Raw genomic sequence first — 247,551 nt, 5'->3', positions numbered from 1 at the left:
TCAAACTCATTATGAACTGAGGGTGATCCTGAGCTTATGAACCCCTCGCCTCCACCTCCCGAATGCCAGCATTACAGGCATGCATCACCACACCCAGTTTATATAGTGCTAGGGATTAAACGCTGGGTTTTGTGCATTCTAGGCAAGCACTCTACAAACTGAGCTTCATCTCCAGCCCGGCATGTCTCTGGTGGTCCTCCGACCCTCAGTGCTTCTGACTGGAGGCTGGCAGAACCATGGAGTTATGTCCCATGTGAACTCAGCCTTGGCAGTGAGAAGGCCTCATCAGGCTGCACTCAGACAGCAGACATATTATCTGCCTGTCCCAATGGGCCTAGAGGGACGGGGCCCTGGGAATAAACATGCGGTTACCAGGGCAAAGCCTTAACACCTGATTGTGGAGATCTGTGTGGCCTCTGAGCATCCCTGGGACCAGCTGAAGGCTGGGGTCTGGGACATGATGGGACATCAAGGGACCTGGCCCGCCCTGCTCCCTATATGTTGCTCCCCACTAGGGTTGTCCCAGCTGCAGCAGGCTGTCTCAGTGAAGGTGAGTGCTGGTCTAGGGTACTCTTCTGTCCAGTAAGGGCAGCCAGCATGGTGGTGCTACCTGTCTGCTTCTCCATCCTCTTCCCCTCCCAGATGGAAATGTGTGGTCCTCTGCCCTCATTCCTTCCATCTCCTTCAGCTTCTGGCCCTGCTGCCCTGTTCCCTACCTGAACAGATCAATAAGCTGCCTGGAAATGTAACCAAAGCTGGGGTTCAACTTGTGGATTTGATTTCTGTCCTAATTAGAATTACTATTGCTGTGACCAAACAGCATGACCAAAAGCAAATTGAGGAGGGAAAGGTTTACTTGGCTTACACTTCCACATTGTTGTTCATCACTGGAGGAAGTCAGAACAGGAACTCAAACAGGGCAGGAACCTGGAGGCAGGAGCTGATGCAGAGGTCATGGAGGGGTGCTGCTTACTGGCTTGCTTCTCATGGCTTGCTCAGCCCACCTTCTTATAGAACCCAGGACCACCAGCCCAGGGATGGCACCACCCACCATGGCCTGGGTTCTCCCTCATCAATCACTAATTAAGAAAATGCCCTACAGTCTTGCCTACAGCCCAATCTTATGGAGGTGTTTTCTCAATTGAGGTGCCCTCTTCTTAGATGGCTACACCTTGTGCCAAGTTAGCAAAATTAACCAGCACAGTGTCCTTTGGTTTGTTTTTGAAACAAGGTCTCAGGTAGCCCAGGCTGGCCTCGAAGTCACTGTAGTGAGGGTGACCTTGAACTTCTGTTTCTCCTGCCTCCATCTCCTGAGAGCTGGGGTGACAGGCATAGACCAAAAAGGCCATCCTGGTGGTTGTTGTTGTTTGTTTTTAAGACAAAATCTCACTGGGATTGCAAAATTGGAGGTAGCCTGTAACAGATGCTGAAGTGAAGCGGAAATCTCTGGTTAAAGAAGAGTGATGTAAACCAGACAGGGTGGCGCACACCTTTGATCCCAGCACTCGGGAGGCAGAGTGCTCTCTGTAAGTTCAAGGTCAGCCTGGTCTACAGAGTGAGTTCCAGGACAGCCAGGGCTACACAGTGAGACCCTGTCTTGAAGAAGGAAGGAGGAGAAGGAAGAAGAGGAAGAGAAAGAATAAATAGAACTTTCAAGTAGAAATAGAGCAGGTTACTATTTTTGTTTAAAAAAATCATCTTTTTAATGTAAATATGGATGGGCATCTGTCTTAAGAGACAGGAGACTGAGGTTGTCCACAAATGCCCAAGTAGAGAGGAAAAGAGAGGAAGCAGGGGAGAGAAGGAAGGAGAAGAGAGGAAGAGGATGGAGAAGGAAGAAGCAATGGACGAAGAAACCGGGGGATGTCAGCAAAGAGGATGTCCACCTGGAATGCAGTGCTTAAGGACGGGCCTTGGGCTGGGAGGGAGCTGGAGGGCAAAGTGAGTGGCAGTGGCCAGCTGGAGGCACCTGGACTCTCCCTTAGAAGCATGCAGTCCCCTCCTGACCTAGGCAGCATTGCTGTGTGCCAGGCTCAGGGAAGAGTCACTGGGCACACCCATCCTGGTATCCGGCCCTGGGGCTAATCCAGCTCCCACAGATCACACCCTTTCTGGTCTAAGGCCTTAATTCTAAAAATGGAATTTCCAAGCAGTTTTTCCTTTGTAGAGTCTGAACTGCCCAGCACAAAGTTCCAGGGCAGTATAACAGCGCTGGGCTGAGAACCAGCCACAGTGAGGCAGGGGCTCCCACAGGAGGCCGCCTGGCCATCTCCACCCCTCACATTCTCCTAGGAATGCCTGTGGGGGCTGAGACCTCGGGCCTGTGTGGACAATCCAACTTCTTCAGTGAGTGCTGGCACCCTTTGAGAGAATGGTACCTAAGGATCCCCCCAAGCTCTGCAGACCACCACATCACTTCCTACCAACACAATCGTCACTCGGGAGGTCTTGGTAGTTGTTCTCCTCACAGGACTCTGAAAACAGAGGCCCTACGTGCATTCCTGGAGGCCTGTTTAAGCACAGCTGGAAGAGAAGCCCCAAACCTTAAGACAGCTACTACCAGCCGAGCATGGTGGCGCACACCTTTAGCCCCAGCACCCGGGAGGCAGAAGCAGGCAGGTCTGAGTTTCTGAGTTTGAGGCTCATACCTTAGACCAGCAGTGGCTAGGGCAGAGGCAGGAGGATCTCTGTGAGTTTGAGGCCAGCCTGGTCAACAAAGGAAGTTCCAAGATATCCTGGATTACACAGAGAAATGCTGTCTTGAAAAACAGGTGGAAGGAGGATCCATTGCCTAATACAAGGAAGGGGGTCCCTTGGGCCCACAGGCTGCAGATGAGGTGGGATGGCTTGGTGGTAGGCAGAAAGGACACAGGCAGGTCTGACAGCATGTGCACTAGAAACTTCATCACAAGCTCTGAGCTCAGAGGCTGGCCTCAAACTTGCTGAGGCTGATCTTGAACTCCTAATCCTCTTGCCTCTGTGCCCCAAACCTCCCAACGACTAGGATTATCATGCTGGTATGAGCTACCACCCTCCTTTCTCTCTCCTCCTTTTAAGGCAGGGTCACACTATGCAGCCCTGGCTAGCCTGGAACTCACTTTGTAGACCAGGATGGCCTCAAACTCACAGAGATCCTCCTGCCTCTTGCCCTAGCCACTGATGGTCTAAGGTATGTGCCCCACACCTGGCTGGGGTTTCCTTTCGACCTCTAATCAACTACCCTTCAGCTTCTGCTTCAGTCTATTGTTTGTCCTCAAGCTTCCTTCTGTGTTCATTCTCTCTTTGGTTTCTCAAGACAGGGTTTCTTTGTGCAGCCCTGGCTGTCCTGGAACTTGTTCTGTACACCAGGCTGGCCTCGAACTCAGAGATCTGCCTGCCTCTGCCTCCCAAGTGCTGGCATTAAGGCGTGTGCCACCACCACCTGGCTCACTAACTAGCTCTTACAACATTCTACAATGCTCTACACGTTGCCACATGACTGTGGCATTTATCTGTACTCTTACGTGTCTTGCTCTCTCTCCATCTGGCTGGCAACACCACCCTTCTTCTTCCCAGAGTTCTCTCTGTCTGACTCTCCTGCCTATCCCTCGTCCTGCCTAGCTATAGGCCATTTAGCTCTTTATTAAACCAATGAAAACAACACATCTTCATAGTGTACAAAAAGATTATTCCACAACACCTTGTGTTCATTCTTAACTTATTTTTAGTTTTTTGTTTGTTTTGTTTTGAGACAAAGTCTGACTTGACTTTGTCTCAAACATAGCTCTGGCTTCTGTTATTTGTGAGGTAGACCAGATCGACCTCAGTCTCATGGAGATCTTCCTGTCTCTGCCTGAGTCCTGGGATTAAAGGCATATACCACCATGCCTAGCAAATTCTTTTATTAATGAGACTGAAAACCCCAAGAGGGGCCCCCAAATTCCCAGGTATATCAACTCCGTTGGGACTCTCCAAAATTTCTAGCAACACACTTCTTTCCTGCTGTTTAAGTCTTTAGTTGGTAGAGAAATTAAACCCATTCCTACACCCTAGACAGGGTTAAAACTCAGAGATATCCAACTGCCTCTGCCTCCACAAGCTGGAATTAAAGGCATGTATCACCACATCTGGCTTTTCTGGGGTTTTGTTTATTTGTGTGTTAAGACAACATTTCATTCTGTAGCCGAAGCTGGTCTCAAACTCATGGCAATCCTCCTGCCTCAGCCCCCTAGCGGTTGGGATCACAGGTTTGTGTCATCAGACCCATCATTACTATGCTGTGTATCCTGCAGGTCTTGCCACATAGCCAGAGACCTGAAGAGCTTTGAGGAAACCTCAGCTGTGTAACTGAAAGCCCTACCAAGACATGGCATTTCCTTGCATCCTGATATGTTCCACAGGCCCTGTGGTCGGTTTCTTTGCATTTTATCTGTTCGTTCTGCCTTTGCTGAAACTGTATCAATGGGATGGTGAGGTAGTGGCACTGTCATCCCTTTCACAGTGACATTCGCCCACATTCCTCCTCCATGGAGTCACCATCTGCCTGTAGTTAGAGACTTGGCCTGCTCCTGCTTTGACATGATTAAAGCTTCTCAAGACATCTGGTGGCCTCTGTTGGGCTTTTGTGAGTCATTTGAGTAAATGTGGTGTCTCGGAGTGTTTCGTTTCTGTGTTGTTACGATTTGAACCCAGGGCCTCATGCATGTGGGCAAAGACTCTGAGCCAGACCCAGGGCCCTCTTTGCAGTTTAAAGTTGCGTTTTCTCCAGGACTGTCATGCTGAAAATACCACATGCTTGCTGCACATTCACATAGCTACCTTTAGGTTTGTTTATGAGACACAGGGTCTCATGTAGCCAAGGTTTGGCCTCCAAGTCATTAAGTATCCAAGTCTTGACTCCATGCCCACTTTATAGGTGGTGGAAATGGAACTCGGGGCTTTCATGCATGCTAGGCAGGCATTCTAGGACCTAAGCCACATCTCCAGCCCACATATCTATCTTGTAAAACATATATTTTTTGTTTTATTGGGGGGGGTCTTTGTGCTTTTGTTTTGAGGGTTCATTATATAACCCAAGGTCATGATCTTCCTGCCTCATCCTCCTGAGCACTAGAATTGCAAGCCTCACCAAAATGTCCGGCTTCAGCTGTCTCATTACAGAGTTCTAAGACTCTTTTCTATGGACTGGATGTTAGACCTTGGTCAGAAACATGTTTGGGGTTGTCTTCCTCCAGTCTGATACTTGCATATCCTTCCCCCCCCTTTTTTTGCAGTCGGCCACACCCAGTGTGCAGTTTACTCTCTAAATCGTTATGAACGTTTAGCATTATTCAACACATTAACAATTTATAACCACCACCATCATCTGTCTCCATGATCCTTCTCATCTTGTAAGACTGACTGTGAAGGCTGAGGGTGTGGTTCAGTGACAGAACACTTGCCAGTATGTCCAAAGCCCTGGGTCCCATGACCAGCACTGAAAAAGAAAATTGGAATGTTAACGTCTCAGCAACAGAGGATGTGAAGACAGAGGCTGTTCCTGGAGACTACAAGATTTATTTAATGCTATGGACAGAAAGACAAACAGCAGCATCACAGTATTGGTGAAATTACTGAGGCCACTCCACGTAGTTAAAAGGGAGGTTTATTTAGTGGCATAACTTACAAATGAAGGGATAGGTAGGTCACAGGGTCTGGGAAAGGTGTGGCGCAGTCCGGCGGTGTTCTCTGGAGAACTCTGCTCCGTCTACCTCCAGCGTCCAGGGTCCAGGAACCAAAGAGAGCCTCCGCATCCGGATCTTGGGTCTTCAGGGTCCTCTCTTGGCCCTGCCTTGTAGGCGTGACAGTTACCGAAGCCTCAATGGGGGTTGGAACCAGATCAAGGTTGGAATGGCTACCCACTACATCACAGAGGCTCCGGGGAGAGGAAACCAGGCCCACAGTAGAGGGGGATCTCTTCTACCTTCTTGAGGATGATGGAGGTGTCACAACACAAGCCTGCAGCCAGGCTGGTTTCCAGGCAGGAGTCAGGGAGAAGGGGAAGAAGAGGGTTTGTGGTCACCAGTTCTCCTTTTGATATAGATTCACTTCTCTAGGTGAGAGACCCTGAGACCTGGGAGTCTGCTAGAGACCGGTGATGCGTCAGGATTTCTCGGTAGGGTGTCCAGTACGGTACAGGTTCCTATCTGCAGCAGGGAGAACCCGCTGCAGAGCACTGGGCCTGAGGAGTGGCTGAGTTCTACACGACACTCCCAGAATTCTGTTAAGGGTGTCCCAGAACTCTGTCAAGGGCGTCCCAGGACTCTGTCAAGGGCGTCCCAGGACTCTGTCAAGGGCGTCCCAGGACTCTGTCAAGGGCGTCCCAGGACTCTGTCAAGGGCGTCCCAGCACTCTGTCAAGGGCGTCCCAGCACTCTGTCAAGGGCGTCCCAGCACTCTGTCAAGGGCGTCCCAGCACTCTGTCAAGGGCGTCCCAGCACTCTGTCAAGGGTGTCCCAGCACTCTGTCAAGGGTGTCCCAGCACTCTGTCAAGGGCGTCCCAGGACTCTGTCAAGGGCGTCCCAGCACTCTGTCAAGGGTGTCCCAGGACTCTGTCAAGGGCGTCCCAGCACTCTGTCAAGGGCGTCCCAGGACTCTGTCAAGGGCGTCCCAGCACTCTGTCAAGGGCGTCCCAGCACTCTGTCAAGGGCGTCCCAGCACTCTGTCAAGGGTGTCCCAGCACTCTGTCAAGGGTGTCCCAGCACTCTGTCAAGGGTGTCCCAGCACTCTGTCAAGGGTGTCCCAGCACTCTGTCAAGGGTGTCCCAGGACTCTGTCAAGGGTATCCCAGCACTCTGTCAAGGGTGTCCCAGCACTCTGTCAAGGGTGTCCCAGCACTCTGTCAAGGGTGTCCCCGGCAACTCATTCTGCTGTTGTCACTGTGACCCCGACTACTCTCAGTGTCTCATACGCATGGAACCACACAGCTTACGGTGTGTGTTGCTGGGACTAAACCCAGGCCTTGTGCATGCTGGACAGCTCCCCAGCCCTGAGTGTCATCCCCAGCCCCTGATTAGCATTTCCACCCCCTCAAATAGTTCTCTTGTCTTTGCCTTGGGAAAACAGAGACTCTGGACTCCTCTTTGGGTTTGCTGTTTCACAGGTTGAACCTAGACCCTCCTGCCTCCTTAGCCACCCTCTTGTGTGACAGAACACCAGAACACGCTAATCCAAGCTCCAAGAACTAAGTGTATAGTGGCACAAGTTGAAAATATCATTTGGAATTTGGGGGTGTACACACTCAGTTCTGCTCCCAACACCACGCATGTGTGAACACAGATACACAATGAGGCTGAAACTGCAATGCCACACGTGCTTTTACTGCAAGGAAGAAAGGAGGAAAAAGCAGCAGCAGCAGCAGCAGCAGCAGCAAAATTCAACAATAGAGCTGGGTGTGGGTCTCTCTGGTGGTTCAGCACCCCTGCCTGGTGCATCCACTCCCACGATGACCAGAACACCCACAGGCCTGCAGGAGTCTCCAGTGTGAGCCTCCCTTATGTCTACATCTCCACTCTATGACTGGACTCCTGTCTCCTGCAGCAGCTCCCTGGCTCCTCACGTGCAGCTACACAGAGCTTAGGACACGTTTCCAGGTCCCCATATACTAGGTACACTCATATACTAAGTACCCCATATACTAGGTACACTCATATACTAAGTACCCCATATACTAGGCACTTGGAGAAGAGGACCATAAACCTCCTCTGAATGGGTTCATACCAAGGAGCCAGCCAGGACTATAGGGGTCTGGAAACTCTCCCGAAAAAAGGTATTGGACAGGATGTGGTGGCACACACTTCTAATATCAGGAAATCAGGAGTTCAAGGTTATCCTCAGCTACACAGCAAAGCCAGCCTGGGCTACATCAGGCCCTGTCTCCAAAAACAAATGGAGAAAGGCATCAGGTGCAGGTGGCTACAGGTAGGATGGAGGACCCCAACAGACACACACCTCCAGCCACTGCCACCCAGGCACAGGGGAGGCTCAGACCTGTGCAGATGGAGGAGACAGCGCACCTGCTCGGAGATAAAGTCAAACTCCATGGACCAGCTGGATGGCTCAACTGTCTCACCCTGCAGGACAGAACCTGACGTCTGCCAGGAGGACGTAGCATACATTGAGTAATAGTAACCTTGGGGTTGGTTCTACACAGGCTAAGGTGGAGCCCACTGAAAAGAGTAGACACTAGTTTTTGGAAGGGGGATGGGGAACAACTATGGCCTGGCCCAGGGTGTATCTTGGGTTTTCCTTCGCACCAGGGAAGGCCCAGTGCTCCAGCCCTCAGCAACCACAGCATAGCACCTGTGCTGGTCCATGAGTGTCAGCCAGAGCAGAGAACATCACCCCATTTTACAAGTGGAGAAACTGAGGCTTCAAGGACACTGGTGACAGTAAGCCCTCAACTCAGATCTGATCATTGGACCCCTGTGACTGCCATGTCACCCCAGGGATGTAAGCCCAAAGCTTCCAGAGTTTGGGTCCAAGTGGTGTTGAGCAACTTTTTCTGGCCATCTAGTCCATCTTGTCCCAAAGTTGCTGAGCATGCAGGCTCTGTTCCCACCCCACACACACAGGAAGCTCCTCCTTTCTCTGGTCCAGCACCGTCTGTCCTGTAGCACATGCCCAAACCCTCTTCTCGGCTGACTCTGTGCTAATTATGGAAGTATGTGTCCTGGGGCTGGAGAGCCAAACACTACAATCCCCACAGCTGAGGACAGCAGGAGCCTCTCTCTCAGGTTCTGGGGCAAAGGCTCATCACCAAGGGGATGGGGAGTGGGGTCCTCTGAAGCAAGGCTCACCCTCTTCTCGTATTCCCTTCCTAAGCTTTTGCTGATGTTTGAAACAGGCATGTAGCCCTAGAACTCACTCTGTAGGCCAGGCTGGCCTCGAACTCACTGATCTACCTGCCTCTGCTTCCTGAGTGCTGGGATTATAGGTGTGTGCTACATCTGTCTTTAATTTTATTTCCTTATTCATTTGGGTGTGTGTGGCCATGCTCACTCTATGTCATGCATGCGGAGGTCAGAGGACAACTTGTAGGAGTTTTTCCTTCCACCCCTTGGGTTCAGGGATAGAAGGCAAGTCGCCAGGCTAGGTGACCAATACATTCACCCACCGAGGCGCTCACCAGCCCTCAATCCTTTTCACAGTTGTTTAGTAATATATTCTGGGCAGGGCGCCCTTACAGAGGACTCAGAGGGCAGAGCCTCTCTGGGGCTTAGCACTTTGCCCTTGCTTTCTGGAAGCCAGGTCATGACTCTCAGATGCCCAGACCCCCAGTGATTAACCACCTGCCTGTCCACAAGGGCCTCTCTCCTCCCACATCTCACCACCCATAACTCAATGGCCACCCTGCCCTGGGCAGCTGCAGGATACAGCAGCTGTACCTACTAGTCACAGTGTCCTCTGGAGCACCCTGCCCTTGCCATCTGCTGGTCCCCACACTCCCTAGCCAAGTCGCTGTTTTCCACAGCCCTTAACATCTTGTAGCAATCTGTATAATTTACATCTCTGTTGCATACACTGCTCCCCTCCCCCATTCCCGACGCCATCATCTCCGGCCTGCTCTGCTCCCCAGCACCTGTAGCAGTGACTCAGCCTGCTTGTCCCCTTGGCTTGCACCCGACAGCAGCCATGGCCACAAGCAGCCACACTTGTAACAGCAGGGCTCTAATTCCAAAGTGCCCCAGGGCATAGCCTGGGCTGAGTCCTGAGACCCAATTCCTGCCTTAAGGCTCTGAAGGACACCCAGGTCTCCTCCCAGCTCGGCTAGGAGGATGCCATGATCCACATGAAATTCTGCTGACCCTGACAGGTTCTCATAACTGCTCTCTATCACTACCTTGCCAAAGGGTCCAAGTGCTGTCACACCTACAACTAGACATGTGCATTTGTTGAAGGCAGCAGGTAGCAATAGAGGAACAGGTTGGGGACCAAGATGGTCCTGGTTCTGCCCTGGAAAAGATTGTTCCTTCATGACAAGATGGTCAGATTCTGATGGCCACAGCCAGATGTGTTTCCAAGATGCCCCACTGACTGGATAGAAACAAGGCTAGCCACAGTGTGGGAGCTGGCTATGTGCAGGCGGCACCCAGTTCTGTCAGAGTGGACACAGCATGCTAGACTCAGGCTGCTAGGAGGGCTTGACCGTGGGGACAGGCTTGGAAGCTCAAAGGATACATGTGGTGATATTTGTAATCTAAGAAATAAAGCTCACCTGATGATCAGAGGCCAGAGCCAGGCACAGAGTTAAACATAAAGGTCAGGCAGCGGTGGCACATACCTTTAATATTAGCACATGGGAGGCACGGATCCGTCTGGATCTCTGCGAGTTCAAGGCCACCATGGGCTACATAAGATTGATCCAGTCTAGGAGAGAAACAGAGCCAGGCAGTGGTGGTACACACCTTTAACCCCAGTATTTGGTAAGCACACACGCCATCAATCCCAGCACTAGGAAGGTTGAGATAGGAAGTGAAATGGATGGGCAGAGAAAGGAATATAAGGTGGGAGGAGACAGGAACTAGAGAGCTTTTGACTGAGGACTCAGAGGCATTCAGTCAGAGGACTCGTGGAGACAGGATCTTCTCTTTCCCGCTAAGGAGTTGGCGAGGTGAGAAGTGGCTATGGCTTGTTACCTCTGACCTTTTAGCTTTCACCCTGATATCTGGCTGCGGGTTTTTATTATTAGACCAATTAGGATTCGTGCAATAGACATGTGGGACACAATTTTTCTTAAAAACAAAAGCAAAGTTTCCTTCACCTAGGACTGTAGCCCCAGTGAAGGTCCTCCCTAGACCAGCCCCTTGGCTGCATAAGCTCCTTGACGCAGATGTGGGGGATGAGCAGGACAAGAGCAAAGTGATGCCCTTTTCCAGGGCCTCTGTCAACATTCAGGCTTGCTTTGGGTTCCTCTTTTTACCCCACAGCAGGCTGAAGACTGTTTCAGTGGGCAGCTCCTCCCTGGATACCAGCGTGTTCTTGGGACAGCAGGGCTGTCAGCCAGGCCCAGGAAAAGCCTCCTCTGGCCACCTCCTTGTTTTGTTTGTCCATTTCACGATCCTCCAGCTGCAGACCTTGTACTTTTCCACAGAGGACTGACTCAGGACCAAGTGGAGCCAATTACAGCAATCAATGGCAAACAGTTGGAAGCAGCCAGAATGTCTCTAGATGATCGATTCATTTTTGACAACATAAAAGTAAAGAAATAACATTCTTGGCAAATGACCGGTCAGTAGCAACTTCCCGAGCAGACGCAGGTCCTAGGGGCAAGGACAAGGGTCGCTGGGGGCCAGGGTCTGTCTCTTCTGGCAATGGTTCTGTGAGTGCCAAGCTCTTCTCAGTACCTCGTAGGGAGCCCTCACACACACTGAGTATCACTGCTTTCGGGCTATGGTGGTCAGCTGTAAGCCTCCATCTCCTCACTACATCATGGAGAGGCCTTGAGGACACTGGGCTGTGAAGTCAGACAGTCTCAGAAACTGGACAGTGTAGGGCTCCATGTCGGTGAGGTCTCTGGAACCATCAGAAATTCATAGGACAAAGGCAGAGTGGGGCTGCCAGGGCTGATTGACAGGCAAGGAAGTGGAATTCAGGAAAGACAGCTTCATTTGGAGAAAGTGAACAAGATCTAGAGATGGTGGCACATGACGATGGAGTCACGTGATGGTCCACAGCATGCGTGCACTGTGCTCTGAACAGTATCTTTAGTGAATTAGCTGGTGAAGGCAGGATAATCAAGAGTTTGTCATCTGACACCTTTGATCCCAGCACTGGGGGGCAGAGACAGACAGATCTCTGGAAGTTTGAGGCCAGCCTGGTCTACATAGTGAGTTCTAGGACAGTCAGAGCTACATAGTGTTACCTTGTCTCAAACAAACCAGAGTCCAAGGTCATCCGTGGGTTATAGGCTGAGTCAAGTCCAGCCTGGGCTACATAAGACCTTAGTTTCAAAACAGAAAGTTGGTCAAGTGCTTAGGGTTGTAGATGTAACCAACCGTCTTATTAAATAAGAAACACAGAGCCGACTCAGAGAAGAAAGCCAAGAGATCAGAGCTAAGAGCCTTACCCTTCCTGCTGCAGCTATCCTCTTCAGTCAAGAGAGCTCTCCAAAAAGGACCTACTTCCTGTGTGTTTGTCTTTATATAGTCTTTCTGTTCTGCCTTCTCATTGGTTGTAAACCCAAACACGTGACTGCCTCGTCACTGCCTGTCTGTAGAGACTTCCAGGTCTCTATGGTTGGTATTGAGATTAAAGGCGTGTGTCTCCAATGCTGACTGTATCCCTGAACACACAGAGATCTACCTAGCTCTGTCTACCAAGTGCTGGGATTAAAGGCGTGCGCCACCAACACCCAGCTTTTGCTATGGCTCTAATAGCTCTGACCTCTGGGCAACTTTATTTATTAACATACAATTAAAATCACATTTCAGTACAAATAAAATACCACCATATAGGGTCATTTTTTTTCTCCTTTAAAAAAAAATGTATCGTTATTGTGTGTGAGGGGGGCGGTGCACACGAGCCCCCTGCCTCAGCACAGGTGTGGAGGCGAAAGGACAACTTTGGAAGTCAGTGCTCTTCGAACACCATGAGGCAGGCTCTATCTGGCTGCTTCTGCCTTGCTCTGCACGCTAGGCTTACCTGGCCTGTGAGCTTCCGCCTGACTTCGCTGTCTTCATTCCCTCTCAGCCTCCTAAGCTCTGAGGTGCTCCCACCAACTTGGAGGCAAAAGAGATGAAGCATCAAGCTTGGTGGAGAGGCGCTGGAGGAAGGGGCTTCCTTCAGGACAGCCTGAAAGGGCTTAAGAGGACATCCCTTGAAGAGGTCCTGGCCTGTGTTAGACTATGGCCAGACTGGTTTTGAGCCCAGACTGGTGGGCAGATACCGGAGTCCCCTGCGGCACTCCCAGTGTCCTGCACAGCTGGCGGTCAAGGTCCTGCAGTAGCTAGAGCACCGGCTGCAGAGATGGAGACAGCAGCTGACAAGATCATCGGGGGCTGGAGAGACAACTCTAAATAAAGAGCACTGGCTGCTTGGACCTGGGTTTGACTCCCGACACCCACATGGCAGCTTGCAATTGTCAGTAACGTCGGTTCCAAGGGATCTGATGCCCTCCCTCTTCTGGCTTCCACAGGCACAAGGCATGCACGTGGTATGCAGACATACATGCAAGCAAAGCATTCATACACATAAAATAATATTTTTAAAAGGTCATCTGGCCGGGCAGTGGTGGCACACACTTTTTTTTTTTTTTTAAAGATTTATTTATTTATTATTATGTATACAGTGTTATGTCTGCAGGCCAGAAGAGGGCACCAGATCTCATTACGGATGGTTGTGAGCCACCATGTGGTTGCTGGGAATTGAACTCAGGACCTCTGGAAGAGCAGTCAGTGCTCTTAACCTCTGAGCCATCTCTCCAGCCCCCGGCACACACTTTTGATCCTAGCACTCGGGAGGCAGAGGCAGGTGGATCTCTGTGAGTTTGAGGCCAGCCTAGACTACAAAATAAGTTCCAGGACAGCTAGGACTGTTACACAGAGAAACCCTGTCTCAAAAAATAAAAAAATGGTCATTTTGTAGACGAATTGCTAAACGGTCTTATTAAATAAAAAAACATGGAGCCAGCTATAGGGGTGAAAACCTGAGAGCTCAGGGAATTAGGAAAAGCCACAAGCTAACCTCACCTCACCAGCACCTCAGTCTCTAAAAAGAGCTACTTTCTGTATAGCCACGCCTATATGCCTTTCTGTTCTGTTCTCTCATTGGCTTTCTCAGCCCAGCTACATCACTTCCTCTTCCTGCCCAGCTCTGTCACTTCCTATCTGTCTGTACAGACCTCCAGACCTCTATGGTTAGTGCTGGGGTTAAAGGCGTGTGTTACCATGCCTGGCTCTGTTCCCAGTGTGGCCTTGAATTCAGAGATCCAGACAGATCCCTGCCTCCCAAGTGATAGGATTAAAGGCGTGTGCTACCATTGCCTGACTTCAATGTTTACTTTGGGTGGCTGGCTTTTTCCTCTGATCCTCAGATAAATTTTATTGGGGGATACAGTATATTGGGGGACACAATACATCACTACATCCTCTGGGTGCCAGGCTGCAGATACAGCTGTGGATGTCCAAGTTTGTGATGATTTTGGCGGCTAGCAAAGTGTGGGAGGCTGAAGGGAAGACAAGCCCTATAGGAGAGTGGTATGATTCTGTCAGAGGCTTTGCCAGCCGAGGGAGAGCTGGGGTAGGAACACCTGGGGTGATGGGGTAGGCATACACAGGAATAAAGGGGCCGGATGAGGCTGGTGACATCCCTCGGGATGTCTACACAGACATGATGCTGGTTATAGATGAGGCTGGAAGCCAGAGAAAGGGGTACAGGCTGGGCCTCTTGACTGTGAGTTGATAAAAGTTTCAACTGCGGGGCTGGAGAGATGGCTCAGTGGTTGTGAGCACCGACTGCTCTTCCAGAGGACCCAGGTTCAATTCTCAGTAACCACATGGCAACTAACAACTGTCTGTAACTCCAAGATCTGATGCCCTCCCCAGACACATATGTAGGCAAAACACCAATGTATAAAAAATAAGAATAAATAAATAAAGTTTCAACTGCATTCTTCAAAAATCATGGTGCTCATCTGTTATACAGCACTTGAGAAGCTGAGGCATGAGGATGGAGTGTTTGGGGCCAGTCTAAGGTTATATACAGAGTTCCAGGCCAGTCTGAGTATAATATGAGACTGTCTAAAAAAACAAACGACAAACAAGAACAAACAAACAAACAAAAAACTAAGAGGCACGGGCATGGCGGTACAAGTCTTTACTCCCAGTGTACAGAAGGCAGAGGCAGGAGGATCTCTGAGTTCGAGGCCAGCCTGGTCTACAGAGTGAAACCCTACCTCAATAATTTATTTTTTAAAAAAGAGTGAAAGGTGGTGCCTGAGGAACCTGTGGAATTTGAGTAGGACTGGGAGGGACAATAAAGAGGCAGGGAAGGTGGGGTTCTCTAGCTTCCAGGAGAGACGGGAGGAGGTGAAGGCAGAGGGAGAGAACGCCCGTGTGTGTGCTCCTGTTCCACCCACACAGCGCCATGGGGCACACGAGGGCCACCAGAGCTGCACACGCCTTGTGTTTGCACAAGTCTAAAGACGAGTCCTCACATCAGCATCATTCCAACCGTTTCCCTGCCTGAGCGTCCTGTGCTCAGCCTGCTGACACTCTGCCCTTGCTTCTTGGTCCCGCTTCATCTTTTTTTGTGGTGACAGACTGATTCCAGGGCTTCACACATGCTAGAAAACTGCTTTGCCACTGGGCTGTCCTCTCCACCCAGTACTCCTGTCTGAAATCTTTCCATCTCTCAGCTCCACTTCACACTCCAGCAGGATGGTCCCTTGAGGTACCAGGCTCACACCCTTGGCTTTAAAACCGCCAGGGAAGCAAGGGCAGATGGTAGGCCCTCTTCTGTCCTTGCTTTCGAGGGCTCTGGACTGCACCTGTCATGTGGCCATCTCTGTACGCTTTAGTCCCTCTACCTGACACAGGGCACAAATTGAGGGTACCTGGGTAGACAGAGGTTTACCATGGTCTTAGCCTATCCCCTTGGCCTCTGCATTCTTCCCTGAGCAACTGATACCAACTAAGAGGTTCCCTGAGAAGAGGTGAGGACTCCCTGGCCCCACCTAGAGGCTGGTGTGTAAGTATAGGGGATGACATTAAAAAATTGATAATACAGGGGGCTGGATAGGGCACACCTTTAATCCCAGAACTTAGGAGGCAGAGGCAGGAGGCCAACCTGGCCTACATTAGCTCCAGGCTAGCCAGAACTACATGGAGAGACCCTGTTCCCACTCCCCCCAAAAAAGTGGCAATACTGGGGTTTGGAGAAATGGTTAAGAGCACTGGCTACTCTTCCAGAGGACACAAATTGTCACATATCCCCATGGCAGTTCATGGCTGTCTGTAACTCCAGTTCCAGGAGATCCAATACCTTCCTCTGGCCTCTACAGGCACTGCACATTTATGGTGCACATACATACATGCAGGCAAAACACTCACACATTTTAATAAAAATGTGGTGCACATACATACACACAAGCAAACACATACACTTAAAATAATCATTTTCCACATTTTTTAAAAAGTAAAATGTGGCCATTAATTTCTTTGAGAAAGTATTTTTATTTTTTATATTTATTTTATGTGCATTGGCATTTTGCCTACATGTATGTCTGTGAGGGTTTCCTGGAACTGAAGTTAGAGACAGTTGTAAGCTGCCATCTGGGTGCTGGGAATAGAACCTGGGTCCTCTGGAAAAGCAGTCAGTGCTCTTAACTGCTGAGCCATCTCTCCAGCCCCGAGACAGTATTTCTATTAACTAGTACTTAGATATAACTACTATATAATTTGAGTACAGCTGCTTCTGAGCTGAAAGGTAAGAATATAGTTAAGCCGGGCAGCAGTTGTGCACGCCTTTAATCCCAGCACTCAGGAAGCAGAGCCAGGCAAATCTCAGTGAGTTTGAGGCCAGCCTGGTTTACAGAGTGAGATCCAGGACAGACACCAAAACTACACAGAGAAACCCTGTCTTGAAAAAAACAAAACAAAACAAAACAACAAAAAAAAAAAAGAATATAGTTAAGTGACCTGGGTATAGTATCTTATGCCTGTAATCCTAGCACATGGGAGGTTGAGGCAAGAGAGTCATAAGTTCGAGACCAGACTTGCTACCTAGTGAACTCCAGGTTAGACTGGGCTAGAGTGAGACCCTATCTCAAAAGAAGCAAAAAGTATAGGGCTGGAGAGATGCCTCAGAGGTTAAGAGTGCTTACTGCTCTGACAGAGGACCAGAGTTCAGCTGCCAGTACCTACATGGGCCACACAAACTCGAACAGGCACACATATATACACATAAAATCAATCCGAAATAGCAACATTAAACTAAACAGAAGCACAAGTAATACGGTTAACTTCCAGGTGACACACACCCGTAATCCTGGCACTCGGGAGGTTGAGGCCAGGAGGACTAAAAATGAGGTAAGCCTGTGCTACACAAGACCCTCAAAAAAGAAAAGATTGAGGGCTGGAGAGATGGCTCAGAGGTTAAGAACACTGGCTGTTCTTCCAGAGGTCCTGAGTTCAATTCCCAGCACCCATATGGTGGCTCACAACCATCTGTAACGAGATCTGGCGCCCTCTCCTGACCTGCAGGGACACATGCAGGTGGAACACTGTACACATAATAAATAAATAAATCTTTAAAAAAAAAAAAAGATTGAAAGAAATATACTGAAATCTACTATCATTTTGGGAGCTAGACAGTTCAGTAAGGTATTTGTCATAAAAGCCGAGGCTGTGAGTCCAATCCCAGCACTTGTGTGAGTGGCTGGGTGTGGTGGTGCACGCTCCTATTATAGCCAGTGCTGCAGATCCAGAGATGGGCGGATCCCTGGAGCTTGATGGCCAGCCAGCCAGCCAGCCTACTGGTGAGTGTCCAGTAGAGACCGTGTCTCAGAAAACAAGGTCCTAGCTCCGGAGAACAACACCCCAGGCTGACCTTTAGCCCTCACATGTACTTGCATGTAGACAAACACACACACCTACAATTAATGGGGGATGTAAACACAAAACCACATCAGCAGATTCTGCAGTGGTTCTGGTGGGTTCTTTATTATGTACCATTATCTTTTTAATCCCAAATCCTCTGGTCTATGAGTCCATAAAAGGAGCAACAATAAAGTGACAAAGTATGCAGCCCATGTGCCCTAAAGAGTGAGCATTGGGTGCTCCTGGGTGAGTCCAAGAGTGCAGATCTCTAGCCATCCTGTACCCCTCAAATTCGGGGTGCTTGGATGGGGGGAGCAGGACACAGTCACAGGTAAAAGTACACAGTTGGGAAGCCAGGAACAGTTGTTCAGGATGAAGGTCACATGCTGATCATAACAAAACATGGATGCCACTGTGAAAAGACTGAAGAGATTCTAATTGGTCTTAATAAAAACCTGGAGTCAGATATCAGGGTAAATGCTGAAAGAGAGAAATAAAGGAGCAGCCACAGTCACCTCTAACCTCCACAACTCTTCAGATCGGAAAAGGAGCCGAGCTCTTGTGTCCTCTCTCTGCCCAGCCACATCACTTTCTGTCTCCTGTCTGCACAGACCTCTAGACCTCTATACTTAACTACTGGCTAGCTCCATCCTCTGATCTTCAGGAAAGCTTTATTTGTTAGAGCACAAACAAAATATCACCACAAATGCCAGGCAGTGGTGGTGCACGTCTTTAATGGATCTCTGTGAGTTCAACGCCAGCCTGGTCTACAAAGCGAGTTCCAGGACAGGTTCCACAGCTACACAGAGAAACCCTGTCTCGAAAAAACAAAAAAACAAACAACAACAACAAAAAAAGTCACCACAAGACTGGTCTACATAATGAGTTCCAGGATAGCCAGGGCTACAGAGAGGACCCTGTCTAAATAAACAAAGAAACAAGACTCAGAGGTGGTGGGCGGCTTTACGTAAATGACATTTTCTGGACACATAGGAACCTGCAGCGGCTGTTAATATAGCTTTCACAAGACCTGTGCGAGCTCAAATCTCCTGACAAAATCCCAGCATGGAGGAGGGAGGCGGGAGAGGGGTCCCACCCCAGCTGAGGAGGGAGGCGGGAGAGAGGTCCCACCCCCGCTGAGGCGCTCTTGGCATTTGATGGCTGCCGGGAGAGGGAAAGGGAGCTTCCTCTACCGATGTGACTCCCTGCTGGGCAGACAACACTCCAGGGCAGGTCCCACTCCCCAGAGCCGCTGGACAAAACAACCTTGGGAAGGAAGGAGGAGGAGGGAGGAGGGAGAGCTGGGGTGGGCGTGGATACAGTCAACACAGTGTATGACATTCCCAAAGCGGTAAACATATCTTTTAAAAATTAAAACATTTAGCAGGCATTGATGGGAAACCAACAGAGGGAAAGGCCGGCGACACGTGAGCCCCAGACACCGCTGGTTCCCACCGCTCCTCGGAAAACTAATCCGCTTCATGAGACATGTTCCTTTGCAGCCACAGCTTCGGGGGCTGCTTCAGAGGCAGAGCATGGTACAGTGTGACTTAGAAACCGTCAGAAGGTGGGGGTGTTTTATATTCCTGTTTTAAGAAGCGAACTGTAGCAAAATATATCGGCAAACACAAAACTTGGTCATCCCACTTCCCCATTAACAGGAAGTCCAAGATCTCTGTTGCAAGTTTACGGGAACCATCCAGGATGGCAGATGGGGACTGTGCCTGGCTGTTCTTCTCGGGGTTGGAAGCTTCAGTGTCTCAGAACCAGTCCCTTCTCACACAGGTCTTGGCTTTCAGGGCAGTGGGAAGACGTGGCTTGGTCTCAGGGACAAAGGGCTAAGGTTCAGAACAATGAGAAAATCCTTGGTGCAAGGCTTCTCTGCATCCGGTCATAGGACTAAGAGTGTCCCTGAAGGGCATGCCAGAGACCTGTCACTCCACAGACAGCTGCCTAAAATCCTCCAGCCTGCAGAGGTCTTTTTGGAAGACAACACTATTAGTCACTGAAGTTTCTGCATTCTGGAAGAGCCTAGAGCCACCCTGAGGCCACCCAAGGCTCTGCAGCCTGTGTACTGTTCTGGTCAAAGGCTCTGAGGCCTAGAGGCAGAACCAGGCTTCCTGCATAGCACCAGTATTAATTAAAGGCCTGTGACCAGTTCCTGTTATGACTTAATGGAAGCCAGCAGGCTCCTGTGTTTCTGAGGACCATAGCAGTCCCCTCCTGGACTCCTGTGTTTCTGAGGACCACACCAGGCCCTCCTGGACTCCTATGTTTCTGAGGACCACACCAGTCCCCTCCTGGGCTCCTGTGTTTCTGAGGACCACACCAGTCCCCTCCTGGACTCCTGTGTTTCTGAGGACCACACCAGTCCCATCCTGGGCTCCTGTGTTTCTGAGGACCACACCAGTCCCCTCCTGGGCTCCTGTGTTTCTGAGGACCACACAGTCCCCCTCTGGACTCCTGTGTTTCTGAGGACCACACAGTCCCCCTCTGAACTCCTGTGTTTCTGAGGACCACAGCAGACCCCTCCTGGGAGACCGGGAGCAGATGCAGTGCAGTGTCTTGAAGTACAACCCACACAGAGGAGTCACTATGTTTTGAGACCACTGTTGGTTTAAGTATGTAAGTGTTTCCTGCATGTGCGTCTGTGCACCGTGTGTGCCTGGTACCCTCACAGGTCAGAAGAGGGCTTCAGATCCCCATAATCAGAGTTAGAGATGGTTGTGAGTGATGATGTGAGTGCTGGGAATTGAACCCAGGTCCTCTGGAAGAGCAGCCAGTGTTCTTAACCACTGAGCCATCTCCAGCCCCCTTCTGAGACTTTCTAAGGCCACCACACAATCTAAATATAAAAAAATTAAAATAAAAATTGAGATTTATTAAGGAAGTGTTTTAATGCCTGCACCCTCCCACATTAAACACACACACAAAAAAACAAATTAAAACTTTTTAAAAGACCACCCTAAACAAAAAAAATCTCTACAGTAATACTTTATTAGAATGTGGCTATGCAAGAGACTTACCTTGACATGACTTTTAAAAAACAAAACAAATTTTATAGTCAAAATATCTGCAATTACAATTTATTTGCAAATATTTATGATCTCAGGAGGAGGCAGAGACAGAAGGACTTCTGTGAGTTAGAGGCCAGCCTGGTCTACATTTGATACAGTCTCTAGCCGAGCGGTGGTAGCACATGCCTTTAATCCCAGCACTCAGGAGGCAGAGGCAGGCAGATCTCTGTGTGTTTGAGGCCAGATCCTAAGTTTCTTTCTATTTTTTTTGTTTTATTATTTTATTATTTTATTTATTTATTATTTATTTATTTATTTATTATTTATTTATTTATTTATTTATTTATTTGGTTTTTCGAGACAGGATTTCTCTGTATAATAGCTCTGGCTGTCCTGGAACTCACTCTGTAGACCAGGCTGTCCTCGAACTCACAGAGATCCAGCTGTGTAGCGTTTCTTGTTATGCACTCAGTGCACTTCTAGGACCGAGCTGAACTTGTCACGTGGCCCACACCAGGACAATCTCAGGAGACCACCACAGGGGCACTGGTGTGTACCCTTCACACAAACTCCTGCTCCACAGTCCTGGGACTAACAACTTTCCTCACAAAGCCAGCCGGGCCTCGGTCTGAGGAAGAGCATGTGGTCACTTCTGCTCCGCCGTGTTGCTCCTCTTACATAACTGTGAGAACATCTGACAAAAAACGATCTCTTTCGGCTCAGGCTTTCACACCCCATGGGGGAGGACAGGGCACTGCAGGGAGTGCACACCACCGTGACAGGAAAGTGAAGAGACCAGAGTGACTGTCACACACACACCTCAAGGATCTGCCCTCAGCGACCTACTTCCTGCCTCATCTTCCAAAGTTTCCACCCCCATCCCCCAATAGTGCCAGCATCTGGGACCAAGGATCTGTTCACTGTTGTGGGTCAGATCCCAAGATCAAGGCTGAGTGATGTCTTCCCGCCAGCCTTGGTCCTCTGTGAAAGGGGCTATTCCTAAGCTTCATGCTAACACCACCAAAAGGTCCCATGCAGAGGAGAGAGGCCATCTGCCGGCCGTGGGAACGGATTAGCTTAGGCTTGCTCTCTGGCCCACGTGAGGCCACTCTTCAGACAGCAGCGGCCCTCAGTCCAGGGTGTCGGCTCCTCAGCAGGTGGAGGTTCTCACCACAACCTGCTGACCGGAGCTCAATCTCGGGAGAACAACAGAGAGATGTTTGCTTAAACACACACACACACACACACACACCCCTATTAAAAGGAGGAGGGGATGGTAGCTTTGGCCTTCAACCTGAGATGCTGGGGTAATGAGTCTCATGTCCCTGTCACCTCTTGCTGAGTCCTGTGCTTGTAGTTACGACCAGGTGAGGACCTGACAAGGGGCCGCCATCTGCATGAAGCCAGCGGTTTCTCCAGAGGGAGCTGCTGACGTGATGCTTGGGCGAGCGGCACAGGCCTGGCCCCGGATGTAGGGCCTGGGAGTCTGCTTCCAAAGGCTCTAAGCTACCTGCCTGCCTGACTCAAGCCCTGCTTTAGTTTCTCCTCCTGAACGAGAAGCTGGCTTCCCGAGCCCGGAGGACGGTGCCGCCCTCATCCGGTGTACCCACTTGGACTAGTCACCGCACCACCCACTGAGGGGGCCCATCTGTCCAACAACGGCGATATGCCTGTTTCGGAGCGACAGTTCTGGGACAAACGGTCAAAGCACTGGTGGTGTGGGATCTGCACAGGGTTTCAAGGCCCATCAGTAGCAGCACACAGGACGGCAGCATTAGCTTCTTGCTGCTGACAAACTTCTGGAGACATCAAGGTAGAGGAGGACAGGGAGCGGTCTCACAGTTCAGGTCACTTGGCCACGCACGGCCTTTGGGTTGCTGGGGAAGGGCCACCTCACGTCAAGGAGCATGTGGCAGAGGCTGTTTACCTTGCGGCAGCCAAGAAGAGAGAGAGAAAGAAGGGGCTGGATTCCTCCTAGCCCCCTTGAAGGGATGCCCTTTGACCTACTACCTCCAGCTAGGCTCCAACAGGTCCCACCACCTCCCACAGTGCTGTCAGCTGGGAACTAAGTCTTCAGCATCTGAGCTCTGGGAGCCATTCAATGGGAGATACCACATCAGCCCACAATCACCATGTTTCCATGTTCTAACTACGGTGATGATGGCTGTTATGCAGTGTCTTTGGAAGCTGAGGGGTCACCTCACTCTAAAATGATGACATCAGGGCTGGAGAGGTGGCTCAGTGGTTAGGAGCACCTACTGCTCTTCCAGAGGACCTGAGTTCAATTCTCAGCAACCACATGGTGCCTCACAACCATCCCTAATGAGATCTGGTGCCCTCTTCTGGCCTGCAGGCATACATGCAGACAGAACATTGTATACATTAAAAAAATAAAATGACATCACTCTGTGATCAGCAGTCTTTCACACAAAGACGCTGTATCTGCTGGGTTTGACTTTACTGTGTCAGAGCTTGGATCCGTGGCTCCCACCACCACCACAGCCAGCTGAAGGTCACTCCCAACTTGCACTGGTCTAATTGTTTCAGTGAAACTTTATTCATGTTTGACGCTGCCATATTCTGAATTGGTATAATTCAAGACAAATGTACAGTATATCTCATCGAGCATAAGCCAGCTAGGGATGCAGAGTCAGGAAAGTCCTGAACACGGACGGGCCAAGCCGTGGGACTTGTGCTCACTTACAGTTTCCAGGGCCCTCATAAATGGAAGCTGGGTGCTGGCAGGGCAGACCCAGGCGGGCTCCTAACTGCTCGTCTTCTTCTGCTTCTGTCTCAGCTTGCTCCACATCCTCTCCAGTGCCACTTTCCCCATGAAGAACGTGATGGCAAAATTACGCTTGTACCAGTCTCTACAGGGAAAGAGAGGCACCCCAGTCAACCACAGGGACAGCGCTTGATCCAACAGCAGCTCCCCCGGAGGTGTGGTCACCTGACTCCCGACCTCCCCCAGCTGGCCATACACATATACAGCCAGTTTCCCTATGTAGGAGGGCTCCAATCTTCCTCTGGCCTTTACTAAAGGATTCATAAGATCCTCTCTGAACCCAGCAACATTCTAGATAAGACCACAGCCTGGCAGCTTCCTGCTGACCTCCTTGTTTCCACACAGGCAACATCCTGACTGACCATGACCTCCAAGGAAAGACACTTAAGGAGGTCTTCGGGACCTACTTACTGACCTAAGGCCGGGGGCACAGTAGGTGCCATGCACACAAGGGAGGCTGACAAGTTTAGCTAAAATGGCAAAAAGTGAAGATCACAAAATCATGTGACCTCCACCTCTACTGAAAACATCAAAGCTTTAAATAAGGTAAGAAAATAAGCAAATGTGGATGTGCTAACTAAACTTCAGGGAAGATGCAAACACTTACCGGTTATAACACATGTGCTTCTGAAAATTCTTACTCAGAAACTCCTTATAAAAGTCAGCCATTTCCTCTGCATCCAGCGCTGCTCTTTGACCTGGAAGGTAAATTACAACTTAGCGTAAGACTCGAGGAGAAGCTGCTTGTGGTGGCGCACATTTATAACCCAGGTCACAGGTAGAGGTTGAAGGGTCAGAGGTTTGAGGCCAGCCTTGGTTACCTGTGACATGGCTCATTGGGTAAAGGCACTTGCTGCCAAGTCTAAAGACCTAAGCTGATTCCTGGGACCCAGAAGGTAAAAGGAGAAAACTGCTGCCCATTGTCCTCTGACCTCCTCAGGCACACTATGGCACATGCAACCCCCGCCCCACACACACACACACAAGTAAAAGAATAAGATTCTCTTTTATCTTTTAAATTATGTATATGTGTGTATCTATTTGTAGGTCTGTGCACAGTGGGTAGGCAGAGCATCTGCACAGGCCAGTAGGTGTCAGAGGCCCTGGGCTAGGGTCACAGGCAGCTGTGAGTCACGAGACATGCTGCTGGGAACCAAACTGAGTCCTTTACTTTCAGAAATTTTGAGGTCCAGTCTCTTAATTTTCTTCCCAGGGGGTCCAGGAGAGACACTAACAACAGTGTGGGAATGAATGACAGCAAGCTCTTTGTTCGTTTACTTTATTCCTCTGTGACAAAATTCTATCTGTACAGCTTCGGCTCCGTCCTCACACTCAGCTCCTCCCTGCCCACTTTTCCTGTCCTCATAGTTTTATAAGCTCCTATGCTTCTGACCTCATCTTCATCCTCTGTTCCTTCGTCCTGCATCTTTCTCTCCTTGCTCCTTACTCCTGGCTCTGAGAAAACTCTACAAGAGATCTCCCTTACCCTCTACAGAATCTCTGACTTCCTCTCTTCTCTCTGGCCATGCGGTTCCGTCCACCCTCTACAGAGAAACTGTCTTGTTCTTTCTCTCCTCACCATGGAGTCTCTGCTGCCAGGAATTCCGCCTCACTCTTCACTCCACCTGGATCTGCAAAAACCTCCTTCGTTCTCAGTCACTTGCTCTGGAAAGCCACCAGGCCTGAAGGAAGGGGATGGTCTGAGCTTCCTCGGCACAACAAACAAAGCTATGCATCTAGGAGCCAGGTTGCCTTGAAGTTTTACCTTAGTTCAGGGACTTCAGGCGCCTAGCAGGTGGTCTGGTAGCTATTCCGATCCTTGCTTGTCCTTCAGTGCTTTGTTTGGAGCTGGCCCTATCTTTGGATGAATCCCCTTTTGGATATTTGCAAAAGGCAGATACCCAATTCAAATGCTAAAAAGGGAGCAGGGAGCTCAGAGGCAGAAGATCCTGCCTACCTGACTTTATCCAAGTACTGGCCCAAGCAGGATGCTCACACATATATGTTCTATGGGAATTATGAGCACAAGAAATTCATAACGAGGAGCAGCTGAATATTAAAGCTGAATAACACCAAATATTCCACGATAAATGGCTTCCCACTAGAAAAATGCCTTGAAATTTCTAGGTATCGCTTTAATACATAGCCGAATCTCTATAATCCATGTAATCTCTATAATCCGAAGCCATCACCCCAGTTACTTCCTATTGTTTATTTTATGTGTATGGATGTTTTGCCTGCACTGTATGTTTGTGTATCACTTGTACACCTGATGCCCACAGAAACCAGAAGAAGGGTCCTGGGCCCCTGCAAATAGAGTCACAGCTGGTTGTAAGGCCCCACGTGGGTGCTGAGAATGGAGTCCAGGTCCTCCATGAGAGCAGCTACTGCTCTGAACTGCTGAGCCATCTCTCCACCCAGTTTTCACTGCTGTTGTTTATTTCGTAATATTAAAAAAAAAAAAAAAAGGAAGAAAGGAATGTAAACTAAGACTAGGATTGGCTCAGCTGGCAGAGTGCTTACCCGAGCCTTGGGTCTGAGCCCCAGAGTCACATAAACCAGGGATAAAGGCAGGAAAATCATAAAATCAAGGTCATTCCGGATCAAAAAAACAAAATGAAGGATGAGCAGTGGTGGCACACGCCTTTAATCCCAACACTCAGGAGGCAGAGGCAGGAGGATCTCTGTGAGTTCTGGGCCAGCCTGGTCTACAGAGCTAGAGAAACTCTGTCTTAAAAAAAACCAGGGGGAAAAAGCAGCTCCAGAACGGCCTGGAGGCATCTGGCAAAGGCCACACTCTTCGGGAGGGGAGCCGCACGTCCAGCAGAGAACACGTCTGACAGTGAGGTGGGGATCCGGAAAGGGGGAAGTGAACACTGACAGAAACGCACACAGTCGTCACAGCGTGACAGAACCAAGGGCACCCTCCTCCAGGCCCACCCCTGCCTGGACAGCCCTAGGCTGAGGACAACCTACACTGAGGACAGCCCTACACTGAGGACAGTCTACACTAGATGAGGACAGCCCTACAGACGGCCCTTCTCATCAGCTGCACGTCTGTGTTCAAGCACAGCCTGCCTCTTACCAGGCAGGTGCGGATGACCTGTCATCTTCTGGGCCTGTGTACTGCCCGACGCAGGCAATGGTATGTGTGCTAACACACAGAGGACGGGTCAAGCCCTCGTGAGCTCAGCTGTGGTATCCACGTGCTAACCACACAGAACTCTATTCACATTGCTTGTTTCTGGCTCAGCCTTTCGGCTGTCCCCTCCACCTAAAGGACTCTTCTGAGAACATCCCCGCCACACACACACCCCACACACAAACATGCACACATGCACACTGACAGGAGCCCACCCTCCTCCCTAACTCCCTGCTAGTTTTCTCCCAGGGTCCATACGCTATGTCCACAGCACACACCCACCTGTATGCTGACCCTGCTCTGTGGGCTTGTTAGCTCCCAAAGGCAGGACCAAAGTCCTGCTCCACCCACCCTATCCCAGCGGCCAGTGGCACGCCTCTGTGAAGACGACATTACTCACATGAAGTGGAGAGTACCTGTCTCCTGAGAGGGAAGGGAGCTAAAGGTTCCAGGGAAAGTGATACCTAAGTTGGTCTCAAGGACAGACACAGGCAGCCGGGAAAACGAAGCCCAGTGCAGAGACACTTTCGGGGTGGCAGTCTTAGCTGATCTTAGAGAAGGGTGTGCCCTCTCCTCCAGCAGCATCTCTGGGCCTTTCACAGGGAGAGGGACTGTCAAAACAGGAAAGCTGTTCCCCTAGCAACAGCAGCACAAGCTGCTTCACTGGAGGGACAAGCTCTCCCGTGGGCCATGCAGATGCGAACTGTGTCCTCCCTTAGCCTTTCCTCACCTCAGCGGATCACCACAGCACAGCTCTCACAGGCGTCTCCGAGGCTTGGCAGTAGTGGAGGGGTGAGGGGATCTAGGTGGGCTTGTCATTACTGCATTCAGTATGCACAGGAAGGGTCAACTGCAGGGTGGAGGCGGGCAGAGCTGCCCACACCTGATGCCTCCCCCAGGGGCTCTCAGACCTAGGATCATCTCACCCCAACACCTCAGGCCAGTGATCAGACAGCAGGAACCCCATCAATGCTTGCCAAGTCATTTCTGCTCCATCCCCCGCCATCTCTGCCTCTTGTTATTGAACATAAAGAACACTGGAGCAGGAAGAAGGGTAAAGAGAAGGGTTGGGAACAGGAAGGGAGGGGGAGGAGGAAGAGAGCCATAATGGAGGTGTGGAGAAGGAAAAAAATCAATTCCTTGCATCATTGCTGAAAATGTGTGGGTGTCTCACAAATGCCATCTGACAAAGTGATCTGTCTTCATGGCTCCCTCTTTTCTGGATGCACCAACACTTGTGCAGTCAAGGAAAGGGGGGAAGAACTCTTCCCTGACCACTGTCGACAACTGAAATCAGGGGTTTCTGCTTCCTGCACTTGGAGTCAGTCGGTGAATTCCCCACACAGCAGCAGAATTTGCAGAACATTCAGCCAGCAGCTGGCCAGCTGTCTACCTAGTCTGCAATCACTGGGCATCTAGACATCCCCACTTTGCAATTAAATAAAGCCTGTTAGGAACACTTGCTGAACTCAACTGTTTGCCCCATAAGGACTTCTTAGAGATGGCTCGTGGTTACTGCTTGCTTTCTTCTTTGTATGTCATAATGGGTACACTAGATCCTAGAAAAGCGCTAGGGACTTCAGGCTGCCACCAGCCACCAAAGCAACCCTACCAGGCCTGAGTGAACACTTCCCTATGAATTCAGAAAGCACAGACTGCCTCCCTGCTGCTTGGATGCACTATTTGTTTACAGCTAGCAGCTCCCTTTTTGCACACTCAGTCACTTGTCCATAGGTGTTCTTATTAAGGCAAATTTGGTGCAGTCTGTTTAAAAATCCCAGTGGCCCATGTCATCTTGGCTACAAACACCACCCATCTGCCATTCATGGTGAACTGTATGTGTTTCCTGGACACTGACCCCTTTGTCTGGCCACCCCTCTGGGCCTCCTCCATCCCGTTTCCATGGCAGCAGCCAGGCTCATTCAACACAATCCCATCTCTATCTGCTGATCCAAGGCCCAACATGGCTGAAAGCTGGCCCTGGGGTTTGGCATCACTGGACAGAAGAATAAACAGGGAGGCAGAAGGCCAGAGTACACCAAGCAAAAGAGCAAGACAGCTCAGGAGAGGAGTTTTAGGAAGAAGTCCTAGGATGCCCAGGGCCTCAACATCCACCGAGCCTGCTCAGCCAGCGCCTGCTGGGAAGTCCCCACCCCGGGGCCCCAGCTGGTCAGATGCTTTCAGTCCCCATGCTGCTGATGTTTGGGTCTAAAATGTCTCCTGTGTCCTCAGATGCAGATGGTATAATCTTTAGGATGTGGAGATGAGTAGGAGGCCCCTGGATCACTGCTGTGTGCTTTCAACGGGGACTCTGGGACCTAGGTCCCATCCATTGAAAAACTGAGTCTTTTTTTTTTTTAATATATACAATTTATTTTTACTTTATGTTTCCTGGTGTTTTGCCCTCATGTATATCTGTGTGAGGGTGTCAGAAACCCTGGAACTGGAGTTACAGACAGTTGTGAGCTGTCATGTGGGTGCTGGGAATTGAACCCAGGTCCCCTGAAAGAGCAGCCAGTGCTCTTAACCACTGAGCTATCTCTCCAGCTCTATGATTTTTTGTTTGTTTGTTTGTTTTTCAAAACAGGGTTTCTCTGTGCAATCCTGAATGTCCTGAAACTTGCTTTGTAGACCAGGCTGGCCTCGAGTTCACAGACATCTGCCTGCCTTTCCCAAGTGCTGAGATTAAAAGCATGTGCCACCACTGTCTGGCTCAACTTGACTTTCTATCACTAGAAATGCTAAATTTAGCTCTGAAGTCTATCAGAAACTGATACCCAATACTTTAAAACATTATTTGGAATGTGTATTCTAAGAGGAATAAATCTAGTTTTTTTTTCCTTTCATGTCAAAAGCAGTTCATTTTTCCAATATAACTTACTAGAAAAACCTCCTTTGCCTTCCGCTCCAGGGAGCCTCTAAAGAGCCCATGTGTTAAGTATTTCTCAGCATAAGTGTGTTCTGGACAGCTGAGTTATCTTCCCTACTGTGCCCTCCCCCCATTTCAACTGCTGCAGCTGGTAACTCTTGTTTCACCTTGACAGAACATGGTGTTTTTAAGTATGTATACATTATAGAGCGGCTGTATCCAGCTAGCTGACGTGAATCTCCCCAGAGCTGTCATTGTGGTGAGCAACTTGACATCCATGCTCAGCAGTTTCCAGAAACACCTAATTAACAATGTTGTTCCCACCCAACGGGGATTATATGTGCTCCACGTGACTCTGAATATTGCCAGAGTGGTGATTCTGTACTGTCCCTTTCCACAGACAGTCTGTCCTTTTTCATTGCCAAATTAATTATGAATGCTACTTAAGACCATTCTTTCAGTACACAGCAGAGTCACTAATAAGATTGTCATGTTCACAGGAGTCAAAACAATTCTCCTGTTAGAAGAACGGCCGATCTCTAATGCAATAACACAGTATAAGCTGACCTGATACCACCATCTGGTAGACCACAGACACCCCTTTACCACATATGTGTGAGTGTTGCGGGGGGAGCACACACACACACACACACACACACACACGCACACACACACACACGCACACACACACACACACACACACACACACACACACGAGGCTGAACTGAGAACTGCTGAGATCAGCAAGGTCCTCAGATCTGACTGTCTTGAACAGAACCTAGTCTCCTTTCTCACTGTGTGCTCTCAGGCTGGGTAGTCACCGCAGTGAAGCCTCAGGTTCATCACACAGTATTGGGTCTTTGTGGTTGATACATGCGAAGGACTCAGCACAGTGCCTGGCACTCAATCAGGACAAACTGGCCCACCACTGACTCCCACACTCAGTGTTAGGATGCAGCACCCTCTTCTTTTGCTGACCCACTAAGACACCAGTTGTCAGCACAGAGCAATAAAAGTGGGGGCTAGCATTCCGACCACTACCCCTCAGCTTTTCCTCTGGGGAACCAGGACAGGCTAGGGATTAGCAGAGGGTGATGGCCCTTTTAACCCAATGATAGACTCGGCTTTGGAGGTTAGTGGTTCTGAACTGTCCATCAGAATACTCTGACAGTAGGCGTCTGCTTAACAAACAGTATGGAATGTCGTTAAGGCTTCGACACTAAGAGAAGTTGGCCAAGGCTATTTTCATTTTTGTTGTTGCTGTTGATTGGTTTTTGAGACAGGGTTTCTCTGTGTAGCCCTGGCTGTCCTGGATCTCACTCTGTAGACCAGGCTGGCCTTGAACTCACAGAGATCTGCCTGCCTCTGAGTGCTGGGATCAAAGGTGTGCACCAGCCCCTTGGCATTGTTATAAAAAGCCCTTCTGAATAAACAAAGTGGGCTGGGTATTGACACAGCTATCCTGTGTTTTTCTTCTTGTCATCTAGGTCACTCATTCTGATATTTTCTTAATTCCTCTCTCTTCCACCTAAGAACCTTCAAAAGGTAAGAGCTGGACTCCCACACAAGGCCAGCCTGGTCTACAGAATGAGTTCCAGGCCAATCAGAGAAGCTACAAAGTGAGACCCTGCCTCAAAAAACAAAGCAAACAAATAAAAAAGATCAGAAGCTGGGGAAAACTGAAAAGCTGCAGTGGAGAGAGAATTAACAGGGGCCTGAACTTCAACAACTGTTACAAAACAGGAAAGCAAAAGTGCTGGGAAACACAGCTCCACGGCCTGACTCAGAGGAAGGCTACGAGCTAGATCTCTGCTTTCCCGGCTTGAGAACGGACTCAGGAATCCAGGAAGAGCTGAGAAGATGGGAGGGTTGGGAGACTCAGAGGCCTCATGACCTTTGTCTGAAGTCACTCATCAGAAGGACAAATGCTGTGCAGTCCAATGGCCGAGCTGCTCAAGGCCCTGGCTTCCATTCCCAGCACCATACAGAAGAAAGAAAATCAAATGAGAAAGGGAGACCTAAACTCTGAGAGGCTGTGACATCACCTGAAGGAAGAAGAGAGAAGAGGGAGCTGGGAGCTGGTGGGAAGCCTGATGGTACACAGAGATACACATACACACAGGAAAGGAAGTTTCCCAAGGCGAGTAAGACAGCAAGTAAAGGACATAGAGGCTGTCTGCCCTCTGCTTCCCCGTTAGTTGGAACCTCCAGCTCACCTCTGCATGATCCAGAAAGCCCCACTCCTGTCTCTCTCCAAACCCCACCCACACAGAATCTCTGAACAAAGGGAAGGCACCAAAAAGCCCAGTACTGCATTCTTGGTGGCTACCTGAAGTTGCCAGACACTCAAATCCCCACCTAAAGCATTCAGCTTTTGATTATACTTGGGCACAAACCCAACGTATAGCAGACATGTCATCACCCCTTGTCTACAAACTATATAATGTCCCTGCTTTAGTTCGGGCGTGTGGCTTCTCCAGCCTCAATCTCTGGGACTGGAGAATTCACCCAGGAGTTGCTTTGCTCAAATAAACCTGTTGTCATACTTTTTCAATTTGACTTGATCTGGCTTACTGCACAGGCAGAGAAACCTATTATGCCCCTTCATTCAACAACCTTTCTTTCAATAGTAACACAGCACAAACGTACTAACCTGACTTGGTTCGCAGGACTGAGCCTTTAGCTTGCAGTCTTGAGCAAATGAATTCTTCTTTTTCCTGAAAGATGACCATCAGAACTCTCTTAGCCAGGCATTTAGTACATGCCTGAACTCCCTGAACTTGAGGACTAGAGACAAGGGGATCAGGTCAAGGTCATCCTCAGCTACAAGATTGAGCCCACCATGCCTACATGAGACCCTGTCTCAAAACATCAAAATAAAAAAAAAAATTAGCCAGGTGGCAGTGGCACAGGCCTTTAATCCCAGCACTCAGGAGGCAGAGGCAAGTGGATATCTGTGAGTTCCAGGCCAGCCTGGTCTACAGAGCAAGATCCAAGACAGGCACCAAAACAACACAGAGAAACCCTGTCTCGGAAAAAAGAAAAAAAAGAAATTAAAACTCAGTGAACAACTCTCTTCTTAGCAGGAACGGTGGTGCATGCCTGTAACCCAGCTACTCGGGAGGCTGAGGCAGGAGTATGAAAGTATGAAGCACCATGGGCAACTTAACATGACTCCAGCCCAAGGCAAAAATTAAAGTGGGCTGGAATTGTAGCTCACTAGTAGAGCACCTGCCTAGTGCAAAGCCCTAGGTTTAATCCCATACCAAAAACAAAAGGAGAAAGAGAGAATGTCTTCTCTAGCTTCCTGCTTCTCTCAGCTAGAGCACAATACTGAGAAATTTGTGGTAGATTTCCTGAGGAACATCACACCTCAAAGCCCACTTTTAAAAAAAAGATTTATTTTATGTATGTATGTGTCTGTATGCACGCACAGTGCCTGAGGAGGCCAAAGAGGGCATGGACCCCCTGGAACAAGAGTTACAGTTGTGAGCTGCCATGTGGGTGCTGGAAACTGAAAATGGTCCTCTAGATGATCGGCCAGTGCTCTAACTGCTGAGCTACCTGTCCAGCTGCAGTCAGAGCTTGTTTTAAGCCACTCAATCTGGTTAAAGTTTCTTGCTGGCATTGGAAACTTTCACATTACCCAGGATGGACTCAAACCTGACGTGTAGTAGAGACCAGCCTTGAATTCCCGATCCAGAGTGCTGAGACAGCAAGTGTGTGCCACCACCACGCCCAGCTTGAAAGAGGACTTGAAAACAAGATGTTCAACGCATTTGGGAAGTTGTAGCCACAGAATACAACAAAGAATCCATTTATATTTCCTTCTCCATTAGGATATTTACACTTGTTTCTCAGGCAGCTTATGAGCAAGTCACTAAAAATCTTGAACTCTCACCAGGCAGTGGTGGCGCACGCCTTTAATCTCAGCCCTCAGGAGGCAGAGGCAGGCAGATCTCTGTGAGTTCGAGGACAGCTTGGTCTACAGAGAGTTCCAGGACAGCCAGGACTGCATAGAGAAACTCTGTCTAAAAAATAAAAATAATAAATAAAATCATGAGCTCTCATGCTCCCATAAGTGACAACTTATGACAGTGACTTCTCATGAACAGGAACACCATTCAGGACAGGAATCAGTCCTGGCCCCTTGCTACTTCTCTTCCCAGAAAGCCTCAAACTCTGTGACTTATGACTCGGCAAGGTGTCTTCCATACAGTTACACAATGGCTTAAAACAAAAGATTTTTATTTTATTTATTTTGAGACAGGGTTTCACTATGTATCTCAGACTAGTCTGGAGCTCACTACGAAGACTAGGCTGGCCTTGAACTAGAGATCCTCTTGCCTTTGACTCCCAGGTGCTGAGATTAAAGGAGTGCATCAACACAAACAGAACAGTAGCAACATAAACGCTGGAGATTTAGCACCCCCAAGTGGTGAGGGTACTGTTCTTCATGGACCTAAATCCCACTCTTACCTTGTTAAAACTCAAATTCTGGTTCGCCCAGAACTGCTGATTCCATTCTTGTGTTTCTTGTCTCAGCTCTCTAAGCCTTTGTTCCAAGGGGGACTCGTTTTCAGGAATATGAAAATGAACCGGACGAAGATTTGAATATTTATCTGGGGGTCCTATCCAATCATGGCAAGACTGTCTTGGAGGGCAGAATCTTGAGACCTTCAATGAAACACATGGGATTAACATGCAACTGAAGCCGACCCTGGTGTTATAAGATTAGCAGCCTTCATTTATTTAAGACCCTAGTTAGCTTACTCTGTGGATTTGTACTGCGGATTTATATTTATACCACAAAGTACCCATTCACTTTGCAAACAAAGAGCCATAGTACTAGTTGTTTTCCTTTTTGGTTTCATCAGACAGCATCTAACTATGTAGTCCAGGCTAGACTCACAGTCCTTTCCCTCAGCTAGCCTCCTGAGTGCTGGTATTACAGGCAGACATTACCACACCTGGCTTAATAAGTATTAACATCATTATATTGTTCACCAAATGATGCTAAAACAGTTCTACATTCTGACAGAGAAGGAGGCCAGGCCTAGGAGGCTGGCCTGTAACTCCAGCTAGGAAGCTGAAGCAGGATCATAGTTTGAAGCTAGCCTGGACAACTCAGTAAGCACTGTTTCAACATTGTAAGTGTAATAAAAGGACCAAGTATGTAGCTCAGTGGTAAGAGGGTTTGCCTAGCACTTCCAAGGCTCTTGGTTCTACCCCCAGTACATCTAAAAAAACAAAAAGAAAAGAAAAACTTATGTGTGTAGGCGTGTATGTGTGTGCGTGTATGTGTACTTTGGTCTTCTGAAGATAACTACTAAGGTCAAGTGGTGGTGGCACACGCCTTTAATCCCAACACTCAGGAGGCAGAGGCACGATGATCTCAGAGTTCTAGACCAGCCTGGTCTACAGAGTGAGTTCTAGGATAGCCAGGGCTACACAGACAAATGCTGTCTCAAACAAACAACAAAAACAAAGAAACAAATAAAAAAATGGCCAGGCGGTGGTGGCACATGCCTTTAATCCCAGCACTCGGGAAGCAGAGCCAGGTGGATCTCTCTGAGTTCGAGGCCAGCCTGGTCTACAGAGTGAGTTCCAGGACAGCTAGGGATACACAGAGAAACCCTGTCTTGGAAAAAGAAAAAAAAAAAAAAAAAAAAAAAAACATAATGAAAAAAAATCTCTGGAGCCCTGAGGAGGCGGAGGCAGACAGATATGCGAGTCTGACCTGCAGAGTGAGTTTCAGATTACTCGGGGCTACACAGCAAGACCCTGTCAAGAGCTAAACAGCAGCTGGAGAGATGGCTCAGTGATGAAAAGTACATGCTGCTCTTTCAGGTGACTCAGCAACCTCATCCTGTGGTTCACAATCATCTGTAACTCCAGCTCCAAGGGAGCCAGACGCCCTCTTCAGGACTCAGGGACATGCACACACGTCACATATATTTACTCACTAACAGGGTTTCCTCTGCTCCCCCACCCCCAAATAAGTTTCTCCACCAGTGCAGGAAGCGGGATCAAGCCGAAATGAAAAGTGTAACAGGTATATTGAGCAAAGCAACTTCCAGGTGGGTTCTCCAGAGGCCAGAGAAGTCTTGCCCCCAAACTATAGCAGGGAGATTTTATAAGCGGTAGGTGAGGGGTGATGATGTGCCCATAACAAGCTGGGTTTGTCCCCAAGTATAGTCAAAAACTGAGCATTTAGACGGATTTGAGCTGCTGGCAACTCCAGGGGAGGAAGCAGTAGTAGCTGGCCAAGAATGCAGAACTGGCTTTTTGGTGCCTTCCCTTTGTTCAGAGATTCTCTGTGTGGAGGGGGTTTGGAGAGGGGGGAGAGAGAGGGACAGATGACAGAGAAATGGGACTTTCTGAACTGTGCAGGGGGGAGCTGGAGGCTCCAACCAAACATTCAGATGTGCATAAACAAATAAAAATAAATCCTTCAAAATCTTTTTTAAAAAACAGCAATTATGTGCTTGTTAGGTCTAATTTATATGGTTATTATAATATCAATCATCTTTCTTTTATCTATTTTTATTTTATGGACATCATTGTTTTTCCTGTATGTATATACTTGTGTGATGGTGTTGGATCCCCTGGAACTGGAGTTACAGAGAGTTGAGAGCTACCATGTGGGTGCTGGGAACTGAACCCAGGTCCTCTGGAAGAGCAACCAGTGCTCCTAACCTCTGAGCCATCTCTCCAGTCCCAATATCAATCGTTTTAAAACAAAGACTCTTCCTGCAAGTTCAAAATCAAGTCAGGAAAGATGAGGATAGAGCTCAGCAGTGTTTCACACATGCTGGGCAAGCACTCTGCCACAAGGAGCCATATCCCCAGCCCTCTGAAGCTTTTCCTATTTATTTATTAATTGTTAGTCATAAAGATTGAAACCAGACTCATGCAAGAGTTTTACTACATATTTTTTGTTGTTGTTGTTTTCGAGACAGGGTTTCTCTGTGTAGTTTTGGTGCCTGTCCTGGATTTCGCTCTGTAGACCAGACTGACCTAGAACTCAGAGATCCTGGCTCTGCCTCCCAAGTGCTGGGATTAAAGGCGTGTGCCACCACTGCCCGGCACTACATATTTTTAATAGAAAACAAAACAAAACAGGAATGATCTGGGCACTGGGCATAGTGCATGTCTGTGACTCCAGCCCTTGGGAGGCTGAGGCAGACGCCTACTTATTCCTTTAAGTAAATACCATTACCATGGGGACCGGTTTGTCCACACCGCCCTCACCTTTGACATTCTGCACCTCCGCCCATACTACTCCAGACCACAGCCAAAGTAATCTCTCCTAAATGCTTTCTTTGAAAACCCTGCAGTGAGGCTAGAGATGGTCAAGTGGTTAACAGCACTTGGTGCTCCTACACAGAACCCACATTCAGTTCCTAGTACTCCAGCTCCAGGTGGATCTGATTCCTCTGGCCTCTGCAGGTACCTGCACTGTTTGTACATATGCTCATACTTGCGCACACACACAACACCTAATCCAAAATAAAAACATTTTAATTTTTTAAGTTTATTTTTATGTGTAAGGTATTTTACCAGCATGTATGCCTAATACCTGTAGAGGCCAGAAGACAGTGTCAGATCCTTTGGAAATGGAATTATAGGTGGTTGTGAGCAGCTATACAGGTGCTGAGAATTGAAACCTGGGTCCTCTGTAAGAGCAGCCAGTACTCTTAACCACCGAGCCACCTGGCTAACCATAATACATAGTTTTCTTTCTTTATTATTTGTTTTAATGGTGCTGGTATGAAACTCTGGACCTTACCCATTCAAGGTAAACACTGTTTCATTGAGCCCCAGTCCTAGCCCCCAATGGCTTACCTTTGTGCCATATTATGTACTTGTTTGTGTGGCTATGTACAGTTGGAGGTGTGAGCACCCATGCCTAAGCCACTGAGCGATCTCCCCAGCCCAGGCTTAACTCCCATAGACCACTCCACCACATGTGCCATTTTGGATGAGATTCTATCAACACTGGCAGTCAGAAGTCTGCGTCTGGCATCCTCCTTGATCATTTTCATCTCCTTTATTATTGAAATGGGGTCTCTCACTGAACCTGAAACTCATCAAATGGGATAAGTTGGCTGGCCAGCCAACAAGCTTCATGGATCTGCCTGTCTCCATGTCCCCACCCACCACCAGGATTATAGGCATACTGGGTTTTCACATGGGTGCAAACCTAAGACTTCCTGCTCGTGTGGCACACACTTAGCCAATTAAGCCATCTCTCTAGCATTCCAAAGGCTTACTTTCCCCTTTCTTCGTGTGTGTGTGTGTGTGTGTGTGTGTGTGTGTGTGTGTGTATGTGTGTGTGTGCATGTGGGTGCACATTTTTGCACTATCATGCAGAGGCCCAAGGTTGGCACTGGGTGTCTTCTCTTATTGCTTTCCACCTTGCATACTAAAGAGGGGTCTCTCACTGGACATGAAGCTCAGTTTCAGCTATTCTGGTGAGCCAGCTTACTCCAGGGATCATTTCTGCTTCCCACGTGCTGGGATTACAAGCAGTCACACTCACTTTAATTTTACATGGACTCTAGGGATCAGAACTCGGACCCCAGGCTTCTGCAGCAAGCACTTCACCACTGAGCTATCTCCCCAGGCCAGGTTAATTCATATAGACCACTCCACCACACATGGCAATTTTGGATGAGGCAGAATATTGGTGACTATGAGGGTCCAGCCCCTCAACAGTCCCCTCCCAGGGTCCGGGAAGAATCTACAACCAGCTGATAATTAATCTTTGAAGAAATGAATCTATGTACACGAAATTCCTTAGTCCATACACTTTATTATTCTGTCAGTTCTCTCTCTACGAGCTTATACTCTGCTCTCACTTTAAGCTCCTTTCTTGCCCAATTTCTCCATACATTTATGTGTTGTCCCCTCTAGGTTCTATCTTAATTCCTTCATCTAGTTCTGTCCCTTCTAGGTTCTCATCCATCTAGTTCTTTCCCCTATCAGCTCCTCTCCCATCTCCTTCTCTCTCCTCATCTCGTTCCTCCTCAGCTTGTTCTTCCTCATCTTGTTCTTCCCCATCTGGCTCTTCCTCATCTTCCATCTCGTTCCTCTAGTACTCTCTTCTAGCCCTTCAATCTAGTTCTTCCCCATCTCAGTTTGTTCCTCTCAAGTTCTTACTCATCTAGTTCTTCCATTCTCTTTTCTCCTCTCCGTCCTCCCGTGCCCTGGGAGTCCTGGTATATATACACTTACAGGAGTATTCCCTTAGCAGTGCAAAGCCAGGCTTCCAGGGTCAAATGGAGGGGTGATAAGAATCACATATGCTGCAGGCCGCAGGAATATATCATAAGAACTCAGCTGGTTATGGCAAAGTCACTACCTGGAGGAATCAGGGAATTCCTCCAGAGGAAGCCAAATTCCAAGGAGTCTTTGGTGTTATTTGGCTTGTTATATATCAGCTGTCTTCTGTTATGAAAATCATGTGTGCCTTCATAGTTTTCCCAATTGACTTTTCCCTAAGAAGGACTAACAGTGTGGACTGATCACTCTCTGGACATACACATTCCAGGAATTTGGAGAACAGCCTCAGGAAAGGCTTTCTCTGGAATCAGACTATCCAGGTCTGATTGGAAACACCACCCAGGTGGGGGTGGGTGCCCAACTTCAGAGGATAACAATGATAACAGCCCACCTGCAAGTCTCCTGACTTAAATTCCATAAGGAGACACCACCCAGGGGGGTGCCCAACTTCGGAGGACTAACAACGATAGCAGCCCACAGGCAAGTCTCCTGACTTAAGGTAAATTCCACAAGGAGACACCAGCTAGGAGAGGTGGGCGTTAAGTAATAGCTTTACACAATTTAGCTCGGACCCTCCCTTTATATATACCAGGACTTCCAGGGCACAGGGGAGAAAAGAGAATGGAAGAACTAGATGGGCAAGAACTTGAGAGGAACAAACTGAGATGGGGAAGAACTAGATTGAAGGGCTAAAAGAGAGGACTAGAGGAACGAGATGGAAGATGAGGAAGAGCCAGATGGGGAAGAACAAGATGAGAAAGGAGATGGGAGAGGAGCTGATAGGGGAAAGAACTAGACGGATGAGAACCTAGAAGGGGCAGAACTATATGAAGGAATTAAGATAGAACCTAGAGGGGACTGCAGACAAGTGTAGAGAGAAATTAGGCTAGCAATGAGCTAAATATGAGAGCAGAATATAAGCTTGTAACTGACACAGAATAATAAAGTATATGGACTAAGGAGTTTCATGTACATAGATTCATTTCTTCTCATCAAAGATTAATCATCAGCTGGTTGTAGATTCTTCCCGGACCCTGGGAGGGGACTCTCAAGGGGCTGGACCCCCTTAGTCCCCGATACACATAGAGGGGCAATAACCATTATCATTTGCAACCCCAAAGGGAAGTGACCAATAGGGAAATGAATTAACTAAAGGCTAAATTCAGGTAATATCTAAAAAGAGGGCTCTTATGTGCTCAACTATAATCTTAAACATGATTGGTAAAAAATGTTAAGAATCTGTAAGTTGCTAGGTCAACGGGAGAAAATAAAACTGTCTTCTTTTTTCCTGTGGCTCCTATCTGTCCAAGCTATCTGCCATTTTTCTGCAGGGTGGGGGAAAAGTGTGCTCAGTTGCTAGGCAACCTGTGTACAGCTAGATGCCTCTGGTGATAGTTAAAGGGTGATCTGGAACTAGAGGTAAGGTTTGGGAAAGGAGGAAGTAAAGCTTAATTGGCACATCCGCCAGGCCTTCTCAAATGGGTAGTCTGGATGCTTAAGTCTGTTCTTAGAGAGTACAGAGGTATCTCTGATAAGGTACTTTCCTCCATCTGGGGATGGACCTGGCCGGATGCTGCCAATGATGATAATTACAGGGAGGCTTGAACTGCGGTTCTGACTGAGTATAGCTGTCAGCACAGAAAGTTACCTAGAAGTGGTTAGGTAAGGAGTTAAAGGTCTATAAAGTTAGTAAGGCTGTAAGAAAGGAGGGTCCGAGTTAAACTGTGTAAAGCTATTACTTAAGGTCCACCTGACCTAGGCGGTGTCTCCTTGTGGAATTCACCTTAAATCAGGAGACTTGCATGTGGACTGTTATTACTGCTAGTCCTTGAAAGTGGCTAAGGGAGATATCTGATTCCAGAGAAAGCCTTTCCTGAGGCTGTTCTCCAAATACCTGGAATGTGTATGTCCAGAGAGTGATCAGTCCACACTGTTAGCCCTTCTTAGGGAAAAATCAATTGGGAAAACTATGAAGGCACACATGATTTTCATAACAGAAGACAGCTGATATATAACAAGCCAAATAACACCAAAGACTCCTTGGAATTTGGCTTCCTCTGGAAGAATTCCCTGATTCCTCCAGGTAGTGACTTTGCCATAACCAGCTGAGTTCTTATGATATGTTTCTGTGGCCCGCAGCAGCAGAACATGTTCAGAGGTCCTATGTGAACGCAAAGTTGAGCATGTTCTTCACACCTCAGGTTCTTGGAATCCCAAGTGCTAGCTCTGGGGTTTCTCTAGATCTACCCACAAAGGCTCAAAAGCTGCAATTGCAGGCAAGTAGATGGGTCCAGGGTCCTGAGTTCGAACTTCTCAGGAAGGTGGAGACGCAGAGGCAGGCAGGTCAGTGGTAGTGGGAAAGCGGGAAGCTAAGCTTGGCCAGGGGAGACAGGGAGCATAAGGGATTGTTTAGTGCTTACACAGTCACTGCTGCTGAGGACTGCTGGACACTTCAGGAGCCCGGCACGGTCCATACCCTGCAGCCCATGCCGCCCTTCAACCACTTGGCACAGTGGCTTCATTTTGCACTTCCTGCTTATAGCTTCAAACCCTTACAAGGAGCGTTTTCTTTTCTTTTCTTTCTTTCTTTCTTTTTTTTTTTTTTTTGTTGTTGTTGTTCTTGTTTTTTCGAGACAGGGTTTCTCTGTGTGGCTTTGTGCCTTTCCTGGAACTCACTTTGTAGACCAGGCTGGCCTCGAACTCACAGAGCCTCCCAAGTGCTGGAATTAAAGGCGTGTGCCATCCCGCCTGGCTACAAGGAGCATTTTCACTGTGTAGAAACATGTCCTTTTCTTACAGACTCTGTCCGCATCAGAAAATGTTCAAAGAGCCACCCCATGTGCACCTTTAATCCCAGTACTCAGGAGGTAGAGCAAGAATTCCAGGCCAGCCCAGTCCACATGGCTAGTTCCAGGGTAGCTAGGAATATACAATGAGACACTGTATCTAAAATAAATAAAGGGCTGCCCCAGCAAGCACTGTTCTTCCTAACTGTCTGCACAGCACAGTGAGCCCAAGGAGTGGCCAGCAGAGCAGTGGTTTCTTCAGATGGATCTAGTGGTGACAGATCACCTGCTTCCACAGATGAACCTGTGTAAGAAAAGTTCCAGTCGTCCTGTTTTGCATAATAACTTTAGAGACATTTATCTCTGACTATGATGGGTTAGTTCCTCTGCTTTTGCTACATGAAAATACTTGTGTCTCTGTTCACCAAGCAGGTGCTATTAGGAAAGAAAGCAAGAGGCTTGGGGGAGGAAAAAACCTCTTTTGTAAAAGAAGCCTCCCTTTGTAGAGTGAATAATTACTGTAATTGAAGTTCTTATAGTGTGAGAACATAATGCCTGGCTTCCTGAAACGTGGACAGGAGGGCTGTGCGTGGGAAGGGAGGCCATGCACCCTGCAGGGAGTCAGACAAGAATCCAACATGTGCAAGAGGCAGCCAGCCTGGCAGTCTTGCCGTTTACCAGCTCCCTCCTCCCAGGCAGTGCGGTACAGCCTAAAGCCAGAGTGGGAGATGGGACAACAGGGCCTGGGCACACCTGCCAGAGGCTTCTCCATTTATAAGGCTCCTCTGAGATGAGCTCAAAGCCAGCACTGGAGTGAGGACCCCAGCCCCTACTGCATGAAGAAAGGTGCCATATAAACCAGCAATCCAAATTCAGCCAACACAAAGACTACCCCACCAGGCATGCAAAGCTTTAACACTAGAAAAAGCAACGGTCACAGAACCTCCTGCTATCTTGAATGCCATCTGCAAAGGAAAGCACACATTAGGACCACAGTAGGGCTCTCCTCCCTGGAGTCCTCCATGTCTACTGCTTTATTATCTTTGTCTTTCCAGGTCCAGGTCTACTCTGCAGGTGGGCACTGCAGTCCGTCTTAGTTGTCCAGGTCCAGGTCTACTCTGCAGGTGGGCACTGCAGTGCTGTCTGTCTTAGTTGTCCAGGTCCAGGTCTACTCTGCAGGTGGGCACTGCAGTGCTGTCTGTCTTAGTTGTCCAGGTCCAGGTCTACTCTGCAGGTGGGCACTGCAGTGCTGTCTTAGTTGTCCAGGTCCAGGTCTACTCTGCAGGTGGGCACTGCAGTGCTGTCTGTCTTAGTTGTCCAGGTCCAGGTCTACTCTGCAGGTGGGCACTGCAGTGCAGTCTGTCTTAGTTAGGGTCACTACTGCTGTGACAAAACGCCATGACCAAAATCAACTTGGAAAGGGAAGGGTTTATTTCACTCACAGTTCCATATAACAGCTCATTATCAAAAGCAGTGAGGGCAGGAACGTGGAGGCAGAAGCTGATGCAAATACCACAGAGGGATGCTGTTTACTGGCTTGCTCAACCTGCTTTCTTATAGAACCCAGGACTACCAGGCCAGGGATGGCCCCACCTACAATGGGCTGGGCCCTCCCCCATCAATCACTAATTAAGAAAATGTCCTACAAGCTTGCCTATAGCCTGATCTTATGGGGGTGTTTTCTTAATTGCGGTTCTCCCCTCTCATTTGACTTTAGCTTGTATCAAGGTGACATAAAACTATCCAGCACACTGTCTAAAGATCTTATTGGTGGCTTTTTCCAACTCCCATACCTCCTAAAAACTAGGCACCCTAGAGGTACTGTCTTCAAGGGGCCCAGTCTCCAGCTACAGGCTGTGTAAACTCCTTCTGCGTTCTCTAGAGGTGGAGGAAGTGGTAGCTACAGTACTATAGTAAAGTTCTGCAGGAATCCACATTTGGGGTGGGGGTGGGGCAGCCTGCTTTTCCTGCATTGCTACCTACAAACACTGAGGAACACAAATTACCATATGAAGCCCTGCCTCCACAGTCACCTGTGTGTGCTAAGGATTCTGTACCCCTGGCACCACAGGGACCCACACAGGAAATGCCAGTCATTACTAGACCCAAGACTCCATTGATACTTCAGCAATACATCACAGGGCATGGTTTTCAAAAATGCAGAGGCGGCTTCATCAAGTGCCCTATCTGTATCTGTGTGCAGTATTTCAAGTTGTCCTTTGCTGCCTCTAAAAATTACCAAAATGGCCTGTTCTTCGAAAACTCAGGCCCAAAGGTCTGGAATGGCCGGGTGGCGGTGGCACACACCTTTAATCCCAGCTCTTGGGAGGCAGAGGCAGGCTGATCTCTGTGAGTTCGAGGCCAGCCTGGTCTACAGAGCAAGATCCAGGACAGGCACAGAGAAACCCTGTCTCAAAAAAAAACAAACAAACAAAAAAAAACAAAAATTAAAAATTAAAATAAAAAGGTTTCTCTGTGTAGCTCTGGCTGTCCTGGAGCTCACCCTGTAGACCAGGCTGGCCTCAAACTCAGAGATCCACTCATCTCTGCCTCCCAAATGTTGGGAATAAAAAGGCATGTAGCACCACTGATCAGCAACATTTTATGAAGTTAAAAGTGACTTTTTTTTTCTTGAGAAAGAGTTTCATATAGCCTCAGAATTTTATGTAGCTGAGGCTAGCTTTGAACTGTTTCTCCCACTTTAGATTCCTGAGTGATAGGATTATCTGCATGAACCACTCACTATACCTGGCAGACTAACATTTTTGAGGAATGCCACAGCAGTAAATACATATCATGTCAGGAGGCCATGGTTCCTGTAGTAGACAACAGGCCTGTTGAGTGTATTATTCAGTTTTTTCTTTTGTAAATGATGAAAAATGGTGTGAAAGTCTTATATCTTATTAAACTTTTACCCCTTGGGCTGGAGAGATGGCTTGGTGATTAAGAATACTTAGCTGCTCTTCCAGAAGACCCAACTTCAATTCCTAGCACCCAAATGGGGGCTGCAGTAGTTTGAATGTAACTGGCCCCCATAAGCTCATAGGGAATGGCATTATTGGGAGGTATGGCTTTGTTAGAGTAGATATGGCTTTGTTGGAGGAAGTGTGTCACTGTAGAGGAGGGCTTTGAGGTAACACACACACACACAGAGAGGCCACGGCCAGTATCTGAGTCCAATTTCTGTCACCTGAGCAAGATGTAGAACTTTCAACTACCTCTCCAGCACCATGTCTGCCTGCTTGCCGCCATGTCCCACCATGATGATAATGGACTGAATCTCTGAACTATAAGCCACCATATTAAATGTCTTCCTTTATAAGAGTTGCTGTGATCATGGTGTCTCTCACAGCAATAGAGACTGTAAGACAGGGGCAGACTACCATCTATAACTCCAGTTCAAGAGGAGCCAACACACTATTCTAGTCTCTACATTTACACATATATACACAGGTAAAACACCTATCCACATAAAATAAAAATCTCTAAAATAAATAAATAAGTAATAATAAAAAACATTAAAAAATTACTCCCTGGCAGGGTACGGTGATGTAAGCCTTTAGTCCCAGCACTCAAGTGGCAGAGGCAGGTAGATCTCTGAATTTAAGGCTGGCCTCGTCCACAGAGTGAGTTCCAGAACAGCTAGGGCTACACAGAGAAACTCCTGTCAAAAAACAACAAAAAACTCAAAACAAAACAACAACAAAATTCCCCCTTAATGATATAGCTCAGTCCCTAGAGCTGCATAACCCTGCCTGGTGGACACTGTATGGTACTGAGAAGATGGAGACCGAGATGAGGAGGTCAAGGTCATCCTCAGCTACACAGAAAGTCTGAGGTCAACCTGGGATACACAAGACTGTGTCAAAGACAAAACTCAAAAGCAACGAATACAAAGAAACCAGAAACAAAGTTCTGTTACATAGGTACCAACATATGGGTCTCCTTAAAGCAAGACAGCTAAAGAAAGATATGCAGGATAAGCTAGTATAACATTTATTTAATTGAAAAGGTTTGCAATGTTCCTTTTTGAAAATGTTTGTTTGTTTTTGATTGTTCAAGATAGGGTTTTTTGTTTTGTTTTGTTTTTTGTGTAAATCTTGCTCTGTCGACAGGCCGCCTCAAACTCAGAGATCCTTCTGCTCTGCCTCCCAAATGCTGGGATTAAAGGCAGCTGCCATGCACAGCTGCAATGTTACTTTTTAGACTTGTTTTTTACAAAGTGTCTTTGCAAGGCAACAATCTGTCTTACAATCATTTAATAGCTCAGGAGACAAGAAAGTATTAACACAGAAATTGCCCTTAGGCAAAACTGCTTTCTTTTGTGCCACTTAATATTTATCATAATGGGACATTTAGATCTTAAAAACACAGCGCTGGTCGTCGATGTAGAACTGGGCAAGTTCTGGCTGGTGGCCAGCTCTCCTAGCCACAGTCATTCCCACAGCCGCTTTCCAAAGGGTGAACAGCACAGGTGTGCCATTTGGACTCAGACCCTGGGTTAGAGTTACTTTTTGTTTTGTTTTATTTGAGACAGGGTCTGGCTTTGTAGCACTGGCTCCCCTGAACTTACTATACAGACCAGCCTGCCTTGTGAGTTAAAGGCGTGCAGCCACCACACCCCAGCAGGACTCTTCAAAGATTTCTCCTTGTTGATCTTTTTTTCCAACATTAGTTCACCAAATTGGCTGGGGAAGGTCAGGCAAGATGGCTCAGAGGGTAAAAGCATCTCATGTGAAAGCCTAAGTTCCACTCCCAGAACCTACCATGGAAGGAGTGAAAGTTCTCCAGAAAGTTGTCCTCTCAACTCCACAGCATACATATCACACACAATTTAAAAAAAAAAAAAAAAAAAGTAAATGAATGAATGCTAGGGTAAACTCTCACCCTGAGAAAGCTCTTAGCCGAGTTACATTTTTCCCTCCCAAAGCATGTTCAGACACCTATTTTGTTTTTTTTCTGCCCAAGGACTATAAAGTTCTATTTTCTAGAGAGAGTGAAGGCTTGTTTGTTTCTTGTGCCAGGGAACTGAGCCAGAGGTTGGAAGCCTAGGTAACAAATCTAAACTGTGGACTAGACAGAACTTCAAAGCCATAGCTATAATAAATATGTGTTAAGAGACACAGCATAACAGAAATGAAAATTCACACAGCAACCACATTTTGCAATTCTTAATTATCTCCTTTTTTTCTATCCTTCCTTAATTATTGCTTAAACAAAGCTCTCCAGTCTCTGTCATTAGCCTGATGGCAAATGAAGTGTTAGTAGCCATGTGCCCTGTTTTATGTTTTATCTGAAGCCTTAGTCAACATTTTCATCTGACTGATAGACTCAAGACCTAGGTCTCCGTTAAACAAAACATCCACTCCCAATGAAGTGCAACTGGTTAAAAACAAAACAAAAGAACAACAACAAACTGCTGCCGTTCTTTCTTGTTGCAGACACACTGTGGATCTTTGACGTTATGTGCATATTTGCAAACAACGTGAAGTCTACAAAAGCGGGAGCCACCGCTTTAAGATGAATACTAATCTTAAGGAAGCAACCATGAGAAATTACACACTTCAAGAGTTGATTAAATACAAATAGTAATTAACTTCGGGAATAAGCAAGGTTCGCACTGTCCATAGCGGGTCCATGATCAGCCCGCGGGGTAGACGCAGGCGTCGTGAGGAATGCTCAGCGGCCTCTCTCCCTACCAGCGTCCCCGGGCGTCCCGCTTACCCGGCTGGACGCAGCATCCCTGCGTTCCGTACCGCGTTCACGGGCCAGCCGACCAACGCCGCCGGAGAAGGAACGGCAGAGAGGCGGGCGAAGCGCTTTGCTTCCGGGCCGCAAGGCCGCCATGGCCGGCGCGCCCTAGGTTTCGCGACGCACGGCAGAATCGCGACAGTGGACAGGTCGGCTTTACGGCAGCGTCGCAAAGGCTGCGGCGACGCGCGGCGAGGCCGACCGTGCACATTCCCTGAGAGACCTCGGCGGCGGGTCTCGCACCGGACGAGGCGAGGCCAACTTTACCCGGGCTCGGAGCTGTGTGGCCGGCTCTGCGAGGGCGGTGGCGGCGCTGCGGAAGCGGAGGTGAAGGAGCGCGATGGCGCGCGCGGCACAGGTGAGCGCGGCGCGGGGGCGCGAGCTTCGCTCTTCCCGGCTCGGGCGCTTTGCCGCCCCCGCGGCGCAGGCCCGCGCCCGCCCCGCGCCCATTGTGAGGTCAGGCGGCGGCGCGTCCGGGCCGGCCGAGACGCCCGGGAGCGGCCGCCGCGGCCAGTAGCTGCCGCCGCCTCCGCCGGCCCCTTCACCGGCTGCCCGGGTCAGACCTAACCGGGAAGGGCGAGGGGGATGCCGCTGGGGGCCCCGCTCCGGTGCCGCTCCCCGTGACGGGCCGACCTCCCACCTCGCCGCCCTCCGCGGCAGCCCAGACCGCCGCCACCTAGACCTCTCCGGGGCAAAGCGGGCCAAAGCGCTACGAGGGCCAGGCTTGGACCCTCCCCAGGGACTGAGTTCTGTGGTCTGCCCGCCGGAAGTGAGCTGTTGGACAGAAACCTGAGAGCGTGGGAAATGTCTCTAAGCACGCTTACGGGGAGGCGAGTGACCGAGTTAATCGCAGTTATGACGTTTTTGCGGGGCGGGGGCGGGGGGATTGGAGTCAAGGGCGAGGACTTGGGTGTTGCTTAGTTCCCCTTTTTGGAAAGTAAAAGGTTGGCCCCCTGGCAGAATGGGACCCCTGTGAGTTTGGAAGAGCTACTGTTAACTTCCACAAGGGTACCCTGCCAGTTCCAAAAACTAGTTTAGGATGACGAGATCTAAGGAGATGGTGCTGCCGCTAACCTGATGGTTTGGCTAGTATGAAAGTGTATGCAGCTCACTTTCATAGTTGAAGATAGAATTCACAGGCCCAGACATCCACCCCAGACTGGACCCTGAGTAACTTCTGTCTGTTCTTAAAATCCCTGTCGTGTTCCCGTTTTTGTTTTGCTTTTGCTTAATGCTAAATGGTTAATGGTTTTTTTTTTTTTTTATTAATTTATTTATTTATTATGTATACAGAAGAGGGTGCCAGATCTCATTACAGATGGTTGTGAGCCACCATGTGGTTGCTGGGAATTGAACTCAGGACCTCTGGAAGTGCAGTCAGTGCTCTTAACCTCTGAGCCATCTCTCCAGCCCCTGGTTAATGGTTTTACCAAATAGCCCAGGCTGATCTCTGAACTCATAATTCTCTTCTCTCTATCTCCCTCGTGCTGAGCTTGTAGGCATACACTAGCACACCCAGCTTGGTTTGTTTTGTTCCTGTTCAACTGTTTTTAGGAGAGGAGGTTGACATGTCACATCTTCTCTTTCCTCAAGTTTGTCTTTTAAATCTATAAGATGACAAAACCGTGTGTTTTGGTACGTGCCCAGGTGCTAGAGTTCAGCCTGCCCACTCACCCCCACCCCACCCCACCCCCCACCCCACCCCCACCCCCGTCATTTCTGTGGTGTCCTTCCACTTTGTTTTTTGAGGCAGGACTTCTCATTGTCCTGAAGCTTCTCAATTAGGCTAGGGTAGTTGGCCAATAAACCACAGAGCTCCCTCTACCTCTGCCTTCCTGGAACTGGCAATATAAGTGAGCACCATCTTGCCTGGCTTTTATATTTTATTTTATGTGCATTGGTGTTTTACCTGCGTGTGTGTGTGTGTGTGTGTGTGTGTGTGTGTGTGTGTGTCGCGCGCGCGTGTGTGTGCCTGGTGCCTGTAAAGGCCAAAAAAGGGAATCAGATCCCCTGAACTGGAGTTACAGGTGGCCGAGAGCCGACATGTGCGTGCTGGGAATTGAACCTTGTCCTCTGGAGAGCATCAAATGCTCTTAGTCACTGAGCCCTTTCTCCAGCCCCTTCCCTGGCTTTTTTAGATGTGTTCTGGAGCTCCAACCTGGGCACTTATCTGACAGCTATCTCCATAGCCCCAACCAGTCCTTTTAAAAAATGTGCCTTTTAGCTGGGCAGTGGTGGCTCACACCTTTAATCCCAGCACTCGGGAGGCAGAGCCTGGTGGATCTCTGTGAGTTCGAGGCCAGCCTGGTCTACAGAGCTGGATAGGATAGACACCAAAACTACACAGAGAAACCCTGTCTTGAAAAACAAAACAAACAAAAAAGTGTGCCTTTTAAAAGCGAGTTTAGAATGGGTTGATCTAATTATCCTGGAAAGACTGTAATAAGTTACTCTTGCCATCTTTCAGTGCTTGTGAAACTGAACACAGAAGTATGGATATGGGAAACCAGCACCCTTCCATTAGTAGGCTTCAGGAGATCCAAAGGGAAGTAAAGAGTATAGAGCCTCAAGTGGTGAGCTTCAGTGGCCTGTCGGATGACAAGAATTACAAGAAACTGGAGAGGATTCTGACGAAACAACTTTTTGAAATAGACTCTGTAGATACAGAAGGAAAAGGAGACATTCAGCAAGCTAGGAAGAGGGCAGCGCAGGAGATAGAACGCCTTCTCAAAGAGCTGGAGCAGAATGCGAACCACCCACACCGCATTGAAATCCAGAACATCTTTAAGGAAGCACAGGCCCTTGTGAAAGAGAAGATTGTGCCCTTTTACAGTGGAGGTAACTGTGTGACTGACGAGTTTGAGGAAGGCATCCAGGACATCATTCTGAGGCTCACACATGTTAAAACTGGGGGGAAGATCTCCTTGCGGAAAGCAAGGTACAACACGCTAACCAAGATCTGTGCAGTGCAAGAGATTATTGAAGACTGCATGAAGAAACAGCCTTCCCTGCCCCTCTCTGAGGACGTGCATCCTTCTGTTGCCAAGATCAATTCTGTGATGTGTGAAGTGAACAAGGCCAGAGGTACTCTGATCGCACTTCTCGTGGGCGTGGACAGTACTGAGACTTGCAGGCACTTATCGTGCGTGCTATCAGGGTTGATGGCTGATCTAGATGCTTTAGATGTGTGTGGGCGTACAGAGATCAGGAATTATCGGAGGGAGGTGGTGGAAGATATCAACAAATTACTGAAATATCTGGATTTAGAAGAGGAAGCTGACAATACGCATGCATTTGACCTGGGACAGAACCATTCCATTCTAAAAATAGAAAAGGTCCTCAAGAGGATGAGAGAAATAAAAAACGAACTTCTCCAGCCGCAGAGCCCTCCTGAATTGTGTCTGAGCTCCAAGACAGAACTTCAGGGCCTGATTGGACAGCTAGATGAAGTGAGTCTTGAGAAAAACCCCTGCATCCGGGAAGCCAGGAGAAGAGCCGTGATTGAAGTGCAGACCCTCATTACGTACCTGGACCTGAAGGAAGCCCTCGAGAAGAGGAAGCTGTTCCCTTGCGAGGAGACCTCCCCACACAAAGCTGTGTGGGGTGTCCTTGGAAACCTGTCAGAGATCCAGGGCGAAGTCCTCTCGTTTGGTGGAAACCGAACTGATAAGAACTACATCCGTCTGGAGGAGCTGCTGACCAAACAGTTGCTGGCCCTGGACGCCGTTGACCCCCAGGGAGAAGAGAAGTGTAAGGCTGCCAGGAAGCAGGCTGTGAAGCTGGCTCAGAACATCCTCAGCTACCTTGACATGAAGTCAGATGAGTGGGAGTACTGAGGGCCAGGAGCCGACCTCGCTGGTTCGCACTTTATCTGCCTCCAGAGAGCTCTCAGCTCGTGGGGCCTAAATGTAATTTCTATGAGCATATTCAATCTCAGTATTTATGATTTAATCAAATTATATTCAGTATTTCTGCTGCTTTTGATGTTGCAAAACGAATATCATTATAGCAATTAACTTTTCCATCTGGTTCATTATCCTACAATGTGTGGTTTGTGTTGATTTTGTGTTTTTAATGGGAACATAAAAAGAGCAGCATTCCTAATGTTTAAATGGGTTGTGCAAGCATTAAATGCAGAATTTGAGAGTCTAACTCTAGCTAAACTATGAGAAGGAGGAAACTTGGGCTGAATGAGAATAAAGTCCAAGTGCAGAAACAGTACAGAGATGTTTTGTTACACTAGACAAAGCTGGGCCTTTTTAAAGTTACAAAGCTGATTAGTCCTTTATTTTATGGGGTGAGGTTTTTGTTCAGATGGTCTGTTTTTTTCATAAACATTTTTGCTTGAAAAAAAAAAAAACTTCTCCTAGGCTTTTCATTTTAGAGGGGGGAATCTTGTGTACAGCACACACAAAAAAAATGAAAACCTAACAACCAAAAATTTGAGACTGCTTGAGGGAGGGAAAAAATCAGCTATTCGATAGCTTCAAGTCATTTTTGCTTGTGAGGTCTCAACTGTAATTCTCCTTCTTAGTTAATACGAATGAAGCCAGTGGACCTTTAGAGAGCTGTAACCGGAGGATGAAACCTGTAGTGTCCAGTGTCAGGTCACCAAAGCTGTTCCTGACGAGGAACATCTACCTGTAGCAGAAATGAGTGAGATGGATTCCTCTGACAGTCACAGCTGTGACACAGACATGCTGTTAAACATGACATTTACACCGTGATGCCAGAGACTGTTGGTCATCCAGGGGGACCAGGTCTCTGCAGCTGGCATCCTAAACATTGCCTGTACCTACTTGGAGTGAGGCTGTGGGCTACCTGATGATAATGACATGAGGACCCCTCTTTTGCCTGAAAATTAATTATAGCCCGTTGGGTATATAAAGGGTTTTATTATTTGTTTTATCCTTCTGTTAAAGGGCATGTGTGTTTCTGTGACTATTTTCTAAGTAGCCAACTTTACGGTTGTCTATTAATGTAAACAGGAACTCCCCAAAATTCTGCAGTGTCTTTACAGTATCGCAGCACCATGACTAATAGACCTCATTCCATGTCCTCATTTCATTACAAGCTCCTGTGAGAGCCAACCTTTTCAACTCTGGCGAGCTGTACAGTTGGGCTTTTTTTGTTTGTTTGATTTGTTTTAGTTTTTTGTCATTCTTTGCGCCCCCTTCCCCAACACACACAATATCAATTTGGAAACTATGCAAGGAAATTCTCTTTAAACAGCTAAAAGTATGACCGATGAGTGAGTTAGCTTAAGTGCACCATCTCAGAACAGTAGGTCCCCAGGGCTTCCGGCAATGAGTCCTCCCCACTAGAGTCCCTAGAATCCTCCATTCGGCCAAAGCCGTGTGATAACTGGTCCTCTGTGTCATGATTTTAGACCCCCTTCAAGTCTGACTGCAGGTTTTAAATTGAACTCTCTGGGGAGTTCATGAAAGTCATTCAGTTGCACCTTTCCTGGGGTTACTTAATTCTTTAACTTTGTTTCTTAAAGTTACACAGTTTGCATTTCCTCTCAAAGTATCCATTGTCCTGTTGAAGCAGATTTTCTCTTTAAAGTGGTTTTCTGTGACTTGCTAAGACACTCCACCCCCACTCCACCCGCCAGTGGGATTTCCACGTGGATTCTTTGGGTCCTGGAGGTGGTCACTGTGTGGACTGTGTGGCTGTTGGGAGAGGCTTTGTCTCCTGTTACAGTTCCTTGGACCCAATTATCTCATATAAAGAACACTAGCAAAGTTGAGACTGATTTCCTGTCCCTCTTGGGACCCCTGTGTGTCAATGTGGGCCACTTCCTGGACTTTTTAACCTGGGCTCACCACTGTAGTAGTTTCATGGTCATGTGTGAAGAAGCAGCTGCGGGTAAACCTGTTTCCTGGAGAAGCCAGGCCTTTGTCGGCATTAAACCATGCCAGCCCTGTTTCTGAAAAGAAAGAAATGGCTGGAAATATTCACCATCTTCCCTGAAATTTGGATAGCTTTGCCTTCAGTTCATTCTTTGTCCACCTAGATGAAAGTCTTGTGACAAAGTCACTGTTAAAATAAATGGAACAAATGTGTCTACTCAGTCCAGTTCAATGCTTTATTTTGCTAAAGATGCCTAGAGATTAGCTGTAGTTCCACCAGTTTTTCTTCTTCCTGTTTTTTTTTTTTTTTCCTTTTTTTTTTTTTCTTCCTGTTTCTAAATTTGTAGCTGGCTTTGAACTCCTGACCTTCCTGCCTCCACACCCCAAGTGCTGGGATCACAGGTGTTCCTGTCACATTTGGCTTCTTTCGGCTTTAATGCAATGTCCCCTGGGTGGTGGTTTTTTTTTTGTTTGTTTGTTTGTTTTGGTTTTTTTTTTTTTGAGCCTCAGCTAATTCTATACATGCAGATTGTTTTGGTTTTGGTTTTTGAGACAATTTCACTATGTAGTCCTGGCCTGCTCACACTTGCTATAATCCTTCTGCCTCAGCCTTGAGAAGACTAAGATTATCAGTGTATGCCACCAGAGCTGATGAAGGCCTTGCCATTTTTAACTGATTGGATATTTTCCCTAAAGAATTGCAGAAATGGGACTGGAGAGATGCCTCAGTAGTTAAGGACTACTTAACTACTGGATTCAACTCCCAGCACCCACACAGCAGCTCACAACTGTCTATAACTCCAGCTCCAGGAGACCCAACACCATGGCAAAACACCAATGTACATAAAATAAAAATAAAGAATTGCAGAAACAAGCCGGGCAGTGGTAGCACACGACTATTCCCAGCACCGGGGAGGCAGAGACAGGAGGATCTCCGTGAGTTCAAGGCCAGCCTGGTCTACAGAGCGAGATCCAGAACAGCCAAGGTTATACAAATAAACCCTGTCTTGAAAAAACAAAAAACAAAAAGAAATTGCAGAAACATTTCCCCATGATTTTGATGTGTAATCTGTAATCCAGAAGTGTTTCCAGCACACTAGTTCCTACCTCTTCACTATTAACCATGTGACCATTGTATTAGGGTGTCTAAAAAATTCAGTATTCTCTTGACATAGACACTTTAGATTCACCCTTAATTATTACTGAAATAAAACAAAGCTCTTACTGGACTTGGTGTGGAAAAGGATATGAATCCAAAGCGTGTGTTGTATTCTCTTGACCTCTACCACCTTCTTGTCGCCTCATGTTTTGTGTGACTTTGGGAAGAAACCCTTTATGCCCTGGTGCGCCAGGCAACTCCTTAAGAGTTAACCATAGTACTGTATGGAGGTAATGGCCTTGGCTAGGTCCCTGGACCTCAGGGTTTAGGATGGGCCTGGCCCACTGCCCCTTTGTTGCATAGGAGTTGACCTTTTAAAAATGAGAAGGAGTTGCAGGATCTGGTCTAGAAAGATCATCTTCCTGAGGAAAATCTCAGTCACACTGCAGGCTATTGCAGAACCTGTCTGTGCCCCCCAAAACATGCCAGGCCCCCACACCAGTAGGAGAGTGGGCTCTGGCCTTGGCCCAGGTGTCCACCCGAGCAAGGGCTGGCTATTCTGTCTAGAATCAGCTATACTGTAGTGGTTCTCACCCTTCCTAATGCTATGACCCTTTACTACAGTTCCTCATGTTGTGGTGACCCCAACCATAAAATTATTTTTGTTGCGACTTTATAACTAGTTTTGCTACCATTATGGATCGTGATGTAAACATCTGATAGGTCACCCCTGTGAAAGGAGGGAGTCAAGATCCACAGGTTGAGAACTGCTGCTCTAGGAGATAAAGGATATGGAATTGGCCATCCTGGGAACTGACAAGCCAAGATCTGGAAACCCAGCAGCCCCACAGGACGGTTGAGCATAGAACAAGAGTTCCCTGTAGCAGAGCGACACCCAAGCCAGCTTGTGCATGGCCCTAGTCCAGTCCTGGAAGCAGGACTGGGTTCCGCCCTTCCTGGTTGGGATGTGACTGAAGCCACCTATTTCCCATGCTATAATTAGATCCTTTACTGGGTAAGCTACCATTACCTCCCTGTGGGCCAGGTGCCATGCAGTGTTTCCCATGCACTCCAAATTCTCAGAGCCTGCTGCAGGTTAGTACTATCCATAGATGGTCACTCTGTCACACAACTAGTGGGAAGGCAGGACAATGAAGTGCAGGTCTACATAAATTTACCTGAGCCAGGGTGGTGGGGGTGGGGGTGGTGAGGGTGGTGGGGGTGGTGGCACACACCTTTAATCACAGCACTCAGGAGGCAGAGGCAGGCGGATTTCTGAGTTCAAGGTCAGCCTGGTCTACAGAGTGATTTTTCAGGACAGCCAGGGCTACACAGAGAAACCCTGTCCCAAAACAACAACAAAAAAGTTTATCTGGGAAGTCAGAGCAATGGCTGGTGTGTGGTCCCCCAAGAGAGGATGATTCCACCACCTTAAGGTACAGCATGAACATCAGGCTTGGGAAGCTCCCACTGCAAGAACACTGGCAAGAGATGAGGTTAGACAACACCCCAGTAAACGAGGGTTCACACCACAGTTCTGCCTCGGTCAAAGCCAGAGATACTGGTGATGTAAACATCTGATATGTGCCCCCCAAAACTTGGGCTTCTGGAGGGTTAGTAGGTGTCACACTTCAGGGTGAAGGGCCGGGTGATTCATGACTGGAACACTTGGCTGCGATGTCATATTGCTCCAAGCTCTCCAGTCAACATTGGCAACATGAGTCCCTTTCAGAGACAAGAATGCTGTGGCTTGCCTGCTGGCTAATGTCTTCTAGCTGTGAACCACACCTGCAGAAATTACACCAAGGTGAAGTTCATGTCTAACTACTCAGGGTGCATGGACCTGTCCAGAGCAGCAGGGCCTCGGGCTGCCCATCCATCCCCACTGACCTTCACTCTCCGTTCATTTCACCGGGTGCCAAAAAGCCTTTGAATACTTAGGCCATTTCCTGAAGCTGCCTGCTTCGCACATGAACGTTGCTGGTTGTCTCCAACCTCATGCTCTGCATGTATCTCAGTGCAGCCCTTTGAGGTCCTAAGGCATGGACTCGGGTAGTCCTGAGTGAACAGAGGTGAGTCGTGGACAGCCAGCCTGTTTGTAGCCTGGGCCCTGTTTCCACTTTGCTCCTTCCCATCTCTAGGCTTGGAGGTATCTCTCCCTTCACCACTCTAGTACTGGCTTGCTTGTCACTGGCCAGGCTGCCTTGCCATTCAAGCTGGCCTCTGTACCTTGTAGCCCCATGTCCTGGTAGGAACAGACACACACATGTCTGTGGGGTGAGCTGTTCTTTAGGGTGGTGTCTTGGCACATGGCAGGCACCCAGAAGGTACTTGCTGAACAATTAGGTAGAGAGGAGGTTTGATTAGCCTTTCAGGCTGCTTCAGAGAAATTCCCAAGTGCATTCTCTCTGCTGTCCCTTAGCTCGTTATCTGGTGCCACTTTGTCAGGAGCTCTGGTGGGATGCAGAGTGCCCCATGTGCATAAGACCCTCAGACCTGCTGTGAATGAGGACAGTTGACCTCCAGAGCTGACAGTCTCACCCTGTGTCCAGTACTGCTGCCTCACTATGCAGTGTTGGGTTCTGGCCTTAAAGCTTACCTAGAACAACTCAAGTAAATGCTGAATTCATAGCTGTTCTGTGAAAAAAAAAATGCTGTTTTCAGGGGTGGGGTGGGTGATCAGAGAGGGACTGTGACGAAGCTATCCTCTTTACAACTGATTCCATGGCTGGGTGGTGGTGGCACACGCCTTTGATCCCAGCACTGGCAAGGCAGAGGCAGGAGAGTCTGGCAGTTCAAGGCCAGCCAGATCTACAATATGACAGCTAGGATCACTCAGAGAAACCCTGTCTTGAAAAACTAAGGGATGGGAAGAACTGATTCCACGGGGCAGGAAATGGCTTGGTGTGCAGAATTACTGGGGGTGCAGAAGAGGACACAGAATAACCAAGTCTCTGGGACGACCAGGGTGTCAGGAAGGTTCAAAGCCAGGTGCTTATTGTTCAGTGTCAGTTTGGGACACAAGTGATCCCCACACAAGGGCCTGCACCCTGGGGTGAGGGCCACCATGCAGGGTCATGTGTGGTTGAGAAGTCTGGGGAGGCTTCCTGGAAGAGATGGGCACCTATTAACTGATATGGTATGCGGAGAGGGCCAGCCCAGAGCCACCATGGCTAAAGAACAAAGTTGTGCAAAGTTGTGACCATATCACCATACCCAGGGATGGGGTAACAGCTCTATCATTTATTGGGGGCCCCCGGCCACAATTCCTCAGCAGAGCAGTAGAAGTCGGCCAGCGCATGTGGGCAGCTGAAAGCCACCCTTACCTGCTCCTCTAGGGACTGTCTCCACCCAACAGCTGGACCTATCCTTCCTTCCAGCCTGCATGGCTCGGGTGCCCTGTGCCCCTCACCTCACCCTTGGCCCAGGTCTGTTTTCAGCTTCATTGCTGACTGAGAGGCATCCTGTTGGACCCCACCCAGCTGCTCCCCACCATGCTCACAGAGGACATGGCAGTGCATCAGGACACCCTCCCATCACGGTTCTCGTCTGTGTCACGGCGGTTGGGGCCTGGTCAGAGGTTTCAAGTTCTTGGCCTCTTATGTAAAGAGTCGAAAATAAGGACTCACTTGTATTTGTGGAAGAAGCAGGCCAACACCATCAAGACTGACAGTGGGCCACATCAGTGAGGCTACTCGAGTCATGACGATTGTTTGGGACTTCTAAACGAAGAAGGAATTAGTTATTAAGGGGTGTAGTTGGGTGGTTTTCTTAGGATTTCTTCTGCTTCTTCTGCCTTGGTATGTTCAGGTCTTGCAGGTGTAGAATCGCTGGGTTCTGATGTTGTCATATAGGTCTTTATGTTATTGCCTGTATTTTTGCACTGGCATCTACTCATCTCTTCCTCTGCTCGGTGTAGGCGGTGTCTGTGTCTGAAGGTGCCTCTCTTGTTCTAATTGTTAGTCTTGGTCCACTAGGAGTTCTTGGTTAAATCGGTGCTGTTGGGCTCTGTTTCTCTGGGAGCAGCTTAGTCCAATCAGTGTTAGTGGGTTCTGTCTCAGGGAGCAGTTGTTCCCAGTTGGTGCAGGGTGTGCTTATGGCTCCAGTGGTTGTTAGGTTCGTAAGGGTTGGCTTTTTGTTTTTGTTTTTGGTGGGGGAGCAGGGAAAGGTAGGTGTCTGGTCCCTGGGACTCTGATGGGTGGGGCCTAGGGGCTAGAGACCTGATCTGCGGGTCTGGAGATGGGGGCTTACCTGTTCCCAGTCAGTGTAGGGTGGGCTTATGATTCTGGTGATCTGGTTCGGTGGCTGGGCGGCGCCTTCTTTTGTGTTCTCAGGTCACGTTTTGCTCATTCATCAACTCCTCAGCTGATCTTGTTTCCTCAGACTGCGGACTGTAGGATTCTTAATCCTCTCCCGAATGGATCTCAGCTGAACAGGTTGTTCAGTAGGGTAATCTCACCAACACCTTCAAGTTGTTGGGTTTCGCAGGATCGGCAGCTGGGCTCTGGGTTGGCCTCAGACAGAGTGTTCGGATCTGTTCTGGTCGCATCCCACCAGTTGGGTGGTTTTCTAATGTAACTGATAGATGAGGTCGTATGTGTTCACTTTGCTTATTGCTTATGTCCCTCCCAATAATGCACCTGCTTTTAATCATATTCATGTTCAGTCATGCATAAGATGGCAAATAGTTATTTCTAGAAGTTTACTGAAGGACATTTTTGTTATTGTCCTTAGATGTTATATAGACCAGGCTGGCCTCAAACTCACAGAGATCCACCTATCCTGCCTCCCAGGTGCTGGGATCAAAGGTGTGCACTACCATGCTCAACTGAGGATACAGTTTTGTCTTAGTGCACATGCATCCAAAACCAGTTCAGGCTGGATCAGGCCTTCTATTATTCATACATAGATACTTTAGGAATACACTGGAATAAAAACTCTAAATTTCATTGTTATCAGAGGCAGGAAAACGTTATTGTTCAGAGATGAGATTGTGTGTAGCCCAACAGAGGCCAGGGGTGGAGGGGTTCTGATGTTGCTAGGTGCATTGTTTACACAGGGGTATGTGTGTGCAGAGGTCAGTGCAGGTGAGGGAGCTAGGCTACCAGGTGCATCATTACAAAGGTGGGGAGGTGTACATAACCAAAACCAAATAGGATCCAAATATCTCCTATGCTTGCCTGCTCCACCTGGGTACCTGATTCATGTGACATGTGCCCTGAGCTCGAGGGTGCCCTACTTTCAAGCACCTCCATCTCACAAGTCTACAGCAGACAGCCCAGCCCTGGGGAGGCTCTTGTCCTTAGGAGTCCAGATTCCACCCACAGCTGCAGAGAGTGTCAGCCCCATGTGGCTATCTGGTGGGCAGATGTAGGCGGCTGCCACTTCAGATCCTGGAGTTTCCACTAGGAAGGACGGAAGAGTCAGCCATGCCTAATCCAGAACTTTCCTGGAGGTGAGGGGGAGAGAAGTGACAGTATGGGAGTGTGAACTGGCTTCTGAGAACACAGATCAGGACCTGAGAGCCTTGGACAGACTTTCTGCAACCTCCAGAACCCACTCCTCCAGCCTCAACCTCACCCTTTCCCTCTGCAGCCACCAGGCTCCACTTACAAGACTCCCGTTCTTTTCTCCTTGTGGTAGTTCTATTTTTATTTTGGTATTTGGGAACAAGGTTTCTCTATGTAGACCAGGCTGGCCTGGAACTCACAGAGATCTACCTGCCTCTGCCTCCCAAGAGTTGGGATTAAAAGAGTATGCCACCATGCCTAGCTGCCTTGTAGTGGTTCTAGTGTGCTCCAGAGTGTTCTGGGTTGTTGTTTTTTCTCTCCAGTGTCTAGGACTGCAGGTCTGGTGGGTCATCAGGGCATGTCTCACCCACCTATCAAGGCTCCAACTAAGCTCAATGCTTGCCCCCATCACTCAGGAACACGCCCACTGCTGCATTTGCTGAGGGGCCTTTTGGGGGCTGCCTGTGGAGGATCTAGGGTTGCAGCAACCACATAAGTCTGTGTTGCACTGTGGCTATACAAAAGGACAGTGTTGTTGGTTGTTTTGGCTCTTTTGGGGGGCCCACCACCCAACTCCCAAATAAATCACACATGGAGGCTTTTTATTACTTATAAATACACGGCCTTAGCTTGGCTTGTTGCTAGCCAGCTTTACTTAACTTTAATTAGCCCCATCTAATTTTCCTGTTCTCTTACTTCTGTAAATCTCTCTTACTCCATGGTTTGCTGTATAGCTGGGTGGCTGGCCCCTGGAGTCCTCCTCCTTCTCTGGCTACTTCCTTTCTCTCTTCCTGGATTTCTCCTTCTATATATATTCTCTCTGCCTACCAGCCCCACCTATCCTTTCTCCTGCCTCACCATTGGCCATTCAGCTCTTTATTAGACCATCAGGTGTTTTAGACAGGCACAGGAACACAGCTTCACAGTGTTAAACAAATGCAACATAAACAAAAATAACACACCTTAAAACAATATTCTACCACAGGACAGGGGCCAGCAATTGTCTTCGCCATGCTGCAGGACAACATGGTCCACCCCATTCTGGTTTCTGCCACCGCCTAGACGGGATACCCCCAAAGTGCCTGATGTCCCCTCCCATGCACCTGTTTACTGTCCAGAGACAGGGTCATCACTAATGGGTTGTTGGAGGGTTACATCTGTGAGATATCGACGTAGTATCAATTATGAGGAACCTTGGCCACACAGCCTCCGCTATGGGAGTGCAGGTCTCCCCACTGCCTGCCCACCTCTGCTCCTCTCCAGGAATGCTGAAGTCTGCCATTCCCTAAGCATGCTTCCTTCACCCAGCCCCCTCCCCAAGGATGTGAACTGAGGGCAGAGGTTCTGTGGCTTGGGGTGTCTCTAGGATGTGGTTGCAGGCATCTCCACCCTGCTCATCTAGAGCTCAGTGGATGAATAGGTGATGTCTTAAACAACAGCCAGAGCTGTTCTAGGTCAGGAGAGGCACAGGTAAAGAGACCCAGGCCTGACTTTACAACAACCATGATTGGCCAGGAGAGAGCAGAAACTGAGAAAGCCACGTTCTAGGGGGTCAGGGCAGTGCTGTGGCTGAAGACTCACTGAGGTGAAGTGGGGACTCTTTTTTTTTTCTGTGCATTGGTGTTTTGCCTGCATGTATGTCTATGTAAGAGTGTCAGGTCCCTGGAACTGGAGTTACAGACAGTTGTGAGCTGCCATGTGGGTGCTGGGAATTGAACCCAGGTCCTCTGGAAGAGCAGTCAGTGTTCTTAACCACTGAGCCATTTCTCCAGCCCCAAAGTGGGGATTCTTAATAAAAAGGAATTTCAGGGCAAGCCAGTATAAAGCAGAGTTGGAGTTTATTAGAAAATTTAAATAGTGTTAAACACTGGGATTACTAGAGAAGACCTCAGGGAATAGATAAGAGGCCCTCAGGTGTGGTTGTGGGCTTCTCAGGAGAGTCTCACTTAAGGTACAGTTTTAGTGGCTTCCCCAGTTGTGTCTCAGAAGGTTGCTAAGAAACCACTTTTTCAGTAAATGAATCAGAGTGGCTGCTGATGTGCACGGGATAGGTTAGAGCTGATGAGGTAAAAGCCTAGGCCATGAGAAAAGCTAAGATGTTTTTACACAAAGGTTTGTGGTCTTGTTTGAAAGTCCTAGAAAATATCAGAGAAGGAATTCGGCTATATATGCAAAGGTCATATACCTCAGACCTAGCCTTAAGCATGGCTCATCATTATTTCAACTTGTTTAGTCTTGTACGTGAACACATAAATTATTTTGAGTGCAAACACGCACGTGCCAAGGCCATGCAAATTCAGAACACAACCTCCAGCGTCTCATTTGAGACAATCTCTTGTTCAACACTGCTGGGGGCCCCAAAGCTTCTGGGGCTTCTTCTGCCTCCACCTCCCCAGTGCTGGGATTACAGTCCTCAGTACTATATAAGCTGGTACCAGGCCCAGTTTATGCAGTACTGAGGACTGGACCCAGGACTTATGCATGCTAAACAACTGAGCTACACCCCAGCCTGTTTTAATATTCTTATCAGAAATAGCCCTATATAAAGAGAGTATTGTTTTCATAGCAAATTTTGTTGTTTGCCAGATTTTTTTTTTTTTTGAGACAGGGCTTCTCTGTGTAGCCCTGGCTGCCCTGGAACTTGATCTGTGGACCAAGCTGACCTCAAACTCAGAGATCCAGGTGCCTCTGCTTCCAAGTGCTGGGATTAAAGGTGCTCCATGCCCAGCTCTGGCTTAAGAATTCTTGATTTCAGCAAGAGGCTTCAAACTCTGCAGTGGGAACCCCCTTCTCTCCCACGCTCCCTAATTCCCCCACCTCTCAGCTGCTTCAGGGAGTACCTAGCCATGGTGACAAATGAGAAGAAAGGCACACCAGCTTTCTGTGTCTCCTCATCTTCCTGGCCAGGCCTGGGGTAGGGAAGGTGCCCAGGATCCAGATGGCACACTGAAAGCATAACAGAGAGCCATCTGCCCCCAGTGGGCTCCATGCATCCTCTTCCCAACTCAGGCCTGATCCAGAGCAGCTGTCTTGCCCTTGCTCACAAGGGCAGAACTGGTTCTGGCTACTGAGATAGGGTGGGGAATTGAGAGGTTTTGATCTGGTCATAGAAAGCCCTTGAAGGGATGGCTCCTGACTTGAGAGTAAGTGGAAGAGCCCAGCAAGGGCCTACCGGCAACCCAGCTGCAGCACTCTGCTGGATGAGTCACCCTAGACCCTGATAACATAAGACAGTTTGGGTCCCAGCTCAACGAAAATCTGTGATGCTCACAGGAAGTGCCGTGAGTGTAGGTAGCAGTGAGGTACTCTGACAAGGCAGACATGGGTCCTGACTTCCCAACCTTGATGCCACAAATGTACAGGAGAAAGAAGGGGCTGCTCTTACAGAGGAGGCAGTAAAGGCCACTTTAGGGGCACCCACTTTACAGAAACCCCCAGAGAGGGAGGCATCCTAGTGGGAATAGCCGCAGGAAGCTCAAAGCCCAGGCCCACACTGCAGAGCCTGGGAGACCTCTGGGGTAGGCACAAGGCTGCAACTAGGAGGGCCTGGCTCACAGGTGGACTCTTGACGAGCAGTGGGATGTTTCAGGACAGGATACTGTGTTAGCTGTCCCCACTTGTGGGGCCAGGGAGATGGAACCCAGGGAAGAGTCAGAGCCGGGCTCTGGAAGACAGACCCAGAGGGTGGCACTAAGGAGGGAAGGGCAGTCCCCCGGTTTAGCCTGCCTGACATAAGAAAACTTGTCACAAGACAAGGTCACGTAAGCTAGGTTTAACAGAATAGCCAGGTGAGCTGGGTATTCAAGGTGCAAGGATCCTCAGGGTCCAGGGCCAGATATAGTCCATGAGCAAGGCACTCCATTTCTCTCTGTAGCCTGAAGTCTAGTCCTGACACTGTCTGAAGCTGGCTGCAGCAGGCCCCTCAGTGACCGCTGTCTTCCCATGGAAGGCCATCTTTTGGCTCTCACTCCTGATCAAGGCACTCAAAGGAAAAGCAGGTGACCCAAAACCAACATGGCTACTGGAGGGATCCTAGAGGCCAGGAGTATGCAAGGGCCTAGGGAAGAGTATGCAGGCAATAGGAACAGCTAACACAAAGATCCTCAGGCTGGAGGTAGCCACAATTGAATGAGAGTCTGCAAAACTGGGTCCCTGGGGCTTTCAGGCTGTGGGCATACCAAGGAGTAGGTCTGTATCCTGGACCAGGAATCTCCCTGGAATGAGCCATGGAAAGGGTGGAGGAGCTGGAGCAATGTCTCAGTGATTAAAAGCTAAGAGCGTTGGCTACTTTTCCAGGGGACCCAAGTTCAATTCACAGCAGTCACATGGCAGCTCACAACCATCTCTAACTCCAATTTTAAGGAATCCACCACCCTCGACCTCCACAGGCACCAGATACCCATGGGTGCACAGAAATATATACAGTCAAAACACCCATAGACATTTAAAAAAAAACTTTTTTTTTTTTGAGACAGGGTTTCTCTGTGTAGCTCTGGCTATCCTGGAACTCGCTTTGTAGACCAGGCTGGCCTCAAACTCACAGAGATCCACCTGCCACTGCCTCCCGAGTATTGGAATTAAAGGAACGTGCCACCATGACCAGCAATAAATCTTTGAAAAGTGATGAGCCAGAGGCACAGGCCCCCATCTCCAGCTAGGTTTTACCAGGGGCAGCACCCTGGACTCAGCTCATATGAGATGCTCGCCTACCTAGGCTCTCTATCTCCACCTCACATTCTTTCCTCCTACTGAAGATGGAGACCATGGCTTTTTGCCTCTGCTAGGCCAGTGCTCTACCACTGAGCCATATCATCAGCAACTTTTTTTTTCTTGAGACAGAGTCTTGATAAGCTGCCAGCCCTGGCCTTGTAGCCCTCTTGCGTCAGCTTCCTGAGGCAGCATTACAGAATTCTGTCCCCAGGCCACTGGTCAGGTGACTTTCTTGTGGACGTTCACCCGGTCACTGAGAGGGTACCCGAAGCGCGCTTCTGGGTGACTGGGAAAGGCCTGGCTCTCTAAAGGGAGGACTTAGAGCCTCGGCTCCTCCCCAGCTCCGTCTTCTAAAGGCCCTGTTGCTAGGGACTTGCAGAGCCAGCCTCGCCTCGCCAGGCTGTGCAGAGGGGACTCCAGACAGTCCTGGCCACATCCTGCCCCCAACCCATATCCAGTCTACTGAGTAGTTCACCTGCATAGAGCTTAGAGCCCTTGACCTTGGAGCATCCTCAAAAGGCATATCTGCTTCATCAGAATTCCTCAGCCCTACCTTGTTCTTTCGTATGTGACCACCAGGAGGCACTCAAGGCCAGTTTTTTCTTTCTTTCTTTCTTTTTTTTTTAATCTGAGCATGGGACACCAAAAATGGGCAGGGCCCAGCCTGCTGGTATGACTGTCAGGCCTGGGCCTCCCCTGCTGCGTGCACCTGTCCCAGCTGATGGTGGAGAAGTCCTGTGATACCACCTGGGCAGCAGCCCTGTGCCCAGTGGAGGATGGTGCTCCAGCTGGGCTTCTGATGACTGTCCACCATGAACAACCAGAGGCTGGCATGGAGCCCTGCATATGGGGAAGCTTTTAACTCACCCTGAGACTCCTGATTGCAGGGGGATGGTCTCCAGCCCTGGTTCTGCCTGGCCCACTCTCCAATAGCTCCCATGTGGTCCCAATGTCATCAGGGTGGTGGGACTCAGAGCCTGGGCATGACCTCTGGGTGTGGGTCTGAAAGGGCAAATCTGTGCCCCCACACACACACACACATTTCACAGGCTGTTCCCTCACCTCGACTCTGGCTGCTCCCTTGAAGGAGGCTTGTACTCCTCTTCTATGACCCAAACCAAATGCACTTCCCTACAAGAGAACAGCAGCCCTCCCTCGGCCTGCGCCATTTGACACTCTGCTGAAGCTGGGCAGTCCTACTCTGTCCTTTGGCCAGGGAACGAGCCCTGCCCCTCTGGGGATTCTGCTCCATGTTGAGGCCCAAGGGTAGGCCTCCCTCGCAGCTGTAGCCTCTGAGCTCAGCACGTGGGTGGCTGAGGTGAAGATCAACCCTGGCTGAGGCCCCTGAGCCCCTGCTCTGGCCTGAGCAGCCCCATATTGCTTCGATCTCTGGAGGCTGGAGTGCCAATCTGTAGAGTCACCTAAGGGACCTAAGCCCCCGAGACCTGGTGCTCCCCCAGCTTCACTGAGCAATCTGTGTGTGGCTGTGGAATGTACACATATGCACGTGTGCATGTATGTGAATTCATGCCAGTGTGCAAATGTTAACATGAGTGCAAACATGCATTGTGTGTGCTATGTAGGTGTGCTGTGTATATGTGGGCATGCTTGTGTGTGCGTATGTATGTGTGTGTGCTTGCAAATGTATGTGTCAAGGCAGGGATGGGGAAGACTGGCTATAGTGAGGGTCTTGGAGTCTAGGGACAGCTCCTGACTGAGGACAGGCTGCGCTGGGCAGGGGCTGGGGAGGGCTGTAGCTGGGACTGGCTCGAGGTGTCCTGGGAACAGGCCCAGAAGGAAGCTTGCACAGGCAGGCGACTGCACCATAGCAACGCAGCAGAACAAAGTGCTGGCCTACTTACACACCACCCCCACTCCTCAATCTGCTGGGGGGAGGGGGGCAAAGGGCCTTTGGGGCCCCTGGGGACACTGTGCCCCTGACCTTTGGGAGCCCAGTGCTCTGGAAGCCTTGGCTTCTTTTTGGTCTAGCCAGGTCTGCAAGACTGATTCACTTTCTCACCCATGAATGGGGTGAGGAGTGGGTACGTGGGGAGACCCAGCACCCTGTAAATGCCCCTGCCTTTGTGTGACAATGTGGCCAGACCCCACTAGTGGGGGGCTCAGCTCAAGATGGTAAGACAACTTCTGAGACCTGGCAGACCCTCTGTGCCATCCACCCTTCCCCATCTGTGGGGTCTCCAGCAGAGTGCAGACAGGGCTAGAGCCAGCAAGCTGTGAGGAGGCTTTATGAGCACCCTGGAGACAGGAAACCCTTGGCCTCATGTCAAGGACAGGGGTGTCACTGGACACGATACACAGAAAAGCAAATATTTTCCTGACTTCCTGTAGCTCCCAGAGGCCTGTGTGGCCCCAAGTTGCTGTGGCTCATGATCTTGTGACAGGATCTTTCCCATCTGCCCAAGCCTGGAAGGCAGTTGTGACCCACATCCCAGTTCTCCCAGATCTGAGAGACCCCTGTCCTTGTCATTGTCCACCTTCCGCCTGGGCCAGTGCCCAAGAGCCATCTATGAGCAGGCGAACAGATGAATGAGGCAGGGTAGCTCGTAGGAGTGGGGGATGTGTGCCCTTCACAGGCACCAGCTGCAATGCCCTTCTCTGGCCCCCCTTAATTTATGCCATGAGGAGGGCCAGCCACTCGCTGGTCCCCGACTTGGCAGCGGCTTTGTCCCCAGGCGGATTCCCAAGGGCTGCCTTTGGGAAGAAAGGGCCCTTCTCTGGTGGATGGTGAGGTCACCAGGAGAGGCCCCACAAACACAAAGCCTGCAGCCCCCACCCCACCCCGCTGGCAGCTGCTGCTTTGTCCTCAGCCCCTGGTCTAGGAGAGACCCTGCAAGGCCCCAGCTCAGCCTTGGAGGGGCCCAGGCTTCCTCTCTGGAAAGTTCGCCGAGTGGGGGAGGGGCGCAACCCACTCCCCCCAGCCCTGATCAAGTAACAGCACCTGCTGGGGTAGGCTCCACGCAGAGACCAGGCTAGGCCAGAGGCCTGGCCAAGGGACTCGTGCAGCTGTTTGTCCAGGTCCTCAGTACAAGCAGGAAAGCTCCAGAAGTGGTTGAGGGGGATAGCCTGAGGTTAGGAGATGAGCCACTGAGGCAGCTTGTCTCCTGGCCGGAGGTGGGCTCTTGGGCAGAGACCAGAGCTCCCTGGCCTGGGGCGCTAGTGTGTACGTGCAGTGCGTGCAGGTCTAGGTGGAGGGAGGGGCAGGCCTGGGGGTTTTCCTTACGGAGTTCTCAAGGAGCTCCAGGAGCCCAAGTGGGGAGCTCCTGAGTGTACCCCAGTCCACATGGGCCTGGCAGATACTGCTGAGAGTAAGCTTTTTGCCCAAAGCCCCCACCCCAGTACAGAGCCAGGACCCCAGGAACTGCCCTCCTTGGCATCACTGCTTCCACTGTGACCGTAGGCAAAACCCTCTCCAGGGCTGCACCGAGGATTCCGGGGCCAGGGGCCAGCTCAGGGAGGCCAACGATGGCACAAGCAGGTGGCAATAGCTGTTCTAATACAGCAGGGAAGAGGTGTCCCCAGAACATACCACGATGGGTAGTGTCTGCCAGGTGCTACCGTCCATCCACTGGGTGCTTACTACGTGCCCAGCTCCAGATGGGGAAGTGGCCATATTTCCCTAGAACAAGCAAGTCAGCTGAGACTCGGGCACCTCCATAGGAGGCAGAGGTGTGGGGGAAGGCAGCGACTTGGCGGGGAGGTGGGGACTTTTGAGAGCTGACATCCCAGGGGAGGGTGCCTAATGGCTCTGAGGGTGTGTATGTGTGTGGTGTGGCGAGGGAGCTTCCAGGATAAAGACCTGGTGACCAGACCTAGAAGCGCAGAGATTTTCATGAGCGGGGATGACAGGCAGATGGGGGCCGGATGGGGTGACGCACAGCACAGTAGCAGCCCCTCCCCCACTACCAGTAGTCGGCAGCACCCAAACTCCAGAACGCCTTAGCAGTTTTCATGGAAGGAGGAGGCGAAGCCGGAGGACTAAGACAAGCTCTCCTCTGTCTTAGGTAGGAACCAGGAACATGGGACTGCCATGGTCTGGGCCTACTGGGCTCAGGTAGGGGGCTGCTGCCAAAGTTCCTTCCCAAACAGAGACACAGTATCCACCTCTTCTCTTTTGGTCCTAATGACAAACCAAGGCATGATTCTGCCAGTGTTCACTCTAGGGAACCCATGAGGCATTGGGCTTCCTTCTAAAGCACAGGTGAGGAGTTACTCACAGGGATGTGGCAGCTTCTCCCCCAGCAGGCTTCACCTGGAAGCCTTTCCGCAGCAGGGGTAAGTCAGCCTTCCTGGTCTTCCCTGGCCTAGGTACTGTAGCTACTCCTGAGGCCAATTAAGGCAATGTTGCTAACAACTCGGATAAGAGCAGATGGATGCTCAGATAAGGGTCTCATGACTCTCTCCATCCTTCAGTGAGTCAACAGTCAACAAGCCCAGCTGGGACAGTCATTCTGCAGGCTGCAGTATGTGGCCGAACTCCCCAAAATGGCAGTCACACACAACAAAGGTCCCCATGCCTGAGTGGAGGCATGGTTCCACCTACAACTCAAATCCTGGACTCCCTGAATCCTCCATGCTGGGCTCTGCGGGAGTGATGCCAGGTGTGCACACTTAGGGTCAGAGGGGCTAGGGACAAAGGCAGGGAGGGGTAGTGGGTAGGGCAGGCTGGCCACCCCCAGAGAGCCCTGGTGAGGGGTTGGCCTGTGGCCCTTACAGGGAAGGTCACATTTAGCATGGAAGAGCCCATAGCCATTTGCCTGGGTCTCCTGAGGGGAAGAGCCACAGCAGAGTGAGAGAGACAGGGACAAGGGACACCAGTGCCCCATCTCCCTCCCCAACTGTCCCCTTCCTGGTTGCCTGGTGCCCTGAATGTCCATTGCTCCTGTAGCTTAGCAACAAGCTCTGTCACCCCCGCTGTCTCCACCCCACAGCTGGCCCTACCACCCACAATGGGAGCCTGCATTCCTCAGCAAGGCCAGGACCTCAGCAGGCCCAAGCTTCCCGAAGAAGCCAGAATGGGGGAGGGTGTTTACCCCACGCATGGCCAGCAGCTCAGAATGGCCAGTGCTCTGTAAGCCCACTGCTCAGTGTGACAGAGGCTGCCAACGCAAGCAGCCAGGCCACGGCTGACCACCAGGGGCTGGCAACTTGCACAGTGCTGCTTCCTGTGGCAGCCACACAGTCCTCAGAGATCTCATGGAGTTCCTGCTTCCCTGTGACCCCGTTGACATCCCCACTCTGGGTAAACACAGTGCATTTGACAGGAAGTGGCTGCATGGGTACCTTAAGGTGGGGTTAGGAGAGACTGCCAGGAGCCAAGTTATTCCCACAGGAACGCAGGCTGGTCAGGATGCTTGGAGCAGGACAGGTGATGGGCGAGTTCTAAAGTCCACAAATCAGACCACAGGAAAGTGGGTTTCCGGCAGGGCACAGTTCATGCCTGTAATCCCAGTACTCAGAAGGCAGAGCAGGGGGACTGCGGGTTACAGGCCAGTGTAGTCTACATAGGTAGACTCCCCACACACATGCATTTTGTTTGTTTGTTTGTTTGTTTGTTTTCAGGAGGGACAGACCAGACCTGTTGTTGGAGGCAGGGCTACAGGGGTTTTGGAAGGGGAGGCCTCTGTCACTACTGAAGAGGCCAATGTGGGGCAGGGTGCCTCCAGGCCCTCTATTCCTGCTCCTGCTCTCCTCTACCCTGCAGGGCTAGGATGCTTGGATGTTTGGGGGAACATCCTGACTCACAACCACAGTTGCACACAGAATGCATACAGTGACCCGTACTGGGGACAGGGCCACCCCGGCCTTGCTGTGGTCCCAGTGATGGAGAACTCAAAACACCAGTCAGTGTTCACCAACTGGAGGGATTCCTAATGAAAATGAGGCTTACAGCAGGGACTGCTGGGAGCATTTTACCACAGAAGTGCCACAGCAGAGGGAAGAGTATTAGGCACTCACTGCACCCGGCAGCATCATGAGGTAGAGACACTCTACCTATCCCCATCCAGCTCTTCACCCAGGTTATTTTGAGGTAATGCTCAGCCACCATATCCTCCCACAAACACCATAAGCACCCTGAAAAAGTTGTCATGCCTTAAACATTCAAAATTCAATCCATTTCAGGCCCGGTGGGTGGTAGCAAACACCTTTAATCCCAGCACATGGGAGGTAGAGGCAGGCAGATCTCTGAGTTTGAGGCCAGCCTGGTCTACAGAGTGAGTTCTAAGATAGCCAGGGATACACAGAGAAACCTGTCTCAAAAAAAAAAAAAAAAAGGAGGAGGAGGAGGAGGAGGAGGAGGAGGAGGAGGAGAAGAAGAAGAAGAAGAAGAAGAAGAAGAAGAAGAAGAAGAAGAAGAAGAAGAAGAAGAAGAGGAAGAAAATAATCAATCCATTTCAAGTTTCCTGGTAGTTGCCTTATGCAAGAAAGCACTTGGAAACCTGGTGTGGAGGAACATGCCATGCAGCGGACAGAGCCCTGGGAATCTGGGAAACATCAGATTCTCCGCCACTCACTCTTTGGTTTTCTGAGACAGGGTTTCTCAATTAAGAAAATGTCTCCATGAGATCTGGCTGTAAACAAGCCTGCAGAGAATTCTTTTTCTTTTTCTTTTCTTTTCTTTTTTTTTTTTTTTTTTTTTTTGTGGCAGGGTTTCTGTATAGCCCTGGCTGTCCTGGAATTCACTCAGTAGACCAGGCTGGCCTCAAACTAATAGAGATCCGCCTGCCTCTGCCCTCTGAGTGCTGGGATTAAACAGCCAAAACACCTGGTTAAAACCCTGTCTCAGAAAACAAGCAAAACACCATTTGGCTTTCTCACCTTGGGACCATAAGGTCTTTGCACAGTGGCACACACAGGCTCTCTCCAGGAGCCCCAGTGTCTTTGCAGGATGGAGCCACCAAGAGATAGCAATCCTGAGGAGTATTTGGGAACCCCAAAACACGCTTCCCCAGACTGAATAACCGAGGAGCCATGACTGACAACTCAGCCTCAGAAGGAGTGATGGGTCTCTCATGTAGGACGTGACCCCAGAAGATAATAACAGTGTTTTCAAAGTGTTTAGAGTTTGCAGAAATAAAGACTAAGAAGGCCAGTTTGAGGGATTCCAGGCCCTTCCAGCAGAGGCTTTTGGACTTGAGCCTCCAGGTGGCCAGTACAGCTGGTGGAGGGTTTCCTGGGCCTGTTAAAGGGTGTCTGGGGTGGGAAACACATGAGGACCTCAGCTTGGTGGACACTTCATCATGTATAGTGTGGATATGCTATGCTTTGTCCTGTTGCATGGCGTGAGGAGACCCACCCTGTGGTCTGTGAAGACTAAAGAACCTAGCACTTTTGGTGCAGAAGGAACATCTGCATGGGTCAGCATTTTTACAAGGATGGGCTTGAATGCACAATTTGTTGGCAGCATGCCCAAGTGGAAATATGGGCATGAGTTCCAAAGTCCTGTGATTTTACCCACTCTTATCCTCTCAAGACTACCCTTGGAGTGAGGGCAAGATGCAGGAAAAACCAGATAGAAAGTAATAAATGAGCTGGGCGGTGGTGGCTTACACCTTTAATCTCAGCACTCAGGAGGCAGAGGCAGGTGGATCTCTGAGTTCGAGACCAGCCTGGGCTACAGAGTGAGTTCCAGGACAGGCTCCAAAGCTACACAGAGAAACCCTGTCTCGAAAAACAAAAAAACAAAAACAAAAAAACAAAAAAAAAAAACAAAAAAAAAAAACAGTAAAAAAAAGTAATAAATGATAAAATTCTATACACTTCCACTAAATGAATAGCTATGGGCTACGAGTTTCCTAGTAGCTAAACCAAGGAGGGAACCAAGATTCCGCAAACTAGTGCTTTTCAGGTCAATGAGGTAAAGACACTTGCCACCAAGCCCGAGAACCTGAGTTCAGTTCCTAACATCCAGCTGGTGGAAGGAGAGAACCAGTCTCCCCACAGGCCATCTTTTGACCTGCCTACATGCTCACACAACCACACACAAGTGCATAAAACAAACAAACACAACCTGACTGGGTCCAGCTAGTCTACAGCTTGTAGGTGCAGACACTGCCACATCATACCCCCATCCTGCCATACCTGGAGAGGAACTCTGAAGTCACTCCTCTGTAGCACAGCCTGGGTCAGCTAAGCAGGTGGAAACCCAGATCTAGGAGGATCTGGCAGGAAGTCCTCCTGGGCAGGCTATGCCTTGGTATTGCCAGAGCCAGGAGAGGTTCTGAGCTCAACACAGATCCTGACCTCTTCGCCCAGAACACCAGTTCAAATGATGAAGGACATTGCTCTAGGTCTTAGGTCACCTTTGTCCCTGGGACTACAGATCAGAGATGCTCAGAACATAAGGCTCCAGGTGGGTTGCTCAGGACTCATCACAGGGCAAAATCCTGAAACTCCCCACCTAGCCTGACACCTGCTGTTTGCTGGGACATGGCACATTGGGAGAGGCAGAGGGATCTGGATGTGTAGGCAAGGACAATGAGGCTGTGGAAGGTCAGGGCCACAGTGCAGCCAGGGCAAACCCTCTGGAGTTTTGTGGAAATGTGTCTGGGTAAATCTGGGTAAAGTATTTCTGAGTTTCATGTTGGGCAAAATGGGATGAGGAGCTGACTCCGTGAAGGTCACTAGGACCCGGGAAACTTAAGGCCCCAAAGTCCTTAAGGGAAGGTAGCTTACTACTACTATTCCTTCATCCACAGAACAGGGAAATAGCATGCACCATCTAAGCCTAAGGACACCAAAGGCTAGGCTGCCCAGAGGCAGGGGCAGGTCCAGGCTCTGGCCTCCTGGATAACCCCTGTCCTCACTTGTGAGGGGCACCAAGGCTGCTTTAGTTTGAGCAGAAGTCCGAGGGGTCCTGGGAATAGAGAGAGGAACAGGATGAGTAGGAGGGCTTGAAGGAGGGCCAGCCTGTGTGTGTGTGTTGTGTGTGTTTGTGTGTGTGTGTGTGTGTGTGTGTGTGTGTGTGTGTGTGTGGTTGCAGATGAGGGAGGCTGTTCATCAAAAAAGCTTCCTCTTACACTCTTCTAAAAACATGCCCATGACTGCCTTCCCCCCTCTTTGAAGGGACAGATGTCGGGGAAAAAGCTGATTATTGTCAAAGGCTGGAGGCTGTGACCGGAGTGCTTGGTGAGCGTGACCCAATTCTGAGCTATTCTCAGCCTGGTGGGAGCCAAGTTATTCCCTCCCGCTGAAGATCCCGCCTTGGAGGCAGCCTGACTTTGAAACGCCCTCGTCCTGGCAACAGACTCAAAGCAGGCTGGCCAGGATGCTCTGCATGGACATGGCCCTACTTGCTGATGACCCCTGTGCACAGCCCACAGGCTCTGCTGCCTGGGCACAGGATGGTGGCTTCAGCAGCTACAGCCCAGGGCTAGGAAGGGACAGAAAGGGCTTGCTCCTTTATCTTCCCAGACCAGTGACCTGCTGTTCCTTCTTATTCCCCAGGACCTCTCTCTCTGCTCCAGGCCAGGCATAAGATATGCTTCAACCAGTGACTAGGAAGTCTCTCTGGACACAATGAGACCAAGGGCTTTGACAGCCACAGTGCAGCTGGGCTGGGACCTGCTGTACCTAAGCTCGTGATGTTGGCACAAGTCCCAGCAGGAGGCAGCCAGCAGCAGCAAGCTGACATCACTCTGCTCTACCCGAAGCCTCTCAAAAGCAGGTCTGTCTGTTGTTCTCTCCCTTTGGGGTTACTTGTTACCCAGCACATTCACAGCAGCAGCTAGTGAATACAGCACCTGGAGAACGGTAGAGGTCAAGAGAGGTTGTCTGCTCATGCCCAGCCCAGGCGGAGCTAGTCAGCTTCAACACACAAGAAAGCAGGACCAACGCCCTGACTTTCTCTCCCCTGGTCCTGATGACTCAAGGGCCCCAGAGGTGCAAAGGCTATTTGGAGTGCCTGCAAGGGCTATTCTGCTGTCTGGAGCAAAGGTACGTCTCGGATGGACTAGAGATGGAACTCAAATTCTAAAACAGACAAGAGGGCTAAGCTGGAGACAGCTCGGTTGCTAAAGCATTTGTCTCAAGTTGAATGCTCAGAATCAATGTGAATCGGATAGGTGTGATGACATATTTATAATCCCAGTGCTAGAGAGGACACATGGGATTCCTGGTCAGCTAATCTCACCTAACTGGTGAGCTCCAGATCAATGAGACCCTATCTTAAAGGAGGTGGGTGACATTCCCAAAGATACCTGTGGCTGTTCTCTGGCTTTCACACATATTTTTACATGTACACATGCTTACAAGCACACACACACTTTTATTGCTTATTTATTTTGCAGAGAGGGGCAAGAATGCTTGTATGTCCCATGGTGCACATGTGGATGTCAGCTGGAGTTGGTTCTCTCCATCCACCATGTGGGTCCCAGAGACTGAAGTAAGGTTATCAAGTTTGATAGCAAGAGCCTGCCTTTACCCGCTGAGCTGTCTTGCCAGCCCACTCTTATTCACAGTGGCAACTGGCAAGCTGACTGCCCCAACCACTGACATGACACACTCTCAATAAGCCACGAGGCAGTCGTCTCATCCCCACAGGGAGGTGATTCACCACCAACCTGACGGGGTATATCTGGAGCACACCCCAATCCTTGATGCCTAAGCAGATTGCCCACCTGAACCCTGCTGCCAGGTCAGCTCTATCAACCCGCGGCCCCATCCTTGGGAGGGCTTCCCAACCCTGACCCACATAGCAGGGTTGAGCCCCTGCTTTTCTCTGCTGCTCATGTCTCTCACACTATGTGCCTGGACCAAACGAGGCCAGCTGCGGAAGCAAAGCTCCTTACCAGTGTGGGCACTGACATCTCCCAGATGTTCCTGCGGCCTCAGCAGCTCAGGCCTGATGGAGGCCCCTCCCTCAGGAGTCTCCCATTCAGTTGACCAAGCAAGAAGAGCCTAGGCTGGCCTGAAGTCCAGGGGTCTTCGCCGACCCCTCCCCTTCGGCCTCTGATGTACAAGCTGGGCGGGGCTTCGCTTCCCCTGGCTGTGCAGCGTTTGCAGTGGGGGCAGGGGGCGCCTCTCCTTGGTGTTGGGAGTCCTCTGGCAGTCTGCCTCTTCCAGGATGCAGACCAGGCTGAGGCATGAAGACCAGACAGGAGGATGCATCAAGGGCAGGTTCCAGGAGATCAAGACAATGTAAGAGGCAGAGGTGTCTCTTGAACCCTGTACCACCCACTCCTCATCTGGAGACCCAACACTAGATGCCAGGGCCCTTGTTGGAAACCCCTCAGACACAAGGCAGCACATCTTGAGGCCTGGGCACAGCCTACAAGTGGCCAAGAAGGAGGTGTACCCCTTAGGAGAAGCTGACTGTCCTGGCCCAGGAATGCATCCAGGGCCTCCCAGGGTTGGCACCGAAGTCAAGCTCCTGCCAAGGAGATGTACTGCTGCACCATTCATACCGCTGGAGGTTGTGACCCAGTAAGAGATCGAAGGGAGAACTGAGGGCCAGAGACAGGAGTCAGGCTGGTTGGGGAGTTTCTAGGATCTCGTGCCGTGAGTCCTGAGCCTGTGTCAGGTGATCACGCAGGATGGGTTAACTGGACTCACCAGCCATGGAGTCTGACTCAGTCTGTAGAACCTAGGGACCTTTGTCTTGGGGGCTTCCCTCAGCAGATCAGGGGAGGGTGTGGGGCAGAGGGACAGCTGAGCTGAATGCTCTTGGCTGGAAGTGGGTAGGTCTGGGAAACAATTAAGAAGGGATGATTTACCTAAGCAAGGTGCACTCCTTTAATCCCAGCACCCAGGAGGCAGAGGCAGGCAGATTTCTGATTTTAAGGTCAACCTGGTCTACAGAACAAGTTCCAGGCCAGCTAGAGCGAAACTGAGAAACCCTGCTCAATAAATAAATAAATAAATAAATAAATAAATAAATGAGGAAGATTTGAGCAGAGCCTTAGAGACACAAAGTTCATGGCTAAGTTCAGTGCCAGGTGGAGCTCGAGTCTGAGCTGGGCTCAGAGGTGAACCGGGGTTGGACTAGTCCTCTAAGGCCCAGATAATACAAAAGCCAGAATTTGGTTATCCCACAGGACAGTAGGTCGATTGGGTTTTTCCAGCCTTGGCCACAGCTCCTCACCCAGGCCTTGGTAACTCCCCCAGGACATCTAGCCTCATGAGCCCCATATGAAAAAATGATGTCCTGGGCCTTACTGGCTAATGGTCTGTGTTCCACAACTGAGCCGAGCTCTGCTACAAGGTAACTCTGCCTCTTGCCGTTTACCTGTTGGCCGGGAACCCTTCCCCAAGGACAGAGAACATGGGAGTCAAGCCAGGTAAGCAGGGTGCCTGCCACAGGTGCGCAGGTCATCCAGCTGACAACCTTTTAGGAACTCCTGGCACTGAAGTGACCCACTTTATGTGTGACATGGCCCAGGGACCTCTCTTGTGTCCTCCAGGCTAGGCATTAACTTAAAGCCCCTTGGAACAAGGCTAATGGTCCTAGGGACCCTGAACAGCTCTGAAGGCACACAGGCCTCCCAGGCTGGGGACCTTTCATCCACAGGTGACCCTAGTTGACTCTGCACAGGGAATGGGCAGCCTGGGAAGGCACCACCAGGGATGTTGAGTTAGTTACTCAAGGAAATGTGGGAAGGAGAGTGGAACAAGAGCTCCAGAGGGAGGCCTGGTACCCTAAGCCACAGAGACCCACTACTCCCTCCACCTCCAGGAACAAGAGGCCCTTTCTGTAGTGGGTGGAGGTGGCCACACACTTGTGCCTTTATGAAGAGCCCTGGGATTCTGTTCTAGAGCTTGGAGTCCCCAAAGTACCTACTCAGGATCGAGAGGAAAGGACAGAGGTCAGGACGCCAAGTATGGGCCAGTAGGCCTGGACAACAACTGAAAGCCAGTCCCTCCAGCAGCCAGGACAGTCAGCACAGTAGGACAAAACATTTATTGCTCCACTAGGTACCCTCAGGGGCCAATATGACACGGGCAATTCTCCCAATGGCTGGTTCCATGCATCAGCAGCAGCTGCAAGGCAGCCCCACGCCAATATGATGCGGGCACTGAGACTCCCCTGAAGCTAGCCACACACCAGGTATAGACGCCAGGCCCAAGGTGACATGTGCAGCAGGTCCGTGGCCCCTCTTTGACCCTTGCTCCAACATGGGCTTGACGGGTCACTGGAGGCATAGCCCTATCCTACTGGACCGCTTCCACAGGATGCCTAATTCTAGATGACAGGAATTCTGGGTACAAGTGCTCACACATGGCCTGTACAGCACTCAAGGCTAGTGGCTCACCACCTTGGATCTCTAGGCCAGCCTGGTCCCTTCATCAGTCCTGGAGAAGTTCGGAGGAGAGAAAGGCAGGGCCATGCTTTCTGGGTTAGCTGAACCACAGCTTTTGGCTGTGGACCACCAGTGGCTGGAGCCTTGGACCAGGGATGAGACAGTCCATTGGCCCTGTAGATCAGCTCAGGCTTTAGGCAATGCCCAGAGCTTCCTCTGCCCTCAGCTTGTACCATTTGGTCTCCACACCCAGGAGAGCCTATAGCAGGGGAGACTTCATGTTGACAAAAAGCAGACAGGACAGAGCTGGAGACGGGCTGTGATGAGGTGGAGGGTTCCCTCTCAGAACATAGGAATGCCTCCCTCCTGAACAAGGCCAGCCTACTCACCCCCCTCACCCACCCAGGAGGCCCCTGCCCCACCCTGCCATCTATTTCTAAACACCAGCCCACAGGCAGCGGCTGACCATATAAGGCAGCTTCTGGCCTCCTTGCTTGCCCGTGATACTCCTGTCCAGGCCCACTAGCCTGGAGTCTTGGTGGCAAAAGTCAGGTAGCCAGTGTGCCCTACAGTCTCCTTCATGGGTGTGCCACTACGGAAGGGGCTGGCATCGGAGCCCACGCTGACCTCTAGGTCATTGGCCCCCAGGTCAGGCAAGGGCAGACTGACAGTGCGTACATTGTACACCTGTGGCAGCACCTCCAGGGTGCTGAGCTCTGTGAAGCCATGGGCTGCCAGCGCCTGGCACGTGCGCTGCACCTGCTCAATGCATGGAGAGAAGGAGCAGAAGCGTCCACCTGTAGGAGCAAGACACAGGGTCAGAGGGCAGGGCCAGTAGCACCCACAACCCACCCCGGAAGGAGCTATGCAGGGGCCATGGGAAGTTGTAGAGCTATACCCTACCTGCTGACCCATGGGGCAGGAGCCCAGGTCAGCAGCCAGGACGAAGCCCAAGATGCCTGGGTTTCCCTGGCTGCCAGCAGGCATTGCCAGTGTGCCTTGTAGGAGGCAGTGGAGGGCTGGGGGTCAGGGTTGTCAGAGCCAGGCCCAAGAATAGCTCTAACAATAGGGGAGCATGGGGCGGTGTGTGGGCTGCTGCTGTCACAGGAAATTAGAGGCTGTCGTTGGCTTGGGGAACAGGAGGAGCCTAAAGCGGGCACATCCTGAGCTCCTCCCTGCTGCCCCCCACTGGGGCAGCCCACAGGCTTCACGCGGCCCGCCCAGAGACTGAGAGTGCCCTATCTGTGTCTTGGCAGGGGATCATGAGCAAGCCAGGGCAGGGAAGGAGTGTGTACAAATGTCCCTGGTACCCACAGTGCTCCCTGACATGGGACACCTGGCAGGTATGAAGGAGGAGGAGGCCTGATGTTGGTCCCGAGAGCCCACTGTCACTAAAGAGCAGAGCACACCACATACCGCACTGCCAGAAGCCACCAGACACGGGCAGTGTTAGAAAACACCAAGCATACAAAAAAGGACCCAAGGACCTAGAGCATCAAGACACAGGAAGAGTCCAGAAGAGGGGGACGTGGGACAAACCGAAACACAGGCACAAGTGCCTCTGGACTACTCTGCAAGGCTGAGTCCGGCCTGGCTTGGACCTCAAAGGGGCTGGACCAAACCAAGGACCCTGCATCAGGGAACCTTCAGGTGTGGACCTCCAGGATTCTCCGCCCAGCTCTAGGCCACCTCAGCATCACAAGGGACACAGGGATATGGGCAGAGCCTGAGGCAGCAGGAGGGCCTGGGCTCCTGCCTGTCTGAGGCTCCCCGCCCTCTGTACAGAGCTGGGAGGAAAGCAGCCCTGGCTGCCAAGCCTGTTTCTTCTCCAGAAAAGGCAAAATCCCTGGGACTCACCAGCCGCCTCTCTGGCTCAGGGCCGACCTTCTCCAGGCCTCCCCATCGCTCCGCCCCCACAGCATCTTCCCTAAAAGGGTCCAGCTGCCTGGCTCTGCAGCACGGGTGTGGAGAGTCTGCAGGAAATGGCTGGGGGCAGGGGACTGCCTATGACCTCCATATTGGATCCAGGCCTGGAGTGCTGTCATGCAGATCCTGCCTACACTTGGATGGAGCTGCCAGGCCCCAGGGCCCCAGTAAGTTCCTCTCTTGGCTGAAGAATGGGACCCATCTTTCCTTAACCCTGGTCTCTAGCCAGCCCTAGCCGGTCCTCACTTTGGGACAGAAGGAGCCCTGGCCTGGCCATTGCTACTGTGGCCTACAGGAACCTGGGTCTCCCTGGGATCTAGATGACCCAGAAGCTCAGCCCCCCACCAGCACCCTTACCGACACCACTACACACCTTCAACCTTGAGGGCATCCCAGGCATGGCCCACAGCTTCCCAGGGTGATGGGATGTCCAAGAAGACAGCATCAGCCACGTGGATCACACCAAAGCCACTGCGGCACACATCCTGGGTGTGCACAGTCACCCACTGGCTCACTCGATGCTCCTGGAACTCCTCCCGGGCCTTGTCTGCCCGCTGCTGGTGGAACTCCACTGTGTGTAGGTGGCCAGTGGGGGCGATGCTGCGGATGATGGCATGGGAGACAGACCCACTGCCCGTGCCTGGCAGGACAAGAGAGGACTGAAGGGTCATCTGAGGACCCACCCATAAACAGCTCCCTCTTTGGGAGGAAGGAGTTCAAACAGGCCTAAGAGGACAGCTGACCTGAGGGTCAGAGGTAGATATCATATCATGAGCTACATGGCTGCTCTAGGCAGCCTCAGCTCTAGGTTTGGAATGTTGAGCTGTGCAGTATAGGCACAGGTGAGGACAGGGCAGCCTGTGGGGCTGACACAGGTGAGTCTGGGCAGGGCTAATGCTGGCCTGTCCTATCCTGACCTAGCCTCTTCTAAACTATGATCAACCCATGGGTCTCGCTGACAGCTGGCCATCTTATTTACCCATGGGTCTCGCTGACAGCTGTCCATCTTATTTACCCATGGGTCTCGCTGACAGCTGTCCATCTTACTTACCCATGGGTCTCGCTGACAGCTGTCCATGTTATTTACCCATGGGTCTCGCTGACAGCTGTCCATGTTATTTACCCATGGGTCTCGCTGACAGCTGTCCATGTTATTTACCCACGGGTCTCGATGACAGCTGTCCATCTTACTTACCCACGGGTCTCGCTGACAGCTGTCCATCTTACTTACCCACGGGTCTCGCTGACAGCTGTCCATGTTATTTACCCATGGGTCTCGCTGACAGCTGTCCATCTTACTTACCCACGGGTCTCGCTGACAGCTGTCCATGTTATTTACCCATGGGTCTCGCTGACAGCTGTCCATCTTATTTTCTCCTCATCCTGCAAGCTCCTGGACTCACTCAGGTCAGTTCATCCTCCCCACACCAACCCTGCTAAACCCACCCCTCACCACACAGGGGCAATTCTACCTGCTCTTGCTTGAACTCACGTGATCTAAAGCCACCCTGCTCCACCCTTCCCACAAGGTCACCAGTCTGTCGAAACGCCTGCACTCTTCCTTAGAAGCAGGGCTACCCGTCTTCACCTGACTCCATACACTCCAGGACCCGGGCTAATCTGTCTCCACTCACCCCATAACTGCCCCTTCCACAGCTCCAAGCACCCCTGCTTGGTGACCACATCTAGCAATGTGTCCTCTTGACCCCACTGTAGCATGTTCTACAACTACCCCTCAAAAACTTAGATCAAAGCTGGACCCTATCCAAGACCCAGGAAGTGACACCCACCACGGGGGTCAGACTGTTCAGTCACCCACCATCAAGATCCACTTTGCCACCCCACCTCCAATCACCGTGATTCTTTCTGCTACCCCTGGGCCTCATCCGCCAGGTCCCTCCCTCTTTGCTATCTACAGACACTGGTCCTGCCTCTGTTCTTTTGACCACTGTCAATCAGATCTACCCTTTGCACAGAGGCAAGCCTTACTTTCCCATGCGAGGGAGACTCCAGACTTCTGACAGCCCTCTGGGGGGTTCTCTTCTTGCCTCCCAACCTCACTTCCTGCTCCTCTGTCCTCACTTCCTGCTCCACAGTGGTCTTGCCAACGTGCAACAGCACCGTACTCCTACCTCAGGGCATTTGCACAACTTTTCTTTGGCTTTCTGTAGTACCTCATCATTTTTAACTCAAAGGTCACCTTCTCAGATCCCTGACTTTCTGAGTTTGGGGGATTCCCACTAAGTCCTCTCAAATGAGCATCCCTGATTATAAGTTTCTCACCATCAGTAGCACCGAACGGTCACGGCTCACTGCCTGTCCTGTCTTTTTGAGGGAACTCGGTACCTCATGGGAGCACAGGAGTGTGTTGACTGGAAAGGGGTGAGGGCCTGAAAGAGGATAGTGCCTACTGCAGGGCGCACAGAGTTGTCAGGGCTGGCTCTGAATTCTGCTGTCCTCTGTCTCCCTCTGAAGGGAGGAAGCAATATAAAGTCTGAGAAAGCCAGCAACAGGGAAAATGGGAACTCTTGTGACCTGAACCCGTCTCCTAGCCCACCACAAACACACCACCAAGGATCGAGGCACAACTGGTCCAAGAACCACTCTTGTCAGAGATACATGCCTAGACTGCTGCACCAGGCCACAGCACCTAGCGGTATGACTGTGAGAGACAGCTAGCTCTCGGGCACTTCTACCCACTCCCCGGCTGTGAATGAGTGTGGGGCAGAATTTTCACTACAGTGAGCTCTTGGGGTAACCAGCCTTCCTCCAGGAAAGGACAACTGGCCTGGAGGTGAGCAGTCAGCACCTTGGCCAGCACCAAGCAAGTCTAGCCCTGACACACCAAAGCAAGCCAAAGACCTTCATAGGCACCACCGCCTCCTCCCCTTCCTTCTCCAACCCCGTTGGTCCCCACCAGGTGTCACTTGACAGTAGACACTAAGTTTCTCTGCTCTGTCTTCACTCCCTGCAGTCACACCCTCCCCACCAAGTGGAGTTGCTAGAATAGAAACCAAGTAACTTCAGCATACATCTGCAAGAAGGGTTGGCTGCAAACTGTTTAACTGTGGATCTGACTTCCGATTTATGTAGATGCTCAGGTCTGAAGACACCACAGGAGCTCACCTGATTCACAGACCACAGAACCGGGTCGCAGCTCCAGCATCATGGTAAGTAAGGCAATATCGGTGGAGTAGAGGATCTGTGTGCGGTGGGGCAAGTTCACTGTCCAGAGCTCAGGAGTGGGGTGAAGTACATACACCCAGCCGCCTCTGCTGCAGATCACCTTGGAGCCAAATGGGCGGCCAATGAGGTCAACTGAGTGCCGCAGGACGCCATGCCGGGTCTGGGTCTGTGCCCCACGCTGCACACGCACTGCCATCATCGAGCCATGGCCTAATGACAGGATGGCTGTGTCGCCTTCTTTGATCAGCTCCTCGTATGCCACAAAGCTCATGGTGTTAACATCTGCCAAGTGTCAGGGACCTGGGGAAGTGGTGTGTGGGTGTGAGGTCAGAGGACCAGGAGGCAGGATGAGGGTCCGTGGTTTGGGTAGAGGTCTGTGAGGCCCGAGTTCTGAGCAGTATGGGTAACTGACTTGATCGGGCAACCCAACAGAGCTGCGCCCTAGCTTGACATATGGAGCCCTTCTAGATCTGGGAGGACACAAGAGAGTGTGCAATGGTAGAAGCCCAAGGATCCCCGCACAAGAAGGACCAGTGCAAAGTCTTTTCTTCATTCCCCAGCTGTGACGGCGGCGGCCTCTGAGAGGCGTGCAGCAGCGGGAGAGCGAAGTCACCTCCAAGCTAGGATTCCGGAACCCCTTGCCCCGAGTACCTCGGGCGGGCTCCCGACGGCAGGGAGGCTGGCTCCACGCGGAACAGCACGGGACCTGCAGGCAAGCCCGGAGCGCCTCTCCCGCCCTAGCCGCGCATCCCAGCTCAAAAACTCACCCAGCGTACGCCGGCTCTCTGCTCCACACGTGGCTCCGCTGCTGCCGCCACACTTCCGGTGCGCTTTGATGACGTTAACACCACCGCAAGGGTTGCTGGGAGCCTCTACGCTGTCCTTTACGCGCTCCCAGAGGACGTTTCCTGGCTGGCGTCTCCCCGTCTGAGGCCTTCTGTGCATACTTGCGCGTTGCTAAGAAATCCGAGCACTGTGCAAAATAAAAGTCCCCTCCTCGCCAGTGGTTTGTCTGCGTGCGGCCTTCTAGGGCTGCCCAGTGCGTGGGGCTTCTGCCCGCCGGACACGCCTGACCCTAAAGCGCACTTTGACAACTGTACAACCCCAGGACCTCCCTACTAGTGCTCACCAGAACATTTCGTCATTGCAAACAGCTCCGAAACACCCTGCCTGGACTCCAGGATGAATCCTAGAAAGTGGAACCGGAGGGCAGAGGCGGGGTGCCCAAAGGCTTTGGCCAGGCCAAGGATAAGGAGTAGGGGTAGTCTGGAGTATTCTGCAAAAGTGGCCCTAGGCCAGGTCCGGCCATCTCCAGCATCTTGAGAGCCGGATGAACTGGGCTCACTCGTGACCTGGGGGAGGAGCTTCTGGAGACCAGGCAGAAAGGGGAAGCTGTAGGGGTGTTTTGTGTCAGCAGAGTTGAATCAGAGCCCCCATGGACTCCTCGTGAAGGAAGGTTCTTCCCCCGGGTGGAGAGGGGAGGAGGGATGGGGTAGGGAGAGCGAAGAGCCTTCCTGCAGTCCTCAGCCAGCGGAACTGGAGGGCATTGAGACTTCAGCTGTTCAGAACCAGCAGCAGTGACCAAATCTACGCTGCTCTCTCCAGCCACCAGACTACTGTAGCCTGGTAAAACAGGGTTGGTCACGCCCCACAAACATGCCTTGTCTAGAGTCTTGCTGGCTTATGGGAATCCTCTGGGACCAGGCTAGGCCAGCCTATGTGAGGTCCTTGCCCTAGAAACCCAGGTGCCTGACATTAGACCTCTTCAGGTCTCTGCCCTGGCTGGCCTTGATCAGGTAGCCTGTAAGGATAGGCAATGAGGCTTTCTTGGTCTCCCATGGTGTGGAGTCACCACTTTTAGCAGAGACGCCCAGCCCTGTCCTTGGCTCCACAACCCCTGTTCTTCATTCCCTTGATGGTGCACAGCCCAATCCACACCCTAATTGCTCCTCTGGAGAGTTAGACTTTCCACTTCTCCTGGGAGGTTCCTCTTCCCCAACCTCTCAGCGGCATGGAGACCAGGCCTGACTATGTTTCCACCTAGCCTATGAGCTCAACGGGGCTTTTCCCGTGGTCCCCGCTGTCCAGTGCTGGCTTCCCTGGAATCTTCAAGCAAAAACCAGCCTCCCTGAGCCTCTAGCTGGTGGTGGTGTGTGTGTGGAGGGGCTTCCCAGGGCAGTTTATACACTAGGTTCTCCTAACAAAACTGATGCCACATGCATCCAGCTAACTGTCATGTCATTGAACCCTTCCCTACAATCTTTGTTTGTTTGTTTGTTTGTTTTTCGAGACAGGGTTTCTCTGTGTAGCTTTGGTGCCTGTCCTGGAACTCACTCTGTAGCCCAGGCTGGCCTTGAACTCACAGAGATCCACCTGCCTCTGCCTCCCAAGTGCTGGGATTAAAGGTGTGCGCCACCACCGCCCAGCCTTCCCCACAATCTTATAACCACTTTACAGGTTAATTTGCCTATCATACACACAACATGGTTCAAGCAGGATTGAATTTTGTCTTTGAGACAGTTCCCTATGAAGCCTTGGCTGGCCTGGAACTCACTATGTAGTCCCTGCTGGCCTCAGGCTGGGAGAGAGATCTGCCTTCCTCTGCCTACCAAATACTGGGATTAGAGGTGTGTGTCACCATGACCCAAGGAATTGGAGTTTAAAGCCTAGCTTTAGAGAACTGATAGCACACTTGAAGGGAGGACCAAGAAAAGAGGAAGCCTGGAGGTAAAGAAGCTGAAGGTGGCTGGTGCACGCCTTTAATCCCAGCACTTGGGAGGCAGAGGCAGGCGGATCTCTGTGAGTTCAAGGCCAACCTGGTTTACAAAGCGAATTCTAGGACAGTCAGTACTGTTACATAGATAAATCCACTCTCAAAACAAAACAAAAAAGCAGCTGAAGATGTCTTTGGGGGAGGCTGCTCCACCTGCACCTCTGGCAGGGACCTCTGGCAGGGTCTGGGTTGCCAACTGTTCCCTCTGAGTGGGGCAGTGGTGGCACTAATCCCAGCACTCAGGATGCAGAGGCAGGCAGATCTCTGTGAGTTCAAGGCCAGCCTGGTCTACAGAGCGAGTTCCAGGACAGCCAGAGATGTTACACAGAGAAACCCTGTCTTGAAAACCGCAAACAAGAGTTCCCTTGACTGGCGTAAACTCCTGTCTCGCTGTGCCCTGCAGCCCCTGCCTCTCTCCTGACCCTTAGCAACTCCCCCCTTGCATTCCATGAGCAAGGGAGCAGAGAGGAAGCGATGCACCCTGGGCACAGGACTGAGGATGGCCTCTGTGTGGAACTGAGAGCCTGGCCCTGCCTGTGCCTGCTGGGCTGGACCATGCTCTGTGAATAAAAGACCGGGGTTCCTTTGAGGCCCCTTCCAGGCCCTGTGGTTAATGTATGACTTGGTGTGATTTCTAAGGAGATGGAACCATAAATCTCCTGAGTGATGTCACCCAGCTTCTTGCCCAGAAGCTGCCAAACCAGCTACTGTGATTTCCAGGATAGCAGAGGGTCCACAGTCAGGTCTAGGTAGATGAGCAGGCCTCACCTTGCTCCCTTACTCTGAGGGCCTCCAGGACTTCCCAGCAACTACCCCCAAGTAGGGGTCTCACTTTGATATTGTGCTCTGAGGCTGTGAAGGCCCTTTCATCTCTCTAGCCTGCTGCTCTGCAAATCTGCAGAGCCCCCAAAGGTAGGCACCCTAGGGCCACCAGGGGAGAGCTGAGCCTCTGAGTCAGCACTTCTCTCTACAGCCAATCTTCCTTTGTTTCTGTCGTTCAATGGGACAGAGGCTAAAGGTCACGGTGTTGGACCCCAAAGTTTAGGGTCTCAAGTGGGCACCCCAAGAACCCAGACTCCAGTCCAGTTGATGCAACAGCACGAGGAATTTATTGGCTTCTGTACAGAAGGGCAAACTCTGCTCGTAAGAGCAAGAGCCGCATCTTACTGCAGCCCCATAAGGGCTTTTAAAGGAAAAACCCACAAAAGCCATAAGATTACAATTCCCATACAATTTTGTTTTACAAGGACATGGTCTGATCACAGGGTGATCACAGAGGGGGTACAGTTACGTAAACCTCAAGGGGGGGGTATCAGGGCGGGAGTGGAGTTTACACACAGGTCACGGTGGTCCTTCCTGGAAAACCTGCAACTATCCCAGTCACAGTTGAGCACATCTCTTAACAGAAATCTTTTTACATTGTTATATTGTTACAGGGGTGATTGAGTAGTGGCTGAGTCAGGTTGCCCTGGGAACTAGATTTTTAGTTTCTCGTTTTCTGGTGCTTGAAGTTTCTCTCTTCCTGAGGCTTGGGGGTGTAAGCCTGAAGGGCTAGGGTCTTTCAATGGGAACCTGTCTGAGTGCTGAGTGCTGGGTGTAGCTTACTGCTAGGGTGGACAGGCTGCAGCCCTGCCTTCTGTACCTCACTTTTACTAGAGTCCTGGCCTTGTAGGGAGATGGGAGGCTGAGAAACTGTAAATGCTGGAGACAAAGAGGAAGCCCTGGGGGGGGCGCCCCTGTCCCCCCTCCCCCCGTGTGGACATCAAGCTTGCTTCCTCTCTATTTCTACAAACAGAAACTTGAGCACTTGGGGCTTGAGCAAACCAGGTTCCCTGAGAGGGGTAGGTACTGGGTTGGCAGCTGCAGATATTTCTGAGAGGGCCTGAAGGGGGCATAGAATACAGGGATTACAAGCTTATGGTACACCTGCTGTCTAGCCAGTGGGTTTTTTTTTTTTTTTTTTTTTTGAGCCAGGAGCTTGTGTAGCCCAGGGTGGCTTTGAATTTCTGATCTTCCTGCCTCCATCTCCCATGTGCCAGAATAATGGGTGTTTGTCACCACCATACCCATGCTTGTCTCCTCATACTTTTTTTTGAAGGGGTTTCAGGGTCAGGGTCAGGGTCTCTCCATGTAATCCTGGCTGTCCCAAAACTCACTATGTAGACTTGGCTGGCCTTAACTCACAGATGATCCACCTGCCTATACTTCCTGAGTGCTGAGATTAAAGGAGGTGGACACCACCATGCCCAGCACATACCTTCTTATAAGGGATTGTTTTAATTGGCTTACAAAATAGTGACTTGACCTGGGTATGGTGGCTCAACCCTATAATATCAGAACTTGGGAGGCTGAGGCAGGAGGAGCCTGGTTTACAGGCTCCTGTCTCAAGACAAAAGAGGTCGAAGCTGGCCCAGGTGAATGAGGAACCAGGCGGAGTCATTGTAGTGGCTTTTCATGCTCACCGAGGCCGGGGCGGGCAGGCAGGCTTTCCGCCCCAGGTTCTTTGCTCCACAGCCTTCTGCTGAGGCTCCTGCACATCATCTCTCAAGCCTGGAATTCCTGTCATCCCTCCCGCAGTCATTTGCTCAGGGCAGGCTGCCTCCAACAGAAAGCAGAGATCCTACCCCTGTGTACCTCCTTCTGGGTCCCTTGCATCCGGCACCGGGCATGGGCTCACTGTGAAATGACTGGAGCAATTCTGTCAAACGCACAGGGATGAGAGGTCTTCTAGCTCTTGCTTTATTAGTGCAGCAGTGAGGGGCTGTGAGAGGACATTACGCATGAGAGATCACTTCTATATTTTTACCAACCGCACCATCCACCATTCTGCACCCTTTTCTGCCGATAGCTAGTGTCTCCCTCCTCAGAGATGAGCATCAGGTCTTATCGGAACTTGTCTTTCCCACTACGCCTTTCCTGATCTATTTGCAGAGAAGGGACACTGCCCTTCCTATAGGCTGGATTCCTAGAATTCCTAGGATTGCTAGGTCATGGTGTTAGAACATTTTTATTTTAATAAATACTGCCAAATTACTTTCCAGAAAAGATGAAGAGGCTGGCAGCTGCAGGCAGGGTGCGAACGCCTGTCTTCACACATTCCAGTTCACAGCCGGCACCTTCTGGGGTCAGTCTTCTGCATTTTCCCATACCTGGGTGTGTGGGGCTGGGGGAGAGACTGTTTCAGTGTGTTGGTTCTGATTAGTAAGCTTATTTTTAACTGGTGCTTTCTCCATTCCCAGTTTGTCTGCCGACTGTGGGTGAGGTGGTAGGAACCGGTCTCCCGAGGAAAGGGCCAGGGGATGGAGGTTTAAATACTCAAAACCAGCCTCTCATAGCTCAATGTCTTGAATCTTTCAGGGTCTGGGTCCAAGTGTGTTGGCTCGGCTCCTCAGAGCCTGCCCAAGGTCAGAACACCCTGGATGCTTTGGGGCTGGATCTCTGCCAGACTGCGTCTCTGGTGCTGCACCAAGAACACCCAGGAGATGCCCGCGGGCACCTTGAGGAAGGTCAATGGCTCTGAGCCATTTCGTACCGCCTGGAGGCAGTGGATGGAGGCCGTACCTAATGTTAAGGACCTGGAAGCTCTTGACAGGGCCCCTCGCCACCTCGGTCTGCCAGACAAAGCAGGAGGAAGGGAAGGCAGGAGCTTCAGTACCAGCTAGCTTTCTAGACTCAGTTTCCCGCCCCGAGGCAGTGTGTGTGAGGCAGGTCTAGGTATGTAAGGCCCTGGGGTTCTGCTTTCGGGATCCTGCGCGAGCGCCACAGGGATAGCTAAGCTGTGCGGGGTCGAGACACTGGGACCGCAGGGGTGGGCGGCTAGGGGGTGTCGAGGGCGGCTGCCATGGACAAAGCAGCGGCACCACCCCAAAGCGCGGGCCAATGGAATGAATGGGCTATAAATAGCCGCCAATGGGAGGCTGGCGACGCGCCCCTTAAGAGCTCCGGAGCAGCCAGGGGCCGACGTTCGTCTGTGCTGCGCCAGGAGCTGCTCAGGCATTCTGCACCCCCGCTCTGTCCTGCATCCCGGTGAGCGGGTCCGAAGGGTCAAGGGTAGCCGCGCGGGGCTCCACGCGGAGGGGTGCGGGATCGGGGGTCACACGCGGCCGCGCTGCCGGGAGCGCGTACCGCACCCGCCGGGGACTAGGGATGCGCAGGAGCCGGGCGCAGACGATACAGACCCAGCCGACCTTGGCTGCGTCCTGGGGAAGCCACAGGGGTCCCGAGCGGTCTGCAGGTCCCTGGAGGCCGGTGCGCAGAGAGCCCCTCTGACCCTGCGCTTCCCTGCCGCCCGCAGCCGCCGCCGCCGCCATGCCCTTCTCCAACAGCCATAATACGCAGAAGCTGCGCTTCCCGGCCGAGGATGAGTTCCCTGATCTGAGCAGCCATAACAACCATATGGCCAAGGTGCTGACCCCCGAGCTGTATGCCGAGCTCCGTGCCAAGTGCACACCAAGCGGCTTCACGCTGGACGACGCCATTCAGACTGGCGTGGACAATCCGGGTATGCACATCCCTGTAGGCGTGAGGCTTCCGTCTCCCCAGGAAAGCCCCAGGGCAAGGGTCCCATTGCCCTTCCCTCAACCTTCGGTGGGCTCGGGTCCCCTCATCCCCTTCCCGCGCTCAGCCGCAGGGGCCTCAGCTGCTCGCTCCAGCCTGGCAGTGACGTCACTGTCGCCGCGCCCCTCCCCCAGGCCACCCGTTCATCATGACGGTGGGTGCGGTGGCGGGCGACGAGGAGACCTACGAGGTGTTCAAGGAACTCTTCGACCCCATCATTGAGGACCGGCACGGCGGCTACCAGCCCAGCGATGAGCACAAGACGGACCTCAACCCAGACAACCTGCAGGTGCGGGGCGGCCCGGTCAGGACGTGATGGGGAGAGGGGTCTCGGCGCTCACTCCCGCCATCATTTTGCGTCCTCAGGGCGGCGATGATCTGGACCCCAACTACGTGCTGAGCTCTCGGGTGCGCACCGGCCGCAGCATTCGCGGCTTCTGTCTCCCCCCGCACTGCAGCCGCGGGGAGCGCCGCGCCATCGAGAAGCTGGCAGTAGAAGGTAGGGGTCCGGTCTCAGCGGGCAGATCAGCTGCGCTCTTCTCTGCGCGCGCGTTTCCCCAGGAGACTGAGGGGGGGTCAAAAGTCCAGCCGCGCGCGCGCGCGGGGACACACTGCCTGGGGCGGGGCGGCGGCCTTGCTCGCCCACCCGGGCCTTGAACTCTGCACTCCGCAGCCCTGTCCAGCCTGGATGGAGACCTGTCAGGCAGGTATTACGCGCTCAAGAGCATGACCGAAGCGGAGCAACAGCAGCTCATCGACGACCACTTCCTCTTCGACAAGCCCGTGTCGCCTCTGCTGCTGGCCTCCGGCATGGCCCGCGACTGGCCGGATGCTCGCGGCATATGGTACGAGCCGTCTCTCCTCTCTGTCCCCGGAGGGTGGGGCCCGGCCTGAGCTCCTGGTACCACGCAGTGTCACCCTGTCCCAGCCCTCTGCGCAGGCGACCTTGGTCCCGCAGGTGTGTGAGATCCCTGCGCTGCGGGAGGCCGCAGTCTCCAGGGATTCCATGGCGGTGACCCGTCTCTTGGGAGCCCGGCGCTTCTTGTTTTCTCTCCTCCTCACCCCCATACCCCGCCGGGATTCTGCCAGGTGCCAGTGACGCAAAAGCCTCCGCAGCCGTCCGGGCAGGGCTCCCACCCCTGCGGACTGTGAGGGCGGAGGCGTGCTTCCTCGGGTGGGCTGCTCCGCCTGCTTCAGCCCTTGGCCTGCCACACACCACGTGATTGGTGATTGGGGTGTGTGTGAGGTGCCTTGGTCGCCCTGCCTTTCTCCAGTGTTTCTGGGATGGGAGTCTTGGTGACAGCCCACACTCCCGCACCTCTGTGACTTGGGAAGCTTTCAGTTTGAGGTCACCCAGCTATGGTGTCTTTTTGGATGTGACCTAAGAACGTATTCTGGGAGGGACTTTGGCTTGACTATACCCCTCCCCCAGGCACAATGACAATAAGACTTTCCTGGTGTGGATCAACGAGGAGGACCACCTGCGGGTCATCTCCATGCAGAAGGGGGGCAACATGAAGGAAGTGTTCACCCGATTCTGCACTGGCCTCACCCAGGTCAGGCCTGGTGCTCACACCCAGGGCCTGCTCACTCTAGGGGCTCGGTGTCTGGGAGGGGTCGGGGCAGACCCTAGCGTCCACAACTCCCGGGGTCCCTTAGGGCTTCCAGCCAGGCTTCCCCTCTGAACTCTCCCTTCTTTCTCTGCGTCCAGATTGAAACTCTCTTCAAGTCTAAGAACTACGAGTTCATGTGGAACCCTCACCTGGGCTACATCCTCACGTGCCCATCCAACCTGGGCACTGGACTGCGGGCAGGTGTGCACATCAAGCTGCCCCACCTGGGCAAGCATGAGAAGTTCTCGGAGGTGCTCAAGCGCCTGCGGCTTCAGAAGCGAGGCACAGGTGAGAGGCAGCGGCCCAGGTGAGGGGCAGGCGGCCCAGGTGAGGGGCAGCGGCCCAGGTGAGGGGCAGGCGGCACAGGTGTCCTCAGTCCCGCTGATCTGCCTGGTTTCCGTCCCCAGGCGGTGTGGACACGGCTGCTGTGGGTGGAGTTTTCGACGTCTCCAACTCCGATCGCCTGGGCTTCTCCGAGGTGGAGCTGGTGCAAATGGTGGTGGATGGAGTGAAGTTACTCATCGAGATGGAACAGCGGCTTGAACAGGGTCAGGCTATCGACGACCTTATGCCTGCCCAGAAGTGAAGCCTGGCCCTCACCACCACCAGCCTGCTGCTTCCTAACCTAATACCCGGGCAGTGCCCGCCATGCATCCCTGATGTTTGCCGCCCGGCGGCTGAGCCCTTAGCCTCGCTGTAGAGACTTATGTTGCCCTGGGTAGAGTTTATTTTTTTGATGGCTAAGCTGTTGCTGACACTGAAATAAACTAGGGTTTGGCCTGCCCTATGTCTCATGAGTTGTGCCTCTCCTTTCTTGGGGACAGTGACATGGGTCTGTGGCTGGCCATTTCTGTCAACTAGAAGATGGCATATTGGCCACAGAAGATACAGGGTGGAGAGAGAGGGTGGTGCTCTTAGGGCTCTCAATTCCAGCCTGAGCATCTAAGGACATTCCGCTTGCAGGGTGGAGCCTAGTTTTTCCTCAGCTCCAGCCAGAGGAGCAAGTCAGAAACTTGACACTCCCCCAGTTCCTTTCTGCTGTCTTCCTGTCAGCCTGAAGATCCAGAGTTCCACCCCTTGCTTCCTTTCCCCTCCCAGTCCCACCCTTCCCCAACACCTCCTCCAGCTCCTAAATAGTCCTTTCTCACCCTACCTCCTCCAGCTTCCATCCTCGGGCTGAGCTCCCTCCTTGGTCCCTGGGCCCAGCCCTCTAGCCCCATCCAGACTGCAGCAGGGTCCTTCCAGTCCAGTCTTTTCATCTGCAGCCTGCTCTCCAGGGCCCTGGTGGTTGGGAGGAGACAATCCTCTGCTCACACTAGCTTGTGTGCCACATCATCTAGGAGATAGACGGTAGTCTGACTCTGCTGTGACCTGGATAAGTGTGACCTGCGGAAAGAATTCCAAGGCTCACATCAGGGGCCCTGGGCAAAAGACTGGGCTGTCTAAAGAGCCATCTTCCTGGTGGCTTATCCTGGTTGGGCCTCATGAAAGGATCTGGCCCACATTTGAAAGCTGAGAAAGAACATCAACCCAGGGGCTAGAACTATAGTTCCCCACCCCACAGTGCCTTTTCCAAGAAAACAGCCTTGCGCTGCCACCTGCTGGTCACAGTCACCACCACATGCTTGCCCACTAAAGATCGTGGACATTGGAACATGGTCCACTAAGACTCCAGGCCAAGCACCAGTAGGTTTGGGGGCAGCCTTGAGCTGTGAGCTAAAGAGGAGTGTCCTGGCTGCTTCTGTGGCCAGCCTCCAGCTATGATCTCATCTAGGCGGTGGTGTGTAGACTGGGGAGGACCCTAGTGCAGGGCTTGACCTCTGTGGAAGACTTAAGTGTCAGAATTAGAAGGGCATCTACCTCGTTGGGTAGGCTGGGCGCAGGACAGGGCAGGTCCCCTGAGAGTGCATGGTCAGGGACCTGTGCATGCCTCCTTGATGTCCAGGGATGACAGCACTCCTCTCCTTGGATGTCCTAATTAGTTCCTAGCTGGCACTTTTGTCAGGAAGGGATGGGAGGTGGTACCAGCCACACTGTAGACTTCAGTCTGGTGACAAACAGCAGTCCTTCGACTCCATGAACAAAGGAAGTGATTCCCTCTGACAGGGGAGGATGCAGGCAATAAGACAGGGACAGTAGGCACAGGGGGACATGTATGGCCACAACTCTCCAAGTTTGCTGTTACACCTCAAAAAACAGAAGGCATGAACACAGTACCCTTGTAATGAGGTCTATCTTCTTATAACTACCTCAGGCCTGTCAAGTTCCCATGTAGAACACTGCCCCTTGAACCCAGAAGGTTCTCCTGGTTCAGATCCCTTACCACCAGCAGGGTCAGGGCCGGTTAACCTGCCTGGCTGGGATGAGACAAACCCTGTCCCACTGAGCATCCCTCTCCCCACCCAAACCCTAAGGATCCCGAGAGCTGCAGCCAGAAACCCCGCTCTCCATGCAGGCCTCACCACACATTCCTGAAGGCCCCAGTGGGCAGAGCTTAGCCTGGAAAGATCTTTTTTCCCAGGCAGGGACTCTCATGAGCATCTTGGACCAGCCACTAAGGCACTAGCACTGGCTGGCTTTATCTCACCAACTGGGCAAAGCCTGTGAGGGGACTGGAGAAGGTAACCTGATACCTTGCCCCTGCATCCTGGCCTCTGCTTAGGCTCAGATCCTCAGGATTCTCCTGGGCTCTGGGGTTTCCCACCCCTGACTCTCCCGGCCGGCAGGAAAATTGGGGTGCGTGTGTTCCCTCTGCTGTGTTGCATGTATGTCCCACTGTAAGCTGCACTGGAGCTGGGACTGAAACAGGGCTTGTACACATGCCGCTCTGACGGCTCCAGCCGCCTGCACTCGCCAATCTACACGACTCCTTGTCCAGTCCAGACAGCCTTCCTCTTCCTCTGGATCAGAGATTCAAATGAATCACTGAGCATGGCTTTGCCCTGCTGGGACAGAACCTGGAGGTGGACACAGGGAGAAAGATTCTGTGCTCCTAGGCAGCAGGGGTGGAGGCACAGCTCCCTGGGGGACCCTGGTCCCACTAAGCATCCTGCACACATGGAAACGCCCTGATTTCTTGCCAGGAACAGCCAGAGAAGAATTTCAAGTTGGAGCCCCAACACTGCTTGGGGTGGTCCTTTGATAGGATGAGGGTTCTGTCCACAGAGACAGCTTTAAGCAGTATTCCTGACCTCCAACTCCCCATGCTGATAGAACACACCCCCACTCCCACCCCACTCCCCCACCCCCCACCCCCGTCTCCATCTTGGTGCTGGTAGAATTTCTAGACACTGACCCAAGGAAGACCACGATCCTACAGAAATAACCAGGAGACACAAACTGCTTAGAGCAGGAAAGAACTGGTCAGGGCTGATTACCTGTTAGAAAGCTCAGCCAACCCCACCCCTCCTACTTTGTGCAGCAAATTTCACACTCAGTGCTGTATAGACAGGCTGAGGAAGCAGGGAAGCAAGCACGGGTTATAAAACAGCTCGTACTGAGATCCCACACAGATTATGTATGGAAAAACCCCCAGAACAGGCGTCGGCTGTGGGTGGTGGGGTAACAGGTGACTTCCTTCTTTATACTTCTTTTCCAAATTTCCTCCAGTGAACATGTATTGCTTATATAAGGCAATATTTTTGCCCTGCTGAGGGTCAAACTCAAGGCTTTGCACATGCTAGACAAGTGCTCCATCACTGGGCTACATCCCCAGCCCTCTCTATGTGGCTGTGGACAAGTGAACTTTTGATCCTCCTGCCTCCACTGACCAGTGGCTGGGATTATGGATGTGGGCTAGCACATCCTGCTTTTGAAGTGCAGTGTTTAGGGCTTTGGACCAGTTAGTGCTCTGCTGACTGAACTACAGCCCCAGCCCTGCCCCAGTTAACTGGGAATATTTCTTTTTTACTTCTCCTATTTATAAGAATTTAATGTGTCACAGTTGGTGGGAGTGCTTTAAAACAGCGGCAGGAAGGAATCCACTGCCACCCTCCCCTGATGGGGAAACTGAGGCTCTAGGTCAAGTGGGGCTCAGTGAAGCCTAGTCACGGGCTTACTTCCCCTGCTTCTCAACTTTTAGGGCTTTCAGGACTGCTCAGGGGTGGGTCCTGCTGCTCCCAACAGTAACTTAGAAGGCTGCAATTGCCCACAGGACTCCTTACACTGCACTTATTCTGACCCAGCCTGCTACTTAACAAGCCTCTCAGATGCCTGAGGCAGCTACACACAGTACTCATAAGGGTTCAGGTTAAATCTTTCTTCCACTAGCAAAAAGGAAAGCCACCCTATGAGTGGGTGACAGCCTAAGAAGCAAGGCTTTTTCCCAGTGGGCTGGGACCCACGTCTGAGTCAGGCTACTTCTCGCCTACCTTCACACCGTCCTCTGCTTTGCTGAGGACACAGAGCAAGGGCTTTGGCTGGGGCTCAGATGTCATGACTTCCACACTTTGTCAGATACTGTCCCCACTTAAAAGCTCAACAGTAGCTGGGTGTGGTGGTACACACACTTAGCCACAGCACTAGGGAGGCAGAGGTGGCAAGTGGATCTGAGTTTGAGGCCAGCCTGGTCTACAGAGCAAGTTCCAGGCCAGCCAGGGCTCTAAGTGCTGATGGCTTATGGTCAGTTCCCTGGTAGCCACAAAGCTTTGGTTCTTAGCTTGGCTAGGTGGTAAGATTGACATTTAAGCAGCTACCTTGGGATGTGAGTACAAGGCCACCCTGAACATGGCAGGCAGGGCTGCTGGATTAGTACCACCTAGTCACCAGGTCCTAGTGGAAATTTGTGTGGTGCCTAAACCACTCCTAGGAAAGAGCTCACCTGGGACTGTGGTCCAACGCTCCTACAGCAGCTTCCCTGCAGAGCAGGCCAGCCTGTGGGTCATTGGGGTTGGAATGCGGGAGCAATGAAGGCCAACCTGGCGCTGGGTGGCCCCGAGGCCTAGCCACACTTAGATGACTCACCAGGTTGGTCTGACGGTGTCAGGCTCTGTTAGGTGACTTTGTGTCTAATTCACGCAGGGCTCCATTTTGTGTATTCTACCATGCCTATACCAGCAAACGTGGTCCAGCCCCCGTGAACTCTGGTCCTGGCTCACTGTTCTCTTTAGCCTGTGTCCTTGGTCACTTCTTCATCCTGGTGCTGACAAGCAGTGTGTTCACCATGCCAAGGTTCTTCCAAAACAAAGTCCATTCCATTGAATGAAAAGTCTAGTTCTCAAAAATGCCTCTGACCAGTCACCGGCCCTGTGCATATGGAGGGGCCTCGAATGGAGCAGATGTTCACACATAATGTTCATCCCATCCGGACCTGGAGTTGTGAACTCTGGCCTGACAGGGCCCACCTGCCTGAGCCAGAGGCCTCACCTCTTCCTTTGTCCGGGACGCAGAAAGGAGGGACCAGGCGCTGCCTTTCTCTGGCCTCTAGTCAAGGATGACGTGACTTTGCTTCTTCAGCAGAGTCCCCGTGCTTCAGTTCATTAGCGACATTCCATTTGTAATGCAACCCTGCAAAATGTGTGGTGCACTTACTGACACCAGGACAAAAGGATGTGTGGCACGGCTGCTCGGAGTGGTAGGGTAGATTCCCTAGGACTCACAGCACGGGGGAGTGGCAAGCCCAGACCCAGAATGCCCAGGGTGGTCTGCAATGGGGCCTCCTGAGGTTGGAAGGGCCGCTCTGGGGCTCCTCTACCCAGGACTTCTGGTGCTGTGCCAATGAAAATGACTATCTGCTACTTCCATGACTGCTTTGAGAATGTGTCTGCACGGCCCACGCCTGCTGGCAGCTCCCTTGAGGAGGCAAGCCAGAGCAGATCTTGCTCCAGAAGGCATGGCAGAGTCAGGCTGCATGTCAGGCCTTTCTTCTAGATCCCTGGGGCCAGTCATCCCCTACAGTGGGGTCTGTCTTGGTCTGGGAGTGGCACACATATTCCCCAAGGAGCTAGGTCACTCCTTGGTCAAGTACTAAGGACAGGGTACCCTGAGAGAAGTGCACTCTCAGACATACCTTACTGGGGACTTGCTGGTGTCATGGCCCTACACAGCAGGAGTGGGGGATGAGCTGGGCTCTGGGTCCCCTTCCTTCCCACCTACTGCCCCTCCCTCCTCCACTGCAGACTCCCTGTGCTTGTCACCTTCTCTGCCTTTTCCCACTGGTGCTGTCCCTTGGCCTCCTACATGAGCCAGTCTGTCCCTCTCTGCCTGGACACTGAGCGTCTCAACAATATGGGAGTCTGTATCGTGTCCCTCTAGGATCAGCACAGGTCCTCCAGAGTAGCCCCCTCCCTTAGCCACCCCCCAAAATCAACCAAGAGATAAACTATGTATGTGACTGGCAAAGGGCCCAGAGAAGTTAACCAACAGAAGCAAAATCTCCATTGTTTGCATCTTCTGATTTTAACTTAACCTTCACTACTTGAGTCTTGATTACTTAAAGCTCTCAAGACAGAAGAGTCTCAGGCAGTTCAGGAAGTAGATGTCCACTGGAAAGAGCAGGAGCTGTCCGGCTTCCTGAGTCCCTGGACAATGCTGAGGGTCTGGCGCTAAAGGTGACAGGAGCTGGAGAAGATCCCAGGATGGGTTGATGGCTCATCCCTCAAGAGTTAAGACAGCCAGATGTGGCTAAGAGCAGGATTATGTACAAGGCCAGTCAGGGCAAGAGCCACAGTAGTACTTGCTTCTCATTTACTTATATCTATCATGTATGTATGTATGTATGTATGTATGTACGGATGTATGTATGTGCACTGTTGTTTTGTCACGGGTGTTGGGTCCCTGGAACTGGAGTCACAGACAGTCATGAGCTGCCATGTGGGTGCTGGGAATTGAACCTGGGTACTCTGGAAGAGCAGTCAGTGTGCTTAACTACTGAGCCATCTCTCCAGCCCCCTTGTTTCTTTTTAAAATATGTTTTATCTGTGTCTGTGTACCATGTGTGCAAGTGCTCGCAGAGGCCAGAGGGCGGCACTGGACCACTTGGATGGAGCTATAGTTGAGGCTGCCTGACCTGAGTGCTAGGAACTCAGGTCCCCTGAAGAAGCTGCAAATGTTCTTAACAGCTGAGCAATCTTCCCAGCACATTTGTTCCTCATTGAGACCCCCCTCCAAAGCCCCAACTTACCAACAACCAGGAGTCTCAAGATGAGTACCCAGGGTTCTAGGAAAATAAGTAAGGAGCTCTGGGTTTGCAATGTCAGCTTAACCACAGCTGACATTAAGAAGACCCACAGCCAACCACAGTCAGTGCCCGGAAAAAACCACCCCAGTGTGGCATGTTTCCTTGGCCATAGATTTGTTGGGGTCTAGTCCACAGCTCAAGTTTAGCCCTTGGGACAGATCAGGCTTTCCCACAGAAGAGGATCATAGCCTGGGACGTGAAGAAGCACTGGCTCCTTCGTGCTGCCCAAGGTCCAGGCTTACCACTTTTTAAAGGTTAAGATCCAAATGGTAGCTGGGAGGTGGTGGTGCACGCCTTTAATCTCAGTACTTGGGAGGCAGAGGCAGGCGAATTTCTGAGTTCCAGGCCAGCCTGGTTGGTCTACAGAGTGGGATCCAGGACAGCCAGAGCTACACAGAGAAACTCTGTCTCAAACACCACTTCCTCACCTAAAGAAAGAAATCCAAATGGTACAAGACACCTAAGATGGATGATAAAAAGTAGGTGGCCTAGATGTGGTTGCTCACACTTTAATTCCAGTATTTAGGAAGACTGAATTAAGTTTGGGACTAGACAAAGCTACATGGGGAGTTCCAGCACAGCATTGGCTACAAATCTGTCTCAAAACACAAACCAAAGTACATAACACCCAGGGTTGGTCATGGCGGTGCACCTTTATCCCAGTACTTGGGAAGCAGAGGCAGGAGATCTCTGAGTTTCAGGCCAGTCAGCCACCCAAGGCTACATAGAGAAACCCTATTTCAAAGAATAAAACAACAATAACAACAAAAACCCAGAATGTAAAATGCAGTAGAAAACTAAGTAACATTCTTACCTAGCTGTGAACCATGAGCTACAATGATGACCTGCCTGGCAAGGTATGCCCACATGTGCACCAGTGGCCTATGTTATGGGGGTGACACATTAAAATATGTTAAACATAAGCCGGGTATTGTGGTGTACACCTTCAATCCTACAGGAGGCAGAGGCAGGAAGATCTCCTTCAAGTGTGAAGCAGGCCTGTTCAACATAGCGAAACTGTCTCACAATAAAAAGGAAACAGTAACAACAAAATCACCAAATGACCTTGGTGGAGGTCAAAGCGACAATGTCACCCAGTACCCTGGCTGTACTCCCAGCCCCAACTCTGGGTCTTCACCTATTCTGTCCCCCAGGAAGGGCTCCGATGGCTGCACGTCAATAGATCAGATGAGTTAACTGACCCCACAGCTGCTGCTTGTCGAGAGGAGCAGCCATGGGGGTGGAGCACTCAGCCACTAAGACTCTCCTGCCCTTTTGAGACATCTAAAATGTCTTTACCACGCCTGCACACTCCCATTCTGCACTTCCGGCTGGCATTATTCTAGGTACTTGGGATGCAGGAGATGGAAGTTTCTCTACCCTATACAAGCCTGAAATTGTGGAGGTGGGGTGGTGGTCCAGATGGCCCAGACTTGGTAGATTAAAGTCTACAGTGTGAGGGAACACTCCTGGGAGGAGCACTGTCTGATGAGCACCAACAGCCTCCCTCCCACTTGCCTGCACTCATGTGCTAGGCTCACTACCTCTCCCCTGACCCCGATGGAGGATCTCACTATGAAGTCCCACTGTCCTGAAAGTTGCTTTGAAGATCAGAGATTTTCCTGCATCATCCCTCCCAACCCAACCCAACACACACACACACACACACACACACACACACACACACACACACTACACACACTCTCTCTCTCTCACACACACACACACAAAATACAATGTTTGCCAGGCAGTGGTGGCACACACCTTTAATCCCAGCACTGGAGAGGCAGAGGCAAGTGGGTCTGAGTTAGAGGTCAGCCTGGTCTACATAGTAAGTTCCAGGACGTTAGAGGTCAGCCTGGTCTACATAGTAAGTTCCAGGACAGCCAAGGCTATAAAGAGAAAGTTTTTTTTTTTTTTTTTTTTTTTTTTTTTTGGGGGGGGGGATGCTAAAGAATACGGTGTTTTTCCAGACATGGTGGTACACTCTCTAACAAGAGTTCAAGATCAGCCCAGGCTACATGAGATACTCTCTGAAAGAAAAAAAAAAAAAAAAATCAAAGGAGTCTATACACCAGACTGTCAGATCTACCAAGGCACAAACACCAATCTAGGCCACTCTGTCTAGTCACTATTACCCAGCCAGCCACCCTCTTTGTGGCCTGGACAAGGTCCTATTCTCAACAGCTGACTTGAAGAGCAGTACTGTCAGCGGTAGGATTCCTGAACTGGTGTACTTAGACGACTTACTAAGGCACTGACCATCTGAGGACTGAGAATATAAACATGCACCACCCCACCTGGCTCTAACTCATTTTCCACAAAAGTGCTGACCTCCCGGTAAAATGCATTTTGAAATGGTCCTGCTTCAGAATGGTACTCACTCTCCCTGGGCCTTCCCACACCTGAGCTCCTCTCCTACATCAACCAGAGGGGAGAAACTTGGCACCTTCGCATGAACTGGTTGTGTGCTTCCCTGCGAAGTACTTTTTAAATTCATACCCCCTGCACCATGTTAAACTAAAACAGAATCTCATGTAGCTTAAGCTGCCCTTGAATTCCTGACACTTGCCTCCAACTCCAAGTGCTGGGATTACATGTGTGTTCCACCACAGTGAGCTAATGATCCGAGTGGTGCCCTACATGCTGGCCTCAGACTTCTGCAGTGGGCCAGCATTTCCAGAGACGAAAGGTCCTAGGAGCCTGGCACATGTTCCTATGGTAGGGAAGTTAGCTTATTAACCCTGTTCTCAGAACCACACCGCCTCCCAGGCTCCCTAACTAACTTGAGATACTCCCAGGAAATAGACAAGAAAAAAAAAGTATGTGGCACTGTCTAGGTCTGTGAAACATCTTTCAATATTAGTGCTTTATTTTGGACTTTGAAGAAAGGACACAGTCTCCATTTGTGATGATAGAGTTTCTGTATTTTGACCTAAAATGTTGCCACTAAAATCAACATCAATTTTAGTAAGGCTTCTTGTTGGGCAGTGGTATTGCACCTTTGATCCCTTCATGAGAGGCAGAGGCAGGAGAATCTAAAATTCAAGGCCAGCCTGGTCTACGGAGTGAATTCCAGGACAGGCAGGGCTACACAGAGAAAACCTGTTTAAAAAACAAAAACTAAAAAAACAGATTAGTAAGCCTTCAAAATACAGCCAGTTCAGGAACAGTGACTGTTGGTCCTTTAGAGACAGTTATTCATTTGATCCACAACATTAAAATGCAGCCAAACAGCAACAGAGCCCAGCCCAGCAGAGTGCCTGCATTCACACAGAAGGTGCTGTCCTCCTCAGGGCACGTGGCAGACCTCTAGCACTCCACCGGTTTTGAGAATCCAGCATGGAAAAGCAGTTCCCACGAGCCATCTCCTTTTCCGTTTCTTCAGCTCTGGCTGGCTTCTAGGTAGAGCAGGCTGGCCTGCGTTTGCAGAGATCTACCCGCCTCTGCCTCCTGAGTGCCGAGATGAAAGTGGTGTGCCACCACACCCGGCAGGAGCCGTTTGACAGGGCAGGTATTGTGTGGGGGCCATGCCCTGATTGGGTTTCTAGGGCAGGATTCTTTGAGATGGGGTCTCCCTAGGTAGTCCTGGCTGTCAAGGACTTTGCTATCAGAGACCAGCCTATTTTGGTCCCAAGTGCTTTGATGGAAGGCATGTCATCATACCCAGTTTAGGGCAAGATTCATGGAGTAACAGCTGGTCAAGACCCTTAACAAACAACTCAGAAGCTCTGCTTGGATGAAGAAAGTGCGGTTTATAGATACAGTGGCCAAGAGCACCAGTGTGCACAGTCTGCACGTGGAGCTCAAGAAAAGCCCCCGTGTACCTGGACAGCAGCCATTTTCTGTCTTGGTGGGCCCTGTGGCCCTTTACGTTTTAAAGGGCCATGAACACAGCTGGCGGCACCTCGAGAGGCTGGGCAGTCTCTAGAGGCCTTGAATCCAGGGCGAGCAGTTCCCCTGCAGTCACAGCAAACTTGCTGCCAGGGGCCTTCCCTTACCCTACTGCTGCCTGCCTGGCCACTCCTCCTGACCTCTCAACACCGTCAGGACGGCCTTTCGACTCTACTCAGTTTTTGTCCTCATCCACCTCCTGAAGGTCCCTGGGTCCCTCCGACCTGAGTCACTTGCTTCCTTCCAACCTGCTCCCCCGGCATTCTTCCTCCCCCGAGCTTCCTGCATTTCAGTTCACGGCAGCCCCCACTGCACAGACCAGAAACTGTCATCTCTGCCTTTCCGTTCTCACCCCAGATCAATCAAGCTGCCTCACTCAGTGTTCCCAGAGTCCATCAAGAGCCTGCAGCAGCCCCCCCCCCCCCAAGTTGGCCATGCTGTCTGAAGGCCTCTGCTGGGCTTTCTTGTCTTCCAGCTCTCTCCCCTTCCGACAGATTCCAAAAACGGCTCTCAGAGATGGCTGACAACCCCAGCCGGCTGGCTGGGAACCCGCAGCTCTCAGGGGAAGCGGCTGCTGTGAGGCCCAGGGAGCCGTCCTCATCACATCTCCACTCTTCTGCAGGCCTTGGGGACCCTGTGTCCTCTGGAGCTCCCGAGATGCTCTGCAGTGTACTTCCCATTATTTCTCACCATATCCCATTCCAAGTCCTCACTTCTTTTTAACAGATAGTCACATGTAAATGTGTGTGTGTATGTGTATGCGTGTAATATGCATGTGAGTGTAAGTGCCCCGGAAGACCCTAAGTGCTGGTTTCACTATCAGTCAGCTACTAGATATGGATGCTGGAATTTAAACCCTGGATCTCATCAAACGTAGTATGTGCTCCTAACCGCTCAGTAATTGCTCCAGCTCCTAAGTTCCCACTTCTTGTTTGTTGACTGACTGCTGGAATGTAAGCCTTAAGGAGACAGGGATGCTCAACCATGTTGTCTTGTACAAGAGTGCCTTGACCACAGCAGACAAGACAAGAAACAGCCATGACTTAATCCGCCTTAACCACAGGGAGAGAGAGGACTACTGGGTACCACATGGAAAAAACCCACTCAGTAACGGCAAAGGCCTGGTGTTTCCTCATGGGAGTGCATGGTCCCCAAGGACTAAGCAGCTACCACCCCCTCATAGGGACCAGGAGGGCTGGCAGAAAGGATGCTCCTCAGCTAAAATGCTGGGGTCTATGCAGAGTACTCAACACTCTGCTTCCCACACGTCCTCTGCCTTTATTCAACCCGATGATGGAGGCAAGCAGCATGGCTCAGGACTACCTTAGACTGAGGCTTCAACACAGCATTAGGAGACAGTGCAAGAGTTTACTGAGAAAAAGTGAATTTTTAATTATCTTGTGAATCTACTTAGAAAAACACACACAAGCAATGTTCACAACTATAAATTTAAACCTTTTGCACTAAAAAACAAAACAAAAACCAAAAAAACACAAAACAAACACAAAACCACAGGCATGAACTGTAAACCTGTATTAATTATCAACTAGTCTTAAGGTTAATTCTTAGCAGTAATTCAGTATTTTCCTTCTTGGCAATTGTAATGTTTTAGCACCAAATGATCTCCCACAGAGGTACTAGTAATGCTGGCTGCCAGTGTAAGGAGATGTTTCCAATGCAGTGCTTCCCACACACACCGTCCACTCACACCACACACAGGAGTCACGGGCAGATGGTGCGACACTCTGACTCCAAGGGCAATGGACACAAGACAGAGGCACGGGGTCACAGACTTTAATGTAGTGCATTCGTAGAAAAGGCCAGCCTTCGCTCCCAGACGTGCTCTCGTCCTCAGACTTTAATGTCATGATTTAGAAGATGCAGACGTTATTGCCTAAATATTACTCTATACATTTCCATCAGTGTTCTGGAAAACACCTTAAATTGCTACTTAATTTACACCATAATTACTGGGTTACAGCTTTAGCTCATTGGCAATTTTGGAAGCAATATTTTTGAAAGCTATGGATGTCCCTGATATCCGTTTAAACCGGACCCCATTCAGAGACAGTCTTGGCAGCTTACAGACTTCCATTTCCCACTGCACCAGGTTCTCCGCGTGCCCGTCGCCATGGACACAGAAGAGCAGGAAGCGCTCCCTCTGCTCATAGTCGCAGTTATTGGCGTCCAGCACTTTGCGGATCTCCCGCATCATATCACTGGGGTCCATGGAACTAGTGGTTTTCATGCTCCAGGTGAAGCGCAGTGAACGAGGTTTTGCCTCTTTGTTTTCATCCTTTTGTTCCGAAGATACATTGCGACTGAAATGCACAGGGGCAGGGTGATTTTTAATTGCACTGGAAAAAGACTCTTTTCCACCTTAGCTAACTGATTATCAACTCCTTCAGCACATATGAAAACTGACCCCAAGTACCTCACAATTACCGAGGTAATTACCTATATCCCCAATCTCTAAAGGTAAATACTGCACACAAAAGTCTGCCTGGCTGGAAACTGTCCAGGAGCCACCAAGCAGAGCAGGGCCAGAGCCCACTGCTGCACAGAGGTGAGTGCTGACAGCAACCTCCTGCTGTTCACCCACAGCTTGTTAGTGCAGTTATGCTTGTCACAAGTACACAAACATCAGTGCTCCAAGGCTGACTCAGTATCCCAGTTTCGTACACGGTTCCTCAGCTAGCTGCTGAGTGCACAGCTAGGCCAGCCCTTCTGTCCTCAGCATCTCCTTTGTTGTTTCTCTATTTTGTTAAAATCCCAGTTTCATAGTTGAAAATATCCAGGTCATGCTCCTGTGGTACCAGCCACTCAGGAGGCTGAGTGGATCCCAGGAGCCCAGGAGCTTGAGGTGAGCCTGAGTAACAGGGAGGCCCACCTCACAACAGGCAAAACCAAACAAATACCACAACTCAGATGATCTAATCGTAATGAAACAGACAGGAAAATGAAATGCTACAGCTCACTTGTCTGTGGAGAACTGAAATGACTGGTCTGTATGAGGTGAGCACTCCAAGCCAGGCTGAAGAGCTACATTAGACAGGCTGCAGGTTACAAAGGCAAGCACAAGCTTGGCAACACTTTTGGGATCAGGAAACCGTAGGTGAAGAGGCAGAGACAGCACACAAACTGTGGCAGTCTGTTGGAGAGTCACAGGAAGGAAGGGCGAGGCCGGGCAGACCAGGAGGACTGGCCACATACAACCCAGTTAATTCAATGGAACCAGCAGTAGAGGTTTTGTGGGGTTTTGTTTGTGGGTGTGCTTCTTTTGTGAAGATGGGGTGTCATGAGGCTCAGACTGCCCTGACCTCCTGGTCCTCCTGCTCTACGTCCCAAGTACTAGGACCACAGGTGTGTGCTACCATGCTTGCACAGAGGTAGGAAAGAGCAGAATGCACTCAAGACACACCCCAGAGCATGGACCCACCACACTAGGTCAGAGTGGCGTAGACAAAACCACTGGCCCTTACAGAGCGCTTGCACGGCAAATCTTGTCCTGCTCCGCACCAGGAAGTAGGTTCCATCATTACCTTCCTGTTGTGGATGGGGCAATACATATGGAAAGGCAGAGCCTGCTCTAAGCTGGGACAGGCCTGGGAAGAGACTGCCTGGAGCTCACTCCAAGTCTACTAGAAAGGGCAGCTTACACAGCGCTCAGAGCCTCACAGGGGCAGAGGGCCAAGCAGCAGGTGCCAATGAAGATTTCCCCTTGGAACAGTAGCATCATCAGAACTTGCACTGGAAAGCAGAGTAGGAGACCTACCACTACAGAGATGGAATCCTGAGCCTACCTGTGATTCCATTTCACACAAGGAGAGCTACATCATTTTAAAAGAAAACACCGTCTCAGCCCTCCCAACCTTATTCAAGGCATCAAGACACAAATGTGAAGCCTGGCTGAGGGTGCTCAGGAAGGTTCTCACGGCACACCAGTGCCCTCTTGTGGCTGCTGGCATGCAAAGCAGTCTCCTAGGTCCAGCAAGTAGAGCCAGCAGCCTCTAGAACCAGAACCTTGACACAGCCCAACCAGGCCCACTGCACTTAAACGAATAACCAGAAAACGGCATTGATCACCTCTGTCACAACAATGAGGTAGGTAAGTACTTAGAAAATATTTGAAGTAAAAAGCATTTCCCTCACCTTGAGCCCTCATATCTCCCGTTCCTCTCATATTCAGTTGGAAGTCTCAATGAACAGAACGTAGAAGCAAAGGAAAGTGGGAAAGAGAAAAGAAATCTTACATACTGGTCCACAGCCCCACGTTCATCAACACAAACACTGTACAATGAATTAAGCCTAGGCATAGCAGTTACCACTGAACTAATTCAAACTCCTCCTCCATCTGACCGTTGATGACGTAGTCTCCAGAGGACAAAGCTTGTAAAAGGGCAAGCTGTGCATCCACATCAGTTTTCTTCCTGCTGTGCCCATTCATGGATTTGACTAGAGCTGTTCTGTTCTGTGTCCTATCACCACGCCACACAGTATAGTTTCCATTTAAAAAGAAATGAGGTTATCAGTAGACCTCTATACTCAAATATAACAAATCTGTCCTGAAAATTTGCTATTCTGGAAGATCACCATCATCATCATGGAGTGGCACTGGCAACACAAAGGAAGCCTACTTCTCTACTCTTTAAGAGATCATGTTTCATAAACACCAAAGTGCAGCCTGGCCTTCCTGGGAGGCAGGGGCAGGCAGGAACTCAAAACAACAAAAACAGGGTCTCTCTATGGAGCCCTGGCTGTCCCAGAATCCAGTATGTAGACCAGGCTGGACTTGGAGCTCAGAGGTCTGCCTGCCTCTGCCTCCCTGGTGATGTTAAGGCATGCACCACCTTGGCTAGGCAGCAACCTTAATAGCAGTGTTTCTGCCTTGTACGTGCACATTCCGAGGACATCAATATTTTTGATTTATCAACACCAAAAATATTAACCCAACTGGAACCCCACTTACCATCATGCTCTAGTAAACAATGACACATGCTTTCTTCACTGGGATGTGGCTTTTAGACAGAATACTATTTGCTTCTCAATTCTCCAAAAACATAAGACATTTCTGCTGTGAAGTTGCTCACATCTGAGTTTCTACTCACATCTGAGTTTCTAAACGAGCCAAACCAAATGAGACTGGAGGATTTTTTTGGATTGTCTCCAACTCCAGCGTTATCAGCCACCTTGTCATTTGCCAGCTTTTGCTAGCTCAATTTCAGCAAAGCAAAAGTGATGACTAACACAATCACCACTTACCTTCAGCGTGCTTCAGGCTACACCATTAACTGTACACTTGTAACTGCACATCCCATTCTTTAACAAGAGCATGCTAAGTGCTATTAGTACCAAGACAGAATTATCTGGATGCTAAATCATTCTACTGAAGAAAGAGAGTGCACAGGGCATGCACAGGCCTTCTGTTGAGTGGGTGCTATAGTTCCTTTAATATGCCAAACAGAGTTAATCTATTTCTTTCCAGTTCCCTTTCAAAGATATGAGAATTTAGTTCTTAGCAGAAAGTTTAGTTTTAAAGAAAAGAAAACAAAATAAACAAACAAACAAACAAAAAAAAACAGGACCAAAAAGCCAAACCTGATGTTAATTGCAGGAGCCATTTGGGGAGGGTGGGGTGAGGATTGAAAAGTAAGTGTACATACATAAATCCTACCTTTTGATAAACCTGAATGACATGTTTCTAAAAGAAATTAAGCCAAAAAAAAAATTAACAAAAAAGACTTGTACAAATTAAACAGAAAATCTAATTAATTATAGAAAGAATAGGAAAACAAAAAACAAAAAACAAAAAACAAACCAAACACCATGGCTCCTCTTCTGGCCAATAATCAATAAAACAACATTTGTTGAAAAAGTAAAATTATTATAAACACTTAAATTTTGAGTATGTGGTCTTTTAATTTGAAACATAAAAACATGTTTATCCATAATAAATTCATTTAAAAAGTTCTTAAGATAAAATTCAGTCTTTAAAAAAATTATCATGATCATTATGATGTTATTATTAATATAAGGCCTTCCTGTATATATCAAAGGCTGGTCTTGCATTTGCAACCTGCTTCTACCTGAGATTACAGACCTGCCACCATGCTGCAAATTCAATGTCTTAAAGAAATAACATGTACTTTGTTGTACTTGTAATAAATATCATTTCTCAGACTCCTATAGACTATCTTATGAGCAGAACTCTTTCTTGACTTCTGCTACATAAATACAAAAGACCTAATTATAAGCCATTTAGACATTAAGAGGATCATCACCGAGCTATGTGTGATGGCATAATCCTAAATCTAGCATGGGAAGATAGAGGCAGGGAGCCCAGTAAACCTGAGGCCAGGCAGGTCTGTAAAATCAGTTCCAGAGCCAGCGCTATATAGCAAGATCCTGTATTAAAGGGGGTGGGGCTGGTAATGATGCTTGGTAATGGTGAAGTGTTTGCCTAGCATGCATGACAGGGCATATCCTTAATCCCAACACTCTGGAGGTCCTGGAGACTGGAGGGTCAGAAGCTCAAGGTCATCCTTGGCTACCTAGTGAGTTTAAAACCAGTCTGGGCTCCATGAAACCCTGTCTCAAAAAACAACAAAAAAACCAAACCAAAACAATAGTAAATTTAGGAAGACACATGGGCTGTGCGGAACACTCTGACAAGATCTTCCACACAGTAAGCACCTCTGGGCAAGTGTAGGTAAGAAAAGCCCATTGCGTAATGGATACCGCAGACACACATATGTACCAAATAACATTTTTGGATTTTCCCTCTCTAATTTGGGATTAACTTTGTATTGCTTTTAGGGAAGTCCAAACTCTTGACCTTGTCCATGCCACTGTCATCTGTAACGGTGTTGGGCTCCATTCACAGCTATCCCATAGTGCATGTAGCCTGTGAACCACGCTGGACACTTGCTTAGACGGACTGGATCGTGTCTAACTATCAGAGACAACTGCTATCCACATCACACAGAGCAAACAACGGTACACAGCAGGATAAATACTGTATGGAAGATTGTGCATGTACTACCTATAGATAAGTGTTTGAAATATTATTTCAAAAGGATTATTAATCTCTACCTTCCTCTCCCAGTACTGGGGCCTTGTAAGTTATCACTAAACTACATGCCTACTCAAGGCCTTTTTTAAAAATCAATCTCTCTCTCTCTCTTTCTGTCTGTCTGTCTATCTATCTGCCTATGTTTTGCCTGCATGTATGTGTGATAGTGTTGGATCCCTTGAACTGGAATTACAGAGAGCTGTGAGTGGCCATGAGGGTGCTGGGAATTGAACCTGGGTCCTCTGGAAGAGCAGCCAGTGCTCTTAACCACTGAGTCTTCTCTCCAGTTCAACAACAAGGTCTTTTAAAAATTATTTATATATTGTAGGTGTATGCGTGTTGGCCTAGACTACATAGGCCCAAGGAGGCCAGAAGTAGATGGGTCCTGTAGAATCGGAGTAGTAGATAGTCATCAGCAGATGTGTGGGTGCTGGGAATGGAACACAGGTTTTCTAAAAGAGCAGTCAATGCTCAACCATTGAGCTGTCTCTTCAGCCCCTCACAAAGAAAGTTATTGTTAAATAATACATACATACTTTTCTTAATTTTTCTTCCCTCAAACCTTTTTTAAACACCCAAATAAGGTAGAGGGAAGGGAAGACACAGTGAAGAGTTGTACTATGCTTGGGATCTTGTGGACCCAACATCTGAGGTGCAGAAACATATGTCTGGGCTGGAGTTTATACTGCCTGTAGTGTTGAGCAAATTTACTTGTTTTATTTATTTATTCATTTATTTAGTTACTTAGTCATTCATTCATTCATTCATTCATTCATTCATTGTTTGGTGCCTGTCCTGGATCTCGCTCTGTAGACCAGGCTGGCCTTGAACTGACAGAAATCCACCTGGCTCTGCCTTCCGAGTGCTGGGATTAAAGGAGTGTGCCAACACCGCCCGGCTATTTTTAAGCGCGCGCGTGCGTGCGTGCGTCCGTCCGTCCTGTTGTTTACAAGATCACTATGGTACTCTTAACCACTGAGCCATCTCTAGGGTTGGGAATTCTGCTTGTGGAGTTCTTAAAGCTCTCCAAAGCTGCAGGCTGGATGGCCATACTTAGCCACCTTGACCCTCCCTCATGGTATCAAAGTGTCAACATCATGGCCTTTCAGGCATTACAATTTTAGCCTGAGAATTATTGTCCAGAGGAAGATAATTAACTGTAGTAAAGGATTGTTTTTTAAAGATTTATTTATTTATGTATATGAGTGCTCTGTCTGCATGTTACACTTGTATGCCAGAAGAGCCAGCATGTGGTTGCTGGAAATTGAACTCAGGACCTCTGGAAGAGCAGCCAATGCTCTTGGCTCAAAATCTAGCCCCTATATTTTAGTTATTATTATTATTATTGACTTTTTTTTTTTTTTTTTTCATTTTTCAAGACAGGGTTTCGAAACCCTGTGAAGCCCTGGCTGTCAAGGAATTCACTCCATAAACCAGATTGCAGAATGGTCTTGGGATCAGAGATCTGCCTGTCTCTGCCTCCTGAGTGCAGGGATTTATAAAAAAAAGAAAAAAAAAAAAAAACAATCCCAGCACTTGGAGGCAGAGGCAGGCAGATCTCTATGAGTTCGAGGGCCAGCCTGGGCTACAGAGCAAGTTCTAGGACAGCCAGGCTATATAGAGAAACCCTGCCTAGAAAAACAAACAAACAAACAAATAAACAATCCTGCCTCAAATAAAAAGTAAACAATAAAAAGCCAGGAGTGGGGTGGTTGGTGAGATTGCCTGGTGGTCAGAACACTAATGCTCTTGCAGAGAGTTTGACTCCTGCTACCCACAAGGGAGCTCACAACTATCTGCATCAGGTTTCAGGAGGTCCAATGCCTTCTTTCTGACTTCTATGGGTATCAGACACACACAGAGATACATGCAGGCAGAACATTCGTACACATAAAATAAAATTTAGGGGCTGGAGAGATGGCTGGGTAGTTAAGAGCACTGACTGTTCTTCCACAGGTCCTGAGTTCACCCGCACCCATATGGTGGCTCACAACCGTCTATAATGGGATCTGATGACCTCTTCTGGCAGGCAGGGGGTACATGCAAACAATAATAATAAATTTTTTTTAAATCTTAAAAAAAAAAAACAAACCCAAACTATTAGACGTATCTATAAATTATAAAAATGATGATCTATATTTTGTTTAAACAAGAAACCTTAATATAATTTCTGTTCAAACACTCTATGACATGAACTAAGTATAATTAGAAAATGAACCTGAGCAGCACAGGCTCTGTAGCCAGGCAGATTTGGCTCAGATACATTTCCGGTGTGGGATATAAAATTGTGCCTCATCTTTCTGAACCTCGTCTTCATTCCTCTGCAGAATGGGGAACATGTCCATGTATAGAACAGACCATGGGCATGAAATATATGGTGGAGAGAAGACTAGGGAACAGACTATTCATATAGCCATGTACTCACTGTACATGTAGAAATATGTGTGGATTACTTATAGATACTACTCATAAAATGTGTATGATACAGGCGCTCACATATTATACAAATAGGTATGTATGTAGAAAATAATTATATAGGGGGGCTGGAGAGACGGCTTGGTGGTAAAGAGCACTGCTGCTCTTCCAGAGGATCCAGGTTCAATTCCTAGCACCCACAGAGCAGCTCACACCTGTCTGTAACTCCTGTTCCAGGGATCCGACACCCTCACACAAACATACATGCAGGCAAAACACCAATGCACATAAAATACAAATGAATAAATTATTAAAATCTATATAGTCAGATGTGACCTTGAATACGTTAATCCCTCTAGTACTCGGGAGGCAGAGGCAGATGCAGGTGGATCTCTGTGAGTTTGAGGCCAGACTGGTTTGCATAGCAAATTCCAGGTCAGGGATACACAAAGATATTGTCTCAAAAACCAAAATGAGAGCCATAGATTGCTCAGTGGTTAAGAGTACTTGCTCTAGCAGAGGACTTGGGTTTGATTCCCAGAACCTACACGATGGCTCACAACCGTCCAGAACTCCAGTTCCCAGGAATTTGACATCTTCTTCTGTCCTCCTTGGGCAGCAGGCATGCATGTGGTGGTGCACAGACACACATTTGAGCAAAACACTCATACCCGTAACACAAAATAAATAAATCTACAAGAACAAAACAAAATCTAAAACAACAAAAAACCCAAACCCAACAAATTACATTTGCAAATATTTACCTGGCTAATTTATCACAAAATAAGCCTTCAAATGACAGTTAACTTTTTCCTTTAAAGACATTCTATGTGTCTGAGTCTGACATCCATATGTATGATGTGCCTGTTAGGCTTGTGTGACAAGTGCCATCTCAACAATCCAGTTTTTGCCCCCCGCCCCAATCTATGCTATTTTGTTTTTCATTTCTTTGGTTTTTCAGGACAGGGCTTCTCTGTGTATGTAGCCCTGGCTGTCCCAGAACTTGCTCTGTAGACCAGGCTGGCCTCCCATTCAGAGACCGGCCTGTCTCTGCCTCCTGAGTGCTGGGATTAAACTAAAGGAGCAGCAAATGCTCTTAAAACTGGGTTTTTACTGAACCTAGAAAAAGTGTAGTGGAAAGTAAGCCTCAGTGACTGTCTTGTCTCTGCCCACCACAGCAGTGGTCTGTGGCTTTCATGTAGGTGCTGGTCCTCACTGCTTGTTTAGGAAGCACTCTTACTGCGCCACCTCTACAGCCCCCACCTACGTGATGGGATTTTCAATCAATGATAGTCTTACATAACCAGAAAGCACAAAGGAGACAAATACACAGAAGGACTTCTATGACGCTCCAGAGTCAATTACAGGCTGGTGAGGTAGCTCAGTAGGTCAGGTACTTGGTATCAAGCCAACATGGAAGAGACAGATGTTGGCTTCATGTTTAGACACAATCACAGTGGGAGTGTTCTTCCTCGTGTCTGCTAAGCTGAAATAGATATGCCATGTGGACAGATGTGTGAGCAATACAAACAATAATTAAAGAATAATTCTACCCCAGCGCTACACAACTTTTAGTATTGTGAAAAGATGCTGAGTTCTGTAATTCTACTTTAAAGCTTTCAAATCTAAAGTTGGACACACATGAGCTAAGGGGAAGAATGAAAAGGATTCAGGCAGCAGCTTCATCAATTAGGAAAGACATTTACTTTTTCTCTTTGTATTTGCTTCAACAGAACCAGCAACACATGACACTTACCTCCTTGTGAGTTTTGAAGTTAATTTACTAAAAAGATTAGTGGAACCTCGGCTTCGAGTCTGGGACAGTGGTGTGGCTTCGTGGGACAAGCTGGGTGAGGCAGGCGGGCCATTATACGTTGCGGTTCTCCGCTCCCGAGGTTGGCCGTGGAAAGTGCTACGGCTGGCCGTGCCTCTTGGGAAGCGAATCCGATCTGGGGTGGTCGCACTGCTAATACTGTGGGTAGAAGCAACTGGAGTTCTCTGATCTGGAATAGTGCTAGGAAAGCAGAAAAAGAGACATCTTTGTTCCCAAAATCATAACAAATGAAAATTTATAAGCACAATATTTCTTACATACAGTGAAGTAAATCAGCCACTGTGAATCAAGATCCAAGGGATACTTTATAACAGGACTTAGGGGCAAAAGGTAAGCTCAGTGGGAAGGCTATCAAAGGAACAGGACAAGAGACAAAGCTCAAAAGGTTTAGGAACACCGTATATGTACATTTCAAGGACAAGATTAACGTAGGGTAGAGAATGGCTAACTCACATTTTCCCCCTCTACTTTCCTTTCAAGCTGCTTACACACAGAGAACTGCGCCAAAAGGAAAGAAAGTCTTGCATGTGAAAAGGAACAGGCAACCAAAAAGTTTCTAGAAGCACACAGATGGCATAAATGTAAAATCCTACAAGCTGAAAGCAAGTTGGGGTGGGGATTTCTTATACCCTCTGTAGTATGCCAAGGCATGAAGACAGGCATATATACAGACAGACACAGACAACACAGACACAGTGAGACAGGATGTGCTTAACTAAAACTACATGGAGGAAGAACATCTTGTGGACAACTGTAACAAAGTCTTGAACCATAAAATCCACAGCACAAAATTAAGCAGCAGTGGGTACACATTAGCTTCACAAGGAATGTGCATTTTTCTTACATAGCCTTGAAGTTATCTCCTTCACTGTCTATTGGAGGTAACATCATCTTGGGGTGCCCAGAGGCTGACATGGACATCGACTTCTGATGTCTCAGCCGACAGGTAGATGTGGCACAGAGTGAGGCAGGGCTAGCTGCGTAAGCGAACACTTCTGTCAGGCTGGGAGAGGGTTTGGGTTCAGGCAGAGGCAGAAACAACAGTGTGATGGAACAGTGACCAAAGAGCAGCCTGCTGTCTAATGCACACACCTTCTCCCCAGACCCCTGCAGACCTCCAGAGATTAAGAATCTCTTTACCTTGTTTGGGGATTTGGGCCAACTGCTGGCCCTTAACTGCTTTTGCAAACAGCAGGTTTTTTTATTCTTTTTTTACCCCCGAGACAGGGTTTCTCTGTGTAAGAGTCCTGGCTGTCCTGGATCTCACTTTTGTTTTGTTTAGTTTTTTCTTTTTTTTTTTTTTCTTTTCTCGAGCTGAGGACCGAACCCAGGGCCTTGTGCTTGCTAGGCAAGCGCTCCACCACTGAGCTAAATCCCTAACCCCTGGATCTCACTTTGTAGACCAAGCTGGCCTTGAACTCACTGAGATCCACCTGCCTCTGCCTCCCAAGTGCTGGGATTAAAGGCACGTGCCACTACTGCCCAGCTGCAAACAGTTTTAAAAGTTCATTATCTTAGCCACATGGTTGTTGGTGGTGGTGGTGCACGCCTTTAATCCCTTCACTCGGGAGGCAGAGGCAGACAGATCTCTGTGAGTTCGAGGCCAGCCTGGACTACAGAGTAAGTTCCAGGAAAGGCACAAAGCTACACAGAGAAACCAGGGAGTCCTCGGGCTGTGTACTATGACACATTCTCTCTTGACGAAGCATTGAATGCTGTCTGGACTCCCAGGGATCCTCTGATACGTACGCCCCCCAGCCCTTGCCCCTCCCGTGACAATGGGTTGGGTAACTTGTGCTGTTAATTTATGACGGTCCACAGAGATGGGAGTCTGGGATCCCCTTGGTTATTTTAATTTTTTTCTCTTGGCTGCAGTCATGGGACATAAAAAGCTTCCTCCTCTTGGTCCCACTGCTCCTCTGAGAAATGTCTTTGTGTGTGTGTGTGTGTGTGTGTGTGTGTGTGTGTGTGTGTGTGTGTGTGTGGTTTTTCAAGACAGGGTTTCTCTGTGTAGCTTTGGAGCCTGTCTTGGAACTCACTCTGTAGCCCAGGCTGGCCTCGAACTCACAGAGATCCACTTGCCTCCCAAGTGCTGAGATTAAAGGTGTGCGCCACCACCGCCTGGCGCAAGAAATGTCTTAAATATCCCCAGATACCAGTAAATTTGGCTGCATAACGGCTGCTTGAACCCTGGTATTTCACGGGAATTAACTAACTTCTGCCGGGGAACGCGCAAATGAAGAGTTATCTCATCCCCACACTTTTACCTAAGCCCTGAGCCCTCCCTTTCTGAGTCCTCTCCAACTCTGGCTTCACCTATCCGACCTCCGATTTGTTCGCCGGTACCGGGCAGGCCACTAAGCACGGACAGGTCTGGAAGAAGGCTAAGATGCATGCAAATAAGTTTATGATCAGGACCCACATTGGGATCATAATAATCCGGATGGCTCTCTAGCCAGAGATCAGTTTATAGCCTGCCACTTGGCAGGTCTTCCTAAAGCTGTCCTCAAACTGGCAAACTATAAAAAAAAAAAAAAAAAAAAAATTCAAGACATGGAATAAAATCCATCTCTTGTCTCCCAGAGCTTCCTGACATGAGGGCTAAACTTAAGCATCTGGAGAGCAAGGATCCTGACCCCACAGATGGGAGTTTCAGCTGTGGCATTTAAGGTGTACCATGGGAGAGATGAGAAAGCCCATGAACAGAACTGCCAAATGCTGGCACACGCTATCCAAGCGGCTGCTGCATAAGGGCTTCCAGGTCCCTGTTTAAAATGTGTGCTAGAGGAGGCCATGTGGGCTAGTGCATGCTCTGCCGGGCCATCAATTGAGCCTTGTTCAAAGTGCCACCTAGAGAGATAACTGGTCAGCTGACTGCCCTCCATGCACCTCATGACATGGGGACATCAAACAAAGACCTCCAGCAGACCTCCAAGGCCTGGCCACGGGCTCACAGGGAACCCAGGATGCAGCATGGGGCGATCCATTTTCTTCCTGTTGGACACCAAGCAACTTACTCAATCCTGAGGGAGTTTTGGGGTACCCCCTCTCCTTCTCATTTCCCTATTGTCAGGGTAGGAATACAGCCTTACCCACCTCACCAGACTTAATTGTACTTTAGGGTACTTAATAGGAAAAGATTTTCCAGCTAAGGTAGGAGCTTTCATTTCATTTGCTCCCTCCATGTGCCTCACTCTAGACCGGTCAGCAGTGTTTCTCATGTACAGTGACTCACACAGGGCTCTGCTCTCTCTCAAGTTCCAGAGGACATCAGGATCCACTACACTGTCCCCAACTCCAGAAGAATGAGGTCTCACCACACAAGCTTTTCTCTTCCTAGTTCCCTCTTCTAATTAACTACTCAGCTTATTGTTACAGGATCACCATAGAGCTGGAGTCCAAGGACCATCAAGTATACCCAGGTGGTAAAGGAATCATAACAATCAAAACGTATTTATACCCCCAGACCCAAAAGCGCCTGGGCTCTGCAAAAACAGACTTTAATATAACCATCTATTACTGTTAAATGCTCTCAACAATTGATCACTTGTGTCTCTTGGATGCTAAACTAACAAAGGAAACAGGTGCCTTAAAATAATCTCTGATAAAGCTTATCTCAGGTAAAAATTAAAAACATGTTCCAATCTCTCTCCTCTCCTCCTCCTCCTCCCTCCCTCCCTCCCTCCCTCCCTGTCATTAACACTAACCAATATAAGCAGAGTACTAAACACTACAATGGTCACCAGCCCAAGAGTTTAATTTTCTCATGGCTGCTTCTTAATATGTTCAAACTTTCTCCGAGCTCCAGAGAATCCACCTGGACAGGTCAGCGAGCTCCAGAAACCAGCTTAAATCCATCTGTACAAGTCAGATATACTTCAGTGTCCCAGACACAAATAGCCAGAGTCCCAGGCCAAGAGAGATGATGGACAGGTCCAAGGCAGCAGACAACAGCCTACCATCCCAGGACGCCTGTCTACCTCAGAAGCCCCCTTTCCCACCCCCCAAGAGTCAACCAACTCCCACCAAGTCAGCTGGAAGCAGTTTTTCGGGAGAAGCGATGCCCCTATTCCTATTCACCCGCCTTTTTATAGTAGGCAAAAAGACTGGAATGTTAAGATTCTGCCCTCACTCCAGCTATATGACCGCACATGTGCAGTTCAGTAGCTAAGTAAGGGGTTTTACGTCATCAGCGTGCTGCATGACTGTGCAAGTGTGCACAGCGAGGTTATGCAATCAGTGCATTCATGGCGTAGCTCCATAAGCCCACCTGCGCATGTGCAGGGGCATCCTTACAAAGCCGGACACAGACTCCTCCCCTCTCTTTTGCTCCCTCCCCCTCCTCCACACATGCCTCTGACCTTTCCTCGCACAGTAACCAGTGCCGCTTACTTTTTAAAACCAACAACAACCCCCTAAAAGAGGATATCTTCAGGAGAACACAGAAAGGAATGACTGCAAAGAAATTACATAAGATAAAGACAAGCAGGGCATGCTGGCACATGCCTTTAATCCCATCACTTGAGAGGCAGGTGGATCTCTGGCCTAAAGTGAGTTCTTCCAGGACAACCAGGGCTATGCAGAGAAACCCTGTGTGTGTGTGTGTGTGTGTGTGTGTGTGTGTGTGTGTGTGTGTGTGTGTGAGAGAGAGAGAGAGAGAGAGAGAGAGAGAGAGAGAGAGAGAGAGAGAGAGAGAGAGAGAGAAAGGAGGGGATTAAATAAAGACATCTTTAAACTATTTTCAAAGACTGAATAGTGATTTAGAAAAAGTGAGCTGGTGAAGTAGAAGAACAGTGTTAGAGAGTAAGTGTATGCACATGCAGACAGCCATAAATACAGAGCAGAGGGGCTCTACACCTCAACCCTTTTACAAGGTCTGACTAGGGTTTGTGCTCAACATGCTTCCTCCTGTTTACGCAGTTCAGGACCCCTGCCCAGAGAATGGCACCTCCCATACTTTAAAGTCCCAAAGGGACGTTTAGTAGTTTAACAACTAAGAAGGTTTTCAAAAACAAGAGCCATGAAACAATAGCTTCTGAGTCCTGTAGAAAAAATTCCCTAACAGAAATTCTAGGCTTTTCTGTTACCTTCTAAGTCACTTGTGATCTAGAAATCCTTGAAAAACTTGAGACTGGAACTGTTCTAAAAGAAAATCTACCCAAACCAGAGTACTATCAAGAATAAAGGCTGGCAAATGGGTAAGTGGATAAGGGTCTGATGACCTGAGTTTCATCCCCTGCACCTAGATGGGGGAAAGAGAAAGACTAACTGCTGAGTGTTCTCTGACATTTACATGTGCGCTCCCCCACCTCTTTGGAAGACTCAATGATGGGCTGTCTAGACCAGGCCTATGGGCATGCTTGTGGAAAACTGTCTTAATTCTATTAATTAATGTGGGAGACCCTGGATTTGCATCCTAAATTATATGAGTAGAGAGAGTGAGTTGAGTGCATTCATTCATCCTCTCTGCTCTTACCTGTGGATGTGACCACTGTTGAAGCTCTGCCTTGCCAGCCCTGCAGGGATGAACTGGAACCTGGCTTTATGATCCAAATAACCCTGTCTCCCTTAAAGCTGCTTTCATCAAGTTACTTGATCTCAGTATTCTGGGGGCAAAGGACAGCTACTTACGTAATGACTTCCAGGTTCTGAGACCTAGTTCAAAAAAGAACCAACAACAAAACTACAAACAAAACAAGCACCTACCTATGCACAAAAACAAAAAACCCCACAAAGGACTAGGAATCAAAAAATGTCAGAATATGGCTTTTTTTGTTTTGTTTTGCACCACCACCACCTGGTTGTGAATTTTTTTTAAATAATTTTTATTTTATGTGCATTGGTGTTTTGCTTGAGTGTATGTCTGTGTAACGGCATCAGATCCCCTGGAACTGTAGTTAACAGACAGTTGTGAGCTGCTATGTGGGTGCTGGGATTTGAACCCTGGTCCTCTGGAAGAGCAGCCAGTGCTCTTCTGAGCCATCTCTCCAGACCCTTATCAGTGAATTTTTAAAAATACCATATTCTGCCGGGTGGAGGTGGCACACACCTTTAATCCCAGCACTCGGGAGGCAGAGCCAGGCAGATCTCTGTGAGTTTGAAGCCAGTCTGGGCTACAAAGCGAGATCCAGGACAGGCACCAAAACTACAGAGAAACCCTGTCTTGAAAAACTTTAAAGAAAAAAAAAAAACAAAAAAACCAGAAACCAATTCAATAAAACAAATTAATGTCACAAGACACGTGTGGTGGTCCACACATCTGTAATACCAGTACTTGAGGGTGGAGGCAGGGAAGATCAGGAGCTTCAAGCCTTAAGTAAAAAAAGGGTGACTACCATCACCCTAACTCAGTGCTTCTCACTGTTCTACTGTTGACTGAACCTCAGGGTCACACTTGCACACACAGTGGGCAGCTCATCTATAACTGTAGCTCCAAGAGAGCCAAGGTCCTTTTCTGGCGAGCGTGCACACTAAATATGACCAGACAGTGGTCAAGACTCAGTCAGAGGACAGCAAAAGGTAACTTGAATTCATCTTGGAGTTCTCTGAGACTTACTCTGATTTGTATCTCCTCACTCAGAATTTGGTTTATTTTATACAGAATATGCATTTAACTAAATCCCACCAACTAGATTTCTTTTCCCTTCCTCCGCAAATCAATAGTACTTCATGGTTTCTAGATCAACCTAATCCCATTTTCTTTCTTTCTTTTGTTCTGAAACAGGGTTTTTCTGGGTATGTAGCCCTCTGAAACTTGCTTGATCTGTAGACCAGGCTGGCTTGGATCTCAGAGATCCATGAGCCTGTCTCTGCCTCCCTAGTGCTGGAATTAAAGGCATGCGCCACCAGTGCCCAGATCCTTTTTTGTTGTTGTACAGGAGTTCACATTTAGGAGATTTCCTGAGTTTCAGAAGATAACCAGAGGCTGTACTTTGATATATGTATGGTTGTTTTGCCTGCCTAATGCCTGTGGAAGTCAGAAGAGAAAATCAGACGTCTAGGACTGGAGTTCCAGATGGTTGTTGAGTCCCATGTGGGTGCTGGGAATCAAACATGGGTCCTCTGGAAGAGCAGACAGTGCTCTTTATCACAGAACCATCTCTCCAGCCCTCACTTTCTTATTTCATAACTCTGATATGATTTACTTACAGACACATGACCTTATTAGTGTTTCAAGCCATGCAGAAGATGGACTCTCCATGTTCCTATAGTCTCAGGAGCATTTCTCTGAGGGGGAGACTACATTACTACTGGCCATCCGCACCTGGTGGCAAGAATGGCCTTGAACCTGGAGATGCGCCTGCCTCTGCCTCCAGAGGGCTAGGAATTAAAGACCTGTACCAGCACCACCCAGCTTAAGTTATTATTATTGTTATCGTAGAGCTACAAATGGAACCATGCACATTATTATGGCACTGTACCTAAACCACAACTGAGACCCTGTTCCAAAGATGAACATACACAAAATCTCTTCCATTCCCTACTCACCATTTTCAAAAACCATGGCATGCTAAGAATCTTCCAGAAGAAACCTCACTGGTTCAACCTCAACTCTTCCTTGTCACACATAGCCAACCATAGGGATAGGTGGTCTGGACAAAGAGAAGAATCTGGAATCCCAATATTTTGCTAAAAATTAGCATTTAAAGTTTACTTACCTTTAAAGAATAACCAATAACCATTTGAATTTTGATTATAAAAGTGAGAAGTAACATACTACCACTTCTTTTGGGAGAAAACATTTTCTAGGTTAAAAACCTCCTACCTGTTTTCTTTGCCGTTCTGAATGACTGAGTGTCTGTCCGTGGCAGATCTCTCACTGCACACGTAGGTGTTCCGTCGTGTCATTCCACCAGATGCTGCATTACTCTGCAAGAAGAGGGCGTACTTATCTTACACTAGTTGGTAAGCACAATTCAACAGGAATAAAAAAAATTTGTTTATGCAAACAAAAAATTGGAAGAGGGCTGTTGTCTATGTGTTTGGGGGTGTGCATGTGCCTGAAGGTTGGAGGTTAATATCTGCTAACTCTCTGGATCACTCTCTACTGAGTATCCTCCCTGAACTCATCGAGCTCTCAGACTGAGGTTACACTACTTAGCCAGCTGGTCAAAGGGACAGCCTCTCTCTCTCTCTCTCTACCTCCCCCTCTCTCTCTCTGCCTTTAGCATACTGAGATCATAGGCAGGCGGCCATAACCATCTGGCTTTATTTGGGTGCTTGGGGTTCTGAACACTGGTACTCACACTTGAGCAGCAAGCATTTTACCCATTAAATCATCTCCCTAGACCTACACAATCATTCATAAACAAACAAATAAAAACAACATATGTGTCTATGTTTGTACAATGGTGTGCGCGCGCGCACTTCTGTGCCAGAAGAGGACAATGGATCTCCTGAAGCTTGAGTTATACGAGAGCTGCCAAATGTGGGTACTGGGAACTGAACTCTGGTCTTCTGCAAGAATAGAAAGCACTCTTAATTACTGAGCCATTGCTCCAGTCCCTTCTAAAAAACGTCTAATCCCAACGTTAGGGAGGCTGAGGCAGGAACTGATGTTTGAGGCCAGTCTGGATTACATAGTAAGCCCTTGCTTGAAAAGATAGAAAAAAAAAATTAATGCAGTATTTTAAGGATAAGGCTAATATATATGCAGAAATATATAATAATATACATGCAAATAAAATTAGAACACATTTCCATGAGGTTGGAATTTGACAACACACTAGCAGACAAAGTTAGCACAAGTATGAACAAGAATATAAAAAACTAATAAAAATACAAAGGATGAACTGGAGAGATGGCTCAGCGATTAAGCACATCCGCTGGCTGCTTTTCCAAAGGACCTGAGTTCAATTCCCAGCATCTGCATGGTGGCTCTCAACTGTCTGCAACTCCATTCCAGGGATCTGATGCTCTTCAGGCACCATGAATGCATGTGGCACACGAGCACAGAGGCAGACAAAAACAGTCATACACACTAAAAAGAAAAAGTACCAAGGATGTTGCGAAGAGTGAAGGAACGCACAAGGACAGGAAAGGCTTGCAAGTCTTATGTCTGATCAGTGTCTAGTGTTCGGAATATATGGCAACAACTCTTACAACATCATCTCAGAATGACAAAGTAAAAATGGGCAACCCAAGGTGTTACGAACTGTATAAAGAAGGCTCTGGCAGGTAGATAGCCAAGGTGTCCTGTGGCGGGTGAGAGACAAAGAAGCCATGCAGACAGCGCTCAGTGGTTTATTTAGTGGGGGGAAAAGAGAAAGAGGGGGGGAGAGGGTACGCACACCTCCGTGGGAGGAAGGGGAAGAAGGGAGAGGGGGGAGGGGAGAGGGGAGAAATGGGCGGAGTTTTCCTTTAAGGGCATAGGGTGGCGCCAAGGGGCAGAATCAGAATTTTTTTTTTTTTTTTTTTTTTTAAAGATTTATTTATTATGTATACAGTGCAGAACACCAGAAGAGGGCGCCAGATCTCATTACAGATGGTTGTGAGCCACCATGTGGTTGCTGGGAATTGAACTCAGAACCTCTGGAAGAGCAGTCAGTGCTCTTAACCTCTGAGCCATCTTGCCAGCCCCAGAATCAGAATATTAACACAAGGGCCAGCAAGACAGCTCAGGTTCAGTTGGTGCTGTTTGCTCCCCAGACTGTCCACTTGAGTTTGACTCCTAGAATACACACAGTAGAAAACAAGAAGCAACTCCCTTGCACATGCATGCAAGAGTGTATGCATACAGATACACACACAACATAAATATAATAAAAAGGTTTTTTTGTTGTTTTTTGAGACAAGGTTTCTCTGTGTAGCCCTGACAGTCCTGGAACTCCATTTGCAGACCAGGCTGGCCTCAAACTCAGAGATCTGCCTGCTGGGATTAAAGGCATGCAAAGCTACTGCTCAGCAGATTCCAAAATTCTTGAGGTTGAGGCAGGAGAATTATTCTGAGTTCAAGGCCACCCTGGGCTATAAAGTGAGACCCCATCATGTTCCATCTCTTGGACTCACACGTAGAAAGAGATTAACAACTTTATATAAAGTTGTTCCTTGACCTCCACAGGCATACTCTGGGATGTCTTCCACCCACAAATGAATAAAATGTAATTAAACAAACAAGGAAATGAATGGATACAATGGCTCAGTGGGTAAAGTTGCTTGCTGCATAGAGTCTAAGGACCTGAGTTCAATTCCCATGTGGGCTGTTTTGTAACCCTGATACAAGCTAGAGTAAGCTGGGTGGAAGAACTTCCATCAGAGAGACAGTCCTATAAGAAGTCTGTGTGGTCACTGTCTTGATTGACATGGGAGGGTTTGGCTCATGATGGGCAGTTCCAACCCTGGGAATGAGGCATCACTTCTATCAGAGAGACATCCTACAGCAAGTCTGTGGGGTCATTCTCTTGACTGATATGGGAGGGCTTGGCTCATGGTGGGTGGTACCAACCTTGGGAAAGCAGTCACCAGCATCTGCTTGAGTTTCTAACCTAACTTCCCTCTGTGACAACCTCAGAGTTGTTAAAATGAAATAAACCAGCCAAGCAGTGGTGGTGCATGCCTCTAGTCCCAGCACTTGGAAGGCAGAAGCAGTCAGATCTTTGTGTTTGAGGCCTGCCTGGTTTATAAAGTGAATTCCAGGACAGCCAGAGCTACACAGAGAGACCTGTCCCCTGACTTCCACGTGTGCCTATGGCATAGGCACCACTCCCGAGTAATGTATAAAGTTTAAGAGGATAAACTGAGTTCAGAACACACATTTAAAAAAAGCCAGCCAGAGCCACACAGAGAAACCCTTCTTAAAAAAGGAAACAAAACAAAGCAACAGTCAGTAGTATGTATTGTATGTACGTATCCCAGGGCGGGGAGGCAGAGATAGGAAAATTACTGGCAGCCAATCTGACCTAATCAACAAGCTTCAAGTTCAGAGACCCCCTCTTAAAGACTAAGATGGTTAAAACTTATGGCGGAGGCTACAGACGCAAAGAGTGGGGTAGAGCACACCCAAAAGGTAGAAAGCAATTGACCAAAACATTTCCACTGTTAACCTTTGTCTTTCATACTCCTTTGCACAGACAAGTACACGTACACACACACACACACACACACACACACACACACACACACACACACACACACAGAATAGAAAATTGTAGTCAACACAGAGTTGTCTAACAGCCCTGGCTATCCTGGAACTCACTTTGTTGACCAGGCTGGCCTCGAAGATAAGCCTGCCTCTGTCTCTGAGTGCTGAGATTAAAAGCCTATGCCACCACCTTCAGGCCACATAGACATTTTATACAAATGTTTACAATGCTATTCTTTTCTTTTCTTTCTTTTTTTTTTTTTTAAAGATTTATTTATTTATTATGTATACAGAAGAGGGCACCAGATCTCATTACAGATGGTTGTGAGCCACCATGTGGTTGCTGGGAATTGAACTCAGGACCTCTGGAAGAGCAGTTGGTGCTCTTAACCTCTGAGCCATCTCTCCAGCCCTACAATGCTATTCTTTATGTCTAAAAGGTAGAAATAATCTAAATGTCTATCAATAAATGATCAAGTGAATTGTAGTCTAACACTCAAGCTCTAAAAAGGAATGAAGTGTTAAAATATGCCACAACTTGAACTCTCAAAATATTACCCTGAATTCAAGAAATCAAACACAATGGTGTATATATATGTATTTGACTCCATTTATGTGGAGTCATCAAAAAAGGCAGCTGAGGAGCCAGAAAATGACAAGTGATCACAGTTACAGGCTATTCTGTGGTGCTGAAAAGTTCTCCAACAAAGTTGGGCAGTGGCTCATGCCTGTAATTGCAGCACGTAGGAGGCTGAGGCTGAGGTCAGCCTAAGGCACAGACACCATGCTTCAAACCAACCAACCAAAAAACAAATCTAGTGAAACCAAACAAATTAAAAAAAAAAAAAAAGTTCTTAACCATGTACACGCCAGCTGCACACTTAAAATGGCTAATTATTTGTTATGTAGATTCAATGTTAATTTAATCTTGTAAATAAAAAACAAAAAACCCCCAACAAAGGAATAAAAGTTACAATGAAAGATTTTTATCATGTAACATCTTTATTTACTAACTTTTGTAGTGCTAAACATTGAAACCAAGGTTGTGGCACACATTAGGAAATTGTTTTAAGAATTGAGCTCACTCAGAGAATATTTTTAATTACAATTCTGTATTATTATTATTATTATTATTTTAATAATTTATTTAACTTTACTTTGTGTGCATTGGTGTGAAGGTGTCAGATGCCCTGGAACTGGAGTTACAGACAGTTGTGACCTGCCATGTGAGTGCTGAGAATTGAACCTGGGTCCTCTGGAAGAGCAGCCAGTGCTCTTAACCACTGAGCCATTTCTCCAGCCCCATTCTGTATTATTTTTGTGTGTGATGTGTATAGCATAGGTGCATGCATGCTGTGGTGTACATATGGATGTTGGATGATAACATGTCAGTCAGTGTTCTGCTTCCATCATGGGCCATCAGGTATACTAGGGAAATGATCTCTACCTTCAGGATCATCTCACCAGCCAGAATTTTTTTCTTTTATTCTTTGAGGTTTGCTTTTATTTTATGCATATGACTGCTTTGGCTATATGTATGCCTGTGCACCATGTGTATACTGGGATGATCAGAGAGGGTGTTGGATCCCCAGGAACTGGAGTTACAAGCAGCTGTGAGCCACCATCTGGGTGCTGGGAATTGAACTCAGGTCTTCTAGAAGAGTAACAAGTGCTCTTAACCTCTGAGCCATCTCTCCAGTGCCAATTTATTTTATATTTAGTTATGTGTCTACATGTGAGTAAAAGTGCAGATATCAGAGGCAAGATACACTTGCAACTAGTTACAGACAGTTATAATCCACCTGATGTGTGTGCTGGAAACCAAACTGTGGTCCTCTGCAAGAGCAGCCAACATGCTTAATTTACCGATCCATTTCTCTAGTCCCTTCCACCTTGAACTCCTGATGTTCCTGGCTCTACCTCCTAAGTACTTTGATTCACCCCCACACCCAGTTTATGTGGTGCTAAAGACTGAACTCAAGGCCTCTTCCACGCTCTGCAAACAATCTACCACCAGAGCTTCATCTCCATCACCGCAGCATTAAAAAAAATTATTTTGAACTTTTACTTTTTATTTTATTTTTTGATTTTTCAAGACAGGGTTTCTGTGTGTAACAACCTTGGCTGTTCTGGAATTCACTTTGTAGACAAGGCTGCCTTAGAACTCACAGAGATCCACCTGCCTCTGCTTCCCTAGTGCTCGGACTAATGGCATATGCTACCATGACTGGCTAAGATTTATTTTATATTTATCTCTATAAAAAGAGAACTTTGTTTGTTCTGAGACATGGTTTCCTTGTGCAGCCTTTGCTCACCTGGAACTCACTCTGTAGACCAGGCTGGTCTCCAACTCTCAAGATCCACCTGCCTCTGCCTCCCTTGTGCTAGGATTAAAGGCATCTGTCATCACGCCTAGCACCACGAAACAAAATAAATTTCCCAGGGATTATATGGTAAATCAGCCTCAAATGAATTGAGTGAACCTGTGGAGTGGATGGGGACCTAGGAACAAGCCTGCAAGATTCAAACTTCCTGCTTTCAAAATCTAATATAAAATTATAATCATGGCTGGGTGTAGTGGCATAAGCCTTTAATCTCAGGACCTGGGAGGAAGGCAGATCTCTGAGTTTGAGGCTAGCCTAGTTTACAGAGCGAGTAAGTAATAAATAATAAATAAATGAAAATTAAAATGATTTTCCCCTCTTGTTTTTTGAGAAAGGGTTTCTCTGTGTAGCCCTGGCTGTCCTGGAACTCACTCTGTATATTAGTCTGGCCTCAAACTCAGAAATCTGCCTGCCTCTGCCTCCTGAGTGCTGGGATGAAAAGTGTGTGCACCATGACAATGGGCAAAAAAGATTTATTTTTATTTGTATGAATGGTGGCTCATGCCTTTGATCGCAGCACTTGGAAGGCTCATGTCTTTAATCCCAGCAGTCGGGAAGTGGAGACAGGATCTTGGCCCCTTTTGGTCCGGGGATTCAGAGACGTAAGAAGTCACTAGTGGCTGCTCGTTTGTTTCTCTGATCTCCAGGCAAGCTTTATTTGTTAGAACACAAATAACACTTTAGATTCCTGCTTCAGAGGTTCTAAAGTCACCAGGGCATGTCCATAAAAGTGTGTTGAGACTCTGTGCTTCCTACCTTGTTCTTCACAGCCATAAGCCTATATGAGCCATAAGCCTAACCCACCTTGGACTGGAACTAGCCCTGAACTAAAATATATCTTTTCTCTTTTTAGGTTAATTGCCTCAGAATTCCGCTATAGTAACAAGACTATATAATATTGCTGTTATTTATTATTCTTTAGGTAAATACTGACAGTTGAGAACACTCAGGATACACTTTCAACATGCAGATAAGAGGAATAGGGTGAAATGTCACAAAGATGGTAAAGAAAGTACATTCTACTGTCACAAAAGTGAGACTGAATTTAAAATGCAAGAGACTGAGCCAGGTAGTGGTGGCCCATACTCTCAGGAGGCAGAGGCAGGCAGATCTCTGAGTTCAAGGCCAGCCTGGACTACAGAGGAAGCTCTAAGACAGCCAGGGCTACACAGAGAAACCCTGTCTTGAACCATCCCCTTCCAAAAAAAAGCAAGAGATAGAAACTAAAGTACAATGCTACAACCTCACTTTATAAGGCATTTGGAAGCTAAAATATAAGTATGTTAAATGTTTTATTCTGATTAGGTACAATGCCAGAGAATGAAATGGACAAAACCCTTTGGATTTCCTTGTGAACTTCTGACCCCAGAACATAATGAAGGGTTCCTTTCTGGGCTTTCTATGTGTAAAAGGGCTGCACTTCTGTCAATTTTTGACAGGAAATCATACTGATAAGATAACCTCAAGACTGTTCATTGTTGTGCAAATTCTGTCCAAAATTACTTCTATAAGCACTAATAATAATTACCATGTTATGTCAGACAGAACCATTTCTATTCATGGAAAAAGGTAACTGAAACCAGGTGAATTCAACTTAATCTAATGAACAGGAACTACTTACTGAGGGACTGTAGTAAGGTTAAGGATGCAGAGCTGTATAATCTTAGCGTACCAGTTATGTAACTTTCCTTCATTTTCGTCACCTTGGTAGTCCAGTCTTTGGTACTACTCAGAAAGGCCTCAGTGAACACACTCTCGACACAACAGTTGACTTGCTGGTACTGTGCATACCAGCTTCTGCACAGCCACGTTTTCTGTGACACAACTTACATTGTCTCTGACACCCAGGACCTGAGCACTTACTAGTGTGGAGAATGTGCTATGAAGCTCTGGGTAAATGGGCTCCAGTGCAACAGCGCTAAGAACTGGGGCTTCTAGGTCATTAGTGCATTATAAAAGGGAGGGAGGGACAAACCCACCCCTTCTACCAGGTGATGCTCCCACATCCTCACCTCTGGAGCAGCAAAGACAATATCCCCCACTAGACAGCGAGCCTACTTAGATCCTTGATCTTAGATTCCCAGTGTCCAGAACTAAGGACACATTTCTGTTCCTTATAAATATGTCTCAGATGTTCTGTTAGAGCAGCAGAAATGAACTAGAAAAAAACAAGACTTAGCCAAAGAAACAGCTACAATGCGGGAAGCGGGTATGGAAGCCTGGAAGAAGGACATCAAAGGCAGAGAACAGAGAGTGAAATGGATGATGCAAAGACTAGCCAGTTCAAGCCCCAACACCGAGGGCTGCTGTCCTACCCAACAGTACTTACACTGGGGACAGCAGGGCTTTTCTTGCGCTCAGGAATATCCGCTTTATTGGGATTGCTTGCATTCCCAAGCATGGGACTGGCAGGGGCGATCCCCTTTCCGCCTGCAGCAGCGCCGCTGGACTTCCGGGAGGGAATGCCATCTTCTTTGAGGTCACTATCCGCAGTGCTGGTCTGACTCCTCTTTGGATATGCCACAACTGAAGGAATAGCTGGTCCAGCTACAACAAAGAGTTCACTCTTTAAAAGACAGAATGCAGGCCGGGCGGTGGTGGCGCACACCTTTAATCCCAGCACTTGGGAGGCAGAGCCAGGCGGATCTCTGTGAGTTTGAGGACAGCCTGGTCTACTGAGCGAGATCCAGGAAAGGTGCAAAGCTACACAGAGAAACCCTGCCTCGTAAAAACCAAAAAAAAAAAAAAGACAGAATGCAGTTTCATATTGATTCTGTGAAAATTCACATTTTGTAAGACAATTTAAATTTCTATTCACACCTAAGTGTAAACTAGTAAAATTTTCTAAGATGTTTTCCATTTGATTATTATGCAAAGATTCTACTAAGCTCATTAATCAAATTCACTGGATGCAAAGGCATCATCATGCAGAACAAACTATTCTGTAAATTGAATTATATCCTTTAGTATGACATGTTCTCATTTTGTCAGAATAAGACAGCACAGATTTCACATGCCATTTCTTTTTTTTTCTTTCTTTTTTTTTTATTTTATAGGGGAGAGCGTGAACGCAGTCCCCCACTACCACAAATTATGCAGTCGAGTTTCCCGCATTTGAGGAAATTGCAGGGGTCAGCACATCCGGAGTGCAATGGATAAGCCTCGCCCTGGGAAAACCACCTTCGTGATCATCACATGCCATTTCTTTTGGAAATTTATCTTGTGTCTTTTAAAAAAAACACCAATATTAGAATTAAGGGAGAAAATGAATACATAAGGGAAAACAATAAAGCAGAGGAAAACATGCTCTTTTAGGAAGTGCCAACTAGGGAAGAAATGGTTATAGCCATGTTCTAGGAGAGCACATCTGAAGAGGATCATAGCAGATGATTAACTGGTCTCCTAAGTCACCCACCCAGAGGCCCCACAGGAGATCTGGAGTTCAAACAACTGGAAATGGACACAGAGCTACTGTAATTATCAGACACAATGCTCACTAACGACCTCTCTCTCTAGTTTTCCAAGACAGGGTTTCTCTGTGTAGCCTTCACTGTCCTTGAACTCACAGAGATCTGCCTGCCTCTGCCTCCCAAGTGCTGCGATTAAAGGCGTAAGCACCAATGCCCACTGCTGAAGTTTTTGTTTTGAACTTTTAAAATTACATTTATTTGTGAGGACACACACATTCATACATGGAGGTTAGACTATGTCAGTCCTGGGTATTTAACTCAGGTTGCCTGATTTGGTGGCAAGCAACTTTACCCACTGAGTCATCTTGCTGGCCCAATGTATTCTTCCTTTGCTGGTCTGGAGTATTTTCTTTTTTTTTTTCAAAGACTTATTTATGTGTTTACATGTATGACCCATGGAGGTCAGAAGGTGTCAGTCGGATCCTCTGCAACTGGAGATATGGATGGTTGTGAGCCAATATTCAAGTGATTGGGGATTGACTTCTTGTCCCGGGAAGAGCAACAAGTGCTTGAAACAAGCCATCTCTAAGCCATCTCTCCAGTTCCTAAGTTATTCTGTTTAAATAACTCCCTTGACTAGGGGCTGGAGAGATAGTTTAGAGGTTAAGAGCACTGGCTGCTCTTCTAGAGGACCTGGGTCCAATTGCTAGCAAACACATGGTAGCTCACAACTGTCTGTAACTCCATTCTAGAGGATCTGGCACCTTCACACAAACATACCTGAAGGTATAACACCAATGCACATAAAATAATAATTAAAAGAAAAAAACAAACCCCACTGAAATATATCCAAGCTGTTGTGTGCACCAGTTAGCTCCCTTTTTATTTTCTTAAAAAGTTTTTAACAGTCATCTATTTTATGTGTGTGTACATACATGCTACAATATGCATTCAGAAGTCAGAGCACAGCTTGCAGAAATAGGTTCTCTCATTCCACTATGTGACTCCCATGTACCAAACTCAGGCTATTAGGCTTGTCAACAAGCATCTTTACCTGCTCAGCCACCCTGACGGCACTCTTTTCTCTCCTTTTGGTGTGTGTGCATGTGTTGAGACCAGAGGTCGAATATGTACGCCACTTTGTACTATTCATTTAAAGATTTACTTATTTATGTGTATATGTGTTTCCCTTTGTGGGTTTCTGTGCATCATGTGCATGCAAGAGCTCATAGAGGACATTGGATCTCCTGGAACTGGAGTTACAGGCAGTTGTGAAAGGACACTTACATGTTAGAAACCAAACTGTAGTCCAATATAGGGAAGCAGTTAAGTGTTCTTAACTTAACCACTGAGCTCTCTCTCTAGCCTTAGGTACCATATATGCATTTAGATGACGTGGTATTCTCAGTAAGTATTATTAGAAAAATAATAAAATGGTAGTATTTTATACTATAAAAGGATTATAAAAGTAAAAATAACAATCAATTTGAAAAAAGTAATATTAGTGTTCTATGTCCTGTATTATCAAAAAATTCAGTCAACATTTAATTCTCATTAGGTGTGGTGATACAGGCCTTTAATCCCAAAACTTAAGAGGCAGAGGCAGGCAAATCTCTGAAGTTCAAGGCAAGGCTGGTTCTACAAGTTTCAGGCCACCTAGGACTACAGAGTGAGACCCTATCTCAATAAAACAAAGCAAAACAAAAACTAACATCAAGAAAAGAATCTATGTAAAAATAAACAAGAATAGGTATCTAATTAGCATGAAAAAAATCCCTTTTAATAGAATAGTAGTGTCGCATGTATACAAAAGAATTACTTTAAAATAAATTACTTTTATTATTTATCAATGTTGTTTGGCTCTATAGACATATACACCTGGGGCCACAGAACTTTCTATGGTGAAAATATTGTGAGTGGATAAAAGTCCTGTTTTAGTGTAAGAGCCACAGGACGGGATCAGGAGTTAGCTCTGCTCCAGACATTCCTCATTTGCTCTGTCCCCTAGGAGACTTACTGACATTCCTTTTTCCATGCCTTATAGATAAAATGAAGAGTTAGCAAATATATGGTTCTAGTTCCAAAGCTCACTTTATCTCTGAAAAAGTCATTAGAAATCCATGTGAAACCTATGTGCTTAAGGAAGAATAAACTTACTAAGATTATTCCTTTGATAAGTGAGAAAATTCCACTGGTTTCTCTCAGGATTTAGGAGTAATTCCCTTTCAATTGGTTATCTTAAGGGCAGTATGTATGCATTCAAAGTTGGCATTCAGTACACAGGCCCTGAACAGTTCCTTGTTAGCTAACATGAATCCACAGAAGAAAGAGACTGAGATCACCTCCTTGTTCACAACCCTGCAGACGGGGTAAATCAACCCCCTCACACACACTGTCTTCTTCTCTCCTCCCTTCTTGCTCCTCCTCATTTTGCAAAAGGGTCTCTGCCTAAACCAACTTCAAACTTGGCATATAGCCGAGGATGACCTAACTTCTTTTGAAGTTTAAAAAGAAATACTATCTTATGCAGATAGTTGTTTTGTTTGTGCATATGTCTGTGCACATGTGTGCCTGATGCCCACACTGACCAGAAGACAGAGATGGATCCCCTAGAACTGGAATTACAGATACTTGTGTGCTTCCATGTGGATGCTGGGAACTGAACACAGGTCCTCTGGAGGACCAGCCAGTGTATTCTACACCACTGAGCCAACTCCCTAGCTTCAACTGTTATTTATTAGGCGACACAATATTATTTATTTATTTATTTTTGGTTTTTCGAGACAGGGGTTCTCTATGCAGCTTTGCGCCTTTCCTGGATCCGGCTCTGTAGACCAGGCTGGCCTTGAACTCACAAAGATCTGCTTGCCTCTGCATCCCGAGTGCTGGGATTAAAGGCGTGCGCCACCACCGCCTGGCACAATGTTATTTATTAAGTGGTGCTGTTTATCGTGCAAGAAAAGCCACGAGGCACAACAACACCCACTATAAGAGTTTATTAAGGGAACAGAGAGGGCATGTGCACAGACCTATGAAATGACTGTGCAGGAAGAGGGGAAGGAATAGGTGGAACCCGCTTTTATAGGTCATCCTGCCCCGCCCCCACACACATGCACATATGATCACACAGTGCATGGATTCCCCAGGAAGGCTAAGCATCTTGCCTGGCTACTGGACAGTGCACGCATAGTCATGCAGCTGGGGAAGTAGCTAGGAATTCTTTTTTTTTTTTTTTCCTTTCCGGAGCTGAGGACCGAACCCAGGGCCTTGCTCTTGCTAGGCAAGCACTCTATCACTGAGCTAAATCCCCAACCCTGTAGCTAGGAATTCTAATACGAACCTTAAATTCTTGACCCTCCTGCCTCTACCCCCCCAAATGCTGGGATAACAGGCATTTGTCAAAATACCCAGGCTGAGGTTTTTACCTTTAACTGAAATTAAAATAAATAGAAAGATGATTCAGCAGTTAAGAGCACTGCCGACTCTCACAAAAGATCAGGTTTGGTTCCCAGCGTCCACATTATGGCTCACAAGCATCAAGTTCCTGGGGATCTGACAAACTCTTCTGGCCTCCATGGGCACCAAGCATAAGTGATGTACATAAATACATGAAGTTGAAACACTCATACACATAAAAAGAAAAATCTGAAAGTCATTTCCTCCATTTAAGTGCTCACTAGCCTCCTATGGTTAGCTGTTACAACCCTGACTTTAAGAACAGAGAATGCTGCCATCAGTACAGATTGCCCCACCAGTTGTAATGCTCTGGACAGTTATCTGACAAAGATTATAGAAGAGAGATATGCATTAACTACAGATGAGGTTTTCATTCTCTACGCCTTACCCAGCAAAGTCTACCACATGTTCCAAATACTTAGGGGAGCTTAACCATACCAGGCCCCTAATGCTACAAAGGGAGAGCAAGCCAATCTCTGCCCCACCAGGCTCTATACAAGAAGCTACTGGAATAGTCTCAGACTTACCATGGTCACTGTACCGTCTCTGCTTCTGACTTGAAGAAACACTTCTCTGCACTTTGTGATGAGGAGACTGGCCAGTGCTGTTGCTGAGGTCACTGCTGGGCCGCACCTTAGCAAGTGAAAGGTTGCTGCTAGAACTGGAGTCACTAGCGTCCAGCTACGGAGAGTAAGAAGAACACAACCATACACGGAGCCCAATGGCTTGTCAGGAACTCCTGGTGATTACTCCTCCCAGTCGGAGAGGAGCTATCACAACGTACAACAACTTTAAACTCAGTCAGAAGTATTTCTGACTCCTGGGAATAAGATCATATGCTAATGAGCTCCTTCCTGATCTTATCAAAGAATTAAGACACTACACTGTTTCCTCCGTTTGGTATTTTCAAACTATTAAGGACTAAAGTTAACTCACAACTGTATAGGCTTGTGACATTATTGGTCATAAAGGGTTATTATTTTGAAGTTAAAATAGTAGCTTATGAGCTGGAGAGATAGATCAGCCACTAGAAACTAGACTCACAACCAAAAATATAAAATAATAGCTTGTAATGGTCAATGAAGTTAGACCACTGTTTGTGGGCAAAGTTTTAAAATGAATATCAAATATTATGTTAAAAAATTAAGGAAATAGTTTACATAAAAACTAATAATTTTTATTTTTCAACAAATAAAGTCCAATCTTTTGGAGACGGGTCTTCTGTAGTGCAGACTGGCCTTGAACTCATTACATGGCTGAGGAGTGCACAATCCCTGACTCTCCCGTCTCCACTCCAAGTGCAAGGACTACAGGCAGGTGCCATCATGCATTGCACACTCATCCTTCTTCCACAGGGTATTTAGCTTTCCTCTCTAAACACTCTTACCTCTGAAGACTTTCTCCCCAATAACAAGTATGTAGCTGTGATTTCATCATATTTCATTTTACTAAGAGATTCTTGAATTTCTTCTTGGGAATATCCCATTCCCACCATAATATCTAAAAGATAAAATATGGTTTATATATTTTATTTGGACTGGAAATCATGCTAGCATAGGGAAAAAGAATTTCATTTGATTTAGAAGGTTATATATTTCCTAACATAGAAGAGCTGCTGAACATGTTACTGGTGTTACTGAGTTATTGGTGGTGCTACAGAAGACCGTAGATTAAGATCCCAATTTTGTATGTTTTTTTTTGTTTTGTTTTTTTTTTTTTGAGACACAGTTGCTTTGTGAAGCCCTGGCTCTCCTAGAACTCTCTCTGTAAACCAGAACTCACAGAGATCTGCCAGCCCCTGCCTCCTAAGTGCTGGGATTAATGGTGAGCACCACCATCACCTGGCTAAGTTCCTAATTAAGACAGAATAAATAAGTGGATCTCTAAACTCTGTGTTTACCTTCTTTTCGTTTCTGTTTGAGCCCCATACACAGGAGTAAAACATGTAGAGTACACACACACATGCAGACACAGGTAATTACCTATTCTCTTCTGGTCTGAGATGTCTAGCTCTGGTTCAACAAATGGCTTGAGCTCATCTTCCTCATGACCTGAATTGATCCACCTGTCCTTCATGATTTGCTGAAAGGTGAACTGTGTGTTAGCAGCACAGAATGAAGTCTCTCAATAGTCACAATATTTAGGGAAATGATTTTCAACATTTCATTGCATAACACATAAAATTTAAGGGAATCTTTTGTTTGTTTCACTTACTACTTAAACCCCAGCAAGTGTTCAGTGTCACACAAACTAGGCACAGTCTGTTAAATACTCTCCCTTCCCACTCATGTGGTTACCTCGAGAGTGCCACGTTTAACTGGGTTCAGCACCAGGAAGCGTTTGAGAAGGTTTTCACAGTCAGTAGACATGTAGAAAGGGATTCTGTATTTCCCTCTTAGTACTCTCTCTCTCAGTTCCTTTGGGGATGCAGGAAAGAAATAATAGTTAATTTTTAGGTTAAAAACAATAACAATAAAACCAAACCCATAAAAGCACACATACAAATAGAACATTACAAATGTTAATCTATATAATTTTACAAAAAAAAACCCTTAGTTTTTGAAGAGCATGGTTGCAATGCTTTTTTTGGTTTGTTTGTTTTTTTCAAGACAGGGTTTCTCTGTGTAGTTTTGGTGCCTGTCCTGGATCTCGCTCAAACTCACAGAGATCTGCCTGCCTCTGCCTCCCAAGTGCTGGGATTAAAGGTGTTGCACCACCACCACCACCCGGCCTGCAATGCTTCTTATACCTTCAGGTTCTGACCGTCGAAGGGAAGTGACCCACTGACTAAGGTGTACAGAATGACGCCGAGACTCCACACGTCCACTTCTGGCCCATCATACTTCTTGCCCTGGAAGAGCTCAGGGGCTGCATACGGAGGACTGCCACAAAATGTATCTAGTTTACTGCCGACAGTGAATTCATTGCTAAAACCAAAATCTGCTATTTTAATGTTCATATCCGCATCTAATAAAAGATTCTCAGCCTAGAGAGAAAACATCAAGACAAAAACGAAACTTAACTAAAATACAATTATGATAATAGTATCAGGAATTTCATAAAGGCTTTTTACAAGGACTTATCTCCTAGTTAGTAAATGTAAAAACATTATTTCTAGAGAAAAACAGGAGATAAATTATATTTCCAATTTGATATTAACAATCAAATACAGACTAATTATAAGACAAACTTAAATAACAAACACTTCAAGATCAAGGGAAATGTAGAAAGCTTCTTCATTTAATAAGAGGCTTTTTAAAATACAGTATTTGTTTTAGGTAGTCACATCTCATAAACACTACTGAATGGCTATAAAGTGGTTATTACTGGGGAAGGAGAACTCCCACCCCATCCCCGAGACAAACCAGTCACTTCTGTTGATTTCAGCGGACAGGCACTAAGCAGCTGCCCCACATCAGGTATGAGACTGCTGTCTGGATGTACACAGATGAGCAAGTCAGGGCCCTGCCCTCAGGATTCATAGTGGAGTTAGGGAAAGCAGGAAGATACTAAGCTGCTGAGATCTGAGTACTATGATGGATACTGACAAACCATAGGCTCAGCAAAAGATGGCTATGGAAACTTGCCATAGGAAGTGAAATTGAGAAAGTTAAAGCTTGTTACAAGGGGTATTTGAGGGACAGAATAAAGAGTCAGAAGTCCACTAAGGAGAGAACACATTCCTGTCAACAACTATCTCCAACAAGATAATGTATGGAGAGAGATGGCTGGGGAGGTAGAGAGCACCAAATAAATTGTGTTTAGAAACTTCAGTTTTGTACCCTCAAGGTGAAAGAAAATCACTCAAAAGTTGTTAAAAACAAGGAAATGACAATTTGGGGGGGGGGCATTCAAGCGAGGGTTTCTCTGTGTAGCCTTGGCTGTCCTGGAACTCACAGAGATCCACCTGCCTCTGCCTCCTGGGTGCTGGGATTACAGGCGTGCGCCACCACCACCTGGCGGGAAATGACAATCTTATGTGTACTTTTTTCTTTTGGAGACAAGGTCTTATTATTTTATCTCTGGCTTCCCTGGAACTCTCTATGTAATCAGGTTGCCCTGATTACAGAACTCACAGAAGTCCAGCTGCCTCCAAGATACACCCACATTCACAGAGAGAGAAAGAGACACAGACAGAGAACACACCCACACAATTAAAATCAACTAAAGATACAACGGGAAGGAGGAAAGGCCAGGAGTAGAGAAGACAGCAGGAAATTGCGCTTTAACTGACTATTACATGGCTGTGGTCTGGCTTTGGAGAGTAGGAATGAAGCGGAAGATACAGGAAACAGCAGCAAAGGAAGTGGCAACTGAATGGAGGCTAGGCAGGAGGCTCTTGAGAAGCTTCAGTCACCATAATGAAAAAGAACACAATCCTATTTAGAAAGGAAAAGTTTTGACTTTGAACTGGCTATACCTGAGGTGCTCAAGGGATACTTTTTGCCTAGGTCCTAGGATGCTTGGGTCCTAGCACAGCTCTGGCTGCAGGAACAGACTGAATTCCCATGAAGGCAGCTACCACAACTACCAGAGTAGATGCACTCGGGGTGGTTGCTGAGAGGGACAAGCAAGCAGACAGTAATCCTGGGAGGAGAGTGATGAAAGCACGAAGTTAAGACCAGTGTCTAGAGCCTGTTTGAGAGTATGCTGTGAGATATGGAGAGAGGAAGAGCGTGTGTCTGGAAGCAGGGCGAGGACCAGCAGAACTGCCCAGGTTCCAGCAACAAGAAGAGAGAAGAGAGGACTGCCTATGGGCACTGTCAAGCTGAAGACCTCTAAGAAAATTGGTCTGTGAGTCTCAACTCCTTGCCAAAGGAGAGCAGAGATGCAGCCCATGGAAGCCTCCAACAAACATCACTCACAGCTTACAAGATAGAATGCCTTCCTACACAGGCATAGGTATCCACGTCCAGGTGGGCTGAATCTCAGAAGACCTCTGTGTGACTATGGGATGGCTGTCCTTCAGAGATGAACCACTAAATACCTTGACTGAGACCTAAAATACTTTTCATAAACTTCACTTAAAGAACAACAACAAAAACCTTTTCACTATTTATCTTGGTCAAATCATTATAGAACTTATTTTTTCCTTTTTTAAAAAATTTATTACTATTTTCTTCAAACTTTTAAAAATTAATTTGTTTATTTTGATTTTTCGAGACAGGGTTTCTCTGTGTAGCTCTGGCTGTCCTGGAACTCACTTTGTAGACCAGGCTGGCCTTGAACTCAGATCTGCCTACCTCTGCCTCCCAGATGCTGGGACTAAAGGTGTATGCCACCACCTGCTGTGGGATGGTCTGTATGTCAAATTGCTCTGATTGGTCAATAAATAAAACACTGATTGGCCAGTGGCCAGGCAGGAAGTATAGGCAGGACTAACAGAGAGGAGAACTGAGAGAATTCTGCCAGCTGCTGCCACCATGACAAGCATCATGTGAAGACTCTGGTAAGCCACAAGCCACGTGGCAAGGTATAGACTTATAGAAATGGATTAATTTAAGATATAAGAACAGTTAGCAAGAAGCCCGCCACGGCTATACAGTTTGTAAGCAATATAAGTCTCTGTGTTTACTTGTTTGGGTCTAAGTGGCTGTGGGACTGGCAGGTGACAGAGATTTGTCCTGACTGTGGGCCAGGCAGGAAAACTCTAGCTACAACCACCTTTAATTTACAGCTGAATTTATTTATTGTATGTGCATTGGTGTTTTGCCTGCATGTATGTCTGTGTGAGGTTGTCAGATCTTGGAGTTACAGACAGGTGTGAGCTGCCATGTGGGTGCTGGGAACTGAACCTGGGTCCTCCGGAAAAGCAGTCAGTGCTCTGAACCACTGAGCTGTCTTTACAGCCCCCGAATTTATTTTTCTCTTATTCAACAACACAATCTAATCTATGTCTGCAAAATGGCCACCAAGAGAACTATACACATCTTAGCAAGGATGCTTGGGCTTACCTTGAGGTCTCTGTGAACAATTCGCTTTTGGTGGCAATACTGTACTGCAGAAACAATCTGGACATGAGAAAAGTGGGGTTAGTCACCAATGGTGCAGACTCACAATTTCAATATTCACTTATCCTCGTTTCTTCTTCTTCGGGGGTTTTTGTTTAGTTTCTTCTGAGACAGGCTCTCACTATGTAGCTCTGGTTGGCCTGGAAATTGCTCTATAAACCAAGCTGGCCCCAAACTCACAGAGATCCAGCTGCTTTGCCTCCTGAGTACCAAGAGATTAAAGAGTGTGCTACTACACCCTGCCTTATTGTACTCAATTTTTAAGATGGTTTCATGTAGCCCAGGTTGGCCTTGAACTTTCTACAGCTGACAAGGATCCTGAACTTCTTCAGATCCTCCTGTTTCCAAATCCAAGTTCTAGGATTAAAGGCATGCAGCATGTCCACATTGGGTTTATGTGCTGCTGGGATAGAACCCAAGGTTTCATGGATGCTAGCAGGTTCTCTAGCCACTGGGCTGTATTTCCAACCCCAGTAAACATATTTTCTAATGTTGAGGTTTTTCTTGAAGTTCTGAATCACATCTTACAAGCTCCTGCCACTTTTCACATCTCTTCCTTCAGCTCCAAACAACTCAAAGCTCATCTGACACCACAATGACTAGAAGATACTCAAACCTATTACTGTTGGCTTCCTGGTATCAAGCTAGAAACTATCTTTCTTTCTTTTTCTTTCTTTTCTTTCTTTCTTTCTTCCTTCCTTCCTTCCTTCCTTCCTTCCTTCCTTCCTTCCTTCCTTTCTGTCTCTGTCTCTCTCTCTTTTCAAGACAGGGTTTCTCTGTGTAGCCTTTGATGTCCTAGAGCTTACCTCTGCAGACCAGGCTCTGGGGTCCACATGGAGAAGGAAAGGACTAACTCTGTAGGTCATGCTGACATCTACATGCAGCCCCTGACAAATTTGTGCTTGTATATGCATATACACTAAATAAATACAATTTAAAAACCCTACAGAATCCATCAAGTGTGACTGGAATTCACTACTAATACAGCGTCTTAGGTATGAAAAGTACTTAAATTTCTTAGTGGCTAATCAATGTCCTGGAAGACTGTGTGTGCATGTTTGTGTGGAACCTAGAGGTGGTGTTTTTCGTCAGTTGCTCTCCACCTTTATCTGTTGACAGAATGATGTGTGTCCATGTAGAAGCCAGAGGTGAATACCGAGTGCCTTCCTTTTCTGCTTTCTGTCTTATTTTTGAGACATGGTTCCTCACTAAACCTGGTGCTCTAACCTGACTGGCTAGACTGTGAACTTCAAAGATCTACTGGTCTTCTCTCTCCCAGTGCTGGGATTATAGGTACGCATCACTCTGCCCAGCTTTCTGTGTGCTCTTGGGGATTCGAACTTAGGTCCTCATGCTTGCACAGCGGGAACTTACCTGACTGAGCCACCGCCCCTGCTCCAGATGCCTCTCTTAATTGTACTACTAGGACTAACAATGTAACTTACTGAATTAACAAGCTGAAGACATGTTAACTCATACCTGTCTAAATTTAGCTCTTGCTTCTTTTTCCTTCATTCTTCCATGTGCAACCAAATAGTCAAATACTTCACCTATAACAGAAAGAAATAAAATTAAGCAGAAATCCTACACTGCGCATTTTCCCACAAATTGCTAACATTCTACTTTGTTTAACAAAGTTCTAGTCTTTTTTTATTCAAAAATCTTTTAAGTTTGTTTATTTTATGTGTGAGTGTTTTGCCTGGATGTGTGCCTGGTGCCTGCAGAGGTCACAAAGAGGTATTTTATTCCCTTAGAATTTGAGTTACACATGGATGTTGTGAACCACCACCTCCGAAGAAGCAGTAAGTGTTCCTAATCACTGAGCCTACTCTTGAGTTGTAGGTATTTCTTTAAAGGTTTACTTATTATGTATACAGTGTCCTGCCTGTATGTCTCTGCTTGTAGGCCAGAAGAGGGCACCAGTTCTCATTACAGATAGTTCTGCGACACTATGTGGTTGCTGGGAATTGAACTCAGGACCTCTGGAAGAGTGCTTAACCACTGAGGCACCTCTCCAGCCCCTAAGTTTCAGATATTTTAAATATAAGTACTAAATAAAACATGACCACTAAGCTATAATTGAAGTTTAAGATCTTAGCTCACAAGGATAATCCTCAGGCTGAGGAGAAACCCTAAGATTCTAACATATTGAAGTTATGGAGCTCTGCATCTCTTCAGGAGGTCTCAACAAAAACTAAGCAATCAAGATGGAGAGAAAGGTAAGCCAGGCATGGTGGCATATGCCTTCAACTCCAGCACATGGGAATCAGAGACAAGCAGATCTCTGAATTTTAGGCTAGCCTGGTATAAAGAGAGATCCTGTCTCTCTCCTGGTAATCAATCAGTCTTTGCCTCCTGAGGTTTGTAATTAAAGGTGTGCACCACCACACCCATATTGTCTATCCTGTTTTGAATTCAGTAATTTTGATAAAATTTCTGTTTCTATACTTCTCTGTATAAACTACTAGGCATTTCCCCTGCAATGCCACAGTATCTTCAAGATTATTACCACAAAGCATTACTTTATTCAACAAATGTTTTGAGTCTCTAATAACTGCAAGGCAATGTCCCATGCTCTGGAAAATTCAACAGCTGTTGTAGAATATTAGTTTAAGATGTGTAAGATTCTTTTATGCTGTGGAACATTTGTTTAATGATGCAAAGATGTGTTGCATTCTCTTACGTTGCATTTGTTTAACCCTGTGAAGCTGTGTTGCTTTGCCTGTCTAAACATCTGGTTAGTCTAACAAAGAGCCGAACAGCCAATAGCAAGTCAGGAGAAAGGACAGGCGGGGCTGGCAGGCCGAGAGAATAAATAGGAGGAGAAATCCGGGGAGAGCAAGAATAAGGAACAAGAAATGGAGGAGAAGAGGATGCAAGTGGCCAGCTACCCAGCTACCCAGCCAGCCACGGAGTAAGAAGTAAAGAAAGGTATACAGAAATAGAGAAAGGTAAAAGCCCAGAGACAAAAGACAGACGGGATAATTTAAGAAAACAAGCCAAGCTAAGGCTGGGAATTCATAAGAAAGAATTAGACTCCATGGGATTTACTTGGGAGCTGGGTGGTGGGCCTCCCAAAAGAGTAAAGAGAAACAACAACAACAAACAGCAAATTCAGTAGACTCCCTTTCCTAATGGAATTTGCTGGCTAATAGGAGAAGCAATGGACACACATGTATAGAATATACCAGAGGCCCATGAATGCTGTGAAGAAAAGGAAGAAAATAACAAGAGTTTGTAGGGCACATGTTTACTCTGCTAACTATCTGATGGAGCAGACAGTGAAGCTGTCCAAGTGGAAGTCTGCATACATACATCATACACACATACATGGGGAGGGGGAGAGAGGGAGGGCAGTAAGGCAGCCATAGATACTGGAAAACTGTGAGCAATGGGGAGAGCTCAGGGCAGGGCAGGTAGGTCCACAAGAGTTCAGCAGGTTTTGGAAAGGGTTCTGGCTAGACTCTAAATGAGGTGAGAAACTGAAAAGAAATAACCGACTTCATAAAAGAACCACTGAATTGAAAGTGGGAAGAGTCAGGATGAGGGGAAAGGATAGGAAGCCCACCGGAAGACCCTGCAGTAATCAAATCAAGCATGAGCATGACTGGCTAAGTGGGGTGAGCAGTGGTGGTGAGCAGCGAGGGAGGCTCAGGACAGGATGAGGGTGATGCAACAGAGCTTGGTATGGTGGTGCACTCAGAAGCAAGCCCGTCACTAGGATATGGAAGCAGAAGGACCAGTTCAGTGTTGTCTTTGACTACTGTAGTGGTTTAAATGAGAGCTCTCACACACTCTGGTATTTCAATACTTGGCTCACAGTTGTTTGGGGAGGTTTCATAGATACGGTCTTGCTGAAGGAAGGAAGTTCACTAGGGTGGGCTTTGAGAGCGTAAAACCTCACCCTACTTCCAGTTTGTTCCGTCTGCTCTGTGCTAGTGGGTGAAGATGGGAACCTCAGCTTTCTGAACCTGCTGCCAGGACTGTGGCTTGCTGCTATGCCTCCCCACCATGATGGATGCTTATTTCTCTGAAACTAAAGCCCAAATAAACTCTTCCTCCTATAAGTTGCTTGGGTCATGGTGTTTTAATACAGTAACAGAAAAGTAACACACATGCATATAGCTACATAACAAGTTCATGGCTAGCCTGGGATATATGAGACCTTGTCATACCAAGCAAACAAAACATACATTCCCATACCCCCAAAACAAACACACACCTACGGGCAGAAACCTGGCTCAGTGGTTAAAAGAGCTTGCCACTCAACCAAGAAGATGAGGTTGAAACAAGGCAGATGTAGTATTCCACAGCCTATAACGCAGTGCCACAGAGGAGAGAGTCACAAGGATCTCTGGATCTTAGGGGCTGATGGCCTAGCTGAAAAATTCTAGTTTAAGATTCAAGGAGAGATCCTACCTTAAAGGTACAATGGAAAGAGCAATAAAGGAGGAAACCTAACCCCATCCTGTTTTCTGTACACATGTATGTACAAGCACAAGACCCATGCACACATGTACAAATACCACACACACAAAAACAATTTAAAAAAAAGAAAAAGAAAACTATTAGTGGATGAGACCTACTCACTGTTGTACAGACCACAGATGAGGTCCAAATATCCAAGCCATAATTTACTTATAAATTCAAATGCAATATAAACCTCTTAAGAGATTCCTAGAACTATGAAGGACACTCACAATAAGTTTTATAAATCAGGAATACAATTTATAAGCCAGAAAAATATTTTTTCCTATTAAAAATGTATTAACACTCCGATTAAGCAGTTGGACTAAAAGCCTCTAAAGGCTATTTACTAAGTAAAAAAAGTTGAGCGGCACTCCTGCCAAGGTCTGGGAGAGCATGTTGGGGATGGAAGGACTGAATGGGGAAGTTCAGAATACCTTTATTTCTAGTTTGGGCCTTGAAACTAGCTAGCTATGGCACCCTTGGCAGGTACCACCTTTCTGAGCAATTCTAAGACTGTACCAAATGAAATGGTACTGCCAGGCATGGTACGCATGCCTTTATTGCCAGCATGCAGAGGGCAGTGGTACTGCCAGGCATGGTGTGCATGCCTTTATTGCCAGCATGCAGAGGGCAGAATCAGGCAGATCTCTATGAGTTTAAGATCAGTTTGTTCTACAGAGTGAGTAGTACTACACAGTGAAAGCCTATCTCAAAGAAACAAATGAACCAAAAAAAAAAGGAAGGGAGGGAGGCTATATAAGGGAGAAACGGTCTCAAAAACAAAAAAACAAAACCAAAAAAAAAAAAAAAACCCACCAAAAAACAAACAACAACAACAACAAAAGAGGCCAGGTAGTGGTGGCATACACCTTTGATCTCAGCATTTGGGAAACAGAGGCCGGAGGATCTCTGAGTTCACGGCCAGCCTGGTATACTGAGTGAGTTCATGGACAGCCAAGGCTACATAGAGAAACCCTATCTGGGGTGGTAGTGCTTCCTGCTCTTGCAGAGGACCTGGGTTCAGCTCCCAGCACCCACATATGGAGGCTCACAACTGCCTGTAACTCTAGTTCCAGGGGATCAGATGCCCTCTGTGGGCACCTGCACCCATGTGGTATACAAAAATTCACACAGCCTCACCCATATACACATAACTAAAAAAAATGAAAACAAACATAAAGTATATAGCCAGTAATGAATTCAGAGTATGAAAGAGTTGGTGTTGGTTACGTCTACTGTAACTCATTCCATCCCATGACAAGTTTATAATTGTTTAGTATCTAAAATTGTTTATGTATGTGGCTGTTTTGCTTGTATATATGTTTATGCAACATGTGTGAGCAATGGTGCTCTTGGAGGCCAAAAGAGGGCATTGGATCCCCTGGAACTGGAGTTGTGAGCCTCCATGTGGGCACTGGAAACTGAACCTGGGTTCTATTTGACACAGCAAAAGTCACCTATAAGGAGGAAACTTCAGAGCTGGAGAGATAGCTCAGTGGTTAAGAGCACTGGCTGTTCTTCCAGAGGTTCTGAGTTCAATTCCCAGCAACCACAAGGTGGTTCATAACCATCTGTAATGAGATCTGGTGCCCTCTTCTGGCTTGCAAGCATACATGCAGGCAGAGCACTGTACACATAATAAATAAATAAATCTTAAAAAAAAAAAAAAAAAAAAAAGGAGGAAACTTCAATCAAGGAAATGCCTCCATTACAATGGCTTATAAGGCATGTGTCTGTGTGGCATTCTCTTGCTGACTAATGGCGGGCAGGGGGACCTCGATCAACCAACTATGATCCTGGAAAGTATAAGAAAGGTAGCTGAACTGGAACCCAGAGACAAGCCAGTAAGCTGCATTCCTCTATGGCTCTGCTTCCGACCTGCTTGAGTTCCTCAACAATGGACTGTGATCAAGATGTTGAAGACAAACCTGTTCCTTCCCAAACTGCTTTTGGTCATGGTGTTTATCATAGCAACAGAAAGCAAACTAATACAACACATGAATGCTAATCTTACTTGTCAAGTGTCTCTGTGCCGACCATGGTGCTACAGGCAGAGTAAGAACAGATGACCAGGAAAGTACCTGTTCTATACAGAGGAATTTACATGTGGTTCTGAAACACTAGTCTCCCCAAGCTCAACCCTCAAGAAAAATCTTTAGAACCAACAGAAGCTATACATATCTACTTGTAATCATATGTATTAAAACCATCATTTTTGGCTTTGGGAAAGACAGGCATTAATGGCATTAAAATCTGATAAAAAGTTGGAGATACAGTTCTGTGATAAAGCTTATGGGTTTTTCTTTTTTGATTTTTTAAGACAGGGTTTCTCTGTGTAAGTAATTCTAGCTGTCCTGGAACTGGCTTTCTAGACCAGGCTGGCCTCAAACTCACAGAGATCCACCTGCCTCTGCCTCCCAAGTGCTAGTATTAAAGGCATGTGCCACCACCGCTGGGCTAAAGCTTATGGTTTTAAGCCCTAGATTTCAATCCCCAGTTCAAAAACAGACAACAACAAACAAACAAAACCAAGAATTTGTGCTAGTAGCACACGCCTTTAATCCTAGTACTCAGGAGGCAGACAGAGGCAGGGGAATTTCTTGAGTTCGAGGCCAGCCTGGTCTACAGAGCTAGTTTCAGACAGCCAGGGCTACATGAGAAACACCGTCTTGAAAAACCAAAACAAACAAAACCAAAACAAAAACCTAAGAAAATGATATAAAATACCTAGCACATAAAAGACCCCCAAATACTTGGGATAAACAAAATGTCAGTAGATACATAAGTCTCCCTCTCGCTCTCAGATGACTATTTGAAATCTAAAAAGAAAGGAAATTCCAGTACATGCCATAGTGTAGATGACTTTAACAATATTGTAATAAGTAAAATATTCTAAGTCAAAGACAAATGGACAAACATTGTACAATCTCATTACATTTGGTACCTAAACTAGTCCAATTCAGAGACAGAAAACAGTTCGGTGGATGTAAGGAACTGAGAAAGAAAGGAGGCAGTTAAGGTTTATTTAATGTATGAACAGCTTCAGTTTAGGAACATTTCTGGAGAAACAGATAATAGTGAGGGGTATAGAATTATGTTGAATGTACTTAATATCATTGTGCTGGCTAGTTTTATGTCAACCTGACAAAGCTAGAGTCATCTGAGAGGAAGGAACCTCAATCACAAATGCCTCTGTAAGACTGGACTGCAGGCAAGCCTGTAGAGCATTTTCTTAATTAGTGATTAATGTAGGAGAGCCCAGCCCATTCTGAGTGGCACCATCCCTGGGCTAGTGTTCTGAGTGCTATAAGAAAGGAAGGCTGAGCCGGGCGGTGGTGGCGCACGCCTTTAATCCCAGCACTCGTGAGGCAGAGGTAGGCCGATCTTTGTGAGTTCGAGGCCAGCCTGGTCTACAGAGCGAGATCCAGGAAAGGCGCAAAGCTACACAGAGAAACCCTATGTAAAAAAGAAATGAAGGCTGGAGAAAGAAACAAAAAGAAAGCAGGCTAGTGAGCCATGATGAAGAAGCCAGTAAGCAGCACGCTTCTGTGGCCTCCGCATCAGCTCCTGCTTCCAGGTTCCGGTCTTGTCTCCCTTCAATGACAGACTATAATGTGAGAGTGAAGCTTCATTTCCTCCCCAACTGATTTTTGGTCATGGTGTTTATCACAGCAATAGAAACCCTGACTAAGATAGTTATTCAACTGTACACTTGAAAATGGTCAAATGCTGGGCTAGATGTGGCTGTGTTGGTGAGTGCTTACTCAGCTTCAGGAAGCCCTGGGTTCCAACCCCAGAATCACATTTAAAAAAAAAAAAGAAAGAAAGAAAAAGAAAAACAGCTGGGTATGGCGGCACACATCTACAATCCCAGTACCTGGGAGGTGGAAGGAAGCTCAAGGTCATTAGAGTCCTAAATTCCATGTGATACATATTTTACCACAATGAAAAAATGAGAGCTGTTGTATATTATCAACTAGTAATGCTAAAAGTGGAGCCAGAGAGGTGCTCAGAGGTCAAGTGCTAGTCATGCAAACCTGATCATTTGAGTTCAAGTCCTGCAAGTTGTTCTCTGACCTCTACACGTGCCATCATATACATAATAAATAAATAAATGTAATAAAAAAAACAGCAATGTTGAGCTAGAGAGATGGCTCAGCAGTTAAGAGTACCAGCTGCTCTTCCAAAATCCCTGGGTTCAATTCCCAGCACCTACATGGCAGCTCACAATGGCCTGTAACTCCTGTTCCAGGGGATCTGACACCCTCACAAAGACAAACAAGCAGGCAAAACACCAATGTACATAAAGTAAAAATAAATAATTAAGAAAAAACAGCAATGCTAATAATCAAACACTACAGCCCACATAACTGACAAGGTGAGGTCAGCATTTCACACTCTGATACCAGTTTACAACATCTGAATATTAAATAAAATCTAAAGGACTATCCAAATGGGCACTGTGGCTGTACATTGCTCTTAACAAGAAAAATGAAAACACATACTCTCTTACTTTGAAAACAATATAAATGTGCTTACCTCCACTTGCATATTCCATGATTAAGTAGAGTGTTTTTTCTGTTTCAATGACCTCAAACAACTTCACTGGAGGGAGAAGACAGATGAGAAAAAGAACAAATGTCTGTATGTACACAACATGCACCTATAAGCTACAAAAATACCCAACTTTTTCCTGCTAAAGGTTTTAGAGAGCTGGCCCGTAAATGCATTTTAGGGATTAAAAAATATTCTGTATTACATAATTTCGTAAAAGCAAAGAAACCATAAAAATAAAGACTATTTCTGGGTGTTGAGAATGTGCTCAGCAGTCTGGCCACATGACTGCTTGCTTGCTTGCTTGCTTGCTTCCTTCCTTCCTTCCTTCCTTCCTTCCTTCCTTCCTTCCTTCCTGTCCATGATGGTGTGTCTGTGTAAGTGGGGCTGTCCTTCCGGCAGCTCAACCCTATTCTTCACTTTTTTTACCTATTGCCCTCCTGGCAAGAGCAAGCCCTTTCATCTGGTACTACGATTTTAAGGAGAGGGTTCCACCTGAGATTTCTGTAACTTGGGGAACTTACTGCAACTATCAAAGAACTAGGCCCCTTTGTTAATATTCTGAAAGTAAAACTAGGAATAATTAGAAGGGGTTATATGGCAATCAATTTTTTTCTTTTGTAGTACTGAGAATTGAATCTAGAGTCTCACAAATGCTAGTCAACCATTATCCCCAAACTTTTTAATACTTATTTTGAGATATGATCTAAATTACAAGGCTGGCCTTGAACTCATTCTGTAGCCAAGCTATGGAGTTATCGTTTTTTTTCCTGCCTCGTCCTCCCTAGAAAGTAAGACTACAGGCATGTGACACAAGCAGCAAAAATCACTTTTTTGTTCTTTCCTCTGGAGCTGAGGTCTGAGCACAGAGTCTTGGGCTTGCTAGGGAAATCTATCACCAAGCAAATTCCTAACCCCAGAGCTTCTTTTAAAGAATGATTTTCAGAGACCAGCCTGGACTACATAGTGAGTTCTAGGATAGCCAGAGCCATATAGTGAGACCTTATCTCTAAAAACCAAAACTGAGACAAAATAAAACAAACAAAAAAGAATGATTTTCAGGGGGATGGGGACCAATGAAATTTTGCTATGATGACTCCTTTCTTTAGATAGAAATTCCTATTTCTGCTAATTTATAAAGCTACAACACATCAATTAAAAATAAACATTTTTTAAAAAAATATGAAGTAAATCTCTGAAGCTATTAAGTCACTGTTGTACATCTACTTAATTTTGTTATTTCCTTTCATTTTTTCTCAAAAAAAAAAAAATAGGAGGCTAGTCCTTTATAGTTAAAGGATTTTTTTTTTTGATGACTTAGTAAGATACTAGAGTAAACAAAATACCTGAGAAAGCAGTGAGTGTTCAATGAGCTATGAGAGTCTCAGACCATTATTTAGTCTCTGTGTTCACACAGTTAAGAAAACCACCTTGAGCCGGGCGGTGGTGGCGCATGCCTTTAATCCCAGCACTCGGGAGGCAGAGCCAGGTGGATCTCTGTGAGTTCGAGGCCAGCCTGGACTACCAAGTGAGTCCCAGGAAAGGCACAAAGCTACACAGAGAAACCCTGTCTCGAAAAACCAAAAAAAAAAAAAAAAAAAAAAAACCACCTTGAGAAAGTAAAGGCAGTACTGGTAAGCAAGCAACATAAAAATAAAAGTACTTTAATATGCAAAAGCAGATATTGGCTCTTTTGAGAAAATTATCTTAATGTTATATGAGTTTAAAAATTAAATCTAGCTGGGTAGTGGCAGCACATACCTTTAACCCCAGCAGTGGGGAGACAGAGACAAGCAGATCTCTTGAGTTCGAGGCCAGCCTGGGCTACAGAGTGAGTTCTACGTCAGCCAAGGCTACACAGAGAAACCCTGTCTCAAAAAAACCAAAAACAAGAAAAAACAAACAAAAACAACCAAAACAAAACAAAATTGAATCTCTTACATTTAGTGAGTAGAGCACTGTGATTAATGAGCTTACTCTACACTGCCCTAGCACACAGAGGCCTTGCGCTTTGATCCCACCGACAGGAGTGATCAAGAATTTAGTGATGAAATTCTGAGCAGCAGTGATAAAGTCAATTTTTGGTGAAAAATTAGAATCTAAAAATCCAGAATTTAATGATTACTCTCAAAGGGTTAAAATGAAAAACGAAGAAAGGGTTGTTTTCCATTATTATACTTCTTGTGGTTTTTCTTTTTCTTCAAATATATATTTATGGATTCTAATATATATATTTTTCCATGAATAGCTCTTCAGAATGATAGCTATTTTATAGGTAGTAGCATTTTTCTGCATAGTAGTGCATAAAACAACAATGGTTTTTATTTATTTATTTTTTGTAATTTTTTAATTTTATGTGCATTGGTGTTTTGCCTGCATGTATGTCTGTGTGAGGTCATCAGACCCCCTGGAACTGGAATTACAAACAGTTGTGAGCTGCCATGCGGGTGCTGGGAATTGAACCAGGTCCTCTGTAAGAGCAAGTGCTCTTAACTGCTAAGCCATCTCTCCAGCCCCAATAATGTTTTAAATAACAATGACTAATTTAATAAAATAGTGTGTAAGCTATTTGCTTAGTATATACTCAAATTAAAAAATTCTGTGTGTTAGTAGGTGGTGGTGGCACATGCCTTTAATCCCAGCACTTGGGAGTCAGAGGCAGGCGGCTTCTCTGTGAGTTTGAGGCCAGCCTGGTTTACAGAGTATGTTCCAGGACAGTCAGGGCTACACAGAGAAATCCTGTCTCGAAAAACAAAGACAAAAACAAAAAACTATGTGTGGAAACTTTATCTTTCTATTCTGAAGAATTCATAGGTTCTCCAAAATATGATACTACCTATCTCATTTACTCTTGAAATATTTTTAGAAAAAGGAGCCATTACTTTATTAAAATGCAGTTACACAGCCGAGTGGTGGTGGCATACGCCTTTAATCCCAGCACTTGGGAGGCAGAGGCAGATGGATCTCTGTGAGTTCGAGGTCAGCTAAATCTACAGAGTGAGTTCCAGGACAGCCAGAACTGTTAAATAGTGAAACCCTGTCTGGAAAAACCAAGAGAATTAAAGCAGTTACACTATTTAAAAGTTCTATTATGATACACAGAATCAGAAGTTTCCACTGGTGTGCACATTAGTCAATTTGTGTGTTTCATCTTAGTCCTACAATTATGAGGGCAGGAAAAGGTCCTTTCCTCATCTTTAACCCCTGTCACAGTTAAGCACACAGAGGACAAAATAAATAGTTCCTATATAAATTACATTAGATAGTATGTACCCCATCTTTTATATACTACTTTGTATAAATATTTTCTTAGGAACACAGACACAGCAAAAGTTTATCTTTGAAAATATTATCAACTAATGAAATACAATTACATTTCCCAATACATTAAAAAAATTAATCAGCCAAATTATACATATTCCTATGGCATAAACGCTTAAGTCAAAATGCCTAAAAGCTGTACTCTCAAAGAACTAGTAGTACAAGTAGTAACTTGTACATGTTTTATTAAAAATAGACCTCGGCTGGGCAAAAGGGGTGGAACGTCCTAGCACTTCAGGAATACACTTTTAGCTTTATGACATACTTTCAAGATTCCAAAGTATTTAAGAAAACGAAAAGTACCTATGTTTGGATGATTTAAAATCTTCATTATTCTTACTTCTCTGAAGAGCTAAAAAACAAAGAAAAATACAAGCCCCTACGTTATTAAATGTTATATTCTGCTTACAGTATAAATTTAAGTTTTTCTTAGATAACTGCTTCATTATTTATATTTATTACCCTATCCTACGAATAAAATAATACAGAATTCAGAATAGCCCTGAATAGGTTTATAACCTATTACTACCCAGTATCCCAAATGCTCGCATTAATGGAAACGGCAGCAGTCCGGAGAGAAACAAGTACCACACTCTGAATTTAATTTGGCATCTTAAAAATAGTTTGTGATTAAACTTGGTCTGATTCATTATCTGCACACCTGAGAGCCAATAAAAACCTGTGCAGTTCCAACGAACTAAATCAGGAGCACATGAGATTTGGTGATTCCAAATGATTCTCCAGTAAGATTCCGAATGACACCAACTTGGAAGTCCTCACTGGAGAAGAGGAGTGGTTGATAGCATAGTGGGAGCAACACAGGCTTCCTGAACCACACCTCACATGCAGCTACACTTGCTGTATTCCTTGCTTTACCAATGTGATAGCAGCAAAGTCAAAGTGAGCAGAAGCTGGAGAAAATGTCTGGCCACCAGGTTCTACCATCTTGGCTCTGTGTGAAGCTGGTCCTGAATGAGAGGCAGTCCAGAGAAACGGATCCTCTCTGCAGACTCGAGCCTCTGCCAACCCAACAGCACCCGGATACACCAGTGAGCCAGGAAGAGACCTCTGCACACCAGCACTCGGACACACCAGTGAGCCAGGATGAGACCTCTGCACACCAGCACTCAGATACACCAGTGAGCCAGGAAGAGACCTCTGTACACCAGCACTCAGATACACCAGTGAGCCAGGAAGAGACCTCTGCACACCAGTACTCGGATACACCAGTGAGCCAGGAAGAGACCTCTGTACACCAGCACTCAGATACACCAGTGAGCCAGGATGAGACCTCTCTACACCAGCACTCAGATACACCAGTGAGCCAGGATGAGACCTCTGCACACCTGGCTCAGGCAGGACGTGCAGAGACGCATAGAGAACTGGGAAGTGTGTAGCAGAAACACATGCTGGCAAATACAGACGATTCTTTTTAAAATTATTTATTTTATGAGTATGATTACTCTGCCTGCATGTAAGTCCACTAGGTGCATGCGGTGCTGCAGAGGCTAGAGAGGGCATTAGATCCCCAATAACTATAGTTACAGATAATTGGGAGCTAGGAACCAAACCTGGGTCTCTGAAAGAAAAGCCAGTGCTCTTGACTACTGAGCCATCCCCAATCTTCCCTTTTTTTCTTTAGCTCCCACCCAGACAAGGTCCCACTGTGTAGCTGGCTTGCAGGAAGCTTGCTAAGTAGACCGGAGTGGCTACCTGCCTCTGCTTCCCAAATACTAGGAGTAAAAGCCAAGCACCGTTACACCCTCTGTTAGGACTCGGTTTTGCTTTTTGCTGTCTTCAATTGTGATGAATTAGGGGTAATTGCCTAAGCGTTAACTAGATTAGAACTTCACAGATTTAGGTTTTGTTGTTGTTGTTGTTGGCTGCAGCCCTGTAGAGCCCTTAGTCCTCTGTTGGAGTAAAGGTAAGGAAGTCAGGTGTAATGTAAAAGACTTTTTTTTTAACAGGAATCTAAAACAGGGTTCCTTGGGTACCACTAGCAGCAATGTGCTGGGTCAGCAACAGATTAATTCTTGCAGCACTAGAGACTGAACCTAGGACCTTGCAGATAGGAGGCAAGTGTTCTATCACCAGGGTACATCACCAACCCACTATCTTATTTATTTATTTACTTATTTACTTACTTACTTACTTACTTACTTACTTACTTACTTATTTATTTATTTATTTATTTGCTTGCTTGCTTATTTATTTATTTATTTATTTATTTATTTATTAATAAATAAATAAATAAATAAATAAATAAATAACCCAGGGCCTTGTGCTTGCTAGGCAAGCGCTCTACCACTGACTAAATCCCCAACTCCCCACTATCTCACTTTTATTTTAAGGCAGTGTCTAACGTCCAAGCCAGCCTAGAATACATTCTGTAGACTAGGTTTTCTCAAAATCATGGTGATCTTCCTGCCTCAGTTTCCCAAGTGCTGGGATTACAGACACAGACTACCATGTCTGGTGACTTCTTTTCAAAGCTGGATTTTCTTTTGGAGCTACTGCTGGCACTTGAGAGTTCTGCAGCAGTGGTGGCCTTTTTGCTATCTTGAGGAATCTTAGGTGTGGGCTATTCAAGAAACTATTTTACAGGCAGAGAGAACCAGTTAGTGCTCTTCATGTGCTCTGCAGTGCTCTTTGCCAATGGGCTACTTGGGGCACTGCTGCTTTGGCTTCTTTACATCAGTAGTTTACATCAGGGGGCTGGGGGTGGCTCCGTGGTTAAGAGCACTTGTTACTATTGCTGAGGACCAGGATTCGATTCTCAGCATCCACGCGGCAATTCACTACTGTCTGTAACTCCAGTCCAGGGGATCTAGCTCCCTCTTCTGACCTCAGTGAGAATCAGGCATGAATACTGTGCACAAACATGCAGGCAGGCAAAACTGTCATACACACAAAATAATGTTAAAGAAAAACAAAACAGTAGTTTTCAGCACTCTGTACATTGGATTCATTTGTGGGTTCTTTTTAAAAACCATGCTTCTTCTTCCCCAGACGGGTACTTTCCTCCCTAGAGGTCCTGGATGAAAGGGTTGGGACAATAATAGTGACAGTGCATTAGAATGAGAATGGCCTGGGACAGACACTCTTCTACAAGGCAGCCTGTTTTAAATTTTTTAATTAGCTTACTCATTTTATTTGTTTGTTTGTTTATTTATTTTAGGTTTTCCAAGACAGAGTTTCTCTGTGTAGCCTTGGCTGTCAAGGAACTTGCTAAGTAGTCCAGGACGGCCCTGAACTCAGAGATCTGCCGCCTCTGCCTCCTAACCCTGAGTGTTGGGATTAAAGGCGTGTGCTACCAGTGCTGGTCTATTCATTTTATTTTATGTGTGTTTTATCATCTCTCTAGCCATAACACAGCCTTTTTTAAAAAGAAAATTCCTTACCCATGAGTCCTCTAAGTCCTGCTAATTGCTTCCTTCCCTCTGTAGAACTCCTAGGAATGTCTCTGCATAGCTCCTGGACTCTTTTCCCTAACAGCTCAATACAGACCACTTGGTCATAGAACAGTTGTTCATCCTTTTTTTTTCCTCTTTCTTTTTCTTTCCTTTGTTATTATCTTCTTCCTTGCTTCTTCTGTACTGATTTGTAGCAGGCTGGCAATTCAGGCCCTTGTCTGTTGCAGTTTTGTGTCTGCAGTAAGACTATGCAATGAATCTGGCAAACTGATACAAACAGAATGCTCTGACACAATTCTTAGTTATGCCTGCTCAAAATACTGCAAATAAAAAGCTGTGGTTTTCTACTTTTAGACTTTAAAGAAGTAGTAGATAATAGGAATAGAAGAAAAGAAAAATTACTGCTTCTTTATAGGAAACTCGCTTTTTTCTTCTCTGTGTAGCCCTGGCTGTCCTCAAAATCACAGAGATCTCTGCCTCTGCCTGCCTCTGCCTCCCAAGTGTTGGGAGGCAACAACAAGTGTTGTGCCACCAACGCCTTGGAGGAAATTAAATTTTATTGACAGATTTCTTTTAACAGAACGTAATACAGCTTGTTCTTTAGAATAGGTTGAAAATTGAGACTATGACAAGGTAGTTGAATTTTTTCCATTTATTTAGTATGTGTACGTGTCACAGCATACACAGGGAAGGCAGAGACAGCTTGAGGAAGTTGGTTCTTTCCTTCCATCAAGTCGGTTCCCAGGATTAAACCTGAGTCCTCGGTCTTGGCTGAGCCATCTTCTTGGCTCAGAGGCAGTTTTAATTGTGCCAATGGTTCATTAAGTCACATTCAATACTTGGCTAATCCTACTTCTGTTTAGTTCTCTCAAGAAGTTAGCCTAGGGCTGGAGAGATGGCTCAGAGATTAAGAGCACTAGCTGTTCTTCCAGATGTCCTGAGTTCAATTCACAGCAACCACATAGTGGCTCACAACCATCTGTAATGAGATCTGGCTCCCTCTTCTGGCCTGCAGGACAGAACACTGTATGCATAATAAATAAATCTTTAAAAAAAAAAAAAGTTAATCTGGTCTCCCTTCGAGCTTTAGAGAGGACTATAATCCCAGCACTTGAGAAGCTAGGACAAAAAGAATGCCAAAGCTATGGGTTCCAGGCCAAACTGGGCTATTACAGCAAGACTGCCTTTAAAAAAAAAAAAAAAAGTTTTTTTGCCGTGCAGTGGTGGCACACACCTTTAATCCCAGCACTCAGGAGGCAGAGGCAGGAGGATCTCTGTGAGTTCGAGGCCAGCCTGGTCTACAGAGCAAAATCCAGGACAGGCTCCAAAACTACACAGAGAAACCCTGTCTCGAAGAAAAAAAAAAAAAGTTTTTTTTTTTTTTTAATTCATCAACCAACCAACCAAATTAAAACAAATAAAGGAAAGGGAGAAATAGTAGCTGATGGTTCCAGCACTATAAAGGAGGACCTAGGAGTTTGAAACCAGCCTAGTCAGCATAAAGATATCCTGTCTCCAAAAAGATGTTTTAGCTGGGCTAGAGACATGGCTTGGTAGTTAAGAGCAGTAAGTGCTCTTGTAGAGGGCCAAGATTTAATTCCTGATACCCACATGGTGGCTCAAAGCCATCCGTAACCCCAGTCCTACAGAATCCAACAGGCATGTACCGTGGTACACATATATGCACATGGGCAAAACATTCATACACACAAAATAAAACAAATAAATTTAAATGCTTTATTACTGAGTCCACAGCAACAACTTAGAAGGAGCATTCTCCACTGAAAGATCTTTGTCCCTGTCTTGCTTAATATTTTAAATAGGTGAAAACTCCATACCTAATTTAGACAGCACCAAAGTAGACATGAGCTAATAAAAACAACTCAGGGCTCAAAAATGCCCCAGTAAGGCTGGAGATACAGCTCAGGGGTAGAATGCCACACATACAACACACATACACAGACAGACACAGGTCCAAATTACAGCATAAAACCATTTTAGCAAAAACCATGTAACTTAGGTAATGAAAACAATCAATTTAAGTACAGTAGAAACTAGGCCTATGCTAAGGGAATCTCCTGTGGGTGACCAAAAGTCTGAGTGTTTACTTTAGAGAAGACTTCAAAGGCTGGCTGTATTTGAAATGGTGGATTTTGCTTTGGAGCTCCATATGGTGAAATTGAGAACAGTGTTACAGACATTTCTAAAAGACAGATACTCATCTAAAGCAAGGGAGAAACGCTGTCTAATAACAAAGTTGCTGGACACCGGAACAAGATGCTGTGGGAAGGTAAGACTAGCCAGCAAACCAGCCAGCAATCATGGTTACATCTTAAAAACATCAACTATTGGCCAGGCAGCAGTGGTGCACATCTTTAATCCCAGCACTCAGGAGGCAGAGCCAGGTGGATCTATGTGAGTTCCAAGCCAGTCTGATCTACAGAGTGAGATCCAGGACAGGCACCAAAACTACACAGAGAAACCCTGTCTCGAAAGAAAAACAATAACAAAAAAAAAATCAACTATTTTATTACATGTTATAAATGTCTTGGTTTTAATTAGACAGTTTCAGTTTAAGAAAAAGATGGATGGCTGTATCACTGTGGTAACAAATTTCCATCCCAGAGAAGACAGAATTGAGACCTCTGAAAGCCTACGGCTGCTACTCCCCAGTCTTTGTGTATTAACACTGAGAATTCCTATGTACTTCAGTGTACTTCTTCACCTGGAAAGTCTAGGTCAAGGTTAGGTGAAATTTACAGCACAGCACTGGGGTCAGCTATACTGATCTGATGCTACCAGAGTCTCACACAGAGGACAAGGACATTTCTTAAATGAACTACTACAAAGATATCTCCACCACCACCACCCTCCCGCTGCCTTTTCATTTGAGATCCATGCCAATCTGTGACCACCAATGAATAGATACCTTCTTTCAGTTTTCCCAGAGGAGGGGAGCACCATAGTTAGGAGGCAGTGGCAGGCAGGAAAAGCAAGGGGGCAAGCCTTTATTATGGCTTCTACAGGAAAAGCAAACCAGAGCAAGATGCTGGCTTGGACTAGCTACTTGGGATAATCTCAGAAACTGAGATACAGATAGTCTCTCGTTGACATTTGGCCCTACGGTGTACTTAAGGGCCAGACAGAGCTGGTGGTTTCAAATTCAGGCTCTGAATTTTCTGGTTTGCATATTAAAGGCACATACAAGGGACAGTAATTTGTTATCACTAAGAATTAGCTCACCCTGAGTAGAGCCAGCAAGGCCCCAGATACCACAGAATCACGACTATAGGAAAAGAATACAGTGTACACAGCCTGCTTTGGTTTTCTTCAGAGTATTTTCCAAGAAAGCAAGGACTTCACCTGGCTCAATGATGTACCCACAGTCCACAGAATAGTGCCTGAAATACAGCAGGTATTGAAATGTTTACTAAATAAATGAATGAATAAATGTAGATTTAAAACATGGCTTGAAAACTGAGTGGTGATGGTGTGCGCCTTTAATCCCAGCACTCAGGAGGCAGAGGCAGGTGGATCTCTGTGAGTTCGAGGCCAGCATGGTCTACAGAGTTCCAGGACAGCCAGGGCTGCACAGAGAAACCCTGTCTTGAAAAACCAACATGGCTCAAGGAGAGGTAGGATACAAATCTGCTTCTTTTAGGTACTTACAATATTTTCTCAGATTGAAACTACTGACCAACCTCTTTACAATTCCTCAAACAGGAAGCACTCGGTTCTTATCTAGGGTTTTTAAAACCCTGAATTAGGGAACCGTAATTATAAAAATGCAGCATGACAGAGTAGAAACAGCCTATACTCTGGGAAGTTGTTGATGTTTGTTTGTTTGTTCCCCTGCTCCATCACTAATTAGATGAAGGGCCTGACTACATCAGTTTCTCAGAGTGTTTCCTCAGTGGAAAATAAGAGGGCAATAAGACCCACCTAAGAAAGTGAAGGTGAAAACATGCCCATCTGAATAGGTAATATAAAAAAATCCATGGTATCTAATGGAAGAACAAGGAGAGGTACAGTCTAGTATCTGATGACAGCAAATGCCTGTACCCACCAATACACAAGAGCAATCCCAGCATGGCTTTTCAGTGGTTCTTTCACTCATGTAACAGGGTAAATAACTAACTGGCTAAGTATTCATCCTTCATCAGTTAGGGCAGATTACCTACTCTCCCTGCCTCCCTTAATAGGGCCTGTCCCAGGGTGTGGAGAAGAACATGGACGGCTTTGATCCAGCACTCGAGAGGCAGAGAGGCAGGTGGATTTCTGTGAGGTCCAGGTCAACCTGTTCTACAAAGTAAGTTCCAGGCTAGCCAGGGCTACACAGTGAGACCCTGTTATAAAACAAAAACAAAAAACAACCAGATAGAAAGAATGAAGAGGATCTGCCTCTGAATTACAAAGGGTAAATAAGTAAATACGAATAAAACATTTAAAAGTGTTCAGCATATATCCAGATTAAACGTGCAAATATTAATAATTATTGTCATTAATAATATACAACAATTAAGTCCTACAAGAGACCTAATTGTAAACTACCATTCACTTCCTAAACTTCACTTATTTCCTATGAGAGGAATAATTTTAAACACACCAAACACTCTTCCCACTCCTATGAACCCCTCACCAAAAATCAAGCAAACAAAAAATTGCTACTCAGCACAGATCAAGGCTTATTGTGTTCTTATGATGTGTCAAGTATTGTTCTGAGCTTTGCTAAAAGCTCTGAATATTAATTTACTTCTTTCTAACCCCCCACAATGCTATTTTAAAGACCCAGATAAGTGGCATGACACACAGTAGGCAGGGTTTGGAAGTCTGATTTCAGTCCATGGAGTCTGTCTTACACATGCTCCTAAGCATTACTCCTTTGTTGACAGTCTATTTACAGTCTACTTCTAAGACTGAAGGAAAACACTCTGACTTTAGATGGGTTACACTTAGTATACAGACATGCCTCGATAAAGTGGTGCATGCTTTTAATCCTAGCACCTGGGAGGAAGAGGCAGACAGATCTCTTGAGTTCCAGGCCAGCCTAAATGACATAGTCAGTTCCAGGATAGCCAGGGTGATGTACAGAAACCCTGTCTCAATAAATAACATGACTGAATGAATGGATAAAGTCTAGTAACTTTGAAAAGGTAAGCATTTTTTTGTTTAAAAATGAATTATGATCTCTGTATGTGGAGTAAATGTTAGTGTAGAAGTCAGAGGACAATCTTGATGTCATTCCTCAGATGTCACTCACTCTATTATTTGTTTGTCTGTTTATAGTCAAAGTCTCTTACAGGCCTAGAACTTGCAAAGCAGACTAGGATAGCCAGATCTATCATTCATTCATTCACTCATTTATTTGTAGTCATCTCTTACTGGCCGGAACTTGTCAAGCAAAGAGCCACCTGTCTCTGTAGGACTTACAAACACACTACTGCTGTGGGATGTCTTTCTGTAGGCTGTGAATATGTGTTGCTCTGATTGGTTGACAAATAAAACACTGATTGGCCAGTAGCCAGGCAGGAAGTATAAGTGGGGCGAGCAGACAAGAAGAATGCTGGGAAAAGGAAGGGCAGAGTCAGGAGTCACCAGCCAGATGCAGAGGAAGCAAGATGAGAATATCTAACTGAGAAAAGGTACCAAGCCACGTCACTAAACATATAAGAATTATGGGTTAATTTAAGTGTAAGAGCTAGTCAGTAACAAGCCTGAGCTAATGGCCAAACAGTTATAAATAATATTATTTTATAAGCGGGAAACGAGACTGCAGGGGGCCTGGTGGGACTGGAGAAACCTTCTGACTACACACTAGCACACCTAGCTTTATGACTAGCTGCTTCTTTTCTTTTTTTAAGATTTATTGCTGGGTGGCAGTGGCACACGCCTTTAATCCCACCACTCGGGAAGCAGAGCCAGGCAGATTTCTGTGAGTTGGAGGCCAGCCTGGTCTACAGAGCAAGATCCAGGAAGGTACCAAAACTAGACATAGAAACCCTGGGGGTTGGGGGGAAGAGCTGAATGGCCAATAGCTAGGCAGGAGAGGAACAGGTGGGGCTGCCAGGCAGAGAGAATCAATAGGAGAAAAAGAGGAATGGAGGAGCAAGAAGAAGAAGGAGAGAAGACACTAGGGGTCAGCCACCCAGTTACACAGCAAGCAATGGAGTAAGAAAAATGGCATATAGACTAGAGAAAGATAAAAACCCAGAGGCAAAAGGTAGACAGAATAATTTAAGAAAAGCTGGCTAGAAACAAGCCAAGCTAAGTCTGGACATTCATAAGAAAGAATAAGACTCTGTGTATACATTTCAGAGCTGAGTAGCAGCCCCCAAAGAACAAAGAGTTTAAAACAAAACAAAACCAACACTACACCACAAATTATAAAGTTTTAACTATTAGATTATTGTAAACAAAAATTGATGCCAGTGCAAAAATGCATAATCACACTATTGGGCTAAACATACAGGGTACTAAGAAAACATACATTGTAGTAACTTAATGCTGTAGCAATAGTACCTTATATTAAATAATAAGCAATGAACCAGTAAAATGAAAAACTAAAGCAAGCAATCAGGGAGCAAGGTGAAATCACAGCCAACCTGGAAAAGCTATGTTAAAACGCCTGCAAAATTGGTAAAATTCCAACTATCTATAGGTTCACATGAACCGTAAATAGTTTATAGTACCATAAAATACAGAATTAAGAGTCCTTAGTAAATTTTATAATTAATTTCTGAATACCTAATTATAGTATTTCCTAGTTTATTAGCATTAAGTCTTAGATATGAAAATCTAAGCAAACAGGTTAGGGGCATAATGGCAACATGCCTTTAATCCTAGCACTCAGTAGACAAAGGCAGGCACCTCTAAGTGAGTTTGAGGCCAGCCAGGGTTACTTAGTCAGACCTTGTCAGAAAGAAAGGAAAAGAAGGAGGGAGAGAGAGGAGAAAGCAAGCAAGCAAATAGAATTCATACTTTAGAACCAAGGACTGGGATCTGTTTGCGTCATATTTAAATACTTTTTATAGTACAGATAAAGTCTACCTCCTCCCCCCTCCCTGATCCTCTCTAAATAAGATATAGGACTCAAAAAAAAAAATAATAATCAGGATTAAAAACTCACCATTAGGAATACAGTAGTAATTAAATTGTGCACTACATATACCAAAGTAACTTACAACTGTAGAGTTTGAGGTTTACAAAGCTCTTATATACGCACTGTTTCATTAACACATCCACTTTGAGATGGTGAACTAATATTAGCTAACAATCACTTTGTTAAAGAGAGGTCTTGACAGGTCGCCTAGGTGAGTCTCCAATGTCTGGGCTCAAGAGAGTCTCCTGTGTCAGCATCACTACTGGTTAACACCACAGGGCCACACCACCAACACTGGATCAAACTATCTCTATCTTAAAGATGAAAACCTACTGGGCCTTTTAATCCTAGCTCTCAGGAGGGAGAGCAAGGCAGATCTCTATGAGTTTGAGACCAGCCTGATCTATATAGCAAATTGCAGGCCAGTCAAGGATACACAGTGAGACCTTGTCTCAAAAAACAAAACAAAAAACACAAAAAAAAATAAAGGACCTAAAACTGAAAAGTTTAGTGACTTGCTCATGGTCAAGCCAGACATTCAGTTAAGACACATAAGCAGGATGGGATGGCTCAGTAGGTAAAAGAACTTGGTACGTAACCCAGACAACCTGAATTTTATCTCCAGAACCCACATAAAAAGGTAGAAGGAGAGAGTCAACTCTATGCAGTTGTCTACTGATCTCTGCAGATGTGCCATGGCACTCAACACAGGTACAATATGCACTCACAACGATAATAAAGTTTTAAAGAGCCAAAGCAGAGCCAGGTAGTGATGGTGGCTTTAATCCCAACACTTGGGAGACAGAGGCAGGTGGATCTCTGTCTACAAAGCAAGTTCCAGGACAGCCAAAGTTGTTACACAGAGAAAAAAAAACAAACAAAACAAAAAATCCAAAGAGTTTAACCAAGCCAAATGCTAACAATATGTATGTATTTTAAAATGGAGCATTGCCTATGAAGAACAACAGTCCTGGTGGCACTCACCTTTAATCCCAGCACTCGGGAGGCAGAGGCAGACCTCTGTCAGTTTGAGGCCAGCCTGATCTACAGAGTAAGTTCCAGGACAGCCAGGACTGTTACACAGAGAAACAATGTCTCTAAAAACAAAAACAAAAACAAAAAAACAAACAAACAAATGCCAACAAAAACCCCATCAGTCCTTTACCTAAGGCTCAAACATTTTGGAAGTGTGGGCAGACTGTAAGAGACAGAGGATCAGAGGATTTGCTGTGAGACTGTCTCCTAGTATCAGAAGCTACACCCATAAAGTCTCACCAACATGACTGCTCAAACATGAGCTGAACAAGGAGGACACCAATAAATACGCCAAACCAGAGAAAAGACCATGAAGCCTCAGCCCTACACAAAACTACAGACAACTGAGGAATGCTGAGAGGAGAGAGAGTCTTCCCCAGGGAAAAGCATACACGTTGGTTGTCCAGTGCTGTATGGTCAGCCCTAAAAACATATTACAAATGGCATTATATGGGCTGAACAGGTAATAGTTAGGAATATATATACACATGCATATATGCATACAATAACAATTGGTGAAAAAAAAGAAGCCATAAACTTGAAGGAAAGCACAGAGGGGTTTATGGGAGGGCGTGGAGGGAAGGAAAGGTAAGGGAGAAATGTTGTAATTATAATCTCAAGAAATTAAAAAAAAAAAAAAAAAAAGATGGAAGCATTGCTAAACTGCTTAGTATAGTCTCAAAGATGCTTAGGCTCAAGCAATTTCCTTTCTCCAGCAGTCTCACAAGTAGCTGTGTCAAGAAAAAGTATATGTCTCAAATGAAAATATTTTCGTATGTTTTTTTTTGTTGTTTTTGTTTTCTTTTTTCTTTTTTTTTTGAGACAGGGTTTCTCTGTGTAGCTTTGGAGCCTGTCCTGGAACTCACTTTGTAGACCAGGCTGGACTTGAACTCACAAAGATCCGCCTGGCTCTGCCTCCCGAGTACTGGGATGAAAGGTGTGCACCACTACCGCCCGGCCATCGTATTTTTTTTTTTTTTTAATTCTACATTAGTCGAACATTTAAAATGATGGCCCTCAATTGAAGTTAACCCAACTATTTTTATGAAATATTCCATTTAAGTTTTTTTGAAGGAGGAGGGAAATGCCTAACTAGAAAGCTTAGGTTGGCCTTAAACTTGGGGGGAGAGTTTCTGCCTGTCTTCCAAGTGCTGGGGTTACAGGCATGCACCATTATTATGCCCAGCAAGCTACATCCACTGGAGGAACTGAACGCTTTGCTGCACTAACTACTAATAGCTAAGACATTTAATGAGATTAGAGAGATGGCTGAGGGGGTGGGGTGGTTAAGAGGACTGACTGTTCTTTCAGAGGACCCAGGTTCAATGCCCAGCACCCACATGGCAGCTGACAACTGTTTGTAACCCCAGTTCCAGGGGATCTAACATCCTTATACATACATGCAGGCAAAACACCAATGCACATTAAATAAAAAAAGTTTTTAAAAAACCCAACAATTAGAAGTAAATTATATAGCAATTAAAACAAAATTTTAAAATAAAATTTAAAAATTTTAAAATAAAATTTAAAAATTTTAAAATAAACAGTAAATACTAGGTCAACATACCTTTTGTAGACTTGTTGGATTCAACTGAGTTTTGTCAATTATTTTTATTGCAACCTAAGGGGGAAAAAAGTATTTACAGATTTTTCAGAACTTGCTAATTATAGACTAAACAGTAAGAGTTTTGTAAATTCTCACACATATGGCACTGTTAAAAAGCAATCAAAAAAGCAAATCTCAGCTGGTTATAACAAAGCAATTAGAACTTCCTAAGACTATGTGATTAAGAAGAGACTGACCTCATGCAAATGGTATTATTATGACATTTTATATTTGTTACTTACATAGAGGAGGGTAAAATAATCTCCTCTATCCTTCCTTCAAAGTATTATAGAATGAATACACTTCAAAACTTACGCAATGTAGCAGATCTCTTCGCTTTGGATGGGGGGTGGTAGTGCTGGCTAGACAAGAGTCTCATTCCTGCTATGGGAGTGTTCTGCTACTGACCTATACCCCCATCCCCACTTTGCTATTTACTCAGACTAATTTCAGCAAACTTTCTAATTCTAGGGTGAAAACCTAAAAGGAATATTTAGCCTAAAATACCCTTTGTATCTTGCACACAGAGCTTTCATAAGTATTGAGGTAAGTTGGTACTAAATCTGAAAACAACAACAAAAGAACCCACCCAAAAACAGAAGGTCTGGTGTGGTGGCGTGCATCTGTACTTCTGGTACCAACGAGACTTAAGGTAAGAAGACTGCAAGACCAGTCTGGGTACCACATTAGGAACCAACTCAAATAACAATGAAAAAGTCCCTCAGACGGTTAAAGAAAACTCCAGGTCAATCTGTGGGCTAACCACGGGAAACATATACAGAGGCAATAATAAATGTGTCACCTGGCAACCTTTGTTCAGAAAGAGTATACAGCAAACAGTAGTTTTTAAAAAGCCATTAGAATACAGGGAGAAACTACAGCTTCTTTTAATATGTATGTCTTACTTAAAAATGAAAGGGGTCAGTTTCATTAATATTTAACAAATGGATAAATGTGTATCCTCACCTGGTAAGCTCATCATCTGTTGCATTAAGATGGCTGGGAGTATAGAACAGTATAAGAGCATTTTCATACCACGCACGAGCCACTGGGTTTGATCCCCAACAACAAAAAGGGATGGGAAGAAGAATTAAAACTTATTTTAAAAAGTTCTACAGATTATGTGTGTCAAGTGTTGAGAAGTAGAGGGCAACTTAAGAAGAAAAGGCTTAGCTATGACTACAGTATGAACTGAATTCAGCTTTCCACTGAAGTTACAGATCAGGCAACAGACTGCCCTGTACGATGCAGGAGAGCCCATTTCCCACTGAGCATTCTGTAGCAGTCACAGCCCATAAACCCACTGAAGAAAGCATATGCAGCCAAAGTCTAGGACATGAGCCTGGAGAGTCTCCATGCCAATGGTTCCCACACTTGGTGCTTTCACATCCTCAAGGATTACAGATTACCCAAGTGTGGGCTCTGTCAATATTTACCACATCACAAATGAAAACAGGAAAAAAAAAACAAACAAACCCATCTACCTATTCATTACAAAATAACAATAAACCTATCATGGTACCATAACATCCCTAATGAAATTCTTTTCGTTTTTATTTTATTTTATTTATTTATTTTGGTTTTTCAAGACAGGGTTTCTCTGTGTAGCTTTGGAGACTATCCTGGATCTCACTCTGTAGACCAGGCTGGCCTCAAACTCACAGAGATCCGCCTGCCTCTGCCTCCCTAGTGCTGATGTGCATTGGTGTTTGGCCTACATGTATGTCTATGTGAGGGCGTCAGGTCTCCTGGAACTGGAGTTACAGACAGGTGTGAGCTGCCATGTGGATACTGGTAAATGAACCGGGGTCCTCTGGAAGAACAGCCAGTGCTCTTAACCGCTGAGCCATATCTCCAGCCTCAAAATTCTTCTTTATTTTTAAGACAAAGTGTCACTGTGTAGCTCTGGCTAGCCTATAACTCACTATATAGACCAGGCTGGCTTTGAACGCACAGAAATCTGCCTGCCTCTGCCTCCAGAGTACTGGGATCAAAGGTGTGCACCAGCTTCTGGACCTATACTTCCTCTGTTGTGATATGTTTGATCACATGGCCTCTGGAAAATCCACTTTCCATTTGTGTGAAAACGAAAAGTTTTAATAGTATTAGTATAAAAATTATTTTTAACATTTATTTGTACTGGGGAGTGGTGGCACATGCCTTTAATCCCAGCACTAGGGATGCAGAGGTAGGCAGAGCTCTAGGTTCGAGGCCAGCCTGGGTCTAAAGAATGAGTTGCAGGACAGCTAGGGCTACACAGAGAAATTCTGTCTTGAAAAACAAAAACTATTTATTTATTTAGTTAGTTAGTTAGTTAGTTAGTTAGTGTGTGTGTGTGTGCACACATGCATGCCACAGATGACAACCTTCTTAAGTCAATTCTCTCTTTCCACTATGTGGGTTCCAAGGATTAAATTCAAGTCATCTGAGGAGGCTAAGCTGTAGGAACCTTTATCCATGGAGAACCATCTCGTCAGCCCAACACTATATTATTTTAAAAAACTTTACTTGGTCTAAAACTTCTACCTGCTCCAATTACGGATTCTCTATGAACTTGTTGGCCTCTAGGACCAAGAAAGAAGAAACATTGAAGCAATGATTCTGACTGCTTCAAAGCAACTCAGAATTGAGAAAAAAGCATAGAATGTATGAGGACCCACTGGAAAAAAAGTCAAAATACTAGTTCCATATTTGAAAAATATAAATTTAAGTGGAAACTGCACTAAATAAGAGAAAAAAGTATTTGCTGGTAGGATAGTCAAACATTGCCTATACATATCTCACCTGGGAGGTGCCAAACTATTTATTCATCTTTATTGCCCAAGTTGGACGAGGTTGGAAAGGTGTTGCATAACAGTTTCCTCTGAGATTGAAACATTCCATCCTGCAATGAAGTTCCTTCAGCAGGAAGATTAACAACTCACAATAGGTTCAGGAGTCCCGAAACCTGACCAGATTCACTAGGCCCTTCCTTGTCAGGTGAAGCTATAAAACCTGGGAGTCCCTCTCAGATAAACAGAATTTAGCTGCAAAGACGACTCTGCAGCTAGACCAGCTAGCTCCTCAAGAAGCAGAAACCAGTGGAGCTCCCGAAGAAGCAGTTTAACCAAACTGAGGCCCTGGGAAGGACACTCTCGGACCTGGTGAGCGCCTGCAGGCTATGCCGTGTGCTCCAGCGTCCCAGCCTGTGAGCTGTCACCCCAACTAGGGGGGCTTTAGTGACACAGCTGTCTTCGAGTCATTTCCGCTCCTGTATGTGACCCCTCACCCATATTCTTGTAAGTAACACCGAGAACACTTACAGTTAGCTCACCAAGTTGGCCTTTGGTGGTTATATGCACTTCGGTCTGTCATGAGTCAAGTTTTCTGTAAATGTTTCTCCAGGAAAAGTTTTGTCACACAGAGCATGGTACTTACATTTGTTGAGCTAATCTAAGGCCTTGAACACTCATAATTAGCAACCAAAGATACATTAAAAATGGAGATAGGTCAATGCAAAAACAATGTCTCCAGCATTTTAACAGATTACAATGTCACTCATAAAAATTTACAGTATTTCAAGGTAGAATTAATTTTCTTCAATCTTTATTTTTCTTTCCTTTTTTTATGATTTATTTTTAATTTTATGTGAATTAGTGTTTTGCCTGCACGTACGTCTGTGTAAGAGTGTTGGATCCACTGGACCTGGAGTTATAGACAGGTATGAGCTGTCATGGGGGTGCTGGGAATTGAACCCTGGTCCTCTGGAAGAGAAGCAGTGAACTGCTGAGCCACCTCTCCAGCCCCAAAACCTTACTTTCATAAGCAATTTTAAATGATATATTTAGAATCCCCAATTCCAAAGAAATCTTTCTTTTCTGGTCATCGCTCAATGTCATTCTCGGGGCCAAATCTGGCAGTGTTGAGGCCTTTTCCCATTTTCTTCCTCTGAGTTTCCGAAACCTGGTTTCTAGCTGCTCTTTACAATTGCTAGCTTCCTCCATTTATAAACAACAATTCTATCCTGCTTCTGTTCTTACATAGTTCACATTCAGGAATACTGCTTTTATTTTGTTTGTTTGTGGGGTTAATTTTTGGCTTTGGGTTTTTTGAGACAGGGGTTCTCTGTATAGCCCTAGCTGTCCTTGAATTCAGACATCTGCCTGCCTCTGCCTCCTGAGTGCTAGGATTAAAGGTGTGCACCATCAACGCCCAGGCAAAGTTTATTTTATTTTTATTTTATGTGTCTAAGTGTTTTGCCTGCACGTATGTAAGTGTACCATGGGTGTACCTGGTAACCAGGGAGGCCAGAAAACAGCACTGAACTAGAGTTACAGACAGTTTTGAGCTGTTACCTGGGTGTCAAGAACTGAACCTCTACAAAAAAAAGTCACTGCTCTTAACTGCTAAACCATCACTCCAGGCAGGAACTGCTTTTCAAAAAGGTCAAATACAGGGCTGGGGATTTAGCTCAGTGGTAGAGTGCTTGCCTAGCAAGCGCAAGGCCCTGGGTTAGGTCCTCAGCTCCAGAAAAAAAAAAGGTCAAATACTGTGTATTCAGCTCCACTAAATTATAGAAAAGTCATCAAAGCTGTTGTGAGTTAAAGGTAACAATTAACATATATACACAGCAATTAAACCTTCCTCTAAGCTGTGTTGACTCAATCACCAAATTAACCTGGGACCAGATCTAGACCCTGGAAGGGGGTGGTGGTGGTGCGGCATCCAAGCAGGACCTTGAGATCACCAAGAAAGAATGACTATGGGTGATTATTGCAGGTGTTACCAGGAAGGTGGAGACTACCACTCATTCTCAAGGTTGTGGGTGGCGGAGTGTGGTACAGAAAAAGCCTTGTAGGTTCACTAGGTGAGGAGAGATTAAGGTTCACTTAAACATCTATGAAGACCCTATTACGAAATATAGTCATGCTATAGGCCAGGACTTCAACATATGAGTTTAAGGACAAGCTGGGCAGTGGTGGCGTACACTTTTAATCCCAGCACTCGGAGGCTGAGGCAGGTGGATCTCTGTGAGTTCGAGGCCAGCCTCATTCCAGGACAACGGAGTCTACACAGAGAAAACATGCCTTGAAAAACAAAAAAAAAACAAAAAAAAAATTTGAGGGCATACCTTTTAGTCCATGGTGGATGCAAACAATGACAGTAGTTGGTTACAAAATAAAACTTATGAGGCTGAAGAGACGGCAAAGCAGTTAAGAGCACTTGATGCTCTTGCAGAGGACTCAGTTCCAACATCTACATGGTGACCTACAACCGTCCAAACCAGATCCTGAGGATTCAAACCCTATTCTGACCTCTGTAAGCACCAGGCACATTCATGGTGCACATACATACATGCACATTAAACACTAATTCACATACAAGAAAAAAAAAAGCTTTCCAATTACAATAAAATACAACAGCATGCAAGAATGTCACAGGAAAAAAAAAAGCCAGCTTCAAATGGTAGAGCAAGCCTTTAATCCTAGCACTGGGGAGGTAGAGACAGGCAGATTTCTGAATTTAAGGCTAACCTGGTTTACAGAAAAAGTTCCAGGACAGCCGAGTCTACACAGAGAAACTCTGACTCAGGAAAGGAAAAAAGAAAAAAAAAAGGAAAGAAGAAAAAAGCAGCAGGGTACACAGTAAAAACTACATGATCTCAACAGCATTTATGTATTCAAAACAGACATTCGTCTAAGTGAACAGCAACTTTAAAAGGCCAACAGACAACGTCTAAAAGTAGAAAAAAGCACTAACGCAAGCAGACTATTTCAGATAAAGTAATTTAAAAAATGGTTGTGGACGTCTTAAGACTACTAAAATTTGAATAGATCTGAAACCATGGTGTAATTCTTTTTGGCAGTAAAACTAAACACTTTACATACAAAATTAAGTACAATTACTAAATGCAAAGTTTTCCTACAGCCATAATGTGGCTGTTTGGTTAACAATTGGGTGCTGATCAGATGCAGCTCGCTTCTCTGACATGACAGGTCAATCGAACATCACTTGTAGCTCAAGCTGGCCTTTAACTAATGATCCTCCTGCCTCAGCCTCCCAAGTCATGGCTTTTATATTTGAGTGCCTCTTCAGGGGCAACTGGTACTATATATTATTGGTCAGTGTTGAACTGATGGCCCACAACTCACTCATGCCTCAGGGTGCTTACCTGAACACGGGCATTTTCTCTGCAAGACACATCTCAGCCTTGCAATTAGGACAAATAAACAGCACTGCATCACTACGATCAGTAACTACATTAATCAGCACAATTTTTTTTTAAAAAAAAATTAGACTGGAGGGAAAAAAAGGCAAATTAGTGCCAAAGCACTGTGAGGGATGATTCTTGCAAATAACTTTTATCAAGTATATAAATTTATAAGCATGAACTATGTCCTGGAGTGAATGGTAGTAATGGCTTCACAACAATGTAAGTAAAAATATTATCACTAAATTGTAAACTTAAAAACAGTTAAAATTGCCGGGTGGTGGTGGTGGTGGTGGTGGTGGTGGCGGTGGCGGCGGCAGCACCTGTCTTTAATCTCAGCACTAGGACGGCAGAGCCAGGTGGATCTCTGTGAGTTTGAGGACAGCTTGGTCTACAGAGAGAGATCCAAGACAGGCTCCAAAGCTACACAGAGAAACCCTGTCTCGAAAAACACAAAACAAAACAAAACAGTTAAAATTGTAACTCTTACACTACATGTTATTTTCCACACACTAAAGCAGTACAGGCCAGTAATCTTGGCACTTGAGAAGCTAAAGGAGGAAGAGCACTGAGACCAGTCTGGATTACAGAGTGAATGCTAGGCTAGCCTGGGCTACAGAGCCGACACTCTTGCTGAAAGAGCCATAAAAACAAAACAATTCTCCTATGAGTGTAAGAGTGATTTTCTTATATCTGAAAATTGAGTTTACAGCATGTAGAGATGGCTCAGCCAGTTAAAAACACTTGTTGCTCTTGCAGAGGATCTGGGTTCAATTCCCAGCACCCACATGATGGCTATGACCATCTATAATTCCAGTTCCAGGGGATCTGACCCTCTTTTCTGACGTCTGAAGGCAGCAAGCAAACATGTGGTACACATACATACATGCAGGCAAAAACACTCATACACATAAAAGAAAATAAATAAATCTTGAGAAAAAAATGTTTAAAAAGAACATGGTTTTGCCCTGTCCTTTCAGAATGCACTAAAAGCATAGTATCAGTTTCAGCTTTTAGTTACATATATTATTATATATTATACAAGGCCTTTCCTTTAATCTTCTGTTACTCATTTCCAAATCTGCTACTACTTATATTCAACTGAAGCAAATTATTCTGGGTATTAACTTTGTCAGTCTTTGTATAGTTGTTTTTTTAATTAAATTTCAATTAATCACTCCTTCCATCCTAAGAAACAACTCTATGCTGAGTTCTAGAATAGCATTAAAGACAATATCCATAATATCTGAAAGCGTAAGGTGTTTCTCTCTTTTTTTTTTTTTTTTCCTTTTTGGTTTTTCGAGACAGGGTTTCTCTGCATAGCCTTGGCTGTCCTGGAATTCACTCTGTAGACCAGCCTGGCCTCAGACATCCACCTGCCATGACTCCCAAATACTGAGATTAAAGGTGTGCACCACCACTGCCCCCCAGCACTCATCCCCCACCCTTTTTTTAATACTATGTATACAGTGTTCTGCCTGCATATATGCCTGTAGGCCAGAAGAGGGCACCAGATCTCATTACAGGTGGTTGTGAGCCACCATGTGGTTGCTGGAAATTGAACTTGGGACCTCTGGAAGAGCAGCCAGTGCTCTTAATCATTGAGCCATCTCTCCAGCCCCACACTCCTCCCTTTTATTTCTTCATCCACTTCAACCAAAACAATGCAGAGAAGATTAAAACTTAGCAAACTTCTATTAGGTCTCACAGTAAAGATATTTGTGGGAAAAAATAAGATGGTGGATCTTTGTGACTTTCAGGGCCAGCCTGGTCTACAGAGCAAGTTCCAGGACAACCAAAAGAGAGACCCCGTCTCAAACCTCCCCCCACAAAAAAATGACAAAAATAGAAGATAACATAATAAACTTACATAATTCTAATGAAAAGTGTATTTTGGTTTATAATATCTGGTTATAAACCTGAGGGTTTCAACCATCAAGGTTGTGGCTTCAAGGTTTGTGTGTCACTCTACCCGCCCCCAAAACCATGTTGACATTTAACTGCCATTGTAACAACATTAAACAGGAGAATATTATAGGGGTGATTGAGCCATAACTGAGAAATAGACTCAGCTGTCATCCTAGCATGGGATGGAAGGACACTGTAAAAGGAATCTAGTCTCTCAATCTTGAACTTCTCTACCGCACAAACTATCAGAAATTATTTTTTTAAAAAATAAGGTACACTATCTGATATTCCGTTACATCAGTAAAAATGGATTGAGACAATCAGACAAAAGTAGACATTCATTTTTTTGGTAGGATAATTATGACTTTTCAAAATTATCTTAGCACTGTCTATTACAATGTGAAACATTCACCCACTCTGACCCAGGGCTTTTTCCTATGACTTTATCCTACAATTTTTTTGGGGGGAGGGCGGGGTTTCGAGACAGGGTTTCTCTGTGTAGCTTTGTGCCTTTCCTCGAACTCACAGAGATCCGCCTGGCTCTGCCTCCCGAGTGCTAGGATTAAAGGCACACGCCACCACCGTCCGGGGGAACTGTCCTCTTATCTCTACACATAGGCAGTGCTGTGCATGCTCATGCTCACACACACTCAATTATAACAACAATAATATTACTATTGAAATAGTCATATAATAGAGATCACTATTATGTCCATAAGTTTTTTGTTTGTTTGTTTGTTTGTTTTTCGAGACAGGGTTTCTCTGTGTAGTTTTGGTGCCTGTCCTGGATCTCGCTCTGCAGACCACAGAGATCTGCCTGGCTCTGCCTCCCAAGTGCTGGGATTAAAGGCGTGCACCACCATCGCCTGGCTGAGTCTCTTTTTTGTTAAGCCAAAAGTTACTGTCTATATAAAACTTGTGGGAATTCTCTTGGAATACAGAAATTGACAAAAACAAAAACAAAAACAAAACTCCCTTTTGCTTTCTACATAATAAATTTTTATGATGTTTACATATATGATTCTAGTCATACCTATAATAAAAGGGAGAAAAAGAAAAACCATTTTGACTAAAGGTTTTGAAAACTGAGGAAAACCTTAAATTAAGCCACTTTGGTCACACTGTTAAACCCTTCTGAAGAAAGACTACACTGTCCGTTTGTCTGTCTGTCCCATTACCTCTGCTAACTCAGGAAACTGGAGCAAACATCTGGAACTGGTGAGAACTAACCTGGTATCTCAAGAAAGGTCCACTTAGGGATAGTAGGGACAGTGCCATCGTTTCAGCTTGTTTTCAGTCTCCACATATCCACAAGAAACAGAGTCACTAAAACAGACTGTGAAGGGCGAATTTTCTGTTACTGTCTTAAGATTCTAGCTAGCATAGAACATGGCTTCCCAACCTTTTTCTAGTTCCAGCACAAACAAAACCTAGAAGAGCTAGAGGGCATGTGGCAGTAAACCGACAACCTGCTGACAGAATGACTGGCACAGGGCTTGTTCTCCTTAGCCCCAGCCCTAGTGAGCTGTGGGCATCCATGCCATGGCATACCTGTCATGTCATGCTGGCATATCCATCAGGAGAGTGTGACACATACAGCAGCACATCTCTTTTTTGTTTGCTTGTTTTTGTTTTTGTTTTTGAGACAGTTTCTCTGTGTAGCCCTGGCTGTCCTGGACTCATTCTGTAGACCAGGCTGGCCCTGAACTCAGAGATCCCCATCTCAAAGAATCCTGCCCTAGAAACCCAATCAGGGCATGGCCCCCACACAATACCTGCCCTGTCAAACGGCTCCTGCCGGGTGTGGTGGCACACCACTTTCATCTCGGCACTCAGGAGGCAGAGGCGGGTAGATCTCTGCAAACGCAGGCCAGCCTGCTCTACCTAGAAGCCAGCCAGAGCTGAAGAAACGGAAAAGGAGATGGCTCGTGGGAACTGCTTTTCCATGCTGGATTCTCAAAACCGGTGGAGTGCTAGAGTCTGCCACGTGCCCTGAGGAGGACAGCACCTTCTGTGTGAATGCAGGCACTCTGCTGGGCTGGGCTCTGTTGCTGTTTGGCTGCATTTTAATGTTATGGATCAAATGAATAACTGTCTCTAAAGGACCAACAGTCACTGTGTTCCTGAACTGGCTGTATTTTGAAGGCTTACTGTTTTGGGGTCCCCCCCCCCTTCTTTTGCTTATTTATTTATTTTTGCTTTTTTGAGCCAGGGTTTCTCTGTGTAACCAACTGTTGGCTGTCCTGGAACTCTGTAGACCAGGCTGGTCTCAAACTCAAGAGATCTGCCTACCTCTGCTTCTGCCTCCCAAGTGCTAGGACTAAAGGCGTGTACCACCTCTCCTGGCCAGAACATCTCTTTTAAAATCACCTTTCAATCACATGATTATAGTCATCTGACCAGTATTTATTATGCCTGTAACAAGTACCAACCACTTCCCTACATACAGCATTCACTGTTAGAGTGGAGGAGAAAAGACCGTCAATCAGTGTAAGATAAACCCTGCTGTGTAAGAGAGGTATCAGGGTTTTTTAAGGAGTCTAAAGCCTGGGGTAAGGAGTATGTCAACAAATACTTCCCACAAGTAATCCCTACCCAGAAGGGTAAAGAGTACTTCAGACAGTCAGACAGCAGGTGCTGAGACCTAAGACAAGAACTCTGTCAGAGCAGAAGAAAGTCTGAACCACAGAGGAGGCAAAGAGGAAACCAGTTCTGTGGTTTCGACCCATGTACTATGATAAGGGATGCACGAGCGCCAAGATCACAAAAGCTGGGAAAGCATGTGCCTTCCGGCACAACCTGGCAAGCATGGGCTACCAGAAATCCTCAGAAAAGGAAGGAAACCCATGGGATAAACCTGTAAATACAGATAACTACTGATCTGCAAGCACCGTGAGCTTATGTGCTTATATACAGAAGGACATACATGCAGTTCAAGACAATTTCATTAATTTTTCCACTGAAAAAGAGCAGAACTTTACTCATTTTTCAAGTTAGGTCATTTACTTGGTGTATTTACAGCAGAAGGAAAGCAGAATTCCCAGTTGTTAATATGCGTCCTGGTCCTTAAACAGTTACAGAGCAAAACCACAGCAGAAGCAAGCACAAGCATTTACCTCTCTGCCTGTGAGGATGTGTCTCGCCAATTTCACTTTTGCAAAGTTCCCCTTGCCGATTGTCTTCAACAGTCTGTAGTTTCCGATGTGAGGCTGTTCATCTGCACAGGAAGCTATTGAGTTTCTACACCGAGCTCCAGAGCGCCCGGTTCGGGAGGTGACTTCTTGCCTCCCGTCTCCATGTGAAGTGTGCTGAAACGTAATGTACACAAAGACAAGGAAATGAGAGGACACGCAGTGCTGCCAAGTTTTAGGAGCATCTAGTGGAAGGAACAAAACATTAAGGCTTTCACTTGAATCCTAAAGGATTGAACCACATGACATAACTTAATGAAAAAAACAAGAAACGGTTATATGATTTTTCAAATTTACCATGTTACAGAAGCATTCATGGAGTAAATTTAGTAGAAACCATACTTCAAATTCTGCATTGCAACTGTTTCCTGAGCCACTGATACACAGTGTAACAATCTAAAAGCACCAATAGGCTATGATGGAGAAATAGTAACCAAGACTGTACAGTGCACAGTTCGGCCAGCCCTTTTTGGATACAGGTATTTAATTAAATTATCCAAGATGTACAACACTTTCTTATAAAACAGGTTTATTTTAGGTAATTTTTGCAAAATTGTAGGCTGATTTAAGTAGTCTGAGCACCTTAAGGTAGGCCAGCTGGATTAAGCTATGAAGTTTGGTAGGTTAAGGGTAATACAATGTAACCCCACTGTCAGCTGATGAGCACTGTATTTTAAAAAGGTAACTATCACATGAAAGAGAACTTAACTCTTAACAACTGCATCTGTATGTCTAATCCTCATCACAGCCTGTGAAGGAGCAGAATGTTAATGTCAACATACACTGACGACAATGAGGCCAATAGCTAATTGGTGAGACATTAAAATTTTTTTATTAGCCGGGTGGTGATGGCGCACGCCTTTAATCCCAGCACTCGGGAGGCAGAGCCAAGTGGATCTCTGTGAGTTCGAGGCCAGCCTGGGCTACCAAGTAAGTTCCAGGAAAGGTGCAAAGCTACACAGTGAAATCCTGTCTCAAAAAACAAAACAAAAAAAATTTATTACCATTTCTTGCTACACTCAATCAATGTTTTCATTTTATGTATTAGTTTCATTTTAGGGCTTTTTGTTTTGGTTTGGTTTTGGTCTTTACTTAAAAGAGCTACGCCTAGGGCTGGAGACGTGGCACAGCGATTCAGAACAGCCTGTTGTTCTTGCAGAGGATTCAAGTTTGATTCTCAGCACTCACATGTTGGCTCAAAGCTATCCATAACTCCAGTTCCAGGGGGTCTGATGCCCTCTTCTGGCCTCCAGACACCAGTCACACACCTGGTGCACAAACACACGTGTAGGCAAAATTCTCAAAAATATAAAATAAGTAAAACTAAAACAAATTTTTAAAAAAGAGCTAAAATTTATAAATTACATTATTTAGAAATATATAAATGTGGGGGCTGGAGAGATAGCTCAGAGGTTAGGAGCACTGGCTGCTCTTCTGGGGGTCCTAAGTTAAATTCTCAGCAATCACATGGTGGCTCACAAAATAGTGATATCTAGTACCTTCTTCTAGCCTGCAGGCATACATGCAGTCAGAACACTGTATACATAATAAACTTTTTTTTAAAAAAGAAATATGTGTATCTGTATGTATGTGTGTGTGTGTATGGATATATGTATGTATGTATGTTTTGTTTTAACATAACAAATATGGTCCCAAAATTATTTTGTACTTATATTTATGAGGCAGAGAACTGACCAGAAATTGAGAGTCCTACTTTAGTATCTCCCAAATAAGCCACCAGATTTGCAAGCTACAACTCCTCTTAAAAGTTTTGTTCTGATGTTTATGTGTATGGCTATTTTGCCTGCATGTATACCTGTGTGTCACATGAATGCACTGTCTGCTGGAGGAGGTCCGAGGAGTCCTAGAGGCCAGACAAGGGCATTGGATCCTCTGAAACTAGAGTTACAGTGGATTGAGAGCCATCGGGTAGGTGCTGTTCTTTGGAGGAGCAGCAAGTGCTTTTAACCACTGAGCTATCTCTCCAGCCTCTGCATATGGTATTTCCAATCATCCGGAATAGGACCTAGTTGCTGCCTTATAACACAATACACATACCATACATCTTGTCTAATCTTTAAAACAACAAGCCATATACTTAATTTATAGGGAAGGTTTTCCAAATGTTAAAAATAATATGTGACAGTATGTGGCTATCTTCTAAATTTTGCTCTTCAGAGACACAAAGTCAAATTTTACTTTTAAAAACATCTAGGGAGCCTGGTGTGGTGGCACACACCTTTAATCCCAGCACTCGAGAGGCAGAGGCAGGTGGATCTCTGTGAGTTTGAGGCTAGCCTGGGCTACAGAGTGAGTTCCAGGACAGCCAGGGCTGTTACACACAGAAACTCTGTCTGGGTTTTTTTTTTTTTTTTTTTTTTTGGTTTTTTTTGGTTTTTTCGAGACAGGGTTTCTCTGTGTAGCTTTGCGCCTCTCCTGGAACTCACTTGCTAGCCCAGGCTGGCCTTGAACTCACAGAGATCCGCCTGGCTCTGCCTCCCGAGTGCTGGGATTAAAGGCGTGCGCCACCACCGCCCGGCGAAACTCTGTCTTGAAAAACCAAAAATAAATAAATAAATAAACAAAGAGAAAGGAAGGAAGGAAGGAAGGAAGAAAGAAAAACTATCAGCAAACTAGAATTAAAATGGACCTTCCTGGCCCAGCATAGTGGTACATGCTTTTAATGCCAGCACTTGAGAGGCAGAAGCAGGCAGATCTATTGAGTTTGAGGCCAGCCTGGTCTACATAGTGAGTTCCAGGACAACCAGTCAGGGCTATGTCTCAAAAACAAACAAACAAAAAGAACGGACCTTCCCTGATTTGATAAAAATCCCAGAATCTCACACCATACTGGCTGACTGCCATGCTGCCCACTGTGCTCTTTGCAGTGTACTAAGGAAACTTGTTTCTTTCCATTTCTCTCTGTGTCTGTGTCTCTGTCTCTCAGACACAGGGCCTCAGGTTGCAGGTTGGCTTCAAACTCACTATGTAACTGAAGAATGACTTTGAGTTCCTGATCCTCCCGCCTCCATCTCCCAACAGCTATTCCAGCAAAAAATTACAGTTAATGGAGAAATTTTAGAATCTAATCGTTCTCTTTTTTTATTTTTTATTTTTTCTCTCCCCTCTTTTCATTTCCTCCTACCTCTCTGGATTCACTACTAGGCCCAGGTTGGCCACAAACTCCCAAGATCTTTGCCTCAAACTCCTGAGTGTTGGGAATACAGGCAGGTACCACCACATATATATAACCAGAATCTTGTTTCTTTCTTCTTTTTAACTCTTTTTTGGATTAAGTTATTTTCTGTTTTCACTGCATGTATATATGTGCACCATGTGTGTGTGCCTCATGTCCACGGAAGTAGAAAAAGGTATCGGATCCCCTGGAAGTTGAGTTATGAATGGTTGTGAACTACCATGTCAGTAATGGGAACCAAACGTGGGTGCTCTTAACCTTTGAATCACCCCTCCAGTCCCAGAATAATTTCTTTTAAGAAATCAGAGCCGGGCGGTGGTGGCGCACGCCTTTAATCCCAGCACTTGGGAAGCAGAGCCAGGCGGATCTCTGTGAGTTCAAGGCCAGCCTGGGCTACCAAGTGAGTTCCAGGAAAGGCGCAAAGCTACACAGAGAAACCCTGTCTCGAAAAACCAAAAAAAAAAAAAAAAAAGAAATCAGAGAATCCTGTCCATTACATTCCTGATTTACGTATCTTTAATTCAAAATCCAAAATTATATACTCAAAAGGTTTCTTCAGATTTCAGAAAACTTTTGACTTATCATTAAGGACATTAAGCAGGTAAAGTTTTTTTCTAATTCAATCTAATTTATATCCAAATATTTCAGCATGTAATATATAATATTAAGATTTTTTTTTAAATATTGTCTTTGAAACTGAAGAGATAAAACAACAGTATTGTACTTTGCTGTGCAAGCATGAGAACCTGAGTTCAAACCAAGAACCCCCCACACACACAACAGAAAAGCACTGGGTTCAATTTGTAATTCCAGTGTTGAGGAGACAGAAAGCAAAGAATACCTCTGGGGTCACTGGCCAGAGAGCCTAGGCTAATCAGCAAGCTCCAGGCCAGTGAGAGACCCTGTCTCACAAAGAGAGACTGGTGAGATGGCTCAGCGGGTAGGTGTGTCTGCTGCCAAGCCTGATGGTATGCGTTTAATCCCTGGGACTCAGATGATAGAAGGAGAGAACAGATTCCCTACAAATTGTCCTCTGCCCTCCACCTGTATACTGTGGCACACACATTCCCACAATAAATCAATGTTAAAAATATTGAAAGGAAAACAAAACGTGGACAGCATTTGATAAGGCCCAAGGAAGGTTAACCTCTACAAACACCAACACACATACCAATACATAATCACATAACAAGCATGACCCCTCCACACCCGCATACACACACACAAATAGTGTTGAAATTTTGGATTTGTTTCATATTTACAGAACATCTTAATTCAAACCAGACACATTCCAAGTGCATAATAGCCCATGTAACTAAAGGCTAATAATGTACCTCTAAGCATGCAAAGAACATGGTCACATTTTGGTGAGATGAAGAAAATAAGGTGTCCTACAAGTGAAGGGATGGTGTCTGACTGACAAACAGCAGAGTTGAAAATGAAGATCACTTCAAGCCAGGTGTCAACCCAAGACAAGGCATGACAGTTCAGAGACAACTGGGCAAGACTTCCCTGGCACAAACTGCATCATAGTCCAACTTCTCCAGATCATCATGAATCTTACTCTGTTATCACAGCCATCAACAGCACAATTATAGAGATGTAAACATGTAACCTACTTCTGGTTAAAGATTATGACCACATCTACCTCCACTCTGTCCAAAAAGTCCATTTAAATGAAAGTAAATCAAAACCACTTAAGGAAAAATGAACAGATGACAATGCAGGTGTGCGCTAGCATACCTGTTATTCCAACACCTGTGAAGTGGAGACAACAAGACCAGGGGTTCAAAGCCATCCTTAGCTACAAACTTCCAGGCCATCCTGGGGCTCAAACTTCATCAAAACAAACCAACAAAAGAATAGATGGAAAATCATACTTTCAGAAACTAGAAAAGGAAATATCTTTGCTATTTAGTTTTATTTTTAAATTATGTATATATGTGTACAGATGTGTGCAGGTGTGAACAATAGTGCTCATGGAGTCCAGAGAGGACCCCCTGGAGCCAGTATCACAGCTGGTTGTGAGCCACTTGATGGGTGCTGAAATTGAACTCAGGTCCTCTGATAGAGGAGCATGCACTCTTAACTACTCAGCTATCTCTTTAGCCCCAGAGAAAATATCTTTAATACATAAAAGATGAATTCCTAATCAGCTATAAAGATAATGGGGTAACTTGAGTTATACTATTTATCCCCCACCCCTAAAGATTCAGGAGTTGGCAATATCTAGCACCTCTGGAATGTGCCAGTTGTTAAATACGTACACTGGAGTCTCCTCTCAGTCTAGCAAAACAAAACAAAATGAAACAAAAAGCAAGCAAAAAACTGGAAGTTCTCTAGAAAGGACAAAATAGGCACATGGGAGGCTGAGTAAGGAATTAAAATTACATGTGCCCAGGATTTCAAGATCAGCCTAGAAAACATATGACATACCATTTCACAAAAACAGAGAAAAGGCCAAGTAGAAGGTCTTATATGACTGGGAACACAAGGCACACATGAAACAGGGATGAACTGAAAACAGAAAAGGAAGAAGCTTTTTCTTCTTGTTCTCTTCAATGGCCTGGTCCCTTAGAACATGGGCAGCTAGGCTTATACCTATACTGGCATCTGTCTAGCCCAGAAATAAAAACAAAACATATAGAGAACAAATAGCTCCCCAGAGGACTCCTATAGGAGACCCACAGTTTACCAAACACATGCAAGTATTTTGCACAGGCCTCCAAATCATTACTGTTTCAATATGGACAGAAATATAAGCAAAATTCAAAGTAGCTCCCTGAAAAATGCACCATCAGACATCATATAGCACAACACACACAATCTAAGGGACAGAGTATCAATCTAGAATTTTATATACAGTCAAATATCAATCAATTTTGAGGGTGTCAAGTACATACAGGAAAAATCATCATGGCATGCTATACAACTCAGCTGTGATAGGTCCAAATGCCCACAATATTGTGCAGACTAGATAGAGCTAACAATGACACAACTGGTGTAGCTAGAAAAGACTAAGAGACAAACAGATGGAAAAGAGGAAGTGGTAACCTTAATGGCAATGCCCTCAGCTTCCTTCTAGGAAATCAACAGCAAACTCCTGAAACTGGGTAGGGTACAGGACCAACCAAAACGAAGTTATGTGTGAATAAGAAAACCTAATACTCTGTGAGTACTTAGGTTTTAAAAATAAAGTCACAACCTAAAGTTGGCAGTGGGGATCAAATACCAGCAGCAGTACCTTTCGTCATTCAGAGTTCATTGCTGGGGTTTGTTTAGATTTATTTTTGTGTCTGTCTTTTCCATTTCCCCACCTCCTCCTCTGTGTTCATAGTCACAAGGTCTTCTGTCACTTTGATCTCTCTAGGCTGTTCATTATCAAACCAATTCAAATAATTAATAGTAGCTTTTGGTTTGCCATACCCTCCTAACCATGTCAGTCTGTCTCTGTATAAATAAAACGGTATTTATTTTTTTACTTATCTTGAGGCAGACTTTCACTATATAATCTAGACTGGTCTCAAGTTTACTATCCTTCTACCTCAGTTTCCCTCACTGCTAAGATCACTGGCATGCACCAACCATACTCAGTCAAAAGCTTTTTAGAACAAAACTTTAAAAAAAAATTAAATTAAAAAAAAAAACTGGCAAGAAGTGGTGGCACACACCTTTAATCCCAGCACCTGGGAGGCAGAGGCAAGTGGATCTCTGAATTAGAGGCCAGCCTGGTCTATAGAGTGAGTTTCAGGACAGCCAGAGCTACACAGAAAAAACCCTGTCTCAGGGGAGGGCATCTAAGCTAGCCATGCTCCCAGAACTGGGAAGGCAGAGGACTATCAGAAATTCAAGGTCAACCTGGTCTACAATCAGGTTGCAGGCCAGCCAAGACAATATAGCAAACCTTATCATTAAATTAAAAAATAAATAAATAAATTGCTAAAATAGAGATTTTTGACATTTATGGACAGTCCCTCTTGAATTTCTGCACATTTGGTCATTATCTATAAAAAGAATGAAAAGTTGATGCCTGATAAATTAGGAAAATAACTATGTCCAGAAGAGATCATAATAGATCATATGGTTAATACACTGAATTTCCTGTATTAGCCATAAATACAAATTTGTAGAAAATTTAATGATAATCAGATATTAAAATCCAATCAACTAAAAGACAGGTAAAGTCAGAAATGAAAGAGAAAGAGCCAGGAATGTAGCTAAATGGTCGTGTTTGCCTAGAATGTACAAGGCCCTGGATTCTATCACAGCATTTTAAAAACATGGGGGGCTGGTAATAAGGAAGGAAGAATACAAGGTGGTGGTGGAGGGGTGGAACCAAAAGATGTTGAGAGATGTTCATCATAAGCCCCTTCATTTTCTCACAACCCTTCCGAAAGCCTTTAATCCCAGCACTCAAATCAGAGACAAGCAGATCTCTGTGAATTGAAGGTCAACCTGGTCTACACAGTAAGTTCCAGAGCTACATAGTAAGACCCTGCCTCAAAAAAAAAAAAAAAAAAAAAAAAGAATGAATAAATAAAAAACAACTAGACAAGCATAAACCTTGAGAATGTTAAAGTTCTATTCAAGACCAACTATTATAAACTTACTAAGTAAGTAATTCTTGGCAAGTCAGTTATATTTAAAATTAAACTGACTTTGCATAAACTTTTTAGGCAAATGACTTTCAATAAAGGGACCCAGAAAGGTGCTGGAATTCAACTAGGGGGAAGGGAATTTTACTTCCATAGGGAACATTTGGCAATGGTGGAGATATTTTTGGAGGTTATAACTGAGGGGATGCTACTAATACCTTGCTAGTAGAGGCCAGTGATACTAGAAACATCCTACAACGCACAGGACTGGGCTGGATGGCTCAGCCAGCACAGGTGTTTGCTGTCATGCATGACAGACCTGAGATGGATCCCCAGCATTCACATGGTGGAGGAGAGAAAACCGGAGTGGGTTATCCTCCGACTTCCACTTGTACATCACAGAATATGCACCAAGCTACCCAGTAAGTCAGTAAGTGTAATAAAAAATGTATAAGTAGCCAGGCGGTGGTGGCGCACGCCTTTAATCCCAGCACTCGGGAGGCAGAGCCAGGTGGATCTCTGTGAGTTCGAGGCCAGCCTGGGATACCAAGTGAGTTCTAGGAAAGGCGCAAAGCTGCACAGAGAAACCCTGTCTCGAAAAACCAAAACAAAAAAAAAAAAAAAATGTGTAAGTAAAGCAAAGACCTGCAACCTGCAGTCCAGTTTGGTGTAGTATACATGTTTGTAATCCTAGCACTGGAGAGGCAGAGGAGGGGAGACTTCAAGAGGCCTGCCTGGGCTCCATAGTGAGTCAAAAGCAAAAACAAAACAAGCTGAACAAATAAAAGCCTGCAGCACTCACAAGGACAACAACAAAAATTGTTTCAAAATATCAATCATTCCAAGATTAAAATGATCTGTTTTAGGGAAATGAAACTTGTTCATTTTCCCTAAAACCTGCTTCTACTTTTTATCAGTTGTAAACCATTATCTCTATTTCTCCTACAGAGAAACTGATGGTGTCATCCAGTGCTCCTTCCTCTCCTTTCTCTCCCGTTCAAGTCAATCTCTCAAATCTGGCTTCTCCATTTCTGCCATCACTGCACTCATCTCTGCTAAGAGCACACACCGCAGCCCTCTTCTAATACAGCCTCTTCAGCTCCTCACACACCACAGAACAAGGCTCTAGCTCCCCCACCCCAAGACAGGGTTCCTATGCATAAACAGTCCTAGCTGTCCTGGAACTCACTCTGGAGACCGGGCTGGCCTCTAACTCACAGAGACCTGCCTGCCTCTGCCTCTTGAGAGATGGGATTAAAGGTGTGCACGCACGCACGCACGCACGCGCACACACACACACACACACACACATCATTTTCACACATACCCCACCTTTGGATTTTTGAGATAGGGTTTCTCTCCACTATGTAACCTTAGCTAGTCTGAAATCCCTATGTACACCAGGCTGTCCCCAAACTGAGAGATCCACCTGCCTCTGCCTCCCCAGTGCTGCTGGGGCTAAAGGTGTGCACTACCACACCCAGCAATAGCAATGTCTTCTCTTTGTTCCTTTCACTAGGCTGTCCTCTCTGCTGCTCTTGCCCTTCTCTCCCCAAGGCTTCACTTCTGAACTCTACCTGATGAGCTCCAAGAAAGCAGGGTCACCTCGAGAGTCTAATTATCAGTCCACAGGTTCAAACACAGGCGTCAAACTGCTAATAAACAAATGGTCAAGCAGACTTGCTTGGTTGGCAATTGTCAGTATAGGGAACAGTTAGATGTACTAAAGAGAAAAGGTGCTTACTTAGCACATGTGAGGCCTTAGGTTCAATTCTCAGCATGGCAAAATAAATTAATAGGTAATAATAGTGGCAATAATAAACCCGACTATTAAATCAATGGTTTTGGATTACTCAGTTTTTGTACTCAAATACTTTATCCAGAAAAACTACAGAAGTTGTCTTCAGGTGGAATTAACATTTAAAGAAGGACTACTGTCTGCAATGTGAAAACCCCTTCACAGGCACATTTCTTTAATCACAACAGCAATGAGGGGTAGATGATGTTACCCTTTTTTTTTTTTCATAAATAAAGATTACAATTGAAGAGCTGCTTAAGTCTTTAACAGCAAACTTTTCCTGCACCGTGGCTCCCATTTGATCCACACATTATCCACTCAGCCCTTCCCCAGTCACAGCTTCAGGGGGCCTCTCCCTCCTTCTGCAAGCGCAGGCTCCTTCAATCATGCCACCCTTTAAGAAATCAGTCTGGCTGGGCAGGGGTGGCACATGCCTCTATCCCAACACTCAGGGGTGGCACAGGCCTCTAATCCCAACACTCAGGAGGTAGAGGCAGGCGAATCTCTGAGTTTGACACCAGCTTGGTCCAGGACAGCCAGGGATACACAGAGAAACCCTGTCTCAAATGAACAAACAAAACAACAACAAAAACCCCAAAACCAAGAAAGGAATCAGTCTGCGCTGACATAGTGGCACGTCTTTGATCCCAGCCAGCACTTAAGAGGCAGAAGCAGGATCTCTATGATTTCAAAGCCAGTCTATGAAGTGAGTTCCAGGACAGCCAGGCTACACAGTAAAACCCTGTCTCAAAAAAAAAAAAAAAAACCAACAACAACAACAACAAAAAACAAAACAAAACAAAACAAAAAACCACAAAGCCGGGCGATGGTGGTGCACGCCTTTAATCCCAGCACTCGGGAGGCAGAGCCAGGTGGATCTCTGTGAGTTCGAGGCCAGCCTGGGCTACCAAGTGAGTTCCAGGAAAGGCGCAAAGCTACACAGAGAAACCCTGTCTCGGAAAAAAAAAAAAAAAAAAAAAAAAAAAAAAAAAAAAAAACACCAAACCCAAAACCAAACCAAAAAAGAAAAGAAATCATTCTGAAGGGAATGTGAGGGTCTGGCTCAATACTTGCCTACCATGTCTTACCAGCACCACACACAGGAAGTAGTGTGAGGCTTTAATAAAGGAGAAAGAAGGTAATCTCACAGGAGTGAAATCCAAAAGGCACAGGGGCAGAGGTGTGGTGAGTCTTAAATACACTATCAATGATGATTAATTTTTTTTTATTTATTGTGTCGGGCTTACCCAATTTATTCATCTCATTATATCTTAGTAATTCAACAGATATTTGCTTATTGGTCATCTATAATAAATAAATGACTTCTCCCTAGATATTTATAATAATATTAGTAAGCAAAGCAATCCTGCTCTCAAAGAGTTTTAGTATAGCATGGGAAACTGACAAAGCACAATGATTATAAGAAATACTTAAATTATATAGTATGTTACAAAGCAAAGATTTGGCTGGGCAGTGGTGGCACACCCCTTTAGTCCCAGCACTCAGGAGGCAGAGGCAGAAGGATCTCTGCCAACCTGGTCTACAAACAGAGTTCCAGGACAGCCAGGGCTACACAGAAAAACCCTGTCTCGAAGAAAAAAAAAAAAGAAAAAAAAAGAAAAAAGAAAGAAAAGACTTGGTAAGGAAAAAAATAGACGAAGGTTGGAAGATTGGAAGGGCCATGGGTGCTCAGAACAAGTCTCACCAAGGGGACCTTTGAGCAAGATGAAAAAGTAGCATTATTATATGGCAGTGATTCTTAATCTGTGGGTCGTGACCCCTTTGCAAGTTAAACAATCCTTTCACAGGGGTGGCTTAAGACCATCAGAAAACACACATATTACAGCCGGGCAGCAGTGGCACACGCCTTTAATCCCAGCACTCGGGAGGCAGAGCCAGGTGGATCTCTGTGAGTTTGAGGCCAGCCTGGTCTACAGAGCGAGATCTAGGACAGGCACCAAAACTAAACGGAGAAATCCTGTCTCGAAAAACAAAAACAAAACTAAACTAAATTAATAAAAATGGAAAAAGAAACTGGAATACATTACCAAAATACGTAAAAGATGCTTTATCATTTGAGTATCTTCACTGTCTAGAAGGCAACCTTCTTCTGATGACTGACTAAGTCTACTCTCCCAGTAAAGTTATCGGTACCACAACAGACCTAGAATAGGTAAGGGCTGGATAAGAGGGGGGAAGAGTTGGGGACAAAATGTGAAAAGAATACCAAACAGCCTCCAAGGCCTCCTACAACAAGAGGCTTGCCCAATTTAACTCTTCTTGGCAAGTCCTAGAGCGGAAGGCAAATAAGAAATGGTCTCCTCCTTTCTAGGGTTCTCATTCTAGAATGTATTCCTGTAGACAGCATAGTCATAAATACTGACCACATATGAAGTGGTTAGAATCCTGTGATCAAAATCTTTGAACTTACACAAATTTCACATTAAATGCTACCAAAACTGATAACACAAACCCCACAATATTTAGGCTCCACCCAGAAGCAACTACCTAACTATTAACAAGAAATACAGACAAAATACCTCCTGGTTTGAGCCTCAAGATTAACCATGGCTGAGCAGTTTAGGTGATTAGAGAGTAGTATTGGAGCCAGGCATGGCAGCACACACCTTTAATGCCAGCACTTGGAAGGCAGAGCCAGGAGAATCTCTGTGAGAGCCTAGCCTAGTCTACATAACCAGTTCCAGGACAGCCAGGGCTACATATAGAAACCTTGTCTCAAAAAACAAACAAAATAAAATCCTAGATTAAGGAGTTGAACTATCGCTTTAGTCAGCTTCTGTTACTATAATAAAGTATCTGAAGGGCTGGAGAGATGGTTTAATGGTTAAGAGTACTGACTACTCTTCTAGAAGACCTGGGTTCAATTCCCAACACCCAGATGGCAGCTCACAACTGTCTGTAATTCCAGTTCCAGGGGACCCAACACCCATGGCAAAACAACAATGCACATTAAATAAATTAAAAAAAAAAAACTTGCAATAAAATACCTGAGATAATTAGCTGGGTGGTGGTGGCGCACGCCTTTATTCCCAGCTCTTGGGAGGCAGAGCCACGTGGATCTCTGAGAGTTCGAGGTCCACCTGGGCTACAGAGTGAGTTCAAGGAAAGGCGCAAAGCTACACAGAGAAGCCCTATCTCAAAGGGGGGGGAAGAAAACTGAGATAATTAACTCAAGAGAAAAGTTGAGTTTAGCTCACAGTTACAGATATTCCAGAAGGCAATGGTTTAGCTGGCAGGGTAAAACTGTTCACCTCATGAGCTAGGAAGAAAGATTCAGGAAAGGGAATACCCCAATGATATAAGGATTTCCTAATTTTTCCACAATGGGGAATGAGGTTTCAACAAACAAGCCTGTGGGTGACATCAATATTCAAAACGTCACAGTCCAAAACAGAAACGTCTATTTTTCCTCTTTCACCAAGAAAGTCATCCTGAGTCAATGTCTGCTCTTCCTAACCCTGTAAGAAGGCACATATGGGTCGGTAGAACAGATATAAGCATATTCTTGGCCAGTGTATCAACTCCAAGAAAAGACAAGAGAACACACAGAGAGATAGAGAGTAGAAAGTATCTCACACTGCAGCCCAGGCTGGCCTCAAACTACGTAGCCTAGGTTGTTCTGAAATGTGGGACAAACACTGGTTTCAGCACCTCAAATGCTTCAAGTGTAATCTTTCTATTTTTGCTTTTTTAAGATGTATTCGATGTGTACGGATGCTCTGCTTGCATGTATGTCTGTGCACCACGTCTGTCTGGTGACTTTAGAGGCCAGAAGAAGGCATCAGATCCCCCAACTGGAGTTAGATAGTTGTGAACCAACATGTGGGTGCTGGGAACTGAACCCAGTCCTCTACAAAAGCAGTAAGTGCCCTTAGCCACCCAGCTATCTCCTTCAAGTAAATTCTTTAATTTCTGTCAAATGAACATGAAAGCATTCCAGGTAAATTTTTTTCCATTCAAACTTAATTTGAAATTCCAAATAGATGTGCCACAAACCAGGAGGGTTTACACTCTGTGGCTCTTACTTCTAGCCTGGAAACAAGCTCTAAAGCTGAATTTGGTTGTATTTTCAAATGATAAAATTCAGAACCTTTTTTTTTTTTTAAGATTTACTTATTTTTATAGATAAGTGTTTTGTCTGTATGTGTGTAGGTGCACCACTTGTATGCCTAGTGCCTGAGGACATCAGAAAAGAGCATCAGATACCCTAGACCTAGAGTTATGGATAATTGTGAACTACCATGTGGGCACTGATAATTGAACCCAGGTCCTCTGTGAGAGCAACAAGTGCTCTTAATCAGAGCCATCCTCCAGCTCTCTCTGTGTGTGTATATGTGTTTGTATGTGTGTATGTGTAAGAGAGAGACAGACAGACAGACAGAGACAGAGAGACATACTGGGTCTTGTTATTTAGGCAGTTTGGCCTTGACCTACTCTCCAATCCTCTGCCTCTCAAGTGTTGGGATTACCCACCACAGCTTGCTTACCAACACAACACTCCCTTTTGAAATAAAGTAACAGGTACAATCAATTTATAGCAAACTGGGTATAAGTCTCTAAGCTAGTAGTTCTCAATCTTCCTAACCCTTTACTACAGTTCCTCATGTTGTAGTGACTCCCAACCATAAAATCATACTCATTGCTACTCCATGAATGCAATTTCACTACTGTTATGAACCGTAATGTAAATATTTTAGACTAGAGGTTGGTCAAGAGCACTAAACCAGTGCTCTTAAATAGATTTAAGGCTAGCCTTCCAGAGGACCCAGGTTTGAACCCCAGCAGGCAGCTCGCAATCATCAGTAACTCCAGCTCCAGGAGATCCAACAACCTCTTCTGCATTTTCTGGGCACCAGTTACACATGTAGTACAGACATACAGGCAGGCAAAACAATCATACACATACAAAAATAAAATAAAATAAGCTTACAAAAGAGAAAAAAAAATAATTTTGGGTGAGTGAGAATATTGAGCAAGTAAAGGTGCTTGCTGCCAAGCCTGACAACCTTTAAACACCAGGGCTCATGTGGTAAAACGTAAAAGTTAACCTCTGAGACTACACACACAAAATATGAGTAAGTGTCATTTTTAAAAATTTTAACTTTGAGGCAAGATGTCACTAAGTTGCCCAGGCTGACCTCCAACTGACTGGCCAACATACAATTCTGCCTCCCCAGTCGATGGGACTGCAAGCATGTACTATCATGTCTAGCTCACACTACATATTCTTACAATGTTTTATGTGTATGGGTGTTTTGCCTGCATGTACGTGTGTGCACCACATATACATTCAGTGCCCAAGGTGATCCAAGGATGTTGGATCTCCTGGAACTGGAGTTACAGCTGTTTTTAAGACACCATGTGGCTGCTGCAAATTGAACCTGGGTCTCTGAAAGAGCAGCCAGTGTTCTTACTCACTGAGACATCTCTCCAGCACCACATACTACAAATTTAAATAAGATATATAGTAAACTAATTTGTACCTTTGCCTGAGTTTAGTGAAATAAGAACAAGTAGCAACTATTCCTATATTCCACAGCCACATCTTCTTTTGTTTGTTTTTGTTTTTCAAGACAGGGTTTCTCTATGTAACAGCCCTGGCTGTCCTGGAACTTACTTCGTAGACCAGGTTGGCCTCAATCTCTGAGATCCTCCTGCCTCTGCTTCCCAAATGCTGGGACTAAAGGCCTGCACCATCACATCCAGCCTGCACACCTTCTAAAGTCAAGTATTGAAAACTCAGAGTAGCTGGACAGTAGTGGTGCACACCTTTAATCCCAGCACTCAGGAGGCAGAGTCAGACGGATCTCTGTGAGTTCAAGGCTAGCCTGGTCTACAGAATGAGTTCCAGGACAGGCTCCAAAGCTACACAGAGAAACCTTGTCTCGAAAAACCAAAAAAAAAAAAAAAAAAAAAAAAAAAAACCTCATAGAGAGTTTGAGGCCAGTCAATTTAAGTAGGCAGTTCCAGGCCATCCAAGGCTACATCATGGTGGAACCCTGTCTCAAAAACAAAACAAAACAACTCATAGAATTTAAAAACCCCATTACATCTAGTTAAAAAAAAAAATCTCTTCTAAAAACCTGGACAATCAAAAGGTAGCATAGTTAGTAAGCTGAACACTAAGGCAGTAATTTCTGAAGTGTGATCCCTGGGTGTGCCGAATCATTGTCTTGGAACCTGGTAGGAATGCAGCCAAGTTTGAGGTGAGAACCGGAGATGAGCATGTCAGCAACAGCAATCCTCTAAGTATGCTTGCTCAGGTTAGACAGTACAGACTAGTTCCACAAAGCCCTGAGTACTTTGTTCTGCTGGACAAGCAGGTCCTCAACAAGAACAATCTGGTTCCCAGGCATTCAGTACACCCTCTACAGCACAGCTTCATTTAGTATCACCCAATCAACAGCTGGCTAGACAATACCACGATTAGTTTATTTCACAGGAAGTCAGAGCTTCTTAAAAGCTAGGAGGCATCAGTCCACGCTATACTAACTTCTAAACACCCAATGTAGCTGGGTGTGGTAGTACACACCTTTAGTCTGAGCAATTTGGGGGGTAGGGGCAGGAATATATCTGTGAGTTTGAGGCCAGTCTGGTCTATATAGAGAATTCCAGGACAGCAGTGGTTCTCAACCTTCCTAACTCTGTGACCCTTTAATACAGTTAGTTTCTCATGTTGTGGTGACCCGGATCATAAAATTATATTCATTGCTACTTCATAACTGTAATTTTGCTACTGTTATGAATCATAATGTAAATAGTTTCAGAGTCAGAGGTTTGTCAAAGGGGTCGAGACCCACAGGTTGACAGACATATAACAGTAAGTAAATGATGTACATATCTAGGACTGTTAATTAGCAAACCCCTACCTCCAGGTCTCTAGCAAATAATCCATGTTTACAAAGTGTCGTATGCTTTGAAATCTAAGTGAAAAAATTCATTTTTAATTCTGTCAAATATAAAAACAGGGCTTACTAGTAGATCTCTATGCAACTCAACTATAAAACAGAATATAAAGGGTAAACTTTCTTTTAAAAAGCATTCTACTTTTTGGCCGGAGAGATGGCTGAATCATTAAGAGGTCTTGCAGACCCAGGCTGAGTTCCCAGCACCCACACTGGGTGATTCACAACCACCTGAAATTCCAGTTCTAGGAGGCTGGACACACCATCTTTTAGCCCCAAACATTTAGTTTTTCTGGACTATGATGAACTTTTATATTCCCATCCATAAAGGCAAATAGTAACATGAAAATTAAACACATGAGAGAACAGAATAGTGTATAAGGAGGGGGAAAAAAAGTATTGTTGCAAATTACGTTTATTTATATTTACACTACAGATAAAAGTCAGAGCTTCTTAAAAGCTAGGATGCATCTGTCCACAAATTTAATCTCAGCACTCAGGAGGCAGAGACAGGTGGGTCTCTGTGAGATGAAGCCAGCTTGGTTTACATAGGTAGTTCCAGGCCTGCCAGTTATATGGTGAGATATATACTGTCTCAAAAGGAAGCCCACCCCCCACACAAGTGCATATAATCATTTAAAATTTAAAATGCCTAGGCTTAGTAAAATGTCTCTTTACACACATACATACATACACACACACTCACTCACTCAGAGCAAAGCTGCTCTAGTCATAATAACCAATGACCATCATCTGGTAAAAGAATTTTTTAAAAAAATCATGGTACATCTGATGAAATACTAATTAGCAAAAAAAGAAAGAACTATTAATATACTTGAAAACACAAATCTGAAAAGCATTATGCACCCAGACAATGGTAGTGCATGCCTTTAATCCTGGCACTCGGAGGCAGAGGCAGGCAAATCACTGTGTTTCGAGTTCCAGGAAGGCCAGGGCTATACAGAGAAGCCCTGTCTCTAAAAACCAAAATGATAATAATAATAATAATAATAATAATAATAATAATAATAATAAAAAATGGCTAGGCAGTGGTGGTACACACCTTTGATCCCAGCACTCAGAGAAGCAGGGGCAGGCGGATCTCTGAGTTTGAGGCCAGCCTGATCTACAGAGTTGAGTTCCAGGATAGCCAGGGTTATACAAAGAAACCCTATCTTGAAAAAACAAAAACAAAACAAGAAGCAAACAAATAAACAAACAAAAAACATTATGCATAGCCAGGGATACTTACGTCAACCCTGTCTCAGAAAGAAAGGGGGCAGGCCCACAGGCATATGTTACATGGATGAAGCTACCCACAGCAAAACTCACAGCAGTAAGGAGGCTGAAGCAGAAGATGAGTTTGAGGCCAACGTCAGCTACACTGTGAGACTGTCTCAATTTTTTTAAAAGTTATACATTTTATGGTCCCACTTACAAAAAAGGTCAAATGACAGGGACAGAAACAACAGCAGTGTTTGTCAAGGGCCTGGAGAGGCTATCAGAGGCCACAGGAGACCTTTTTTCCAGGAGATAGAAGTATTCTGTACCTTGACTGTGGTGGAGTCTACATGACTGCTCATCAATGTCCACCTCCAAAGAGTTGGTGTTGTATCCACAACCCTGCCTAACTGAAGAGCTTCTCAACAGACAGATGTCTCTTTCACTGCTGTCCTTCATGCTCCAGGAAAAGTCTAACTTAAGTTGTGTAGTAATGACAGGTACGGGCGGGCTATGCTAAAAGTGAACATCAGATGTGACAGTGACACAGGCCCAAAACTGTGGCTGACACACAGCTATTTCCATATCAGGCCTATGCAAGAACTACAAGCAGAACACGGCAAGGTGAGTTAGTGCAACCAGTTGGATAGACCATCATAAGCCTCTTGATTTAGCAATGCTGAAACCTTAGATCCATTAAACGACATAAGAACAGGGTATCCTTCACAACCTACGTTTGTTCTCTCTTACTCAGTGGTGGCAGGGATTGAGCTGGGGGCTTCATGTATAATGGACTATCACTCTATCACTGAACCACATCTCCAGCTCTTAGGTTGTTTTTAAAAAACAAAAGTAGTAATTCTAAATACACACACACAAAAATCACAAAACAGCAAATTGACAAAGAACAGGTAAAGAATGAGCCACTTCAGTTTATAATAATCACAGTACCACCTAAACCATGCATTCCAGACTAAAATTAGATTTCTCCTTACCCCTCCCCATTGAAACATACACATTATAGTCAAGCATGTTGGAGCATGCAGGAGCACGCCTTTAATCCCAGCACTCTGGAGGCAGAGCCAGGCGGATCTCCGTGAGTTCAAGGCCAGCCTGGTCTACAGCGCTAGATCCAGGACAGGCACCAAAACTACACAGAGAAACCCTGTCTCGAAGGAAAGAAAAAAAAAAAAATCAAAGCCAATCAATCGATTTACTTGCTTCATTTTTTTTAGAGTGGCCTGATTGATGATCAATCAGGTCAAAGGTAAGTGTCTTCAAAAGAACATAAAAAGGTCTCAGGATGCCAAGCTTGATGGCGTGTGTCTGTAATTCTCAGCTATGGAGAGAATGAGGCAGAATGCTCCCTTGAGCAGCCCAAGCAACACAGCAAGAACTATGGAATGAAGAAAGGGAAGCAGGGAGAGGAAAAAAAAAAGGAAGGGAAAGGGAGAGGAGGAAGAAAAGGAGAAAGTTCTAATTTAAGCTCTCCGAATTAGGTAATTTTCTAATCTACCTCAAGTGGAAGAACATATACAACTATATATTAATATATTACAGAGATGATTTAGACTAAATTACTCAATACCTATCAAGCACCAAGTGGCATTTCCAAGATTAAAATGAAGGCATTTGACGCCACTAGGTCACCGTATCTAAGGATGGTTTGCAAAACATGAAAACACCCTGAGCATGGAAGCTTTTCCAAAGAGATGGCATTTTGTTGCCAGCAGTTACCTCATAGCTCCGTATAATGAAAGGCCAGTGAAGTTTCTTTACAAGTTATTTGCTAAATGCTTTACAGAGGACAAAGCTAGGCTGGAACACTTTGGAATCTGATGCGGGAGAAGGGTTCAAAAAAAAAAAGCACACTCGGGCAGGTCAAGTATTTCCTCAATAGAACTTCTACACATTTGTGACTCCCTAGCAATGCGGTTCCAGGTTGTTGTTTGGTTTGTTTTTGAAGGTCCTTTCGAACAAAATCCTTTTATATAGATTTGCTGGGTGTGCACACTGAAATGGGCCTGAGAGCTCCTCTAAGTCAACCTTTGCAGCGGAAGGAAAAGCCAGCTCAGTGGGTGTCTCTCAGCTGGGCAGCAGGACAGAGCGGAGCTTCACTCCACATCTGCCTCTCAAAACGTTCTGCCTACTGCTTCCGAACAGATTTTAATTTACAAGGACGGGAAGCTACTCCTTGATAAAGGCAGCCGCTCTAGGGCAGTACTTTTCAGTCTTCAGGAACTACGGGGGCCCACAAGGATCTCTCCGTGGGGCACTGAGTTTTAGCGGTTGTCATTAAGCTTAGTCCCATTTTAAAGGACCGTCCACTTGACCCGACTGAACGCTATTAATTTGCACCAAGGACAGGCAGGATCTTAACCTGCCCGGTGTGAAAGGAAGAATTGGGTTCAAACAGGCACCGGCTGCGGCAGCGCACGGACGGGTAATGCTCAGCAGACCGTAAGAACAGCGCGCAGGCCGCACGCGCGCTGCAGGACACGGCTGCGCCTTGACCCCAGCCTGGAGCATCTGGGCTAGGTCCCCCTGCTACCACCCTGAGGGTCTGCCACCCTGCAGCGCAGTGCACTCACGTTTTCAGTGTCTCGTTCATTCACCGTTGGCAAAGGGGTCCTAGTGGACATCTTATTGCGCTTTGATTCTGCACAACGCCAAGGCGAAAACAAAACCGCCCAAGTCTGGGCGGCCGGCGAGCAGCGGCCGTGAGCCTCCGGGCCCTGCTCTCCCCGGCCGGAGTCTAGATCCCCGGCCTGGCCCGGGCCGTGCGCCCGCGGGCCCCGGGGCTCATTCTCCCCCAGCGCCGGCGGCCGCGGCGAGGAGCCCAGTGGAACCGGGCCGGCGGGCTGCCGCAAGCCTCAGGGCGCCTCGCGGGCTCCTCGCCTCCTCGCCGCTAGCAGCTGCAGCCGCAGCGCCGCGGAACTCAGTCCCGGGGGCTCCACACAGCGCGGCGGGCAGCCCCCGAAGAGGCGGCGGCGCAGGAGGATGTAGCGGAGATGAAGAGCAAGACAGGCCGCCGCGGCCTGCAGGCGCCAACCATGGAGGGGGCCGCGGAGGAGGCGCCCACGCCCTGCTGCTTTCCCTTCTCCCGCTCGCTTTCCGCCCGGCCTCGCCCTGCCGGCTGCCACCGCCGCTCCCCGGCACCTCGGGAGCCTCACAGACCCAAGATGGCCGCCCCTCGGCTTCCTCCGCTGCCTCCGGCTGCCGGAAGTGACGCCGCTGCCGCCTGGAGTTCCGCCAATCAGCGCGGTTGGAGCAAGGGCCGGCTGCTGTTGCTAGGGGCGACTCGTCCTGTTGGTTCTCAGGGGGAGGTGCCGTGGGGACTTAACTGGCTTGGTCTCTTCCAGCGCTAGCGGAGTTCCAATGGTCCAGAGCGCCTGGGCATTCCTGACCCTTCCAGGGCCACTGCCCTAGTGGGCGTCCTGCGCCCGATTGGTGGGCTGGCATTTACAGAGTACATCTGGACTGGCTGGATTACCCTACACTTGGAGATCCTACTGTTTGCAGAAGTTGAGTTCGCTTTTCCCGGGCCACGCAGCAAAGGATGGAGCTACTGAATCAGTGGTTATAGGTCTAGCGGAGAGGACAAGAGCCAGGCTCCTGCTTCATAACTGAGACATCGAGCATCCAGTCAATGAACTTTTTTGCCTCTGGCTCTAGGGGGCCACTGGATATTGAACCTGGCCCAACCTAATACCCATTCGGATGAAAGAGTGAAGTGACAGGTTGCCCGAAAGGGATGGGAAGAGGGGTTCAATGGGAACATGTAGACGCCGCCCCCAGGGATCAATTCCTAAATGCCGGTAGGGGCTTATATAGCAATATTTCTCTGTCTGTCCCTTCTCCCCCCCTTTCGCTCTCCCACTCCCTCTACCCCTCCCTTTCTCTCTCCCTCTCTCCCTTTCTACTTCCTCCTTTCCCTTCCCTCAAACTCCAGTCCGACTTCCCTGTCTTGCTTCAGCCTTCTGAATACTGAGATTCCTATAGGCTTGGGCCAGGCTGCGTGACCTGCAGCTGGAGCTCTGAATATACTGCCTTTTCTAGAAGCTCTCAACTTGTCACCTCTTTATGTCTTCTGAGGATGGAATCCATTGGTACAGGAAGGAGGGCTATGTGGGTTGGGGTAATGCAAATCGCTACTGATAGTCCACCTTGCACTGGTTATTCATTAAGCCTCACGTACCATATAAGATGGGCAAACACAACATGTGATCTGAAGTCTGGACAAGTTAGTTTCTTTTTTTTTTTTTTTTTTTTTTTCCAGAGCTGAGGACCAAACCCAGGGCCTTGCAATTGCTAGGCAAGCGCTCTACCACTGAGCTAAATCCCCAACCCCAAGTTAGTTTCTTAACCAAATCATCTGTGTTGGTTATAGAAGAAGAATCTGAACCCCGTTCCTACAGCTTTAGAAACAGGTAAATTTGCGAGTGACTATACTTAGCTTTGCTTTCTTTTCCTTCTTATGTTTTGTTTGCTTGCTTGATTTGATTTTGTTTTTTGTCCCCCAACATCCCAATGCCTTGCTGTATCTGGGACATTTCCTGCTTTGTGAAACATAGATCTTTAAACACCAACATCCACTTCCAGAGAAGCCAGGGGATCCCAATACAAAACAACACAGGGCTAAGATACATTCAGAACTCCCAGATGACCCTCTTTGGGGTGTGCTCGAGGGGACCAGATGACCCTACTTAAAAGGTTATTCTCTTTCTCCTTTTGTAGTCAAGCAGAGATCTGCAGTGGAATTCCTCTGAATCAAGTCTTTGCTCAACACGGTTCAAGTGAAATGTAGATTATGATAACTGGAAGTGTGCTCAAGAGCTAGAAGACCAAGTGTGGGCATCCAACCCCACGTTGGGGCCTCGGTCAGGGGAACCATACAGAGGGCATGCTTACTCTGAAGATAGGAGACCAAGTGTGGGCATCCAACCCCACATGGGGGCCTGGGTCAGGGCATGCTTACAGAGGGCGTGCTTACTCTGAAGATGGGTTGATGGCTATACAAAGGCATGTGGCGAGAAACAACAGAGTGGATTCAAGTCAACGTCATCAAGATCATGTGAAGATAGGGAGTCAAGCCAAAGAGACAGAGCCAGGTAGATTTAAACATAGCATGGCACCAGTTCTCCCCTCAACCCTGGTGAATTCTGGTGATTCAACATTGGCTCCTGATGAATCCAAGAAACTTTCCAAAAGGTTGCCAGCCTCAGGTAGGAGCTTTGAAAAAGCCTGTGGACACTTTCAAGCATTCCACATTGGCCAGAGAAGTAAATGGACATGAGGCTTCCCCCAGGGGGATTTCCTCATTCCTGCTACACATTAAACAGTGAGTCAGTGAATGCTAAAGATTAGGAATAAAGATGACAGCCCTTAACCTCCAGATATTTCCTAGTTTTCATAAAGTTGAGAACTGAAGACGCTGAAATTTAAAGACACAATAAAGACCTGGAAGCGGTAGGCGTGTTTGTGACATGTAAAAAGGAAAGGTGGGCTAGCAGGATGTGAAGAGGAGGAGGAGGAGGAGGAGAGCATTGTCCATCCAGAGGAACTTATGTGGTCCTGAATTTTGTGTATCTGTGATCTATCTGAAAGGAATGGAGCAATTAAACCTTAAAACTATTGTTAAAATGACACCTTTCATTTCTTTTCATAATTCTTGTTTCCTTCCTGGTTCTTCTCCCCTTTATTTTTTTAGACAGTCTTGCTGTGTAGCTCAGGCTGGCCTCCAATTCCTATCCTCTTGCCTCACTCTCCCAAATGCTAAAATTTCAGATGTACACTCCATTTGTTTCCTGTCTTCCTGTTAAAATAGTACCTACCTTGAGCATCAGAACAACAAATCCATTGCAATTCAGAAATGCACCCAGGGCTGGGGAGATGGTTCAACAGTTAAAGCTCTTGGTGCTCAAGTGGAAGGATTAGGTCTCCCAAAATCCACATAAACCCCAGGTGGGCAAAGCAGCCCGCTTGTATTTCAGTGCTTGAAAGAGAGGATCTCTCACTGACCTGGAGCTCCCCACCAATTAGGCTAAGCTGCTGTCCAGCAGGCCCCAGGGGTCTTCCTGTCTCTGCTCTTCAGCCCTGAGACTACAGGCATAGACCAGCACACCTGTCTTTTTCACCTGGGCTCTAAGGACCAGACTCAGGTCTCCGTGCTTGCATAGCCCTCACTTTCTGAACCGTCCCCCCAACATTTGGGAGACAGAGGCAGGAAGATTTCTGAGAATTTGAGGCCAATCTAGTGTTGAGTTTCAGGCCAGCCAAGATGACATAGTGAGACACTGTCCCCCAAAAGGGAAAGAGATACTAAAGAGATGGCTGAGCAGTTACAAGTACTTGCTGTTCTCCTAGAGGAGGACCTATGTTCAGCTCCTAGCGCCCACATGGCCACTTACAACCTTCTGGAACTCTAGTTCCAGGGGATCCAATGCCCTCTTCTGGCCTCCTCAGGCACAAGGAGTGCACACAAGCATGCACAGAGAGTCAAAACACACTTAAAATAATGTTTAATGACATGTCAGCACAATTTAACAATAGCTAGTAACATTAACAACACCATCAAGTTGTGCGTGCTCCACAATTCTAAATATTTACCCTAAAGGAACGCCTGAACAGAGGCTGGCAAGGTAGCTCATCAGATGAGGGGCTTGCCACCAAGCCTGTCAACCTGAGTTCAATCCCTGGGAACCCAGTGGAGGAGAGAAAAAACTTCTGCAGGTTGTCCCCTGACTTCTGTGCCTGCCTTGGCACTTGTGTATGAAAATACACACATAAACGAATAAATGCAATTTAAAATTTTTAGCTTTTTTGTTTGTTTTTGTTTTGTTGTTTGTTTGTTTGGTTAGTTGGTTGGTTTTCTTTTTTTTTTTTTTTTTTTTTTTGGTTTTTCGAGACAGGGTTTCTCTGTGTAGCTTTGCGCCTTTCCTGGAACTCACTTGGTAGCCCAGGCTGGCCTCGAACTCACAGAGATCCGCCAGCCTCTGCCTCCCGAGTGCTGGGATTAAAGGCGTGTGCCGCTGCTGCTGCTGCTGCTGCTGCTGCTGCTGCTGCTGCTGCCGCCGCCGCCGCCGCCGCCGCCGCCGCCGCCACCACCACCACCACCACCCGGCAGTTGGTTGGTTTTCTGAGACAGGGTTGCTCTGTGTAGTCCTGACTGTCCTGGATCTTGCTCTGTAGACCAGGCTGGCCTCAAATTCATAGAGATCAGCCTGCCTCTGCCTCCAGATTAAAAGTGTTCACTGCAATTCCCGGCTGTTTTTTTAAACCTTTAAGGGAACTGAAAAGATGGCTCTTACTGGGGACCAGAGTTGGGGTTTCAGCCTTCCCATCAGGCAGCTGACAACTGCTGGAACTAGGGAATCTGACACCCTCTTTTGGCCTCCACGGGCACTGCAGGTACATTCACAGACCCACACGTAGACATACATAATTAAAAGAAAAAACAGAGCCGGGCGGTGGTGGCACACGCTTTTAATCCCAGCACTCGGGAGGCAGAGCCAGGCGGATCTCTGTGAGTTCGAGGCCAGCCTGGACTACCAAGTGAGTCCCAGGAAAGGCATAAATAAATAAATAAATAAATAAATAAACAAACAAATAAATAAAAACAAGCCAGGTGTGGTGGCTCATATCTCCCAGTACTCAGGAGGCAGAGGCAGGCTGATCTCTATGAATTTGAGGCCAGTCTGATCTACAGAGTGAATTTCAGGACAGCCAGGGCTATCCAGAGAAATCCTGTCTCAAAACTCACTCTCCCCGCAAAAAAAGCTTTAAGGAACAGTTCGAAATGTACTAAGGAAACATGTATAAAGACATTCACAAATAACACTCCAGATCTCTATAGAAAAAAGCTAGAAATGACATAAATGTCCATTATCAGTATGAATAGAGAATCTGGAATGTTTGCACCAAAACTAATATGTAACAGAGAGAAAATTTGATTAGCTCTAGCCTTGTACAATAAAGTGGCTGGATCTCAAGAACATAATCTGAGGTTGGTGAGTTGGTTCAGTGCTGCCAACCTTGACGACCTAGGACCTACATAGTGAAAGGGGAGACCTGACCCCTGCAAACCGTCCTCTGACCTCTGTACGTTCTGAGATTTGCTGCCTGCCTGAAAAGGAGAGAGGAATGAAAATGCAAAGCCCTCAGTGGTCCACTCGTACAACTTGGTAAGTCTCTGACCTCACACGGGCAACTCCAGATCAGAGCAGGCAGGACAAGAGGGAGCCCGAGAAGTTGTTAGGACAGATTCTGTTCCTGAGGCTAGAATGCCTCCTGTCCTGTGGTGTGACCTCAGACATGAGCTGTCTGGGGCTGGCCCTCTGAGTCAGCCCTGAGTCCCACCTACACGCCTTCCCCGTGGGGCGTCAGGACTCAAAGCCTTCTTTCAGAATGAGGCCAGGAGAACCAAGGCCGTAATGTGACCAAGTACAGATAAATAATTGGTGTGCTTGAATATTAATAGGAAGTAGCCGTTGTAACCAAGCAAATCCAAAACAGATTCTAGTAGAAAAAACTCTTTAATCTAGACCCAAGTCAAACAAATAGAAAACAAGAAAAACCTCGAAACTCCTAAATCTCCCTAATGATGGAAACTTACTCAGAAGAAATCCTACTTTTATAAAAGTGTTGTTCTAAAAATCACAGTTTCAGTCTCTGGGCATGGCAGCACACACCTTTAATCACAGCATTTGGGAAGCAGGAGGGCAAATCCCTATGAGTTCAAAGCCAACTTGGTGTACACAGCAAATTCCAGGCCATGCAGGTCTACAGAGTGAGACCCTGTCTCAAAACAAAACAACAGAAACTCACCAAATTCTTCTAAACTTTTTTTTGGTGGGTCGGGGAGTGGGTAACGCTGGGGACCAACCCTAGATCTTTGTGTATGCTAGACAACTAACTGCTCAGCTACTGAGCTATAGGGTCATCTTATTTAGGCCAGGCCAGGCTTGAATTTCCATTTAGCCAAGGCTGCCTTCAAACTCTGTCTGGTTTAGTTTCATTTCTGTTGCTGAGATAAAATATCCTGGCAAAAGCATCTTAAGAACACAACAAAATAAAATTCTTTATTATATGGTAAACCAGAGGACTAAGGGGAGGCCAGGGAACCTGTAGAGTGGATGGGAACACTGGAACAACCCTGAGTTCAAAACTTAGTACAAAATTACAGAACATGGCCAGGCATGATGATGCATGCCTTTAATCTCAGCATTTGAGAGGCAGAGGCAAGAAGATTTCTGAGTTCGAGGTCAGCCTGGTCTACAGAGCGAGTTCCAGGACAGCCAGGGCTACACAGAGAAACCTTGTCTCAAAACGAAACAAAATTAATATCAAAGCTGTTAAAAACAAATGTAAGCCCCAAAATATAAAACTCTCAGACTCTTTTTTAATGAAATAGTTTTTCAGACTAGATGCCAAAACAACAAAATTGTCATCTTCAGGATAAAAACTCTGTGCTGAAAAGGACACTTATCAAGAGAGAAAGAGATAGCTCAGTGGTTAAGAACACTTGCTGCTCAGAGTGAGGACTGTGGTTCAGTTCCCTGCCCCTGTGGTGACTCACAGCCATCTCTAATTCCAGTTCTATGGGATCCAAGGCCCTCTGTTTCCCTTAGGCACTGCACATGGATTTATGTGCAGACAAACCAGTCATACTAATAAATTTTTAAAAATTAAAAAGACAGGAATAAAAAATGGCTGGAAAGGTGGCTTAGCCATTCAGAGGGCTTGTTGCATTGCAGAGTACCCAAGTTGAGTTCCCAGCACCTGCTTCATACAATTCACAATCACCGGTAACTGCAGCACTAGGACATATAGTACACTCTTCTGGCCTTCAAGGATATCCACATACACGTGTGTGCATGCATGTGCGCGCGCACACACACACACACACACACACACACACACAGTCTTTTTTATATTAAAAAATGATTTAAAGAAAGCAAGGCAAGCACTAAGCAGTGGGGCATAGCTCACTTGGCAGAGTGCTTGCCTAGGATGTATGGATTCCATGTTTCATCCTCAGCACCCACAAACTAGGTGGTGGGTGCACAACTGTATCCCAGCACTCCAGAGATAGAAGGGTAAGAAAGTCAAGTTCATCCTTGATGACATAGTGTAGACTAGACTAATGAGATGAGAGGAGAGAGAGAGAGAGAGAGAGAGAGAGAGAGAGAGAGAGAGAGAGAGAACACAAGTAATAGAATAAAAACTTTGCAAGTTATGTATCTCTAGGGGATGTTTATGTACAATATATAAATAACTCAACAATAAAGACACAAAGCAATGTTAAAATGGATGGAAGCACTGATTAGACATTTCTACAAAGAAGGTACACACATGGTCTATGGCAAGCCCATGAACAGATGCTCAGTCTCATCAGCTATTAGGGAAATGGACATCTAAACCACAGTAAGATGCCACTTTACACACACCAGGATGACTGTCGTCAGAAAGATAAGTGACAGGCGATGGAGCAACAGCTCAGTGGATACAAGAATGGGCTGCTCTTCTAGAGGACCTGGAGTTCAGTTCCCAGTATCCATATGTTGGCTCATGACTATCAGTAACAACAGTTCTAGGGGATAGCCCTCTTCTGGCATCTGCAGGCACCAGTCAACCAGTCATCTGCACGCACACGCATGCACACACACGTACGTGCACATACACACAGATATATGTGACTGCAAAACAAACACACATAAAATAAAATAAGCAATAAGAAGACAGGTGACAAGCACTGAACAAAGAATGTGGAGATTCATTGCTGGTAAGAATTTAAAAAGTGCAGCCTTGCTGGGTGGTGGTGGCACCACGTCTTTAATCCCAGCACCTTTTCTCTCTCTCTTCTTCTCCTTTCTGGCCACCATGGTGTGAACTGCTGTGCCCGCCCCATAAACACCCCCATGACGGCTGAAACCTCTGCAACTGTGAGCCAGAGTAAACATTTCTTTAAGCTGTTTTCCTTGGTGTTTGTCACAGTAGGGAAGATCACTCAGTCCACACACTTAGATTAATATGAATAACTAAGACTTCAAAGGTAACCATTGAGAATGAAGACACGGTGTAGACCAGTGACAGTGAGAGTGAACACAGTGTAGACCAGTGACAGTGAGAGTGAACACAGTGTAGACCAGTGGCAGTGAGAGTAAAGACAGTGTAGACCAGTGACAGTGACAGTGAAGACAGTGTAGACCAGTGACAGTGACAGTGAAGACAGTGTAGACCAGTGACAGTGACAGTGAGGACAGTGTAGACCAGTGACAGTGACAGTGAAGATGTACACCATCCAAGACAGAAGAACAAACTAGAATGAAAACATGGGCATACCATCAAACAACACCCTCTTAACCTCCCAACAAGGCAAGAAGTGTGTGCGAGGGGCTGGAGGGGTGGCTGAGTGGTCAAGAGTACCTGCTGCTATTGCAGAGGACTAGGGTTCAGGTTCCAGCACCTACAGGTGGGCACCAGATAGTCACATGGTGCACATACATCTATACGCAGGTAAAACACACACATATATACAATAAATCTAAAAGAAATTTGTGAAGAAGTATGCTGGGCATGATGGTGCAGCCTTGAAGAGCACTCCTGAGGCAGGGGCACGTGGATCTCCGCGGATTCAAGGCCAACCTAATCTACAAAGTGAGTTCCAGGCAAGTGGGCTGGCCCTGCATGAGGCCTACACAGTGAGACCTGTCTCAAAAAGAGTGTACAAGCATGTGCTTGCATGTGATCATGTGTGCATGCATGCTGGTGTGCATGTGTGTATCTGTGTGTGTGTGTACATGTGTGTGCATGGTGTGTCCATGTGTGTTGGAGAGATGGGGAACAGAAATTCAGAAACAATAAGATAGCTGTGATGTTAAATCATTAATTGTCAACTTAATTGCATCTTATCACCTAAGAGATCAGCCTCAGGCAGGTCTGTGAGAGTATCTTCTGGAAGATACTGGAGGAGGAACACGACCCCCCACCCCATCCCTGAGTGAGCAGCATCTTCCAGGAATAAAGAGGTCCAATCAGAGACAGTGCTGCATCTTGAGTAAGAAATTTCTAAACCAGGAATGCTGGGTCACACACACCTTTAATCCCATGACTTGAAGAGGCAGGCAGATCTCTGTGAGTTTGAGGCTGGCCTGGTCTACAGAGTGAGTTCTAGGACAGCCAGAGGTACATAGAGAGACCCTGTCTGAAATAAAAATTCATGTAGGACACCAAGAAACAGTAACCACAAATAAAGAAAGCATGGTATTCCATTGTGTGTGCGCAACAAGTTTTGTTTATCCACTCGGCAGCTGGACATTTGGGGTGCAGGTGACTAATGCTGCTGTAATATTAACGGACAAGTTGCTACTTGGAAGTAGACTTTCCTCTTTTCTGGGTGTACTCCTGAGGAGTGGAATTGCTCACCCCCTTGGTATCTCTGCAGTTAAGCCCATTTTCCAAAGCTGCTGCTGCACCCTCTTTCTTTCCCACCACCCGTGATTGTGAAAGGTGGTCCCGATTGCCTGGTCTGCCTGGTCACTGTCATCGGCACCGACAAAGCACCACATGCTGAGTAGCGCAATTCAACACTCCCCTCTCCCTTGGCACCAGCGCGACCTTCTGCAAGTTGTTTCATGACTCTTATAAGTGGCATTCCTTGGCCTGGGGCTGCATCACTGACTTCTGCCTTTGTTTTACCCACCCCCGAGTGCGTGCGTGCGTGCGTGCGTGTGTATGGTGTGTGTGTGTGTATGGTGTATGTGTGTGTGTGTGTGTGTGTGTGTGTGTGTGTGTACACTCAGTATGCTGCCTGGCACACTGGTGCACACTTGTAATCCTATTACTTGGAAGGTAGAGAGGCAAGAGGGTTGCAGGTCAGCCTGGGCTACATAGCAAGAACCTGTCAAAATTGAAACAAACCAACCACACACATGTGCTGCTTTCTCATGAGGACACAGGCAATCACATCTGAAAAGCAGCCAAATGATTCAGGATAAGCTTCTAGCCTCAAGCTCCTGACACCTTTTGCCATATAAGGCAACACACAGGTTGTGAGATTTGATGTGGCTCTCTTTTAGTACACTAGTGGTGTGAAGTGGTATCACACGGTGGTTTTGATTGGAGCTTTCCTGTGGGCTAACAATGCTGGCACCTTCTCATGTGCTTATTAGCAGCTCGTATTCTTTTTTTTTTTTTTTAAGATTTATTTATTTAGCCGGGCGGTGGTGGCGCACGCCTTTAATCCCAGCACTCGGGAGGCAGAGCCAGGTGGATCTCTGTGAGTTCGAGGCCAGCCTGGGCTACCAAGTGAGTTCCAGGAAAGGCGCAAAGCTACACAGAGAAACCCTGTCTCAAAAAACCAGATTTATTTATTTATTATGTATACAGTGTTCTGCCTACATGCGTGCTTGCAGGCCAGAAGAGGGCACCAGATCTCATTACAGGTGGTTGTGAGCCACCACGTGGGTGCTGGGAATTGAACTCAGGACCTCTGGAAGAACAGCCAGTGTTCTTAACCGCTGAGCCACCTCTCCAGCCCCAGCAGCTCGTATTCTTGGAGAAATGTGTGTACGCAGATCCTTTGTCCAGTTGTCCAGTTTTCCAGCCACTTGTTTCTTCGTTATTGACTTGTCTGCTCCTTATGTAGCAGTGATTCAGGGAAGATGATGAATAGGAAGTGCCAGGAACTGACTCCTCATTTAGGTGACAATCCAGCAGAATCCATCTCAAATGATTTTGACTCTCTGGAGTCTGTTGGAAAATGTGCAGTTTCCGGACCAAGGCTTGTACTTCTCAGTTCCTCTTGTGAAATGTGATAGGATACCAGGGACCTGGTAATTGTGTGGGTGTGGGTGGACTCACCTTTGTGTGTGCACATGTGGAGGCAGAAACTGATGTCCAATGCCTTCCTATATTGCTCTCCATCTTATTTTTTTGAGGCAGGGTCCCTCACTGAACCAGGAGTCCACCATTTTGGCTAGATTGTCTGGCCTGTGAGCTCCCATGGTCTGCCTGTTTCCACTCTCCAGTGCTGGAGTTACACACTTGTGCCACCGAGCCTGGCGCTATGTGGAGTCTGGGGATTCAAACTTAGGTCCTCATGATTGCACAACAAGCACTTTACCCACTGAGCCATAGAGCCAGCCCCATAATGAGCAGAAATGTATGGTCTCACAGGGTCAGAGCCAGTCAGCATGTGGGTCAGCATGTGGTAAGGGACTTCTTGCCTGGGGAAGGAGGGAAAAGGAGAGAACAAGAGTTTATTGCTGTTTTGTTTTTACACTAATTGAGAAGAGAGATCATATGAAAAACAATGGCCAAGAACTTTAAATCTGATGAAATAAAAAAAGGAAAGGAAAAGGAAAAAGAGAATCAGAAAAGAGGGAGACTCCACTGAGACGAAGAATGCCTCCCTCATGAATGCCCTGGCAAAGGAGATGGCTGCCGGTCATTTCCACTGCTGTAACTCCTCCCTCCCTCAGCCCCTAACCAAGAGCCACCATGATCAACCAGGCCACACCCTACAGCTACGAAGTGCCCACGGGAGATAATGGGTTTGTGCCTGAGGTACCCAGCCACACCCAGGACCTTCAGCCACACCCAGGACCTTCAGGGCCCAAACCTGGAGTGTCTAGAGAACCTGTAAACACTCCCACTGATAGAAGAGGTCTCCTGCCCTGTGCTCCCCAATAAAAAGGTGAAAACCAACCCTCTCCCTTAAGAAGATGAATTGCAGCTCTTGGGATGCTGAGGTGAGAGGTCCACGGAGCACCGGAGCTACACAGCAAGTTTGAGTCCACCTTGTACTACACACACACACACACACACACACACACACACACACACACACACAAAACGAGGGCGGGGGGACATAAGAAATCCCCAGATAAACAAAAGCCAAGAAAGGTCATTATTACTAGATGTGCTCCCACAAAATATAAATCCTTCAGGTGCCTCGTGCCTGTAACTCTCCCCAGAGACTAAAGCAGGAGGATTGCTGAATTTGAGACCAGCCTGTGCTATCAGGAAACCTGAACTACAAAATAAGACCCTGTCTCAAAAAACAAAAAGAAAAAGAAAAAAGCAAAAGAAGAGACTGAGTATTCAGCCCTAAATAGGACGTCATTACGTTACATAAACTAAATGAGATTAAAAAGACAAATGCTACATGTTTTCTTTCATATGCAGAAATTAATATTTAAAAAATGTGTGTTTGTTTACATGGGTGCAGGGTAACAAAACTAGAAAGAGACTGTGACAGAGAAGTGTAGTTGTTGTTTTTTCTCTTTTGGGGCCCCACCACCCAGCTCCTAAATAAATCACACAAGGAGGCTTTTTCTTAATTATGAATGCCCAGTCTTAGCTTGGCTTGTTTCTTGCCAGCTTTAACTCTAATTATCCTGTCTACCTTTTGCCTTGGGCTTTTCCTGTTTTCTTACTTCGGTAAATCTTATTCTTACTCCGTTGCTTGCTGTGTAGCTGGGTGGCTGACCCCTGAAGTCCTCTTCATTCTCTGGCTACTTTTATCTCCTCCCAGATTTCTCCTTTTATAGATCCTTTCTGCCTGCCAGCCCCGCCTATCTCTCTCTCCTGGCTTGCTATTGGCCGTTCAGTTCTTTATTAGACATCAGGTATTTTAGACAGGCACAATAACACAGTTTCACAGAGTTAAACAAATGCAACATAAACAAAAGTAACACACCTTAAAACAATATTCTACCACAGGGGAGGAAGAGTTCTTCAGGGAAGTGGGAAATAGAGAAGGTGTTAGATCAGCCTATTAAGAAAGCAGAAGCTGAACCTAACTGGGGGAAGGAGGAGGTTGTTGTGGTGGGGTGGCTGGAGAGATGGCTCCTTGGTTAAGAGCACTTGTTCCCAGTACCCACATGGTAGCTCACAACTGTTGATAACTCCCTAGCTTCAGTTCCAGGGGATGTAACTCCTCCTTCTGACCTCCAGGGGCACCAGGCACACACATGGAATACATACTTATGTGCAGGTAAAATACTCATAAATGTAAAAATGATAAATCTTAAAAAAAAAAAAAAAAGATCACGGGACTAAGGAGGGAGGTGGTGGGGCTCCAAAAGGAAACAAAATATAATGAAGAATCCAGTGAACTAGAGGCCATAAACAATACAGTAAACCATCTACATCCAACAGATACTCATAGATCACTACCCGCAGAAGACAGCACACACATCTTCACAAGGACACAGAGACCTTTATGGTGATATTTTATTTGTATTAAAATGTTATTTGTATGTTAATAAATAAAGTTGCCCGGGGGTCAGAGCTATTAGCAAGCCATAGGAAAGCAGGGCAGTGGTGGCGTATACTTGTAATCCCAGCACTTGGTATGCAGAGCTGGGTAAGTCTCTGTGTGTTCAGGGATACAGCCATTATTGGACACACATGCCTTTAATCTCAATACCAAGCAAGGAAAACCTGGAGGCCTATACAGACAGGCCGTGACGAGGCGGTCATGTGGTTGGGTTTACAACCAATGAGAAGGCAGAACAGGAACACTATATAAAGACATTAACACAGGGGTAGTGAGTTCGGAGATGTAGGACCACTGCAGGAGGAAGGGTAAGGTTTTAGCTCTTAGCTCTGACCTCTTGGCTTTCTTCTTTGCATTGGTTCTGTGTTTCTTATTTAATAAGAAGGTTGGTTATATCTACATACTTTCTCCAGGACAGGCTATATGGGGAGGCACAAATCAAATCCTGGTGTATGTGTTTTAAAAGATAAGCAAAAGCCAAAAAAAAAAAAAAAAAAAAAGCCAAGCGGTGGTGTCAAACACCTTTAAATCCCAGCACTTGGGAGGCAGAGGCAGGTGGATCTCTTGTAAGTCTGAAACCAGCCTGGTCTACAGAGTGAGTTCCAGGGCAGACAGAACTACACAGAGAAACCCTGTCTTGAAAAACAAAAAGATATGCAAAGGGTCTCCTCACCTACAATGGGATGAAGTTAGAACTTAGAACTCATTAAGAGCAGGTGTAATTCTAGCACTAATGAGGTTTAGGTAGTAGGATCCTGAATTCCAGGCCATGCTGCTCTTAGTAAGAACCTCTCCCCAAAGGAGTAAAAAAGTACTATGAATAATTGTTCATTACATTTGTGATTTATGGTTCATTCATTATGCATTATATATGTATCCTCTAGTAGATGCCAAATAATATGTCACAAAGAAAAACAGAAAGAATTAAATGCAAGACAATTATAAAAGCTCTGAGATGGGGGCGGGAAGCAGGATGAGAGGGAATGTAGATCCAATCACATCTAGCATCTCTGAATGCTTTCATATCTGAAGACCTTGTGACCAGGTCTTCAGTGTCTGTGTAAAAATGAGCTAGCTGTACCTTGGGATTCTATACCCAGCCAACTTATCAATAAAATGAGAGCAGAACAAAGGCAGAGATCAGATTGCCCCCAAACAATTATCCCCTTACCTTGATTTCCAAGAAGGAGCATGCTTCCTTGTCCCATCAGGGTTGGGCTTAGCTGTGTCATTTTTTGTTTGTGTTTTTGTTTTTCGAGACAGGGTTTCTCTGTGTAGTTTTGGTATCTGTCCTGGATCTCATTCTGTAGATCAGGCTGGCCCCAGACTCACAGAGATCCGCCTGGCTCTGCCTCCTGAGAGCTGGGATAAAAGGCGTGCACCACCGCCCAGCTAGTCTTGTGACTTATTTTGATCAACAAAATGTAAGAGACATAACTCAGCCCAAAGCTTGGACTGTGCCCTCTGTGGGCTTGGATTTGACTTTTACCTCCTGAAGTATCCCTCATTTAAGTAGAATGAAGACAGGCAAGTAGGGCTGGCCCCAAACAAGCCCAAAGTCAGGTCCAGTCAAGTCCAGAGAGCAGCTGAGTTGCAGATATGTAGAAAGAAAGCAATGGTATTTTATCACTGAAGTTTATGGTGATTTGCTGTGCAACAAAAAGGAAGGAATGGCCAGGCATGGTGGCACATGCCTTTAATCCCAGCACACACACAAATAAATCCATGTAAAATATGTATTTCCTAATATTTCTCTCTTTTGTTTTCTTTGTTTTTTTTTGAGACAGGGTTTCTCTGTGCAATTTTGGTGCCTGTCCTGGATCTTGCTCTGTAGACCAGGCTGGCCTCGAACTCACAGATTCGTCTGGCTCTGCCTCCCAAGTGCTGGGATTAAAAGCATGCACCACCACCACCTGGCTGTATTTCCTAATTTTTTTTGAGACAGGGTTTCTCTGTGTATCCCTGGCTGTCTTGGAACTCTGTAGACCAGGCTGACCTTGAACTCAGACATCTGACTGCCTCTGCCTCCCAAGTGTTTGGACTAAAGGCGTGTGCCACCACTGCCTGGCATATTTTCTAATTTTTAAAACTATTTGTTAGAGCTGGGTGTAGTGGTGCATGCCTTTAATCCCAGCATCTGGGAGGCAGAGGAAGACAGATATATGTGAGTTAGAGGTCAGCATGGTCTACATAGTGAGTTCCAGGATAGCCAGAACTATGTAGAGAGAACCTGTTTCAAAGAGAGAAGAGAGAAAGTCACAAAGTGTAAGAAAATATCCCCCACTGACCTCTCTTTAGAAGCTTTTTTGGAGGTTTGAGAGGACAAAGAGGGGAACTCATGGGACCTTGGAAACAGAATTCAACTCTTGAGAGTAATAAGGAAGGCAGCAACAGCACTGGGCAGTGGATGGGAGCTGGAGTCGATGTTGCTGGAAGGGAGGCACTCAGGGAAGGGAGGCACTCAGGGAAGGGAGGCACTCAGGGAAGGGAGGCACTCAGGGAAGGGGCTCCGCAGGTTCTCTGCATCCCTGAGACTTCGGAAGAGCCTGGAGACGTAAGAAAGGAGGTGATGCCACAAGGAAAGAGGAGTCAGCTGCAACTCAGGACACTGGGACTCAGACCAAGCTGTGGTGGCCTGTAAACCAATCCTTATGAGGTGGAGGCTGTAGGGTAAGAAGTTCAAGGCCACTCTGGGCTATATACTGAGTTCAAGGCTAGCCTGGGCTTCAAGAGATGCTGTCTCAAAAAGAAAAAAAAATGTGTGTACACTTTTGTAAACAACAAACAACAACAACAACAACAACAACAACAAAAAAAACCAGAGCTGGAGATAGGAAGATGGCTCAGTTGATAAAATGTCAGCCATTCAAGCTTGAGGACCCAAATTCTGGTTCCCAACACCAATGCAAAAAGCCTGCTGTGGCCACATGCATCTGTAACCCATGTAACCATTAAGGGAACCTGTCTCAAAAAATAAGAAATAAGGTAGGCAGTGATCAAGGGAGATGCCCAATATTGACCTTTGGCCTCTACACACATATACACACACACAGGAGAGAGAGAGATATCACAAACATACTCAGAAACATCCATACACACACCACACACAGAGGGACACACACAGATAAAAACAGTATTGACAGATCGTCACCTTTTGACTCAATCTATAAAACTCAGAAAGCTTTATTGTAATTGTAGATGGATTAGAATTACTTCCATCTTGCCAATATAAAAGGAACCATAAAGATGACTTAAGCTGGGAGCCGGAAAGTCAAGTCAGAGAAATAAGGGGTGTTCTCATGGACAGAAGCATAAGTAATGAAATCGCAAACACTGTTTAAGCTTGTGAAAGTAGCCAATAGACAGGCTGAAAATAATAACAATGTTGAGAGGAAAATATAGGGTTAAGAGTTAGTTCCTCACGTGTCCTTGTAAGACATCAGTGCATAATGTTCCCAAGGCAGAATGTGTCAAGGTTCATAAATCATACAGCACTACCTAAAGGAGTTCAAGTTAGCATATCAGCACATGTAGTCCAGGGCTCCTGTGATCTTAATGGAGCTGGAAATTTCTTATCTCCTAATGGCACTGTTGCCACTGTGACCTCTTAGGGTGTCAGGGACACACCGTCCTCACGTGTTCCTTGCTCACACTGATTTAAACAAACCTAGAATGGCAGCTACAGCCGGGCGGTGGTGGCGCGCGTCTTTAATCCCAGCACTCCGGAGGCAGAGCCAGTTCCAGGACCGGCACCAAAAGCTACACAGGGAAACCTTGTCTCAAAAAACAAACAAACAAAAAGAATGGCACATACAATTATATACAGTATGTCATAATTGATATTTGCCCACAGTATCTATTGACTATTGACTATACCTCTAACCATCATTTTAGAGTGAATGTCTACTTATAAAATAGTTTACCATAAAACAGAATACCTTACAGTGCCTCTGAGTTTGGGCACCTCCAGATTGCATCATCTGTTTGATTTAATCTGTTTCTTGTGGCCCTGGAAGCCATAGGCTGTACCCATATGTGTGTACCAGAGTCTAGTGGTGCAAGGCTATACACTGTCTGGGTTTGTGTTAAGTTCGCTCTTTGATGTTCAACAATGACAAAATCACCTAAGAAAGTCATCAAAGCATTTGACTTCTCAGGAGGTGGCCTACCACAGAGATATGCGGGGTTAGAGGTGCACTGGGATGGGGCAGGGCATGCTGCTGTTCAATATGTGCACAAAGTGATATCTGGGTCTGTGACTATGTCTCTTTATGATTTATCTTACTTATGGATTTTTAAAGAATATATATATTTTTTTGAGACAGGGTCTCTCTTTGCAGTCTTGGCTGTCCTAGAACTCACTCTGTAGAGGAGGCTCGCCTGGAACTCAGAGATCCTCCTGCTTCTGCCTCCCAAGTGCTTGGATTAAGGTGTGTGATGCCATGCCTGGTTAAAGAATTTTTTAACATTTATTTTTATTTTTAATTGTGTGTAGATGTGTGTGTCTGTGCACATGAGTGTGAGTACCTGTGTGGGTATGTGCATGTCAGTTTGAGTACCTGTGAAGGCCAGCAGGTGGTAGATACACATTCAGGATGGGTTTTCCCTCCTCAGTTAAACTCTAGAAATGCCTGCATAGACACATTCAGAGATGTATCTCCTAGGTGATTTAAATCTAGACAAGTTGACAGTGGAGATTAACCATCAGAGGACACTCGTAATTGTGTAAAGCTATCAAAATATCACTTCCCTTTCTTTGTTTTTTGAGACAGGGTTTCTCTGTGTAGTTTTGGTGCCTGCCCTGGATCTCAATCTGTAGACCAAGCTGGCCTCGAACTCACAGAGATCCACCTGGCTCTGCCTCCCAAGTGCTGGGATTAAAGGCGTGCACCACCACCGCCGCCGCCGCCACCACCACCCATCTTCCCTTTCTATCTACACATTGGCATTATAAGGTCAGATTTTTTAAAATATTTAACTCCCCAAATAAAGCAAAACAAATTAAACACAAAGTAGAGAGGATTCTACTGTACAATTAAACCAAATTAAAGAGACCTGAAAATTGCTTTTTGTTATTTTACTTTTTTGAGATAGAGTCTCACTCTGTAGACCTGCCTGCCTCTGCCTTCTAGTGCTGTGGTAAAAGGTATATGACCTTGCCTGACATAGCTTTTTAATTTATGTGGGATTTTTTTTTTTTTTGAGACAGGGTCTTATTATCTAGTCCTGGATGTCCTGGAACTCACTATGTAGACCAGGCTGGCTTCATAATCAGAGATCCACCTGCCTCTGCCTCCTAAGTGCTGAGACTAAAGGTGTGTACTACCACAGCTCTGCTCAGCTTTGTTTTTATTTTCCTGATATGAAAGTCTCACTATGGTGCCCACATCAGTCTGAAGTTCCTGGGATCCTCCAGCCTACTGAAGTTATAGGCACAGGTCACTGCCCTGAGTGCCAATCATATCGGCCCACCATATTACTATTAATATACTGTATATTACCATAATTATGATCATTAATATGTTATTACATTAGGAATAGGGCTAACAAGATGGCTCAGCATGCTAAGGCACCTGCTACTAAGCCTTACAACTCGAGTTCAATTCCTGGGACCCATGTAGTAGTAGAACTCACTCTCACGAGTCATTCTCTGATTTCCCCACATTAAAAAGCAGAATGTTAAGCTAGGCATGGTGACAGTCTGTAATCCCAGTATTTCAGGCTAGGTTATATTAGACCCTGAAATAAAAGTATTTGCCTCACAGCTCACGGTGGTGGAAGCTAGGAAGTTCGGAAGCCTGGTGAAAGTAGAGTGTAAAGGCTTTTTGGATGATACAAGATATAAGGACAGCTGACAGGGGAGTGGGGGGAGCTGCTAACTTGAGTCTGTCCCTCTTCTTTGTTTTTTGAGACACGGTTTCTCCATGTAGCTCTGGCTGTCCTGGAACTCACTTTGTAGATCTGCCTGCCTCTGCCTCCCAAGTACTGGGATTGAGAGCATGCGTCACCATCTCCTGGCTTCTCCCTCTTCTTATAAAGCAACTCATACCACCAGGAGGGGACCTTGTCCTAACCCTTATTATTTCTCAAATACCCCACCTCCAAATACCACTGACATGAACTTCAGGATCTTTTCCAACACGAGGGGCAGTACACATCCTGTTGTGCTGTCTAGTGCCAGCAGCTGCCTGTACTGCAACACTGCCCTTCTTTTGCTACTGACCTAGTTCAAAACAGTCTTCCTGTGCACATCGAATAGGATTGGATCTTCATTCCCAAGTGCCAAATCTGCTGCCTCCGAACACCAATGAAATCCAGGAAACAGCGCTGTACTACTTCCTCCTAGTGGTAGAAGGTGCCAAGTACAATAACTTACCTTTTACTTCGGATGATCAGACCGGCAAGAACATGAACGCTCCCAAGAGCACCTTATGGCCATCTTCTCACCTGATCATCAGCTCCAACCAATGGACACCTTAGTGCAGTGCAGCAGTGTGCCATCTTAAAGGTGGGTCAGCTACCTTAGAGATTCATGATAGAGCAGAAGCAGCATAGCTCTGGGGAAGACATTGAGTGGACACTGGTGCCTTCTCCCAGGGAACAATGTGTGAGCAGTGTGGCAACTATCAACAGTCCACCTGCCACTGCTTCACTGGACCTTCTAAACCCAACTGCTGTCAATCAAGTCCCTGAAAATAGAGCCTGCAAGCAGGGATTCATTATACAGTGCTCTCAAAAGGGATATAAGGAAGCAGAATGGGGTCAAGGATGTAAGCAGAGGTGTGAGGGAGAAGGGCTATTAGGGTTCTCTAGAGGAAGAGCTTATAGAATGTATGTGTATATAAAGGGGATTATTCATGTGGTTTCGAGACAGGATTTGTGTAGCCTTGGCTGTCCTGAATCTAGTTCTACAGACCAGGCTGGCCTCAAATTCAGAGATCCACCTGCCCCTGCCTCCTAGAGTGCTAGGATTAAAGGCATGGACCCCTCCCCCCCGGCTTAAAGGGAATTTATTCACTTGTTAGAGTGGTTTACAGGCTGTGGTCCAGGTAGTACAACAATGGTTAACAGATGGTCCAAGAATCCAGTAGTTCAGTCCACAAGACTGAATGTCTCTCTTCAGCATATGCCAGAATCATGAAGTAGGCTCTAATACCAGTGAAGGAATGGACTTCCCAGCGAGAGCAAGCAGGCAAAGAGCAAGCTTACTTTTTTCTGTCCTTCATAAAGGCTGCCAGTAGATGTGGCCCAGATTAAAGGTGGATCTTCCCATCACAAAAGATCCAGATGAAGTGGGTCTTCCCACTTGAAATGATTTAATTAAGAAAAAAAAAAAATCTCACAGCTATACACAGCTCCTTGGGTTTTAGGTAATTACAAGTTGGTAATCAAAAATAGCCTTCACAAGGGCCAAAGGCTGAATTTTAGTTAGTCCCTAGTTGAGGTGGAGTGGACTTATAAGCATATATACCGCCCCCTCCAACTCCAGAGTCAGTCAGTCATAGCTTGCTGACTTCTCAGACACAGCAGCCATTGTTCTGCTGAGGCAATTCTCTATAGAATGCAGCTTGAAGCAGTCAATGCTCACAGCAGTGATGAGGGGCACGGGTATCTACAGACACCTGCACATACTAACACAGATACATTAAAAAAAATTTTTTTTTATTTGAGACAGGATCTATTCATCCCGGGCTGACCTGGAACTATGTAGACCAGGCTGGCCTTAAACTCATTCACCAGCTTGTGTCATCATACCTGGCTTTTTTTTTTTTTTTTCTGCTTGAGACAAGTTTCACTGTGTAACAGTCTTGGCTGTCCTAGAACTCTCTGTAGACCAGGCTGGCCCCCAACTCATGAGATCCACCAGCCTCTGCATCCCAAGTGTTGGGATTAAAGGCATGCACCACTATCCCTGGCTTAAAAAAAAAAAAATGTATTTGTGAGTATAGTGCCCATTGAGGCCAGAGATCATCAAAACCCCTGGAACTAGTTACAGGTGACTGAGCTACTCATAATTGATCCTGGGAACTAAATTCTGACTTTTGAGACAACTCTCTACATAATCTAGGCTATCCGGGAACTCCACTTTGTAGGTCAGGCTGGTCTCAATCTCACACAAGATCTGCCTGTCTCTACCACCATGGTTGGCCATGTACGGGTGTTTTACTTTCATTTATTTAAGCACACCATACCATTCCACCTGAGCTTCAATGGTTGCACATGTTACATCCCCCAACCCCTCTCATCAGATATATGAAAGAAAACTGGTCATATTCCAGGTTAGGTCTAAGGCCTAATATTCTTTGGAGAAGGGGAGCAGGGGAGTCACAGATACATTACCAGCTGGTATTGGACAAACCCAGGTCCTACTATGCCCAGCCACGATGCACCAAAAATTGGCTCTTACAAGAACTATTTCTGTCTGGGTCAAAAATAAAGTCTAAACTGGGAGTGGTAGTGCATGGTTTTAATACCATCACTTGGGAGGCAGAGGCAGGCAGATCTTTTGAGTTTGAGATCAGTCTGGTCTACAAAGTGGAGTTCCAGGACAGCCATGGGGGTTACAGAGAAACCCTGTCTCAAAATAAAAACTAAGAGAATAGTCTTAATTACTACCATAGGTGGGTATAAGCTCCAAGTTTACAAGACTTCAAAGGTTCATGGGGCCAGATTCTGATGGGGCAATGAGAACATTAGCTGATCGTTTACCTATGCTATCCCACTCAGTGGAGTGCCACTAACATGGGAGGCCGATGAGGTGGCTGAGACTCTGCTGAGTCCCAACAACTGGAGTTGGACCCCTGGGACTCACATGAAGAAACTTCCACAGCTTGTACCCTCATCTAAATGTGCGTAATATGGTATACAAGCCCATGCAGAATCTAAGTGAGGATAGCACACATGCCTGCCATCTTAATACTTGGGAGGTATAGGCAAGAGAGTTCAAGGCCAGTTTCAGTACCCATACTGTAGGCCTTAATTAAGATGTACAAGGAATCAGGAAGGTAGTCCCGAGGACAGTCTAGAATTAATGGGAGTCTGAATCCCCTTAGTAAACATGTAAAGATTTGGAGCCAGGCGGTGGTGGCACACGCCTTTAATCCCAGCACTTGGAAGGCAGAGCCAGGAGGATCTCTGTGAGTTCGAGGCCAGTCTGGTTTACAGAGCGAGATCCAGGACAGGCACCAAAACTACACAGAGGAACCCTATCTCAAAAAAAAAAAAAAAAAAAAAAAAAAAAAAAAAAAAAAAAAAAAAAAAAAAGCAACCCCCCCCAAAGGGCAGTTTCCAATCTATAGAATGCATTCTACATCTTTAAAAAAAAAAAAAGCTGGGCGGTGGTGGCGCACGCCTTTAATCCCAGCACTTGGGAGGCAGAGGCAGGCGGATCTCTGTGAGTTCAAAGCCAGCCTGGGCTACCAAGTGAGTCCCAAGAAAGGCGCAAAGCTACACAGAGAAACCCTGTCTCGAAACCCCCCCCAAAAAAAAAAAAAAGCCAGTGGGGACTGGAGAGATGGCTCAGAGGTTGAAAGCACTGGTTGCTCTTCCAGAGGTCCTGAGTTCAATTCCCAGCAACCACATAGTGGCTCACAACCATCTATAGTGGGATCTGATTCCCTCTTCTGGTAAGCCAGTAATCCAATGAAATGATCAACCTGTTTTCACACACAGGGCTGAGATACATACACTCCACAGAATACCTGACATTCAAATCCAAAGCATGAGCTGTAATACTGGAACAGCTTTCAGTGCTTTTTACTCACTATAAAATGAAAACATAGCTTAACTTTAATATTAAAGCAGAGACAAAATTTAATTTTAACATTGTTTTAATCAAGTAATGTAGCTGTTTGAAACAGGAAACTTTTTAAGACACCTTAATAGAGCAATGAACGATTGATTACTCTTAAACCCCAGATTGTGTGAATTTGAACCCCACTGGTTTGGCACCAGACAGAACAGTGGCTGAAGCCCAAGCCCCTTCCTCAGTATTTAAGACCTGACTGTGACTGCTCTAAGACAAAAATCTTACCAGCCTGAGGTTGAATATGCTGATCTACTTGAGAATCTCATGATGACAAATGGATGGTCGGGCCATGCAACAAAGAATCTGAAACTTACAAAATGAGTTTGCAAATACCTCTTCTTTGGTGTGACACTGCATATTCCCTTGTTACCATTCCAGGTATATGGCTCCCATTCCATGCTCAGCGGACTCAAGGTTTTAATTTTACCAAAAATTTGTATCATTTCAATGCAAAAAATTTACATATTTATTAAAGTTTTATAATCTGTGAGATGGATGACATAAAAGATAAGATCTAAACAATGTTATGAGTTAGTATGCCACACAAATTAACCACCTGGGTTCTTAACTCCCAGAATGCACTTTTGTGGAAAGGAGTATATACGATAAGTTTTTAATGTTGAAGACGAGTATGCAAATATAATCAGGAACCCAGATGGAGTTTACACCAGCTAATGGGTAAGGAATTCACTTGTGTCTGAAGTTCAAGGCTCTGAATGGGCTGGTCAGGCCCTAGCAACTACACCCACCCAGTGGCCATCACCAGACTTCTCAGGTGCCCAACTATATTCAATGTGAAGTAAAAAACATCCCAAGTCTTACACCAAAATACAGGCTCTGACTCAGAAGTATGATTTTAACTTTCTCTTTAAATAAGACAATTGGGGGGAAGGGCATCAAGCTTGAAACACAATAACACTTATTTTGGCAAGATAGCAACCAAAATCTAAAGTACAAGCTATTATATCCAAATTAAAAGGCATTGAAGAATAAACCATAATATTAGGAGGTGGGGTGGGGAGAACACATCAAACACAAGATACAGTATGTCTAAACATCTTGAAATTATAATTTAAGGGTAAAAGCTGAACAATTATGCTGTTTTAGCTAGGAATTAAGTGCACCTTTTCCTGTTTCTCCCAAATAGAACCAGAGTTTACGATTTAACCACACCTCAAAGCTTTTTCTCTCATTACAAAGCAACCACTAAATACACACAAAATACTTATTTGTTAATTATTTCCCTGGCTCATAAATGTGCAAAGCACATGACTCCAAAGACTACAATTTGGGGTGAGTGTACACAAACTGAAAAATCACAACTCCAAATTTCAAAACTTGCTCTTAAAACCATAGGACAAACAGGTTGTTTTTACTTCTCATGAAGATGTCACACTGTTATTTATTCATCAGTCTCACTTAGAATGACAAGAATTATCAGTTGCCAATCTGAACAGATGAGGACTGGAGATACAACTTTTAAAATATCCCATTTCTTAATGGCTGAGAAAGGTCATTACAATGGTTTGCATTCTGTAAGTTTCAGCACCTGCAATCTACCAGGCTCAAGGACCTTAAGTTAAATGGTGTAACGTCCTATAAGTAGCCAATTACTTCAGTATAAGCCATTCAGAGCCCAAAGTCTGAAGAATGACCAAAATCAAATCTTTATTTTTTAGTAACTGTATAAATGTGATCCAAATGTGTCCACCACTAGTTTTTCCAAAAGAAACATGCTATAAATAAGCAAACTACAACTGCTCACTGATAAGTATGGACTCCCTAGATGTCTCATTGGGCTTAATTATAGACCACTCACAGTAATAGCTTTTTAGTATCAAGTGTAGCATGATGTTAAGCCATTTGAGCTTTTGCACATACATGTTGCACTTCTGGCTGATAATGGAGAAAAATTTGCAGCATTACACTGTTAAGCTAAGTTGCATCCATCCTTTTAAATGGCATCAATATCAATGTCATCATCCTTGTTGTCAGACTTCACAGTTTCAACTTTTGGTACACTGGCAGTCTTCGAATATACCACCTGATAAGATAAATCATTTCATCAATTAAAAATAGGCATTGAGCCGGGCGGTGGTGGCGCACACCTTTAATCCCAGCACTCGGGAGGCAGAGCCAGGCGGATCTCCGTGAGTTCGAGGCCAGCCTGGACTACCAAGTGAGTTCCAGGAAAGGCGCAAAGCTACACAGAGAAACCCTGTCTCGAAAAACCAAAAAAAAAAAAAAAAGGCATTGAGTAACCACCCCTAGTTATATTATTTTCAGTAATTTTCTCTCGTTTTTAATTTTTTGAGATATTATTTTCCCCTTCCCTTCCCTCCCTCAAAGCTTTCCCAGGACCACCCCCACCTCCATCCCCCTTCAGATTCAGGGCCTTTTTTTTCTTCTTCCATTTTGGTGTTTTGAGACAGGGTTTCTTTTCATAGCCCCAGCTGTCCTGGAACTCAGGAGATCCTCTGACTCCTGAGAGCTAAGAAGGTACATGCCACCACGTCTGTCAGTAATTTCTTTATCTTAATAGATTATGCCTAGGGGTAAATGTCTATCATTGGGTTAATCTAATTATTTTCTAGGGCTGGAAGAGGCAGCTCAAGGTTAGAAAGAATGCCTGTTTACCTATCACTCTCCAGAACACATATAAAAATTCTCTTCCACCCATCGAAAGACTATATATATATATACACACACACATTTGGTTTGTTTATATTTTCAAGAAAGGGTCTCTCTGTGCAGCCTTGGCTGTCCTGGAACTCACTTTGTAGACCATGCTGGCCTGAAACTCAGAGATCCACCTGAGCGCTGGGATTAAAAATGCCACCGCCAGCCGGGCGGTGGTGGCGCACGCCTTTAATCCCAGCACTCGGGAGGCAGAGCCAGGCGGATCTCTGTGAGTTCGAGGCCAGCCTGGGCTACCAAGTGAGTCCCAGGAAAGGCGCAAAGCTACACAGAGAAACCCTGTCTCAAAAAAAGGTGCCACCACCCAGTTGATTACACTATCTTTAATCTGAAATTTGGAACTATACTTGGGATCAGTTCAAGGCTGACTAGGGCTACACGGAGGAAAAAACAAAACTTCACACCCATTACCAATCAAGTACTCAATAACCTGTTCCCTAGCTTTTACCTCAATATTTTCATCTTCATCTTCTTCTTCACCACCAGAAGATTCTTCCTCTGCTTCCTTCAACCATTTAATAAATGGTTCTGCTTTGACACGAATCTCTTTGGCAAGTTCTTTTGAGACGTATTTCTTAGAGGCCTAAAAAAGTTTTTTTTTAATTTAAAGAATTTTCTCAGTCAAGATTTGAAAATATAAATTACTTATACAACAAGCTATTTAAAGGGACTGGGTCATACCCTAACCTTCAACAGTACATACATACTAAGAGACTAAACAACAAATCCTGCTGCCTTTTAACAATAAAGGGACTCAAAAATTGCATTGGATTAACATAGGAATTCAACTTAGAGAAGAGACTAAAGACATTATTTCTTCATAACCCACCCCCACCAGCTGTTTTGATGCTTCTGAACTTCACAAACAACACATGTGCTCCCCACCTTTTCCGACCAGCTGATGATGACCTCCTCTTCTAAAAGGTCTGCATCATACATCTCCTTCAAGATATGTGGAATCTTAGAGATCAGCTGAGCTTGATGCATTGCTACCACACATTCCAAACCATGAAGAAGGTACCGCTGAGCCTTTTTGTTGTTATGACAAAACTGCAAGTAGACAGTTAGCATCAATAATAGTCCCTATTCTAAGATAATTCAGTACTTTAAAAAACATACTCATTCTCTTAAAGCATGGCACATGTAACAATGGCTTAAAAAGGTCAATGCACAGATACCCTTACCATTTGCAGGTGCTCCCACACTTGGTAAAGTGGGCCAATTACCTATTTTCAGGATGACAATATAGTGGACTGAAACAATTTAAAGCCACAGTACTAAGTTCACAATCTTGATTTAAAACCCCCAAACGTCTCTTACTCTTAAGAAATGGCGCCTGTATTTCTTGATCTGCTCTCTTATCTTCTCGTTAAAGAGAACTTCAGTCAAAACAAGAGGACCCATAGCTTTTACATCCAGTCTTTCTGCCTCAGCAACAATTTCTTTATCAGATGAATCAATAATGCCCTCTTCTTTCTTTTTCTGGAAATAAAAAATTCAATGAAGTATAAGCATATCTTGCTATGCTTTAGAGAGTAGTCCTCCTTTCTTCAGGATTTCTACCCAATTTATGGAAGTATACCCAATATATGTCCAATATATTTCTTGAATAAGTAAAGAAGAAAAGCAAATACAAGCACTGAATTGAAAATATAGAAAGGGAGGGTGTGAGCAGGATGGTAGTGGTGCACGCCTTTAATCCCAGCACTCGGGAGGCAGAAGCAGGCGGATCTTGGTGAATTTGAGGCCAGCCTAGTCTTACAGAGCGAGATTCAGGAAAGGCGCAAAGCTACACAGAGAAACCCTGTCTCAAAAAACCAAACCAAACTAAACCAAAAAACAAACAAACAAACAAAACCAACCCACAAAGGGAGGGTGTGGTGGCATACGCCTTTAATCCCAGCAGAGTGTGGAAGATCTCTATGAGCTCCAGGCTATCCTGGCCTATATGAGTGCCAGGACAGCAAGGGCTACAGAGACCCTGTCTCGAAAACAAACAAACAAACAAACAAAAAAATTGAATAAATACAATTCAATGATATCAGAGAAAAAGTTAACCAATTAATTATAAAGACAACAAATATTTCAAAGGAAAGGCTGTATGATGTGTGTATTTGTAGATCAAGCATATTTACCTTAACAAAATCAAACAGGATGTTAACACGCTCTTCTATAGTTCTTTCCAAATCATCGCTGAGTGTCAGAACTTTTGCATGGTCACTGATTTCATCCATTCTGCGCCTCTGAGCTTCCTCTGTTGTATCCTCCCCCCAATCATCATCCTCCTCTTCTTCCTGCTTAAACAAAATCAAAGATCTTCAAATAGTGTTATTAGTCACACTGACAGGATGACACCTTTGCCCGCAGACCATATCATCAGCCCAGAGAATGTTATCTTTCACATTAGTGTAAACAACAACGAAATGCTAAGCAGGGAAAGAAAACCCAGGCTCAGTTTAGCTCAACTCAAGCAACCAATAGTACAGTTTTAACAGTGCACTACATTAATAAATTCAAAATTTCGTTCATTTCAACCAAACACCAGTCTTTTCACACAATTTTAAAGTGCCCTACACTCACCACAGCATGTGGAGGAGGACTAATTTCATTTGGTGGTGGAGGTGGTGGTGGTGTCTCACTGCTGGATACGGAGCCATTTTCCTTGTCCTTGCCCTTTCTATTTTTCTTTTCCTTTTCTTTCTTTCCTGTACCACTGTCACTGTTCTCTACAGGGAAACAAAAGTTAACTTAGTCCTATGGTTTATGTATCACTGACTACCAGATTTAAATCCTACCCTCTCACCATCACAACTCTCCTCAGTAGTCAACACAACAAAACGCAACTTAGAATTCTGGAGGGAGGGCTGGAGAGATGGCTCAGTGGTGCAGACCACTTGTTAAGACCCAAGTTCGATTCCCAGCACCCATATGGTGTTTCACAATCACCCATAACTCCAGTTCCAGGGGATTCAATGCCTTCTTCAGGTCTCTAGGGCACTGCACACATGTGGTGTACAGCCACACATGCACACAAAACACCAACACACCAAATAATAAATATAGATTCTGAAGGGATTCAGACAAATCTACTACTAACCACATTTCACAAGTTTTAGAATAAGAAGCTACTAACCACACTTCACAAGTTATAAAATAAGATGAAGTAATACAATTGGGAATATTAAACTGTTAGAACTGTTCATATAATGCCTCAAAATCAAGTAGTTTATCCCCATGAATTTAAACAAAACCATATCCAAAACCTGATCATCCAACAATTAAATACAGTTTGTTTGAGTCTATATAACGGCTTGTCTCATGTGGAAGAGAACACCGGAATAGGTTGGACTATCTTGCTATAGCAAGCTCAAATTGTGTCAGATAGTTTTATTCATCTGCCACAGAGTGTTGCTTGCAATTTTCTAAGCCACTGTAGCTTAATGAGACAAGCCTTGTTTCCAGAACAGTAGATCTTTTGATGAGTTTCCATCATAATCAACAGGATGATATAGTTTGGCAGCCTCCTTTTCACTTTCGTTACATAAAACACATTTTCCAATAATATCACTTAAAAAAATCACAAAGTCCTGAGCCAAAGACAGGCAGACCTCTGAGTTCGAGGCCTGCATGGTCTACAAAGTGTGTTCCAGGACAGCCAGGACTACACAGAGAAACCCTGTCTTGAAAAACAAAACAAAAAAGTCCAAAGACTAAAGTTCCTTATACTGTATATACTTATTCAGTAATAAAACATGCCATTTTTTATTTCAATAGTCATTTGTTAAGACTTACCAGGTGGGTTTTTGAGAATGAATGTACAGAGTTTATGATGTGTGTCAAGCATGCCTCGGTACCCACAGGCTTTACAAGAATTACCTATTGTTTGCTTCTTTGGATTGACATGCTGTCAAGAAAAGTAAAAACAAGTGTCACGTATAGTGAAAGATGAAAACTGTATGTTAGTTTATACAACATTAGAAAACATCTGAAACACTAGTTTAACACAAATTATCTTCATAGTAGCCTAATTTTAACAAAAGGTATTCTCTAACAAGTCTGGTACCTTCTGAGGAACATGGAAGTATAATCGGGCAACAGCAGAAAAGCATACAGAATTTAATGACAAAAACCTTAAAGGCACTCACCAGATCTGTTTCAGGATTCTCACACTCAGGACAAAGAACAAATTTTTTAATGAATCCATCCAACATGTCTTGCAGCTTATTCGCCTCATGAGATCCATTGACAATGTAACGGTCATTCTTAACATCAAACTGGGTCTGTGCTCCCAGCTCACAACCAAAATATTTGGTGGGATCTACAGAAGACAAGGTATTTCATTATAGTTAACTAAAGCACTGGCTTCACACAAAAATTTATACAGAACTCACCGTTCCTTAAAATTATAGGGCCACTGAGAGACAGCCAGGGTGGTTTAAAGACACCCAATCAAGTAGGTACGAAGAAGTTCCACACTTGCTAGTTAATATATGATTGAGGAAAGACTGTCAAGGCTATATCCATAATATACCTTTTCAGGCTTCTCCAAGCTTTACTTACACGTTGGAGGCCGATTAAGCGCCTTTGCAACGTCAACCATGTTGACTATAACTGTCTTGATTCCATTTCCTTTGCCCTCAACCTAAAGGAAATAAGAATTTCAATTTTGCACTGTCTTCCCTGTAAATGCAATCTTTCAAGTCCTATGAAGAACATATGGACCAACTTCTTACTAAAATGAAGATCAGTATACCTTGGCAATCAAACGGGGCATCTTGTAGCGATAGAACTGGTCTGACACGCTGCGGTTGACGTTGACAGACATTTTGGCTTATTAGTGACTTTATCAATAAGATGAACAGATCTTTGATTGCAACTTTTTGGTATCTTCTGTCTGGAGAAGAAGGGATGACATAAACGACTGCAAGAGTTCTCGGTCTCTGACATGAAAAAATTTTCGCCACTGAGGCTGTAAGCTTCTTGCTTGTATGCTATGTTTCCCCAATACAGGTACCAATGGCTGCGCAACAGCTCTGAAAGAGAGAAGGGGAGAACACACAAACACCCCTACAGGGTCAGTGTCATTCCTATGCGGATAAACTTCCCGTCTCAGAGCACCCCGCCTAATGAACTCTCCTAGCTCACAAGGCCCGAGTTCATGTGGGGGAACAGCTGACAGTCTCAGGAACAAAGCACAGCTCCAGGAACCTAGGAGGCCACCATTTTGACAAGAGCTGCGGCTGTGGCCGGGAAATGCCCCAAACAAGGAGACACCGCACACACAGACCCTGCTCCCTCCTCGGCCGCTGGAGTGTGTCAGACCCCAGACCACCGGCGAGTCGTCGGCCGCTGCCGCCGAGCGACCGTGCTCTAACTGCCGGCAAGGGGAGCCCGGCCCTCTCCGCCCTCAGCTCAAGCCTGCGAGCAACCAACTTCTCCAACCGCGCCTCCCCCGGCCGCCGTCGTCGGGAGACGGGGAACGTCGAGCCGGACCTGCCCACCGCGCAGCCGCGGCTTCGGCGACTCCGGCTGGCTTCAGGGCGGCACGTCCGGGCCAGGAGCCATTGGCTCCGTCGGAGCACGAGGACCGCGGCCGGAGCCGCGCCCGGGCTCGCCGCGCTCGCTCCCTCCGGCGCACGGCCGACCTTCGCCCTCGTCCCCATGGCTACGCGGCGGCGAGCGCCTCCCGCCCGGCCTCCCTCTTCCGGCGGCCGGCGGGGCGGAGGCGCGGCCTCCGTGAGTCACAAACGCGCCCCGGGCCTGACTCAGCCCGGCGCCGGCACGCGCGCGCGCTCCCGCAGAGACCGGCCCCCCCCAAACTGCGCCACACGCGCGGCGGGTCACGCGGCCGCGCCGCCATCTTGCCGCCGCCATGGCCCGCCGCCCGCGACTCACCGTTTTCGTCAAATAAAGACATAAACCCAACGCGGCTCGCCCGGGACTGGGAGGAAGAGGCGCTGGAAACCGGGTCCGGAGCGGCGGGGCGGGCGGCGAGCGGAGGGGCGGCTGGGCAGGTGCCGCCGCCGAGCAGCGGGAGGGGCTGTCCCAGCGACGTCCGCGTCCACACCAGCAGCGCCGAGCCTGGCGACCTGGCGGGGACACGGCTGTGAGCCGCAGGCGGTGCCTGCCGCCGCCGGCGGCCCGCGGGGTGGAGGGGCGGGAGCGCTGGGCAGGGGCACGGGCCACCGCCCCCCGCGGACTCACCTCTGGAATGTTCTCGCTCTGACTGAACAACGCCGCCGCCGCGCTCAAGCTACCCTCGGCCCCGGATCCCGCCCCCTGCAGCGGGCCGCAACTGCTCATTGGCCGCAAGCCCACCCGAGCTCGCCAGCCATTGGCTGGCGAGCGCGTCGATGGCACCTTTCCCCGCCCTCCACTTCCTGGGGCTCCACTCGTGGGCTCGGCCCGCCTCCCGCCTATCCCTGCTTCCTTCCCCTCCCCTCCCCCACTCTGCCTTTCCCAGAGGCCTTCGCGGTCTCGCGATAGCTGTGTTTTGCTGTGAGTTTGGGCGCTCGAGGCAATATGGCGGTTGCCTGTTTCACCTGCGGGGCGGGGCCGACTTGGGCCGCGGCGTTGCCTGGCTTCGGGCCACGCCGGTTCTAAATGCTCGCCCTGCCTACGCCGAGCGCCTCGGAAAATGCAGCTCCGGCTGCCTCTTCCCCACTACCGGGCCCGGGACTGTCATCCCGTGTGGTGTCTCCCCGAACTCGGGAAGCAAGGCACGGCTAAGACTCCGCGTTTGTGGCTCTGGGGTTTCCCACGATGGAAACGCCACCTTTTGTGTGTTACTTGGGCCCCCGAAAGTGCGTCGTGGTGTGGTTTCGACCCCAGTGGTCTGGCTGTGCCTCAGAGATGGCCATCCCCTCCAAGGTGCTCAGCCGCCACGTAGGGCCACTCTGTCTAGCCCAGCCCAGTTCATAAAGTCGATTCCTGGCTGGTGAGCCGTGGCTCCGCGCAGGTGTACCCGATGAGGCCACAGTTCTGTATTTACTAACAATGTGTTCGGAAAAAAAAGCCTCGACTTTTTTGTTGTTGTTGTTCTTTAGAAACTCTCCTATTGTTTAAAAACTTCGGTTTTTTTGTAAAAAGTTTCTATTGAGACTTAAAATCGTACCAATTAAAATGTAGAAATACCTGAGATTGACCAGAGCCCTGTTCGAACTTCTTGAGGCTTCTGAGAGCAGCAACCTGGCTTAGCAGCTGCGTGGTTTGCTGGATGGGGAGAAACAACACTTATGAAGAGGGGCTGCCCTTTGTTCTAAGCCAGATGAATTTGTAAGGTTAAAATAGAAAGATCTATTTTGTTTTGCTCAAAACCAAGGTTATTTTCCCATGACTTACAAGGCTTATAAAGCCATTTAGAAATTGACAGTGTCATTGGGGCAGAATAAAGACACGATGCAGAATTGAAAGATTTGTGTCATTTTTGTACGAGTTTTCGTTATTTCACAGTACGTGGTTGTACAATTTTTAGGCCGAATGCGTACTGCTTATTGGTTACCTGGGTTCCCCATCGTTAAAGTGGAAAGATAGGTCCCAGACAGTGCTTTATGGATCATGACTTAGCAGTATTGAAACAGATTTGAGTTTTTGCTCGGCTGCCCTCAAATGGCATTATTTTAGAAACTCTCGGAAAATAAGGATGTGAAACTAATCTGAGGTAAGAGGCTTGTCTCAGAAAAGTATTTTTGATAATGCTATACAAAGTGATCTTTTCTGTATGTTTGATGGCATGATCTTTAATTTAGATTTCATTAAAAAGCCTGATATGCTGACACGTTTAATCCTAGCACTCTAGCAGATAGATCTCTGTTAAAGGCTAAGCTAGTCTACATTGTGAGTTCCAAGACAGCCATAGAAACAAACAAGTAAATAAATAAAAATAAAAAAGCTGTACTGGCAGGAGGTGGTGGTGAATGCCTTTAAAGCCAGCAGAGGAAGGAGGAGCTCTGTGAGTTTAAGGACAGCCAAGGCTATACAGAGAAACCCTGTCTCAAAAAACAAAAAGCTTGCACTAGTTCTAACTTTAACTTTTAGTGTATGCTCCACTGCTGTGTTATTATGGACAACTTCTAAGAACACGTTTGATGCCCTCTCACCATATAGCCCAACTTGACCTCCAACTCACTGCCTCAACTGTAGAATTACAGCAGGCACTAGCACACCCAGCTAAAAAGTACTCAGTCACCATTATCAAATGCTTACCATGTCTTAGAACTTTGATTAGACTTCAAATACACTGAAGACTTCTTATTCCCATTTTATAAACAAGAAAATTGAAGTGTGTGTGTGTCGGGGATGAAGCTGCTTTTCCAAGGCTGTATTCCCAGTAACTTGCAGAACTAGCATTTGTACCAGTTCTCTAGGATCCCAGAGCCTCCCTGGGTCAGCATGTGGCATACACTCCCAATTAAATACAAAAATATAACGAGGCAGTTTATATGGAACCCCACTTAATCGACTAATAATCTGGTAAGGATGTGTTGTTATACCCATACTTTACAGGCAATGACAGCCCTTTAATACACAGTGGACAGCTTTTGAACTCCGGCTTGTTTGACGCCAAGCTTATTGCATAATTTCCCCTGCCATTTCCGTCCCCACCTCATTTGGCTGTTATTTCCTTCAGTCAGGTACTTACAGTTGGTTAAATAATGGACACTGGGTGCTTATGAAATCCTTGTCCATGGGTTGTGCATTTTGGCACTGGGAAGCTGACATGAATAGTTGCTGAAGAAGTAAATGAGTAAACTGCCTGGCTGGTTGTTTAGACATTGGTGTCTCGGAGTCTGTTCAGTCTGAATTAGTCCCCTGAGTTAAAATCAACTCTTTGTGGACTAGAACTTTGTGTTTCTGAGTAGTAGGCCATTGAGGAGACTAAGGTAAAGCCAGCTTTGAGGGGCCATCTGGTTGGTCAGCTGCCCCACCCCCCTCTATGACATCTGTCTCTCAGCTCTTAAGGCTGCACAGTTACTTTGGTTGCTGTCTCTTGCTTGAGGAGGAGCTCAAGGGCACGAGCATCCTCCTCCTCCTCCTCCTCCTCCTCCTCCTCCTCCTCCTCCTCCTCCTCCTCCTCCTTCTTCTGGCACACTAGCCTATCTACTCAGTGTGCACTGAGAAGAACAGGCAGCCAAAGATGCCAGAAGGGAGTGAGTAGTCTCTGGTAAGCACAGATGCCTTGACTGCCTGAAGGGCTGGTACCTAAATCACAGCTTTTTTTTTTTTTTTGCAGGGGGTGGGGGGGTGGGGGTGGGTGTTTCGAGACAGGGTATCTCTGTAGCTTTGGAGCCTGTCTTGGAACTCACTCTGTAGACCAGGCTGGCCTGGAACTCACAGAGATCCACCTGCCTCTGCCTCCTGAGTGCTGGGATTAATGGTGTGTACCACTGCCGCCCAGCTTAAGTCACAGCTTTTTAAACTAGGGCTTGCAACCCCATATGGGATTACGTAACAGTGTGGAGAGCATGAAAAGTTTGTCAACAGTAAAAGGCATCAATCAATAAATGACCAAAAATTAATTCCAAGTCAAACACACAGTGACTTTGAGATATTTCTACAACACTTACCAATGTTGCATTGTACAGCATCACTGCAGCCTTGGTTCTGAACACTGGGCATGTGCACATGGTCTTGCACATGCCAAGTCACACCATGCAACCATGCAATGCCAACAAAGGCTTCCTGAGTCACCTCTGCCCAGATTGGAAAGCATTGTGAGTTAGGAGGGGCCGCATTACTGTAAATACAAAGTTATTGCTCTTATAGAAACAAACTTACTGCTCTTCATCGCGTATCAAGTTAGTATATACTGTGTTACCATGTTTTATTTATTTATTTATTTTGAGACAGTGTCTCACTATGAAGCCCTGCTTGGTCTGAAACTCCCAGAGATCCACCTGCCTCTGACTTCTGAGTGCTGAGACTGAAAGTGTATACAACCACACCTGTCTAGAATGTTGTATTTTTTAAATGCTATTTGGGGGCTAGTGAGAAGATGGCTCAGTAACTAAAGGTACTTCCTGCAAAGACTGGTAATCTGAGTTTGATCCCCAGGCTCCACATGGTGGGAGAGAACTAGTTCCACTTGAAAATGTGCACAGTGGCACATGCATGCTCCCCAATAAAAGAAATAAATGTAATTTAAAAAAATTAAAAACTGCTGTTTAGCTACAAGGGAATCTGTCTTTTAAAAAAATTGAGGCAAAAAAAATTGAGGCTAAACATGGTAATCTCAGCACTGGATGTGTGTGGAGGCAGATCTTTGTGAGTTCAAAGCCAGCCTGGTCTATATAGTAAGTTCCCAGGCAGCCAGGGCTACACAAAGAAGCCCTATCTAAATCATCGTCATCATCATCATCATCATCTAACTGAGTTTTGGCTCGGGATTAGGACAGAATTTCCAACAGTTTTTGGAATTGCCCTAAATATATTTCTACCATTTTAATTTATGTAAAGTAGCATTCTCAGGCATCAAATCAAAATTTCGATCATCCAGAAAAATGCTGATGATGCCCTATGTCCTGCAACATCAAATATTTAGCTAAAATTTAGTTCTTTATGCAAAAATAAACAAGCACATCTACTTCATTAGCCTGCAAATTTGCTTTTTTTCCTTTACATTTTATGTATTTGATATATATGTGTGTATGTGTGTGTTCTACTTGGTAAATACCCCAATGATGTTTTTCCCTTTCAAGTCAGTGACCCTCTAGCACAGTGGTTCTCAACCTTTCTAATGCTGAGACCCTTTAATATAGTTCCTCATGTTGTGGTAATGCCCAACCATAAAATTATTTTGTTGCTACTTCATAACTATAATTTTGCTACTGTTATGAATCCTGTTTGATACGTAGGATATCTGATACGCCACCTCCCCAAAGGGGTAGAGACTTATGTGCATCCTGCCTTTGGGACCTGCCCCCTCCACCCTCCCTATTCCACATCTGTTGGAGTGCACAGGGCTGCATTAAGATTTTCCATTCACTTGTCTCTGCTACTTATTAGTTCTACAGTTTGAGGTCAGGGACCTTGTTTATGTTTTTATTTTTCTATAAGACAGAGTTTCTCCATGTAACAGCTCTGGTTGTCCTGGAACTCACTCTGTAGACCAGGCTGGCCTCGAACTCACAGAGATCCTCCTGCCTCTGCCTCCCGAGTGCAGACTAAAGGCATGCGCCACCACTGCCTGGCTGAGGGATTTTGAGAACAAAATAATCTGGTTTGTTGGAGACCTAAGGCCTTCTGTCTTGAATGCCCAGGAAGGAGCAGGAGTGTCTGAGGAAAGATGAGCATCCAGGTGATGTGGTACCCTCTTCCTCCAAAGCAGTGTTCTGACTGTGGTCTTGTCTGCCATTCCTGGAAAGAGGAAGAAGTGCAGAATGGTGTGAGTCAGCCTTGTTTTCTCTCCCACACGGATACTGGGGCCTCAGGAGTGAGAATGTTGCCTCTGCTGTGCTCTGCATTGGTTGTCTCAGGAACATGGAAGTTTCTAGCATGATAGCTGCCCCATGACAGACCTGGTACAACTTCAGATACATGGTCCCTGGCCTGAATACTCACCCCACACTGGTCACAGGGATGCTTGCTGTACATGCTGCAAGTGCTTGTGGAGAGCTGTGCAGGGCGTGTTCTCCTGCCTGAGATTCTGGGACTGCTACTCTATCCCGGGTCCTGGCAGCATCTACGAACCTCTGTGAGGGAGCACCACACGGTCCTCCCCCCGCCTCTCCCCGTCTCGTTTCTAATCGGTTGTGAATGTGGTGGTTTGCCCACACAGAGGAAGGCGCCGCTGGCCTGTGGGTGAACCCTGATCCCTAATGATCTGTGGGAAGTGGGTCCTATTATTGGAGTACCAGGCCACACCCCTAGGAGTATGTCTCACCAGATGCTTTGTGCTTAGTTAGGGCTACCTGGGGTCTAGGAGTCATCTGTATCATAAAGTGAGTACCGATATGTGTGGCTGTGTTCTGGGATTTGTGTCGTCCGTCCCGTTCCTCCCCCCCCCCCCCGTGTGTGTGTGTGTGTGTGTGTGTGTGTGTGTGTGTGTGTGTGTATGTGTGTGTGTATATACTGGGTGACTTCATCATTCTTCACCCTGTTGCCTTGAGAGGAAGTCTCTTATTGAACTAGAATCTTACCTGTTTCTGCTAGGCTGACCAGTCACCAGCTCTCAGTATCTGCCTATCTCTGCCCTCTAATGCTGGGGTTACAGGTACATACAGCCTGAGATCACATTCCAGTCCTCATGCTTGAATAGCAAGCGCTCATTTAACCCCTGAACCTCTCCAGCCTCTAGGATCCATTCACTTCTTAAAACTCTCCTGCTTACCTTTGTGGGACCTGGTTTTTCTCGGGCAGAAGCTTATTAAAACACAGGTTGGGGGCTAGCAAGACAGCTCAGTGCGAAAGCATCTTGGGTTTGCTGCAGCTGAGTTCAATTCTAGTGCCTACATATTTGAAGGAGAAAGCAGAATCTCTCAAGTTGTCCTCTGACCTTCACAGGCACACTGTAGTGTGCACATGCCCATACATACTACTAAACAAATGTAATTTAAAAAGATTTTTAAATCAGTGGGGCCATGGTGGCACACACCTTTAATTCCTGCACTAGGGAGGCAGAGACAGGCAAATCTCTCTGAGTTCCAGGCCAGCCTGGTCTACAGAGTGAGTTCTAGGATGGGACAGGGCTACATCCTAGAAATCCTATCTCCAAAAACCAATGTGTATGTGTGTGTTTTAAATCGCTGAACTGGGCCTTGCAGAGGAGAGGATGTTTTTCCTGGGTGAGACATGAGGTTTCTGGTGGTTTCCCAAAGGTTGCAGGTGCCATGCATCCCAGGACTGCACTCTACATAAAAACTCGGTGTTCATTTACTTTGGATCCCCCCCAAAACAGAGAGCTTTCTCAGGAGCTCTCTTCCTAGGTATTTCTGGACAGTCGGTCTGCGAAGGAAATTGCTGAAGAGTCACGTCTGTGACCCAATGAGGATGTCATGGAAACAGTCCCCAGGTCCAGTTGTACAGTGTGGGACTGTTTTATGTTGATCACAACCTGTTAGTTAGAATCAGAGACCTGAGGTCCTCATCGGTCACCACCCCAGTGAGACACGTGCACACTCTCCCTTCACCTCACAGAAACTGTTGCTTAGTGCACACCTGTGTGGGACTCGGGTGTCCTGATATCCACTTCCGGGTCTTCCCACTGTGGAGGGACTGGTTAATCTGCTTGGTGGATCCAGGTTCTAGCAGTAAGCTTCTTCCCTTACTCTTGATTTGTTTGTTCTGATGTTGTTTCAGACAGGTGAGAGGGGTGGTGGGGTCTGAGTGCAGTTCTGAGAGGGAAGCCTGGGAAGCCCGGGAAGCCTGGGAAGCCTGGGAAACCTGGGAAGCCAGGGCCTTACGGTCTGCACCACCTGGGAAGCTGCATTTTCCTCTAGGCCACTGCTTGTCACTCATCAGCCACTGTGCATCCTGTCCAGGGATGTGCGTTGGACACTAGAGTTTCACTAGGTACCAGGGTCATAATATCCACTCATGTTTATTTTCAATGGGAGCCACAGCATTTTAGAGATGAGGAGATTTGGGGCTCAGCAGTTAAGAGTACATGAGGTCCCTGGATTTGGTTCCCAGCACCCACATGGTGGCTCACAGCCATCCTTAACTCTAGTTCCAGGGAGTCTTAATACCTCTTCTAGCCTCTAATAAAGTGCACTTACATGCAGGCAAAACACCAATACACATAAAGAATAGATAAAAATCTTAAAAATGAGGCGATTTTACGTGCATGGTTTCTGACACTTGAAAAGCTGGAAGCCTTGGCACACTGGACATCCCATTAGACAGTCTTGTCTCAGCCAGATGGTCAAAGCCTAGCTTAGGGCCTGACTGCTCATGCATGAACACCATTGTCCTCCATCCAGGTGTGCATGAGCTCTGCCCAAGTATGTTCGTGCACTCTCCCTATCCAGGTGTACATTTCTACCCACACCCGGGCCATCCTTCACTGTTGTTTATTTTCCCTCTGTGCATCTTTATTCATTTCAGTCATATGTTCGCATTCCTCTAGGATCCAGTTGTAGAGAATCTGAACATTCAACACACTGTGTTTCAGTCTGTTTTTTCTTACTGTAATGAAATACCGAGGCAGGCTAACTTTTTGTTAGAGTGAAGAGATCTATTTAGCTTGTAGTGTTGGAAACTGAAAGTCCACTCAGGCAGTCCCATCAGTTCAGCAGTGTGGAGGCAACATGTAAGAGATCACACTTGTGTTGGGACTGACAGATCTCTGGGCAGACCAGGGAGCTTGGGCACTGTGTTAGTGTCCTTTCCTGACAAGAGCACCTTAAGGAACAAAAGGTTTGCTTTGCTCACAGTTCCAGGGTGCGGGCCATCCTGGTAGGGCGGGCACAACCGCAGGAGCTAGCACATTTAGTCTGCAGTCTGGAAGAAGGGAGAAATGAATGCTTATGTTCAGTGCACTTTGCTATTTTCACACAGTCCAGAAGCCCAACCCGGGAAATAGTGCTAATACCAGTGGGTGGGTCTCATTTCATTTAATTAATTAATTAATAAAATTATTTATCTGTCATCTATTTATTTTTCTATCTATCCATCCATCCATCCATCCATCCATTTATTTTTCAAGACAGCGTTTTTCTGTGTAACAGCTCTGGCTGTCCTGGAACTCGATCTGTAGAGCAGGCTGGCCTGGAACTCACAGAGATTCCCCTGTCTCTGCCTCCTGAATGCTGGGATTAAAGATGTGCGCCACCAATGCCTGACAGGTCTCATCTTATTAACCCAAGGAAGACACTTGCCAACAAGCATGCCCAGAGGCCTGTTTTCCAGGTGAGTCTCTAAGATCTCATCACCTTGACAGTTCAGATTAAGCATTGCAGGCAACAAAGCACCACACAGTGCGAGAATTAAGACATCAGAGATTTATTTTCACGGGCTGGAGCTTCCACAGATCAGTGGTAAGTGCTCGCTGTTTTTTGGGTCCTTGGATCTCAAGGCCAGGCTCTCTGTTCTGTTTCCAGTGTATGCCGACAGCTTTTGGTGTCCCTTGCTTGTATTTACAAAGCTCTAATCTTTATAAAATTGTGTTTTGTTCATTTACTTATCACACACAGACACACACACACACACACACACACACACACACAGAGCTTCAAGTAGAAGCTGGAGGACAACTTGAGGGAATTTTCTCTCTTCTTCCACTATGTGGGACGTGGGATCAAACTTGGGTCATCAGGTTTGGTGGCATGTCCCTTTATCTGATGAGCCATCTAGCTGACCTACAAAAGCGCTAATCTTTTTTCTTATTATTATTACTTGAGGCAGAGTCTTACCATGTGGCCCTGGCTGGCTTGGAACTCACAGAGAGCCACCTACCTCCGCCTCCCAAGTGCTGGGGTTAATGGCGTGCACTAGCATGCCCTGCTGAAGCTTTAATCTTGATAATGATGGTGCACACCTGAAATCCCCGCACAAGGAAGAGGGAGGACTGACACTGTAAGGCCAGCCTGGGCCACAAAGCAAGCCTGTTTATAAAAAAGAGATAAAATTATTGAAAAACAGCTGCAATCTCTACTGTTGCTGTCACACGGTTTGTGTGTCCTCTGGTGTGTCTTCACATGGTATTCTCTCCGAGTGAGCCAGCCTGCACCTCATCCCTTCTTAGAGAACGCTGTGTCCATTGGGTTAAAGGCGCACCCCACGCAGGATGCCCTCTATTACTTGTTTATATTACTAGTTTATATCAAGTTAAAAACACAGCGAGCCTAGAATTTACCACCAGGCTTTTGTTCGTCAGCCCTTGGGGAACTACACTGGCCAGTGCCTCAGGGGCTCCTCACATTTATCAGGTTTCAATGACAAGTCTGGTCGGCTCAATGCTCCACATATTACTCCCCTAACAGTCCTCCTAGGGGTAGATTCTCTCTCTCCGTATAACTCTTCACAGGTAAGGAAACGGAAGCACAGAGATGGAATGAAGTTTGACTAAGGTCACCGTGGAGTCAAACTTGGTCTGAACAAAGCAGGCAGCTGAGTCTGAAGGTGAAGCTCGGCCAACTTCACACTTCTCCCTAGTGGTAGTGACATCAGGGAGCTACCCTCTGAGCTGCGGCTCAGAGGAGTCTGAATGCCATTTCCAAGTGCGCTTGTGAGGTAAAGCAAGCCTCCTCTAGGCTCTGCAGCCTCCCAAGGTCATACTGAGGGTATGACGCCCTGCCTGGCCAGCGTGTTGTGTTTAAACTTCCTCTTAGAGTCAATTTCTATGTGTCTGTGATATTCTCTAGTAGATGGAAGAACCTTCCAGAAACCTAACAACATGCTCTAAATAGCCTTTATTTTTTGGTACAGATCTGAGTAAATATAGCAAGCACCAGATGGGACTGTGGAATTCTTAAGGAAAGAGTGGATTCATTTTGAGTTTTCTTAAATTAGGTGAGCTCCCACGTCCAGCTCTCCCAACGTGACATTCTGTGCTATTAAACTTGGTAAATGGAGCCCAGCTATTCTGAGCTTTGTGTGCTAGAAGCCTCTGCTCAGAGCTCTTGCTTTGGGTTAGTTCATAAGGCTGCTTTTATATTGGTGCTTTGTGCAGAAGGAGGTCTCTCCTGATGGATATTTACAAAATTAATGGCTTTTTCTTTCCTTTCTTTCTTTCTTTCTTTCTTTCTTTCTTTCTTTCTTTCTTTCTTTTTTTTTCAAGACAGGATTTCTCTGTGTAGCATTCCTAGCTGTCATGGATCTCACTCTGTAGACCAGGCTGGCCGCAAACTCACAGAGATCCACCTGCCTCTGCCTCCCAAGTGCTAGGATTAAAGGCATGCACCACCACTGTCTGGCTGATGGCTTTTCTTTGTTATTGTTCATGTATTATTATTTTTTAGTTAACATACAAAGTCAGGCCCACTTTTAATTTTTTTTTAAACATTTACTAGTTTGTATGTGTGTGGGCGTATGTGTGCCACAGTGCATGTGTGGAAGCCAGAGGACAACTTCTGAAAATCTGTTGTCTACTTCCACCATGCGGGCCCTGGGGATAGAAGACCTGGCGGCAGGTGCCTTTACCCGCTGAGCCACCTCGGTGACCCATTATAGCTGTTTTTAGCACATGCCTTTGCTGCCTTAAAATCCCAGTTGTAAAGCCATGACAGGCTGCATTTCCTTAGCAGACTATCTCCAAAGCTCGCCATCATGCTAAGAAATAAGGGCTTTTGAAAGGACTGTAGGACTTGTTCAGATGAGATCCCTAAACCAGCAGACTTGTGGAGTAGACAAGGTGATGGCCAGGGCCAGGGGATGGACATGGAGCTGACCTTGAATGTTTCAGAGCGTTGGTTTACAAGAAAAGAGGTTCTGGAAATGGAGGTGGCGATTGTTGCATTAACAGTGTTAACGAGGCAAACTTGATGATCTAGACAGGTGAGTGTTTATGTGTCTCTGCATCTCTGTATATCCTGATCAAACCCATCACAGCTTCACAACAATAGCTAGGGACTAGATCCATGTCTGCACAAATGGTGGTAGCTACATGAAAGCTCATCTTCCTGCAGTTAATATAAATATGCACAGTGTAAATATTATTTGTATGAAATTTGCTTTCTTTCTTTTTTTTCAGATTAAATGTTCCTTGGCAAACAGCAATCCATTTAACTCTGACTAAGCTCTGTGATTGTGAAGATGCCGTGTTAGCACTTTGAGCTATTGTTATCCAGTCCATGGTGGATGATAATACTCTACAGTATTAAAAATTGTTTTAGCCTTGCGGTGGAGGCGCATACCTTTAACCCCAGTGCTTGGGAGGCAGAGGCAGGCACATCTCTGCGGCGCGCCCCGACCAGCGGGGAAGCAAGACACGACTCCAAGATTCTTCCTCTATCACGGTTTATTGAACGCTGCTTGGTTGTGGCTCATCGGGAGAGCTGGTGTGGGAGGAGAGCCCCGGGCGCCGGGGCAAGCTGGCTTATATGCAGGTTCTGGGGGCGGAGCTTGGGCGGTAAGCTGATTGGTCAGTACTATATGGGGTGATACCACGTCAAGGTTGCATCAGCCTTCGGGCGGGAGAGCGACACGTTAGCATTCGGGATAAACAGGAAACCAGCGCCATCTTGTAATGGCGTTTGAGCCAGCGGACTGCTGCAGTTCCCCCTTTTTGTTTTTGGCAACCCAGAGCTAGGAGTCTCCTCATGATGAGCTTCCTGCTCGATGGGCGAGTGCTGAGTAGGAGGAACAATGATACTCTCTAAACGGGTGCAATGAGCAGAGCTCTCCGTGTGCAGGAGCAGTATCATAGGCTTCCTAATCGGGTGCAATGGGCAGAGCCCTCCGAGTGCAAGGACAGCCTACAGTTCCCTCAGCTGGGCCAACCAGATACTTGGGGAACCGCCAGCATCCAGGGCGGCCATAGCTTTGAGCATAAGTGTACGCTCTGTACGATTGCGCTTTATCAACCTACAGAGGATCCAACCCAGTATGACTAGACCAATCAAGCCCACTGTTCCCATCGCCCACACCCCAGCCCATTCCTTCACATAAGATGCAGCTGTGACCAAAAAATCAGTAAATTCTCCCAAGGTACAGGCAATCGAACAACTAAGGCTTTTCTATGACGTGCATTCCAGCATTGACTTAAGAGACATAAATCTCCAGTCTTGCAACGAAATGTAGAGTTGCTCAGAATAAAGAAAAAAGGGGCTTGAACACATACAGGAGCCGCTGGAATAGCAACATTGGCTACAGCAATTTGTTGACGAATGGTAAGAACACTATTATTTATGCTATCAGTCACATTAGACAACCAATAATTCGCACCCTGCAACAAGGTGATCGGTGTTAAATCAACCCAGGTCCCTAAATTATTCTGCCAAATGCTCATATCCCAGGGATACCCTGCCAGACTTTTGTTGTTATATGCCTGAAACAGGGATCCTAACTTATTCTTGGCTGGTTTAAAAGGTTTACTGTTTAAGCACTGTTTTTGAACTGGAAAATAAAATCAGTGCTATTATAGCTTGAAGTTTGATAGGTGGTAGGATAACAAACTTCATCCTCCAGCCTGCAGATGGTGGAATGAAATTGTGGAAAGAGAGTATCCGTTAAAAACACAGGAGCGGGCACAGGCCAGGCTCGAAGGAAAGCCCAGAATATGTCATCCTGAGTCCAGGCCAGATTCAGGGAGAGGCTGATCGTCAGGAAGGTCAGCATCATCTTCTCCATCTTCCTCATGTTGTTGTACCCCTCGTGTTAGTCTTGTCGGCACCCAAATCGGGTCTCTTGCATTCTGTGGGAAAACACAAAGAGATCCCCTTGACCTACGTAATACGGGGTCAGGGCCCATCCATTTATTTGTTAGCACATCCTTCCATAACACCATCTCCCGAAGGACTGGTGTTGCGCCCACATGGCGATCAGCAGAGGTCTTAGATGCTTCATCCAAAGTTAAAAAATTAAGAGTGAAAAGAGCCAAGGAGAGGCGCTCGCCAGGGGTGCGCCCTATTCCCCCTTTTTGTTTTTGAAGCAGTTCTTTAATAGTACGATTTGCACGTTCCACTATGCCTTGTCCCTGTGGATTATAAGGGAGGCCAGTGGAGTGTTGAACATCCATTGTTGCACAAAAGGAATGGAATGAGGAAGAAGTGTAAGCCGGACCATTATCCGTTCTCAAGAACAAAGGCTTACCCCAGCTGGCCCATGCAGCTAGACAATGGGCAATGACATGGCGTGTCGTTTCACCAGTCATGGCAGTGGCAAAAATAATGCCAGAAAAGGTATCCACTGAAACGTGAACATATTTTTGTTTCCCAAACTCTGAGATGTGGGTAACATCCATTTGCCACGAGGCTAGGGGTTTCAGCCCTTTGGGGAGAACTCCTATATGCGGTGGATGGTGAAAGGCAACACAATGTTGGCAGTTTTTGACAATCTTACGAGCTTGTTCCCTGGAGATATTGAACTTCAGGCGCAAGGTGTTAGCAGATACATGAAAATTATCATGGAACTTTTGTGCCTGTTCACAAGGTGTACTCATAATCCAAGCAGCTATGGCTATGCGGGTGGCCTCATCTGCCAACGTATTCCCGGCTGACATTGGCCCTGGAAGCCCGCTATGTGCTCGAATATGAGTCACATAAAAAGGTTGAGAGCGAAGTAACATCAAGGCTTGAATCTGTCTTAATACCGGCGCCACCATACTAGAAGGTTGTATATAGGCAGCAATTTCCAAATTTTTAAGTAAATTGACAACATATAGGGAATCAGAGACCAAATTAAAAGAAATATTAGGATATTTCTCAAAAACCTTTTGTATAATAAGACATTCTGCTACCTGAGGGGAGGTGGTAGGAAACTGGAAACTGTAGGTCTGACCATCGATGGACATGGCACCCTTGCCGGTCTTTGAGCCATCAGTATAAATTACAGGGGCATTCATGATGGGATTTTGAGATGTGATTCGAGGAAAATAAACAGTATCCTCCGAGGCAAATGTTAACAGAGGATGTTTAGGGTAATGGTTATCAATATATCCTGCAAAACTAACCACAAGAATAGCCCACCATGAGGTCGCACCTGTTAAAATCTCAATTTGTTCTTTGGTGTAGGGCACTATCAATGTTGCTGGTGGCTCGCCGAAAAACTCAAGGCACCACTTCAGGCCATTTAACGCCTGCCTTGCCACTAAATCAGGATAATAGTGGACATTTTTAGATCCCAATCCTTGTCCATGCAGCCACCAAAGAGGTCCATTCTGCCAAACCACTCCTAGAGGGACAACCTTTGTAGGGAGGATTACTAATTGGAATGACTGAGTATAGTCTAATCTTTTTAATTGAGCTATTTTTAACGCTTCCTGTATCTTTTGGATAGAATTTTGAGCTTCCAATGTCAATTGTCGGGGAGAGGTCAAATCAGGATTACCTTCCAATATCTTATATAGGGGCATAAGATCTCCTTTTGGTATTTTCAAATATCCCATTAGCCAATTAACATTTCCTAAAAATTTTTGAAAATCATTCAATGTATGAAGGCATGAAGTTTGTAAGGTAATATTCTGGGGCATAATCTCATCTGGGGAAATACGGGTACCAAGAAAATCAACAAGTATGCCCTTTTGTAATTTCTCAGGGCTAATATAAAGCTCTGCATCTGCTAAAGCTTTCAAAAGGCTTTGCAAGCATTCTTCTACTTGCTCAACCTTTTCTCCAGTTATAAGAAGATCATCCATATAGTGTATAATTTTCAAATTGGGAAACTGACTTCGAATAGGGTCAATGGCGCGGCCAACATAAAGTTGGCACATAGTCGGGCTATTAGCCATGCCTTGTGGTAAAACTCGCCATTGAAAGCGTTCATCAGGAGCTTCATGATTAACGGCTGGAACTGTAAAAGCAAATCTAGGTCTATCCTCTTCATGAATGGGAATAGAAAAAAAGCAATCCTTTATGTCTATTGTTATCACAGGCCATCCTTTTGGTAATGCTGTAAGCATAGGGAGACCTCGTTGTACGGGTCCCATAATAACCATCTGTGCATTTATGGAGCGTAGATCATGTAACAATCTCCATTTTCCTGATTTCTTTTTAATAATAAAGATGGGAGAATTCCACGGTGACGTGGAAGGCTCAATATGATGTAACTGAAGCTGCTCTGCAACTAATTGTTTTGCCGCTTGGAGATTCTCTTTTGACAAGGGCCACTGAGGTGTCCAAACGGGTGTATCAACTTGCCAGGGTATCTTTAATGGTTGCTTATCCTCAGAGGCCCCTATGAAAAACCCAACCCTTCTCTATACCTATGGGATGACGGCTGAACTGGACTACTTCTTCCCTGAAGGTTCCTTCCCAACCCCTTTCCTGGAAAATATCCCTGTTTCCTCATGATAGCTTGTGATGCAGGGGAATACTCATTGGTAAGCTGCAAATGCATCTGTTGCTGCACATCCCTCCCCCATAGATTAATGGGGAGGGATACGACAAAAGGTTGAAATTTTCCGTCTTGTTCTTCTGAGCGCCAAGTAAGTTCTTTAGCACTCATGCTAGGTGTTTCTTGGTATCCTAAGCCTTGAAGGGATTGGGAGGCGATAGTAAGTGGCCACTTTGAGGGCCACTCTTCCTGTCTTATGACACTCCGGTCAGCTCCTGTATCCAATAATCCAAGGAATCGCCTTCCCTCTATTATCAATTCTAACATAGGTCTCTGATCCAAACCCATGGCAAGCATGAAGGCATTTTTCCCTGTAGATCCAAACCCATTAAGGCCTCGTTCCCTATCAGAAGCTGGAAATCTAGAATGATGAGAGGGGAGAACTAACATCTGAGCTATGCGGTCTCCTGGAGCAATTGAAAACAATCCCTTGGGAGACCAGCACATAATCTTGATTTTCCCCTGGTAATCAGGGTCAATAACACCTGGCAAAACCATCAATCCTCTAATGGAACTACCTGATCTCCCAATTATAAGGCCCACCTCATTTTTATTTAATGGATTCATAAGATCAGTTTCAATGGCCTGCACCCCCATAGAAGGAGTCAGTACCATTGAGGAGGCGGCACACAAGTCCAACCCTGCGGCTGCTGACGTGGCTCTTTGCCCTGATTGGAGGGAGGCGGGGGGAATTCCCCCGATGCCTCGTTCTGAATAGCCCCGAACACTTTCGGGCCCCGGGGTCGCAGGCCCCGTGATCCGTTTTTTGAGACCGCAGGGAACATCGGCTGGAGGGGCTGCCCATTAACATCTTTCACTGATCTACATTCATTTGCCCAATGTTTTCCCTTTTTGCATCGGGGACAGGTGCCTGGCATCCTCTGTTGGTTTCCTCCTGAAGGAGACCGACACTCTTTCTTTAGATGTCCTGGCTTTCCGCAATTATAACATTTTCCTTTAGAGCCACTTCCTCGGTTGACAGCTGTCATAACTGCTGCAGCGAGGCCAGCATTGGTGAGAGGGCCCCCTATCTCCCTACATGCTTTCAACCTAGCCTCAAGCCCCTTCTGTTTCCAGGGCGTGATAGCCCGTCTGCACTCCTTTGTACATTGTTCATAAATAAGTTGCTGCGTTAAGGGGAGAGCTGTTTCCATATCCCCAAAAATTTTTCCCGCAGCATCAAGCATCCGGGCTACGAAATCAGCAAAAGGCTCATTTGGTCCTTGAATGATCTTAGTAAGGTTTCCACTCACTTCTCCTTTTCTGACCAGTTTTTTCCAGGCGGATACGTGTATCTCTTTCACTTGATTGTAAATTTCAATGGGGAAGTTTATCTGGTTATTTACCCACTGTCCTTGACCCAACAACATATCCGCCGTCCAGGCTGGCTGGCCATTTTGTGCATTACGCCGGGCCTGAATTTGGGCATGGTCTGTGACCAGAGACCTCCATTCTAGATAAGTACCAGGGGGTAAAGCTGCCCTTCCAACTTCCTGATAGTCTGCCGGAGTCAAAACATCCTTAGCTATTCTGTCTAAAATAGACAGAGGATAATGGGCAGTTGGGCCATAGGTCTGAACTGCTTGTACTAGATCTTTTAACATCTTGTAAGATACAGGCTCATGAGACCTGACCTGTGTGTTTGGGTCTTCGAACACCGGGAAAGCATTTGCTAGTTTAGTCCAGGTTTTGGGAGGAATGCGATGACTTCCTGCGCAGCTTCCTGTACTCACTTGTGAGTTAGGAGCGAAGGGCGGTGGTCGTGATAGCTCGGCTCCGGGCCCTGGGCCATAGCGTTCACGCTCATACTCCGCAGCCTCCCTTTCTAGGTCTATCTCATCCTCAGTATCTAACTCTGAGTCAGAATCAGACAAATTAATAGCGGCCAGCTCCGACCAT

General features: G+C 46.4%; 6 protein-coding genes, 3 long non-coding RNA genes and 2 other non-coding genes across 26 annotated transcripts; 5 read left to right on the top strand and 6 right to left on the bottom strand.

Annotated features, from left to right (window-relative positions):
- Positions 1-23,105: 23,105 nt before the first annotated feature.
- On the bottom strand, positions 23,106-47,452 carry LOC131924408 (cytochrome c oxidase assembly factor 8). The gene is made up of 5 exons (XM_059279692.1): positions 47,165-47,452; positions 33,846-34,043; positions 32,020-32,083; positions 23,963-24,053; positions 23,106-23,440 (listed from the first exon to the last, which is right to left on the bottom strand). The coding sequence occupies exons 1-5, from the start codon at positions 47,285-47,287 to the stop codon at positions 23,335-23,337; spliced, it is 582 nt and encodes a 193-aa protein (XP_059135675.1). The 5' UTR covers positions 47,288-47,452; the 3' UTR covers positions 23,106-23,334.
- On the top strand, positions 47,402-51,412 carry Bag5 (BAG cochaperone 5). 7 transcript variants are annotated; one of them, XM_059279689.1, is made up of 2 exons: positions 47,402-47,549; positions 49,659-51,412. In XM_059279689.1, the coding sequence occupies exon 2, from the start codon at positions 49,684-49,686 to the stop codon at positions 51,025-51,027; it is 1,344 nt and encodes a 447-aa protein (XP_059135672.1). In that variant the 5' UTR covers positions 47,402-47,549; positions 49,659-49,683; the 3' UTR covers positions 51,028-51,412. The 7 variants fall into 7 exon arrangements, with proteins under 7 accessions (XP_059135672.1, XP_059135667.1, XP_059135668.1 ...); XM_059279684.1 differs by lacking the exon at positions 47,402-47,549 and adding an exon at positions 47,652-48,033; XM_059279685.1 differs by lacking the exon at positions 47,402-47,549 and adding an exon at positions 47,653-48,021.
- Positions 51,413-77,264: 25,852 nt separating this feature from the next.
- Trmt61a (tRNA methyltransferase 61A) lies at positions 77,265-84,066 on the bottom strand. The gene is made up of 4 exons (XM_059279632.1): positions 83,501-84,066; positions 82,674-83,033; positions 79,921-80,187; positions 77,265-78,418 (listed from the first exon to the last, which is right to left on the bottom strand). The coding sequence occupies exons 2-4, from the start codon at positions 83,002-83,004 to the stop codon at positions 78,144-78,146; spliced, it is 873 nt and encodes a 290-aa protein (XP_059135615.1). The 5' UTR covers positions 83,005-83,033; positions 83,501-84,066; the 3' UTR covers positions 77,265-78,143.
- Positions 78,837-83,493, top strand: LOC131924358 (uncharacterized). Its single transcript, XR_009382867.1, has 3 exons — positions 78,837-79,714; positions 82,641-82,717; positions 83,294-83,493. It is a non-coding gene; the product is annotated as an uncharacterized LOC131924358 (long non-coding RNA).
- A 5,354-nt stretch (positions 84,067-89,420) lies between the features above and the next one.
- Positions 89,421-92,473, top strand: Ckb (creatine kinase B). Its single transcript, XM_059279319.1, has 8 exons — positions 89,421-89,532; positions 89,801-90,007; positions 90,198-90,352; positions 90,430-90,562; positions 90,737-90,908; positions 91,496-91,619; positions 91,775-91,964; positions 92,084-92,473. Exons 2-8 carry the CDS (start codon positions 89,815-89,817, stop codon positions 92,260-92,262), a joined length of 1,146 nt encoding a protein of 381 aa, XP_059135302.1. The 5' UTR covers positions 89,421-89,532; positions 89,801-89,814; the 3' UTR covers positions 92,263-92,473.
- A 12,052-nt stretch (positions 92,474-104,525) lies between these two features.
- Mark3 (microtubule affinity regulating kinase 3) lies at positions 104,526-197,784 on the bottom strand. Of its 7 annotated transcripts, none has more exons than XM_059279784.1 (18): positions 197,524-197,784; positions 177,122-177,313; positions 165,869-165,922; positions 153,058-153,106; positions 149,419-149,484; positions 141,889-141,959; positions 140,353-140,409; positions 137,148-137,384; positions 136,696-136,815; positions 136,381-136,480; positions 135,786-135,898; positions 134,926-135,031; positions 129,862-130,079; positions 121,834-121,937; positions 113,991-114,248; positions 108,422-108,448; positions 106,900-106,944; positions 104,526-105,068 (listed from the first exon to the last, which is right to left on the bottom strand). In XM_059279784.1, the coding sequence occupies exons 1-18, from the start codon at positions 197,572-197,574 to the stop codon at positions 104,723-104,725; spliced, it is 2,214 nt and encodes a 737-aa protein (XP_059135767.1). In that variant the 5' UTR covers positions 197,575-197,784; the 3' UTR covers positions 104,526-104,722. The 7 variants fall into 7 exon arrangements, with proteins under 7 accessions (XP_059135767.1, XP_059135764.1, XP_059135765.1 ...); XM_059279781.1 differs by having other exon boundaries at positions 134,926-135,079; positions 197,524-197,783; XM_059279782.1 differs by lacking the exon at positions 197,524-197,784 and adding an exon at positions 188,834-189,137 and having other exon boundaries at positions 134,926-135,079.
- On the bottom strand, positions 130,586-130,742 carry LOC131924819 (U1 spliceosomal RNA). Its single transcript, XR_009383077.1, has one exon. It is a non-coding gene; the product is annotated as a U1 spliceosomal RNA (small nuclear RNA).
- Positions 197,785-198,219: 435 nt separating the features above from the next.
- On the top strand, positions 198,220-199,813 carry LOC131924270 (uncharacterized). Its single transcript, XR_009382831.1, has 3 exons — positions 198,220-198,750; positions 199,212-199,362; positions 199,670-199,813. It is a non-coding gene; the product is annotated as an uncharacterized LOC131924270 (long non-coding RNA).
- Positions 199,814-221,029: 21,216 nt separating this feature from the next.
- Positions 221,030-232,605, bottom strand: Eif5 (eukaryotic translation initiation factor 5). Of its 4 annotated transcripts, none has more exons than XM_059278988.1 (13): positions 232,364-232,605; positions 230,857-230,934; positions 229,618-229,811; positions 228,476-228,755; positions 228,283-228,364; positions 227,868-228,040; positions 227,515-227,626; positions 226,303-226,448; positions 225,858-226,019; positions 225,043-225,204; positions 224,608-224,772; positions 224,171-224,305; positions 221,030-223,069 (listed from the first exon to the last, which is right to left on the bottom strand). In XM_059278988.1, the coding sequence occupies exons 4-13, from the start codon at positions 228,545-228,547 to the stop codon at positions 222,980-222,982; spliced, it is 1,299 nt and encodes a 432-aa protein (XP_059134971.1). In that variant the 5' UTR covers positions 228,548-228,755; positions 229,618-229,811; positions 230,857-230,934; positions 232,364-232,605; the 3' UTR covers positions 221,030-222,979. The 4 variants fall into 4 exon arrangements, with proteins under 4 accessions (XP_059134971.1, XP_059134974.1, XP_059134972.1 ...); XM_059278991.1 differs by having other exon boundaries at positions 225,858-226,016; XM_059278989.1 differs by lacking the exons at positions 230,857-230,934; positions 232,364-232,605 and adding an exon at positions 229,927-230,041.
- On the bottom strand, positions 227,011-227,136 carry LOC131924797 (small nucleolar RNA SNORA28). Its single transcript, XR_009383057.1, has one exon. It is a non-coding gene; the product is annotated as a small nucleolar RNA SNORA28 (small nucleolar RNA).
- Positions 232,606-232,753: 148 nt separating the features above from the next.
- LOC131924085 (uncharacterized) lies at positions 232,754-241,497 on the top strand. Its single transcript, XR_009382777.1, has 3 exons — positions 232,754-232,885; positions 240,088-240,171; positions 241,352-241,497. It is a non-coding gene; the product is annotated as an uncharacterized LOC131924085 (long non-coding RNA).
- Positions 241,498-247,551: the final 6,054 nt, after the last annotated feature.

Source organism: Peromyscus eremicus, chromosome 14, assembly GCF_949786415.1.
Source record: "Peromyscus eremicus chromosome 14, PerEre_H2_v1, whole genome shotgun sequence".
NCBI classification, from domain to species: Eukaryota; Metazoa; Chordata; class Mammalia; order Rodentia; family Cricetidae; genus Peromyscus; species Peromyscus eremicus.
The sequence above is the reverse complement of the archived record's forward strand: the minus strand, read 5'-3'. Positions and strand labels throughout refer to the sequence as shown.

Bases quoted from the DNA above. Each gene is read 5' to 3' on its own strand.
- LOC131924408 (XM_059279692.1), bottom strand. From the start codon at position 47,287: ATGGCGGCCTTGCGGCCCGGAAGCAAAGCGCTTCGCCCGCCTCTCTGC. The intron at 32,084-33,845 runs GTAAGAGTGGGA...GTCATCTTTCAG, and splicing joins AGAATTTGAGTTTTAACAAG to GAAAAAGAAGAATTCATTTG. The intron at 24,054-32,019 runs GTTAGTACGTTT...TTTACCTTCCAG, and splicing joins AGTCCTGCGAACCAAGTCAG to GTCAAAGAGCAGCGCTGGAT.
- Bag5 (XM_059279684.1), top strand. From the start codon at position 47,996: ATGTCTCTAAGCACGCTTACGGGGAGGCGAGTGACCGA. The intron at 48,034-49,658 runs GTTAATCGCAGT...GCCATCTTTCAG, and splicing joins ACGGGGAGGCGAGTGACCGA to TGCTTGTGAAACTGAACACA.
- Trmt61a (XM_059279632.1), bottom strand. From the start codon at position 83,004: ATGAGCTTTGTGGCATACGAGGAGCTGATCAAAGAAGGCGACACAGCC. The intron at 80,188-82,673 runs GTGAGCTCCTGT...TTGTCCTGCCAG, and splicing joins TTCTGTGGTCTGTGAATCAG to GCACGGGCAGTGGGTCTGTC. The intron at 78,419-79,920 runs GTGTGTAGTGGT...TTGCTCCTACAG, and splicing joins GGATGCCCTCAAGGTTGAAG to GTGGACGCTTCTGCTCCTTC.
- Ckb (XM_059279319.1), top strand. From the start codon at position 89,815: ATGCCCTTCTCCAACAGCCATAATACGCAGAAGCTGCGCTTCCCGGCC. The intron at 91,620-91,774 runs GTCAGGCCTGGT...CTCTGCGTCCAG, and splicing joins TCTGCACTGGCCTCACCCAG to ATTGAAACTCTCTTCAAGTC. The intron at 91,965-92,083 runs GTGAGAGGCAGC...TTCCGTCCCCAG, and splicing joins GCTTCAGAAGCGAGGCACAG to GCGGTGTGGACACGGCTGCT.
- Mark3 (XM_059279781.1), bottom strand. From the start codon at position 197,574: ATGTCCACTAGGACCCCTTTGCCAACGGTGAATGAACGAGACACTGAA. The intron at 106,945-108,421 runs GTAGGATTTATG...CTGTTCATTGAG, and splicing joins TCATTCAGGTTTATCAAAAG to ACTTCCAACTGAATATGAGA. The intron at 105,069-106,899 runs GTGAGGGAAATG...TGTGCATTTCAG, and splicing joins GGGAGATATGAGGGCTCAAG to TCGCAATGTATCTTCGGAAC.
- Eif5 (XM_059278988.1), bottom strand. From the start codon at position 228,547: ATGTCTGTCAACGTCAACCGCAGCGTGTCAGACCAGTTCTATCGCTAC. The intron at 228,365-228,475 runs GTATACTGATCT...TATTTCCTTTAG, and splicing joins TGCCCCGTTTGATTGCCAAG to GTTGAGGGCAAAGGAAATGG. The intron at 224,773-225,042 runs GTAAGAGACGTT...GTCTACTTGCAG, and splicing joins ACAGGCGCCATTTCTTAAGA to TTTTGTCATAACAACAAAAA.